The sequence below is a fragment of the Argopecten irradians genome, chromosome 2, assembly GCF_041381155.1.
Source record: "Argopecten irradians isolate NY chromosome 2, Ai_NY, whole genome shotgun sequence".
In the NCBI taxonomy this organism is placed as follows: domain Eukaryota; kingdom Metazoa; phylum Mollusca; class Bivalvia; order Pectinida; family Pectinidae; genus Argopecten; species Argopecten irradians.
Window position 1 is genome coordinate 25,127,058 of NC_091135.1, and position 261,436 is coordinate 25,388,493.

Here is a 261,436-nt window from a genome sequence, read left to right on the forward strand (position 1 = left end):
AACTTAGCTGATACAAAGTGCCTAACATATCTGTCACCAAATAACCGTACCATTATGTTTACTAGTGTCTATAGCATGTAGTATGAGCACTGGTATGCATACACATCGAGTCCTTTTTAACTTTGTTAGAAAAATGGCTAAATAGGCATACAAAAACACTAGTTTAAACCTTTAACTTTAAATGGATCAGGCATGTGCCAATAAAGGTTCAATTTATGTAGGGGCACGTTAATCTGTCGATATATATATGGTGACAATTAAGGTTTCTCAACTGAATGACGAATAGGACGTGAAAGGTAAGACCGTTTTAAAACGATAGCAGTTTTTGTTATTGTGCGTTGATTGCTTGTATATGTGCCGTACCTTGGCGAACCTTTTGACCTGTTATGGTTTTTTTTCTTTTTTAAGCTATGGAAACTCATCATATGTAATGAATTAAGCTGTAAAATCATTCGACTATCTTATAAACGCTAGTAACAGCACTGTAAAACTCTTGTTTTTATGCCTTATGTATGTTTAGATGAAAACATATCCGCGGAAATCATTTTACTATCACTATGAACATTTTATAAATGTGAAGACCACAGTATAGCTTCACTGCCTAACCGTATGTGCTCATTTCACTGCACTGTAGATGTAAATATAATGATTGATGGCATTACTGCCAAACATCATTTTAAGCTCTTGTACTTGTAGAATTAAATCATATACATTGACTGTGTTGTAATTATTAAAATGGTGGTTACTTTTAGAGGTGAATATCATACCAAAAACTCTTCTAGATTCATGAGTATGAAAAATACGGCACATATAACTCTAACAAACTTTTTTATTTGTAGATATATATATATATATATATATAGAGTACATATAAATTGAGATTTCATGATAGAGGAACAGAAATATTCTTCAATTACATATTATGTATGACATATTACATCTATATAAGCGTTTCATTATATAACCTTCCTGTCTGTAGACATTGACAGAGAACGCTTGCATCATCCTGAACAGGCTCAAACAGAGGTATGTTAAATGCAAAACAGAAATGTGCAATTCAATAAGCTCATTTTCCCGTTTTTAATGTAGTGCTGCAGAGAAATACGTATACGCTGCAAAGAAATACGTATACGTCCGATTGCCCGTTATAAAGACCGCTTAATAAAGATTGAAACAGAAAGGGCGTAGAAGACCACATATAAAATGACCCGAGTAGTTCAGTTCAGACATACTTTATTGCAACATGCTGCCAATGGATTGGGCATAGATCTCATTTAGTTTGGTTTATTAGGATGAAGGTCCTATCAACAGCCAGGTTCACTTAAGGACGGCCTCTCATGTATGCGTTGTGTTGCGTGTGTAAAGTGCGAGGTGCGTGTTTTGAAAGACTGCAGCATGTTCGTGCTGTGTCTTGTGTAGTGGAACCTTGTCCTATTTATATTACTCTATCGCGTAAGCATACCGCCGAAGACATCAAGTAACATACCCCATACTGGTCAGATTATACTGACAACAAGCGAACCAGTCGTCCAACTCCTCTAATGTCGAGTGCCTAGGAGGAGCAGCAACTAGCACTTAAAATTTTATAGACTATCGTGTGTCATGGCCGGAGAACAGAACCAAGAGCCTACCTCACAGGGGCGAGCGCTTAACCGAAGGCCTTGATTGGGGTGATGCCAAGGGAAACGTTAGGAAGAAGAAATAAAAGATAAGATCGTAAAATTAGTCGGGCTTTTACTATCATTCAATAGGGGCAGCAGGTACAACTCAGACGCCCTATTTGCTGGGTCTAAATAATAATATCAATAGCAATAGTCTGAGTATGAATTATGTTTTAGTAAATATGTCTACAGACCACGCTAACTACCAATGGACAGGGAAGGTAAATATGGCGTACGATCAGCCGACAATGATTCAGCTCCCATGCAGGCAGACGACACAAAATCCAAACAGAATCTCTGTCACGGAATCCGGCACAGTACAGCAATTCGGTCACTGATTGCAAGAAGTATAGCTGTTTCTGGAGCGTACATGGTTCTGGTGAGTTTAAGGTAAGTCAAATAATTACAAGGCGTTTTGTACACAAGAGTGGAGGTGTTTTTTTGTTGCATTTTGAGTTTGGAACTGTTCATGAACTGGTTTGGTTTGGTTTATTATATTTACATCCCATTAACAGCCAGTGTCATGTAAGGATGGCCTCCCATGTATGCGTTGTGTAGTGTGAATAAAGTGAGTGGTGCATGTTTTGGAAGACTGCGGTATATTAATGTCATGTCTGTTTGTATCGTGGAACTCTTGCCCTTTTTATAGTGTTATATCATTGAAGCATGCCGCCGAAGACAGCGAGCAACACACCCCATTTGGTCACATTATACTGACAACGGACGAACCAGTCGTCCCATTCCCTTGATGCTGAACAGGAAGTACAAGGACAACGGAGAGGTCTTAAATGAATAATGCTTTTAAGAAGCACTACCCAATTTTTGCATTACATCGGTCCCCGATTTACGTTATAGATTAGTAATATTTTGCAAATAAGTAACTGGACGTACACTTGAATCACACTGAAGAAAACCTTATTTGAAAATCTTATTTTCCAAGGGTTGGACAAAAGGACAGATCGGACCAGCCTTTCCAGATATCATGATGATTTCCGGAACAAATCTTACTAAAGGCTCTACCTTTATGACGTCACTCTTCGCTGGTCAGTTGGCTGGGTCAGTCCTAGGAGGTTTCATATACTCAGAGATGAACAAATATATTTTATTTACCGCTGCCTTAGTATTGTACAGTTTCACAATAGCAGCAATTCCTTGGTGCTCCCTTTACGGACTGATGGTGACAGCATTTGGATATCTTGGTGTTTGTGGTGGTGTCTTTACTGTAGGTAAGCTATACTGAAGCCTTTTTACAATCTAAAGCATTATCCATGGTGTGCGTTAGACGACTTCTACACTATAATGTAGGTATTTGACGATTCTAGAGGTCCCATGACACCTGTCTCCAACTTAACATCGACACACATTTTAATGTTCAACGATGTTCATAGCAATTAAACAAAAAAGAAGTTGACACACATAAGATATTGTTCCACTCTAACTATCGCATCATCTGTTATATCATACAAAACAATGTTTTCGGATAGACTCACCAGACCAGTGCTAGAACAGAACAGTGCACTTTTGTCTTCTGCCAATAAGAAAAGTTCGCTTACCAGTTCCGTAATTTGAACATGAGCAGACGACGTCTGACTGCAAATCACAAAATTGCCGATCGCCAAAATAAACATCATTGCATGAAAAGTTATGTTAAAAATGCTTCAACGCCGACAGAGCATTAACGGTATTCATCATTTGAACAATAATCAGGGTTTACTCGTGTATATATATGTCAAATTAACACAGAAAATAATATAAAATGATTTATTTTGTCTTTGGTGCATGCGCAGTCAGTTCTTCATTCCATATAGGATATAATGCCATGGAATTTTTTCGGGATGCAATTATTTATTTTTCATAGTTTTTAAAAGTAAATATCTTTTGTAACTGAAGAAAAATACCATTTGTCAGAAGTGGAGCATCTTTAAATGATAGCATAACTTCTTCTTAAAGAAAAATAGCACTTGCAATATGTTTCTGGCATGAATAACGAAACAAATGTGATTTTCGCAATTTTGGTTAACTTCTCGCCCCGTTAAAAAAGGCCGTGATTTTTGTTCGAGCATTGGTCAGGGGATTCTAGGATTGGAAAGGAACATATCGATAACAGTGTGATAATACTTAATAACATGAAGTGTCCGTTGTCTAGAAATGTTCATTATTTCCATGGCTGTTAACGAACCACGAATATAAAAACATCAAAAGGATTTTGTATGGTTTGGACCCTTTTTGGCCCCCTAGTCTATCAAATTTTCAAAACTTTTCTTCAGTGATTGAATTGTTGTATTTTAAATATTTAGTACATCCCTGATTCAACTATGATGAATGCAATGTTACACCAGCCAACAACGAATATTTCTACTAAAAAAAGGCATGAACTAAACCACTCACAAGTACTTTAGGTTATACAGTGTTTGCTCCCAATTTAAATGTTTCAGGAATAGGCTCTGAAAGTGTAACTATCTGGGGGCCGACAACAAGAGGGCGTTCCTATGTCATGGCAAACGGTGGTGGATATGCGCTATCGGGTATGCTGGCGCCATTGGTCACGGCACCATTTCTTCTCAAACAGCCTGTTAACGACATTACAATCACAAATAAGACTACAATGAACACAACACATCCGTTATCAACATGGACCATCGGCATGAACCAATCTCATCCAAATAATATGAATATATCTCTACTTAACTCAACATATGTTAGTCAGGAAGATTCTAGGTTGTATTTGGCATTTACCATATCTGCTGCATTAAGCTTGATTATAGCTCTGTTCTTCTTCATATTGTATTGCCAACAAGGCCCAGGAGGGAAACGAAAAACATCAAATAGTAAATTAGTTTTCATAGGAACACGCTCATTATTTCTTAAAAGGCTTCAATTAATCAATATCGGTATATTTAGCTTACTACACAATGCCATTGATTTCACTTTCGTTGGACACCTTGCTACATTTTGCATCCAATATCTGAACTGGACCAAGTCAATGGGAGCTTCGCTTACTTCAGCTGCATTTTTCACAAGACTTCTTGGAACAGCCTCCGGTTTATTTCTCGTAAAATACATGAGACCACATATAATTATTCTATCATCAACAATGTTGTCAACTGCTGGGTTTATCGGCTTAACTTTAAGTGCTGTTGTTCATTTTGATATCGGTGTATGGATATCAATTTGCACATCAGGGATTCCCTTTGGTCTGATGTGGCCAACTATGCTAAGTTGGATTAATGAAAACCTTATCCCGGTACAAAGTGAAATTTCAAGTTTTTTGAATGCGACTGCATTTACAGGTGCTTTGCTGACACCAATTCTTATTGGATACATAATGGAAGATGTTTCCCTCATGTGGTTTTGTTACTTGTTTTGCTTGAAGTCGGCTATAATAACTGGAAACGCGGTATTGATGTTTTTCTATACAACTTCCAATAATACCATATAGTATGAACAGGGTATATTGTTATTTGAAATAATAAAATTCATCTTGAAAGAGAAATCTGAGATAATATATTTTATTATTTTTCTGGATTTTTTGTCGTTTCTCATTGGTCGAAAACACGTCACGTGATCACCGAAAAAATACTATATTGCACGATTTTTCCGGAAGTGGTTTATAGAAAAAGTATATTGCACGGTTATTTTTAGATAACGTAATCGTCTACGTTATAAATCGCTTCGTGTTCCTGACGCTTTGAAACAAACGCTTTAATGACCTGAGTTTGAAGCGTAACCACAAAATGTGACAGACGACGTTGATTGTGTCGGCTTCTATCAAAGATGATGATGACTTCCAGCTGAACTACAGTTTAAACTTTTAAATTTCCAACATACCCACGGTAGGAGAGTAGGAAATAATCGAATAACTTTCATTAAGCATCTGGAGCCATTGAATAGTGAATACGTTTGATGTTTATTTTTAAATTCCACCATGGGTAGCTTAATCCTACGGTATGTATACGATTTTTACATTACGGAACGGAGTACTAGCATAAGAGAATGTATCTTAATGTCAATCTGAATCTATCAATATATGTTTGACGTCAAAGTAGATTATTTCAACGGAGAGAAACCTATACATTTAATTGACTGTGTCCTTAAGACATGGAGCTACAGGTATAATGGAGTACATGTACATGTATGCAATTTACAAACACGCATGCACCGGGTGTAAAGTGAAGTGCACCAATTGGTACTGATTGTATATGTCATCACGAAGCAGAATATACAATGCGATGCAAATATTGACCGAGGACGTACTCGATATTTTTTTCTGTGGTCGATATCAAAATGCTATATTTGTATAATATCAGATTTCTTTGTTTGTTTATTTGTTTGTTTTAATTAACACCCTACTATTTGGTTTGGTTTATTGTATTTACGTCTTACTAACAGCCTGGGTCACGTACGGATGACCTTCCATGTATGCGGTGTGTAGCGTTACTAGCGTGTATGAATTGCATGGTGCGTGTTTTAGGAAACTGTGGTATATGCGTTATGTATATTCTTATATAGTAAACCCTTGCGATTGTATAGTGCTATCTCACTGAAGCATGCTACCGAAGACACCAAACAAGCACACCCATCTGGTCACATTATACAAGCAAACCTGTCGTCCCACTCCCATTATACTGAGCCCTAAACAGGAGCAGAAACTACTGATTTAAACCACGGTGTGTATAGGCCAGGGGACAGGACCCAAGGCCTTCCTCACATAGGCCAACGGTCCATTGAAGGCCAAAGTAAGTCGGTGTCAAGGGAGACCTAAGAGAGAAGGACGCAGAGACACCACTTGTGATAATGCAATAGAAGAAGTGTGATAAATTACGGTTGTATTATCATGTTTTCTCTAATACCACCACGTGTAATACTGGCTGATCTAGGGCAATACACTCATGTCGCCTGAAACTGTATTGCATGGCTACCCATGCAATAAAGCCTCATGACGTCAAAGCGTCAACAAAATTACTACTTTCTCGATACAATTTTAACATTTTTTCAGAAACTATGCTATATTTACTTTAAAAGTTTCAAACAATGCTATTTGCGTTGAAAATATCAAACAATTAAATGCATGGAGAAATGATTTGCATTCGTTGATTTTTGCTCGAATTCATTTCAAAATGGCGGAAAGTCGTAGTAGTAAAATTGCAATTAAACGTCGAAGTATGAGAGAAAAATACTCGGGTTTTACAACATTTTGTGACGCTCGGGTACAATATCTCTATCCTTCATATCCACGTATGAAATAGTCTTATATTATCATACGTTTTAAAGACTAGGATTGGTGTAAATAGAGGGCGCTAGTCTCGTTGCCTGGCAGTATATAAAACCGCGACTTCAGCTATAGTTTTTTGGCACTGTTGTACGAGCTGGCGAGATAAAAAAAACTAATACAATGTAAAATACAGATGTGCCTGAACAAGGCTTTCCTAAAGGATAGAGTACGGAGATAGACGTGTCTGAATAACGGCTTCCTCCCTCAGTGTTAATACTCTTGAGTAAGTTGTTATCGCTCGCATAGATTGAATGATGGTGCATAAATAATTGTGAATTCTAATGATTACTCTGTGAGTTTTTTGTTGTTAATCATAAAGTTATTATTCTGATCTGTAGGATTGTATCTTTCTGTATATTTGATCACTCGGAGGCACTGAGTAATCATTGTGATATTATACATATTATTTGTAGATTATAATAATCAGGAATAATTGGAATATAGGAACACAAAAAGGCCAGCTGTGTATTTATATATCTTTGCACTAAGTGGCTTGATTATACCAGATTTGACTGATACCCAGCTGTCAATCATACCGCAATACGTCGTTTCCGGAATACAACATTCAGTCAGTTTAGTCATGTGACTTTCATCACCGCGTGACTTTATTTAGGGCACATTTAAAACAAAATGGCGGCATATTTATGGAAAATAAAAAGGGAGGAAAATAACAAATTATGACAAAACACTTAAAAATCAATTTTCATAACATATTATATCAAATATAAATTAAATATGCACGGAAATTGAATTTAGACACTTCACAAGGCAATGACATGTAAATTAGCAGTTGGAAATCAACGGTATCGGACGTCACACTCACAAATATTTCTTATCTTACCTGGGTACTTTTTTCCAAAAATCAGTAACAAATAAGAAACACAAAACATAACAGTTTATCTAAGTTCCATTATCGAACAAGTATTACCGACAATGACCTTTACTCAGACGTTGGTATTCTCTGTCTATAAGTGACGGAAGAATGTGCCCTAAATTTTTCGCGGTCACATGACCAAATCAACGATTTCTACCTCCTACCCAGAAGAGTTCCTTGTATCCCGAAATTTGCGTATTTATTTTGTATTGTGTATGCTGCGATGTTTGCTCCGACATTGAATGGAAATACGGGCATGTGCGAGCATGAAGTGTGGTAACATTGCCTGACGATATCAGTCAATAAAGACAACGTATATGACATAATTGTGACTTAAACGGAGCCGTTGTTTTAGATGTGGCACATTTTTTGCGAATACATAGCTAATCTAGAACACAAATGTAACATAGATGATATAAGCATACAATGTAAAATGATCATGTAAAGGCCTGAATGGTATGCTTTAGAGACGCCACATATTATCACAGTGTTTAGATAAAGTTAGGGTTAGCACAATTGTATCCAATGAAAGAAATATAAAGTAAGACCTTAAATATGTATTTTCTTTCACATGACCCATTTGTAACAACAATACTACTGGTAACACATCAACTTTTCAAAAATAGCAGAAAATTACAAACACAGACAGTTTTAGTTATATATCGGAGAAGATAATTTTTTCTCAAGGACGACACACGGCGAGTACAACGAAACCTATCTTTATGATCCCCGACAACCGGTGAGTGACTATTTCACCAACCAATGGTCTGATATATGCCACTGCATAATCGCACTTCATGACACAGCAAAGTGGTAAGACATTTGTTATTGAAATAATCAGTTAGTTTCCGTAAGTAATCTTTCAGAAACGGATTAACTACTTACTTTGTTTTCAAAAACAGTTCTTAACTGACAAAGACACAACTGATTAAATTTACTTTATTTGTCTAACTCACCTAGATTCACACTTTCCGCCCGTATGTCTATTTACATTAATATCATTATTTCGATAATCATCGGCTCGGTTACTGCTAGTTGAAGAGACATAAATGAATGTGGATAGAGAAAAACTTAGTATGTCATTCATATGCTTATCTAAGAATGTTCACTTAACAAAGGACACGCTTATCAGTGTAATTGACAAAAAAGTTTAGGTCTTCCTATCTATAATTTGTTCGACCGAATGTAATTAAGTAAGCATGATGAAGAAATCCTCGAAATATCTTTTAACATACGTACCAAATTTCTAACTTATATCTAAAATTAAATTCAAATACATGTATAATAAATAAATCATTGAGAGTTTGATGAATTACAATGAGCTTAATAAAAAAAACTATTTGTTTCAAATAAAATTCAATCGATACAGCATGAGACAACGAAATAGTTCTTATGAAAAAAAACACCTTATATTACTCCAGATACGGAATCATCATTTTGCATAAAATATTAAGAATTATGATGACCATCATATTTCTATTCACATGAGCGATTAATTCACAGGCGAAATACGGGAAAATACATACAAAGTTTCCAGAGCTTAACTGTGATATCTGATACGTCCAGTTTCCAGAGCTTACTATACGTCTTTTGTAACAAAACAAATCCAAATAAACCGAATATAGATATTAATACATATATAATAATTTGTCCCTTTAAGGATACAGCTACGTGACTCTATGTCAAATTCAGTAATGAGATGATTCTAAATCTGGAATAAGAAGTGAACGGCCCAGCCGACAAAATTCAAGAAAGGAGGACGGAATAGCCAAGATTAACTATTTGCAACATTTTTCTATGATTACCAAACGTACGCATTTCCAATTAAGTAAGTAAGTTTATCTTGAAACTTTGTACATAACGATTCATTTGCATCAAAATAACTATATACTATGGGTTACTGCATGTCACTCCGATAATGTGAATAACAACATTAAATGGATTGAGCATGTGCCAATAAACGTTCAATTTATGTAGGGACACGTTGATCTATTGGTACACATATGATGACGAATAAGGTTTCCCCACAGTAAGGCGTACATAAGGCTTGAAAAGGGGAGACTTTTCAACACATTCGCACTTTTGGGTGTTGTGGGTCGATTTTTTAAGTATATCTTAACAATCAAGTTTGTCTGTAGATATTTCAATTACATGTAGACTGACATTTGGTGATAGATGAACAGAAATAGTTTTCTATTACATAATTTGAAAACAAAAATAATACTAACCATCGTGTATTTTGAGCACCTGAGTTTTAATGATTTCAAACCTAATCACTGTATGGCATAATCTATGAGCGTTACGACATATTGATCTGACAGTGTTTACATTAGCAGGGAACGTCTGCATCATCCTGAAACGGCTCAAACAGAGGTAAGTTAATGTAAAATACAAATGTCTGCAAAACATAAATATTCAATAAGACGTTTGATTATTTTACCTTTTCATGGTAGTGCTGAGAACAAATACAGTTACAACTGATTACTTTAATGTGGGTCGCAAAAGATTTGGATGAACGCAAAAAGCGGAGAGGACCTCAGATATAAGCAATAAATACAACCAGGAAGCTTAGTTTAAACATAGTATATTGCCATATGTTAGTCATGGATGGGGAATAACTTATTATTTGGTTTGGTTTATTGGAGTTAATGCCGTATTCCCTGCTAATGTCCCTCCTATGTATTCAATGTGTTGCGGTGTGTGAATGTCTAAGTATTAGGAGGCTGCGATACATTCGGTCTTTGAGTTTATTTATTTATCTGTTATCCTCTTTATATTTTAGTGTAACGATTTAAATGGAACCTCCAATATGCATTTAATACATCGTCTAACATATAAGCAGTATATAATGTTGTCGAACTGAAAAACAAGTTGATGTCAACAATGGAACTCCCTACGTTTTAATACCTTATTACAATGGCGCAAATAATGCAGTGGAATACCTAACTAAAACAGCAGATTTATAATGATATTATTAAAAGATTGTAAAATGAAACCAATTTTATAGTGCTATTATATATATGACGTTTTTATACATTTTAGAGTAAACATGGTATCGTTGTACATCTCAGATAATTAGTATATAATTGTCATGAGAGAATTGATTAAAATGATGGATCATATGCTACGAGTCAGAGTCAAATAATGAACCTATTGTTAAGATATGACTTATCCATCACTTAAATACAGAAGCAATATTCTTTGTTCTGAAGTTTATCCTCACAATAACATTTGGTTTTGGTTTGGTTAGCTCATTTCTTCCTCGCCAAACCTCGTCGAAAAGGAGGTTATATTTTCATCTTGTTCCAAAAAACTAGGCGAGTGTACTTGATTTAAAGAGAATCATAGTAATCAGGCGAAATATTCGGTCCCGGCACTAATTTGAATCGTACGTGGCGGAGGTTATTGGCAATAGATCGCCAATTATTTGAATCGTTAGGGGAGATAGAACTTACTGAAATCAATAGCTAAGAAAGATCATACAAGATAGGATATGTCATATCTATATACATGTGAAATGGCTGCTATAAAAGCAAAATCAAATTACAATCACGTTGTCTATATATGAATTATATTTTGGTAAAAATGTCTACAGACCACGCTAACTACCAATGGACAAGGAAGGTAAATATGGCGTACGATCAGCCGACAATGATTCAGCTCCCATGCAGGATGACGACACCAAATCCAAACGGTCCCTCTGTTACGAAATCCGGAACAGTACAGCAGTTCGGTCACTAATTGCTAGAAGTATAGCTGTTTCTGGAGCGTACATGATTCTGGTAAGTGTTTTATGAGACAGGTTTGTAAGATAGATATTTACATCAAGAGATTTTCTAAATATGCAATGTATTCTGGCAGGAACCAAAAGAAAAAAAACCGTCAGCGTCAAATGTAAAACTTGGAATATACTAGAATTTAAGATATCGTCCATATTTTCTTATTCAACTGTATATATTTCAATCGTATATATCAATAGATACATTCATGTATGACCTTAATACACTGTAACTGTACGATAATCAAGGTTTTCTTTCAGCAAAGCCAACAAGAAGTGAAAGATAAGTCGTATCAGGATATACATTTGAATCACCGCCTCCTAAGAAAGTTATGAATGCGTACAAAATCTGGAAATAAGGTATCAATGAACACTATAAGTTGAAAATATTATTTTTAAGGGTTGGACAAAAGGACAGATCGGACCAGCCTTTCCAGATATCATGATGATTTCCGGAACAGACCTTACCAAAGGATCTACATTTATGACGTCACTCTACGCTGGTCAGTTGGTTGGTTCAGTCCTAGGGGGGTTCATTTACTCAGAGATGAACAAATATATTTTATTTACCGCTGCCTTGGTATTGTACAGTTTTACAATAGCAGCAATTCCCTGGTGCTCCCTTTACGGACTGATGGTGGCAGCATTTGCATTTCTTGGAGTTTGTGGTGGTGTCTTTGTTGTAGGTAAGCTATAATACTGTACGATTCACATATATCAAAACTCATGAATCCATAGAGACATTGGTCATTGTTACAATCTAAAGTAAGCCTGTGTCCATCATGCATGGTGTGAGAGTGTAAGAACTTTTCATATCACATATTCTATGCTTGGGCATCAAGGTTGATATCTAGAAACGACACGTCCCATATGTAGGTGTTTGAGTTTTCTCGAAGTTTCCTGACTCCTGTCTTCAACTTAGATTGATTAACAAATATTTTGATATATAAAGTTGTTGAATCAGTTGTCAAAAACGTGAAATTGTTTCATTATGATCATCGCATTCTCTGTTATATAATACAAAATATTAGTTACTGATCCTATTGGTAGAAAGCATATCGACAAAATTGTGATAATACTGTATGAAATTGGAATATCCGTGTTGTAGATATTCAGCATGATTATTTTTCGGTTAATAAACCACGATCATAGGAAACTTGTTTTAGTAGCTATTGAAAGTGGTGTGACAACAGCAAACAACGAATATCCACTCACGACCGAAATGTCCAAACCACGAACAAAAGCATTCAGGAATACTTTGGTTACACAGTGTTATTATGAATTATATTTTTCAGGAATAGGCTCTGAAAGTGTAACTATCTGGGGGCCGACAACAAGAGGACGTTCCTATATCATGGCAAACAGTGGTGCATATGCAATATCAAGTGTTCTGGCGCCATTGGTCACGGCACCATTTCTTCTCAAGCAGCCTGTTAACTACATAACAATCACAAATAAGACTACAAAGAATACAACACATCCTTTATCTACATGGCCCATCAGTACAAACCTGTCTCATCCAAATAATATGAATATATCTCTTCTTAACTCAACATCTGTTAGTCAGGAAGATTCTAGGTTGTATTTGGCATTTACCATATCTGCTGTATTAAGCTTGATTATAGCTCTGTTCTTCTTTATATTATATTGCCAACAAAGCCCAGGGGGGAAACAAACCGCAGCAAATAGTAAATTAGATTTCATAGGGACACGCTCATTATTTCTTAAAAGGCTTCAATTAATCAATATCGGTGTATTTAGCATACTACAAAATGCCATTGATTTCACTTTCGTTGGATACCTAGCCACATTTTGCATCCAATATATGAACTGGACCAAGTCACTGGGAGCTTCAATAACATCAGTTGCATTTTTCACAAGACTTCTTGGAACAGCCTCCGGTGTATTTCTCGTAAAATACATGAGACCACACATCATCATTTTATCATCAACAGTGATTTCCACTGCTGGGTTTATCTGCTTAACTTTAAGTGCTGTTGTTCATTTTGATATCGGTGTCTGGATATCAATTTGTTCCATAGGGATTCCCTTCGGTCTTCTATGGCCAATTATGCTAAGTTGGATTAATGAAAACCTTATCCCGGTACAAAGTGAAATTTCAGGGTTTTTGAATGCCACCGCTTTTACAGGTGCTTTGGTGGCACCTATTTTCATTGGATACATGATGGAAGAAATTTCTCTCCTATGGTTTTGTTACTTGTTTTGCATCAAATCAGTTGTAATAACTGGAAACGCGGTATGGATGTTTTTCTATACAACATCAGATGATACTACATAATATTAAAAGGCTATGTTGTCATTTGAAATATTAAAATATATCTTGATATGGAAAACACCCTACAGCACCCGATTATGATTGGTTTTATTGATATTATATCGGAATGTTCTTTGTTTGCTTGTTTTAATTAACGTCCTATTAAATGCCAGTGTCATCTAAGGACGGCCTCCCATGTATGCGATGTGCGTGTGTGAAGTGCGTTGTACGCTTTGGGAAACCGCGGTATATTCGCGTTGCGTCTTCTTGTAATAGAGGTACTCTCGCACTTTTTATAGTGCTATCCTAATGAACTTCCCAACTTCCTTTATGCTGAGCGCTAAGCAGAAACATCAACGTCTACTTTTATAAAATATTGTGTGATTCGTCCAGAGGACATAACTCAAGTCTTCCTCACAAGGGCGAACCCTCAACGGAAGGCCAAAAGTGAGACGGTGTCAAAATTTAGTCGCCTCTTACGATCATGCAAGTATATAATGTATACTATAATAATATATACAAGTATATCGTAGAGAATAATTCGCTGAGGAACAGACGGACGAGCACAACGAAACCTAGTCCGCTAAACCTGCCTATATTATTAGGCTTTTTTTTGCCTTATATATAGTCAGCTCGCAAAAAAATGAATAAATAAAAAAAGCCTAATAATATAGGCAGGTTTAGCGGACTAAACGAAACCTATCATTATGATCCTCAAGAATATGGTGAGTGACTTCTTCGCCAACTAATGGTTTGAGATATGCTGCTGCATAATCGCACTTAATGACACATCACACCGGTCAGATATTTGTAATTAAAATATTCAATTAGTTTCCGTATGTGATCTTTCAGAAACTGATTAACACATTTATTCGTAATTTATAAATTGTAACCGAAAGTAAAAGGTACCTTTTATACAACGAATTCATTATGTTTTTACATCCACAATAAACTGTATACTGCAACGTTTCACCCCTTAAAATCTGCAAAGCCTTTTCACAACGACCCACGGTTGTTGACTGACTCTCCATCTCTAGATAGTAAGTTTAAAAACCGAGATGTTTGATAAGCAAATATTAAACGCGAGTCGGTTGTTGTCCTCCATATATATACTCCATAATTTATTATATGCAATAATTACTAGATCAGATTCTCTCTTTCAAAAACGTCGGTTCTCAATATGCCATGCACTATGTTTATCAAACAATTCCTTTTGGAAGTTTATCTTAATTTTTTTTCTTTTTAATCAAGGGATTACAATGAATTTCGTGCCCAAGACAACCAAGACAGATTGTTCCCCCATACTTCAAAATGATATCCCTTGGTTGCTAGGGAAATGATAACTCACTCTATCTTACACAGAGGGTCTAAGACAGCTCACACGTGCTAGACAGTTATGTAACATCATCAATTTTGATGCATAACGATGGTCCTGTGATAACGGCACGATGAAAAAAAATCTGGAAAGCAACGGAAACTTCAAATTATTTTTTTCTACTAAGTTTGGAAAAAAAGAATTATCTTAAATTGATCTGTTAAGTGGGCAGGAATATTTCATCCCTCGTGAAATATTATGGCCGTCAAACCTCGGCAAGCCTCTGGTTGACATGCCAAAATCTTTCACTCGGGCTGAGATATCCCTGTCCACTTGACAGACCCATGTAAGGTATTTCACAGGGATATCCCGTGATTGTTAGGGGAAAAATAACTCTGTCTTTTACCTGGGTAAGTTGTCTTTTACCTGGGTAGGTCTTTTTGTACTTTTGACGTGTTGCAAGGTTAATGTCATGACGTTGAATCAAAATGCTTATTAATAACTGAAGTTTTTTTTATTTTCCCGTTAAATTATGGGAGAAAAAGAATCTTATATGGGCTTGTTAGGTGGACAGGGATATCTCATGAATCCTGTCTATATAACAGATTTATATATGATTCTATTATTCTTGTGATATTATATTGGCGGTATATGTTCAAGTTATACGTGCCGTGCTTTTCATACTGACGAATCAAGAATGTTTTAACAATCACAATATCTAAGAGACTTCATTTCACAAGTAACAATGTAACGTTTATCACGGGTGTTACATTACCCCAGTGTCACTCCTGACCAGGATATTGGATTATTTAAATGTGTAACAAACACCTTGATTATGAATTCTGATATATTTTTACACAACAATAATGATATCAGATTACATTAAGACGTATTACATAGAAGAAATATTCCGATTTGCATTCTATATTATTGCTGCTCCGTTCAGTATACCTTACAGAGTGTACATGTACGATACTATTTCATAAAATCACTAATAATGACTATGCTGCTGATTTCAAAGAGGTTGTTTCCCTTTAGTTGTACTGTTAATAAATTAATTTGGTGTAATATGTAGGTATGTAATTAGATAATATTCATTGTTAACTCACCATTGTAAAGAAGTTATGTCATTCGTGAAGATACGTTTAACACTTAAACTTAAACGTCAGTTCATTCGTGACTCACATCTGTGGGACGTCGTTTCCTCCAGAGTTCTAGACATATATACTCATAACGGAGATGTCGTATTTACCACCAAAACGATGTATAGACATCCAAAAGTATTTTAATATGTTGTTAATATGTTTTGATCTTTAAGCTCAGGGAACGTCATTTTATCTAATACATGGCAACTCGGGTTCAATTTTGGTAAATGTAAATATCTACACCTGGGAGAGAATCCAAGTAGGGAATACACAATGGGAAATGATAATACGCGAGTCCCAACTGAAGAAGTAAAGGAAGCAAAAACCTTGGAAACCTGGATAGACACCAAACTGAAATTCTCGACTCACATTCAGATGGCTGTTAAAAAAGCAAATAGAGAACTGGGATTTATTAGAAGAACATGCAAGTATATGGACAAAATTACTTTTTTACACCTATACATGCCTCACCGGCATGGTATGTTATCTTTGAAAAAGATACACAGGCCATAGAAAATGTCCAACGAAGAGCAACTAAACTAGTGAAGTCAATCAAAGACAAATCCTATACTGAAAGTCTTATCGAGTTAGGACTACCAACACTCCAATATAGAAGAACAAGGATGGATATGATCGAAATCTTCAGAATCATAAATGATATTGACCAATGTGACAAAAACAGTCTATTCAATAGTCAAACAAGAACTAGAGGTCACTCCAAAAAACTCACCAAGGAGTTCAGCAGGCTGGATATTAGGACTCTATCCTTCACCCAAAGTACAATTAATACGTGGAACGACCTAACTGAGGATGTGATTTCAGCCATTACTCTGAACGAGTTCAAATCTAGATTAACAATCTCTGGAAAAAGGAGAACATAAAATTCTACCCCGACTGCTACTACGGCGAACCGGAACCGGAAGATATTCAAGAGATGGGTCAGAATGGGTCAAATTCAAAACGACCTCGAGGACAGGTAACAGGTAACATTTTTACCTAACACAACAAACGTATCGTAATGCAGTGGGATACTTCCAAAGAAATTTGATTTTTTTTTATCGGCGTCAAACAACAACAAACTTATTCTAAATGATTAAAATACTCCGTGGTCTTGCTACAGCACTTGAAAGAAATTGTACAACCATTTTATATCATTCTGAAAATAAGAGATTTCCACTAAGGATGACAAGACATTTTAATATTCCTCTATATATTGCAAAACTGCAAGTCACTATAATAGGTTTTTTTTCCAGTACCTTCAGTGAATTTAATTCTTTCGCTCTAAACTTTGACTAATCGAATGTTTATTCTGTTGCACAATAATATTAATAAAGTGGAATCTGATGTGACAAATACCTTTATAAAGAAAGTTTCTCGAATTATGAATATTACTTTATACCAGCTCAAAAATTCCTCTAGCAATTTAAATTCTGACTTAGTTCGCGATTATTTGAGAGATTCTCCAACGTGTTCTTGTGGCCTTGGCGATGAAACATCTGAATGCCATCTTGTATATGTTTATATTGTGATGAAGAAATGGATTCGTATCTAGTTTAATGTATATCAGACTACATATGAAACTAAAAGGTTTTTTCTTCTTTTCTAAATCTAAACATGCTTCGTTTACAATATAAAGTAAGCTATTCGAGCTGTAATTTTCTTCAATCGTCTAAATCAGAGTCGATGAATCTCGCCATTTTGAACGGCATGGTCAATCGATATGTCAGTATTGTCAATAATATGAATTGCATATCAATATTTACGTCTGGGTCCTTCTCATATTGTGTAAACATGGATACAATAAATATTTATGTAATACAAACAGTAGATAGTAAATTCGTTACAGTAATAAGAGCTTAAAAAATATGTTGGTAGTGCTGCCAATCATCATTATATTTACATCTAACAAGAACAATTATGTTCTGTGTTATGACTTATGATTTATGAGCGATCATGCGTTTTTTCTGTCTATTTAAATAGCGTGCCAAACCTCTCTGCCAGTTATGGCACATAAAGCTTTAAAAGAACAAGGGCGAATGATTTGGTTGGTAGGTGGAATATATAGTATTTTTGTTTATCGCTTGCAAAACACAAATAAGCTAATTCCGTAAAATCGCATAGGAAATAAACATAGAATTTTATGTTTAGCAAAGTAAGCGACTAGCTATTTTAGTTTGTGTTGTTCGTTATCGCGACCCTATAATTACTTGACCTTGTTCATAAGAAGATAACGAAGACCGTGTCATTATGCATCAACATGGATGGTATATCTTGCTTTTACCACCGATCTATTTGCTAGTATATCTAAGAGTAATTGTATCCGTGGAAAAAGGATATAGGACAAAAGTCTTCTCTGTTATTTACCAAAAAGAAACCCACTGGTGAAGGTGAGTCAGCGGAATAGCAGTTCGATATATATATATTCGTGCATGTTTTAAAACCTTATTCTGAATCAATCAGAACTTAAGGATGTATTCTTCTGAAGTTTCAGTCCCGTTGAAGTCTCGTTTCGACAAAGATCAAAGAAGTTATGATATTTTCAAATACAATTTAACATCTGTAGAAAGTTACCAGTTGCAAATTTTATCAAAAAATCACGTTTCTATTTTTAGTAGTGTTTTATACGGAGATTTGAAGAAATGGTTAATTCGGCGGCCATCATCGAGCTTGTTTTTGCTGTAAATCTTTACTGGGTGCGTGGTTATTGAAATATTGAGCATTAATGTGTGAAATGCTACACTTTCGTTACTTTTTTTGTACATTTTATGGTAATTTGAGAACTTTTATTTTTTACTTTTAAATACTGAAAACAAATATTTAAATGGGACAAAAAGATAAGCACACGGACGCAACATTGTTCTGCCTCATTTAGAAAGAACAACACTTTTCCTTTTGATATGCAAAGTATTAATGTTTTCTGTAGAGGGTTAAATTTGGCAAAAATGGTTGAAAATGGTTCATTTTGTGGCTCAAAATTTAGAGGTAGGGGTAGCATACGTTGTTATTCTGAGAAAAAAACCAACATTAGTCTTAAAACAAATTCTCAAGTCTTAATCAAAACTGGTATATTTTTAAAGAAGTCTACCGGAAAACAAATTCTACAAACATCCCTACATATCAAACATCTCATTAGGAAATTATGGTTTAATATCTTGTGCAGATGGTCAAAACGGCAAAATTCCCATAAAATCCCATATTTTTTCAACTAGGTATCTTTGAGTGACAATAGCTCAAAAACGAGCACATGGGCACATGGTTTTTCTTCCATTTTCTTTTATAGTATGAAATCCTATTTCCAAAATCAATATAAAAAAAAGTTTAAAACAAGACAATTTTTGACTTCTCAGAGGAATACATTCTTAAAGCATTTGATTGATTAGTACACAGCTATGATGATATCCATTTTGATTCGAGTAAAATATCCAACAGAAACATGTAGATCTCCAACTTACAGAACAATTAACGGCAAGATAGAGAAATAATTAAATTTAACGACGAAAACAGTATTAGTAATAGGATTACATATAGATAACCATTGATTATTTTAAAATATTTAATAACAAAAGCAACATATTCAATTAAATGTTTCTAACGGAAATTGATAGAAATTTGTTGATATATAATCACCTCAAAACAAAACAAAAATATCAATATACAATGTATATACATCAATATTGGTCTCCGATATACGATAATCAAATAATCATATCAGTATTCATGATCGTTTTTTCAAAGAATGAACACTAACCTATTAATATATGAAATATAATTTAATTTTCGTCAAAAGTTTCTTTAAATCTAGTTTAAAGGGACAATTCAGTGAGGCTAATTCGTTACACAACCACGAAGCGAAATATGACATAAATATATTGCTCTACATTCCTTATGAATCATATGACAAGAAATAGTGACAAATTTTAAAACATTGTTAAGTATTTTGATTAATACCATTGAAATTCCAAATCGTTGATCAATACGATTAAGCAGGTACAACATGTACGCTGTACCCTTCCCCGAGTCAAAGTCGCGCACGTTAAACAAATGCAATGCATAACCACTGAGGAGTTGATGATATTATTTTAGACAAGAACATGTATCTAATAATATTAACACAACTGTAAGAGCGATTTGAGTAGTTCTTGACAAAAAATTCTTTACTACACAGGCAAGGATCAGGGGTCGGCATACAAGGCTATGTGTAATGGCGATTAAACATCTCACATACATTTGACTACAGTGGGCTTTTCTGACATCACAGTAAAACCAACTTATCTAATTCCCATTAGAACTGGTTAGCTTCCGAAATATGTGCAAGTTTTAATGTACTCTTAGACTGAATTGTCCCTTTAAGTATAATTTGATCAAGTGTGTTCAAATGAGTTTTTTAATCTTAATTAAAAATATTTATATTAAACTCTTTTACTAAATAATATTTATTTCAACTAACAGGAATACAAAATGGAGAAAGAAATAAAGTACGGCGTTCAATCGAAACATCACGATGACGTACCTATGCAAGAACTTGAGGTTGAGCTCACGGGTGATGAGAACAAGGGTCATAAATCAGAAGACACCTTCTGTTCTGAAATTATGAACAGCAACACAGTCCGGTCACAGTTTGTACGAAGCATATGCATGTCGTCTGCTGATATGATCACTGTGAGTATAGTAAACAATTAGTAGGTAATAGAAACATACTAAAACTATGATTCTGACACATTTGTTGCGACATTGAGAAGGACTAAATTAAAACATCGTTCAAACATATACTGAAATTGTTATCAAGATACCTGTTAGTTTTGGATATGTTATGCTCATTTATTTAGGGTTGGATGAAAGCACAGATTGGACCAGCTTTCCCAGACATCATGCTGATTTCCGGAACAGATCTTACCAGAGGGTCTATTTTCATGACGGCATTGTATTCGGGTCAATTGCTAGGTGCATTTCTGGCGAGCGTCATTTTCTCCCGAATTAACAAGTACCTGGTGGTTAGTATATCCATGGTACTGTCCGGACTAACTATCACAGCAATACCTTGGTGTTTTCTCTACGAATTGATGATAACTGCGTTTGGTTTCATCGGCATTTGTGTAGGAATTATATGTGTTGGTAAGTTCTGAATTATGATATTCGTAATCATAATTTCAATATTTCATTTTGGCGTTGATATTTTTTGGGGTATTCTGAAGCTTATTTGGCTAATTCTATTAACTCTCTAAAATACTAAGAGATGCTTCAAGACATTGGTTTATATCATATACGCAACCATTATAAAAATAAATCACACAATCACCTACCTTTCATTTAATGCATTAGCTGCTGGATAGACAGGTGTTCTCGCGGGAAAGATATTTATAGATGAGGATATATATACCATTACGGCCAAATCATTTTTTCGTCAAACGATTTTGGCCTATAAAAATAGAAGTCATTTTGTTATTAGAAGTGTGTCTACATTCTATCTGGTCATGGAATTGGAGGTTGCGCATGCTGCGATGTTGGATTAAAATACTATCACATCCCTTTGTCTATCATGGTAAACAGTCATCAGTCACATAGTCCTTACCTGTTCCAACCTATTATTTCGTGTTTAAAATAAAGTGTATAATAAATGCTTTCATTTATTCCAGGTATAAGCTCCGAGTTAGTAGCTATATGGGGTCCAACGGCACGGGGACGCTCCTATCTGATGATTAACAGCGTTGGATATAGCATCGCTGGAGTAATTGCACCCTTAGTTACGGCACCATTTCTACTTGATCAGCCTGAAAAACACGTTGCCAATACTACATCAAATGCAACGTCAGATTTACCAATATTGTTAATAAACCAGACAACCCAGCCAGAATTAGACTTCATGTATGTGAATCCACCCGTTGAAAATACATTGACACCACGAAGTGAATCACGTTTATATAAAGCATTTATTATTTCAGCTGTATTATATGTTTCGGTAGCAGTCATGTTTGTAATGTTGTTCTGTCAACAAGGAAAAGATGATAGGCGTAAGTCAAAAGGTGATAAGGTGAAGTTTATTGGAAATCATTCGTTATTAATGAAAAGACTGCAGTTGGTGAATATTGGTGTATTCAGCCTGGTTGAAAATGCTCTAGATTTTACATTAGCCGGATATATGGTAACCTTCTGCATCAAGCACCTAGAATGGACAGCTACATCAGGAGCAACCCTGACCTCTATTTTATTTATCGCAAGACTATTGGGGATTTTCTCTGGAATATTTCTCGTTAGATATGTAATGTCACACCAAATCATTCTTGTATCAACAATTCTTATTACTCTCAGTTTTATAGGCCTAACAGTAAGTGCGCATTTTTATTTCGATATCGGCATCTGGGTATTTGTGTGCACCATTGGTATCCCATTTGGGTTCTTATGGCCAAATTTCCTCACCTGGGTCAATGCGAACCTTATTCCAATTCGCGATATAATTGCAAGCTATTTGATTCTCACTTCCTACACTGGCGCTTTACTTGCGCCTCTCTTTCTTGGCTACATGATGGAAGAGGTTTCTCTTCTTTGGTTTTGCTATTTGTTTTCCTTAAAGTCTATTGTTTTGTTTGTAAATGCTAGTTTTATGTTCTATTTTACGGTTTCGCAGCATACAACAAAACAATAATAATGTACATGTTATCCTTCTCGACGATACTTTGAATTAGTAGTGTAACGGTATGTTAAACAGGACTTTTTCTTTATCCAACCTTATATTAGCTTAAAGTCTAGTGGCAATAATTAGGCTTTGAACTATTGCTGTATAACGGTTAAACATGGGTGGATTATTTTCTCTATCTTTTCGTTTCCACTGAAATCTGCGAATTCTAAATACCAGCGAAATGTGTATATATCCATTGACTTATTTCAACTTAGTCCAATGAATTTTGCTATGAGTTTCATTGTCTGGGTTTTAAATTTCTTGTATAACACACCAATTTTTCAATTTTCTTTCATGTCATATATCTTAAATTAAAACTTACTGAAATTTATATTACTTTTTATTTCTCCGATAAGAGTTTCGTTACTTGAACATTACATCGATAAGTTTCACCAGCAATCTGATTAAATCTATATTTTCTTATAAGTGTTCATGTTTTAGTTAATATTGTTATTTTAAGTAAAATTGACGCTCTTAGATTCTTAAAAAAATAATTAACGAGTGAGCCAAATATTATCCTACATTTTGCTTTAAGTCAATATGTCGCAGCACACATTTGTATCTATCAACTTTCACGCTTTCCACGGGGGAGATTTGAAAAATCCAAAATTTGCCTCAATGTAAAACTAGCGCAAGAGTCCATTTAACAGGACGTTAATTAATTTTTGCCGTTTCCTCTCGGTAATAGGATGTGAATAAGTCTTAAACTTTTGATAAAAATTAAATATATTGAATTCGTTAGGATACAATGATGACGAAACACAGGGCTTACCTATCCGATTCATTTAACATCCGTGGCTATGTAAATGTGTTTTGTGGTTGAGGACATTCATATTACTTACATGTATTAATTTAATAGACCTTTCTTAATATAGCTTATGAATATCAATCTTTGAACCAAAACGAGGCTAAGTGAGCATAGCGTTTAAAGTACAAACTGTTGGCCATGGTTGAGTATCAACTGGTTAGCGTCGATTCAGAAAAAAAATCTCTCAACTTTTTGCACTAACACTTTGCATTATGTATGCTACGACACGTACGTGTACGTGTGCAAGCGAGAGGCGTGGCTACATACCGTTTGAAGATCGGTCGGTTTTGAGGGTCGATTATACATGTAAAACCTACTGAATGTTTATCACGTGGGGTTTCGACTTTAAACGGCGAACTAATTATTATTTCATTTCTGAGGTATAGCTTTTGGAATAATCCAATGTGTATTTTTTTCTGGCTAAGAAAATATGGCTACATTAAATAATCGTAATGTCTTCTCTTCGTTTTGGTAGTGTGATGACAACTATCGTTTGCTGTATTATATCAGAAAGAAAACAAAACTAAAGCCGAAATTAACAATTCGCAGTGATTATTGGTTTGTTTGATTAATCAACGTCCTATAAACAGCTATGGTCATGTAAGGACGGCTTCCCATGTATGCAGTGTGTTGCGTGGATGTTTTTATAGTGCTATATCACTGAAGCATGCCACCAAAGACATCAAGCAACACAACCCACCCGGTCACATTATACTGACAACGGGCGAACCAGTCGTCCCACTCCCTGTATGCTGAGCGCTAAGCAGGAGCAGAAACTACCACTTTTATAGACTTTGGTCTGTCTCGGCCAGGGGACAGAACCCAGAGCTCTGCTCACAGGGGCGAACGCTCATCTCAAGGCCAAAAGTGAGGCGGTGTCAAGGGAGGCATTAGGAAACATAAAGTCAGCTAGGAAGAATAGAAAAGATAAGATCCTAAATTTCGTCGCCTTTTACGATCATGCAATAGGGGCAGCAGGTAAAATTCTAACGCCCTACCTGCACTGATTATTGGACCTTTCAAAAACTGTTATTGGTTTTATCAGTCGGTGATTTTCGTTATATGTACTGTATGTTATTAGATACAAAAGCACTATAGTAAAGACGTTACAATTGAAATATTTAGTTTATTTTCAGAAATGCCATAAAATAAAGGTATATGCTTAGGCATTTTATTTTTAAATTAATTAATCTAGGCAGACTAGTGATGCCTCGTTAACGAAACAAAACTTTGGTTTCCATTTTGTTGTCTAAGAGCAAGAACATTCAGTGTATTGAGCTAAATTGAAAGGTATACATCCACATATCTTTAAGTACTTTATTTACTCGCTATGTCCTTGCATGACCCTATACACTGATCAGGCGCCTAGTGACCAGTACCCCTACTTAAGCAGGTCGTCGAATGCATCATCACAGATGTTCGCTACAGAGATGTCGTGCAAAAATATTTCATATTTAAGAAGCTTACAGACATAGCAGAAAGGTAATCTGTAAACACGATACAATAGGTACAATAGGTAAGTTCATTCAACACAATCACTATGGCATGTGTACACAATCTGATTAATCAATGTTTTACTCATGGAAGAAAGCAATTTACATATTTTGAGGGGAACTCGCACGTCCTAAAATAGCACTTCCGTATGTCACTGGAAGGATTATTCGTTTTGTTGTTGTTTTTTTTACTTCCCCTGACGTAGTTAAGGCAGATACATCAGTAGTTGATAAATCTATATCAAGCATGGTTAAACTCATAATCGCTGAACGATAATTGTACATTTGCTCAAAACCAATGTGGTCTAGGATTTGATTAAAACAAAATTTGAATATTAATGTCAATATATCTTAAATCAAGTTTTTGTTTGATAAAATATCATTTAAAAGCATTTCTTACATTCTATGGCAAAAGAATCAACCGAAAATATCTGTTAAACACGAATTACAGGGAGCCATCATGGAGAAGGGAATGAAACACAATGTCCAGAGCTTTGATCACGAAGCCGTACCTACACAAGATAGGCATATTTGGAACGAGAACAATTCCAGCGAACAAAGCATGAAAGAGGAAACTGAAGAAGTGAACATTCGGAAAATTACAAACTTACAAATCATTCGGAGTGTGTGTACGTCATGTGTCTACCTCATCGTGGTAAGTGTTGAGACACTTTCGAAAAACAATTGTAATTTAATACTTGTAGTCTCATTTTTCATCATTATTTTCCCATTGCAGCATCCATTTTATGTTGTTAATCGGAATGCTCTTGTTATTAATTTCTTCTCTAATTTGGAGCTTTTAAACCGTTTCTTTTGTAGATGATATTGCGGTAGTCTGTTTATATCATATCTGTGGTCGTATACCAATCACAAAAACATATAACGTTTCTGCAAAACGAGTATTTCGTCTAGAACTATTTCCAAAGTCTGTTATGCAACAGTTACAGTAAACTATAGACTATTTGTTAATAGAGAAATGTACAGAAGAATTTTTTTTTTTACAAAGCATAGGCTTATATATAATACGGGATGGGTACACAACGTATAAATTCATGTATAAGCAATAAGTTCGTTGATCATACATGTATGTTCCATATTGAAATGTTGTTATAGGGCTGGACGAAAGGACAGATAGGACCTGCCTTCCTAGATATCATGATGATTTCCGGAGCTGAGATTGCCGATGGATCTTTCTTTTTATCATCACATTATGCCGGAACGTTGATTGGTTCGGTCCTATCTGGTTTCATTTTTGCTAACATGAACAGATATCTGTTACTTTGTTCTACCTTAGCACTTTATAGCCTGGCTGTGGCAGCCATTCCCTGGTGTTCCCTTTATGAACTGATGGTAGCTGCCTTTGCATTTCTTGGTGTCCTCGGTGGGATTCTTATAGTTGGTAAGCTTACGCATTTGTTACTTACTTACTATAAAACATTTGTTAAACGATATCATTAATGATAAATTTTCTTAAATATTGTTGCGGGTGATGGAGAATACTCCTCGCAAATTCAATTCGCTTGGCAAATAGTCAAGTTTCAAAGTATAGGGCGTATTTAAAAAAAAAGTTCAGAATGGCGTTTCCCTTACCTTGGTGAACAATAATTTTATTTTTCTTATTTCACCCGCCTTTACTCGTATAAGTTATTGACAAAACAAAAGAAACCGACTAGTGTAAGATGGTTTATTTTATGATTTATCTAACATATTATCTTTTCATTTCAGCTTCTAGTGCAGAGACAGTAAACATTTGGGGCCCAACATCTAGAGGCCGTTCATATCTCATGTTCAACACTCTTACATCCGCTGTGGCAAGTGTTATAGCCCCTTTGGTGACGGCCCCATTTCTGATGACGAAGACACCTTTTGACAAAGTTAATGATCACAATTCTTGGAATACAACGTTTTCTGGTCAATCAAAATATGTATACCCCAACAGCATTAACAACTCTCACAGCGATGATACACACCTGCCCTTTGTAAACGCTTCCTCAGCAGGCCAAGGTGATTCAACATTGTATATAGCATATACAATATCAGCGATACTTAGCATGTTGACAGCGTCCATGTTCCTCATCTTATTTTGTCAACCAAGACCAGACAATGTAGAGAATATCAACAAAGGGAAATTGGAATTCATTGGAAAACGCTCAATATTTATCAAACGTTTACAATTACTGAACATCGGAGTTTTTGCCGTGACACAAAGTGCTATCGATTTTACATTTTATGGATACCTTGCATTTTTCTGTATTAACTTTCTTGGGTGGTCAAAGACACTTGGAGCCACCGTCACGTCTGTTGCCTTTTTCGCTAGACTTGCTGGGACTTTCAGCGGGATGTTTCTCGTAAGATACATTTCATCTCACCACATGTTGCTGATTACCACGGTCGTATCCACTGTTGGATTCCTCTGTCTTACTATAAGTGCATACGTATATTTTGACATTGGCATTTGGATATCAGTCAGTGCTATTGGAGTTCCGTTCGGTCTTATGTGGCCTAATGTGATTAACTGGATTAATGTTAATCTGATTCCTTTTCGTAATCAAATGTCGGGATTTTTAATTGGTAGTGCCTATCTAGGGGCGCTACTTGCCCCTATGTTGTTAGGGTATCTGATGGAGGAAGGTTCCTTTCTTTGGTTTTGTTACATTTGTTGTGCAGAGTCTGTAGTTATTGTTATTAATGCCATTCTAATGGTATTTTACACATCGTCAACAAGTCACAATCAATAGTGTTACACTGGACTAATAAGACATATTTATAATACATCTCTGTAACAAAACCATTTGTGTCCCTATAAGTCAACGCATAAATATGTTAAAGGATAGTGGTGACAACGAGCTAGTGAAAAACTTTATCTAGAATTAACTATTCCAAACCAGTTAGACAATTGAAATCAACAGACAGCACTTTGTCAACACACAGTCTTCATCTCCAGTAGATGTGTGCCCATCTGCTGACTTCAGCTATTGACCTTTCGCCAGATAAACAAGCGATAATTATCACCATGGCACCAACCTGCTCATATAATTATAATCAATACAAGCTGACCAATATTTAAATTATATATATATCACTAGCTTCTCAGGTAAAATCTGTGTTTTCGTGCATATATCAAATATATAAAAATAATAACAATAATGAAAAGCTAATCGATTTTTATAACATATATATTCAATCAATTTTTTTTTTACAAAACTAATACGAGCAGCCACTTGAAATATCATAATATACACGTGCCTATTAATAGGTATCCATGCTTTTAAATAAAATACGATTCAATATACCAGTGAAGGTTTCTGTCATAACTTGTATGCCCATGTGCTTTGGCTGAGGTGACCACGATTACATTTTACGGTCTCGGAATAGCAGTTAAGACTGCTTTTTTAGAGGTGACCACGATTACATTTTACGGTCTCGGAATAGCAGTTAAGACTGCTTTTTTATGTTGTACACATGTTCATTACACATGTTCATAGAAATATAAGATCACGATCGAGTGCATCGTGGGTAGCGATACACTAAGGATGTCTCCTGGGAGGCGATGCATTGAATTTGCAAATTATTTTACTCTAGATGAAATAAATGTTTTGTTTTATTTATTGGGTTTGTAAATAGTGAATGTACTTGTAATATTCCCAACGTTAGACATTTTATTATGTTATAATTAATATCGATTCTGGTATGGTTTTTGCGATATGATGCGACGAAGAGGTTTTACCGCATCATCTCGGTTTTCCGTGTCGACACCATTGAAATAAAACTAGTATTGTAAGATACTGACCGTATATTCTGTTTATCTTGCAACTATACATGCAGATGGCATTTAAAACGAAAGCAAATTGCCGGTTATTAACACGATTTCGCTCAAAGTGCTTCTTTGTTGATCAAGAAAAAAAGAATTCACTTAACCAAATGATAGAGTGTGTACTCCTTTTTACTACCGTGGGAAATATTGTTATGAATATTACATTATCTACTTTTTAGTAGATAATCATAATATCTATGTTTATAAAACATGACATATATCCTGACGTAAATATATTACACTTAGTTTATAACGGAAATTCCCGACAACTTCGACATGGCGGATCGACCATGCCATTCAAAATGGCGAGATTCATCAACTTTGATTCAGACAATTGAAGACGATTGCAGATCAATTATTCGACCTTTTACTGTAAACGAAGCATGTTTAGATTCTCCATTATGTTATTAATTCATGTATTATTATTGTATGCACTCGAAAACATCAGAAAGCCCATACCACACATCCATGCTCTGATCGACAGTTTTCTTCGGCCTTTGCCAGAAGTTGTCATTGTTAGGATTTAATTTGCTTAGGTATTTCTCAAGAGTAGCCACAGGACAATTAGGATTCCCTGAAACATATGAAGAGGAAGGAAAATGAAATGCATTATTTACTTGACTCATACAAATGACAAAAGTCAATGCTAATGAAAAATGAACACGACGTAATTGTAAACGAATTTGGTATTGTTTGTATAAGCTACACCTTTAAATACGCTTTTTCAAATTTGAAATATTAAAACTATCAATAAAATCAACGTTACAGTACCTGGTTGATCATACATGCGTCCCTCCTTGTCATTGTCTCTTAAATCGTCAAATGGTTTTTTGTTTGCCGACTGGTGACGATGACGTGTCGTCTCCCTGTAGCATCAGTATTGATGTTGAAATCATTTTTTCTGAATATCTCTCAGGTCCTCACGGCCTCTATTACAGAAATAGTATAGATATTCAAATATTGTCCGGTTTTGTAATCCCTCCGAGGTATTTGTAGAAAAGATTTCACTTGCGTAAAGCTTCTCCATGTCTTTTGCATCAATTGGAGCTTTGTGTTTCGTATCCCCTAATCCCGCCTTTTTTAGGTTCACCAACACCGACTTGAACATTTCATTTGCTTTCTTAAATGCGTCGGCGTTTATAATATCCTCATCGCGCTTCTTTAAAAAGTACTTTTGCAATCCATACCTGATTGTAATCATGGATTTTTTAGTGTATCGGGATCCATCAACTTTTTTCAACTCCGCGTAAAACTTTCGAAGAATACCGTTCACATGTTCGCTTGTTTCACCCTCAAGTTCACTGATCGTTCCAAGTGATTTTTCTCGGAGGTAATCCTTCAAGATGTTTACCGCAGTTTTGATAACCTGTTGGGTATTTGCACTGTCTCTTTCGTTTACCAACTTTGTTAGTGTTTCCTCGTCAAAGTTGTCAAATCGTGTTCCGTTTACAGCCATTTTCCCAAACACCAGCCTTGTCGCTTTGCGATGGAACGTCAATGACGTCACATAAACGTCATCTGACGTCATGAAACGTCGTCAGATGACGTCCAATCAAAATCGCTATAGAGGAAAAGTCCGCCAAATTTGAATGCAGGTAAATAGCCTTTTCCCACGGTAAATAGTCCAAATGACTATTTACCGGGGAATAGCTTTTTATGACAGTGAAAATTTTAATAGCATTTCTATTGACTACTTTTTATATAGCGAAAAAGAAGTAAAGGTATAATAATGTATAGTAATAATTTTACCTGCTAAATATGATATTAGTACATTTTATAATATTGATTGCCATAGTAACAAAATGGAGTCCTCTGATTGACTGAAATTTATATAGCGTTAGAATTCAATTTAGTTGAAAATTGGTACATAGGAATTGCGAGGTATGGTAAATAGCATGGTATACTTTCAAAAACATTGGTTGTCATGGGGAAAAAATATTGGCCCCTGATTGGTTTAAATTTAGATATTGTCATATTTAAGTGAAAATCGTTATATGGTGGTTATAAAGTATGCTGAGTGAAACACTTCAAAAATGATTGGTTTCCATGGTAACAAAATGGGCGACTCTGATTGGTTGAAATTTAGATATTTTTAAATATAAGTGAAAATTGGTACATGTGGGTTATGAGATATGCTGAATAAGAAAGTAGTAGTATTGAAATACATGTACTTTGCCATGGTAATAAAATCAAGGTTCCTAATTGGGTCAATATTATAGCCTTACCGTTCTTTTAGATTTAGACATACTTCATTTAAAAACCAATGTAGTACTGATTCGCTCTTTATTTATTTTTTGTATTCACTTTCAAAAAGTTGTTTTATCTACATAAGAGGGACAGATAATCTTTTGAGTTTAAGTTGTAATGAAAATGCATGTTTGCTGTCTAAGAGCAAGAACATTCAGTGTATTGAGCTAAATTGAAAGGTATACATCCACATATCTTTAAGTACTTTATTTACTCACTATGTCCTTGCATGACCCTATACACTGATCAGGCGTCTAGTGACAATGACCTCTATTAAGCAGGTCGTCGAATGCATCATCACAGATAATAGATGTTCGCTACAGAGATGCTGTACCTAAAATATATGTTATCTTTAAGAAGTTTACAGTTGACATCAGAAGGGTTATCTGTCATTTACAAAACCTGACACAATTGGGTAAGTTTATTCAACACAAACGCTATGTCATATGTACCTAACTAATCAATGAGTTTCTCATGGAAGTAATACATATATATATATATATATTATACAAATATTTCATAGGTAACTGTGCTCTACTTCATAATATTACATAATTTGTTTACACAAATCTATATAGAAGGAAATATAGTATTTCCAACTATTTTCCCGACCGTTCAATAGAACGTTGTTATATTGCATAGTGCGAAGTTATGTTGCACGCATGGAAACGTTATATTGCACGGTTCGAGATGTTATATTGCACGGCTTTTGGAATATCTCGCCATTGTTATCTAGTTTTGGAGAAAACCTCCGCGGAATCGCGCGTAACAGTGAGTTACGTTATTATGACGTCACAAAGGTTCACGCTCAGTTTCGCACTAGCTTTATAGATCTCGGATCAAGCACACCATAGACGTTGCTCGCTGTGCTTGACAGTTTGTTTTATCAAGTTGTGTCATTAACGTAATTATCGGCGGGGGGTGTTCCAAATGTAGATCTCGACGTGCAAATAATCGTTTCCATGCAATTCATGCAATATAACTTCAACTAAAACTGTGCAATTATAATAAAGGTTTAAAAACGGAATTGGCCGGGATAATAGCGAATGTCTTTCTGAACTGGTTCTATCGAAGGATAAAGTTGAGAGTAGGGTATCGATATTTGGAATGGACCGCGAAGCGTTCATGAAACAAATCCTTATATTTGCACGTGGCCAAACGGCATGAGTGCAATATAATATTTGTTGATTACAATCACCGAGGGGTAAATATTATGAAACTAGAGCACCAGTAACCCATGAATACATGTATTTGTTTTTATTACATTAATCAATTAAAAAACCCATTTTTTTTCAATGATTTTAATGAATACAAAAATCAAAGATCAAAATCTAGTCAACACCGGACGGGAAAGCTTCAAATCATATTGATAGATTGCGTCTAGTCCACGTACTTCACGGCTAACTCCACTTTTCATGTCGCATTGGCATCTTTACAATTATTAAAACCTCTATGCATCCCCTTTTAATCAAATACATTCGTCTGTGTTCTTTCCTCTACTTGATAAAATTGAGCGTTAACTCTTTGTGACGTCATAATAACGTTAACTCATCTCGGATTTCTCGGAGGTTTTCTACAAAGCTAGCCATGCATAATGTATATTGATGTACCTGTCTTAGATAAGATGAACATCTCTACGGCATAATTTTACACATTAATGTCATAATAATCCACGTATGTTGTATATGATAACATCTCGTTTTCTTGATTATGTTATCCAAAAGCCCGACTGGGGTCTTTGAAACTGGTCAAATAACAGATTTCTGACTTTTTTTTTTAAAACCTGCCCATACGATTAAGTTATGCAGAATATTTTTGCATATATGTAATGCATCTACATCTGAAATCGATCTATTTGTTTTTTGACGAAATATATTCAGCTTACATATAATACAGTACACTCGACGACTTGATGATATTTCGCTCAAGTTCATTCATTAGTGTCTTTAATTGAAAAATAAATCATGCACGGGTCAGACGAAAACAATGAGACCGAAGATGTCTATGTGACAAGTCTAATCCAAGAAGCAGATATCAAATACAGAACAAAAACAGAACTTTCATTTCGAATAGCCAATGTCGTGCTGCGTTAATCTCTATACCTGTATACTGCAGTAACTAAACCGCGTGGTCAACCGAGACTAATGAGGGGGCTAACCAGATTACGTAAGAAAGGTGTTTAGTGACCTGTCACGCTTTGTTGATTAGCTCGCGTCAGGTGTCAAAAGTAAGATCACAGGTAAGTTAGCGATGGACCATCATGTAATTGTTGTATAATGTAATATTTGTTTACACTTAAAAATCCCTGGTTTACAGTAAAATATACCGTTCTAACATAACATATAACAAGTGTATCAATTACTAGATGTACAGTATATATTTCAGAAAGACTCATTATACATTTGTCTTGTTTATATGTTCTGGTTACACGTAAATGTATTTTTATAACAAAAACTACAAAATTATCTACAAATGGCATGTCGAGAAAGAACAATGCAAATATAATGCTCAATGTCAGAATTTTGATATTTTCTGATAGTAGATTTCGGATATCCATTTTTTACTCCCCTCCTAATTTATGTCTATGATATCTACGTGTATTGAACTATGAAATACATTTAAAACATTTTCTTTTCGTTATGTTGGTTCTTGAAATCAGAAACATACATACATATATATTTCTGTTGAAATCCATAGGCCTAGAGAGAATTTTTATTTATACAGAAACATATTCAAATGAATAATTATATAACCATCATTTTTCTAATTCGTCCCTTTTTAGATCACATTATGAAAATGGATATATTCCCGAGGTTTGATAATTTAGAAAGTTGTTAAAACAGAGATAAGATCTCTAGTTAAATGTACCAGAAACATAAATAACGTATACATGTTTCCGCTTATCTACATATGTATTTAGCCTGATTTCAGTTGTAATATTTCCTATTATATATATAATTAAATCGTCAACATAACTGTATACTGTACATATATTTGTAAAATTCTCGTAACCCCATTTCAGGAATACATATATGTCCCCATTTTTGCTATAACCCCACTACCAAAACACCTCACTGCCGTTGTCCTCGTGACGTCACATCCGGTTACTCCTCAAATCAGCGTGAGCGGCCGATTCCCTGATTAGCAGTCGATATACAGGTAAAAATCGAGCACTTCGGAGGGCTGTATCTCGGTACTGAAGCGGCCGATTTTGATGCGGTTTTCAACATTCTTGTCAGGAGATCAAACAGAATAACATATCTAAATATTATTTTCCGTTCCGTGTACACTTTAACTATTATTTTCATAGCTCAAAATTACCCTTAATAGTGTTTATGACATTTATAAGGCTAAAATTGAATTATATCGTTTGGTTCCGATAGGCATTTGGAACAGCCACTCGAAGTGGCGGAAATTCCCGCCAATTCATCAATGAACATACAAATAAAATGAGTTCCGTCTGATGAAGCATATATCCGGGGTTTTCCCGGTATAAAACTATAAATCGTTTTTCTATCTGTTGTTAAAAACACCATGGTGCAAAGCCGTTTGGTTTTAATCTTGTACTTCGTATGATTACACGCTTACACAATTCATAACGTGGCAGGATATTTAACGTAGTTTGTGACGCGGTGTCCGATTCAAACCGCCTGTGTCAAGGAGGCGTGACAAACAGAGAGTTTCTTCAATTTTGTGATCACTTGAGTTTTACTTAATCAGTTCACGTTTGAAATTACTTGAATACACGGATGTTTAGATAGTTCCATGTCATTATTTCCGGATTTTGGAGATTTTAAAATGTATCGGACATCGTTTCGAGGAACATGTACAAACACAGGTAGGCCCACTAAGTACTGTACTGTAAACGTTTACCGCTCTCAAAATGTTAGCTTATATTTATATTGTTGTTTCAAACACTTCGATAAATATTAGAGATATCTATTACAGATATTGTAAAGCTCCAATTGTAGGATTCCATTTCATTGATATTTATTTCGAAACACCCAAACGTACATTGTGTATGTAAGGCTTACTCTCGCCGATTCACATGTAAACATTGCGACGTCATCGGAATGTACAAAACTGTACATTGTACAACATTGTTTATTTATCATACGCACGGAAGCGTTGCCCAAAGAGGTACGGTAGTAACATAAACAATGCAGCTTTTCTACATTTGTATTTACACACGTACATGTATGTGTTCAAACCTATTTTGATACATGTACATGCTCATCGAACGTACGTTCGGTACTGAAAAACACCATAAGTTTCCGATTTGGACCATCATAAATTCATCCGCGCGGCTCCAAATTGCGCGTGACATACTCAATCTATCGAGAAATGAAGTTGAGTAGCCTTTGGTTGAAATCAACGGGGTTTATACTATCAATTTACCACTGACTGTAAATATAAATATATATATATTTGTGAAAACAAATTATGTAATAAATATATAAATCGGATGAACATCTCGCACGTGCTAAAATAGCACATCCGTATTCCACTAAACTGATGTTGATTCGTTTACAAAGTATGTTTTACTAAGGTTTGGTGTAGTTCGAGGGAGGTACAGTGATAAGTCTTTTTTTCTACGTTCGGCTTTCGTTAACGATTTCAACCTTTCTAATGAATATATAGAAAATAATTGATCGAGGTATTAGGCTCTGTTAAAAATAATGATATTGTGTATGCCAATATATCATTTTTAGATGTTCTTGAGCAAAACTAAGTTGATAAAAAGTGTGTATGCATTGAACATAACCTAGTTTAGGTATTACTGTTGACTCGTAGATTGTTGTGTTGCTTGTAAATTTTGGCACAATATGTAAAAAACAATATTGTACATATACACACTTTACTGTTCTATCACAAAGAATTGTATTCTGTAGTGATAATTCGAAAGTGCTGTAAACTTGTGTGAATAGTTGCTAAATCTGATCATTAATTTTCAGAAATGGATTTATACATAATTCTCGATGTTAAATGTATAGAACGCGGCCCCACAATCACTTCGCAACATTAATGCCGATACATCAACAGTTGGCAATTTGTTTTATCAAATATGGTTTAACTCTTTGAACGATTATTGTACATCAGTCCACGAAAAATTTGGTCTAAAATAAAATAAAATTTAAAATAGAAAATATAACAATAATAGTAATATTGATACATGTATACCTTAAATGAAGATTTTGTTTAGTGATATATCATTTGAAAACATTTCTTATATTCTATTAGATATGAGTTAATCAACCGGATGTATCTGTTAATCACAAAAGCACAAGTACCTTAATTACATGCAGCCACAATGGAGAAGGGGATGGAATACGATGTCCAGTGCTTTGATCACGAAGCTGTACCTACACAAGATAGGTATAGTTGGGACGAGGACAATTCCAGCGAACAAAACATGAAAGAAGCTCCTGGTGAGGTGAATAGTGGGAAAAGTGCTACAAACTTACAGATCATACGGAGTGTGTGCACGTCATCTGCCTACCTCATCGTGGTAAGTGTAAAAATATTTTAGAAAAAAATAGTTATATAATACCTGAAGCCGTAGTTTTTGTCATTTTTGTGCCATTGCAGCATCCGTTTTAATGTTTTAATCGGAACACTGTTTTAGTACTTTCTACCGTGATATGGGGCTTTCAAACTGTTTCTTTTGTAGAAACAAGCGCAGACAACCTATGGAAAACAGTAACTATGAAGCATATAAAAGCTTGTTTAAATTATATCCGTGACCCTATTAACCACACAAACTTAGAACTTGTCTTTAGGGGGTCAGTTTGTTAAACCGATACCAAAACTCGTGTGCTTATCGTGGTTATGGAAAGTTTGACTCTTATTTCCAAAAGTTGAAATGCAACAGTAACAGTAAAATAAAGGCAATATTTAACTGAGAATTGGATAGAAGGCAATTCATAACAAAGCATTGGAAATATATTGCATAAATGTGTAGTTAGTTCGTAATTGATTATACAATGTTACAGGAACTGAAAAACAATGCTGAATTAGACGTAATATAGAAATGAAATGTTGTTATAGGGCTGGACAAAAGGACAGATAGGACCTGCCTTCCCAGATATCATGATGATTTCCGGAGCTGAGATTGCCGAAGGATCTTTCTTTTTATCATCACATTATGCGGGCATGTTGGCTGGCTCATTCCTATCTGGCTTCATGTTTGCTGACGTGAACAGATACCTGTTACTTTGTTCTACCTTGGCACTTTATAGTCTGGCTGTGGCAGCCATTCCCTGGTGTTCCCTTTATGAACTGATGGTAGCTGCCTTTGCATTTCTTGGCGTCCTCGGTGGGATTCTTATAGTTTGTAAGCTTTCGCATATGATAACATCTTACTATGTAAATTTTGATAAACGGATACCATAATAAGTTTTCTTAAATGTTAATGTCAATATTGTTTTGGATGATGAAAATTACTCATTGAGAAATGTTAAAAAAATACTTTACAAATTAAATCAATATATTTCTTTACTTCTGAGACTGTTTTCTTGGCTAATGGTCAAGTTTCAAAGTATAAGGCATATTAAAGGGCTAAAAATGGCTAATCCCTTTCCATGTGACGACGATTTTCTTATTTGTCCCGCCTTTACTTGTATCAGTAATTGAGATACGAAACCGACTAGTAGAAGAAGGTTTTTTTTTCACGATATATCTAATAGATTATCTATCATTTCAGCTATCAATGTGGAGACAGTGAACATCTGGGGCCCAACACCTAGAGGTCGTTCATATCTCATGTTCAACAGTCTTACATCCGCTGTGGCCAGTGTTATAGCCCCTTTGGTGACGGCCCCATTTCTGATGACGAAGACACTCTTAGACAAAGTTAATGATCACAATTCTTGGAATACAACCTTTTCTGTTCAATCTAAATATGTATACCCAAACAACATTAACCACTCTCACAGCAATGATACACATCTACCCTTTGGAAACGCTTCCACAGCAGGCCAAGGTGATTCAACATTGTATGTAGCGTATACAATATCAGCCATACTTAGCATGCTGACAGCGTCCATGTTCCTCATCTTATTTTGTCAACCAAGACCAGACAACGTAGAGAATATCAACAAAGGGAAATTGGAATTCATTGGAAAACGCTCAATATTTATCAAACGTTTACAATTACTGAACATTTGGGTTTTTTGCTGTGACACAAAGTGCTATCGATTTTACATTTTATGGATACCTTGCATTTTTCTGTATTAACTTTCTTGGATGGTCAAAGACACTTGGAGCCACCGTCACGTCTGTTGCCTTTTTCGCTAGACTTGCCGGGACTTTTAGCGGAATGTTTCTCATAAGATATATTTCATCTCACCGCATGTTGTTGATTACCACGGTCGCATCCACTGTTGGTTTTCTCGGACTTACTATAAGTGCATACGTATATTTTGACATTGGCATTTGGATATCAGTCGGTGCTATTGGAGTTCCGTTCGGTCTTATGTGGCCTAATTTGATTAACTGGATTAATGTAAATTTGATTCCTTTTCGTGATCAAATGTCAGGAATTGTAAGTGGTAGTGCCTATCTAGGGGCTCTACTTGGTCCTATGTTGTTAGGTAATTTGATGGAAGACGTTTCTTTACTTTGGTTTTGTTACATGTGCAGTGCAGAGTCAGTGGTTATTGTTATTAATGCCATTCTAATGGTATTTTACACATCACAAACAAGTCACAATCAATAGTGTATAGATGAATGAGACATCTATGTAAACTGACAATATACTAATTAGATATATGACCTTCACGGTGGCCGAGTGGTTGATGAGTTCCGAAATATTATCACTATAGCTCCACCACTAGTTCGCGGGTTCGAAACCCACGAGGTGGGCCACTTGTTATACAGTGAACGTAAGTCGGTGACTATTCTCCGGGTAATTATATAATCATGTATTCAAAACACTGACGTAAGCCATTTTGGCTTCTGGGGAGCATCCGGAGGGTTCTCCGTGCTCCGGTTTTTCGATGATTCATTGCTGTTTTTACGTTCATCACAATCGTTTGTGGTCTTTGTTCAACGGCCATGTAGCAAACTATATTTTCAAATCACGCAATGCTTTTTCTTTAACAAATCTTAAATTTTCCATGAGGTTGATTTTTTTTGTGTTTTTTTTTTTTTTTTTTTTTTTTGGCTGTCAACATGTAAGTCATAAACATCAATATAGTTAGCGCAATGGTTTGTAACTTCCGGTGATTCTCTTCTTTTCGTTCAATTGTAACATCAATACTTGACTCTGAATCCATTATATCTGTGTCTCTATTCTTTCTGTCTTGTAGCTCTTGTGTTATTTAGTCCACTATTATCGTTATCTCACTATCCGGGTCATTCACTAGTTCACCTTTCACGGCCATTTTTAAATTTTAAATTGTCCATACGGTTTGGATACATGTTCATCGTATTTGAGTTGCCTGTCCTCAACTCCTGTAATTCTGTTCTTGATTTGATATAATCTCAGTTCATTGTTCATTATTGAATCAGTGTGAAGTTGACGGAGAGAACTTTCTATTTTTAGATGCGTTGTTTCTGTTCCTATGCAACATTTGCAAGACCAGTTGAATCATTCCAGATCACCAGTTTCTGATAGAGACATAACATTTCTGCTTTGTTCTGTGTAAGCGTAACAGTATTGCTAGTTTGTATACAGTTCAGTCGAGATATCATGTTGCTAACTTTTGCATCACATGTTGCAGTAGATTAGTATTACGTCATCCTCTTGTATCTTTTGGGATCGGGTATTTTTGCACTTGTACACGGTTGTGCTAGACTGGCAAACAGACGAAATTAGCCTTGAAATGTACGTTCTGAATACTTGCAGATGATTACTGACAAAAGATATTTCTAACCTAATGACAATAGGAATATAATTGGCAAAGTAACTATACCGAATCCAGGAAGTTTTTGTATATTAAGATTGCTTCAAATGACCTGTTCGCAAAAATACCTTTTCAGAAATGAATGGTGGTAGGCGATTGTGTGTCGTTGTATACCCGGTATGCATCCTTAAATGGCCCTAGCTGTGTTTTAGCAGGTTAAGTAACAAGCATATTACATATTTATTTCGGTATATAAATATATATATATATTAAATCAACTCTTCTTGGCGTTTTGAAGTAAAGTCAGAATTTGAGCTATTTCTTCCCTTGTCTGTCTTTTTACTCAAACTCAACAGTCAAATGTCTCTCACGGAACATATGATACAGGGGCAGAAAGCTATGATCTAGAATTAACTATAGCCAGTGAAATAAACAGAAAACACATCGTCAAACACAACCATTGATGAGCTTTAATTGTTCCACAAATGTGCCGTTAGATGAAATTCGTTAAGTCAGAAATAAAACGGAGGTTTGTCAGCAAAGTAATCGCTTTGACTTTCAACTTGAAGTATCATATATAGCGGCTAACTAGTGTGAAATTCCTGACGATATTGCTATAGACAGCCATCATTAAAACGCGGAATCCTACGAGTAACAGAATTCGGCTTCTTTCAGTGTTTTGCTCATGACAAGATAAAACGCCAGATACATTTTAACTCACCTGCTATACGCAACGGTGACAAATGAAACGCGCATGACAACCATAAATGCGCTAAATTTAACGCTGAGTGATGACAGATAAAGCAGACTCGATATGTGGTGACGGATAAATCAAACACTATGTGGTGACAGATATATCACACACTATGTGGTGACAGACAAATTACACACTATGTGGTGACAGATAAATACTGAAATGTTGAGACAGATAAACCACAAACTATGTGGATACAGATAAATCACAATATGTAATGACAGATAAATCACGATATGTGGTGACAGATAAATAACGATATATGATGACAGATAAATCACGATATGTGGTGACAGATAAATCACAATATGTAATGACAGATAAATCACAAACTTTGTGGTGACAGATAAATCACAATATGTAATGACAGATAAATCACGATATGTGGTGACAGATAAATAACGATATATGATGACAGATAAATCACGATATGTGGTGACAGATAAATCACAATATGTAATGACAGATGAATCACAAACTTTGTGGTGACAGATAAATCACAAACTATGTGGTAACAGATAAATCACACACTATGTGGTGACAGATAAATCACAAACTTTGTGGTGACAGATAAATCACAATATGTAGTGACAGATAAATCACGATATGTGGTGACAGATAAATCACACACTATGTGTTGACAGATAAATCACACACTATGTGGTGACAGATAAATCACAAACTTTGTGTTGACAGATAAATCACAAACTATGTGGTAACAGATAAATCACACACTATGTGGTGACAGATAATTCACAAAATGTGGTGACAGATAAATCACAAACTTTGTGGTGACAGATAAATCACAATATGAAGTAACAGATAAATCACGATATGTGGTGACAGATACATCACACACTATGTGGTGACAGATATATCACACACTATGTGGTGACAGATAAAGCACACACTATGTGGTGACAGATAAATCACAATATGTAGTGACAGATAAATCACGATATGTGGTGACAGATACATCACACACTATGTTGTGACAGATATATCACACTATGTGGTGACAGATAAAGCACACACTATGTGGTGACAGATTAATCACAAACTTTGTGGTGACAGATAAAACACGATATGTGGTGACAGATAAATCACAAACTTTGTGGTGACAGATATTTCACAATATGTGGTGACAGATAAATCACAAACTTTGTGGTGACAGATAAATCACAATATGTAGTGACATATAAATCACGATATGTGGTGACAGATACACCACACATATGTGGTGACAGATACACCACACACTATGTAGTGACAGATATATACCACACTATGTGGTGACAGATAAATCACAATATGTAGTGACAGATAAATCACGATATGTGGTGACAGATAAATCACGATATGTGGTGACAGATATATCACACACAATGTGGTGATCAATAAATCACTAAATGGGATGACAGATAAATCACACTATTTTTCCAAAAACGATATATGGCTCCTCATAGAAAACTCTATAGATCTTGCTGTTGATACAAATACTGAGAATATCTTTATAACTGGTGATTTTAAAGATACTCCACCGCTGACAAATAGCATTTTTCACTATCAAAAACAACAGCAGACGATTAAGTATATTTCTTCAGTTACAAAAGTTAGGATTTGTGCAGTCAAAAATGATAATTTCAGTTTATGCTGGAAATGGCTTTATTAGACCATATAGAAACCTCTCCGTGTCGCGTGCGACCGGAATAACCTGTAAACCGCCGATATCGAGGTCAAATTTTCTGACCACCCGATTATGCATATTTTCTAGCTCTAAACCGTGTGACGTCACAATAGTCCGTGGCTTATAGCTGTACTATAACTGATGTGCTATCACTTACATCGACGGTCACAGGAAAAGCCGATCAAAGATTTTTTTATGATTACTTTTGAGTGAAGTTAATCGTACAATAACTTTGGCTCGAATATAAATAACTAAAAGAGTGAAATTCGATGTTTCAAATACACTAATTTATGCTCTAATAGCAGGTATCTTCGTGTAATTATGAAAGAAAATCCACACAGAAATAAAAGTTTCAGATTTTTTGTCGAGGAGTTCAGCAACGAATAAGCTTAAATTAGATAATATTTTCCTGTAGGCTTGTGACTGTAAAATGAAATTTTACGTAACAATTTAAGAAATCCTTGATTCAAGCATCAAGGATATGTTGCTTGACATACGTACACATCGATGATTGATAATTACAAACATTGTGTTGTGTGTTGCTAACCGAATAAATCGAGATACATTTATTACAATACCGTAAAACGTTTCAACATGTGGTAGAAAGAATTTACTTTTGATATTATAAAAGATCAAATAATTGAGATATTAAGCAAAACAAACAATTTTTCAAACCGTGCGGTCGCTTTCAATTTAATTTTTAATTATACGAGTTGATACACCGATATTATAGATATATAATTAGCCATGCCTTTGGTTTGATGGTTATGTAATACCTTGACCAGGATGTTGTTTACCTGTACACAACGCCATTCATCGAACTCACCTGTAATTACCTGGCCGCGGGCAATTTGCTATTCGGTGGACTATATCGGATATTTGCTATTGTCTTACTGTCAATCAGGTTAGGACATCCGTTAATTGGATTGTGATTTGAATTATGGAAACCCCGTACATCTATGCTCTAGGTTTTTTTTATTGTCACCTCCATTTTTAAAATGAAGATGTAAAAGCAAATGGAAGTAAAATATACCTGATCATACCTAGGAATATATATTACAAACACATATATATGTCGTACACAGGTAAAACAAAAATTGGAAGGTGACTTATTCAGAAACAAAAATGGTTCTAAGAACTATTTCAACTAAAGGTTTAACCTTAAAAATTATTCCAGTCTAGTACTGTAATTACGGAATCGTGGCATATACCAATCTTCCGCAATTTCTAAGGTATTAGTAAAAATTCTAAGCATGTATTTTCACCGTTTCGAATCTAAATGTACAACATTATCACACTAAATATGCTTATTTAAATATCACTTAGTATATTTTTAAAAAGGTACAAGATATTATATCTTTTTATAATGCCTGTATACAAGTAATTTCAATTTTCATTTGAACACTTTATGTGGTTACTTTTTGGATTTTACGATAAATGTTCATATATCATACTATTAAATCACGGTATGATATACAAAACGGTCGACAATGAATATACTATTTTAAGGATTTAGTATAATTTTGAAATAATGAATTTAAATCTACACTTAAACTGATACCATTGATTTATTTCTGCTTTTTAGTAAACGTTATGGATAAAGTTTCAAAGGCAACAATATAGATAAACATATTATTTTCGGTATAAGTTCGGTACTGTTACTCCAATATCACATAACTGATAACCGTCCACATTTTATTTTTACTCAAAAACTGTGCCGTGTTTGCATCGTTATAGCAGAAGTTTGAAATAAAAACACGGATTCTAGATATATTCATGCTAAATTTTGGGATTTTACTCGTAAAAGATAGTGTTACATTATACTGTTTTTTATTACACTGAAATTTACATCCTATGCTATCTAAATCTAAGTCCAGACTGATCCGAACATCTTTTTGATATCGCTATCAAATTGGACTGATTATCTAAGCTAAAGTTAGATATATACTTGTCTGAATTTTTAAAGTGGTGTAAATGGAATGTTTTGAAACTGAAAATATCTACATCATAAAGCTAGAATAACCATTTACTCGAAAAACTCAAATTGTAGATCTAACGTATACGTACATGTATATGTGCTATATACATGTATAGTACTAGGCTTACCTTGTGTAGCCGCGGACTACTCTGACATCACAAGACCACGTGACCACCTAGCTCATTATCTCTGAACCGTAGTCGACGCTACCCGTAAATCACGACCAAAACCAACCGATAGCGATAAAAGATAGGCGATTGGTTGGGTGGGACTTAATTTTTCATTCATCCAAAGCAATATCCTGACGTATTATCAAAAAAAAATTTTGGCTGCACAAATCCTTTAACACCCTTACCACTATTGAAAAGTTTGAGCTTCTAATTTTAGTTTAAGTTAAAACTATGAAAAATAATTAATTGCATCCCGAAAAAATTCCATGCCACTATATCCTATATAGAATGAAGTACTGATTGCTCACGCACAAAAGGCAAAATAAATTATTTTATATTATTTTTTTGTGTTAATTATACATATACATACACGATTAAACGCCAATTATTGTTCAAATGATGAATATCATTTATGTCCTGTCGGCGGTGGAGCATCTTTAATGAAAACATGTTCAACATGCCAGGTACACACGGACTAGAGCATCTTTAATGAAAACATGTTCAACATGCCAGGTACACACGGACTAATACATATAAAAGATATTCTACATCGTTATTCCCTTACGCAATTAGTTAGAACTTCTTCTTTACTCGATTTGTGCATAGTTGATAATATGAATATAATTAAAAAGGTATCAGTTGGAGAATCATTTCTATCAGCTTTAGATAGATACTATTTATTTCTTTTATCCATACGGGTGTAATACTGGCTGGTCTAGGGCAATAAACTCATGTCGCGTGAGGCTGTATTGCATGGCTACCCATGCAATAAAGCCTCGTGACGTCACGGCGTCAACAAAATTTTTATTTCCTCGGTACAATTTTAACATTTTTTTTCACAAACTTAACTGGTTTTACTATAAAAAATGCAAACAACGGAATTTTTGTGGAAAATATCACTTAATTTTTTATTATGAAAAATTGGCTTTCACTCTTGGATGTTTTCGAATTTATTTCAAAATGGCGGGATCTCGTAGTTGTAAAATTGCATTTAAACGTCGAGGTATGAAAGAAAAAATACTCTTTCATAAGTGGATATGAAGGAAATGTATATTCTACCCTCGGAATCACAAAATGTTGCGAAACCCTCGACAAGCTTCGGATTTTACTACATTTTGTGACCCTCGGGTAGAAAGAGTCTTATAATATTGATATTCATAAAAACACCTACAAACACCTACAATTGTACATTTAAAAGAAAAATATGGCTATACAACTATCAGCTGTTCAATAACAAACTTGGTGGAATCGATTGGCAGGTTAATATAAATAATAGCTCTCCGCAAGATGCTATTAACTTTTTAACCGAATCAATTTTAACTTGTGCTGCATGTTCAGTTCCCAACAAAATAATTACTGTTCGTCCTCGAGGTTCCCTTGGATTCATAATAATATCAGAGCTCTGATATGAGCTAAGAAACGTATGCATAGGAAAGCTAAACATACTCAAAGTCAGATCCATTTTAATAAGTTCAAAAAATACGTAATTCATGTGTTGATGCGATAAGAAAAGCCAAGGCAGATTACAAAACTAAACTGTCAAATACACTTATTATATAAACTTACCAATAGTCCAGTAAAAATACGAAAAATAGAGGCTTAACCTCCAAAATATTTGCCACAGAATTTGTTTTCTGCTTTTCGGGTTGGAGGATCTTAGTATTTTTCCAAGAAAAAAGTCGCCAAAAATCATATGTTCAGAAAGTCGTTTTTTCAACACCCGAAAAATAAGAAAATATAAAGAAATCACACGTTTGACCACTTTTAAAGTACAATATCTGCTAATTTTGCAATTCTTGAAATATGAAATCGTGTATAAAGTAAGACAAACTTTAGGTTAGTACAAATAAGTTAAAATGATACAATACTTCCAGTCAATCCAAGAGATAAAGAAGGATGAAAACGGTTCAAAACCTTTTGAATTTAGCTAACATTACCGTTTTTGTTCTTTTTAGATGCAAATTTTTATAAAAATCTTACCCTGAACAATATCAGTTTATGTTTTATGTCTTAAAGAATTCTTGATAATAATGCATGATCGATAATACATTAGCTAGAAAAAAAACAACTAATAACTAGAAATTGCCATAGACAATTTGGCGGGCTTTTCACTATATTTAGTTTACAATACCGTCATTGCCAGGTAAGTTAAGAACTAGGTAATGCATGGGTTTTGAAGTTGTAACCAATAAATGACCTTGACTTTCAGCCCTGAATAAAAGTGTTTTAGTGAAGATCTGCATGAAGTTTGATCAGCCGAAGAGAACTCTCTGCAAAAAATATTATTGGATGAAATCTGTGAAAAGAACTGTTAGTGATTTATAAGCATTTTTAAATTTGGCGGGAATTTAGCAAAGATCAAAGGATTGTTTTTCAAAATGGCATACAGCATTAACCGGAAGTGCTACCGAAAAATAAAAGACACCAAATTCATCAGAATGACATTCTGCATCGATATGTAAAAAGAAATTTCGCAAAATCAAAAAAAATAATAATTCGCGAACGTTGACCCCATAGCGAACTTTTTTGTTTGACCTCTGACCTAATTGCTGTAATTGAATAAAAGTTAGTCTTTTATACGATCTACATAAAACATCAAAAATATTTGCTGTATCTTAAACGGTTTTTGAGTTATGGCTGTTTTAAACTTTTTAGGTATGACGTCATGGCGGCCATCTTGGATTTTTGACCTACTTAAAAATGTTGCGGTCACCCCTTCAACTCATGCCATACAATATAACAATAAGGCCATTGGCATACCTCTTACCATTTTGAAGATCTTTTGGACACAAAAAAGTGTAGAAGAATAATAATAACAAGAGGCCCAAAGGGCCTGTATCGCTCACCTGTTTTTTTTTGTTTTTGTTTTTGTAATTATCACAAAGACTCTTACAATGAGAAAAATTTATGGCATAAGCTCACCTTGGTCCTTCGGACCAGGTGAGCTAAAAAACAGAACAAAAACAATAGGTCTTTTCACCACATGGTGAAAAGCCCTGTGGTGAAAAGCCCTAATTATGACTCGAGATATCAAAATATGACCAAAAAAGCTGTAATAAACCAATTGTGCTGAAATTCCCACCGGGAATCGAACCCGGGTCTCCTGCCACATAGTGACAATTGTGATAACCACTTCACCATAGGAATTGCTTTCAACACTACATGGTCTTTCACAGTGTTTGTTCGTTTTTTTTAAATGAAAAGAAAAAATGATGCAAATTTCACATAAAATTACGCAATTTAATTTGCAAAATGACCCCAAAATGAAAATATCATATACAATTACACAATTTAATTCGCAACATGAACCAAGAATTTTATATTTGAATGATCCTTCATATAATTATGACTCGAGATATCAAAATATGACCAAAAAAGCTGTAACAAACCAATTGTGCTGAAATTCCCACCAGGAATCGAACCCGGGTCTCCTGCCACTTAGTGACAATTGTGATAGCCACTTCACCATAGGAATTACTATCGACACTACACGATTTATCACAGTGTTTGTTGGGGTTTTTTCAGTGAATACAAATATTTCCCCTCTGCTTTTTCAAGGGCTTGGGACCTTCTAGCAATGTTGCTAGGCAGCATTAAAATATTTATATCCCCCCTCGTGCCTTGTTGTTCAGCACTTGGTATATGTAAACGGAGATCAGGGATCCCTAAATCTTGGGATTTCTCTGGTGGTGTAGCTTCTAGCCTTCATCATCTCTGTCCATTCTTCAAATGATAATATTGCAGTCCTCACAACCCTGCCTTTCTCGACCTCTTCGTTTTGACGTTTGTAGTACGAGTTGCTGCTTCGCGATGGGCCAGGGCTGGATGGTGACGGACGAAGTGGTGATGGTAGACGCGACATCGTGGATTCCTGTGGTACAATCGAGACAAACTGCTGAGATGGAGTGGTGCTTTGAGGAACCACTTGGACAGGACTTGGTAGAGGAGGGGATGGCAGTATCTGTATAGGGACGAACTGCTGAGTCGGAATGGCATTTTGAGGAACCACCTGGACAGGACTTTGTTGAGGCGGGATGGCTGTATTGGTATCGGAACAAACTGCTGACCTGGACTAGGCATCTGTAACAGAAGAGGAACAGTCATCGAAGGGGCAGACCCAAAGTATATCTGGTATGGCCCTTGAGGAATCGTGGCAAAGGGAGCCGGAACAGAAGTAACAGAAACCGGCGCAGAGACAACGGTCGTGGTATTTTGATATTTAAAGTTGATTCAAGATCAATAAGTTGAATAACGTTATTTCCTGAAATAACTGAAGTAAATTTATTTCAAATTTCTTATTTCTGAAATAACAATTTCAACACTAATAAATCCAGTATAAATCAAAGTGCCGTTTCTTAATCAAATTAATCATTTCTATATTCATATATTAATTACTAAAATTATCAATGTCTCTTCAAAGAAAAAATTAAATAAAAAAGTAAATATATCCATATCTTAATGTTTACTTAATTTGAGAATATTTTCGAAAAAAATAACATTAGAAGTATTACCATTTCCTTTGTAGAAAACCAACATGGCTGCTTACATGTGTATCACTTTGATTTGCCGTTTTTTGACTTATAAATCATGGCCAGATACTTTTGCCAAATAAAAAGTACATAAATTGGTTACTTATAACACTTTTTGTGAAATGAAACATTTCTGCAAGTAATACACTGTGTATTTTTGTTTAAACACAGCTTGAACAAGTCGAACAACAAGTGCTATGCACTGTTACTAAATATTGGAGTATTACAGAAATAACACAAAACGTTCATTCTCAAAAACATATTATACCTGGGAAAGTACCAATTTTAATTTTAGTCACTATCCAGGAATGTCTGCCATCTGATGGTCGTCACTATCTTGATGGTTGTCATTATCCTGATGGTCGTCTGATTGGCTATGAATGCCAACTGAAAGGTATTCATTACAATGATTCCAACATCAATGACTTCTGTTAGATCATCTATGACTTTTTCGTGTATTGAATCATTTTGTAACTGAAGAATGTATCTGATAATTGGACTTAAACTTTGCATCAAACATGTTCATTTCCACAAGTTTCATGTTCCCTCCATTTTCACCAGTACCTTGTTTCTCTGACATTCCTTCATTATCGTAATTTCCATATTTCCTAACCCATTCCTCATCGTTGTAGCAGATCTGGCTTACCTCATTATGGTATCAAAGGCTTCGTGTTTGTTATTTTTTCTTCCCTCGAGTCTTCATGTCTTCTCCATTGTTACAGGCTACATGCAGATGCTTGTCTTCTCCGCCATCAGATAACCATACCGTCCTTGTGGAGGTAGCCATATCTTTGCCAAACAGTTAATTGAGAGCTATGAGAAGGTCTCCTCACAAGATGTAGGTCCAGATAATTTCCTGTAATTTTTGGATATCATTGCAAGACTTATAAAATGTTTTATAAATTCAAGTAATTATATCATAGAATAAACAGATATTTTTTATAAATACGACCAATTTGTGAATGGCACACTCGTCGGTCCAATCGGTCAGAATAGCTTTGAAGGAAGGCGCGGCCCAAGTCCCAAAATATCACGTCTGCCGTGGAAATTTACTGGGAACCTGTGAAATACCACTCATTTCCAAGACCGTCTGTTCTTTATAACATTTTCAAATACCGTTTTGTTCAGAATTACTTTTAATGTGTAAAATCTCAATTTGTCAACTATGAGTGTTTGTTTGCTAGAACTAATTAAACAGAAACTAGCGATGAAAATGTCGACTTTTGCCTGTTTGACCCAAAATTTCTCCCTCAAATGAATTTTCGCAGAGTCAACATCTATCTCAGTCGATAGATCACGCCAGGATTTACTTAACTTTAAAATATCGTTACAAAGAATCTGTCAGTTTCCTTATTAATTAACTTGCGGTTATAAGCGTGTTGGTAGGTAAACGTTGTCGTGTTAACATGATAACTCTGTTATCGCACCTTACGTCTCTCATTTCATACTAGGGGGGGCGACACCTGAAGGAGTGTCGCAGATTAAATGAAGAGACTTGCGAAAGGGAGATAACTCTTGGAGCTTTTTCATTATGTTAGGAAATCATATCCCAGTTTCAAGAAAAATTAAAGTAAAGGAATGTCACAGATGAAATGAAGGGAAACGAGCAATAATGTACAGGTCCGAGTCAAAAAAATACATTTTATGGAAAATTGAAGAAGACTATTTTATGGAGATTAGCCACTTGACAAAAAACGCGCTACAGACAATCTGTATCGGTCTAAATGTCCAGTGTTTCCAGGTGCGCCACGTGGAGGCCCTCCAATTGCACCCTATGTTTATGTGTGTTTGTTGCATGATTGTACAGGTTAAAAAGTGCCAGAATATAAAACGGTATAGTAGTATTTAAGTCAAAAGATACACTAATGAGTGTCGTGTAGGGTGATATAAAGGTACTTGACTGACAGAAGCCAGCAAACCTCAATTAAGATCTTTTCCATCAAAACACAAATATTATATCGGAGATAAGCAATTAATATCTACACAGCAGGGGAGGCACTCATGAAATGGCCTCGGCAGTCAGGGACAAGGATTGGGTACGAACATCAAATCTAATTTAGCATGTCATCATGTCATTTGGTCATTAACAGGACATATGGTATTGTTATGTCTGTTAGTAAGTAGGAAATAAAGGACAGTTCTTAACAGATAATTCCTTATATATTGAATGGCAAAAAATAAATAGAAAAATCGAATAATTTGAATCCATTATCTTGCAATGTTATTGTTACAGGCTTACAGAAAATGGGCTCCCCCCCCCCCTCGTAGTTACAAAGACAAAATATGTTAAAGCGTTTGTGTGGTAGCTGCATGTACTTATATTTAGGTATGTAAAAGTGAGAAGAGTATTGGTGCAATGTTGCAGCTGTTAGTAGGAGTTGGGGAAAACTGTCTCCATCATTTATAAAAATGAACAAAAACGTGTCACTGCTATTGAGTTCAGTCTGTTGATTTTTTTCAATCCAACAGTAGCAATATTTATTAAGAGACGACAATTTTAATGGAAATGAAAACAATATTCAATTGAAAAGATGAAAAATGAACATATTACGTTAAACTGACACATATTCAACCTGTTATTTTTGGTGTGTTACAAATGTAGTGTACTGTCTATTGTATGCGTGCAGAAACTGTTAGACATCAGTCTATCTCGTAAATGATATACATGTACATGAATTTTGTAGTAGAGTATGCCTGTATATATTGGCCATATTGCAAAATGACATCAGCAATTAAGCGCATATCAAGATTCAATAAACAATGTATGGTTATGTCAGCCCTCCACTGGTCCATAACCATTTTTATTTATGTACTCCTCATATTTTATATTCAAAGTGTTTATTACGTATCCAATCATAACTTCGCGATGGTTATGTCAGCCCTCCACTGGTCCATAACCATTTTTATTTATATACTCATATGTTATATTCCATGTGTTTATAACGTATCCAATCATAACTTCGCGATGGTTATGTCAGCCCTCCACTGGTCCATAACCATTTTTATTTATGTACTCCTCATATGTTATATTCCATGTGTTTATTACGTATCCAATCATAACTTCGCGATGGTTATGTCAGCCCTCCACTGGTCCATAACCATTTTCATTTATGTACTCCTCATATGTTATATTCCATGTGTTTATTACGTATCCAATCATAACTTCGCGATGGTTATGTCAGCCCTCCACTGGTCCATAACCATTTTTATTTATATAATCATCATATGTTATATTCCAAGTGTTTATTACGTATCCAATCATAACTTCGCGATGGTTATGTCAGCCCTCCACTGGTCCATAACCATTTTTATTTATGTACTCCTCATATGTTATATTCCAAGTGTTTATTACGTATCCAATCATAACTTCGCGATGGTTATGTCAGCCCTCCACTGGTCCATAACCATTTTTATTTATGTACTCATCATATGTTATATATTCCAAGTGTTTATTACGTATCCAATCATAACTTCGCGATGGTTATGTCAGCCCTCCACTGGTCCATAACCATTTTTATTTATGTACTCCTCATATGTTATATTCCAAGTGTTTATTACGTATCCAATCATAACTTCGCGATGGTTATGTCAGCCCTCCACTGGTCCATAACCATTTTTATTTATGTACTCCTCATATGTTATATTCCATGTGTTTATTACGTATCCAATCATAACTTCGCGATGGTTGTCAGTCCTCCACTGGTCCATAACCATTTTTATCTATATACTTCGCAGTAGGTCATTCAATTTGTTCCAAGAGCAACTCAATTCATCACCCCATGAAATCGACCAAAGCAAGATTCAATCCTTAAATGCAGTTGGTAGTTTTTCACGACTCCAGTTTACCATTCATGGAGGTTAACCATGAGTCCACATCCAAGTGTGCTTACCATGTTGCCCTTCCTGGTCGTCACTCGGGTCTCAGAAACTGAAACATATAGTCTCTAAAACGGCCACCGTACGTGGTTACCATTTGCGAGAGAAAGAAGTATATAATTAGTGTGATAGCAGTGTATATGATGTGCTTATTTCGAAACGTCAATGAATACGACAATGAGTCATACGACAGTGCGCCAATATGTCATGTGACAGTGAGACAAATTCAATATCTATAACAGTGTCTTTACAATTAATATGAGCAGATATTCTGGATATATGTTTGTCACGTTTTTATACTTACCTAAATGCAGTTTGTAGTTCGTGACGATTTCAGTTTACCATTCATGGAGGTGAACCATCCGTCGTCATCTAAGGATGCTTACCATGTTGCCTTTCCTGTCGTCACTCGGGTCTCGGAAAACTAAAACATATGGTACGGCCACCTCTCGTGGTTACCATTTTGAGAGAAAGCAGTATATAATTAGTGTGATAGCAGTATGTATGATGTGCTTATTTCGAGACATCAATCAATACTACAATGCGCCATGCGACAGTGCGACATTATGCCATGCAACAGTCCGACAATGCGCTATGCGATAAACACATTGTCACATGGCGCATTGTCGAGTTGTCGCATGCCAAATTGATAAAAATTCATCATTTAGAATAGTTTGTTTACAAAAACGTAAGTTAAAGTATACTTACCTATATGCAGTTGGTAGTTTTTCACGACTCTTTTTTACCATTCATGGAGGCGAACCATCCGTCGTCATTAAAGGATGTTTACCATGTTGCCCTTCCTGTCGTCACTCGGGGCTCGGAAAACTGAAACATAGTCTCCAACAACGGCCACGACTCGTTGTTACCATTTGCGAGAGAAAGAAGTATATAATTAGCGTGATAGCAGTATATATCACGTGCTTATTTCGAAACGTCAATGAATACGACAATGGTTCATGCAACAGTGCGCCAATATGCCATGCGATAGTGCGACAATATGTCATTTGACAAGTACGACAATGCGCTATGCAACAAACACACTGTCGCATGGCGCATGTCGAGATGTCGAATGACGTATAGTTGCACAAAATGATAAACATTCATTATTTAGAATAATTTCTTTACAATTATGTAAGTTAAAGTATACTTACCTATATGCAGTTGGTAGTTTTTCACGACTCTTTTTTACCATTCGTGAAGGAGAACCATCCGTCGTCATCCAAGGATGCTTACCATGTTACATTCCTGTCGTCACTCGGGTCTCGGAAAACTGAAACATGGTTTCCAAAAACGGCCACCTCACGTGGTTACCATTTGTGAAAGAAAGAAGTGTATAATTAATGTGAAAGGAGTATATATGATGTTCTTATTTCGAGACATCAATCAATACGACAATGCGCCATGCGACAGTGCAACATTATGCCATGCAACAGTCCGACAATGCGCTATGCGACAAAAACATTGTCACATGGCGCATTGTCGAGTTATCGCATGGCGTAAAGTCGATAAAATTGATAAACTTTCATTATTTAGAATAGTTTCTTAACAAATACGTAAATCAAAGTATACCTACCTAAATGCAGTTGGTAGTTTTTCACGACTCCAATTTACTATTCATGGAGGTTAACCATAAGTCGTCATCCAAGTATGCTTACCATGTTGCCCTTCCTGTCGTCACTCGGGTCTCAGAAAACTGAAACATATAGTCTCTAAAACGGCAACCGTACGTGGTAACTATTTGCGAGAGAAAGAAGTATATAATTAGTGTGATAGTAGTTTATATTGATATGGTCAATGAATACGACAATGGGTCATGCGACAGTGCGTCAATATGCCATGCGATAGTGCAACAAAATGTCATGCGACAATACGTCAATGCGCTATGCAACAAACACACTGTCGCATGGCGCATTGTCGAGTTGTCGCATGACGTATAGTCGCACAAATTGATACAAATTCATTATTTAGAACAGTGTCTTTACAATTAAACTGAGCATGTATTCTGGATATACGTTGTTAACGTTTTTTATACTTACCTAAATGCAGTTTGTAGTTTGTGACGATTCATGGAGGTGAACCATCCGTCGTCTCAAAGAATGCTTACCATGTTGCCATTCCTGTCGTCACTCGGGTCTCGGAAAACTGAAACATATGGTCTCCAAAAACGGCCACCTCACGTGGTTACCATTTGTGAAAGAAAGAAGTGTATAATTAATGTAATAGCAGTATATATGATGTGCTTATCTCGAGATATCAATCAATACGACAATGCGCCATGCGACAGTGCAACATTATGCCATACAACAGTCCGACAATGCGCTATGCGACAAAAACATTGTCACATGGCGCATTGTCGAGTTATCGCATGGCGTAAAGTCGATAAAATTGATAAACATCATTATTTAGAATAGTTTCTTAACAAATACGTAAATCAAAGTATACCTACCTAAATGCGGTTGGTAGTTTTTCATGACTCCAGTTTACCATTCATGGAGGTTAACCATGAGTCGACATCTAAGGATGCTTACCATGTTGCCCTCTCTGTCGTCACTCGGGTCTCAGAAAACTGAAACATATAGACTCTAAAAACGGCCACCGTACGTGGTTACCATTTGCGAGAGAAAGAAGTATATAATTAGTGTGATAGCAGTGTATATGACGTGCTTATTTCGAAACGTCAATGAATACGACAATGTGTCATGCGACAGTGCGACAATGGGTCATGCAATAGTGCGACAATATGCTATGCGAAAATACGACAATGCGTTATGCAACAAACTGTCGCATGGCGCATTGTCAAGTTGTCGCATGGCGTATAGGTGCACAAATTGATAAACATTCATTATTTAGAATAATTTCTTTACAATTACGTAAGTTAAAGTATACTTACCTAAATGCAGTTGGTAGTTTTTCATGACTCCAGTTTACCATTCATGGAGGTTAACCATGAGTCGACATCTAAGGATGCTTACCATGTTCCCCTTTCTGTCGTCACTCGGGTCTCGGAAAACTGAAACATATAGTCTTCAAAAATGGCCACCCCACGTGGTTACCATTTGTAGAGAAAGAAGTATATAATTATTGTAATAACAGTATATATGACTTGCTTATTTCGAAACATCAATGAATACGACAATGAGTCATGCGATAGTGCGAAAATATGTCATGCGACAGTGAGACAAATTCAATATTTATAACAGTGTCTTTACAATTAATATGAGCAGATATTCTGGATATATGTTTGTCACGTTTTTATACTTACCTAAATGCAGTTTGTAGTTCGTGACGATTTCAGTTTACCATTCATGGAGGTGAACCATCTGTCGTCATCCAAGGATGCTTACCATGTTGCCTTTCCTGTCGTCACTCGGGTCTCAAAAAACTAAAACATATGGTACGGTCACCTCTTGTGGTTACCATTCGCAAGAGAAAGCAGTATATAATTAGTGTGATAGCAGTATGAATGATGTGCTTATTTCGAGACATCAATCAATACGACAATGCGCCATGCGACATTGCAACAGTATGCCATGCAACAGTCCGACTATGCACTATGCGACAAAAACATTGTCACATGGCGCATTGTCGAGTTATCGCATGGCGAAAAGTCGATAAAATTGATAAAAATTCATTATTTAGAATACTTTCTTAACAAATACGTAAATCAAAGTATACCTACCTAAATGCGGTTGGTAGTTTTTCATGACTCCAGTTTACCATTCATGGAGGTTAACAATGAGTCGACATCTAAGGATGCTTACCATGTTGCCCTCTCTGTCGTCACTCGGGTCTCAGAAAACTGAAACATATAGTCTCTAAAAACGGCCACCGTACGTGATTACCATTTGCGAGAGAAAAAAGTATATTATTAGTGTGATAGCAGTGTATATGACGTGCTTATTTCGAAACGTCAATGAATACGACAATGAGTCATACGACAGTGCGCCAATATGTCATGCGACAGTGAGACAAATTCAATATTTATAACAGTGTCTTTACAATTAATATGAGCAGATATTCTGGATATATGTTTGTCACGTTTTTATACTTAACTAAATGCAGTTTGTAGTTCGTGACGATTTCATTTTACCATTCATGGAGGTGAACCATCCGTATTCATCCAAGGATGCATACCATGTTGCCTTTCATGTCGTCACTCGGGTCTCGGAAAACTAAAACATATGGTACGGCCACATCCCGTGGTTACCATTTTCGAGAGAAAGCAGTATATGATTAGTGTGATAGCAGTATGTATGATGTGCTTATTTCGAGACATCAATCAATACTACAATGCGCCATGCGACAGTGCGACATTATGCCATGCAACAGTCCGACAATGCGCTATGCGACAAACACATTGTCACATGGCGCATTGTCGAGTTGTCGCATGCCAAATTGATAAAAATTCATTATTTAGAATAGTTTCTTTACAAAAACGTTAAGTTAAAGTATACTTACCTATATGCACTTGGTAGTTTTTCACGCCTCTTTTTTACCATTCATGGAGGCGAACCATCCGTCGTCATTAAAGGATGTTTACCATGTTGCCCTTCCTGTCGTCACTCGGGGCTCGGAAAACTGAAACATAGTCTCCAACAACGGCCACGACTCGTTGTTACCATTTGCGAGAGAAAGAAGTATATAATTAGCGTGATAGCAGTATATATCACGTGCTTATTTCGAAACGTCAATGAATACGACAATGGTTCATGCAACAGTGCGCCAATATGCCATGCGATAGTGCGACAATATGTCATTTGACAAGTACGACAATGCGCTATGCAACAAACACACTGTCGCATGGCGCATGTCGAGTTCTCGAATGACGTATAGTTGCAAAAAATGATAAACATTCATTATTTAGAATAATTTCTTTACAATTATGTAAGTTAAAGTATACTTACCTATATGCAGTTGGTAGTTTTTCACGACTCTTTTTTTCCCATTCGTGAAGGAGAACCATCCGTCGTCATCCAAGGATGCTTACCATGTTGCCCTTCCTGTCGTCACTCGGGTCTCGGAAAACTGAAACATATAGTGTCCAACAAGGGCCATGTTTCGTGGTTACCATTTGCGTGAGAAGAAAATATATAATTATTGTAAAGGCAATATATATATGAAGTGCTTATTTTAACACGTCAATCAACATGGCCGACCTTCCCTTCTATTTGATAAGAAGAACTTTAGATATTTCTAATTTCTATGGAGATTGATTAAGGCTTTGTCGCACTGTCGCATGGCACATTATCACACTGTCGCATGGCACATTTGCGTACAAATTGATAAAATTACATTAACCTGGCATATATAACGAGTATTGTCACAGTGAGATTATACTTACCTAAATGCACTTGGTAGTTTTTCAAGACTCTCAGTATACCATTTATGGAGGTGAACCATCCGTCGTCATCCAAGGATGCTTACCATGTTGCCCTTCCTGTCGTCACTCGGGTCTCCAGTATACCATTCATGGAATTGAACAATCCGTCGTCATCCACGGATGCTTACCATGTTGCCCTTCCTGTCGTCACTCGGTTCTCGGAAAACTGAAAGATATAGTCTCCAACAAGGGCCACGTTTCGTAGTTACCATTTGCGAAAAAAGAAAATATATCATTACTGTAATGGCGATATATATATTTGAAGTGTTTATTTCGAAACGTCATTCAATATGGCTGACTTTCCCTTGCAGTTGATAAGTCGAAAATTAGATATTTCTGATTTCTTTGGTGATTGATTTAGGCTTTGTCGCACTGTCGCATTGGCGACAATGCGACATTGGAAAAATGAGCCATGCGATAAACACACTGTCGCATGGCACATTGTCGGAATGTCGCATGGCACATTTGTGTACAAATTGAAGAAAATGCATTAACCTGGCAGATATACCGGCTGTTGTCACAGTGAGAGTATACTTACCTAAATGCACTTGGTAGTTTTTCACGACTCAAGTATACCGTTCCTGCAGGTGAACCATCCGTCGCCATCCAATGTTGCTTACCAAGTTGCCCTTCCTGTCGTCACTCGGGTCTCCAGTATACCATTCATGGAATTGAACAATTCATCGTCATCCAAGGATTTTTACCATGTTGCCCTTGCTGTCGTCACTCGGGTCTCGGAAAACTGAAACATATAGTCTCCAACAAGGGCCACTTTTCGTGGTTACCATTTGCGAGAGAAGAAAATATATCAGTACTGTAATGGCAATATATATTTGAAGTGCTTATTTCGAAACGTCAATCAATATGGCCGACTTTCCCTTGCAGTTGATAAGTCGAAAATTAGATATTTCTGATTTCTAAGGTGATTGATTTACGCTTTGTCGCACTGTCGCATGGGCGATAATGCGACATTAGAAAAATGAATGTTGCGACAAACACACTGTCGCATGGCACATTATCGCACTGTTGCATGGCACATTTGCGTACAAATTGACGAAATACATTAACCTGGCAGTTATACCGGGTGTTGTCACAGTGAGAGTATTCTAAACTAAATGCACTTGGTAGTTATTCAAGACTCTCAGTATACCATTTATGGAGGTGAAGCATCCGTCGTCATCCAAGGATGCTTACCGTGTTGCCCTTCCTGTCGTCACTATGGTCTCGGAAAACCAAAACATATAGTCTCCAACAACGGCCACGTTTCGTGGTTACCATTTGCATGAGAAGAAAATTATGATTATTGTAATGGCAATATATATATGAAGTGCTTATTTTAATACGTCAATCAACATGGCCGACTTTCCCTTCTATTTGATAAGAAGAACTTTAGATATTTCTGGTTTCTATGGTGATTGATTTAGGCTTTGTCGCACTGTCGCATGACACATTTGCGCACAAATTGATGAAAATGCATTAACCTGGTAGATACATCGGGTATTGTCACAGTAAGAGTATACTTACCTAAATGCACTTGGCAGTTTTTCAAGACTCTCAGTATACCCATTCATGGAGGTGAACCATCCGTCATGTTGTCTTTCCTGTCGTCATCGGGTCTCGGAAAAATAGTCTCCAACAAATGTTTCGTGGTTACCATGCGAAAGAAAAAAATATATAATTAGTGTAATGGCTATATATATTTGAAGTGCTTATTTCGAAAAGTGGCTGCCTTGCAGTTGATTCCTGTCGTCATTGATTTAGGCTTTGTCGCACTGTCGCATTGTGGATCTTGGAAAAATGAGCCATGCGAAAACACACTGTCACATGGCACATTGTCGGAATATCGCGTGGCACATCTGTGTACCAATTGAAGAAAATGCATTAACCTGGCAGATATACCGGCTGTTGTCACAGTGAGAGTATACTTACCTAAATGCACTTGGTAGTTTTTCACGGACTCAAGTATACCGTTCCTGCAGGTGAACCATCCGTCGCCATCCAATGTTGCTTACCAAGTTGCCCTTCCCTGTCGTCACTCGGGTCTCCAGTATACCATTAATGGTATATTGAACAATTCATCGTCATCCAAGGATTTTTACCATGTTGCCCTTGCTGTCGTCACTCGGGTCTCGGAAAAACTGAAACATATAGTCTCCAACAAGGGCCACTTTTCGTGGTTACCATTTGCGAGAGAAGAAAATATATCAGTACCTGTAAATGGCAATATATATTTGAAGTGCTTATTTCGAACACGTCAATCAACATGGCTGACTTCCCCTTGCAGTTGATAAGTCGAAAATTAGATATTTCTGAAATCTAAGGTGATTGATTTTTGCTTTGTCGCACACTGTCGCATGGGCGTTGACAATGCGACATTGTAAAAATGAGCCATGCGACAAACACACTGTCGCATGGCACATTATCGCACTGTTGCATGGCACATTTGCGTACAAATTGACGAAATACATTAACCTGGCAGTTATACCGGGTGTTGTCACAGTGAGAGTATTCTAAACTAAATGCACTTGGTAGTTATTCAAGACTCTCAGTATACCATTTATGGAGGTGAAGCATCCGTCGTCATCCAAGGATGCTTACCGTGTTGCCCTTCCTGTCGTCACCTATGGTCTCGGAAAACCAAAAACATATAGTCTCCAACAACGGCCACGTTTCGTGGTTACCATTTGCATGAGAAGAAAATTATGATTATTGTAATGGCAATATATATATATGAAGTGCTTATTTTACGAAATACGTCAATCAACATGTGGCCGACTTTCCCTTCTATTTGATAAGAAGAACTTTTAGATATTTCTGGTTTCTATGGTGATTGATTTAGGCTTTGTCGCACTGTCGCATGTACACATTTGCGCACAAATTGATGAAAAATGCATTAACCTGGTAGATACATCGGGTATTGTTACAGTAAAGAGTATACTTACCTAAATGCATTTGGCAGTTTTTCAAGACTGCTCTCATTATACCATTCATGGAGGTGAACCCCATCCGTCCGTCATCCAAGGATGCTTACCATGTTGTTTTATTTTTTATTGCCCTTCCTGTCGTCACTCGGGTCTCGGATATACCATTCATGGCGGTGAACTATCCGTCGTCACTCAAGGATGCTTACCATGTTGCCCCTTCCTGTCGTCATTCGGATATACATTATACCATTCATGGAGGTGACCCATCCGTCGTTATCCAAGGATGCTTACCATGTTGCCCTTACCCGTCGTCATCGGTTGTCGGAAAACTGAAAGACGTAGTCTCTAACAACAGCCACGTTTCGTGGTTACCATTTGCGAGAGACGAAAATATAGAATTATTGTAACGGTAATATAAATATGAAGTGTTTATCTTAACACGTCAATCAACATGGCCGACTTTCCTTTCATTTGATAAGTCGAAACTTAGATATTTCTGAAATCTATGGCGATTGATTTTTTGCTTTGTCGCACTGTCGCATGGGTGACAATGCGACATTGTAACAATGAGCCATGCGACAAACACACTGTCGCATGGCACATTATCGCACTGTCGCATGGCACATTTGCGTACAAATTGATGAAAATATATTAACCTGGCAGATATACCGGGTATTGTCACAGTGAGAGTATACTTACCTAAATGCACTTGGTAGTTTTTCAAGACTCTCAGTATACCATTCATGGAGTTGAACCATCCGTCTTCATCCAAGGATGCTTACCATGTTGCCCTTCCTGTCGTCACTCGGTCTCCAGTATACCATTCATGGAAATTGAACAATCCATCGTCATCCAAGGATGTTTACCGTGTTGCCCTTTCCTGTCGTCACTAGGGTCTCGGAAAACTGAAACATATAGTCTCCAACAACGGCCACGTTTCGTGGTTACCATTTGCGAGAGAAGAAAATCTATCATTACTGTAATAGCAATATAGTGTAGGTATGAAGTGCTTATTTTAACACGTCAATCAACATGGCCGACTTTTCCCTTCTATTTGATAAGTAGAAAGTTAGATATTTCTGATTTTCTATGGTGATTGATTTAGGCTTTTGTCGCAATGTCGCATGTGTGACAATTGCGACATTGAACAATGAGCCATGCGACAAACATAATGTCGCATGGCACATTATCGCACTGTCGCATGGCACATTTTATACCGGTGTTGTCACAGTAAGAGTATACTTACCTAAATGCAACTTGGTAGTTTTTTTCACGACTCCAGTATACCATTCATGGAGGTGAACCCTCCGTCGTCATCTAATGATTACCATGTTGCCCTTCCTGTCGTCACTAGGGTCTCGGGTATACCATTGCCATTCATGGGAGGTGAACCCTCCGTCGTCATCCAAGATGCTTACCATGTTGCCCTTACTGTCGTCGTAGGGCCTCGGAAAACTGAAACATCGTGGTTACCCATTGCGAGAGAAGAAAATATCATTATTGTAATGGCAATATATATATCAATTGCTTATTTCGAAAACGTCAATCAATATGGTCGACTTTCCCTTTCAATTGATAAGTCGAAAACTAGATATTTCTGATTTCTATGGTGATTGATTTAGGCTTTGTCGCACTGTCGCATTGGCGACATGACGACAATACAACAATGAGCCATGTGGCAAACACACTGTCGCATGGTACATTATCGCAATGTCGCATGGCACATTTGCGCACAAATTGATGAAAATGCATTAACCTGGCTGGATATACCGGGTGTTGTCACAGTGAGAGTATACTTACCTAAATGCACTTGGTAGTTTTTCACGACTCAAGTATAGCCCATTCATGGAGGTGAACCATCCGTCTTCATACAAGGATGCTTACCATGTTGCTCTTTCCTGTCGTCAAATGGATCTAGGAAAAACTGAAACATATAGTTAATTACTATAATTAAAATTTATAATAAATATCAAAATGGATTGAGAGACACCCGGTTAGCTGTTTTCAGCTTGCTGTTCAAGTGTAAAATGATAATAATAAATTTCAATTACAGCGATACCGCTTATTATTTAGCAAAAACTTTTTAACGGTTAATAGTTCGGATCCCTTTGATCTCCTGCACAGCTCGGCGACGATCAGTTTGCAAAACGTTTTTGATTGGCTGACTGACCAATGAAGGGAGTATACAATACAACGTCAGGGACCACCTGTTAAGATATCAATGATATTTGTATAAATGATAAAATCCCCCGTTGCCAATAAATCAATTACTGTAATCGGATTCTTGTTATATTGTGACAGTTTAATAAACTCCAGGGAATTTAAAAAACTGGAATTGGAATATGAAAAATGGTATCCAGTTGACCAGTCACATGAGGGCGAATGTTTTGTAATTGTGAAAACCGACTTTAAAAATATGATGAATTGGCCTACGTGTGGCACCAGCACATTTGAATGCTTTGCGTACAAAAGTTAGCAGCTAACATATTATTGTTTGATTTATTGGACAGTACGATTATGATAGCTGAATTAAACGTTGTTATCAGTAATTGAGTTACGTAATGTTACACTGCATTAATATAAAGTTAAAAGGGAGTACAAAATAAAAATATCATGGAATGGAATACTTAAAGTTGAACCATGATTTCAGTAAGGAAGTTAGCTGATTGCCTTGATTGATTTGAGTTTACTCCAGGAAACGATGGAATATCAAATATTGCGCAAATAATCTTATGGACGCAATGTTGACCATGGTACCAAAGTTGATGAAAAGTACATATGACAGCCTTATAAAAGCACAAATGCATTACTTGATGCCATGGAGTTTACTCAAAATTGGTATGGCTTGTCCGTGTCATATATCACAACCGGCAGATTGACTGGAAAACGTAACTGGTACATAAATATGATATCTTTCAGCTCAATGTTTTCCCATTTGGTTACGAATATGCACCGATAAAACAATGAATCTGTATACTAAAATGAGCAATTAAATGGCCGACTTACTATCACCATAAAAGTAATCTGTTATGTAGATTTTCATATCTTGCTGGGTTGCTGATGTCATTTGATTTGTTCAGGAGAACGGGATTCTTGTACAAAAATGCCATTTTCAATGGTCTTCCATGGCTTTGTCATCCAAATTGGGAGGGCCCAATAGAGTATACAACAAGAGTGAAAACCTAAAAATTGGCATTTACATGTTGGTTAATGTATAGTTCGGTTCATTAAGTCGCTTTCAATGTGCCACGTTTCGTGGTTCCAGTAAAATGCGATAACTCAGGATAAAAATAACATTACTGTAACAATGATTTATAAAGTTTAACAGTACAATCAATGCTTTCCATTCAGAGTTGACTAAAAAAGCAAATTTTGAAAACCATTTTATGCGCTAAATGCAATGGAGACATGAGTTTTCCCCAACTACTGTGAACATATGCATTGCACCAATACTCTTCTCACTGAGACAACATAGAAATTATAAGTAAATGCAGCTACACACAATTTCCGCGATTTTGAAAAGGCATTGATTTGGTCAAGTTTATTAAAAGTAACTTCGGTGGGGCAAGTGGGGAGCCCTTTTTCCTATATCTGAGAATAAGGAATGATTTAGACAAAAGTCGTTGTCAGTGACAATATACTGAAAGAAAATATAATTGATGCATATCAAATTATTGAAATGTTCTTACTCTAAATTTTCCCTTCCATTTGTAAATGAACTATAAGGAATTTTGAGTTAAGAATCTCAAATCCTAAGTATTTGCCTTACTAAGCTAGAACATAACAGATACATTTTCCTGTTAATGTAACCAAAGCTGAGCATTTGAGCTCTTGTCTAAATTAGATCCAAGTTGATTACGTTACCCAATCCTTGGGGCAAGTACCTTGTTACTCGCCGAGGCCATTTCATGAGTGCCTCCCTGCTGTGAAGAATATTAATTGCCTTCGAAATGAGTCTAACGGAAATATTTGAGGGAACGTTTTTGTGTGGAAAAGAGGTTATCTTAATCGCTCGAGAAAGAAAAATGCTGGCTTCTGTAATGTCAAGTACCCTTTATGAATCACCATACACTTTCAAAATTAGTGTATCTTTTGACTTGTACTAATATTACCGTTTTATATTTCTGGCCTTTTTAAACAGTGTACAATCATGCAACAAACACAACATAAACATAGGGTGCAATTGGAGGGCCTCCACGTGGCGCACCTGGAAACACTGGACATTTTAGACCGTATACAGATTGTCTGTAGCGCGTTTTTTTTTCAAGTGGCTAATCTCCATAAAATAGTCTTCTTCAATTTTCCATAAAAATGTATTTTTTTGACTCGGAACCTGTACATTATGCTCGTTTCCTTCATTTCATCTGTGACATTAAGAAAATGAAAACTTTAATTTTTTTCTATGAAACTGGGATATGATTTCCTAACATAATGAAAAAGCTCCAAGAGTTAGCTCTCCCTTTCGCAAGTCTCTTCATTTAATCTGCGACACTCCTTCAGTGGTCGCCCCCCCACTAGTACATGAAATGAGAGACGTACGAGGTTGCGATAACAGAGTTATCATGTTAACACGACAACGTTTACCTACCAACACACGCTTATAACCGCAATGTTAATTAATAAGGAAACTGACAGATTCTTTGTAACGATATTTTTTAAAGTTAAGTAAATCCTGGCGTGATCTATCGACTGAGATAGATGTTTGACTCTTCGAAAATTCATTTGAGGGAGAAATTTTGGGTTCAAACAGGCAAAAGTCGACATTTTCATCGCTAGTTTCTGTTTAATTAGTTCTAGCAAACAAACACTCATAGTTTGACAAATTGAGATTTTACACATTAAAAGTAAATTCTGAACAAAACGGTATTTGAAAATGTTATAAAGTAACAGACGGTCTTGGAAATGAGTGGTATTTCACAGGTTTCCCAGTAAATTTCCACGGCAGACGTGATATTTTGGGACTTGGGCCGCGCCTTCCTCAAAGCTATTCTGACCGATTGGACCGACGAGTGTGCCATTCACAAATTGGTCGTATTTATAAAAAATATCTAGTTTATTCTATGATATAATTACTTGAATTTATAAAAATTTTATAAGTCTTGCAATGATACAAAAATCTACAGGAAATTATTGGACCTACATCTTGTGAGGAGACCTTCTCATAGCTCTCAATTAACTGTTTGGCAAAGATATGGCTACCTCCACAAGGACGGTATGGTTATCTGATGGCGGAGAAGACAAGCATCTGCATGTAGCCTGTAACAATGGAGAAGACATGAAGACTCGAGGGAAGAAAAAATAACAAACACGAAGCCTTTGATACCATAATGAGGTAAGCCACGATCTGCTACAACGATGAGGAATGGGTTAGGAAATATGGAAATTACGATAATGAAGGAATGTCAGAGAAACAATAGTGAATGAAAATGGAGGAACATGAAACTTGTGGAAATGAACATGTTTGATGAAGAAGTTTAAGTCCAATTATCAGACACATTCTTCAGTTACCAAATGATTCAATACACGAAAAAGTCATAGATGATGTAACAGAAGTCATTGATGTTGAAAAAATCATTGTAATGAATACCTTTCATTGGCATTCATAGCCAATCAGAACGACCATCAGGATAATGACAACCATCAAGATAGTGACGACCATCAGATGGCAGACATTCCTGGATAGTGACTAAAATTAAAATTGGTACTTTCCCAGGTATAATATGTTTTTGAGAATGAACGTTTTGTGTTATTTCTTGTAATACTCCAATATTTAGTAACAGTGCATAGCACTTGTTGTTCGACTTGTTCAAGCTGTGTTTAAAACAAAATACACAGTGTATTACTTGCAGAAATGTTTCATTTCACAAAAAGTGTTATAAGTAACCAATTTATGTACTTTTTATTTGGCAAAAGTATCTGGCCATGATTTTATAAGTCAAAAAACGGCAAATCAAAGTGATACACATGTAAGCAGCCATGTTGGTTTTCTACAAAAGGAAATGGTAATAGCTAGATATTGTTTTTTTTCAGAAAATATTCTCAAATTAAGTAAAACATTAAGGACAATTCATTCTACGAGAACATTAAAATTTGTATATATATCGGAAAAACCCCCAGTTCTAATGGAAATTAGATCAGTCTTCGGTATTTTTTACTGTGATATGTTAGAAAATCCCATAGTTGGTGAAATCGTGTGAAATGTTCAAACTCACTCGCTGTTCCTCCATTACACATTGTGCGTCGAATATCTTGCAGTATGCCGAACCCAGTCCCTTGCTCGTAGAGTAATGCCTACTTTTGTCTAGAACTGCTTGCAAAAATCGCTGATCTGACAAAGTGTGTTCACCTTATTAGGTGAATTGTTTTGCCTAAAAAAATCATAATATCACCTCCACAGTGGTTATGTAGTTCATTTGTTTAACGTGCTGTGACTTTTGGCTCGGGTATATGGGTACAGCCGTAACGTATATTGTACCTGCTTAATCGTATGATCAACGATTTGTAATTACATTACGGTATCAATGTAAAAATACTAAATAATGACGTGGAATTTGTCAATAATCTTATGTTATATGTTTCATAAGACATGTAGAACAATACATTTATGCTCATATTTTGCTTCTTGGTTTATGTAAAAGAATTAGCCTGAGTGAATTGTCCCTTTAAGATAATGGATATATTTACTTTTTTAATTTAATTTTTTCTTTGAAGAGACATTGATAATTTTAGTAATTATATAATGAATATGAGAAATGATTAATTTGATTAAGAAACGGCACTTTGATTTATACTGGATTTTATAAGTGTTGAAATTGTTATTTCAGAAATAAGAAATTTTGAAATAATATTTACTTCATTTATTTCAGGAAAATAACGTTATTCAACTTATTGGATCTTGAATCAACTTTAAATATCAAAATAAACCCGAACGACCTGTTGTCTCTGCGCCGGTTTCTGTTACTACCACGTTCTGTTCCGGCTCCCTTTGCCACGATTCCTCAAGTATGGCCATACCAGATATACTTTGGGTCTGCCCCTTCGATGACTGTTCCTCTTCTGTTACAGATGCCTAGTCCAGGTCAGCAGTTATGTTCCGATACCAATACAGCCATCCTCCCGCCTCAACAAAGTCCTGTCCAGGTGGTTCCTCAAAATGCCATTCCGACTCAGCAGTTCGTCCCTATACAGATACTGCCATCCCCTCCTCTACCAAGTCCTGTCCAAGTGGTTTCCTCAAAGCACCACTCCATCTCAGCAGTTTGTCTCGATTGTACCACAGGAATCCACGATGTCGCGTCTACCATCACCACTTCGTCCGTCACCATCCAGCCCTGGCCCATCGCGAAGCAGCAACTCGTACTACAAACGTCAAAACGAAGAGGTCGAGAAAGGCAGGGTTGTGAGGACTGCAATATTATCATTTGAAGAATGGACAGAGACGATGAAGGCTAGAAGCTACACCACCAGAGAAATCCCAAGATTTAGGGATCCCTGATCTCCGTTTACATATACCAAGTGCTGAACAACAAGGCACGAGGGGGGATATAAATATTTTAATGCTGCCTAGCAACATTGCTAGAAGGTCCCAAGCCCTTGAAAAAGCAGAGGGGAAATATTTGTATTCACTGAAAAAACCCAACAAACACTGTGATAAATCGTGTAGTGTCGATAGCAATTCCTATGGTGAAGTGGCTATCACAATTGTCACTAAGTGGCAGGAGACCCGGGTTCGATTCCTGGTGGGAATTTCAGCACAATTGGTTTGTTACAGCTTTTTTGGTCATATTTTGATATCTCGAGTCATAATTATATGAAGGATCATTCAAAGATAAAATTCTTGGTTCATGTTGCGAATTAAATTGTGTAATTGTATAGTGTATATGATATTTTCATTTTGGGGTCATTTTGCAAATTAAATTGCGTAATTTTATGTGAAATTTGCATCATTTTTTCTTTTCATTTAAAAAAACGAACAAACACTGTGAAAGACCATGTAGTGTTGAAAGCAATTCCTATGGTGAAGATTGTTATCACAATTGTCACTATGTGGCAGGAGACCCCGGATTCGAATTCCCGGTGGGAATTTCAGCACAATTGGTTTATTACAGCTTTTTTGGGTCATATTTTGATATCTCGAGTCATAATTTAGGGCTTTTCACCACAGGGCTTTTCACCATGTGGTGAAAAGACCTATTGTTTTTTGTTCTGTTTTTTAGCTCACCTGGTCCGAAGGACCAAGGTGAGCTTATTGGCCATAAATTTTTCTCATTTGTAAGAGTCTTTGTGATAATTACAAAAAAAAAAAAAAAAAAAAAAAAAAAAAAAAACAGGTGAGCGATACAGGCCCTTTGGGCCTCTTGTTATTATTATTCTTCTACACTTTTTTTGTGTCCAAAAGATCTTCAAAATGGTAAGAGGTATGCCAATGGCCTTATTGTTATATTGTATGGCATGAGTTGAAGGGGTGACCGCAACATTTTTAAGTAGGTCAAAAATCCAAGATGGCCGCCATGACGTCATACCTAAAAAGTTTAAAACAGCCATAACTCAAAAACCGTTTAAGATACAGCAAATATTTTTGATGTTTTATGTAGATCGTATAAAAGACTAACTTTTATTCAATTACAGCAATTAGGTCAGAGGTCAAACAAAAAAAGTTCGTAATGGGGTCAACTTTCGCGAATTATTATTTTTTTTTGATTTTGCGAAATTTCTTTTTACATATCGATGCAGAATGTCATTCTGATGAATTTGGTGTCTTTTATTTTTCGGTAGCACTTCCGGTTAATGCTGTATGCCATTTTGAAAAACAATCCTTTGATCTTTGCTAAATTCCCGCCAAATTTAAAAATGCTTATAAATCACTAACAGTTCTTTTCACAGATTTCATCCAATAATATTTTTTGCAGAGAGTTCTCTTCAGCTGATCAAACTTCATGCAGATCTTCACTAAAACACTTTTATTCAGGGCTGAAAGTCAAGGTCATTTATTGGTTACAACTTCAAAACCCATGCATTACCTAGTTCTTAACTTACCTGGCAATGACGGTATTGTAAACTAAATATAGTGAAAAGCCCGCCAAATTGTCTATGGCAATTTCTAGTATTTAATTGTTTTTTTTTTCTAGCTAATGTATTATCGATCATGCATTATTATCAAGAATTCTTTAAGACATAAAACATAAACTGATATTGTTCAGGGTAAGATTTTTATAAAAATTTGCATCTAAAAAGAACAAAAACGGTAATGTTAGCTAAATTCAAAAGGTTTTGAACCGTTTTCATCCTTCTTTATCTCTTGGATTGACTGGAAGTATTGTATCATTTTAACTTATTTGTACTAACCTAAAGTTTGTCTTACTTTATACACGATTTCATATTTCAAGAATTGCAAAATTAGCAGATATTGTACTTTAAAAGTGGTCAAACGAGTGATTTCTTTATATTTTCTTATTTTTCGGGTGTTGAAAAAACGACTTTCTGAACATATGATTTTTGGCGACTTTTTTCTTGGAAAAATACTAAGATCCTCCAACCCGAAAAGCAGAAAACAAATTCTGTGGCAAATATTTTGGAGGTTAAGCCTCTATTTTTCGTATTTTTACTGGACTATTGGTAAGTTTATATAATAAGTGTATTTGACAGTTTAGTTTTGTAATCTGCCTTGGCTTTTCTTATCGCATCAACACATGAATTACGTATTTTTTGAACTTATTAAAATGGATCTGACTTTGAGTATGTTTAGCTTTCCTATGCATACGTTTCTTAGCTCATATCAGAGCTCTGATATTATTATGAATCCAAGGGAACCTCGAGGACGAACAGTAATTATTTTGTTGGGAACTGAACATGCAGCACAAGTTAAAATTGATTCGGTTAAAAAGTTAATAGCATCTTGCGGAGAGCTATTATTTATATTAACCTGCCAATCGATTCCACCAAGTTTGTTATTGAACAGCTGATAGTTGTATAGCCATATTTTTCTTTTAAATGTACAATTGTAGGTGTTTGTAGGTGTTTTTATGAATATCAATATTATAAGACTCTTTCTACCCGAGGGTCACAAAATGTAGTAAAATCCGAAGCTTGTCGAGGGTTTCGCAACATTTTGTGATTCCGAGGGTAGAATATACATTTCCTTCATATCCACTTATGAAAGAGTATTTTTCTTTCATACCTCGACGTTTAAATGCAATTTTACAACTACGAGATCCCGCCATTTTGAAATAAATTCGAAAACATCCAAGAGTGAAAGCCAATTTTTCATAATAAAAAATTAAGTGATATTTTCCACAAAAATTCCGTTGTTTGCATTTTTTATAGTAAAACCAGTTAAGTTTGTGAAAAAAAATGTTAAAATTGTACCGAGGAAATAAAAATTTTGTTGACGCCGTGACGTCACGAGGCTTTATTGCATGGGTAGCCATGCAATACAGCCTCACGCGACATGAGTTTATTGCCCTAGACCAGCCAGTATTACACCCGTATGGATAAAAGAAATAAATAGTATCTATCTAAAGCTGATAGAAATGATTCTCCAACTGATACCTTTTTAATTATACTCATATTATCAACTATGCACAAATCGAGTAAAGAAGAAGTTCTAACTAATTGCGTAAGGGAATAACGATGTAGAATATCTTTTATATGTATTAGTCCGTGTGTACCTGGCATGTTGAACATGTTTTCATTAAAGATGCTCTAGTCCGTGTGTACCTGGCATGTTGAACATGTTTTCATTAAAGATGCTCCACCGCCGACAGGACATAAATGATATTCATCATTTGAACAATAATTGGCGTTTAATCGTGTATGTATATGTATAATTAACACAAAAAAATAATATAAAATAATTTATTTTGCCTTTTGTGCGTGAGCAATCAGTACTTCATTCTATATAGGATATAGTGGCATGGAATTTTTTCGGGATGCAATTAATTATTTTTCATAGTTTTAACTTAAACTAAAATTAGAAGCTCAAACTTTTCAATAGTGGTAAGGGTGTTAAAGGATTTGTGCAGCCAAAATTTTTTTTTGATAATACGTCAGGATATTGCTTTGGATGAATGAAAAATTAAGTCCCACCCAACCAATCGCCTATCTTTTATCGCTATCGGTTGGTTTTGGTCGTGATTTACGGGTAGCGTCGACTACGGTTCAGAGATAATGAGCTAGGTGGTCACGTGGTCTTGTGATGTCAGAGTAGTCCGCGGCTACACAAGGTAAGCCTAGTACTATACATGTATATAGCACATATACATGTACGTATACGTTAGATCTACAATTTGAGTTTTTCGAGTAAATGGTTATTCTAGCTTTATGATGTAGATATTTTCAGTTTCAAAACATTCCATTTACACCACTTTAAAAATTCAGACAAGTATATATCTAACTTTAGCTTAGATAATCAGTCCAATTTGATAGCGATATCAAAAAGATGTTCGGATCAGTCTGGACTTAGATTTAGATAGCATAGGATGTAAATTTCAGTGTAATAAAAAACAGTATAATGTAACACTATCTTTTACGAGTAAAATCCCAAAATTTAGCATGAATATATCTAGAATCCGTGTTTTTATTTCAAACTTCTGCTATAACGATGCAAACACGGCACAGTTTTTGAGTAAAAATAAAATGTGGACGGTTATCAGTTATGTGATATTGGAGTAACAGTACCGAACTTATACCGAAAATAATATGTATATCTATATTGTTGCCTTTGAAACTTTATCCATAACGTTTACTAAAAAGCAGAAATACATCAATGGTATCAGTTTAAGTGTAGATTTAAATTCATTATTTCAAAATTATACTAAATCCTTAAAATAGTATATTCATTGTCGACCGTTTTGTATATCATACCGTGATTTAATAGTATGATATATGAACATTTATCGTATAATCCAAAAAGTAACCACATAAAGTGTTCAAATGAAAATTGAAATTACTTGTATACAGGCATTATAAAAAGATATAATATCTTGTACCTTTTTAAAAATATACTAAGTGATATTTAAATAAGCATATTTAGTGTGATAATGTTGTACATTTAGATTCGAAACGGTGAAAATTCTTAGAATTTTTATTCTTAAGGAAGTTTGTATTAAAAACGGGTTTTTTGCATAAACTAATGAAATATTAAATACTGAAATATAAAATTATTTTTATATGAGATGAATTCTTATGATTCTGACATGAATTAAATTAGCAAAAGGAACTTGCACCTGATCAAGGACGTATATGAGAAGGATAAGTCACACTGAGTTTTGGGCAAAGACAGCGCAGGCGCTTTTGTGTTTGTGCACTGACCATGACGTTGGGCGACGACTGATTTCCTTTGATATCCGCCGCCGCAGCCTTTGATGTAGCATGGGGGTGCGAGGGTTACCGTCTTACTTTCTGAAGCGTGCTGCCATTTCATGAGCGGTCGTATTTTTTTAACGATAGTTTAAGACATTTCTTCTAAATCTTCCGTCTTTAAAGCAAGTTATAAACGTTGTGAAATTTAATTTACTTTACATTGGTGTTTCGTTTGACTCGATAAGACAAGTATTTGTTGAGAAAAACGGTTTTTATTCCCGGTTCATAAGCGTCTCGCGTGGTGTTTAGTAGTGTAAAGAGACAGACACGAATCCTTCTCACTTATAAATCCTTGACCTGATATAGGTAATTCATAGCTTGTTCACATTTCCGTTTAGAATTAAATGTTGTACAAGAAATCAGACACCATGATAGACTAATCAAATCATAATATGCAAGATCAATGTCGTTAAATGTGACAGCATCATAATCTCAGATTTTTGCCTTCTAAGTTATCACATTTTTTTTCCATAAACGTATGATGCAAATTAAATCTTAATCACTTTGAATGCTACAATCTACATAAATAATAAAGTTTGATACTGAATTGTACACAATTATACATACTTTTTATCACAGCAGCTCCTTGGTCAGTCACAATAGTTTTATCAAGGTATAAAACTTCAAGGTTTCTGAGACCTATCAAGTGGAAAATCAAATTTAAATGAAATCCAATCATTAGGTATACATTTTTTTTCCGTGCGGTCTCGACCAAAAATAAAATGTAGTCTGTTTATTGATGACTGATCTGATTATCTTATTTGACTCAGCGACAATATACATATATACAGGACAAGGAAATAATTGAATAATTAGAGTCTTCTGAATCAAATTAATCAATGATTCTTAAGAAATGCTTTATTTGTAGTAAAACAAGGATTTAAAACTTCATGATGAATATACATGTACAGGTATGGAAACTCACCTTCTAAAAACAACATGCCTTGATCTGTTACTTTTGTATTTGCCAGAAGTAATTTCCGCAGACTGAAATTTGTGAAAATGCAAATCCATAATAGAATATTTAAATTTCAATTTATAAAAACAGCATTACACTATAAGATTTTTGTTAATTTTGAGGAAGTATTTGAATTTAACATATTTTTTTCAAAATCAAATGTGGTATGTACCTTATCTATGTTTCAATTTTCAACAATCTCTTCACTGCCATTTATGATGAAAATACAAAATCGCCACTTAGAAAGCCAGCAGGGATCAAATAATATATATACAATGCTTGTTTGTTTGTGTTTTTTAAATCTTATTAACAGCCAGGGTCAGTAAGGACGTGCCGGGTTTGATGGTGGAGGAAAAACAGAGTAACCAACCAGAGAAGAACCAATGACCAGAAATGAGTACCTGTCAACTGCCCCACATGGGATTCAAACTCGCGACCCAGAGGTGGAGGGCTTGTAGCAATATGTTAGAATTAACATATTAACCAAATGTAGATATTCCTTACCTTGAAATCTTCCCTACATGGGACATACCATCATCACCAACATTGGTATAATTTGTCAGATCTAATGTCGTTAACTGAAAATCTTAAATGAAAAGAAAACATATATCAGTATGACAAAAAATTATCAATTTCAAAGGAAACAGTGTTAATTCTGATGTGATAATTACTGTATTGTTTTTTAATCAGAACCCTTGCTTAAGTTTGGAAGTTGAAATTAAAATTATAAAGTGATTTGTTTTTAAATGGATATTTTAGTTGCATGCACTCCCCAAGAAAATTTAAGAAATACAGGTATTTATTTATATGTCTGGCACAAATGAAGAGATTACCCTACGGACCACTTACTGGTTATGTAGGACATTCCCAAATCTGTAGTGGTTATCCGGCTAGGTAAGTTTAGTGCATGTAGTCTTAAATCTGCACAAAAAATGATTTTAATTAGAAAACAAACACATTTTTGTTGATTAGATACATAATTAAGGTATATATTTTGTATTAAGATTGTGTAGCATTTGGTAAAATATGAGGACAACATGACAACATTCTTAGTACATAATTTGAACTGTAAGCAAATGGCTATACATGTAACTTTTAAAATTGTACCCCTCATTTCAGACCATAGCAACCAAATAGCATTGATATTTTTGAAAATCCACCCAAACATTAATAATATTCAGCTAAAATGGAGAAAACCTATATTTTGACCAATCAGCAACCTCAATTTAATATGTTTCCATTGCAAACCTTATGGAAATATGTCATAAGTCAAATTGTAGGCGTCCATATGTTACATAAATTGGCTATGTTTTAACAAAATTGATCCAAACACTTTCAGTAATTGATCATTACACAAAACCTACCGGTATGTAATGTAACTGAATACCATGGCAACCCAATGCATGAAGACAACCGATCTTAAAACTAGTAATTAAATGGCCATCTTACAAAACTTGTGTATAGCGACCTGGTTACCATGGCAATTAACACAAATGTTCAGAAATTAAAGCAATCTTGTACATCTACACATCGTCCCTAAAATTATTGTGAAATCTCATCGAAATTGATACAGTAGTTTAGGAAAAGTAATATATATAGGTAGCCATCAGCTACGATTATAATCTTAAAATGACCATTGATACATGTAGACCTGAAAAGAAAATTTATTGTATCATATGTATACAGTAATGTTTGTGTTACCCTTTGATATAACACAGGGCTTGGTCTCCGTGGATATTGTCTGTATGGGAGATCCCCAGACACTGGAGTGTCTCACTCTTACAGACACACAACATGGAGTCTGTTACTATGGAGGTATGGGCTACATCCAACGTCTCTAGCTGTTTGAGATCTTGAACACCTGATAACCCACTTAACTGTAGAAAGAAAACAGTGGTGCGCATGTGGTAATTGGGAGACAACCTTCTATAACTCTTTAGATATATCCAATCTGGATAAAACTATGAAGTGTAAGCATATAGAATATCTGGTTTTAATGAGGTAGTCAACTGGATTTGTAAAGGCAAAGTACTATCTAATAAAAAAAAATATACAGCTTTGATATATTCATAACATTATTTGAAGCGATGAAAGAATATGTCTACACTTTTAGCAATCAAAACTTTAAATAGCTCAAATTTATATATATTGTCAAATGTGTAATTACCTGGGTATGTTCTAAGTACAAACTCTTCAGAGCAGGTAAATCTGAAAATATTACATACACCAAATTTTAAGGAATTGGTAGTTACCACATACAGTATAACACGTTTTCAACAAATTCGTGATTATAACGTTAGTGATTTTAAGGAGATAGATGCATGTCATGCTGAACCGGGAAAGTAATCATCATTATAGTGCAATATATTTGTCTTAGATTAAATGTTGATTGGAGTTTTGACAAAATCACCAAACAATTATAAACCTTAACAATTATTGAGATTGGTCGTAAATAAACCATACAGAATCATTCAGAAAACAAATTCAGAGTATGATATAGATAATTCAAGAGTCGACCTTTCGGGAAAATATCCCTCAAAAACAAATCACGATTAATTATTTTATATACAAATTGATTTGCATCAAATCCATCTATTTTGTTATCATAATAATATTTCATATTAAATAGATTTAATTTCAAATCACCTTTCAGGTAGGGCAGGATTTTTTCTGTGACGTGTGTTTTGTTGAGATTAAGGTGTTGAAGACATGACGGACAGGACGTAAGATATCCAATAATGCCGGAGTCTGTGACACCTGTCTCCTCTAGTGACAACGCTGTCATACATTTAAATTCTGTAACATCATCACACGACAAAATAACCAAAAGTTTACTACAAAATCATAACAAAGTTTTAAAGCATAAATTAGAAGCACCAAATATTTAGAAAATTTTACTTGCAGAAAACAAAAAAGAAACTGAGACAACCAAACCTTTTGGTAAAGGTCAGCAAAACATATTAGTTTAATTAGCTGTGCATTGTATTATGTTTATATGTACATGTATTCCTATACATGTACATATGTGTATATATATTTCTTACTGTCATAACAAAAAGCTGACTTGTGGTTCAAAAGGCCCTGATTTCTAGAACCAAAATTATATTAGGTAAAAAGTGGACTTCTGTCCTTTTATTTCAGTCACTGATTTTTGTTTTGAGAAATTTGGGCCTGAGCAATAATTTGGAGTTGATAGTTTCAAATAACAAACGTTAGGTACAGGATGTATCTTATGTATTTATACTATATAGCCCTTAATTTACTCACCAGAAACAGATGCAAAGCATTTATTTGATATCTGCCTACAACTGCTCAAGTCAAGCTGTTTCAATTTTTTCAAGACTGTTGGTGGGAAAAAAGACGTTGGATTATAATAATATCATTCATTGTCAATATCACATTTAACATGAAAACTTTTTGTGGCAATTCTATTTGAAAACAAAGTTGGATAATATAAATGAAGTCAAGCATGATGTTAAGTTATATATTTTTACTTGAAATTAAAAGCTAGTGCAACATTTTCCAATATTTAAAAGAGCTTTGAAGCAGACACAAATTTCAGTTTAATATCTTGTAGTAAAAGCTATCATGGTCCTTCAACTTTGAATGATGGAAGAAATTGGATCACAAGTTCTTGAGGAAAAATACCAAATATGCCAGTGACGTAGTGATATATATACCAGCAGACTCCTGAACTACTGAGCACTTACCTACGAGGCATTTCAGACCCGCGTCAGTGATCAGTGTACATGATCTCAGGCTGAGGTGTGCTAGGTGGGTATGAAATCTAAAGGTAAATTTTTAAAACATAAATTTAACAAATAACACTTGACAAAATGTAAAAAAAAAATTCAAATATTTAAAAAAAAAAAAAAAAAAAGTAGAGATAATTGCGATACCCTAAAATCACGATAAGCCTGAATCGAAAATAGGTTGGTCTTGAAAGTACGCCCTGATTTCTTTCAGTCCATTTGTATTGAAAATAAGCCACACTTGAAGGTAAGCCTTGGTACTTCGATTAATAACATTCATACTCCATTTGAAATCTGGATGGGAATGGAAGAGAAGTGAAGTGATGGGACAAACAAGAGTAATACTATACCAGTTTCACACATTTCAAGACAGGGTTAGGTCATAAAAATTGATAACATGCATAATAACACTATACTGATTACTGCTAACAAGAAACAACAACTCGGTTAAAAATGTTTGATAAAAGTCTATTATAATATAGTTGTTGAGAAAAATGGCCAAAATGTTGGAATAATTTCAAATTAATTACTATAATTACCTGACAGATGTAAGCAGTTCGTTTGAGGTGTATGGGTAACAATCTAGGATTAACTTTCGGAGATAACTGAAATGTAAATAATACACAAAATGGGTAACTTTTAGTAGCTTTTAATATTTTTTTAATTTCAAAGACGTTTTATTGTTACCATTTAATGAAAATCTTCAAAGGTTTTTTTCCCCAAAAAACGTTTTCTTATGAATCTTTATTGGAGTTAAAGGTTGCTGATAATATCTTCTTCTCAGACCACTTTCTATATGCTTTAGGAAAACGTAAGTTAAGGGACTTGAAAATGGTAACAGTTCATTACAGGGACAGCAACAATGATGAATGAAATTGAAAACAGCCATACTATAGGAAACTAGCTTTTACCATGGAATGAAAGCGTTGAGTATCTTTGATGTAAGGAGTTTGTTTTTGATGAGGTACTCTAATAGTCGCTGAGCCAGACTCTCTGATAGACCCCCTAGGGAGTGGAGTTGACTGCGAGGATCCTTCAGACGTCGGGAAACTTGACACAAGCAATGAGAGAAAAGTGACTGGGCTGAGAATAAAGCAGGAGATGCAAACTCCCCAGGGTTTGCTGGCGGCTGAGGTACTGCTACTGGTTGGGCATACCGTTCTCTGGCTTTCTGAGCTGTAAATTAATTATAACACAAAAATAGTGTATTAAACATGAATTTATAGATCTTTTAAGATATAATTTAGATTTCGGGATTCATGAATTAATTAAGTAATTCATCAATAAGATTTTAAAATTTTGTGAGATCTGGATTAATCAATTGATGTCTTCATGCTATTACTATCATCATTCAGCAAAATAAGAGTTAATTTATGTCATTGGTTAAGGAATAGATGTTTATTTTGTTGAGGTTATGAGGGTATAATGATAATGGAGCACGTGTAAATTATGTAACCCCGGCGAAGCAAGTAAATGAGTATTATTTTTTTCCCGCGGCAGTTGCATATTTTTTATTAAAATACCCATATTTTTTTCTCTCCTGTCATCGTCAACGAATTCAATTGTACAGCTGATTGGAATCGAGTCATTCATATGTCCCCGCCAAAAGTGGGGTGATGACCTCACGTTGCTACGCCATCGACTATTCACGTAACAATAGATTCGCTGCGCGTGTTGTGCTAACATTATACACTGATAATGATAATACTAGAAAGCATGGTTATTGAGTCCATGTCAGTGCAAAATGTAAATATATCAGTTTAAAATCAACTTCTTTTGACTAGAAAAAAATTCAACACAAAGGAGAAGGTACGTTAAGACTCGAATATGGCCTCAAAATTAATTCTCCAGTAAAGAACAACATATTTTGCCATATAACAGCTAGTTACATTTGCTAACACATTACATCTCCAAAATATCCCGCATGTGCCAATTATGTTCACTATGACGTCATCAACATGCAGTTTCCCGCCATTTTTCACAAAAGTCCTTGAAAAATCATACTTTTTGAGTGGTTTTCTCTAAAAATGAATGTGGCCGCCTTCGTGGAGCAGAAAGAGATTTTTACACGTTGTGTATCATGTATTTACGCATATCCATGCAAAATGTAAAGTTGCTCCAAGGTGGCGGCCAAATCCTTTTCAAGCCTTTTCTAACCTAAAGATGATGAATTTCTAGCAAAATTTGGCGAGAAGAGGAAAATCATCAATTTGATGACGTCATAGGTGGGACACATCGTGTACATGGTTATAAAAAATTATGTTTTGATGAATGGCAAGTATGAGAGTATTTATTATTGATATGAAATTGATGGGGATAAGACTTAATTTTTTTCGGCCTGAAAAATTAAGGCCAAATACTGGTCCTATCATATCTACTCCTTTATCATTTATCGGCATATATTTTGATAACAAACATTACATGTAATGATTATTTACAAACCTCTGATAATTTTGAAATGTAACCGATTCTTCAGACTGCCATTTTTATTTGCTGACCATACCTAATACAGTTCACTGGCAAACTATCTGTTACATAAACTGTCAAACAGACTGAAACTGTGATATCATGTTTCAATTTTGATCAATGATATACTGTACAGTTACTGTATTTTAAATCAGACGTTATCCTTACATGCCATTTCACGTGCCGATTTGTTCTGGTTTCCTTCATTATAGTTTGGGTGTCCCTCAGGAACCAGACGCTGCCCCACTCCTTGGAAAGCTTCTTCAGCATGCATGTTGCCACCACCTCCAAATCCCATCCCAAGATCATGACCTTTAATAAAAAATACACAAATAAATATACACACCATATTAAAGCTGAAGACATCCATCGTTTTCCTGTGGGTATCACCCCTCCCCACCTGCTCAAGATGTCATATAAAAGGTAACATGTAAGGAATGACTAAAGGGAATGTGTGTGAATGCCAATTTTGATTTATGGGGAAATATCTTCATTTACTTACAAATTATTTTCTCTCTTATCATCTGTACTTTTATTGACAGAAATTGTTTCAAATTAATTAATTTTAAAAGCAAGTACCCTTTACAAACCTATGATGCAATCAAAAATTTATGAACAATGACAGCTAGAAGAAGACATTGATAAATATAACATACCCATGTGCAGACCTCCCCCACCAGCTCCTCCTCCACCAAAGAAACCATGACCAAACTGGCCATGTCCCTGTACGACATCAGGTCCCTCATCATTATCAGCATCTTCATCCCCCTCAGCATCATCATCTAAAATTAGCAGGAAAAGACATCATATTTTAAAATTAGTAGAATTGTAAATAAAACAAAGGAGGCGGTCTCAAAACAGATATTGCCTTTAATTAATCCTCCCTATTCTAGTCTTCTATAAAAATGTACAGTTTCAAACTAGTATTGCCTAAATGATATAATTCTGCTTGTACCTATAATTGGCACATATGGCTGGCCATCATCCTGTCCTAGTACATGACCTTGACCCCAATGCTGAGATGGCCCTGCCCCTGGTACTATATCCGGCATGCCCATATTCATTGGGTTGATTCCCAAACCAGGTGGCATCGGTGGCATTCCAGCTGGTTGTGGCCCTCCAAAGCCACCTCCACCTCCTCCACCATCCAAACCAAACGTTGGTGGTAGTGGTGGGGGTGGGCCCTGACTTCCATGTGATCGAAATCCAGTGGAATCTCCTTTAGCTCCCGGTGTCCCATATGTTAGATTGCTGAATTTATTTGATCCAGTAGCACCGTCAGAGTTCTCAGTGTCCCTTTCTGAAGACTCTGGAAAATATTTATAATAGAACATATCATGTCTAATGCTAAAATTTCACTAGATTTGCAATTAAATACATGATTGCAGGTTTCTGGTCAAATGATTGAAAGGACAAATGTAATGTTTTATCAGCCTGTTGAATGTTCTTTTCAATAAAATCAAAACATTTTAATGTTATTTTCCTACCAAAAAAGATCTACTTATCTAGTTTCCATATTAACCAATTACCAAAAGCTCAATTGAAAATATCTAATTAACTGACCTGCTTCTTTATTTGTTGTGTCTTTCTTCTCTGTTTTTCTCAACACTAATGAGCCAGAAGGAGTCAATCCCAAATCCTGTAGGGAAGTGTCCATGTCTGTTTCTCCGAATTCTCGGTGGGGAAAGGGCTGAAAATTATGATTTTGAAATTAATATCTTGTAACCTCATATATCTTTCAGAAAATCACAAAGCTCATAACAAGCTATTTTGACAAGTGGTCAAGGTGTCAGACATCCTTCCATTAGATTACCTCCATCTCAGTCATGAGTTTGTAACTAACTAAAATGTGCTAACTAGATAACCTTAGGCTGATGATTTTTCTTTAGGAAACCTAGCACTCTGACATTTTAATATTGATATGCATTCTTTTAGGTTATGAAAATTTCAAGCTACCTAAAGAATCCATTCATCTCTGTTGCAGTTGAAACATAGGTAACTTTGTTTATAATGAAGGCTTATTAAAATATTGATGGTTGAATTGTCGAACATTTTACCACATTATGATTAACACTCCATATATGGGCTGCTAGTCTAAAATAGTTGCCAAACACTGGCTTAAAATAGTGTTTTTTTAATTCCCCAATAGTCTTAGATGGTAATAATTCATAGACTATATTTTAGAAATATATATGGACAAAAAAAAATAGATGGCATAGTGGGTCAAATCTTATTGACGTATCAATGTGTTGTGTCAAAAATCAACAAGTACATGTAAATGTGATCTTGAGCTACCTGGATTAAGCACATTCCACTAAGGGATTTCTTCTGGTGTGTTTGTACAAAGGACCAAACTTCCTTCAGCACAGCCGAGGTAGGAAAAGATTGACGCACAGACCCACCATCTGTCATTCTTATCTGGAAAAAAGTTGCACATATACATAAATAACATAGAATGGGTACATGACCATCAAAAGTACATAATTCAAAGGTTTATATTTTCTTTCTTTCTTAATACACTATTTTGTTTAACAATTTCTTTCTCTCTTTATTTAAGTTATTTATCAGTGAAAATATTTTCATGAGCAGTCTTTTCAATATTAGATATTAAAAGACATATACATGTTTATCAAAAGCAGAATTATTAATCAGCTTTTAGAAATCAATGAGCAAAATTTGATTGCACCAACACCATTCTAAATATCACTATGACCTTAAGTTTTGATAAAGGATTTTTATTAGTGATGGATAAATTTGTTGAAGTGTGGAAAAAACATGTTGGTATGATAGTAAATACACAACATCAAAGGGAGATAATACCCCTGCCAGACCTATATTTGAGGCCTTCCTTACCTGCAGTAGACATTTGCCCCCAGATGATGTAGAAGTAGAAAGGACAGGTGTTTTCTCCACAGGAGCACTACTGTTCACAGGACTGGGACTCTTCTCTGTGGCTGCAGCCTCGGAGCCTCCCGCTTGATGGAAAAGTTTCTGCTTCTCTCTGTCATCAGCTATCTCTTTTAAGACTCGTGCATGGTCCTACAAGAATAACAATAAATGATATAATATTACAAACAGTGTCAGAATTCATGCAGATATCGTAATTTTGAATCTTGCAAAGTAATGTCCCTTTTAACCCTAAAGAATGAATTACCTAAATTTTTTTAATATGCTATTTTATCATTTTTTTTTTAATTTTTGGCTTTTATTTTATATTGCTCTAAATTTTCAAATAAAATGAAAATTTATGTTATGTCAAAAAAGGTTTATACCAATAAAGCAAAAAAAATCCCATCATTTGTATTCATAAACAAAAATAGATAAGATCATAAATGATCTATCCAAATATACCAAAGGCATTGTGTACGACTGGTATCTGACAAATGTTTACCCTTTTCCGCCTCTGTTTATCTTTCAGAGCTGCTTGCCTAGCCTCATCCATCTGTTTCATTTCAAACCTCTGCTTAGCCTTCCTCTGCTCCTCACTCAAGTGCAGCCTGCTAAGTACAGATTGGGTTTCATCATGGACTGAACTTTGACCTTGATCCTCTGCCTGGTCAACTTGCTGTTCATCGAGGGTGGAAGGATCCAATGGCCTTGTATCAGAACTAACGAATGGATTGGTACCTTCTTCAAATTCCGATCCATCCTAAACCGAAAAATACCTACTCAAAACATAAAATCTGATAATTCAGTCTGTACTTGGCATTTTAGTGAACTGCAGATTTGATTATCAAAAGTCTTGAGCTGATGACCGTGAGATCTCTATACCTATAAACAGCCGGAAACATGCATTTGTAAATACTGTACATTTTTATGTATACTTGACAAAAAGTTAAACGAGTCTTTGACTCATTTTGTCATCAAGTATAAATAAAGACTTGTTTTATTATAATATCATTAACTATGTGCAAGAAATTATTTTATATTAAATAATAATTATGTAAATGTGTAACTAATATGGTGGAAAATATTACCTGTCGTAATTTAAGACTTGGCACAGCATCAGGCTCCTTCTGAAATCCTGGTTTACCAGCAACCAACCTTTAGTAAATTAGTTTAAACAGTGTTTATTCATATATCCATGATAAACAACATAGAATATTTGCGAATTGGAAAGCATGCTAAAAACTTATATAAATATCTTTTCCTAATTTAAAGTAAATTTGATTATTAGAAAGAGCACATGTAATGTATTTTGTTACCTCATGGTAAATTGTCTTACATTAATCAAGCAATTGATTAAAGATGTTCCACCGCTGACAAATGGTATTTTTTCACTATCAAAAACAGAAGCAGACAATTTAGTATTTTTTCTTCTGTTACAAAAGCTACTTACTTTACACCATTACCACCATTGAAAAGTTTGAGCTTCTAATTTTACTTCAAGTTAAAAATATGAAAAATAATTAATTGCATCCCGAAAAAATTCCGTGGCACTATATTCTATATGAAATGAAGTACTGATTGCGCATGCACCAAAGGCGAAATAAATTATTTCATATTATTTTTTGTGTTAATTAGGCATAAATATACACGATTAAACACAAATTATTGTTCGAATGATGAATATCATTTATGCTCTGTCGGCGGTGGAGCATCTTTAATTATTTTTCAGACTTTTTCACTTGTACATGCATATAATGCACAAATATACCATTCAACAGCATTCTCTACAGTAACCTTTCCAGACTGAATGGCATCTTGTGCATCCTGCCAGTCGAACCCCATCGACATCAGACACACTATCACATCATCAACACTCTGAAATCAGATAGAATTTAGAAAACTTAAGGTTCAAATTAAAATCACATAAACTAGGCACAAATAAATTATATATTTTAAATGAGAATATTAATAGGCACCCTTATAAAATGATCTTTGCATGTCAGTGATAGAAAAGAAGGATCTTGTTTCTACTTTTCCCTTATAATATAGTAATGTTCTTCTTCCTTTGAAATATTTGATACAGGCAAGGAAATTAAAATATAGCAAATCCTATCAATAACAGACTTCTAGTGTCAACATCTCAGATGGCTGTCTGAAAGCCATCTCTACCAAAATGGCTAAGAAAATGTAATTATATAACTATATGTACTATATGTATGTATGTGTAACAAAGAAAACGACATCGGACAGAACCTAACATGCAAATCCAGAAATGTCATCTACATCCTCTCGTGTAGGAAATGCACAATGCAATATGTTGGGGAAACCGGCGGTCCACTCAACGTCAGAATCAACAATCACCGTTGGTCTATCAAACAGAACAAACCTGACTATCTGGTTGCCAGACATTTCAACTTACCCAGACATAGTTGGAAAGACATGCAGGTGATTGCAAATGAGCACTGTTCCTACTGGACACAAACCAAGCCTCAATCGAGAGAGAGATTCTTGATTACCTATCTACAGACCCACTATCCCAAAGGCATTAATGAACGTTAAATATATATATATATATATACACATTGACATCAATTAATCACTCGCTTATCAGTTACTAATCCCTACTTTCAGCATTTTTCCATTCTTCTCTACACTTTTTTTATCCTTTGCATATGATGCCCCGTAAAAGGCAACTAAATTTAGGATTTTGCTCCTTTGCATACACAAGGAAGAAATGTGACTCAATTTGAATCCTATACAAACTAGCACTACATATAAATTTCGCCACACATTTGACGTCACACGTGGCACGCTCAAATTCCTGTCACCGCTCATATTGTATAGTGTTCTGCTTAACATGGCTACATGTTTGTAGATCTGTTCGTATTATATTATGTAATCGTGTTTGTTTTGTGTCTTAATTGATAAAGGGGAAGATCGCCTCGAAATTTTTTTTCCCCACATGGTTGAAATTACTTCTTTGTCCCATATATGTATGTACATGTAGATATTCTAGGAACCAAGAGAAGTTATAATAACCTGTATACAAATGAAATGTTGAAAAGATCACTTCAATCATTTTTTAGAAATAGTACTATAAAAAAGTTATTGCTAAAATCCAAGATGACTAATAAGTCACATGCTTGTAAATTAGGTCAATAAATGCAAATTGAAAAATTAATTGGTCCTGACCACGAGGGGAACCTAAAACATACATGTATGTAGTATATGTCATAAATCCTAATTTTCAAAAACATCCTTTTAGAATTAATGCTTTCAGGATAAATAACAAAAACTCTCAATACGTGTAATATATGTAATTGTTAAAATCCAAGATGGCCGAAGACCTCTGTCTGCCATCTTGTTTTTGGATTGGTACACAAAATTTATGACACATATATCCGAGCTGGGTTAGACACTAACAGTTTATACGTAGCATTGCAGCCTATGGCTGCCCAAAATTGTGTTGGGCTATCAGTTTGTCTTAACTCTGGAGTCCTGTTAGACGCTGGCTGCCTGTACTTTTCATTGATAAACCATATCCTTGAAAGGGGAAGATTAATCAGAAACTTTGTCAATAAGTTATAAAAGCATTTAAGACAAATTACTATAACATGTTAACAGGCTATAATCCGCAATATTGCAGGCATTTCTATGTTTAACCTAATGACCCTAACACAAGACAGGATGATGTGTAATGCTTAAATATATGCCTAACCTTTGCATACACAAGTTTGATCTGTTTTGGTTGTGCAATCCAAAATCCAGAGCCCTTAAATCAAATGCACACATTTATATATAGCTCATGGATTGAGAATGTTTTATAACATCACATAACACTTAAGTTTAGTTACTGTACAGAATTGTCAAACAGCTAAACAGGAAGAAATAAACTTAATATACGTTTTAGAAATCGGATGTGGCTCAAAATAAGCATTGAAGAAGCAGCAGCAGACGCATTTCAGATTGGAGCAATTATACGAATTTGTTGCGCAAGCAAGCGCTACGTGGAGAAATAAAATGGTACGCGAATGTATTAAAAGTGTGTGTGACTTGAAGTTAACAAGTTTTAAAGCTTCGGTTACACCAAAAAATGTGAAATAACCCCTTCACTTTGGGTTTTAAGCATTACCTGTGCAGCCATTTTATCCGTTCGGAACACCTTGGGTATGACCATTGATACCGAATTGGGGACAGTCTCAAAAACGAAATGTACATTCGGTCACGTGTCAATGTTTACGTCAACTGAGTCACAAAAACTCGTGACTCGAGACCAAGGCCACACGAACACAACGAATACAGGAGAGATGTCGTCAAGTCCAGGATACAAAAGTCTTAACAACGGCAGGTCTTCGGACTCCGCATGTTGCTGTACTAAATCTTGGAAGAAGTGTCCGTGTTATGGAAAAGCATGCATCGTAATTTCAGCGATCTTCGTCGTGCTTGTCGTTGTTGTGTTTTCTGGCGCAGCGGTATATTCTGTGTTTTACCCACTTCATGCATCCTGTAAGATAAATTGGTAAGCTGAAAGGTTATATTCATAGTAGAAACATGCACTTCGACAATAATGAAGTTGAAATATTACGTACATGCGGTGTGTATTGTATATTTTGTTTTAGAGTTACGAAACACGAGCAACATTCATGGCGGAAATGGGGTTAATATAGGGGGTCGTCTCATAAGCAAAACATATGTTAAAGGACCGATATACGTTCTTGCTTTAAAGTTTTTAGCCCACCATCTGATATTCAAATCGCATTTTCTCCGTCGACTCGTCCGTCCGTCCTTCGGTCCGTCCGTCCCGTCCGTCCGTTGACAAATCTTGTTATCGCTATTTCTCAGAAAGTGCTGAAGAGATTTGTCTCATTCATATGTAGGTTCCCCTAGAGCCAAAGTTGTGCATATTGCATTTTCGGAATGATCGGTCAACAAGCAGCCATCTTGGATTTTGATAGTTAAAATTTGTTATCGCTATTTTTTCAGAAAGTACTAAATGGATCTTTCTTAAATTTCATATGTAGGTTCCCCTTGGGCCCTAGTTGTGCATATTGCATTTTGGGACAAATCGGAAAACAAGATGGCCGCCAGGCAGCCATCTTGGATTTTGATAGTTAAAGTTAGTTATCACTATTTCTCAGAAAGTACTAAAGGGATCTGTCTCAAATTTTATCTAGGGACCTAAAGTTGTGCATATTGTGATTTGGATCTGATTGGTCGACAAAATTGCCACCAGGCAGCACTCAAATTTTATATGTAGTATGTTTGAAAAAGTAGAGAAAAGATCCATCTTTCCATTGTCAGACATAGATCATTCTTTGGTGGGCACCAAGATCCCTCTGGGATCTCTTATAAGTAATTGGTAGAAAGATGAATGTTATATAATCAAAAGAGCAATACGTACAGGCCTATATATAATATTGGCAGTAATATTTTGTTACCATTGGCAATATTATTTCCTTTTCTTTAAAAGAAATCTTAAAATATTCGTCTCTATTTCACACTATTATGTATTTACTGATACCATGCATAACTTTTTACAGGTCTGTCAATGCATCATGTGATGATGTCCAAACCAAAATCATTAAGCAGATCAATGACTGGAATGGTCCCTCTATGTGTAATGGATCTCAAAGATGTCTCTATCTGGTTTGTATATTTCACGATTAAAGATGCCCCATCGCCTACAGAAGATAAATGATATTCATCATTTGAACAATAATTGGTGTTTAATCGTGTCATGTCTAATTAACACAAAAATTAATATAAAATAATTTATTTCGCCTTTGGTGCATGCGCAATCAGTATATCATTCGGGAATTTCCTTATACGAAATACTGACACAGAATTTTTTCGGGATGCAATTAATTATTTTTTATATTTTTAACTTGAAGTAAAATTATATGCTCAAACTTTTCAACGGTGGTAATGGTGTAAAGAAAGTAACTTTTGTAACTAAAGAAAAATACTAAATTGTCTGGTCCTTTTTTTGATAGTGAAAAAATACCATTTGTCAGCGGTGGAGCATCTTTAAACAAAGTTTAATTGAACCTGGGATGAGCGTGCTAACATAAACTATCATTACTGGAAGAAAGTTTTGGAATTGGCTTTGTTATATAGAGTAGTGCCCCCTTAATCATTTTGATTTCCACCAGTCTTGATATGATTTTATAACTAATTGTGCTATCTATGACTGTCTAATTTTTAGTTGACGTATGGTTCTTTTATCATTTAAAATTTGTTACCATTTTTGCATTAGTTTAAACATAATATTCGGGGTTTTTTGCATTAGTTTAAACATAATATTCTGTTAGTAATAATTAAGTTTATTTTACATTTTGTTTTTGTTTCGGAAACAAAGTGGCCCGGGTTTACAGAAATGTTCATCAATAAGGAATTTCTTAATTTTGTGTCATGATGATGTAATTTCAAAAAGAAGCACTAATTATAATGATGTTGAAAAGGATCCCATTCAAATTATACAAAAGGACCCCATATCCATTTATGGAATACCTAGCACTAACCCTGTTACACTTTTATAAAATTGTAGTATGCAATGTATGTTTTTATTCCCAATAGTTTAAAGATGCTTCACCGCTGACGAATGGTAATTTTTCTCTATCAAAAACAGGAGCAGACAATTTGGTATTTTCCTTTAGTTACAAAAGTGACTTACTTTACACTAGGCCATTACCACGTGCACCATGCTTCAAGATAAAAATATTAGAAATATTTCATTGCATCCCGAAAAAATTCTGTAACGCTATGTCCTTGATGGAATGTAGTACCGATTGCTCATGCACCGAAAGCAAAATAAATTACAGATTTTCAAATTATTTTTTGTGTTGATTAGACATATATATATATACACGATTAAACATCAATTATTGTTCAAATGATGGGTATCATTTATGCTCTGTAGGTGGTGGAGCATCTTTAATAATGTCTACCACAAATAATAAAGGTTATCAACATGTTTGATGCTGATTTAATATTTCGTATTGTCAAGCTGATTTAATAATAATTCTGTTTAATTACATCACATTGTTTATTATAGCTGAAGGGAAACGAACCAGGAGTAGAGATCACTGCTACACACGAGACACCGAAGAAGCACTACATAGATGATCTAACATTTAACTTCAAAAGTGGCGCCGATGGTACATGCCAAATCAAGGTAGCTAGGGAGTTTAGTCTGTGACGTTAATTTTTTCGCTGCTGGTCATTTGGACTAGTAAACCCCAAAATTTTATTAATAGTCTGTCTATTTTATTACTAGTCTAAATTAAATATACAGCCGTTTTACGTCATCACTTCAGTCATGATCAGTTTACAATTTTGACCCAAATTACATGCAGTCTGGATGCATTCCTGAATGCAAATTCTCATATATTGATGAATCCAGACTGAAATAATCTCAAACTTAATGCACTCAAAATGTGTTGAAAAATGCAATTGACCACCGTTCTTGTAAATATAATATTTACCGATTTTAATCAGGTTGGGAGCCACTAGTCCAGTCGGATTAGTTCATTACAATTAGCACTAGTCCAGCTGTAGAATTACTGGTCGTGGGCATCTGACTAGTGCTTAAAGTCGCAAACTGGGATTTCAGGAAAAATTATACATTTCTGTTCCCATTCCATCTGGATCCACCTGAGCTGAACTTTTGTGTTTTAACTCCTGCCATTATTTTGTTGTAACATATAAGTTCAAAATTAGAAATTAATTAAGTTAAAAAGGACATTACAGACAATATTGTATTGAAATAATAACTTAGTCCTTGCATGTGGTATTCTGGTAATTTAATACAAGTTAAACTAATTTGGAACACAGTTAAATTAATGTCTTCAGAAAATGTAATAAACAGAATGAACTTTGATATCTTTCTAAATGTATGTATAATTGTATTTACAAGGGCAGGGACGATACACCAATGCATCGGTTAATCGCGGTACACTTCAACACGATACAAGTATAGGTTCACAGAAGCAAATTACGATACGGTATCGATCCGCTATATTGTTGTGAAAAACAAAGAGCAATTCTATATTGACACTTCCAAATCCATTAAACTTATCTTCTTTTTTTTAATTAGAATAACTGTAAACATACACCGAAAGATCGAAATTCTGAAAGTGAAAGTAGTTGTGAGTCTCATTTCCGGGAATACAAGCACTGTGTTAGGTTGTGTTTGATTGGTCGTTTTGTGGTGAATGTAAACATGGTTAGCCAATCAAATATGAGAATACATAATTGGTGTGAAATGTGTTTAAAAGCATGACTGACACGGATGAGTGGGACGATTTGATTTCACCGCAAGCACTGCGAGTGACATATAGTAACTACTACCAGGAGTGCTCTATGTCCTGACACTGTGGACAGACATATTTTCTTAAAGAAGAATTTCTAATCTGTGACAATATAGGACTCTCTCTGCTAAATTTAGTTGATGTTTAATAATTTTTTAAATCACACCCATTGAAGTGGTTCATTGCTTTGACAATACCATTTATATAAATGAAACATTGTGATATGTATCGGATCATAGGTGAGGTATTGTGATATGTTTCCGATCGTGCAATCACTGTATCGTCCCAGCCCTAGTATTTACCTGTGTTTGCCATTAATAATGTATATATGTACATGCAAATACTTCACATTACAGGGATACTCTACATCACAGCTCTGGTATGCCATTCTAGACTATGGTACCAACTACTGTAACCTACACAACTTGATTGAAGGTAATTAAGGTTTTCTCTCTTTTACTGCATACAGAATTGCCAACAGTGGTTTTATTTTATTTACCATTTTTTTCATATATTTATGAGAACGGCTTTATTAATTGACATGCACCTGAAATACTTATTGGCTATATCCATTCATAAAATGTTATGAAGATAATTTTTCCAAAGGATATTTGATTGTGTTTGTATACTATTTGACATTTAATTCTGGACAACAAAATGCATCAAACCATAATGCTTACAGTGAACTATTTATGATTTTGATTGAACAAAATATATGTATGTTAAAGTTAACACTTAATTTCATTTTATGTAATTTACTTTCATCAGGTTCTGGTGTAGACAAACTGTCTGGCTACAGTGAGAGCACTAGTGATTCAGTCTGCACACAGTACTCCCAAAGGAACTGTGACATCTACTGAGGGGTGATAACCCTGTATTGAGGGAGATAACCCTATATTGAAGGAAGATAACCCTGGCTTACTTTAGGGGTAATTTGACTTTCCACCGAAGTTTTGTTTTGATTTTTGAGCAATAATATGAATATACTTACAGTCAAATAACTGTGATACTTGTTGATTCCAAGAAGAAGTTGTAATGTATCATTTTTAATTTAGTGTTATGTTTGAAGTAACACAAACATTTTCAAATGTCTTGATGTAAATACAGGTATTACCAGCATAAGATGAACATGTTTTTTATTGGAAAGAAACAAAAGGAAATTATAACATGTATTTTTGAAATATTTTGAATAGTTCAATTTTCTTCCATGAAAGGACCTCCAAGGATTTCCTAACTCTCTCCGAATTATTTTGATTTTTTTGAAGACTTCTTGACCCAAATATTTCCTGGCCTCTGATAAGTTGATTCTGATCAACAAGTTACATTGTAATAGTGTGGTGTCCTTAATATCTTTACAACATTATATATATTCTTTATGTAAGTAGCCATTTTATCTGTCAGTAAGATCAAATCACCAGCATTCATTTGTTCCAAGAATTTTGAAGGTAATGATCTGAATTCATTGTGCTCATGAATGTATTTGGTATTTGCTGTAATCAGCTTCATGGAGGATTTATAGCGAGTATGTAGCTTAAAAGCGGGAGGCTTCTCGTTTTACAAACTGCAAGATCTGGATAGAAAACTTAGTTATGAATTAGTAAAATATTAACAAATGTATTTTGACTATTTACATTTTTGTGACAAGCTCATGTATTGATTCCATAGAAAGTATTGTTGGCGATAGTAGGAAAAAGTGCACTGATTACAGCAAATACAACAACGCACTTTGTCATTGTTGATCTCATATTTATCATTATTATTCCTTTGTTTTGAGCTTTTGAATACATTTTTTTTCAATTCATGAAAACTATTTGTTTGTTTTTGTGTTTGATCAAGCCACGCTTGAAGCTAGCTATGATGTTGTAAACGTTGATATGTATTTTCTTTGTAAAATATCATGAAGTGAAATAAAAATTGCAAAGTTGTTTGAATTTTTTTAAATACTGGTTTTATATTGTTGCAATTTTATAGCATTGAATGTGTGTACTGTAAATATAACAGAGGAAAGTGTGAATTACTTCTGAACTTAAAATTGAACACAATTGAACAATGTTTTGACATAAAACATAGAGCGCAAAATAAATTACAGCCTTCGATCAATTTCAGCTTTCAAGCCAATACTATAGGTCAAAATCATTCTGTTTTACATATAAAATAAAATGAATACTAAAGTAACAAAAAATAAGTTACAGCATTCAATTAGAAAACGTATACTCAATATGAAAACAAATCCATTCAAGTATGTTCACTTGATACAAAATGTTTACTGATAATCTCGTTATAAAGATCATTTTCTGGAATATGTTAGATTTAAAAATTATGTACTTATATAGTTTCATTTGTATTTTAAAGGCAATGCATTACGTAAACTAACAGTCACAGAATAATGCATTTATAAATAATCGATGTCTCTGATGTTTCAAAAAAAGTATTACACTAAAAACTTTCTGTATGTGTTGTCATTCATTTTGGCCTTTTGACATAACAACCAATCTAAGCAGATACATGTACTGTCCGTAACTAATAGACATACATACACATTATAATAATAGCAATAATACAACAATGCATACATATGTCAGAACAGTATCCTTTGTTATCATGGCTTCAATTTTTCTGGTCCCTTCATTTACGGCATATGCTACTAAATCGGGGCCATGTTTTCTTTGGTTAAGTTTATGACGGCCTCATGTGTATAGGCTTCTTGCGTGTGTGAAATGCATGCCTTGGGAGACTGCAGTATTTATTGCATAGTGGAACTCTTGTCCTTTTTATAATGCTATATCACTGCAGCATGCAGCCGATGACACCAAGCAACACACCCCATCTGGTCACATGATACTGACAACGGGCGAACCAGTCGTCCTTGTGACTACCGATATGCTGAGCGCTTAAGCAAGAGCAGAAACTACCACTTTTATAGACTTTGGTGTGTCTCGGCCAAGGGAAAGAACCCAGAGCCTTCCTTAAAGGGGCGACCGCCCAACATAAAGTTTGTTTGTTTGATTTACCTCCTATTAACAGCCAGGTTTAGGTAAAGACAGCCTCCCATGTTTGCGGTGTGCAGCGTGTATGTTGTGTGTGATTTGGGAGACAGCGGCATATTCGTGCAGTGTCTTCTTGCATAGTGGAACTCTTACCCTTTTTATATTACTGTATCACTGAAGCATGCAGCCGAAGACACCAAGCAACTCCACCCGGTCACATTATTCTGACAAAGGGCTAACCAGTCGTCCCACTCCCGGTATGCTGCGGCTTAGCATGAGCAGAAACTACCTCTTTTATATACTTTTGTATGTCTCGGCCAGGGGACAGAGCCTAGGGCTCACAAGGGCGAGCGCTCAACGTGAGACGGTGTCAAAAGGGAGATGTTAGGAAGAACGGAGTTTCTTAGAAAGAAAGAACAGATGATATCCTAAATAGTCGCTTTTTGCGATATCATGCAAAGGGCAGCAGGTACAATTCTAGCTGTAATATTGTAGCTCAAAGGACAGATAATGGGTATAGTAGGCCGGGTACGTATATTCGTTCTAGTACAGTTCTAACACTCCACCTGTAACATAAGGCCAAAAGCGATCCGGTACCAAGGGAAACGTTATGAAGAAGAAAGTTAGCTTGCTATTCCCCTCATCATATTAGCCATTAATGTTTCCAATACATATGTTAACGTTGCTACTTTATCAGTGGTCATGCATGCTGGTCTAATCATTAGTCATTGGGCGCTCCGATTAGATGTTTTAATGGCTGCTGGAACACTGACACAATCATGATAGTTATGATGGTAAAGAAGAGGGTAATTATGTGAGGTCATTTGTGTTTGGCAATAAAAATGAGGATGCCACATGAAAGCATGCATGCATGGGACAATGTTTGTAAGTTATATTTGAAAATGAAAGTAGTGTTCTTTATATAACTGTTTCTTAAAATCATAAACGATGTATTTTTTCTCTATATTTCCATAAATTTCGGGTACATGTATGTTTGAGTTGGCAGGAATCAATAAATATAGCATTATCTCTTACTACATGAAGAGGAAAGCAATAGGTTAGGTGAGGCACCCTCGTCAGCCATTTACAATGTTTGTCAATTCATGAATTTGAAAATTCAAAAATTAAGATGAATACAGTAAATTCCTTCATGAATGAGGTGTGTCGAATGGATCCCCTCCTGTGAGAGGGCACAGTTTTTTACTGTCTTGTTTTGGTTTTTGGAATAACATAATATTTTGAAACTGAAAAAAATAATATTACTCAGAAATCAATATTGACATGTATTGTATATTTCTTTAAATTCTATTTAAAAACTGCCACGATCATACCCATAATCTTCGAGATAAGTAAGACCTGATCAACGGATCAATTAATTCGATATTATATCTGTTTGGTCAAATAGCTAGTAGATATTGACTGAATGCACCCAGCCGTATAGGGAAGGATAAGCCGGGCGGACGCCTGCAGTTACTAAAGAATGTACAATATACATAGTTAATTACTAGAAGGCAGGGATCTTTAAAGAGTCGTGGTCCGTAATGAATTCTATATCGAAGTTTTAGTGTAGATTGCCTCCTTTCCACATTGTATGGTCATAAATCGCAATAAAAGTTTGAATGTTTGGTCTCAACTTCTGTTTTCTTGTCTTTCTCAGGTTGTTCTTGACTCCGTATTAATCAGTCCTTTTCAAGCATTTTGTAATGGGTTACTAGTTGCCGGTTGTCGATATATTGTTATGAAGTAGGCTCTGGGTTCTGAGGGTAGGACGACTGTTACGCCCGTTGTCAATATTATGTGACCAGGTGGGATATGTTGCTTGGTGTCTTCGGCTCCACTTCACATACGCAAGACATCACATACATGGGAGGCCGTCCTTGGATGACCCTGGGTGTTAAGAGGACTTTATTATAATAAATCAAACAAAACCAAATGTTGTGTTTTACCTTGTGGAGTATTCTGCTGAAAGTCTTTGATAGAACCATTGGGTTATGTGACGATAATTTGTATCCATACATTTCACATTATCTCAAGAATAAACGTCTGTATCCTAAGCAATATGTATCATACAATTAAATTCAAGGATGGTGTTCACGTGTAAATATTTACATTTCCGTTTTCTCTTTCTATATAACCATACCAACTGCGAAATCGTTTATACTTGCGTAAACGCAGTGGTTGCTGTGCAAGAATACACGCACCGGAACACTGACATCCGCAAGTAGTGTGGATGCGCAGTCGATTAGGCCTATTGTATCTGTTTGAAAAATCTTCAATATACTGCATGTATGACTGTAATCTAAATCTTAAATTATATATCAGCAAATAAAATATTTAACAAATATTGTATAAATGTGATAAAAAAGATAGAGTTAATGTGGAACTATATTTTGTGTACTCTCTGAATTTGACAACATTTCCCGCCAAATTGAAGCCAGCTGTTCCGGGATTCCATTAATTGACCGGCTGTTCCAACAATCGTAACACATTGAAAAATAGAGTTTTAGTTTATTTGACCACTTACTTTGTAATGAAATGGTCGGTCGAAATGTAAATATAAGGAATGGTTGTTAATTTAAAATATCTGTACAAAAAATGCAGTTTACACACCAGTGAACAATAAACATTAAAATTATTCCTTAAATTAATTTGATCATGAATTTTCTTTTGGCATTATAATCGAGTATGAAATTTAAATCGTTACAATGTATCTTATGTTATAAGAATTTTATTTGAATACCCTTGCCTCAAAGTTTACTACAAAATGCAGTTTTCTAAATGGTAAATAAGTTCGCGTTGTCTTATGAAATATTTTTCGGGGTGGGCACCCTTAATGCGTACTGTATACCGTATTGGTCTTTAATACCCGTAGTTACTTATTTAATACAACATCGAACAAAAGGTTCATATGGGGTAGATTTAAACAGCCAATCACAAATACTATCTCACTCTATACACACTGCCCACAACTGTCAAGAAGGTTAGGTGCTTTATGTAAAACGTATGCATAACATGGAAGAATATTTATTCTTATGAGAAATAAAATGTGAACATTACATGGAGGAATAGGAATGTATAGAAGCTTTACATAACAACCTATGATGACTGACTGAGAAAACATACTGTGTTGGAATGTATTTTGTGAGTCGTATATTTCCCGTGAATGGATATAACACTTAACTTAAACAATCAACTGTGATATCTCCGATAACATGACTATCTATGGTTCGGACCACTGTGTGTTGTTTAAAAGGTATGTATAATCTTCTCATCTCATTACTATTATCTCAACTTAATTGTTGCTCCATGACATAGCGTTTTTTCCTTCTTTTTGTTTTTACTCAGAATAGGAAACTTTATTAAGCATATGATATTGTTGTAATTAAAGAGACATTAAACAATACCAAATCTAATAATACCATGCATGGTTAAAAATATATATTAAAATACAGGACTAAACCACTATATTGTGCGAGTGTTTCTTCTCGAACTTTGAAAATATGTATATGCATCCATATGCTTTATTACTGATGATTTTATTCGACCCCGTCTTAAAATGATTCCTTTAACAGCTTACTTCGAGAATAGTGTATGTATCGAAACGATTAAAATATGTATAAGTTATTTTTTGTATTTTGGTATGGGGTTAGCATATGTCTCTCTTTTTAGAAATGTCATTTAAAATCATGTTAAACAGTCAGTATTTAGACATGGTTTACTGTTACGTAACTTCACCCCACTAATATAGCTTATTTTTTACATTTTATTTGATACAGAGAGTTATGGTATATTCTGATGGCTAGCTAGCTGTTTGGCTTTTTACGTCAGAATGCTTCAGCAGTTCCACTAATTATAAGGAGACACTACAAGAATACCAAAGCCTCCCAAAACATGCACACACCGCAACACATACGGTATACCGTCCTCAAATGATCCTGGTGGTTGGTAGACCTAAATAAATTAGACAAACCAACTAAACCACCTGTTTGGCTGACATTATCAAAGAGCTAGTACAGTATGGTGCAATATAGTTTCATATTGTGCTATAATGGTTTTTGCACGTGCAGGTACACCGTAAACCAATTAAGAGAAACTATCTGATTAGAGATAATTTTAAGCTTTGTCATTATAAATAGTGATTTATATGTCATGTCAGTATCTGTATATATATTTACATTACCTATCTTATGTTTGGAATATCCTAATCAATATACAATGCTGTTATATTAGACGTTACGATACATATCTTTCTTTGTTGAAATGTTAATATGTATATTGTATAAAGATGTAATACATATTTGCAATCACATGAAATATGTTTTTTCGGATAAAACTTCGTCCTCAAATATGGACAATAAAGAACCCCTATTGATGTTACCGTTGCAACGAATCATGTGGATTTCAATACAAATACTAAATAATGGCAATGTCATTGTCTCGCCATTCCCAATTAATGATTTGAAATAGAACAGCAGGTGCTGTTTGATTAAATACATTGAGTTTATATTTGAGACTTAACCTCTGTTTGTTCAGAAGTTTAAATCCTTAAACAAAATATTGCATGAAAAGGGCAGAATCAATCATGAACCAATCCTTAAACTACTGAAGGATTGTTAATTAAGCCTTAAATGAGTAGTTTGGATAAGCACGGTATCATCGACAATTGTTTAAATCCTAAGCATTGTTAAGGATTGCCTATACTTGGGTATTAGGGTAAAAGGCCTTTTGATCAAGACATGTACGCTTATGATGGGTATTTGCTGTGGTAATCGGTGGTGTATGGATGATCTCATGTTAAATTATATATGATTATGTCCCTGGAACTGGAAACATTGAATGGTTCAAGGTTGTCATCAGTTTGCCAAGAACTGTTTTGTTAGTGTGAGGTTAACGTTATTTGTATTTGTTCTATGTCTTTTGTGGCATCATTCAGGGGGACAACGCTATGAAAAAAGGACAATAGTTCCTCTATCACAAAGACACAGCACTAATATACCGGCGCCTTCCACAACACAAGCATTAATTAGCACACGCAACACATCGCATACAGGGACCTTTTCCTTAAATGACCTGACTGCTATTAGGACGTTTATAACAATCACTTAAACAACATAGTTCGGTCCTGTGCCATAATCTGAGAGTATACGTATGTAAATGTCTCTCTTCTTACTCCTGTCTCGGAAGTGGATGGTATCAAAGTTTGCTCTAATTGTACTAAAAGTGAATAGTCGGGCAAAGAAAACCAGTCTAAATGCGTTCATTGGCCTTCCAAAAGTTCTCATATATTAATACAACGGTCAGGTTCTGCTTAGTTTCCCAGTTCTGACCATTAAAGTAAAGAAAAGTTGAAACCATTGAAAGCGAGGCTGCGTGGAAATGTAACCACGGACACAGTCAGCCGGGAGGACGTTTTAGCATTCGTATACTTTAAATTAATTTCTACGTACGCAGACAGATTTTGACGAGATAGTTTATTTTTCTATTCCATAAGAAATTATACTGGATACATTCACACCATTTTTACCGACTTTAGCCATCCTTGCCCGACTGTTCACTTTAATATATGCCCTATAAACAATATGATTTTATGGTATGGTAAGATATATTGTATATATTTAGTCATAAGTTCTTGTTAAATGAATTAATTATTATACTGGTACTTGTTTTATATAGGCTGACTTTATACTGTGTTAATGGTTTAGAATGTTGCTGTGGTAGTGGTTATGATCGATATTATAGATGTGATTTCTAGTGATCATATGAATGCCCATTGTATCACTGAATTGTTTCTTAAAATATTATTTTCAGAAAATGAAAGTAATGTGATAAACTAAAGCATGCAAATGATGACTTGATTCAGTAAAAATATTAAAATTTCGATATTATAATGTCGATTAATTCAAATTTCATGTGACATATTTTAATCTCCAGAATTAGAGCGGTAAAATAATACATATATGTAGGTTAAGCAAACGGATTCCCATTTCCCGATTAATAAATCTCAATTAATATCTAACTTAAAATCCAAATCGAAGTTATTTATAATGTTGTTTAGATGTATACATCCTCAGTTGTTTTATCGATATCACAGGCTTTTCACCTAGTCGGACTGTATAGACTGTAACACTAAACGAGCCCTTCAAGGCAATGGCTTAAACGCAGATTTAAGACTTCAATAATCAATTTATCTTAGCAATTTGGGAGCTTCACATGTCATTTTATTACATCTTTGGGCTTAAGTGAAATAAAAATCTATACCATGTGGCCAATTAACTGGATACGATATCACTGGGAAACTTTGTCCTGTATATCACAACTGATAAAAATATACAGGACTTCAAGACATATCGTGCATTGTATATAACAATCATTCGATTTGATTCAATACCTTAAGCTGTCCGTCAAAATAAATTACCGTATATTTGATACAAGGATTACTGCATAAGATTTTGACCATGTAGTTGGTATGGGTGTCACTTGTTTTTGACAGACGATATCTATCAAACAAGTTTATATACAAGTAGTTTCGAACCAACCCTATATAAACCTGGATATATTTATCAATAAACTTATTTTAATGTTTAGATATGTCGTCTCGTCACTCTTAGAAGTGACGTATTTCACTCGAGTCGTTCGACAAGGACTCTAACTGTGTTTAAACGTACATGTGGAATGGGCAGCACCTAACATATATGTGTAATGATACAATGAATTGACGAACCATGTTATTGTACAATGAAAATTACCAACGTCTCTTAACAGCTCCGTCACATTACGTCATAGGTTTGTGTTATTACAACGCGATATCAAAATTTCTATTTAGTGGATTCAAATATTCTAGTTATGTATTTGAACCAATATAAAAGTATTTAAATTACATGTAGTACAATATTGAAAAAAAATTTACTGTTCGCAAAAATGAAATAACTTCGGGTATGTCTACGCAAGGCTATACCGACGATTTATTTTATGTTTTCCATTTTAAACCTGATTAGAATACATGTTATATATATAAATTATATATTTGATACCACGAATACTGATTTGAATAAGAAAAGAAAGCATGATTCATTTGTACACGCATTCCCATTTAAAGCAAAAAACCTCAATACTTATGCATTGTCACCATAAAATCTCAAATATTATCATATTCGTTATAATCTTAGACATAGTCTAGCTCTAGATTATATTTCGATATATTCACAAAGATATATTAATGTATGTATCCTATCTCGTTTTTATCATGTCCTGAGACCCAATGATAACCTTAGGAGTATATACAATGTATCTGAACACTGATAGCCAACCAAGCGATCTAATTCTGTCCCTTCAAGTCAGTTGTTTGCAGAATGATCACTATTTAAAGGTCCGGTCTGTCCGAGAGTTCTCATTTCCGGATAGCTTTATATGCACAACATTAAAATTAAAAATACTTTTGTATTCATACTTTGAAAGAATACGGTACGCTTTTGAACCATTATGCTTGTTTATAATAATTACAAACATATGTTTCCTTTTATAATTAAAATAATTCAATTACCATGTGGTATCATTGTTATAAAACAAATAAAAGCATTCGTTTCAACAATCAATTCATGTGCGATAAATATTGACCAATGAAACAATTTTACATTAAAAAGAGCAAATGATGTTTGCTAAAGGTAATGCGTTTGATTCTACGTTAATATTGCGATTGCCCAATTCTCCACGTTTAAGTTACATTCCATTTTTATACATGCATACAGTATAACACGAACCTACCTCAGTCCACAATACCCGAACGTGCTTATTACCGCGCAATATATGGCATACGTAGCGATATTCCTTACATATTATTGCTGTAAAACGGACATTAATGTAAACCAACTAACCAAAACAGTGTTATGACGAATCAATTTGATGTTATAGCATACATACCTGATGTATACCGTTGTTGAATTGTTTTACATATTACTTTCCAGATAGCGTATGAAAAGGGCATCGACTTCCCTACAGTGAGGGCGTTAGAATTGTACCTGCTACCGCTATTGCATGATCGTAAAAGGCGACTAAATTTAGATCTTATTTTTTCTCTTCTTCCTAACTGACTTTATCCTTCCTAATGCCTCCCTTGGCATCGACTCGCTTTTGGTCTTGAGTTGAGCGTTCGCCCCTGTGAGGAAGGCTCTGTGCTCTGTCTCCTGGCCTAGACACACCAAAGTCTATAAAAGTGGTAGTTTATTTTCCTGCTTAGTGCTCCGCATACAGGGAGTTGGACGACTGGTTCGCCCGTTGTCAGTATAATGTGACCAGGTGGGGTGTGTTGCTTTGTGTCTTCGGCGGCATAATTCAGTGATATAGCACTATAAAAAGGGCATCAGTACCACTATACAAGAAGACATTACATGAACATACCGCAGTCTCCCAAAACACGCACCTCGCACAACATACACACAACACACAGCATACGTGGGAGGCCGTCCACACATGACCATAGCTGTTGATAGGACGTTAATTAATCAAACAAAGAAAAGGGCATCGAAATTTGACTATGTAATTTTTCCTGACGTACAACAATATAGCAGGATATTACGGTATTTTGATCAGTGTCATATGTCTGTCCCTCCCAATTTGCTGACCACGGCGCATTTAAAATGATTACTCCGATTTTGTATTTATAGACTAAGTATTGAATAAATATATCCAAGTCTTCTTCGTACTAAAAGTTCTTTACGTTCTATAAAATCAAGTTGGTGAACAAATATGACAATTTGAATAAAATGCTATTCCACATGTAAAGCGTAATATACAAAATTTTACACGTGCCTTATACATGTAACTCGTCAAACATCATAACATATTAATAGGCTATATTTAATCGAATGGGTTTAACAAGGCATCACATGGATGTTTCATTCTATAACGAATTGATGTGATAGTTATATAAATAGTTACACATTTAATATGGAGTCTGATGTACTCACTCAGAGGGAATCTCAAAGACACAATAACATGTTTAAATTGTTTGTATACTTAAGTAAATGACAGACAAACACTGGGATATGTACAGAACCCACAATGACCATTCTTTCGCTCATAAGTGCAGTGTTCGTGCGGCCAGAGTTGACCACAAAGGCCGTCGTTGAAATGGATTTACTATACAAACAGAGGTGTGTATTTATATAGTCACTGGACATAATTAGTATAAGTTTTGTTGATTTATTCTTTCAATATTTTCTCGACATGTCGATTAAATCAGACGCAGTTTCAGTTCGAAAGAGGTTGTTCTATTCCCGGGGCTGGTTAGGGACAGTTAGCATAATTCGTAAAACATTGTTTAAAAATGATTAAGAATTACGCATATTTTATGGATTGTATCACATCGCAGTCGTGCAATTCCCGGTAAGTAAATATTACTTGGATATTTGCCCATCAATTTCTTAACTCATGTAAATGTTTTACACCTTTTATTTTAATTAAAAGTGATCATGGATTCTATATGCTTGGATTGGTTGACAATAAATATAGAAAACAGATTGAGTCTAATTTAGGAATGCCAAGTTTTGGTTTAGAAAATATGTATGCTATTACTTGATTGCTTCACGTATCATATTTTGATTATCCGTGTCCCGAAAATATTCGGCCATATAAGCACTTTGTCCATCTTTCCATTAATGAAAGAATACTGTTTTCTATTCACTTTCAGTACAGGTATAGTCTAATTGTCTTGTCGATGTTACGAATTTAGATCAAGCGATGGAGCAGACTATTGGACGGAAGATTTTTTTCTGTGGCGATATAAAAAAAAAATCTATAAATACATAGCAAAATCAAACAAGTTGTATTAAAGAGAACAAGAGTAGTCAAATACAATTAATATTCAACTTATGAGATTGGCTAAGATAGTCAGATTAGTGTTATTATCCACGGTTGATCGATTTTGTAATTAGAAAGCTCTGTGACGGAAATAAATACGTGTAGGTTATGATATTGCATTGCTTATGTATCATACTTACAATACAATACCACGATTAGCGTGCTATGGACTTTAAATGAATAAGAAGGAGTTATATTTTTTTATTATAAGAAATACGAGCCGAGAAATCTGATACATATCTTATGATTAGTGTGTTACGTGTATTACGTGAAAAGATATATTTGACCAGGGTTCGATGGAATTAAATACTTAACTCGGTCATATTGATTGCTCAATGGCATAGGCTAAAAGGTGATGTTTAAAATGATATCAAATGTTTGTCAGTTTAGCATAAATTGTACTCAATAACTTTTAAAAAGACCAATTGGGCGTTTATTGCCTTTGGTTTTAAACCCGTCTATCTTGTTTTAGATTCCCGTAAATTGTACGACTAATACAGATATAGGCTATACACCATACCCCGGGTAACTGTAAGACACTTCACACATGTTAACCAAGCCATGGGAACAGGTGTTATATAATACTGTCACTGCAGACCTGACAACGATATGGACATTGTAAAATGTTACGTTACAATACATGATCTAGGGAGATAGACTAATGCTGATTGCTTGATTATCTGTGTATGTCTCGAACCAGTGGTCTTTTGATGGAACAGCAATTGTGGGTGCGATGTTCTATGCGTGCAAGACGAATGTCGTAAACACGGGATATCTTAAAATGAAGAGTTATTTTCCGTAACCTGTTGACATATACAGATTTTAATTTGGAAACAGTTATTTATACAATTCTAAACCGTAAAGTCATTTTAGCTGAAGGATGACCGATATTATCTTTGTAGTTATGGAAGGCAACTTACCTACAATCTAACTTACCTACGCGTACAATACTATAGGATAGGACCATGGGAGCAAATTAGTCAATAATGTTTAAAGATCTACTGTTTTTGCTGCCGTGAAGTGGTGGATAATTCAAAAGTGTTATATTCGGAGTGTGTTCAAGAGAATCTCAAGTGTCGGCTAAAACTATTTGTTTGTCAAAGGATGTTTTGAAGACACGTTTCAGGGTTATAAAATAGCCTTATTAGGTCAGAGACAGTGATACTGATAGTCGTGCTATAGGGAAAGGACATAAGAAAGTGGCCGTAAAGGGAGATATGTTGAGAAGCTGTCAATTTATTAGATAACACAGTTGACATATGATACACAATTTTATTGAACGGGTTTGAAATGACAAGGTAAGATGTTTGCAATATCCACTATCTAAGTCATACGTTTTGGTATATTACATTGCAGTATTACAAATTATTTTGTTTTCATTCCTAGCAGATGTGAACAAAAATCAGCTGAAAATAGCCTTAAATTTACATATGCTGACAAGCGAAGTACAACCTACAATATATGTCGTAACATTGAAATTGATTATACCGTGCTGATATGGATTTAGCTATGTTATCTAATACGTTATTATGCAAGTCGTCATTGCCGAAAGGATAAACTTATCCATCCCTAAATATTCAGAATGAACTATTCCTACATCAGATTTAGGGTAATCTTGAGTTGTGTTAGGGGGTGGTTTAATTACATTGTAATTGATTTTAAATGGATAGCCTATTATGTGCATATTATCAGTGAATAACGGGTAAAACGAACAGTCTTTTAACGTTATTAATTTTCTAGAATACATTGACCGCAGCAGTGTATTAGAAGTGTCAATTACACAAAATGTACTTATCCATAATTATAGATTTTTAGTCATACAGCGATAGATAAATCTTATACATTTTACAAAGTATTCCATTCTTTTGACATTTTTTGTTTAAGAAATTTCAAAATTATATATGTGCAACTATCGTATAAGATATCTTACAATATACGTAATAAGGTTGCCTATATATTCGATCCGCTTTAAATACTAGTGCTATTTAAAGACAGTTTATGAACTGCAATAGCTTCTTAATCGGCTAAGAAATTACAATGTATACAAACTCCCCTTTGAATTCAATAAAGACATTGGGGACTTTCCAGTATGCTCTTTAGCCACATACTAACAAAATCCTAAAACAAAGATTGAATTTTAAGGGCGTCCCAGGTTTCTGCATTATCGTGCAATTGTAGCGAATAATTGACCCGAGTTTTGAATCCACGACCCTTGAGTTGAACCTGTATCTGTTAGGTAAGATATTATCGATGGCGCTTTAAACTAAAGTAATGACTATCAACTGAATGTACATGTATGATAATCATTAGACGTTTGGAATCTGTTTTAGTTATTTATTATTTCAGGCTAAAGCAGCTGTATAGATCATATACATTTGTCATAAGTCATTATAGAGCGAGCCCTCCATCCTAAAGTTACTAGTTCGTGACCAAAAGTTGTGTATTATTCCAAGGTACAAAACGCAAGTAGATTGTTTTCCTTTTTTCACCGCAACAAACGTAACCTGGCTATTGATAGATAGTAAGATATATCTCAAGTAAATCCTTACGAAACCCCATGATATAAACATAGACATTTATATGATAATAAGAAGTTTATAATGTGTGATTTTAACATCATTTGTTATATAAAGCACAGTCCAAGTTGTTTTCGTTGTTTGGTAAGCCATTATCTTATATACAATGTATATACGATATCTACTAAGTCAACTTCTAACGCTAAATATAATCACGTTTCGTTTACAGAACATGCTAAATGGACTGATTGATTTAAGGAGGTCTACAAAAGATATGAAGATGTCTATTTCTGACGTTATTTCATATCTTAAAACAAAATGTAAAAAGAAATATATACCTTTAACGAAAACTTCCTAATATGCATAATGCATGTATTTGAATATACAAGAATATTAAAGGAGCATGTTCCATCAACTTGATGTTTGATGGTTTCAAACCATGCATGTCATGTATAACTTCAGTATTACGACTGCATTCAAATATTTACAAGATGTCTGTATCACCAAAACTTAGTTTTATGTCACCTTTATTTAGCGTGATATATTATCATCACACATACCATATTCGATGAAAACATATTCAACGCTTTACAGATCCGACATGTTACTTAACCATGTATATATGTATATTTGACCTCCTATTACGACGACCTCATCCCTTTAACTACTGGACTAACTTTCCCTAACACTACTATTTCTTTCTGATATTGACTTACTAGTATGACGATACCACAAGAGCACTTGAGGTGATGTGCTTCCATGCAATTCAACACCCACGAACACTATATAGACTTCAAGTAGCACAAGTTCGGTATACTATGTACACTAGAATATAAGATTTCTGGTCAACAAACCCGAGATCTTTAGGGACTGCTAAATGGTTCTTTAACTTTCTATTATAATTATATGGAACTGGAGTTGATGTACTGATTTCAATTTGTGTGTAGACGTCGTGGAAAAATGTGATTGAATATAGACTTACAGAAAATGGATTTTAGTATCTAGATAATTGGTAATGTATACATTATCTATGATAACAATGTATCTTTGACTTTGTATATTAATGACCTTTTTAATTTATAGTAGTGGTGTTTGTATCAACATATCTAAAAATATATATAATACATAATGATACTAGTTGTTTTTATTATGAATGCTTGGTAACCATTTTTGTATATGTTTCAATGTATAGTAGTGGTGTTGGTATTATATCTATCTAAAAAAAATTATAATACATAATGATACTAGTTTTTTTTATTATGAATGCTTGGTAACCTTTTTTGTATATGTTTCACAATGTATCTAAAAATATAGGTTTAATTTACTTTATAATTGAATGGGATGAACGCTACTTAAATAGTATGTGGTTACTTGTAATGTATAAACGGAAGACATATAAAATGCATTTGAAGGAAGACTGTGCTACAGTCTAAGTACAATGTAGTATCTACGAATTCGTGGTCGGAATCTATTCTACATATCCTGCATTAGATTAATCAAAGGCTTTGGTGATTACGATTTATGATTCAAATAACATTGAAGGCAAGGGATAGTTATTTTAATCAACTGCGTAAAAATTGCTATTATTTGTTTTTAACTACATATATATGTAGGTTTGTGACTATGAGACTATTGATTTAAGATACCACACTAAATGTGAACAGATATGGTCAGAACCAGCGGTAAAATGTCACTAAGATGTGCTGTTTTATATTTCGAGATTCCACATATATCGACCATATATATCTACCATTCTTATGTAAATTTATCTTCATTCATATGATGCTGTTCTGCCACCAGTTCTTAGTCATGAAGCACTATTGTTCTGTTGCATTGTCTTCACCCTAAACCAGATTATTGTGTTGGAAGGTTGATATTCCTGGCTTTAATCATCAAAGGCTTCTGAACATATTCTGTGATATATATTGTTAGACGACGCTATTGATGCTATTGATGTATTTGGAAAAAGTCGATCCGTATAAATTACGAGCAATTCATGGTGGCGATAGTACATACGTTTTACGGCAAACTAAAATGGTTAACGTATTCAGTTTCCACATTGTTTGAAAGACTTGGTTAGAGTTTATACAGATGCCGGCTGATGAAGAATTGTCTTGGTGAGCCAGTATATTGACTCAATTGTAACTATTTATTTCCTATATCTACATACCTGGTGTGGGTTGGTTTTGTTGTTTGAAAAAAAACCTTCAGACTACAGCATCTAACTCAAATCTTTCTTCTTTCTCAACACGGCCTTGAGTTCAACTACGGCTACGGTGACTTGATAACATATGTTACAACTGGACGTGTATGTCGTACTGGATAAAACAGAAAATTTCTCTAATACTATTTGCAATATATAAAGTCTACAGATTTAAACATTTTCCCCGTAGTTCTTTAACTTGGACTATCGATATCGTTTTTATCATAGAAATATCATTAATGTCATTATTCTCTTCATAAGCTTACTATAGAGCTGTTTTTATACGCATTTATGATTTTTGTCCATAACATCACATGTCCATTGAGTAAATCTTGAATGCAATTTGCTTGTATTTGCAGAATCTGATGACACTTGTATGGTATTACCATGGGCTTTGGACATGGTACTGGTGCTATAAGGACTTACCTATTGTGATCAGTGAGCCTAAGACTAAGGACTAAAGATGGCGGCTATCGTGGATCAGGTGATTGGAATCATCACCAAACCCAGCTACAAACGGAAAGAGGTCGAAATCGAAGCCATCTTACCATGGCTTCGGAAACGCAGTCTTCTGCTTCAGAATCTCGACAGAGGTTTGTATTTTTCAAATATTTTGCCAATCAACTGATGAATGTATTAATGATTTACTATGTGGGATTGGACTCGACATTTTGCCTTTTTCACGTAATACAAATGATAAGGTCTTTGGTATAACAAAACGCACTTTCTTTCATATTATTAGGTTTTATGGAATAACTTGCACTAACTACATTTTAAAACTTAATTATTGATATAGGGCTTTGTCTAAAACACAATTTACCAAAATCAATGAAGTGACTAGTAGGCACTCCAGAGTACAGGTTTTAATAAGTGACATGTTGATAGTAATTAACAGATATATCAGTATATGATTTCGAATTTGCTGAATCCATTCTGATTCAGATAGTGTAAATACGACTTTTTTTACTATGTTCTTTTTTCATATATCAGTGACAAAGAGTGGTTAAATAACAGAGAGTACATCATGCAATAAGGACGTTCAGATTAATTAAGTCAAAACACTTTACATATATATCGGCGTGTTTGCATAGATATCGGAGACACCGTTCTATTTAAATGGGTAAAATGTAACTCATTACCTATAAGATATTGAATACACAGTAGAGTACCCAAGTCCATTAATCACCGTCACAGACAGACGAGATGTCAGCAGATAGCTACATTGTGTTTTTATACTGTACAACGACTGATAAAGACCTGCTAAGGCCGATAACCATAGTACTCATAGACTGTATAATAGAGAGGCTCGAGTGATTAGTAAAGTTAGATATTCATCGATATGTAACAATACCGTACAAACTATAATTAACAACCCGTGTTTTCATGTGACAAGAGAAGAGAAAATAAAGCAGCGTCCAAACTTGGTACATAATTTGAGTTAATTGCAATTCAGAAATTATCTAAGCAAGAACCTTCCTATTCAAGACGAAACTAATCACTAGCATCAACATATTTTGCAATTTTGACGCAATCAATGGATAAGAATATTATAACATTACTCTTATCTTTGATAACAATAAAAATATACTGCAAATTAGAAAATTATAGATATCATGATATCATTATGGATAATTTCACTAATCACCGGAATATAATACATTACATATTTTATCAATACCAAAGTAACTAAGGAAACATAATATGATAATGTTATTTTTTAAATTATCTTACTTTAGTACTCAAAATCGTTATAAGAACAAATACGGTACCGGAATACATTAGCCACGCCTATGATTTCATTGTCTGGTCAACACAATACGCACGCTTTGTAAATATATGGTTTACATGTCATAGTTATGAGATCCCACAATGTTTGTGAAGTAGGTGTCGCAGAATGCAATCACCCTGACTTGATACAGTTCAATTGGATTTATAGAATTTCATTAAATTAAAATTTTCAACGAGGTGTCTAAAACTGACACGACATTCAACCTTTATAGAATTGTTATTGCAGGTACACGTTTTCCCACAGCTCGTGGCCAAATGCAACGGTCGCGGTTCTTATTTAACAATAGGCTCCATTGTTCGGTAAAGAAATATATTCTTTGTAAATATGTCTTCAAATGTTATTGCTGAAAAAGAAGACAATAATTAGTATTTCAGCAACATATCTTAAACGTACCACCAGTGTAAGACCCAGTAATCAATCTTAGAAATGAATATATTCTCCCAGGATAATGACAAAAGCCACACGTTCACAATTAACAATCTGTAAGCAATCATGGATGTATCCGATTGAATATATACTGGCTCCAGTATTACTTATTTTTGAAAATGTAAATAGGCGAAGGACAAAGGTTGGGAGAGCTTTATGTATATATTACTTATTAGTTGCGTCATCATACTAAATTGTATCAGTAATACACAATATACAGGTAGCTATAATGTCAAATAAATTACCCGCAGAGTTGAACGGAAAACCAATTCCATTCAATTTAAATGCTATTTAATAGCACAATTCATAATTAAACATGTACTCAGTTACATACGAGTTACTGTTATCAAAACATCTTGCTATAAAATACATAATAAGCCATAAAACAAGTGAGAAATGCTATTACAAAGCTTAATTCCAGCGGTTATCATAGATACATATTAAAACTGGGCTTAAAAGAAGTGGCACCAATCATCTTATCCACAGCATGAAATGGAAATTCAGATGATAATTATATAGTTCATTGATTTTATTTTGTTTTATCCAAACACAATCGAGCTAGTGCTGTCCAAAAAAAAAATCATTGAAATATTTCAACGACTTTGGTTTTATGTTTTTGTAATTAATTTTTTTCTAACTATTTTCGGTTATTACCGATGTTACCAAATGAAAATCTAAGAAACTGTTGTGAAACTAAAACATCTCATAACAATTGTCAGGAGAAATAAAAACAAAATGATATTCAGAAAGTAAATATACACATAATTTAAACATGTGTGATAACATATTTAAAAAAAAATTACTGATAAAAACAACGTTTGGTGACTATACATTGAAAAGTACTCTTACTGTGTTAAAGTCCGGATGACCAATTTTATCATGTACACCAGCTTCATGTGTAAAAACAAATAAACAATTTTCAAGGCCTTTCAAATTTCCCAAAAGGTAATATTTTTCTGGATTTTCATTATTAGATACGTATGTTTATTTCAAACCATCAAACCGATCGAAGTTGATATATCCGAACTAAATATGCAATACATGATAGGCAAAGGGAGATCAATCATAGTGTCAATCCGTACTACAGTTAGCACGTACGGAGAGTTTTGCATATCTCGTATCATGATTATCTCCCTTTGTATGTTATTTAAATGTAGTAGAAGGAATCTGTTGATTGACATGGAGTTTAGTATGATTAGTGGGTTTTTAGTGGCTGTCAAATACATGTATGATTATTATGAAGTAATTAGTGATATCGTATACGCCCACAAATCATTTAAAACATCAGGCAAAACAATATGCGAACAAATATTCAGGAGTAATAATGCAGCAGCTTCGAAACATGTTCCGTTACCAAATACTTCAAATGTATGCTATCATATTTACTTGTATCTATAGCAGATACTACTAGCATGATTTGACTATACGCATTGAGTCCTTTTTTACCTTGACATGCAAATATATGGATAGCAATTCGTACATTATAACTCTTCTCAATAAGTCTAACAGTTCTTGATAGATTTTTAATGAAAATATACAAACTAGCGATTCCGAAGGTCAGTATACCATGGAACATTTCATTCAATTGTTTAATTGATTCACTCTACAATTGATTGAATTGATTCGCAACTGGATGATTAATGTTTAATATTTCTCAGTAAATATATGGCAATTGATAAATTTATATAAAACTACAGCTACTCATTTTAATGAAAAGCAATAAAATGCATTATTGTAGACATCAAACAAGCACTTCTACATTGAACTAGTTTTATATGAGAAGTATCGATGTTTTGCTAATTGCGATTGATGGCGATCACGGGTTCCTATTGTTCTATAAAGTGGAAAACATTTATGATGGTAGCTTCTATTTGCTCAAACCAACAGCTATGCTTACCTTTACAATTAATAGGCGATTCCGCTTATGTTCTACAAAACAGTTTCGTTGTGTTTTTGTATCAAATGTAAATGCCAAACCGTTAACGCAATGTTAAAGCACCATTACAGACTAGTTCTAGCCGTAAATGATAGCACCGCTATTTGAATTTATGGGAGATAACTCCTGTCATATCAACAGCGGGTTTTAAAGTCTCTATTGAGGTAAACAATCAAAATATATCACGTTGGGAATTACGTGGACGGGATTTAAATACCGGTGAAAGTCAATAGACCTAAATGTCGCGAGGCATCTATTGTTGGGAGTGTAGGCAGAGATATTTTAGTCAATAAACCATTTGCCTAATCGTTAGTTTAAATATTGTTATATGCTTTTGTAGGTGTATTACAAGACATTATGAAGAACTGTACCTATCAGGCATGCGAGAGGGACGAAATCATTATACGGCAGGGGGAGAAAGGTGACAGGTAAGTAGGAGAGCTTTAATGGTGATCTTAAGTAGGACATATCTTATATACAGATTTTCTTTCTTATGCACGCAAAACCTTGTATTTCAATATTTGGAAAATAGACTTAGAGTGTGACTATAGATATTTAATATATATATATATATGGAAACATATTTTTATTCCTATTTGCATATATCATATGGGTCAATTAAGAAACAACGACTTTGATGAAAGCGTCATTTTTTGATGTGTATACTTATATTATCACATTATTTGTATTGGCATTTAACTATGATATTGCAAAAATATGACAAAATCAAATAAAACTGAAATGTTTCATATAATTTGAAATTTCGAAAACCGCTGAAGATTCATAAATAAAAGTCCACGATGTTATAAATCGTATGCAGATACGTGGGCGAAATCTTATTATCAATGACATATGAAGTTGATTCAACGTCGAATGTATTGCGTAAGAAGTGCAAGGACAATAGCTTAGATTGCATACCAAATTTGCAAGTGTGTGAATGTGCATACGTAAATCTCCTTACATGATAAGTTAATACGCCAGATTCGACGAACAAGTTTCTATATAACATTAAAATCAAACTCGCGTCAGTGTTAATTCGAACCTTGTTAAAATATGCCGCGGCGAAGTTGATGCAGACAATTGTTTGGATTTAAATACAAATTTATACAACTGAACACTTTCATATCAGCAAGACACTTCACATGATAACAAGATAACACAATTCAATGTAAATTTTAAATGGGTTGGAAATCTTATAAAGATTGTTTAATTACTATTGAGAAGTGTTATTACAGCTGAATGATTCTCACATTACAGGAAGAAAAATAGTATGTACAGGTCAGGTAATGTGGGTTCTTGGGGTGGAAATAGTTAATTTGTAATTGTACAAGGAAACCATCCCACATTTGTTTGAACATGAACATTTGATAAATTTACACAAATGAGGACAACGACGTGCTTATCCAAAAGGAATAAACGATCAGAAAATATATCTGTGCAAATCTACTGAAAAATTATTAATGTCTAGGTTGTGGTATAAAAGACCTAGCCATCATTGACACCAGCACAGATAGTTTCATGGCAACCATTTGTATCTACTAGGAATATAAGACTAAGGTTCGGGAATGATAAGTCATTTTATTTCTCGCGTATGTCATCGTCCTCGATACTTCAGGGGTTACTATCATTTTCGTTATATCCACCATTTGATTATGTTCTAGTAAAACTGAAGGCAGGTGAGAACACAACTGACCAATTGCATGCATATATAGTTTTCCTTTGCAGATAACATCGTTATTGCATATAATTAGACTTCATGTTTGCTACGACATAGTTCAGGGGTGGATATTAAGACAGTGATGGCAATTTCTAGAGTAGCGATGGTAGTACATTAGTGTTAGAGATACTGTAATGAATCTATGTGATTACTATATCATACTTAAAGTCATACGCGCTTAACATCCGTACACAATTATGTCTATATAAATATAACTAATTATTACTTATTAAAAATATGTACAAGTGTATCTGAACCTTTAGAATAACAATAATATGCAAAATTCCTGTGTGGTCATCATTGTAAACCCAAAGCTAAGATCATTGAATGACAACATATCGTATGGACGATTGGAATTTTATCCTATTTATATTGACAAATACCAGCGATATAATCTAAATAGCTAGACATTTAAAATGTTTTTGTTCGGCTGAATCCAGTCTTTGATATATTCTGTTCGAAAAATTAACCAGTTTTTATTCATCATTCTCTTTCCCACATTTTCTTCAGATTTAGCGTCTACCGATGTAAACAAATAAGATTTTATCCTCTGAAAGAGGAACCTATCCCATAATGAGTTTGACGTTTTTTACCTTGATCGAATTTATTTAAATTACAACCTTTAAGACGTTAAATGCAGATATGCTAAATAACGTCTACACATATATAATTGATTATAAAACACCCTGGGTTTATTTGTTATTTGATTACAGTTTTTGTTAACATATCGAGTTTAAATCGTTTTACCGAACATACATCTACATCAACGTTTTCGTTATTATCAGGCTCAAACAAATAAGGGTTGATAGTTTACCCGTAACCCAAAGTTCGATGACGTCAGCATTTTATGTACACATAATTTAAAATTTGAAAATCAGTACATACTCACACTATGCAAACAATATGTGAAGTCTTATAGTTAACGTAGTCTTAAGTCATTATGTTTTAATAAGGAGTGAACTTCGACCTTTAGAAATTATAAACACTTGTACTAATAAGCAAAATGTGAATGTTATCTACTAGATTCTGTAAAACCATTTCTGTAATTGCTACTTCAAATAATCCTGCAAATGTTGATCCAATATATTTAGGCACTGCGTGTAAGTCACACTGTATGACGTCTAAGTCCTTTTAAAGAAGAGTGATTATAATCGAACATACTTCGTGTATTATTACGTTTGAGTAAACACTGACACAAAACGTATCATACAGGAGTAAAGACCGGTATAATTCATTTATTTCAAAACTAAGTCGAATTAATTATGCTATTAAATTTAGTGTTTAGTTGTATAATAAATCTTTTTTTTACATATAAGTCGTATTTATGTTAAAATACATAATCAATGCAAATAGAATAGTCAAGCATGAATACAATAATACTTGCAATGATTTGAAACCATGATCACTATTACATGTCAGTAAGTCGAAAGATTCGAGGTAATTGATCACAGACCTTATCATGTCAAGCAAAAGTTAATATTCCATCTCTCAGTTAATATAAATTGTTAAACGCGGCTCATTCGCATTGCTCTGACCTTCTTTAGATTACAACGCATTTTTCCAAACAATTGACACTCATACAAATGACTTATCTGGTAACGAACTTAGATCAATTGTAACATTCAATAGAAATTTCCCAACGTCATTAATATCGTTTATTTCATTTCTATCAGAAATTAACATATAACTTTGTTTTAAATCTTGACAATATGGTATATTTGATAACCGTAGTATTTCTCTATCAATCTCTACAACACATACGGCATACAGAGATTCTTAATGAAGTAAAAGGGGGTACCAAGAAAACCACAAATCATTGGTATTTGTCAGTGACGTTTTAAAGACCCGATCGTTCTCGTGGCCATGCATTGAAAGTATAAATATGTTCGTCTGTAGGTGAATATATGAAGAGTTGTATTGTAGGGAAATCCTTTGAAAGATTTGTATAGGCTACCTACTTTATGTCTAAGTGACATTCATTTTGTTCCGAACTACCTTGTACACGCCACGAAAAACGAATTCTGAAGAACGAGGGTTAGTAATAATGATATAAAGGTAAGAACTTATTTACTGAATATATCCAACAAACATTGTTCAATATTATATAACATATTTTTTGTCGCTCACATGCTAAGGTAATAGACATATATCATTGATATAATTCCTATTATACTTGCTGACACATGCGATATTTTAAATGCTTAATAAAGCATATAAGATAAACACATGTCAATGAAAGACAGCGTAATCTGTAAACATGTGAGATTCAGAAAGACAGCGTAATCTGTAAACATGTGAGATTCAGAAAGACAACGAAATCTGTAAACATGTGAGATTCAGAAAGACAGCGTAATCTGTAAACATGTGAGATTCAGAAAGACAGCGTAATCTGTAAACATGTGAGATTCAGAAAGACAGCGTAATCTGTAAACATGTGAGATTCAGAAAGACAGCGTAATCTGTAAACATGTGAGATTCAGAAAGACAGCGTAATCTGTAAACATGTGAGATTCAGAAAGACAGCGTAATCTGTAAACATGTGAGATTCAGAAAGACAGCGTAATCTGTAAACACGTGAGATTCACGAACTTCTTAGGATAGTTTTTGCACATCAAATCGTTATCTATTTAAAATAGTACAGTGTGCCAGATATGCAGATTGTAACTTCGATACAATAAGTAATAATTTAAAACTAGCAATATTTCTTAATTTAGCAGAATCTGTCTAGTCTAGAAGCAATATTTATTAACATCGAAATCTACATTTTTCACAAATTACATGAATTATTAGTTATATACATGTTCATACATTATAAAATAAGGAATTTTGATTGAAAGGTAATAATTATTTCAGTACATAGGTGCATAGAGATTAAACTTTTCCCAAGGTTAAATGCAGGTTTGACCTGGTTTTGTCAGGATTAAAAAAAAAAACTAAGAAACCTTACTTAACAAACATGAACGCGATTCAAAGAATTCATAGATACAAAGGAATAAACGCAAGGAATACAAGGATTCTACCAAAATGAAAATTGCTTCCGAGGAAAACGTCAGGTAAAACTAATTATCCTGATCTTTGTAGGATATTTTTTTATTATTTATGATATTTTCCATGTGAGTAAATGATTATAAACAGGTTTTTGCAAACATAAACATTATAGGAAATATAATTTATGTTGGTACATTGTTGCGTGGTCAATAATGGTTGACAATATAGTCATAGTAAAACAATGAATGAAGGGATACAGGTATCCATCATCTGGTCAAGGTTTTGCAATGTGTCGTCACATAATATTTTATTAGATGTCGTACATGGTCCCGAAATATCATTTATTCCTAAATAGAAAAGATGAATCGTAAAAACATTATTGCCAACCCCTTTGAACTACAATGGTACATATCAGCTGAATTTTATGTCATTCCACTTTGTATAGTAAAACAGGTGAATCAGAGATAGATGGTTAAAGCAATATTAAGAGTACAGAACACACACGTATATGTAAGGTGTTTTCTACTTTATTGCCTAGTTGCGAAGTTGATGACGAATGGTATGTATCTATGATCGTGTACGTGTGAAGCGAAAATAATGCTTTCAACGTTCTTACGCTTTATTAGTTGTATGTCGCTATGTACATGGCCACACGCTAACAATTTGAATAGATGGCCATCGGACATTAAAATCCAATATCAAAATTCTTTCAGTTTGGCGAATGAATGTTGTCTTCCATTATGAAAATGAATAACATAACGAACATTTTCTTAGCAGCTGCTAACATGTTTTTGCTTCAATCAACTGCTCTACTGAGTCTTACATAGATATACTGTCATGAATCTGAAATGTTTTCAGGGTTGTGTTCAATAATGATGGCAACAATTTTTGGATGCTTAAGTTATTTGCTTCACTAACAACACTCTGGATATCGCACGTCCAACTAAACATTGATTAGACTTCTATGAAATAGTCGATGATGCATCATTCAATGATCATCAGTATCTTTGTATATCATGTAATTCATATATTTAGGATGTGTGTTATTTTGTTAAAGATGCTCCACCGCCGACTGTATGTTATCTCATTTAACGAGCTTTATGTTTAACTGTTTTATTTCATTATGGATGATGTTGATATGCAAACTAATAATTACTTTATAAGCTGGAGTGAAGATAAACATTTTTGTTCATATGTGTGCTTAATCAACATGTATTAACATATCAATAATGTATGTTTTATACCTTGATTTGATTGAAACCTAAATGTACTATCTTCACCACCATGTAGGCACATATTCGAAAATATATTGTGTATTTTTGTCATATCTAACTCTCCATACAACCCGATTCAAATCGTCAGGATGTAAGACATATAAAATCACCGATTACCTAGTAAAGACATTTTTATTGCACTAAAGAATCAGTATTACATTTTTTATTTTTTTATTTTGATATAAAAATGTAAAACTAATCGAATTTGATCAATTTTCAGTTGACCTTTAAATATATTTTGTGTATATATATGATAATACGTATGTCTGTCTGTCAGACTGATAAATTAATCTTAAGGCGAAAATGATTCGCATGAATAACTTTCCAATAGAAGCACAACAACGAAACTCATTAGGTTCTGTGTACGTCTTCAGTAAGAAAAACGTGTGATCCGTGACTTTACAAAAACCACACAACAGAGGCAATTCGTATTTTTGTTTGCTAGTCGACAACGTTACGACATTATACAGGTGTCTCATATTCACATTCACTTCATAAACTGTCGCTTCTGATGTCGAAACACTCATGGTATTTTTTTTTACGTTATTTGGTTATTTGGAAAAGCGTGTGTCATTCATTTATTGAATTTATTTAAACATTCATAAATTATTGGAATGATATTGTACTAAACATTACGACTTCGTTTTTGAGCTCTTTCAGTTTTTTTTTTCGTTTTGCAATTATTATCTTATAGCCATATATAAGTGTTAGGCCTAAGCACTCAATAGTTTTCTGATCTGATATCTTCAAACGAAAAGAGAAAACAAAAAGGCTTCATGTTGTAATTTATCGTGGGGCATTCTTCAAAATATACTTATCTGCAAAGAGGTAAATATAACAAACAAATATAACAAATGTTGAATATGAATGGTCCAATAGAATTGCCGTTCTTTGAGAAGAGGTTTCTATTTACATGGTCTTATCAAGGATTAGATATTATGTATTTGTTAACAGAATATAGTGATCAAAAAATGTGGTTTTCTTTCTTTGAGGCAACAGCGAAAAGTTTTGAAGTAAATATCATCAAAGATTTTAGGTTATTTAAATTACACTGAAATATATAACTCCTTAAGAACCAATATTGTAAACTGTTAGAGGTAGAGTCTTTTTGGTAGATAATCAACTTTGAAAATAGCAAAAGTTAAGGCTCATTTATTTCAGTTAAAATAGTTTTTTTTCCACCTGAAATTGCGAAATATTCGGGATATCTGAAACTAGACCATGGTACACTTATGTTTGAGAAATTGATTATGAGAACATATTGAACAGAAAAGAAAACTACGGTTGCTCGTTATATATTTGTAACTGTAATGGGAAAAAGACGTCTTTTTCAAGAGACGGTTTATATATGGTTAACTGCGTTAACATTACGACTGAGACTCGTATGGAAAAGTGGTATAAAACCTTCCTTTAAATACCTTATATCTATATACAGACTCACTGTTGTCGTTACAGTTGTCTCTGATTACTTCTTAACTCGTTCTTCTATACTGACACAGTTGATTGCCCTCGATAGAAAACAACCGTTACGATTTCGTCTAGGTTTGTACAGTAATGATCTGACAGATAAGGGTGGCGTTATTGTCACTGATTCCGTTGTAGGGGGCTCAGGTACCAGTTAATTATAGAGACCGGTGTACACTCCGGCGCAAGTAAACGTTAACACCATCCTGTTGGTATTATGGGTGATAGGAGTTTTATCTGTTGATATATATAAATCATACATTGGTATAATTACAAACTCATCACAGGTGAGAAATATCAGGTATGTATTTTGACGATAAATATTTTATGATTATAACCTAGAACGTCATTATAAGCTTAAATAACATTACCGGTTGAAGAAACGTAGGCACAAGATAAGAGCTTTAAAAATATATGCTAAATACTTGACAATATGTTTTTCACAGGCGGCAACACGAATTTCATTTGATATCCCGGAGTATCTTTACAATTTTAAATCCCGTATTTCCACGTACTTTAGATAAATTGTCCATTGGATGCCACGAAATGTTGTATATTATTGGAAATCTCATGTGCACGAGGCTTGAGTGTTTTAGTGACTTTGAAAGTGATTTTGAAATGATATAAAAGCTTTGTTGTTGCTGCTCTTGCGGATCCCATTGATAAATGTAAAAAAAACCCGATAGGGATATCGGTATGTAATGCTTAGAACGGCAGGGTTTAACCGTCTGATTGTTGAACCGGAGTTTAACCTTCGTGCTGCAAATATTTACCTATAGATTAAGAATGTGCTTAGCACTCCATGTGACTGGTTCTATAAGAATACAGACGCATTTGGAAGACATTAAACAAAATATATCATTCTTGATGTATCTCAGACACTCTCACAATTCAATTTAGAATTTTACCTGGTCTGACAAAACGTTTGCGACACTAAAAAATCTACTTTGAGGTTTGGAGCTATAAATGCATGTGTGAAACATATATGTGAACTTTATTGTCTGAATTCGTCATACAGGGAGTCTACGGCCGATGTGGATCCCAGGTATGTATGGGTCGAGTTGAATTGTTTTAAATGTGTTTTCAGCATTGCACCTATCTTTACACAAAATGTAATAGTATGTCATTGGTGATACATGTATTTTCTTTTGTTTGTTAGTTTTTGAGGGAATGTGATTACATTTGATATTCAGTTTGAGACTAAACTGTGTTGTTGGAGCTAGACATGTTTTTTCTCACACGCCGATACGCTTTTGATGTCTTCACGTCATGCAATGAACACCAGCAGAAGCTTTTTTGTTTTGTCTTTTTTATGTTTTGATTGTTTTCATTTATAGGTATTGTTTGTAATGGTTTGTTTGACATGTGACTAAATCACGTATTTCACGTTTTCTATTATGATGCAATTAACTACTTTTGAACTATACAATATGATTGTATATTATGAATTCAGTATTCTAGATTCTAAATGTTTTTATTTGATGCATTTAAAATATGGTGTAATAGATAATAATTTACCAAATATGTTTTTTATCTAATGAATACGATATATATCATTAATATATATATATATTCGTATTATTTTTTACAAATATGATGACAAAACTTTATTTTTAACAATATTGAAACCTACATCTTATCTGAAACTCAGGATTTGTGTATGTCTTTATCACAGATTTGATACCTTACGTTTGATCCTTTGAACTTAATCAATGGTTAACACAAACAGTAGGTATGGGTTTTTGTATAGGGGTCAGGTCAAACACAGAGGAATGCTATAATGCTATGAGACCGTTATCGGAATGATGATAAACTCCCGGCTGTAACATGGTGACAGGAAAGGTCACTTCCGATCATTCTAAAGCCAACATGATTCCTATGTTAATAAAGTATAGCATGTGGTAATCAATAGCACGCTACTTCACATCTTATCGTACACATACAACCCCTTATACAACAGACCCCTCCCGCGAACCAAGACATGGGGACGTGCACTCTACGTTATCTGGGTTTTCTCTCCTATGGACATTGCGTAACGGTTATCGTAACCCCCATGAGAATGTTAAAAATATAGGGGGTCAGATATGATGTTGTTTGCAGTTGCTAACAAACCAACACAGCTGAATTAAATGTATATTCTGTATTTTACACAATTTCCAGCTGAAGGGTAATTATGAAGGCGTTATCATTTTGATTCTATTACCGTTGGTTTTCCTCAAGACTATTTTGCAAATGACCTAGACATTTGACCTCAGTAAATATATTGTTTTATAAATAAAGGTTTACTTTTTTCTAGTGATAGTTTTCATTATTCGATACATCTGAGGCAATTGAACAAAATTCAACACATACATTTGATCAATTCATGATGAATGAACTTAATGTCAAACTATCAGACAATATCGGAATCTATGAACAAAATCATCTTTAAAATTAAAAAACGTAGATTAGAAATTCGTAAAACGACACTAATATATGTGGTGGATTTTTGCAATGAGTTTTTAATGAATAACTTTTAGAACAATAAGAATATATGAACATATAGAGCTATAATGTTCTACTGTCTTCCCTTTGGAAGTGAAAGTAGAAAGAAGGGAGTGGATTATTTATATGATTTAACCTGAATGTTAGATAAATTTGTGTTGACGACAGATAGTCTTAAGCCACAGTGACATGTTATTCGGTTTAATGTAGCTATCGGGCAATCAAATATACACTTTATATCATGTTATTCGGTTAAATGTAGCTATCGGGCAATCAAATATACACTTTATATCATCCACTTTCAATATAACGCCCAATTTTATGTCTGGTTACAGAACAGATTACCTACCAATAAAGTGATCCCTGCTTTATTGTTGAAATCAGTAATTTCCCTATATCATAACCTTTGATAATTCCTCATTACACTTAATCAAAGATATTATTGATGTCACGAGGTAAATCGGTCGTCAATTCTGACAATTCTTATGAATAGTCATTATTATATAGGTAAATGAAAACTGGTATTATTTTGGCCATTATGGCAAATTGATTTAGTCCCACAGACAATTACACGATTACATGCAATTAAAGGAAGCTTCTCATACTGGAAATAAACACGCATTATATTATTTCACCCCACGTGAAATTGTATGTACAAAGCTTAATCTCAGTACATGTAACGAGGTTGATTTAATTACTTATACATATAAATGTAAATCCAAATTATAATTTGGTGGTTTGAAGGACTAACCGATGTTTTTGGAGAAATTAAGTACTTATGTTTTGAAAGGACATTCTACAAGGTGATTCTAATTTGTTTATTGCATTTATTAAATGTGTACCGATTGTTATGTGTGTTTTAACACCCATGTATGCTAAGGTTACAAAATAAGAAAATGACATGGTTAAAATACTCGATTCACTCAATCAAATATAATTAAAATCTACATTCTTTAATCTTTGACAGTGTTAAACTCTAGGTAATCATTAGGTATAGACAGAACATAATACATACTATATGAAGGATTTTTGAATACGATTCCATGATTGCAAACATCATCATATAGATGTAGCTTCTAAAAGGAAATTTATTTTATGATGAAGTTTACACTACTAAAATATTTAATTCTACAAGCAAAATATTCAAATGCTTTGGATTTCCTTCATTATGTTTCCTGATAACTGTTTTTTAAACAGTTTCACTTGATGAAATGGTCTGAATTTACAGTAAAGTCACAATGACACCTGCAGCTGGTTCTATCTAGGATGCCGTGGCCATGTATTTATATAATCAAACACTTTAAATTGTAGTGTTTAAACTATGTTTGACGTTAAATGGCTAAATTGACGTTCTATTATAGTAGTTGCACACAAAGTGCTTCTGAACCGAACAAACATGTATGTTTTGCCGATGTCAACATAAGTATATAGCTTATGTTTTATTCCTTCTAATCATAATGCAATGTATTGTGGACAGGGTTTATATACATATGCTAATTCATATAAAAAGAGTCAAGAATTCAAATTAACAAAATGATGCATGTAAATCGTTTTATATCATAATCGAAGAATACTTGTCAATTTACATAATTACTCTCGATTACCTTGAAGCTTCTATGTGATACTGAGCGGAAGTGCTTCCGTCTACATCGACCCGAGGATGACGGGAGAAGACGAAGGGTTGGCAGTCAGAGAGAAGACTCCTCCCCCGAAAGTTGTTGAGAAACCTAAATCAGAAAGCGGGGAAGAGGAAGGTGAAGAAAATGAAGAGGGCAAAGACGAGGATGAGGAGGAAAGAAAACTGCAAGAACAACAGGAACAAGAAAAAAAGCTTACAAAACTCGACAGAAACAAGTTTGGAAAGTTCATTATGACATATGGTAAGCATTTTCCTTACTTACGTTGCTACAAGTATGTTTCTTTCTTATTTCGTGATGTCATTACAGTTCACGCTGGTAAGGTATCAGTAGGTAACTGTAAATTACACGACAAACATACAATATATTTTGACAAAAACTTGCTGGTTGTCTATGATTAAGTCCTGTCTTACCTTTGCTTAAGTTCTAAAAGTAAAATCATGTCATAAACGAACAAGACCAAATGCAATGTAATCGAATATGCTTGTAAGCGAAAGATGTTAAATAAATGTTCGATACGGAACTTTCTCTGGTTACATAAGATATAGGGGTTCGATAATGTTATATAAAAAGTTATTAATAATTCATTAATTAATTCACTGAAAGGTGTTACTGGCCACATATATGCATATAGTGTACTTCTAAAATTCTATTCAATTTTACTAATAGAAAAGGGTAAATAAATGTATATTTTACGTTTAAAAATGAAACATATCCGGGTTGGTAGTAAATAAGAAACTCCCAAAACATTTCTCGCTTCCGTACAATGATCTCAAAATAAGTATCGAGAATAAATCTGTTATCTATATAGGATATTTCCACAGGCTAATGCCACTTTGGTGAAAGGACCATTACATTAAATATTAATTTTGCCATAAGGCTTTAGTATCTGTTAATGTGTGTCTTGAAAGTGCCAAGTAATAAAGATTTGCTCAGGTTTAAATCCATATAATTGATTTCATTGATACCTCGATAGCCTATTATGTATATCTAGAGGGGATTATACAAATATCATGTCTTCGCATATACACTCAAAATATCCTGATCATGTCAGAATTTCTATCAGACACTCTTCATTGAACAATATTTTTTTTTTGGGGTGATTGAGATTAAGAGATGGGCTTAATGTGTGTAAAGAGGTCGAGGAGTTGAGTACAAGTAATTGTCTCACTTCGTCGTTTGTGTTTGCAATATGATAAAAGGGAAAGTTTGAGTTGACATATATACTTTGTACCAAAGTAAATTGTCAGTTTTTTTCACTTGTAAATATAATTATCTTATTGGCCTGATATATTGAACACTTGCTCTTCTATAGGGTAATAATAACGTTCTTTAACAAAGAAAATAATGATTCCAACTTAGGTACGTGTTTGTGTAGCAATATTAAACTAATAATACTAATGACAATGAGTAGTCAATTGGTCATTGTTGTGTCCACAGAACCCGGAAAGGCCTTCGGCGAAGTCGCACTCGTCAAACGAGATGCTCTGAGGAATGCGTCCATTATTGCAGACGAGAACTGTGATCTGATGGTGATTGGTCAGGATCTCTATGAACGATCCTTGAAGGTAAACTGGCTACGTTTGTAATAATAGTGTTATTCATCAATAATGGACCTTTGGTGGAGTCAATACAATGTTATACTAAACCCGGTAGAATAAACATAGTAGGTGGTGACAGTGTCCAGAAGTCATAATTTGATTGGTGCAACACTGTATTAAACGAATGACCTTTGATTTTGCAGTGTACCATTATAGCGCTCAAATACGATAGATATCATATACTTAAATTATATGAGACCCGAGTGCACCACTACAAGACACTCAATCTTGAGATTTGGTGACGTTGAAATGCGGTTTTGACTCTAGATTTCCACTATAGATACTGTATATAATTGAATAAGACAAGGAGAAAAGTGAAAAGCAAATCCTATAAGATAATGTGTTGTTTTCATGTACAACATTGTACCATGCTTGCTTTATAGTTTATGATATTACATTGTAATAGTGGTGTCATTGTTGTCACCGAAATCCCATTATGAAAGTGTAATATCAAAGAGATACATTATCAGTATGTCACGTCGTTTGGTAAAGCTATGATATCTTTCGGTTTGAGCCCTCGCTTGTTTTTTTCCCTTCTTAGTTCTTAAGTTCTCGTACTTTTTTAGAGTACTTTAATTTGTTGAATGATTGATTTAGATTGAATTCTAAGTGATTTCGTGATTTTGGAACATAGCGTTTAACTTAATTAATTTTATTTACTGGTAAATTAGATTTCCGATTATACATCTTTTCCACTATCACAAAGCATGATATATTGTATTTTATTAGGCTGACCAAGAAAAAGAGTTTGCCCAAATTACAGCATTTATCGACTCTCATCCCTTCTTTTCGAGCATGTCCAGTAAATTCAAAAAGTTACTGGAAATGAGCTTACGGAAGGAAACCTATTCATTCGATACAGTCATCATGAAGCAGGGCGAACCACTTATTGGCCTCCATTTTCTCATCAAGTAAGTTATGTTTAAATGGAGCAAGACTTACTTTGGAGGTGACTTATACTTTAACGCTTTGTGTTAATTTTCATATATAAATAATCATACAACTGGATAATCGGAACATATTTTTAAGTAATTTAGTTTTCTGCTGGAATACATTTCGCGAATTTTAAATCATGTGACGTTCAGAAAACTACTAGGATTCGAATTTGTTTTTATCCTCACTATGCAATGCCAGCAATAACATAATCTAAAAGAACAACATTATGAAAATACACGTGACTGTTGGGAAAATACACATGGATGTTCTTAGAGTAAACGTTTTGTATTTATTCCATTTTAGGGGACAAGCGAAAATCATTGCCGAACCACATAAACATCCGAAACAGTACCCTCATCTGTGGCCGTTTGAAGCTGGTATCGATATTATTTCTGTGGAATTCGCTCATTTGAGGTAAATGTTACCCTCTGTTTATTCAATATTTAAATGATATTGATTATATGTATTCATATTTCGTGCGGATTATACATAATCAAGTTTTTGTCTTATATATAAACACGGATTTCACTGCTAAAACGCATTAATCATCATCTGTACTAAGAGGACATTGTTTCTTTTATTTCAATATTTTTTAATTGAATTTCATCCTGCAAAAGGCTATTGTACCAATTTCTTCCTTTTGATAAATTATTGTTTAATTCTTTTTAAAGGGAAGCAAGGAGAGCAGCAATTCTTCGCAAGTACGACGATCCATCCGTATGGGAAACAAAAACTGAAGACACGATCATCAGACGTGAGCAAGGTTATGCAGCAGTGGAAAAATGGATGAAAGAGAAACACATAGAACTCTGTAGCGTACAGGCGGGAGAAGTACTAGGCGATATAGAGACGCTTATGAACTTCACCACATACATGCAAACGGTGAAGTGTACAGCGAACACTGAGGTGTACATTCTCGATACGAAGAACTTTGAAAGGCTTGTTGGAAAGAGGAACCTAGCGACCATAGAGGTGATGCGTGCGAAAGTGATAGAAAAACTTCAGACGCGTGTGGACTCAAAGCACGGACATTTGGTTCCTCTTATGAAATTCTTGCATTTCAAAATGAATGAGCAAACCTTACCTCCACCGAAGGAACTGCCGAAACTAAAGACCACGAAAGTGTTGCCCGATAAGGAAGTGCAAAATCTATTCTTACTTCAGGCATTCAAATCAGGAAAGGCTCCATTAGTAGAGCCTATAGTTCCAGGGACTTTGTACTACAAGGATTTGATGAAAGAGAAAGCAAAGTCTAGGGAGCTACAGAGGAAAGCAGAAGGTAAGGCAACACCTTCTGCGACATCGACTCTTCGAGCGAACAAACGTAATAAACCGAAACGACAACCTCGAAGTTTAATGGCGATTCGGGAATCACTACGACAAATGATGGAAGCTGACGTCATCCAAGTGGACAATAAAACAGCTCGTAAAAAACTGGGGTCAAAATACGGGTCAACTGTGTCCCTTGCTCCGTCTAATCAGTCGCAGCAAATGTTCCCACCGATTGTACCAACGACGGACTCTAAACCGAAAATTGACAATTCAAGGAGTTTTATGACAATGTTGGGATCTAAAGAAAAAGAAAACCCTGTGAGAGAAGTAGACATAACTCCACGTGACACTAGTTCAGTGCAAGGAAATAGTAGTTCGCAAGATCAAAAGAAAATTTCACCTAGGAAACAGAAACCAGTGCTTATAACAGAAACAGTCAATCCGAAAGATTTACCGATGATAACTGAGGAACGAACGCAAGAAGAGATCGTGATTCAGAAGAAATCATCAGGATTGTATGGTAAAAATGGGGATACAATAGACGGTAAAGTAGCTTTACCTGCCATAAAAGTAACATCTTCTGATCGGAGTCAGACTCGAGTAAAACAACATCATCAACAACAACATCAACAACATCAACAACAACAAAGTGCTAATTCTGGTGCAATAGTTTTCCCAAACAATGTGACTGGTGAGAGAGTTGTTTTACCTCCTATTGAAGGAGCGGAGGAGGCGAACCAGCCGGCCCCGAAGGGAAAATGGGGTAGTGCGATGAAGTTTGTGAATGAAGAAATTCAGCAACGATTAGCTAATCAAATGGAGGATGGGACCTATCAGCAGGAAATCGACATCGATTTTCACAACAAAGCAATGGTCATGCTTGAAAACAAGATCGAATCATTCAACGTTCAACATGGAGGGCCGTCAAAGGGTTTACCAAAGCTAGCACGATATAACATAGAGGTAAGTATTGTTTATTAGACGTCTATACAAATTTGTATTTAGGAAAATTACTTACATAATGTCTAAAAAAGTATAAAGTTACAATTGTACTTGGATATATTGTTTACAACTGCAGAATTCCACGAGAAAAATTATTATTATATCTGATTTATTGGAGTTGGCCTTTATTAGTTTGACGTGTATAAACCAATGTATTGTAACCGTTCAGGTTTTTAATATTTTACGTAAATAACAAATATCACCTTAAGATTTACTAAGCTTATTTGAATAGAAAGAAGTGGTATATTCAAAGACATTCGCTCTGACTACTATTCATAACCATCATGTATGCTTATTAATTGATTCAATCTGTATAATGATGTAATGCTATCTTGGTATATAATGGTTTACCTTTGCTAATATATATAATACTTATAATTAATCATGTTTAACTGCTTCAAGTGTGGATGATTTAATGTTTTATTCAACCATCCTTTCGAATAATATTTGATCCACTATCTTTTTGATTATTGCTTTCAATGAATAGATGAATACATTTTCAGTTGTTTTCTAATATATAACAAATAACTGTTCATATTCAATGTTTTATTAGTATTGGTTTAATGCAATGTAATTTAACATATGGGAATACATTATTTCTATAGCATCGGCGATATCGACAAAGACAGGTATTAACCATTACATGCTCTGCTTCTTCTCTAGTAGTTCTATTTACTCCTTTAGTTTTGTCATGTACACTTGAACCTCATTATCTCGCATTCGGTAGGATCGTGACGGAAAAATGTCGAAATATCTCAAAATAGTTTTTTTTTTAAATTTGTTTCGATCAATTTAAAAAATCTCTTCGAGTTAAAGAAGTTCAGTATAATGCGGTTCAAACAGGATTTGTTTTCTTCGTTTTATTTACTTTTATTTCCGGCTGCATTTAGCGTGCTAATAGAAATAGTGCATAATATAGTGTAAGTTATGGCATCTTGTTACAATCAAACATCTATATTCTATATTGAATAATGACTTTTGTATCAGGATCATTTGTCACACACAGAAGTTTGATTGGAATTGTCTATTGTAAAGTGTACTAGTATATGCTAGTGTAGTAGTAGTATGCTTCCCTCAACTTTTCCTTACTACAATTATATTTAGTGCAGACTATAATATACACAACACGTATACTAATGTTATATTTACATATTGTACACTAATCATTCATAAATGCACTATTTAGCATTGGATGTATTCAGAATAAAATAATAAATGAACTTGAATTATATGAATGAACTATGTTAATACTTGCAATTTAATAATGCTATAATTCAATAAGTAGAGATGGCGTGTAGGAAGAACGAGTTATCTCCCTTTACCAGAAATATAATGATGTTGTAGGGTTGACTTTTATATTGAAAAAAAAAGTTAATTTTACGAAGTTTCTATCTACAACCACATTGGCCATAATATCGCCACTTATCAATATATTGTAATGGACGTATAGAATATATTGAGGAAAAATTAATGATGAGGTTATCTGATTACAGGAAGACGAGGTGACTCCAAAGCCGGGCGGGAAAGTTTGGATCCGTAAGCGAATGTGCAGGTTTGCCGATAATAAAGTGCAGGTCAAAGATCACCAGCATGTGCGGCACTATATTGTGAACGACCTTCCACAGTTTGAACAGGTTGGCAAAGCCAAAGATATCATGCGGCTACTTATGCCCGCTCCTAAACATTAGAGCTAAGCTAGAGTATTCATGGCATCGAAATACATAGTTCATTCTGTAATTGTACGAATGAGGATGATCTTATCGACAACACCTTTTTTATGTACAACCAAATACCAGCGGATTTTTAACTAAACGTTATAACAAAACTAAATCATTTCTAATAAATAATAAACACATTAATTTGGATTTTTCAACACATAATTTTATGTATCATAATCAAAACTAGTTATTAAGTCAAGTGAAAAACAGTATTATGGATGGACAGATAAATACTCGGAAGCATATTGAAATAAGAAATGAAGTAAAATTATGTTTATGACACCAAAAGTTTCTATTAATAATATTTCCTTGTCATTTGAAGCTAGTATAGTGATGTTTCCTCTCCATTGTAATGGAAATGCTAGTGCTTTAATACAGAGTATAACATAAGGTCATGGCGATAAGGAAATAATTTACCATGTCTACACGAGACACATACTTGAATTGTACATGTATAAATGTATTGTAAAAGGTGTAGACCAACCGTATACCCGTGTTAAAGCGGGGCATGTGTTTATTCCAGATTATTTACGATAGGTTTTCGTGCAATAGAAGAAGGGGAATTAGGCAGGGGAATTGTTATAAGAAATACTTATCAAAATGTAGCATTTCCGATTATAGGTATTACTGGTTCATTTAGTAATGTTTTAATATATCGATGTTTAATGATTATGCAATATTTCAGGTGACTCACAAATCCGAGGATGAGTATGATAGTTATAGCTTATTCTCGCAGGTAAAAACGTGACTTTGCTTAGTTTTGATACCTGCACCCTATCCCTCTGGCTCCGATACTGTCGCAACACAGTTCACATGGAAACCGTTGTAGTGGTGTGAGGTGAATCATTGAGAGCACTCTCATGTTCATATGCCACATAAAAACTCAATGTTCTATTTACAGTGCATGGAAACCTTTAACTAAAACTTCTTTTCCTCTGTTTATTATCCGCGTAACAGTTTCAATATGAATCTCATTTCCATTTCATACTAATTCTTAACCACCAAATACCATTACGATTAAGCAGTGAAGCAATTTTCATAAATTGACAGTTATCCCCTTTTAATTATGTTACAAATATTATATAGAAAATTTCAATATTATATGAAACATAATATTGAAAACTTCAATATAATATGAAAAATTATATGGAAAATTTCAATATAATATGAAATGTTATATGGAAAACTTCAATATAATATAAATGTTATATGGACAAATTCATCCAATTGATGGCCGGTATTAGAGGCACCTGTTTGTCATGAAGGATGTTATAACCCATGTGACTAGCTGTTGAGCCAGATATATAGTACCTGTAACAGTAGAATACAGTAGATTTTTATGTAATGTAGTATAATATATTTGACAAGACAATAGAGCACTTGAATAAAGGAAAACATTTGAATGCGAAAATGTTTACCCTGCTCCGTATTGGTAGATTTGACTAAAATACTAAGACACATCATTAATGTAGATTTCTGTAATAAAAGGTCCGTTAGTTCAGCTTTTCTACACTTATAAAAACCCAATCCGTTCTGTACAATTTATATACAGGCATATTGACCAGCATTAAGTAATATTATTTCCTAACATTTTGCTGAAAGAAAAAGTCGTTATAATTATATTTGGTGCCAAAACCATCATTTGAAAAGCATTGAAACAAGTAAGTGAAATGATATTTATATCCTCCCGTTATACATGTAGCTATTTACAATTTAGGGATGTGAGATAGTATTTTTACTCTTGTTTCATAATCCACTAATATTGAAATTATTACCAAGTGGTCATTGTAATTATAAATAATGACATTAACTTGTAAAAGGTTAAAGATTTAGATAATAAATTTACATAATATGTGACAGACGGTGAGAAGAAATTGAGGTTATTGCATCTATGCGACAGTATTTTCTTTCTTGAGAAGTCATAAGTTATTCAGTTTTTATTTTTGAATGATTGAAATCGCAATTCTTACCATTATATAATAAAAACGTAAACGTCCCCAATTGCAGTGCCTGTAGTTTCAATGTAGATTGCAGTTATTCCCTAGAGACTGCTTACCCACCAATCCCCCCCCCCCCCCAAAAAAAAAACAACCTTAGCCTCGACCCTCCCAAAAGTATAAAGAATAAAACACCAATCAAACTGTTAATACACCCTAACATTCAATTTGTTCTACAATAACATCTGTCTTCATTGGAATAATTTGTATTCTTGGCAAAGTTGATATCATAATACATTGTACATGAAAAGTATGTAACATATATTGTATAATCGTTATTGTCAACAAATTATATCCATGCTATGCTAATAGGAATGTTTTTATTTAACTTCTCTTACAACAGTTATTATAGCAAATATATATAATATTGATTAACTCTGGTTGAAAGACTGAAAACTGTTAATGGATTGAGATGTTATTGGAATTTTAATTTTAGAAGTTGCTACTACTATTTGTGTTACAGTGACACAGACCTCTGATCTGGATACAATAACAGCCGAGTAACGAAGTGCATAATATTAAGTGTCCCCTTAGGCAGCAAACCATTTCCCCCAAATCAACGGATGTGTTATGACAAAGAGAATGTTTTCATCATCGCATTTACCATATATTTCTTCTTAAAAATTTTAAGAAACTCATTTGTGTCCAGAAGTTATTTTAACAATCACCAAGTTGAGTCATACAATGATAAAAATGTAGATTCAAAATTTCAAAGGGAAATAACTACGACTAATTTTACTATTCACATATTACTAAACATATATTGCTTACGCTTGATACGAAACTGAACATAGCCTTGAACATTATCAGATACGCATAACTGGACTCTCAAATCTTTGCTATATTTACATCTCTATGGCTTATAATTGTGTATTTGGTCATGTATATCGTGAATGCTGGCAGGGAGAATTTGTACTATTTCGTTAACATGAACGTACATTAAATGTAAAAAAACTGTAAGCTGTACAGTAAATTAACAAAATTCGTATTTATTATATGTGCATCATGATGTTGATATCTCTTTCGTATACATTGTAATTAATTATTACGCGATTGAGCGAAGATTACACTTGCTAATGAACTGTGATATATGTACCATTTATCTGTGATATTAAAATGAATAATATTTGTCATATTTTGTATATATAATGACATTGTTTTACCCATAAGGAGATCATTTTATACATTTGTTAAGATAATCTAAACTAATGAAGAGTGTCAATATAACTAGTCTTTTTAATAAAATGTTTATCAAAATAAATAAAAAAATATATTAATTTATTACTGTATCAGTTGGTTGTGATTTGTTCATGTATTACAATCAAAATTAGAATGAAAATAGAATATTTCCTTTATTTAGATGCGTTTTACATCTTACAAAACGTCCGATTTCTTATTTAGTCAATTACCAATGTCGTCATAAAGAGAGTGACGGAATACAAGATATATTCATTTCGAAATAAATCGTTCAAACCCCAGATGCCAATGGGAGAATGATTGGTTAGTTGTTTGGATACGCTTAACGACCTATAAATAGCTAGGATGTATGTGATATGTTGCTTATGTGGGTGTTTGCATGTTTTTGGAGGTTGTGGTATATTGTTGTTGTGTCTATTTGCAATAAACATCTCCCATTTTGTCCGACACGGAGTGCGGACACCGACACCGACAATGACTCCGGACTTTTGACTTTTTATTTTTTTTTATTTATTTTTTTTTTTGGGGGGGGGGGGGTATCTCTAAAGTAATTATATCAAAAAATACACAACTATATTTAACGTCTGTGTTAGGTAAATGAAAAATAAGTATCAAACGGTTGTCGCGGCACAAGTATCTAATAGAAAATGATATTAAGTGACATCGTGGATGACGCTAGATGTAAATAGCGTGATATGTATAGTTTAATTTATGTACATATACGATCGGTTTACTTTGACACGACGCGTGCACATTATTTTTTAAGTTTAAAAAATGTTTAGAGTGGTTAAACTGCATCTGTACTACATTGTAATTCTGGAAATAGAAATCGCTGAAGCGAAACATAATAATTACGTTTTTCAAAGCAGACTCAGTGAGTCTATCTTTCATATATTCAGTATATGATAAATATTGGTAATACCGTTCTTAAACTCATGTAATCGGCCACTAATCACTAACACTTATCTTCGATACTCTGGGAGTTTCTATAACTGACGATGAATTACATGTTTCGACTCCAGTTATACTAATAATATAGTCCAACGAAGGTTAAATTTTAAGTAACCCTTGGAGTATAGAGGATGTCCAAATATATAAGGTTCAAAAAATAAATGTAATTGATTTTATTAGGATTCAGATTCATAATTCGAACATATGATAGACAATCAATAATTGGTGTAAATAATGATGATTTTGAATCACAGGCTAACCGTTATAACTATTAACATACCGTAAACTTGCTATAAACCATAAGGTTGCATGTCCAAGGGTGCGACATTACAAAGTGTCTACAAAGGTCTGTTCCCTGCAACATTTTCTGTCTAATTCGAGCGGTATAAGGACGGAAGATGGGATTATTAAAAAATATAAATATTAACTGGTCAGGAATTGATTTTAATGTGAAAAGTAGATATAGAACAAACACAATTCGCAGTTTACACTGTTATAGTTATACCACAACTTCGTTACTTAAAACATAAATGTTAATCCTTTTAAAAGATAGAAGACAAACTTGTTGCAAAATTAAAAAACGCCTTGTGTTATCAACGAAAAAAAGCAAATAAAGGGACAGAAAAGTATCGAAAACTGTAACGAAGAAAGCAAACCGCTCGTACCTGCTACTATGGTATGATATAGAAAAAAGATATAGGTTGTGACTGAAAATCAAAATATGACATAAGCAATCCATCCGATGAGATGAGAAATAGAAACAGATGAGTTTCATCAAGATTTATAGAAAAAAATAGAAGAAAATAGATAATAGTATGTGTAAAGGATAGGATCAATTTGTTAATAACTACCTCTTCTGTATAATTCTTATAACTGATACTATATAATGCTTTAAAATCGCGGATTAATATTTTGTGGTTTTATATACGCCACGTAATCACGGAGATAAATTTGCTCGGTTCTGTGGACCCAGTTGTTCAAAGTGTGATTAGGCTTACCACAGTTTAACGACAATTTTCAAATCAAGATCAAATGAATTCTTGTAATACTAATTTATAGTTTATTTACAGAATTTTGAACTATTTCATTATTTTTCCTACCTGCCGATTTTAGAGTATATATAATCACAGATTTTGCAGTAAATGAGATTTGAAAATTTCACTAATCATGTAATTAAGCTAATTACCTTTTGAACAACTGAACCCTGATTGCTATATTTTGATATTATTGTTCCTATATATGGCAATGCATTTCTGAATATTTTGCTGATGCAATGAATTATCAAATTTCGTTCTAATGCGAATATCGCAAAAGTAATTACCTGCAAAATTACCCATTATGCAGTATATATTCATAATAAAATATTTTAAAATGAAAAAAGGAGGAAAAAAATTCATTTTCAATATTGACCAAACTGTCGTCCAAATTTAAACTCGAAATTCAAAGGTAGAGGAATAGTGTTATATATTAGAGAACCCCAATCATTTGGTCATGACGGCCCACAAATTGAATTTCAATCTAGGTAAGGCCATGAATTTAATGAGAATCAGGTTTGATTACTTAATATAAACATGCCGTAAAACCGGGATGAAACCAGCAAACCTTTTCAATTGCATATGAAAGAAATATTTAGGCCTTGAAAAATGGCGAGAATCGCGTTTTCAATGTGTGTTCAAAAAGCAAGATCCACATATCTTGAGTTACATAACCATCCCAGCAAATGTCTATATATTTACAATTATATTATATCTCCATCAAATAATACAATTATTATATAATCAAAGAATGTAACAGATCATATATAGAGGTACAAACGTATGATTTGTCTGCAAGTATATATTGTTATTTTTGAAACAGCCATTTCACAGCAGGAACAGAAAACAAAATTTTCCTAAAGTCTCGTCATTTAAATGAATAAATGCGTGCATTAGTATTCATCAAATATTATATTAGTCCAAGGGAAGTAACTCCCGGTGGCTTGGGAACTCCGCATTCATGTGTTCATATCATTCAGAAGCCTCGGTGCTATCCAGTGGGCACCTGCTTCTATATATATATAACTGATTGCTATCTGTACCTTTATCAAGCATTTATCGCTTCAGTTGTACTATGGAATCTGAACGCAGTAAACAAAATAGATAATAATAACTACAGTTAAACATAGCTATGATATAATGCTCACTCACAATAAATAATCTTAAACGCCATAATGAGATATCTTATTTCAATATATCTTATAAGTTGCTCAGTGGTTGTCGTATTAAGTAGAAAACACCATATACCAGTGACATGTACGAAGATATCGCCATGTGTCTGTAAAGATGAAACTGGTAAATATGTCGACCTCCGGCCACTGGCTAAGAAAGATGGAACACCAAAGTAAGTACATTTTTTACTGTTTTTCTGTTATTATCATAAAACTAGTAATTCTGCATTCGATGCAATTTAGACTCATAATTATGAAATTTTAGTCGTGAGGCGTATATTAAACGTGTGAATAAGCCTATAGCCATTCAGCTAAACGTATTGCACAAAGGGATGTAACCAAATATAAATAACGAACAGGAAATTTGCTACAATCACACAAACGTTTTAACCTCACAGAAAAATCATCAATTGATGCTAATTAAGGTCTCTTATCCACGAATGATAACAGAGAATAGTAAAAATCAAATATAATCATACATACTGAAAAAATGTATTGTTCAGTAAATCTAAATAATTTACTTCTTTATAACATTAAACAACCATGATCAACACCAGTAATACTCATACCTTAAATTAAAATTAAATCTGTATTTATACTAAATGTAAAAGAAAATGAATGGAGGATGAATGTTAGAGGAATAATTGATATTTTTACAGATTCTTGGATCATCCGACCGCCGGGACAGATAGCAACCTCTACTCCTTCAATCCTTGCTATGGCTTTAACGAAGGCAAGAAAAACAGCTCATGTCAAAATGTATCGGTACGTCATATAATGTGCGATTTAGTATTCACCTTACAAGTATAAGAAACACTGTAATAATGAAATGATATTTTTCGGTGCAAAATTAAAACCTATGCATTGTAAGACATTAGGTGGTAAGTGACATACGAAGAGCTCATCTTGATTCGCCGATACAAATATATAAATATACGGCAAATATATCTAGCTCTTTAAATACCTCATTTGACACCTCATATATATGGCTAGCTACTATTAGAGTGGCTCCTGGTTCTGTCCCTAACAGCATGGGTATACAAAACTACAAAACTACTAGTTGCTGCTCTTTGCAGAATTCAATAGACAGACTTTCGGTCGCGCTTAAGATAAATTGTGATAATGGTATTTTGACAAAATTTTCAATGATGGATAGGGGAAGATAGTTAAGCAAAAGCAAGAGCTATCTTGATGATACGATGAGTCAACAGGAAGAAAGTTCAGTCCGCAAAACCACAAAACGTTTACGGCATACATAGAAGATGTTCCTAAATGACGATATATGATAATAAGGTGTATAACAGTTATTTCTTTATAGAAACCCAACTACAACCAACTTTATTTTCATAATTATCAACATACTGAACAAATTCAAACAATTGTTTCTATTCTCCAGGTGTGTCAAGCAAACAAAGACCGGACACGGTTCATTGGTATAGGTGTTCAGGACACGGCCCGTTTTAGTCACGGAGACAATGGAAACCTTTCGCTAGTGTTTGGAGCAGCACTAAATAGATACAAGATGTAGGTATTGTTTCCTCTACTTATATACACTGTCATAGCAATACTTTTAAAAAATAGAAAGTACATCATACACTTGTATATTTCATATATCAGTGTAATGTACATGTATAATGCAAGTCTTTTCCATAACACGCATTTGTTACAGGAATACAATATTGATTAATGAATTGATTGCTGTGTCATTGTTATGTGTGCTAAAATTTAATACTCTTTTGTCAGTATAATGTAACACTCGCAAGTATACGGTATCACAATTAATACAAACTAACACGGTAATGCGCAAATACATCATTCTAAGCAATGAACATGATTGTTGTCTATCGTTCATAATGGAAATGTGTACGCGTTATTTAGATGAAATTTAGTATTAATTCAATGATAATTTCATTTCAGAACGACATCAGTTATCTTATACTGTGCTGAAGACGTAGAAGATGGCTATTTCAGGGTAATAGGAGACATAGGCAATCATAACTATGTAAGTTGTAAAAAACAGAAAGAAAATATAAAGAAATAAAAGTTGACTCGATATCATTAAGGACCAATCGGTAAATAAAACCTGAAATCTATTAAATGCATGTGGTTAGTCCTGGATTAACATTGAATTTAACCGCAAAACAGCCATTGTTTACCTGGTAAAATTAACTAGAGCTTTACACGGTTCAAATGTTTGCGCAAACATGTAGAAAAAGTGCACATATATTACCGCCAAAAGGAATAATTGACTAAAACATTAATGATAATGTTTGCCAAATACAATCAGAGCTTAAATATCACCCATAGGCCAAACCGAGGGCAAGTGTATTGGGTATTGTACCATGTATATAAACAAACATAAAACTTGTTGAAACTGATGGAATCATTTTGCTTTTGAAATAACGAAATTAGTAAAAAGTTACAAAAGCTAATTTAAGTGAAATAGAATTCAAGGAATGACACATTCTCACAGAGCTGAAAATAATTCTTTGAATCGATGAACTAGAATATTAATTTATTTATTTTGTATTTTGCATTTGACAGTGGCTCCAACTACGAAGCAAACACTGTTGTCCTAAAGACGAACATGAGATTGAGGATTTAGATGAGCTGTTGGGAGATCCAGGAAAAACGCCAATCGACATCATCATCGTTATCCTTTTCTGCATATTGTAAGGTTTAACAATATCAGAATCAATGTGTACCTGGTATTGCTTCAATTGTGTTTTATTTTTAAAGACAACACAATACAGTATCTGATTTATTGTTACAGAGTGGTGGCTATCCTCATACTGGCAGCCCTGGCCGGAACCGTGATGTACTACCGGACCAGACACCCTATGTTTGGTAGAAATGTATACTATCAACCCGTGATAGATGACGACGAAGACAATGTTGTCCATTTCGAGCAGCAAAATACAGAAGAAAAAGGAGATTTATTTAAAAATGATGTATACGGAGAAATGACGTCATAGTTGATAGTCTATCTGATGTAGGTAATGATTGTTTTCTGTTCTATAGTGAAATGGTTATTTGTTCAAAGATTAGATTACATATGTACATCAATGTAGAAATATATTATGTTTTTACTTCTTTATATGATTTATTGCATACTTTGATAATTAAATTATTTGTTTAGGCAATTAAGTATGGTTCTCGGATGTTCATTCAGGTTTCTATATGTGAAATTTGTGTTGTAAATAATGTTCTAATTGTTATTTGTTTTACACAATATTGTTTTATATTTTTTAATCAAAACATACCACAACGATATAATTTTAATTTGGAATCTGATTTGCCATTAATAGAAAATAGATCTTTAACTGTTAAGCATTGATATGTGTATTTTTTAACTTCATCGAGGTATGAAAGAAAAGTTTGTTTGCAAGCTGTGTGAATCCGCTCAGAGGATTCAAACAAAAATTTGTAAACAAAATTTATTTCAGATCCCAATGAAGTGAAAAAAATAGATACATCAATGCTTATAATTAATTTTTAAGACTACTTGACTAAACTTACGATTCCATTGATTTTCCAATGGATTATTTTTTTCTAAATCAATACGCAACACCGACGTCCCTATAGTGACGTCATAATAACGTCGGGTTTTCGCGCCATTCTCGGATTTTTTTCTTCATAGTATATGAAGAATACTATGAAGAAAGAATATGCCAATCAGAATATCGGATTTAGTATGGAAAAAAATATAAAGAGATGACATTCGTTTTGATGCCATTAATAACAACAATAAATTACAAACAATAAGACCATATAAAATGCTTTGCCTCAGTAGTTATAATTTATGGATTTTGTTTTTTTTACATGTTTTACCTAAATGTTAAAGGAGTTTTAAAAATAATAAAATATAATTTTATTTAATCACTGCTCTGTTTAGCTTTTTGTTTCAAGGACCAGGTAGATTCGAATATATAACTTGATATTATTTAATTTTGGTGGGTTATTCAATTAATATCTATTGATAGACACCAGGTGGGTTTGTAAAGAATGCACATCTTGACTTAGGCATCAATATATATGTCTTATACATGTTGTAGAAGGAGGAAATACTTGTTAATGTCCAGCTCGGTCTGATCGTTCCAGTGCCTAAGAAAACACACATTTGTCATTTACGGAAATGCTAACTTTTGTTTGTAGGTGAAAGACTGTAAATACTTCGCCGATCTACGGTTATAATTATGTCGCATTGGCGTCTAGCTCACGACTGAGATTTGCAAGAAACTTTTAAAGTCTTAACTACCCACTCAACCATTACGTAACCAAAATAATATTTAGCTTGTATATCCTTAAACAAGATATGAAATATCATCCTAGTTAATATGACCTCGTATATGATAACACCTGTATATTGTTATCTATCTACATCAACTTGCAAACATTACGTTGCTCTGATATTTATCTGCTTATTGTTGGTATACAATATGTGTATATAATACATATATAGTGGTATTATGTGTAAGTCATATTACAAGTATAAGTGAAGAACTTTTATCATGTCTAATAAACTACTTGCTTCGATACCAATACTATTGGTATTGCTGGGAATTACCGAACTAGCCTCGGCACAGATTCCCCAAAAGTGTAAGAGGATCTCTCCTTGTATATGTGAGGATGAATTTGGACGATTCGTAGACCTTAGACCTCTCGCACATAGCGATGGAACACCAAGGTATGGAATATTTTATGTTAGAGTATATCCTCAAATTACTCTAGTCTAATTGTAAGGTGTTTGTCTATCACAGCGCATACGGGGAATGGTTAATGGTCATAGTACCATGAACGATTCCAAGCATGGTACCGAGTAAATGTTATATTAGATATCCATAAAAAACAAACCTTGTTTGATTGATTAATTAACGTCCTATTAACAGCCAGTTTCATGTAAGGATGGCATCCCATGCATGCATTGTGTAAGAGTGTGAAGTGCGAGGTGTGTGTTATGGAAGACTGTTATAATTTTGTGTTGTGTCTTCTTTTATAGTGGAACTCTTGCCCATTTTATAGTGCTATATCACAAACCAAATAATCACTTTAACAGGAAAACAGAAAACAAATGATATTTATTAAGCAAAATACAATCATTTCGATATTATAGAAAACTATTTTATATTGGACATTGGACTTGTTCCGTCATTGGGATTATTTTGACGTTGATCGAGAGTGCAACTTTCTTTATATAAGGTATCTAAATGTTCCAATCGAGGGTGGCGATGGGACTACATACTCATTCAACCCCTGCTATGGATTCAGTGAAGGACCTGCCAACAGTGCCTGTAAAGATGTGGCCGTAAGATGATACTATCAGATTTATAAATGAATTTAGTTACTTATTTGGAAAAAAAATTCCGAAAACTAGTCGTTTTATTGTTATTCATCATAATCGGTGAAACCATTATTACATATGTACAATTACAAACACTTTTTCGATGAAATGGATGTATAAGAGATTTCAACAGGTAAGTACATAATTCGATGTCCAAAAAGGGATTATTTAGATATATTAATTGGTAATAATCAGTAGATTTATAATGTAACAGCGTAACTTTGTTTTATTACTGATAGGTATGTAGAAGTCAAAAAGGAACATCTGAATTCCGGGATTTAGGCGATCACAAGTCAGCGGTATTCGGCCACTTTGACAACGGAAACCTGTCTATTGTATACACTTCAAAAGCCAAAAACTAGTAAGATACCCATCCAAGTAATATATACAGAGTTTCATTAAATATTATTCTAAACGATTCAAGAGATTTGTTCCCAATATTGGTTTTCTACGTCCATTCATGATTAGGTATGATCGGTCGAAAAATAATTCACTTGCGATAAAAGCAATATACATTTACAGCATTCTGTTCTACGGAAGATAACTGATATTATGTGAGAACTGAGCCTATTGCATTATAATTTTTTCTTATTTTAAAATGCATAAAATCAACAATTCTTTGCAAATTGCTACAGTATTCACAGACATCGTTTTGTGGCGATTAGATAATGCATTTTGCATTTTTTTTATTTATTTAATATTGAGATACAATATGTCAAACATGATTGGCTTTGAATACCATCATTATAATAGCATCCTTGACTCCCGTTGTTTTTTTTAATAGTAGAACAATACTTACCCTGTATTGTTCGGATGGGCCCACTGAAAGGACATTTTATGTACAAGGATATATGGGAGATAATACAACAGTAAGTATAGACTCTGAATCGTTATTTTTCCATATATGATATTTAATGGTTTGGCTGAATATCTCTTGGTTTTATCGATTCCTGTCATTTATACATACTAACTCACGTCTTTTATATTAATAGTGGTTACAGTTATGGACAAAATACGCATGCCCACGAAATGAAAGCGAGATTGAGGATTTCGATTATGACAATTCTATGTTTCAAACGACGGATGAAATACCGCTAAAAGAATTAGATTTCACTACCCCTCCGGCTCCACATGTGGTAACGATGACGTCCCGTCCAGAACCAACCCCGGAGACTGTTAGTCTAATAGTACTTCTTCTTCTTGCAATTCTGTAAGCATGCTCATTATTAGTCTTATCGTCTCTTTTTGCCTTAACAAATTTCATAAAAAAGACTAACTTGCTGTGTGAAAGAATCGAAAATTTCTGAAGTGCGTTCAATCTGTATGCCCTTGTACTTTTCTACGAAGTAAATCATCGATCATTTGATTTGATTTTATAACAAAGTACAAAATGTAACATTACAGTTTTTTGAAGTGTCATTTTATGTATGTGACGTCTTTTTCCACATAAGAACGGAATGGTTTTCTAACAACCATCTTCTGTCTTTGTATAACTCATGTAATTTTCCTTCCCTAAACAGCGTGTGTGTGACCCTGATACTAGCTGTCCTGGTGGGCTCGGTGGTTATCCGGGGCGCGAAAAAGAGACTTTCCAGGGATACCATCATGTACCAGCCAGTGCCAACAGAATCACAGGCGTACTATGATAAAGGTTTTGGAATTATTTTGTAAAAATAAATCAACTCTCTGAACCTGTTGTGTATCATGATTTGCCTCTAGCTTTATATTTCAGTAGCACCAGCAATATATATTGTAAACATCGGCGAAATAAAAATGACTTAAAAAACGTGAACTGCATTTGAGTGTTTTTCGGGTCAATATTTAATTACTAGCTTGCTATTAATTATAATTAGAAAGTTTCTTATAAGTTATGTTTTTCATATTATTTTATCTGAACATTAATCTTCCAATTCTTCCATCGGATGCCATTGTCTATCAGGGACAAAAATCCTAGTTTTGGGATTAGGAAAGAAATCCGCAAAAAATATTTATGTTTTTCACTATGTCTAGAAATAGTACAAATATTATTCCAGTTTACAATATTTGACTGTATATATAGAGGTTACACAGTGAGTGGTTGCTGGATATGGAGTATATTCCATAATTAACAACCTCAGTCATCTGACCTGTTTCTACCACAAATAATTTGTTATCTGCTTTTAGCTGATATTCATACTGTCAGGATGAGGTAACGCGTATTTACTTAAAAATGTAAATAACATGAAGTGATGTTTTCATTAACAAAAAGGCACTAATTAATATTTTATAGTCAAAACATGATAAATTGATCCAAAATCATTTAATCATGATTATATTTAGCATACAATATTACTCATTCAATGTCAATTGAATTTATTTTTTCATAGTTTCTTTTGCAATATAATACTCATATAAAACCATGTGCACGGCACGTTGCCGTATACTTCCCGTCAAACCAAATATATGAAAAAACATCAATGTCATAAATTACAGGTTTCTTTTCTTTTCGCCTAAACATATGGACTGTATATATGTTGCAAAAGACGAAAACAAACAAAAAGGCCGAATCGTGATATGTGTAATGTACGAATGACGATGGAAAGTAACAATTAACGAAAATCAACTTAGTGTATAAATATAAGTCAAGAAAGGAAAATAATAAAACAAAAGCATTAATGTTGGTTGTATTCAAACATATAATGTAAAACATTTTATTGTATATAAATGTAAGGTAGCATAGTTTCATGTAAGCGTATATTGTACACACATTCAAGGGTAGTTCGTTTGAAGAAGTTTATTATTTCATTAACTGACATCAAAGAAAAAAGATTAATTAGGTAAATGATATAATCAAAGATGTCAAATATACCAGAAAAAAAGCAAACAACATTATTTCTAGGTTATTTAAGTCTTTGACAACAAATGACGTTATTTGTTTTGTTTCTTTCACACATGCTCAACACTTTTTCAAAACTCACAAACTTTCATATCGACAAGAAGTTTTGCAGTGAAGAATAAGTGCATTATGAAAAGGCCTGCAGGAATAGTTTAGTCCATAAGGCACCGCATGAACCCTCTTACGTTTCAATACAAAAACACGGATTCTCATATGTAAAATCTCTGTATATTCTGATCATTTCTCTTATACTTACGAGTCTAATACTGATTTATCCCATTCATGTCGCCTGAGACTGTATTACATGGTAGTTTATGCAATAAAAACTCGTGACGCCACTACGTCTACTAAGTTGATATCATTTTCGGTACAATTTTAACGTTATTTTCTGAAATAAAACAGGTTTTACTATGTTAACTATAAAAGAAAAAAACAACAACGATTTGCGTTAAAAAGTATCACACAATTTTCGAAGAATTGACAAGCAGTCGCGTTATTTTAATTGTAATAAAAACGTCGATGTATCTCAGGGAAAAATATTTTTTTAGGTGGAAATGAATGAGAGTGATATTATGCCCTCCGGATCACAAAATGTTGTGACCCACCGGTAGAATATCCCTATCCTTCATATCAAATGTAACATGTCTTATGATAGTCACCTAAAATATATTAAAAAAATATCAATATGTATATATCATGGACCATTCGTATTTGAATCAAAACATTAAAACACCCAGATATTTTGTAAGTGCAAGAAAACAATCCGAATTAATATAAGATTTTATATAAATATTTAAAATACATTAAGAACAAAATAATAGCCAAGGCTCTATGTTGGCAATAACATGATTAAGAACCTGTCCACGCAGAATTATCTGTGGTGTTTGTTATGTGAATGAAAAGGGCTGGCACTCAGATAAATGTAATAACATAAATTAACGCCCGAGTATTTGTTCAGGTAATTATTAATATCATGGAATGTAGTGTTCATAGCAAACATATGAGTCCTTTCATACTGCTTCTCCTTTGGTTGACCATTACACATTCGAATACTGTGAACGACTCTTTTCCTGGCCAGAACAACATCCCTGGAATCAAAGCAACAATGTTTTGATAAAAGAATGCAAATATGAGTTGAAGCAATAGCTTTTCCATCAAATGTGCAAAAAAAGAAACATCCATCCGAAATTTGTTTCTCAGTAGAGCATTTAAATGACAAAGCAATTATAAGTCGGATATACATTGTACCTTAATTTGCAATTTTACACAGGTAACATCAAGTTAGATCTTAAATAAATTATTTAAATTATAATATTTTAAATAATACCATGTGCCACATACCTTTACGTAGGAACATCCTCCCATTACCAGACTTATGTGGGGGATGGCCTCCAAACCTTCTGCTTTGTTTTGTACTTTGTTGTAGACAGTACCAACCAGGAAATAACAACACACCACTACCAATAACCTATAACGAAATGATTGGTGTTTGATTATGCTTAAATCTTTAGGGTCAAGTACGTACGGCCTCCCATGATATGATGGAAGTGAGTGTATGCGTATTTTGGGAGACTGCAGTATGTTTAGATCGTGTCGAGATGTACGAGTTGACCTTTTGCCGCCTTTTTTATAGTGTTAACGTAATGGAACATGTGCAACATACAGTACATCCCAACCAATCACATTATAACGACGGGAAAACCAGTCGTTCCATTCTTTTATGATGAACGCTAAGCAGCGACACCAAGTACTACTTTACTGAACAGGATGTGCCATATCACATTACTCTCCAGTAAATCAGCTCAACTCAATGGTAAAAGAAAAACTATCCTGAACGCTAAGTAGTGGCATAAGTCTGTGGTGTGTCTAGGGGCATATCTTTCGTCACAGATGCGAAAACTGAACTCGGGCTATAGGTGCTGTGGTAAGGGAGACATGAAGAAAGTCCTTTAAAGAAAAAACATGATAATATGCAAAATATCGTCACTTTTGATCATGCAATGGGTGCAACAGGCACAATAACAAGGAACTACCAAAGAGACCTTAGGAAACACCACATACTCTACATGGGTACCGTTGTCACCTACGTGAGCCTCGAATCGTGATCGTGGAGATTAGATCCAAGAAAAAAATTAATAGTGACAACTGTAGTTTGCATCGTATCACATTATTACATTAATGTTATTATATTTTATAGGATTATTTCATTAACATGAATCTACAATCCATTACATAACTAGTATTCCTATTGAAGTACGCAGACGTCACCATAATTCAATTCCTGTGTAGCAATATTCATCTTGTTACAAATAAGGTAAGTGTTGTTTTAAATACAATTTAAGAACGAAAAGATGCATTTGAACATAATTGTTCTTAAATATAGCAGATTATTTTGTTGCGTTGCTAACAAATTATGCAACTTACACTATAAACACAACCCATCCGGCCGATAAACCACCACTGTCACCACCACTGCTGGGATTTGGTACGACAGGATAGTAAGCGCATGCGTGGATACTCCGTAACTCCATATTCTACAAAAAATTGTTAAATAATTACTTGATGAACAAAATGGTAATAATAGTGGATTTGTTTCCCATTAATTGCAATGTAGTCGATTCTTGAATTTACTAATATTATTTTGCATGAGATAGGCAGCGTTATTTTTCAGGATCGAAAATAGTTAACTCTGGATTATCATTTTAAAATGAAGCATTCGCTAATTGAAAAACATATCAAAAATATAATTAAATAATAAAGGTTCATGACTTGAGGAATGTTGAAAGCTCTAGGTATGTAAATAAGCACGATAGTTTCGCCGTCGCGTCGTTTCTTCTCAATATATAATAATATGTACCATTTCTGTATTTCGGTATAAAATGCTAGGTTACTTGTAAAGAAAATTATGTAACAATTAGAGTTTGCTGTACTTACATAAATCTGTGAACCAGTGACATTTTCACCAATAACAAACAGGTCATCTGTTTTATTGGCTGTGCAGTAAAGCGTGATGATTGTTGTGCTGACAAAATGATAATATTCAACATTTTCAAACGAATCTAGTATAGCAATATGAATCAAACAAACATATGTTTAGATTACCAAACATAAAAGCATGACCTACTTAGATGCCTAAGGTAGAAATCCAATATGGTGTCATTTTCTTTTATTGCTATTATTTGGAATTTCGGAAATCTATTTTTTCTAAATAAAGGCAAAATAATAAATATTGATGATGTGAGCTAACGTACTCGATATCAGTTTGAGTGGATTTATTTCATTTATCTTCTCAACATTGCATGTTGATCTTGGTCTGATTTACCAGCCACGTTGTTGTTCAAAATGCAATAACTCATGTACGTGTTTTCTTCTTAATCGACGAAAATCTTAATCCTATCACAACCTTCCAACGGTAATATGGAGCTTCATACATTATTTACTTGCATGATAATGCTATTTCTAACCGATTGTCCCACTCTTTATGTTCCCTTATGTTCCTAAGGATTCAATGGGTAGATTACATAGACCAATCCAAGTGAAACCTTTTTACTTGCCAGCATGAGATTTGTCGATCTGTCCATATTGGGATAACAAACAGATTTATATTTTCTCTCCCTAAAACCCAAGTTTGTATATAAGTATGTATACTCTCAAATAGGTGAATTTATAAGCATGCCTATACGAAAGATAAGATTATTGCTATATGGAAATAAAGAATAGAAGACTATTAAAGCCCATCGTATGTCCCAATCAGCGACGGACGTCGCCAAACGAGTGAACAAATCTCTGAAATCATAAATACATATTGATTATAATCACTTACCTGTTTACACCCAAATATCCTAGAACGAGATCCTCGTCATTTCTGTAGATGAAAAACGATGAATCCTGTGTTCCAACGTCATAGTATGTTGAGTTAGGTATCTGGCTTTCCTCCCTACATACCTAGATTAAGTATAGGTGTAACGGGATTGGTTTTAGTTTCTTAATTTTCTGTCAGTTCGTTTCCTATTTGTTTACCTCTCGTTGTTAGGCATATGTCTCGCGATGTTTAAGATTATTGTAATGCAAATTATAGCCAAAGTTAGCACTTGCCGCCTGTTCTGTCTGGTGACTTGTGACACTTTGCACGTTTTCCTCGTTTACGAGTGAGAGTGTAGCGGAATTGGACTGGGTCGATCATCGGTGACCAGGTAGATCAGTCGGTAGAGCACTCGGCTAGTGTTCTGATGGTCCCGGGTTCGAATCCCGGTCTGGCCGCTACATTTTCTCCTCTCCTGTTACAAAATTGGCGCCCAACTAAATAACCCATGGTGGTGGTGTTTGGAAGGGTCTCGTGTGTCTTCGAGGGCGAAGACTTCGAGAAAGGAGGGATGAGTGTAGCGGGATTGGACTGGGTCGATCATCGGTGACCAGGTAGCGATAGAGCACTCGGCTAGTGTTCTGAGGGTCCCAGGTTCGAATCCCGGTCTGGCCGCTACATTTTCTCCTCTCCTGTTACAAGAGTACTTTGGGTCCGAGATTATTTAGTCAGGGCGTTCGATTCGGTCTTCTGATTGGACGGTTATTTGGATTTGTGTACTTGGAGCTTATTTATTACGCCGCGTTTGCAGGTATGTTCGCCGCTATTACGATTGACTTGGTCAGCCGACGGTCACATTTCTTTCCCTCTCTTATTTAGGTATAACTCGGGTGGGTGGTCGTTGGTAAAACTTTGTATGCATGGGGGTTTATAGGAATGTAGCGGTATGAGGGTTGGGGGGACGGTCTCAAAGAGTATTTGTATATGTCATGTGTAGAGTGCCATGTCAACATGTATGTGTAGTTGAACCGCTGCGGTAATTGTTTACTTTTGTTTGTTTATGTCTCTGTAATAAACGTCAATGTCAGTATTTCAACGCCTTTGTTCATTCTTCTAATAGCCAATACCGTACTAAATAACATCAGAACTCAATTCGAACCTGGGTTGATCAGTACACACTTGTGCGCGGAGCGGGTGCACGCGTGAGTTCACCCCTCCCGTTACATATGTAATGTTATTTTGAGAACAAAACGCCACTCTTTTAAAAGACATAATCAGAACCACTTCACTAAGCTGTAGATGCAAACACATTTACATCTAAAAATGATAAGTTCATTACCAGTAATTGGTAAAACAATTTATAAATAGAATTTTACATGTGACAAAGTTAAATTAAATAATCATAGGACAGAGAATTCAGCGCGATTGTTTTTAAAAGAATATAGGAGATGATATTCAAACATGTCGTTTTCAAGATTTCTACTGGCAATTCTAAACATTTGGTTGGTTTGCTGTGTATAATTTGATTTTGTTTTTTATATATACCTTCAGACAAAAATGTTACATACCGCCACGTCGACACAGGAACCTTCTGTGAAATTGTTGCATGGATTCCAGAAGAAGCGATTAGCAATAGTATTTGTATCTTTGATTGAAGCAAACCTGTAAATAAAACGAAGGTGTTTCCTCATTCTTCACCATAAACAATGTTACCGTCTACTAGTATACACATATATCACCTAGACCTCTCATTTTGAATGCTGATTACATGATCGACCTACATTCTTAAGGAACGTGTTGTTGATAAATCAGAATTTGTCTAACAATGTCGTGATGTTGTTTGGATGTATACAATGTCCATAACTTTACACATTTGGATTTCGAAGACCGCTTCAGCTATTGAAACACTAGCTCATCACGTGATTAAAATTCTTTTATTTTTATTTTTGGGGATTTCCATTTACGGATGGAAATCCCTTTTGTTATTGTTCTGTTTTTTTCTTATTATTTTTCTGTTTTTTTCTTATTAACACAAATCTTGTTAGCAGGATATCTAACGACCAAACAAGCTACGACACTCAACTTTGGATACGCTATGTACGTGCATGGGTTCTAAAAACGTACGTTCGATTTTTCACAAAAATGTTCAAGGTCAAGGTCACAGACGTAAAAAAACAACTTATTTCGAACAAATTTTAAACGTTCATAACTTCATAACTTCATAACCGTACGCTGTTCAACGTCTGCGTTTTGTTATTTAGGTAGATCGCGATATTGAACGTTTTTTTCTTACTACATGTTATCAGAGATTATGTCTAGGTCAAGAGTTCGCTAGAGGGTCAAATGAGGTCAAACAAAGGTCAAAAATGAACTTTACCATAGAAATGTTTTGAAGGGCGTATATGACAGAACATGCTCTCAAGCACATGAATGACCAATTTCAAGGTCATATGATTTAAAATGGCGGAGATATTGGACATCAAAAATCGAAATTTTTATTTTTATTTGTCCTTGCGGAAGACTTTTCAGCGCCTTTAAACCTGTGTGTACAGTCTTGGTTTTTCATATATATGTTGTATGAACTTTTGTCTTCAAAAGTTATGGATTTTAAAGGGGTTATATAGAAAAATGGCGGAAATAAAGCTCTCCAAAAATAGCAATTTGTTCCTTTTTCTTATTTTGTTATTTTGGCGGAAATATAGCCCTCCGCATATAGCATTTCGTTCACGTTTTTAACGGAAATTTTATCGAAATTTCCATGAGAAAGGTTTTGAATCGGATGTGAAAGAGCATGATCTCAGACACATATATTGAACACTTTCAAGGTCATATGATTCAAAATGGCGGAGGTATAGGACAATTGATATAGGCATACATGGGAGGCGGTCCTTACGTGACCCTAGCTGTTAATAGGACGTGCATTTAAACAAACAAACAAGCAAAAAAGGTAATGCACAACCTTTTATGTGTGTGGCAGAGCTGTCACATGTGACACCGAATGTTCAAACGCAACTGGTGCTATTTTGGGAAAATACCCGGCCGTTTTGAGATCACAGAACCAAATAAATTCCCCCAGAGGACCGTGTTAACGTTTGTTACTATTCAGGTTAATTGAAGTTATCAAAATTCTTTACAAATTTTACATCTACATGTATTGCCCGACCCACACATTATACCCAATCAGCAGGCTTCGACACATTCACCTCTCTATGAAATCTTATTCTTAAATCTATTTTTCGGTTGAACCAGCTACTTTCGTAAGAAACGCTTTCTGATTAATTCATTCCACTTGAAGCGAAGGGAAACAGTATTAAAGCAATCGTCTGTTCGCTAACATTTCTTCTATCGTTACATAGGTGGAAATCCCGTGTTCAAATCTAGTTTTATTGAGATTTGAGATGTTCTTCAAACTACGAAACTGTATGCCAAGTAGACTAATTAAAAATATTAAAAGACGTTAATGTCAAGAGTCGACAAGACGTCATTCATTGTCGTTTAACAATATCGCTTCGAACATTTCTTTACCTTTTTTTATCTATCCAACGTTGTGAATAAGATGAAAATTATCTTCTAAATCACGATTATACTTACCATGCTGTTCCATCCTTTTTTGCTATAGGCGAAAGGTCGATTATACCTCCATCATCCTGTACACATGAACAGGAATTTTGCTTCACACATTCTTTTCCGTCAACGACGAATAATATCATAGATACAAGTATACATATCGTTATACAATGTCCAGCCCACATTGTTCTCTGCGATGGTAGTTTTTAGTATAATTTCAAATGATACTTAATTTCGAGAGAATCTCTGTTAGGACATAATACCTTACAGACCGGAAGTAATGACCTCTAACCCTGGACGAGGTGTCGTTCATGTGACAGTCAATGTATAACGGGGTAGATTAGATAACAACATTCATATTAGTATATATTAAATTCTCTGAATTGGAATTTGTTTCATATGGGTCACGTTGTGTGTGGCGATAAAGATTGGTTTATTGATAGTAATTGTTCGCTTAGTAGTATTATATATTGCTTCGTTTTCACAAAATCGCTCAGAAACACGTAAGAGTTTTGAATCGATTAAAATAAAGCCTTAGCTTCCATCATTAGTTATAAACTTCATTCATGTATTTAGATTATACGGATTACTTTGGTAGGGGTAAATGTTTATATGGCTTAACACCCCATTGATAGCTATGGTCACCCGGTCGCATGATACTGCCTTTTGTTACACTGTAGCAAACGCAAGTGCAATGTGGCATATTTTTAATGAACTCTTTTTGCCAATGATACACTGGTCATTTATACTGACAACGGGCGAGCCAGTCGTTCCACTCTTATAATGATGATCTCAGAAGCAGAAATTACCCCTTTTATAGACTAAATAAATAGGCATCATGATATGATTTTATTGGCTAAACGTCCTAACGTCCTGAAAACCAGAGTCATTTAAGGATGTCCTCCCATGTGTGAAACGGGCTGCGATGTGAGAATGTCGGTAAGTCGATAAAAATTTGTAATAAGCAGGCAAAGGTTAAGGTTAAAATAACAAACACATTCGGTCAGAAGTATCAGATGCGACATGCACGAGGTGTGCATGTTTACTAGTAATTTGTACAATAAGATAGCATTTTTCCTCAACAGGAATCAAGTCAAGTAGTCATGGATCGCTCAAAAAGCTATACGCATAACACAGCAAGTTTGACATTCGTATTGCGAGTGATCAGCATGTGAAACTATCTCAGTACAGTAGTAATATCGACAACAGCAGTTAATTCATTTAAGAAAGTACAGGACAAACAGGGGAAAATCAAGAATCAGATATATTTTAGATTAGGACCTCCAGGAAAAATAATTGGTATCCTAACGATTAGAAAGCAGCGAAAAACCACATTTTTGAAAATGCATATAAAATTCCACTTTTCTACTCCTTGGGTAGCATGATGGATCTGATCCATCATTCGAGATTGACAAGGGAGGTTTTATTTGCATCGAAGAAATGCTATTGATAATCCACTCCGTTCGTGATAGGGAAACGATGAGACAAGTAATCATTAATTATCTGTTACACTTTTTTCCAAACTTAAGCTGCTTTGAATTATTCAATTACACATGATGTGTTACTATTTGGCGACTTATCAAATAATTAAAATGCATTGTTTCGTTCATGTGTGGAGCATTTTATTTTAAAGTCTAAAAATAGTTATATTAATTATACTCACATAGATCATTAACTCTATGTATTAGTTGTTAAATTATTTATGTACTTCATTATTAATAACATTTCTGAGCATCCACTCAAATTCAAAATTTTGTGTTCTTAACACAAAAAGTATACATGATCATATTTCTATTTCTATACTACGTATTAGTTTAGTCCTCAATGAAAAATATGGATTTACAAGTAATTTACTCATTTCCAGATAATTTTTTTATTAGTTCTACTATTTATTTAATTATTGTGTAAATTAAGGAACAAAACAAAATCAAGTCTATAGTAATGGTTAATATGCAGAATATATATAAACTAGTCTAAGATTAAACGCAAGTAGAACGGCAATAGGTTCCATTATCAAGTTGTAGTCTACTGAAGCACACTTGTATTCTGTGTCTACTGAAATGGCCTAATAGCATGTTATGCGTTATAAATGAAAACCAAACCAATTAACTAATATATGCCGCAACTGGGTGAAAATTTTGGCATTTTAATTTTTCTTCACTAATCTATTGTAAACCATAAGGTTTGATGAATTAAACCGTGAACATCATTCAAATGGCTTCAGATCCTTATAAACAGATATTATGTAGTGTACAATTGTTGTTTTTTATGCCTTATATATGTTTAGATGGAAACTTTCCTGATCACTTTACAATTACTAATATCACTGTAACAATGTGAAATTAACTTCTAGACCGCAATTTGGCTTCATGGTCTGACCGTAGATACTCATTCCGCTTCACTATAGATGTACATATAATGATTTTTGGGAGTACTGCTAAAAATCATGTTATACACTTATTTATATTTGTATAATTATAACCAATGCATTGAAAGTGCTGTAATTTTCATAATGTTAGTAACTTTTGATGATGATTAAAATATTAAATTATCTTCATTCGTGAGTATGGAAAATACGGCATATATAACTGTTGCTTCTATTTCAGAGATGATATATATTTGTATATGTTCCACGAGTCTAACTTAATAATCAAACAATGCAGCGTTGTTGTATTGCAAATGTGCGTTTACCAACCCAGTTTTGACCAATGTTATCCATCTAAACATTATTAGTATTGCCCTTAGTTGATTGAAAGCAATTTTGACAATATCCAACGAAAAAGCATGTAAGTACAAGGCAACATTTTATTTCATAACAAAAAAACTACAAATACATGTATTTAATGTATTAGCTTTTTCCGCTCAGACAATGTTCCCTTTCGAAAAATAAACATGGTTCCATCCTGAAAGTGAAAGTAACATAATATAAATATAATCTATACTAAATATCAGGATTGATCATATCCTAAAGACTCCTTTTTCAAATGTGACAAACAAATGATTAAGTTAAAATAATTTTAAGAATATCAACAATCTAAATGATGGTTAGTTGATTATTTTGAGATAAGTCTATGCTCGTCAACATTGTTTTGTATATAAATATAGAATCAGAAACGTACGATGACCCATATACGCCTTGTCAATGTACACAGAAACAACACGTTTTTGTCAGATATTTTCTACAAAAACATTTTCAATAACAATTGGTTATTTGTTAAAGATGCTCCACTGCAGACAAAACATAAATGATATTCATCATTTGAACAATAATTGGTGTTTAATCGTCTATATATATGCCTAATTAACACAAAATATAATATAAAATAGTTTATTTTGCCTTTGGTGCATGCGCAATCAGTTCTTTATTTTTTTTCTCCACTCAGTTGAGAATATTAAATTTTTTGAGCATTTTCTTTTATTCTTTTTACTCTCATAAAAATACCGATTCATGCAATATACATACATACACACCATCACATACACATATATATACATACTTACATACCTACACGCACACCATCACACACACATACACACACACATATTGTACACATTTATTATCTACATCTAAATACTCTATTAACATGTACATGTATGTAACATTTGAACATAATCACTCATTCATCAAACAACATCTATAGTATAAATATAATTGATTTGCTCACTTAATATTCTCGTTTCATCATAGTGGGTGAACCATTATTAATCAGTTCTTCATTCCATATAGGATATAGTGCCACGGAATTTTTTCGGGATGCAATTATTTATTTTTCATATTTTAAACTTTAGTAAAATTATAAGCTTTAACTTTTCAATGGTGGTAATGGTGTTAAGTAAGTAACTTTTGTAACTGAAGAAAAATACTAAATCGTCTGCTCCTGTGTTGATACTGAAAAATACCATTTGTCAGCGGTAGAGCATCTTTAAGCGTTGTACAATTCTTAATTACCAATCTTCGCTTTGAACGCAACAGTGTTTACAAAATAAACTATAAAGCAAAGTAGAAACTGAAAAAAAAAGAATTGTACAACGGTTAGCAAAACCAACTGTTTTTTGGTTGCAGACAACGTTTTTGTAGGCCAAAAACATGTTGCGTAGTTGTATATTAACAAGGCGTATATGGGTCATCGTAGAGAAGTCACAGACGATGTGTCAGCCTGCAAAATATTGTCAGGAGTAAATTGTTAATTTTCAGTTTTAGCATGAAATACTTTAATGCAAATCGTAATACGGACAATACATAAACTCTACCAAGGAAATAACTTGAGAATATACTGCAACATTTTCCTCTCACCATAATCAACCCTGGGATACTACTGATAGCTTCTTTGTGGATTATCAAGTTAGTGCCGCGCTCTTTTTTCACCGCAAGTTGAAAAACCACACCAATTACAAAGTAGAGTAGGACAAAGCTGAAGAAGCTGCAACAAATATGCGACTAACATCATTAACATACACCTAAATCATCACAAAAGCTACACAAGCGAATACAACACAAATTACGTTTTCGTTAATACCAATATCTTTAAACCTATAAGAATTGGAATTCCTAACTTAAAGCTGACAATGCATTGTAAGGGAATTATCACCAAAACCTAATATTTATAGATAAATTAAACAATACGTGAAAAAGAGGTTCCCCAACAAGTGACTGTTTTTTTATCATGTTTATCAAACTCGAGTTAGTTCATGTTCAACTTTCGAAAAGACACGAGCTTCAGCGAGTGTCTTTTAAGAATTCGAAAATTTACTAACGAGAGTTTAGATAAACATGATAAACAACTGTCACTTGTTGAGAGCCAATCGGAATCGATAGATCTTGGAGTTGACCAATCAGAGGCGCCGTAGGTGTTTACAGACTGGAGTGTGTAAACATAAACGATAACCAACTGCTATGGAATTTATCACATTGGTTTTCCATTGTAAAACATGCATAGTTATAGAATAAATCATAATCATAATGGCATATAAATCTTACATTTAGTGGTTAAAATCAGAGTATCCAACAATAGTATAAGCATATAACTTAGTAGAAGTATACATACGCGATACAAATAATGGTTCCGACGGATAACGATAATCCTTCAGACGATGTCTCCTTAGGATAGCAGGCTAACTTCGACGTGAGGTCAAAATACTACAAAACACGTTATTTTTCTTTACCTTAATGATGGTGCGTTAATAACAGTTTACTTCCATCAGATAAAACATTAATAAACATTCATAGAAGTGTTAATTTACCTTGTATTTTTCTAATAATTTTAAGAGTGCTAATAAATTAACACTGCTAATAAATGACAGGCTTTTAAGTTTCAAGTCTAAAAGATGACGCTTATGAAGTTTATCTTTCCTCAAAACTATTGAATTAAAATTCCAGTTTTAAAACACCAAAACATTCTCAAATGGCAATTATTTATGTTCACATATGTGTGTGTCGTAACGATGTTACAATTCCTCACTTACATACATGCCACTCCCAACGGGATTCTCACCAGAGGCGGTAAACAATGCATTCTGTTGTGGATCGCATGTCAAGGATACAAATGATTGTCTGCAATACAAATAGACACAGGACACATCGTTACTGAAATAATACCGGATTTTATTATGACTTCACGAATGTCATAAGAGCGATCACGGAAGAAGGCTGTTCAGTCTTTGACAAAAATGAATTCTTTACTCAAAATAGATGCACAATCTCTTTTTTCATCATAAAAGTGTTACCAAATCCAAATATTAGCATTGAACTGCATTCCTTTGGCATTATGAAAATGAATGAAATATGAATGTAACTTTGACAGGGGCAAATTTAAGTAGCAGAAATAAATATGATAATGTTTCTATATTATACTTTTTACTTTTTATTATATTTTATACTTTTATTATGTATTTCCTGTAACAAATGTATTTAAGTGTATGGGTGCAGCTCTGGTTTAAATGTGAAGGATATTTGTTTGTTAGTTTGATTAAACTTACAATTTATTAACAACCAGGAACATGTTAGGACGGCCTACCGTATGCGGTGTGTAGCGAGTATGAAGTGGCGATGCGTATTTTGGGAGACTGCGGTATATTCTTGGTGTGTCTTCTTAAAATAGTGGAACTCTTGCCTTTTATAGTGCTATATCACGAAATCATGCTACCAATGACACCAATCAACACACTCCATCCGGTCACATGATGCTGACAGGAAATAAGCAGGAACAGGAACAACTACATTTATTGAAAGTAGTGTATATCGACCAGGGGACAGAACCCAAACCCTACCTCTCCAGGGTGAGCGCTCCACTGAAGGCCAAAACAGAGGCGGTGTCAAGGGAGACGTAAGGAGGACGAAAGGTAGTAAGGAAGAAGAAAAAAGTTAAGATCCTAAATTTAGTTGCCTTTTACGATAATGCAATAGAGGCAGCAGTTACAATTATAACGGCCTAACTACAGGGCGAGACACCTTGTATATTATATATACACATGTAGCCAAGCAAATGCAAGTGAACTTGTATTGATATCTGACAGACAACAAAATACCTGATTGGTCCTGATTAGCCTATCGGATATTGTAAATACTATTCCTAGGGTAAGTAGTAATTGTGACATAGGACATTAAGGCACCTGCTCTGGACAATGTACAAAGCAGTTTATGATACACAGCTAAGTCTTTATGTTAGACTATAAAAGGCTTAAGTACATGTATTGGTTTGTTGGAAAGTAATTGACTGTTAGCATATCATATTCTTGAAACATAAATGTAAGAAAAGTTAATACTTATGACTTTATATGGAATTATAATTATTATGTTTACTGATTACATTTTTTATAATTCAATAATTGGTCTTCAAGGTTATTGAGTTGTTTTGGCAATGTAAAACCAACAACCAGGATTTTCAACAATAACTTTTCTACTTCTTATTCTTGATTGATAGAGAAAGTATGCATGAAGAAAAATATTGATGGGGTCTTCTACAACCCAAGCCAAATTTCGTAGGGTAGGTATTTTTACATGTATGTACCATTCATGCAAATACTAGAATTTGTATAAGTAGAACTATAAGATTCTACAAATTATTTGAATGAATAGGAGCTATAGGTATAGGTAAAGGGAATCTAACCAACGTCAGTTGTGTCTGGCCCTTTTCCCCTCCCAATTTCATCGGCCCTGCAGGTAGGGCATTATAATTATACCTGCTGCCCCTATTGCATGGTCGTAAGAGGCGACACAATTTAGTATATTATCTTCTCTTTCTTCCAAACTAGCTTTCATCTTCCTAACGTCTCCCTTGGCACCGACTCACCTTTTTCTGTTGAGCGTTCGCCCATGTGAAGAAGGCTCTGGGTTCTGTCCCCTGGCCGAAACACACCACAATTTATGAAAATGGTAGTTTCTATCTTGCTTAACGCTCAGCCTAAGGAATTCATAGGTGATGCAACTGGTCAGCGAGATGGAACGATATCGTTCGATGTGTTCCTCATAAATGTTGAAAAATATCTCTGTCCTCGATGTTATATACAAGGACTCTAATGGTTGGAAGAGGTTGCTGTGACTACTACAGAAAATGTTTCCAGAAAGCTGGATTTCAGTTTGATGACAGTCAATCAATATATAGCAACAAATCAAGTTGATTGTGATGATGATGATGATGATGTTGATGATGATGATATTGCACTGGTTGGCTAATTCCAACACCTTAATCGGAGTGACATCAGAACAAGGGATAGTGAGGTAAATATTGCCTTGAACACTTCTTCAGACATTTTAAAGAACAGGAGGATATTTGTTGTCATTATGAATGTGCAAGTGATCATGATGATCATCAACGAGGCATGTCGCATGACAAGAAAGATCAGGCTATTGGTGCAAAATGTAGTAACAGTGTTATTGTAAATTTCTCTATAAAAATCAAAGAAGATCCTTGTACCTGAATATTAAGTTACCTGTTTAATAAGACAGTTTTAGTCTGTCTTTTGGAGTGTTCCATTACACAGGTTTGACTATGTCTAATTAACACAAAAATAATATGAAAATAATTTCTTTTGCTTTTGGTGCATGTGTAATCAGTTCATCATTCCATAGAGGACATAGTTCTACGTTAATTTTTCGGGCGTAATTAATAATTTTTAATAGTTTTACCTTGAAATACAATTAGAAGCTCAAGCTTGTCAATGAAAGTAATGGTGTAATGTAAGTAGCTTTTGTAACTGAAGAAAAATACTATTTGTCAACGTTGTAGCATCTTTAAGCTTTTGTTTGTTTATTTGATTAATTAACGTCCTATTAACAGCTATGGTCATGTAAGGACGGCCTCCAATGTATGCAGTGTGTTGCGTGTATGTTGTGCGAGATGAGTGTTTTAAGAGACTACGGTATATCCATGTTATGTCTTCTTGTATAGTGGAACTGTTGCCCTTTTTATTGTGCTATATCACTGAAGCATGCCGCCGAAGACACCAAGCAACAAACCCCACCCGGTCACATTATACTGACAAAGGGCAAACCAGTCGTCCAACTCCCTGTATACTGAGCGCTAAGCAGGAGCAGAAACTACCACTTTTATCGATTTTGGTGTGTCTCGGCCAGGGGACAGAACCCAGAGCCTGAAAAAAGTGTATGGTTATAATTGAGCTTTATTTAATGTAAACCTCTGACACTCTTGTGATACGTTAAATGGGTTTTTTTTAGTTTTGCTAAAGTAGTTTAAATATGAACATGTTTTACTCAGCTTACCGTTGAGCTCCCCCTGTGCCTTTGTAAATGTATGTGATCTGTAGCTTGCCATCGCTGTTGTAGGAAAAGTCCGCAGTGTCCTGGGTTCCTATAGGGAAATACTCGGCAGTCTTGTCGTTCTGATGTATGTTGCACAACTGTTGTGTCAGAAAACGTATCAACTCTTATCATCTGAGAAAGAGGGTTGTTGTTATTGTATTTCTTGTATACTAATTCTGTCAATATCCTAATACATATGTTGTTAATTAAACTTAACGTGCTATTAATATACAATAGTTATTTCAAATATAACCAGAAATATACTTAAATCAAAAGGACGGCCACCTTTGTATGCAATGTAGTGTGTGTGTGAGTGTATGCTTTGCTAGGCTGCGGTATATTCATGTTGTGTCTTTGGCATTTTATAATGATGCCTCACTGAAACATTGATTTAGGAACATTCATTAAGAACATTCAAGACTTAACATTATCTTTTGTCGGGAAAGAAAAAAAACAGCATACCGCTACGTCCATACAATCGCTCTCGGTGAATGCCGTACATGGGTTCCATGAAAACTGATCGTTTCCTGTGTCAGGGGCTATGTCGGGAAATCTGAAAAGATTATAAGGAAATATGAGAAATATTGTGATTTTCTACTTTTCTCAGTAACTAAACATGGTTACATTGAGGATGATTTGTATTGGATACAACGATATTGTGCTTGTTGAGTTCGCCAGGGTGGTGTCCAAAGACCATTAAAGTCATTGTTCGTTTAGTTACTTTCTAATGTGTACACTCTGTATAACTAAATACTAATCATTCTTTGTTTTGTTTGTTTAGTTAATAAACAACCAGGGTCATGTAAGGACGGCCCCCATAGATGAAGTGTGTAGTGTGTATGAAGTGTGTGGTGTGTATTTTGGGAGACTGCTGTATATTCATGTTATGTCTTCTTGGATACTCACTGGAACTTTTGTCTTTTTTATAGTTATATCACTAAAGCATGCTGCCGAAGACACCAAGCAGCATAACCAATCCGGTCACATTATACTGACAACGGGCGAACCAGTCGTCCCATTCCCTTGATGCTGAGCACTAGGCAGGAAAACTAATCATTCATCCGTGTTATACTGTCTACAACCCATGTCCATAATTGATTATGTAATTTATGTAATAGCAACCTAACAGTAATGGTGCGTATCTTTTTCACGTAAGGGTGGCAAGAAATTCCTCAATACTCACGTTGGGTTTTTAGGATCATTGCTGTCAAGTGTTGATAAATCTACTCCTGCGCCATCGGGGAATTGACATGCACATGCTGATGTCTTCGCACACGCGGGGTTTGTAGCTGTCACGTGATGAATTATACCTATTAATATAACAATATTCAACATTACTCGAGTCATTCGCATTTTGTATATTTGCATGGTTGAGAAATGATTTGAGATAAACTTAATGTATTATACGTCTAGATAACGGTATTTCTGTTCACGTGAGTACAATTTACAGGGTATATATAGATAGACGTACAGCTAAATAGTAGAGATAAAGACTTCGGACTAAAAGTCACAAGGGTGTCCTGACATAGAATGTATCTTTATATGTAACATTTAATAAACCCCATTAAAAGTAATAGAGCGGAGTAAGGGAATTCGATATATTGATTCCGTCCTAGATATATTATACATATAGCTTAGCTGTTTGCAAACAGACTACAGAAAGATTGAGTCGACATATATGTTTGTTATTTAAATGGTCGACTGCATTAAAAGCCATTTTACAACTAATTCAGGTTATATAAAGACTGTCTTCCTTGTTTACATTGTGTTGCATCATTTAAGAATGGCATTTCCTATACAGGATGTCATTTAAGATTGGCCTCCCCTGTATGCAATGTGTTGTGTCATTTAAGGACGGCCTTTCCTGAATACAGGGAGTCATCTAAGACTAGTCTCCCCTGTGTCTACAGTGTGTTGTGTCATTTAAGAATGGCATTTCCTATATACAGGATATCATTTAAGATTGGCCTCCCCTGTGTATACGTTGTGTTGTGTCATTTAAGACTGACCGCCCCTGTGTCTACAGTGTGTTGTGTCATTTAAGGACGGTCTTTCCTGAATGCTTTGTTTGTTTGATTGATTAATTAACGTCCTATTAACAGCTATGGTCATGTAAGAACGGCCTCCCATGTATGCGGTGCGTTGCGTGTATGTTGCACGAGTTGCGTATTTTGGGAGACTGCGGTATATTCATGTTGTGTCTTCTTGTATAGTGGAATTGTTGCCCTTTTTATAGTGCTATATCACTGACGCATGCCGCCAAAGTCACCAAGCAACACACCCCACCCGGTCACATTATACTGACAACGGGCAAACCAGTCGTCCCACTCACTGTATGCTGAGCGCTAAGCAGGAGCAGAGACTACCACTTTTATAGACTTTGGTGTGTCTCGGCCAGGGGACAGAACCCAGAGCCTTCCTCACAGGGGCGAACGCTCAACTCAAGGCCAAAAGTGAGGCGGTGCCAAGGGAGACATTAGGAAAGATAAAGTCAGTTAGGAAGAAGAGAAAAGATAAGATCCTAAATTAAGTCGCCTTTAACGATCATACAATAGGGAAGCAGGTAAAATTCTAACGCCCTACCTGCAGGGCAGTTCCTTAATGCAGTGTGTTGTATCTTCTTTTAAGATGGTACTACGCGGCGTTAGATCGTAATAAGGCGACTAACTTGATCTTTTCTTTTCTTCCTTACTGACTTTTTCCTTCCCTTGACATTGTCTCACTTTGAGCCTGGAGTTGAGCGTTCGCCCCTGTGAGGAAGGCTTTGGGTTATGTCCCCTGCCAGTGACTCGTCAAAATCTTTAAAATTTGTAGCTTCTGCTTCTGCTTAGTCCTAAGCAACAAAGGAGTGGGATGACTAATTCGCTCGTTGTCAGTATACCATGACAGGGTGGGACGTGCTGCTTGGTGTCTTTGGCCGCATGCTTCAGTGATATAGCACTATTAAAAGACAAGAGTTCCACTATATAAGATGACACAGCATGAACATACCACAGTCTTCCAAATCATGCACCACGCAATTCATACACGCAACACACAATCATGGGAGGCCGTCCTTACATGACACTCTCTGTTACTTTTGCTTACTTGTGAATCATGAGATTTTTTCGACGACCTAATGCATACAAAGTATCGAGAAATATATACCAGTGGTAAATAATTAAGACTCAAGTAGGAAAACCAGTGGAACTGTTGCCTTTTTAAGGTGCTATATCACTGAAGCATGCCGCCGAAGACACCAAGTACCACATCCCATCCGGTAACATTATACTGCGGCCCAGTCGTACCACAGGAAAGAAGCCGAAAATACTACTTTTACATCATGTGGTGTGTCTCAGCCAGGGGACAGAGCCAAGAGCCTACCTCACAGAGGCGAGCGCTTAACCGAAATCCTAACATGAGGTGTTGTCAAGGAAGACGTTAGGAAAATTATCCTATTTTTAGTCGTCTTTCACGATCATGCAATAGGCACAGCAGGTATAATGTTCTCGCCCTGCTTGCAGGACAAACGATGACTGGTTTGCCCGTTGACAGCATGATGAGACCTTGTGTGTTATATAGCGTGTTGACCCTGTAGGTAGGGCGTTAGAATTGTACCTGTTGCCCCTATTGCATGGTCGTAAAAGGCGACTAAATTTAGGATCTAATATTTTATCTTCTTCCTACCTGACTTTATGTGTCCTAATGCCTACCTTGGTACCGCCTCACTTTTGGCCTTGAGTTGAGCGTTCGCCCCTATAAGGAAGGCTTTGGATTCTGTCCCCTGGCCGAGACACACCAAAGTCTATAATAGTGGTAGTTTCTGCTCCTGCTTAGCGCTCATTAAACAGGGAGTGGGACGACTGGTTCGCCCGTTGTCCAAGTTCGCCAAGTTTTCCTTGAGGAGGGGTCAAATTCACTATAGTTTATATAGGAAAAACACATTTACGAACATTATTCGTTTATTAGTCAAACTGGGTTAGAGTGATTAACCTGAGATAGCATTATATATATCAATATTGGTCCTGGTCAACGCCCAGGAGCCAGAGGGGCGGAGTCAAAATGGCTAATATTTTCAAAAAGCATTTCTTCTAAATTCACAGATTTGATGTTTAAGCCAAACTAGATCTCTGTACATCGGTAGAGGAAGTTTTCATGTTTCTCCTTAGGATACCAAGGGAAGTATTAGCGCCATTAGTAATATTACTAACTTGTGCGCTCCACTTTAGGTCGGAGGATATGGTCACCCCGAGGTACCTCACATGATTTAGCCATGTAGAGTGTACTGATAGAGAACTGGCTTGCTGGTCTTCTGTATTTAAAGAACTTCACATTTGCCAGGATGGAAAGCCATTTCCATGTCGCCTCCCACCTATCAGGAAGTGTCATGGCCTTTTTGCAGAGATTGGGATCTGAAGATGATGCATTTTTAAGGTACATGATAGTATCATCTACAAGGAGACGTTCACCATCGACTATATCATTAATATAAAACAGGAACAGGCTGGGTCCAAGGACTGAGCCTTGAGGGACACCAGGCCGGACAAGAACTGTGCCTGATGATTCTCCCTCGAACACTACAGTTTGTGATCTACCAAAAAGAACGTTTTTAATCCAGGTATTTGTATTTCCCCGAGTTCCATAATGATGTACCTTTTAAGACAAGAGGAGGTGGCTAACCTTATCAATAGCCTTACTGGAGTCCATAATTAAAACGTCTGTTTGTTTCCTAGAATCCAGATTTTTTATACATCATTAATAATGTCTAAAAGCTTTGACTCACAAGATCTTTGCCGGAAGCCATGCTGAAGGGGATATAGGATATTGTGTTTATCAGCATGTTTTTTTTTAGATCGGAGACAATAATGTATTCTTAAACTTTGCAAGATCATGATAAAGGGGAGCATTGTTTTCAGGCCTGTATTTACTAGGACCTTTCTAGAAATCGGGGCAATGTTATTCTATTTCCAATCAGATGGGATTTCACCATTTAGTATAGAGCGGAGGTGACAAAGGATATGGCTATTTATGAAGCAAGTTCCCTCAGGACGTTTGGTCTTATCAAATCAGGACCAGCTGCCCTCTGAGACATTAAGATTATGGAGTAGTTTGATTATTCCTGTTTTTGTGATTGGGAAATCAGACATGATAGGATACTGTTTATCAATCATAGTTGTCGGCCAGAATCACAAGTTCTACATCTTCTGAACTAGAAAAGACAGACTGAAACTGGTGGCTAAGTATAGTCTCAAGACGTCTATCTTGTTTTAAGGAAAATATTTCACTGTGATCTGTACGTTTATGCTTAATAAATTTCCAGAATTTCTTAACAGCGATAACTCATGATGGTTAGGTTTAGAGATGATAATATCTTCAATGTAGCTCCTGTAGAATTTCCGTAGAAGTGTCTGCATAGTAAGTTTGAATTTTTCAATTATTCTGGAGATTTTGACTTTTTGCTGTTTGGATACTCGGTCCCTTCTCCTAATAATTTGTTTTAACTTCAGATGCAACCCATGGTTTATTATTTGTGGATCTTGTGTTTTTATGAGAGATTTGATATAAGGTTATGTAATTCTGTTTTAAAGGTATGCCAGATACCTTCTGCAGTTAAGACTTCATTGGTAAGGATGTTGCTGGCAAGAGATGTTACTTCCAATCTAAGGTTATCAGGTTTTTAACAAAATTAAAATAGGGGGTCACCAAAAGTTTCACTATGTGCCGTAAACGTACTTAAAACATGGCTGTGATGTCATCTATTGTTATAGCTTGAGGTATAGTCGGAGCAAAGTCTACTATTATCACCTACTACTGTGGAATAATAACCTTTTGATGTGGAATAGTTTGTGAACTATTCCCACAGATGAAGGTGAATGTAGCGACAGGTGAACGTAGCTTAGTATTTAGTCAGAAATACACCCTCATTCATTAAATCCTCGGAGATATAGATTAAACATTAACCCGGGTACTTTTCAAAGTTGTGATACTGTATATTTGTAAAGTTATTTTCACAATACCAATATAAATGCATAGATGTATACAATTTTCATCTCTTCATTTGAAAATAACTTACATCAGTTCTTTCACAGCACTGTATCCATAACCCCCCCAAAAAATTCACTTTAACAAATCCAGGAGAAATGAGATTAAATCCCAAGAGACAAATGCTGAATTGTCTGCCAAATGAAATTACATATGCTTGACATGCTTTTTTCATATTTTGTGTTTCATATTTCACAAATGGCATCAATCAAACAAATTTAAATCCCACAACAAGAAGATAATATTTCCCAAGGAATACTTTCAAAAAGCACACTCTTTTGCTACATGATTTCACTATTTTGTGTATATATCCAAAATATTGGGGAATATATTTTTTTTCTTCTACTAATTTTTGCTAAATTAGCTCCCTCTAAGACCTGTGCTGCATGGGAAAAGATTTTTGTCCAGATCAGTTCAAATTTACATCCAAAATTCATCACTCGTGCATACACAGAGCTACATATGGTCATCAATGTCGAACAGTGAAAAATAAACTGAGGAAATGTTTCAGTTTGAGTACCATATATATTACCTGTGTATTGATCTTTAAAAAAAATCATGATTCTTGTTCTCCGAGTGAGGTATATAAATGAATTACGAATAGGTCTCAAGGCTTAAATATATAGTAAGGGTTAACCTGGAGCTGTGGAATAGTTAAACAATACCCAGTGGAATAGTGAATAGTATCCGTGACATCCATTGCCTTGTTTTAAGTATGAGGTACACCTCAAACTGTGGAATAGTCAAGATAATGAAGTTCTTGGCCCTAACGGGCCTCGAACAATTCATTATCTTGGATTTTTCCACAGTTTTCGGTGTTTCTACTATACTGATACAAGTGTAATTCGATGATGATAAGCGTTGCAATCGTTTGTATATGATATATCGCCTAATATACTTTTAATTAGTAATTATCCAATGGTGTTGAATTAAGACAAGTGTCTAGTGTCAACTTTTGAAGAGAATAGTGAATTCAAATCTTCTGTTATTATTTCAACAAATCATGAAATATCTGTGTACGCGAAATCAATGTGATTTATAGCATTTGTGTGTTCTGTGTGCATTTAAACACTGCACCCTGTTGTAACTGTTGTAATAATCCTTAGATTGTACATGTACGACCAGGTATTAGAAAATTGATCAGCAATTTGTACATTACTTTAATTCATTATATTTGAGATAAGCCACCTGATACCACTGACATGAAGGCTGTCCTTTTATAGTATATTGATTTATGTTCGTATAAGGTTATACTCGTTCGTTATTAAGAACAACAAGGTTACCTGTACACAATGAACCCTGGTAATCATAAATGCAATGGTTAGTTTACAACGATTCACAATGGCTGCACACAATATATTTTTTCAAATACTGATTTACTTCTAAACTTATGATATACATTCGCAGTTTTTGACAAAAGAATATGAATATTGAAAAGGTGCGTCATAATCAATTTATGATTTATAAGTATGGGGCAAATAACATTTTTCTGATAAACACACCTTTCAGTCTCTGCTCATGATTCCTTCAAATATGTGATATTTTTTCTTCAGATGATGATTATATCAACATTAGTATTACTTGAGTATAATATATATTAGCAGCAGTTATCTGGAAAGGACTATGCATGGTTTGAGCCCTTTTGACCCCCTAATTCGTCAATATACTGTATGGCTACCATTGCAACTGGAACGGTGATAATCGAAAACTACAATCATAGATGAATCAAGAATATAGTAAACATTTTCAAAGACAAAAGATTAATGTCGCAAGACTTAATTAACAAATTGATGGATTTGGGGGTTAATAAGGGTCCAAACAGAAGTCCTTTCCTATTTGTTAATGGGGAGCTTCAGAATTTATGGTGATTTTGTAGAAATTCCTTAACATGGTTATGAGTTAATTTTCGCTTTGTTCTCGACAAATTATAAATAATCATGGTTTGGTTGAAACTAAAGGGAATATAGAATGGTAAAGAGGCCGTTTTGTCTGTAAAGAACTGTGTTAAAGGATTGAACTGTTATTTGAATAACGATCAGTGTCACCATCACATGGTCTTTCCCTGAGTATTACGCAATATCTTAAACAAAAATTATATATCGCGTGTTTACAATATCCGGAAATTAGACCGAGTATGGTTTGTATAGTACATATTACCTGTGGGCGGAAGTAGATCTAGATCGTGTGAGTCATAGCTAAACATGTAAACAAAACGAAATATAACCTGGTGTGCACAAGAAATCACCGGCATTTGGATACATCAGTTCCAACATGGATTTGTCGACTCTTATTTTTGACCTGACCGATGATATGTTGATACAGCCTACTCTGGATAGTCGAAATAGTGTTGTCATCGATCTTGGAACTAGATTCACCAAGGCTGGATTTGCAGGAGAACTAGCCCCATGTGCAGTTTTCCCCACTGCTGAAGCGCAATGGCATTCACAGCAGGTAACAGATATAGATTATTCTCGCTGTTTTGACTGATGGGGAAATCATGCATAGGTGCATATACATGTACTGATACATGTATAGCTTCTCCATGTGGTCAACTCACGTGTCTTATTCCACATAATTGCAATTTGTACATGTACACGAAGTGGAAGTCACTATTAAATGAACAACATATGATGCCCAGTGAGTAAAGTAATGCCGATCTTGTGTAAAACCCCAGGAAAAAACAAGTAAAATCAAATGGTATATGTGGATACGGGACATTAGAGATATACATGTATATGCATACACACGTGTGTGTACCAGTATCGTTTGAACATCATATTTACAGACACGTTTCGAGCAAGTCGAGCTCAAAGTACAGTAGGTTTATACTTAAAAAGATTATAATCTGTATGTTTAGCTAGTGTACGCATGTGATTACCTTTATTTCTAGCTAGTGTATGGTACACTTGTAAAATCTTCTTTCTCATATTCTATCCATATATACACACACAGATACCTGTATGCACTTTTATTTATATGGCCGTATGTCCAGAGATAAAAATAAGCCTCTAGTGTATCTAAGTCTTTTTCGAGAGGTTTTCAAACGTAATACCCGAAATCGGAAATTCAAACACCAGTACACATGTACTGAACATGAATTGATAATCCACCTTTACGTTTGAACGTTTCAGCAGCAATTTACACAACTGGATACCATTCAACGCGAGGTGACCTACATTTACTTGATATTGAATGAGATGTCTGCTGTGGCTTCGAATTCCTTTATGTAAACACTAATACGCACGTAGACCCGTTTCTGTATAAATAAATGTGGTAGACCACATTTGATTGAACTCGTGAGAGATATACACACGTGTATGAGTCTACAATACATCAACGATTGAAACTTAACAATCAGCAAATAATATAGTATTCCCAGTTATCAAAGAACAAAATTACATATAAAAGAGTTTGTATTTTACCTCTTTATAAAAATACATATATACAATATTTATCACCCTCTAAAAGTTTTGTATTTACATAATATAACTTTTAAAGTAAAAGTGCACCTGAAAATGCCGCTGGTACTCTGATCCCATGTGAAGGAGATACTGTATGCGCCAAAAGCCAACACTTTCATATCTCTTATTGCAGACCTATATATAATGAATCATTGCCATTTCTTTTGTTCTTTATGTTGATATATTATAAAGGTTATCTGTTAACAGTGGTTTCTGTACTTAGATGTACCTATATTGATTGTCTGATTAATTGGTTTCATTCTAAACGCAATGGACAGTGATTTTTATTACATCATATTAACAAAGTAAGCGATATGTTTTACTAATCAGAGAAAGCATATTCATTTCTGAAATATAATCATACTGTTAGAATTATAAACTATATTTGTATAATGTTCAATACATTTTTATGTAATTGAAAGCTGGTAGAATCATTATATACGCATTATATATATTGCATTACGCATTATATATATTTTCGATAAGGAAAAAACAAACGAACAATTGTTGAAAACGCAACAAAATTTAAATAGGAAGTACAACATCACTGGCATAAATCCAACATGCATGGACAGCATATTTTATTTCTTTACCACATGTTCAATGACCACGTGAATCATTGCTTAAATTGATTGCGAAAGAGCTGTACATGTCCTGCTTCCTAGGGAACGGAGAGGATGGTCGACTCAAATTAGACATAGCTAAAAATAGAATATGGTATCACACCTGAAAACGTAATGCTTTGTCTAGTTCATTGTACTTGTTTTTGGTACTCAAATTGTATTTTGACGCACCTTCATTATGATTATCACATGATTGATTGGTAGATTCTGGAATTTAACATGCAAACAGTATATTAACATTGATGTCATATCGCAAATACTTACTGATTAAGAAAAACATTTCGTCGCCTTTCAGCAGTCCATTATATATAAGTATATAAAGTGTAGATATTATCACATTTACATGGAATCACTTCTTAAGGAAATTTTGTCCTACTTATTGTACTGAAATTGTAAAATGTATAAGTGTTTGTCTTAGCTGGACCTACAGACAAAATGATATATTACAATGAATCGATACAAAAAAAAAGATTAAATAATATTATAACTCATAGCTTGAAAGAAGTCTGTCATTGGAATATAAGACTAAGAGCTTGGCGTAGAAAATTTACATCAGGTCGATAAGCAACGGTACTATGATTTTTAGTCGGTAAGTGTTTAGATGTGTGGTTTTGAAAACCAAATTATTTAAGTTTGAGGTATATCTAGTTATCAATAAACAAACTTGTAAAATATCAGAAAATCCACATGTACTTATATCAATTGCGTTATAAATAATTCATTATTTAAGACATGAATTTTATTTAACGTAGACATTGGGCGCTAATAGATGGTGTTGCCGCTTTCTACAAAAGCGAAAAAAATAGATTTCCATCACTAGCGTTATTTCCCATTACTTCATATTTGTCGCCCTCGCTTTATTTTCGAATTTATGAAATTGTTCACCTGGAAATGATGAAAGTTGTTTACTTGGACAATAGTTAATAAAATGTGTTGATTTGTTTTCGCAAAAACATCAGTGACTCTAATAGAAGTGTTGCCATAAAAATGGTAGATAATTTTCTTTTAACAAATATCAACTGACTTGTGTATGGTTAAAGCCCTGTTTGGTCACCAAATACATTACTATTTATAACGAAGTGTTAAGAAATCAACACATCCCTGATGCAATTGTAATTGTCATTTCGTAGCTTTATAGATTCGTCATAGTAACCATAAACAATATGCATAACTCAAGTAAAATGGTAAAAATGTCATATTTTTATCTATTCCATTATAATATTTAGCTAAGAAACAATTGAGCACAATCTTGAACTTTACAATTTACTAAGAATATACAGGCACATATGACACATCTGTTGGAGGGGTATAACATTTGATGAAAACCTTAGTCAAAAATGTCCAAACCTGACAAAATTTCCACATTTTTATACTTTATACATGTCTGGGGTGGTTGCTGGTTGTCATACAACTGCAAAGATGGACAATCATCATAAATATTGCATCAGGGATGAACTCTTAATTTAAAATTCAACAAACGAGAGAATCACTTAATAATTGTTTTGAAATATTGACGGATTCGAAGAGCCAAAACGGGGTCTACCATATATAGTTGGGTTTTTTTACAGAAAAAAACCAAAAGACCATTAATTTAAAAAATTCAAACTAGGGAGAAAACAACATCGATGACGACGGTATTATTATAATGTAAATATTTTTTACAAATATATATACTTCTATATATATGCACGGTATTTTCCTCTCTGCATTCAGTCGAAATCGAAATAGATCAAAGATTGAAGAGCCATGTCATGTTTTTATTTCTAGTGAAAATGTATTTTATCTTGGTAATATTATTGAGATATTTGTGATATTTATTAATCAAATTGAGAGAATAAATTAAAAGTGGGTGATTTCATGCTGTCATGTTTATATGATGATATTGTTTACCTTAAATCTGTATAAAATGAAGTGGATTGATCGATTCTGAATTCATCATTGATAATTCAGGCGTTTCCTACATGTGCCTCACTGGCGCCCACGACATATCTACTTATAATTACATCACATTAACAATTGTCATGAAAAAGGTAGTGCCATGGCTTTGATGTATCGACCATGAAAACGTGTCACTATTAAGGACGTTGTGGGGGTAGTCATTTAGTTCCATGGTTGATAAATAACAATAGTCCCATACGATATTTCAACAATCATATTGTGTCTTAATTTGAAATTCAGCAAATGAAAGAATTACTAAATAATATTTTTGAAATGTTGACGAATTTGAAGGGCCAAAATGGGACCAACCATTTATATTTTTTGGAAGAAAAAAGCAAAAGACGATTGGTTAAAACAATGTTCAAATTCTTGAAATACATAGGAAAAACAACATCGATGACGATGTCTATTGACTGTATTATTACATAATGTATATTCATCCATAGATATGCACCATATTTTCTTCTCTGCATTTTATCGAAATCGTATTAAAAATATCAAAGATTGAAACTATGTTTAGTTCTAGTGAAAATGGCATTTGTCTTGCTATTACTGTGGATGATAGTTGTGATAATTATTATTCAAACTGCGAGAATAAATTAAAATTGGGTGATTTCACGATATCATGTTGATATGATGATGTAGTTTACCTTAAATCTGTATACATTTTTTAAAATGGGGTGGAATCGATCCATTCCGAATTCGTCATCGATAGTTCAGGCGTTTCCTACTTGTACTACACGCCCACGACATACATTCTACTAAGTGTATAACATAAACATTTACCATGATATTGACCGTGAAAACGTGTCACTATTTAGGACGTTGTGCGAATTGTAGGTTATTCCCATGGTTGATAAATAACAATAGTCCCATACGATATTTCAACAATTATATTGTGTCTTAATTAATGTCCTAAACATATATACGTAAATGATAAGGGTGGCGGTAAGATATGACGTTTTTTCGTTTACACAAAATTATAATTGACAATTATGAAAAAAAAATCATAAAAATCGTAGTTTTTAGCACGATCTCCATCGTAGCTTATAGCATACCCCCTAGTTTTGAAAATCACCTTGTGAACAGGATATCTCAAGTTATACACCATTAACAGCAATGAAATTTGGCACAGACATGTAGTTATAGATAAGGACGGAACTGATAAAACTTGGCGACAAACAGACATAAACTGTATTTTTGAGGAATTAAAATATATTTCATTCCTTCTTTGTCTATAGTAATATTTAAATGAGAAACACAATGCATTATGGGAAATGATATGGCCGACGGTACAACTTCATACAAAAGAAATATAGTTTAAGAAAAGATTAAGGCAATTAAGAAATATTCATTATTTTTCTATTCTTAAATATGTTACTCAAAGTGTCATGACATCATAATTACCTGTGTTGGATAATCTATATTCCCTGGACAGTGTCACAAGTCAGGTGCCCTAGTTTCATCTAGATGTTGTTTATAGGCCTATATGTGTGTGTAAATGTGTTACATATACACTTTACTGTTAAAGGGAAAAACAATGGTTGAGAGTTAATTAATGTATTTTGTTATCAAGGCCCTGGGAAAGACTCGACTGTAGCTGCCAATGTCAATTTGTTGACCCGTAGTACACATTCCATTGTGCCGAGACCCAGCCAATACAACTTGTGCATTGTTATCTTAATTGTGAAATTTATAATGTGTTGAAGAAAATAAAATAAAAGATAAGTAATAAATTTCAACGTTTTGAAGCAAATTCAGTTTACCTCTTATAACCAGGACAGCCAAACATCTTTGATTTTTTTGTCACCTATAATGAAATAAGCCCTACTCCAGCAGGTATCTTTTAAAAGTCTAGTCAACTTAACACTTTGATTATACATAGTTGTACATGTGTGATACCGATAAGCAATCATACAGGAAAAAGTTTCCCCAATTATTGTTTATCATATAACAATATTCTGATAAATTTGAAGAAAAAGCATTGTTAAATTTTGAATTTTATTAAATTTTCTAATATAAGTTAAGTTGATGCTATTTGAATTGGTCCCAACAATATTCTTACTAAGAAGATGCTGCTTCTGCATACGCTCACACTAAAATCCTGCTCAGAAAAAAAACCTGTTCTGCACAAATCATTTTTTTTATAAAACTGTTGATCTATATATAACTTAACATTTGATGAATGACATCTGTCTTGAAAGAATTTTATGATTGTTTTAATACCAACATTGATAACAATTAAATACCAGTGGTCATTTGAATTGTCCTAATTAATTATTAGTTTAAACAGTGCATATGAGTGATAATCAAGAATATTAGTCAAAACCAATCATTGAACATTAATTAACTGGACCATAGTGCTATGAGGCCATTGGCCTCTTGTTGTGTTTAACAAATTTGACTTTGTATGGTTTGGACACCATTTGGTCACCATATGCATTTTGTTTAGATGAGTGTTAAGAAACTTATTTAAATGCATCCCTGATTTAATTGTAATGAAGTGTTCTTATTGCGTAGCTTTATAGATTCGTTATAGTAACCATAATAATATCTTTACGAGAAGTATACCATTTGCTTAAGGATGCGCTCTTTTGATTCTAGAAAAAAACTTAAGTCAAAAATTTCAAAACCTGACAAAATGTCGACATTTGCATAATTTATGCATGTTTATTGTGGTTATCATACAACTTCAAAGATGGACAACCATCATACATATTGTATCAGGGATGTTCTCTTAATTTAAATTCAACAAATGATAGAATCACTAAATAATAGTTGTGAAATGTTGACGGATTGGAAGGCCCAAAACGGGACCAACCATATATTAAGGTTTTCTTGACAGAAAAAAACAAAAGCTGATTAATTAAAAAATTCAAATTCCTGAAATATGTAGGAAAAACAACATCAATGACGATGTCCCTTGACTGTACTATAAATATGCACGACATCTTCTTTGCATTTTATCGAAATCGAAATAGATCAAAGATTGAAAAGTAATGTTATGTGTTTATTACTAGAGAAAATGTCATTTGTCTTGTTATTCCTGATGTAATAGTTGTGATTATTATTATTCAAACTGATAGAATAAATTAAAAGTGGATGATTTCATGCTGTGATGTTTATATAATGATATTATTTATCTTAAACATATATGCAAAGAAATTGGTTTGATTCATTCAGATTTTTTCATCGATAATTCAGGCGTTTCCTACATGTGCCTAACGCCCACCACATACCTACTTACAATTACATCACATTACCAATTACCATGAAAAAGTAGTAACACGATTTTGACCGTGAAAACGTGTCACTATTTAGGACGCTGTGAGGATTGTAGGTTATTCCCATGGTTTATAAATATCAACAGTCTCATATGATATATCATACCGTGTCTTGATTCATGCCATTAACATACGTAAATGATAAGGACGGCTTTACGATAGGACGTAATTTCGTTTTCACAAAATCATAATTGATAATTATGAAAATTCTGTCATGAAAATCATAGATAATTTTCTTTGTGTGTTTAACAAATATCAATTCAACTTGTGTAGCTTTATAGATTCGTCGTAATAACTATGAAATTATCTTTACCAGAAGTATAATATTTGCTAAAGAAACGATGCGCTCTTTATTTTTGGATAAAAACCTTAGTAAAAAATTGCCAAACCTAACAAAATGTCCACATTTCTATAATCTATGCGTGTTTGTGGTGGTTATCATACAACTGCAAAGATGGGCAACCATCAAACATATTGTATCAGAGATGTAATCTTAATTTGAAATTAAACAAATGATATAATTACTAAACAATATTTTTGAAATGTTTACGGATTTGAAGGGCAAAAACGGGACCAACCATATAATGTTTTCTGGACAGAAAAAAAAACCCAAAAGTTGATTCATTAAAAATGTTCAAATTCTTGAAATATATAGGAAAAAGAAGATTAATGACGATGTCCCTTGACTGTATCATTGCATAATGTATATATAGTATTTATTACATGTACATTATTATAGATATGCACGAGATTTGAAATCTAAATAGATCAATGATTACAAAGTGATGTTATATGTTTATTACTAGTGAAAATGTCATTTGTCTTGCAATTACTAATTATGATAGTTGTGTTAAGAGTTATTCCAACTGAGAGAATAAATTAAAAGTGGATGATTTCATGCTGTCATGAACATATGATAATATTGTTAATCTTAAACATATTTGCAATGAAATTAATTTGATCCATTTAGATTTTCAGACGTTTCCTACATGTGCCCTACGCCCACGAAATATCTACAGATAATTACATCACTTTTGACAATTACCATGAAAAAGTAGTATCATGATTTTGATGCATTGACCGTGAAAACGTGTCACTATTAAGTCACTATTAAGGACGCTGTGAGGATTGTCGGTTATTCCCATGGTTGATAAATAATAATAGTCCCATACGATATTTCGACATATTCTGTCACACGTGTACACAATGTATTGTATTGACGGACAGCCCACATACTTGGTAAAGTCATGGTAGTGCTTTAATCACAAACTGGTTGTTGTGTTTGCCATTACAACGGCTGAGTTTATACTGTATAATTATGAAAGGCTGTAATGATTGAATACCACCTAGTGTTTTTATCAATGGTATTTTGCCTTAATTGATGTCATAATATACAATATATAATATCCTGTAAAAAAGGAGTTCTGTCGTCGCTTTTCAAATAAATATAAAAATCATGGTACTATCCTGATGAAATCAATCCATGTCTTGCGTGTTCGTTTTTTATTATGTTTTAATTAGAACTATTAATACTTAATATTAATTTTTAGACCAAGATGTCAAATCAACGTTACGAATTTCAGTATTTTCTTTCGAAAATCTAGATTTATGTTTGAATGCAGATGATTCAGACATCAACCACCAATGAAGAAAATATTGTTATTGAATCTATAGTTTTATACCATGGATGAGTACCAGACATGTCATCAGTATTACATGTAGCATAATGTGTGTTCTATAAACTAAAACACACTGTTTACTGCTATCAACTTGCTGACATTTTCGCTCAATTACTAAATCTAAAATCCTCTTGACATTTGACAAAGTAAAAGGTCATGAATAATGATAATAATAAGTAGATTTGTAACATAAATCGTGTATCACTGGTTCATTTAGCGCTGACGCCAGGCATGTACTTTCTGACTTTATTGTCTCGTATACGCCAAACAAACGCTTCTCAAATGTTTACGTCCATTTGTTAGGGAGTAACATCAAGGGGAAATATCTGATTTATTTTCACTAATAAAGATGCATGTATGTTTTGAAATTATTTTATTCGTCATACAAACTTGTTAGATGCTATTCAATTAAAGATGAAATAAATGAAATCATTTGATTTGTTTCTGCAGACGTTTATAGGATTGCATACTAACGTAACGTTTTACGTTTTTCAGGTACAAGAGGGATATGAGTCTTCTTACCCAGATGCGACAGAAACTGTATTGAATTATGTCTTTAAGAACAAATTAGGGGTGGAAACAAAGGACCACTCGGTACTCATAGGTCGGTCTCTACCACATGTACAGCAGAACCAAGAAAAACTGGTTGAACTCTTGTTTGAGAAATTCCAAATCCATAGAGCATTACTGCCACTGAACAATGTATTGTCTTTGTTTGCATCGGGGAAGTTGACCGGACTGGTGATGGAGTTGGGCGCTGGCACGAGCTACTGTGTACCTATATATGAAGGTTTCCCTCTGAAAGGTTTTATCATGTCATCAGACGTTACAGGTAATAAACTGACAGAGTTCTTCATGAATCTTCTATCAAAACACTCTTGCGCGGCGGTCACACAGGATCCAGTGCTAGCCGAGACGATAAAGGAAGCTGTGTGCTGTGTGGCACCAAATCTGTTTACAGCTCTATCGGACCCACCTGAGTCGGTATACACACTTCCTGATGGGACCGAACTGAGAATAGGAAGGGAGAAACACCAGTGTCCGGAGGCAATGTTTAGTCCTAATCTTATACCGTGCATAACTAAAAGCATCCCAGCTGTAATAAGTGATTGTATCAAAAAGCTGCATACAATACGAGGTGAAAAGTATACGACAAGTTTAGTCCAAAACATAATGCTTTCAGGTGGAGGTTCAAAGTTCACTAATATTTGTGAAAGGGTCAAAGTCGAACTTGACAAATGTGTAGATGCGCCTTATGCATCCAATTCTAAAGTGTGTAATCCTGTGGCGGAAATACACTCTTCATGGGTAGGAGGGTCGCTTTTGTGTTGCCATAGTAATTACAATGAGGTGTCAATATCGGCTGAAGAATACCATGAACATGGAGTGAATGTTATTGGTCTTAAAAGTTTATTTTAGATCGTGACGTTGTGTTAGATTCGTATTCCAGGCAGTTTTTGCTTCAAACTACAAACATTAAAGCACTTTCATTAGTTCATTAATTCAATCTGTATGAATTAAAAACTATCATTATCAAGAACAGATTTGCATTTCTTCAATTTGGTTTTCGATTATCACCAGAAAAGGAGCTGGATCTATTCTTTCATTTTCATTTTATTTCTGACAACACTGCATACACACATACTCGAAAAAATAAGATATGTAATGATGTGTATCAGTACGGCATGTAGTTCAATGTGATATTTCCTTTACTGCAAATATTGACGCCATGAGTATCTGTACAGGGAAAAGAACCACATCTTCACAATCGCTTAGTTACACGATCTTCACCACCTCTTCTCTATCACTAAGTTACATGCAGATAAGTGAGAAAAACTATTTTCAAAAGTCGCATGAGTGTCGCATTGAACAATGCCACTGTACAGGACGCTAGAACCACAGAACAGCGCGATTTTATCATGTACAATTCTACTATAGGTTTAAAAGGTATATTGTTATTAACCTTATAATGTACTATATATCTATCATTTTTGATTTGTATGTTGGTACTTCTTGTATTAGGACATGACTATGATAGGCTATGAATAATGGAATGTCCAATCCTATTACCGTTAACCATATTTTCTCAGTAATGTACGTTATTGGAAATTAAAATCCTTCAATATGGTAATAAAATACACATCGTTATTTGCTCATGAAAATGCGTTCCGTTTGTCTGAATATTGTACCAATCTTGAAATTGTTTGTTTTTCTGCATCATTTGTAATGATTTCAATAGTGAATAATTGTATAATTCTTTGTATATTAGTTTTGTCTGAGCACATATTTGTTTGTGAATGGTTAATTACAATTAACGGGCAAAACCTGCTTCTATGTACCTGTACAGTTGGATAGATCGTAGCTTTTATTTCTTTGTTATTAAGGTTTTATACAGGAATAACTTTATCTATAATACATGTACTTATTGTTAATTAACCCCAAGGTTTCGTTTTGAAATTATAAAACGTTTTTAAAAGGTTAATGGTATTTTCATTATAATCATTTATATGCTGCATACTACACTCCTCGGTCTTAACCACAATAAAGCCTATATGGAACATCTTAAAACGCTATTCATTCGATTGCTAATACCTAGAACTTCAGCAGTTCAGAGTACAAGGAAACACAACAGGAATACACCGCAGCCTCTCAAACAGAGGTATTCACACGAATACCTGCGGTTATCCTTCAATGACCTTAAATGTTAAATGACCAATCAACCATTCATATCTTTATATGATAATGATGCATATTAACATATATATACCCTATCTCTATGAGATTGCTTTTATAAACCACAATTTGTTTAAATTAAACAGCAGTTTATTTAGGAGTATCATTTTGTCTTTTGTACTGAAAGTTTTTTTATATCTACTACTGATGGCGATGTTGCTTCTACTAATAATGCTGATAAATAAGATTTAAAAAAATAATATATGAGCTTAAAGGTGCTCCGACGCCGACATAGCATAAACGATACTCATCATATGAGCAATAATTGGTGTTTAATCATGCATATGTCTAATTCACACAAAAATTAAAATAATTTGTTTTGCTTTTGATGCATACACAATCATTACTTCACTCCATAAAGGGCATAGTGCCATGGATTTTTTCGGGACGCAATTTATTATCTTTAACATTTTCTTCTTGGTGTAAAGCTAAAAACTCAAACTTTTTAATGGTGGTAATAGTAACTTTTGTAACTGAAAACAAATACTTATTTGTCTGCTCCTGTTTTGGATAGAGAAACAATAATATTTGTTAGCGGTGTAGCATATTTGAGAAAGACATCTAAATCCATAAAAGCATAATACGATATTTTACCTTGTCTTCTCAAACTATTACTTTTCACCCTTTGAATTATTGACGAACTAGAGGAGAATGAAACAGATTTAGGATACAGTTCATAGCTAAAATCGTATAGGTTGTTATTACGGTGAATATCCCCTGAACAAATATTTTTGTATTGTAAAGTTTATGAATTCTGTATATTTTGGTATAGTAATAGCTTCGCTTTGTGTTTTTCTTGTTATTTTTGTCTTATGTTAATGCTTTTTCAATAAAATGATTTAAATGTAATTTTCAATTGTGTTCTAAATTTATTTCGCCGTTTATCAGATTGTAGCGATATTTCTTGAACCCCATTTCATTCTAAAAACAACATCGCAGATGCATTTAAATGATATCGCATGTAGTGACAAATGTACAAGGCAATTGAAACCAAAGAGAGTAATTGAAATTCTAAAAATAATTTGAAATACTAATAAATAGTAGATTGTATTGCAAATCAGAAAGGTGGTTGTCGCTAATTACTTGAACATATCACCACTTCCTTGAACTACATTTAGTCTAGTTATACCTACAGGTCGTATCATCTTACATAACACAATTTCGATAACTTTAAATCACATCGCTATCTATTCTAGTATATTTCGTTGCAAGGGACATTATACAGTTTATCGAATCGCACAATTTTCTCTAGAATAATATGCCACTATTAGATGTCTCTGTACTCTTCCGACACTCGACCGCACGTAAAAACAAACTTGAAGCCATCCTGAAATATATAACATAAGAAAAGCCAACCGTAAATTAGAGTTACATTCGCTAAAATAATGTTTGCTTGAAATTTTATCGGTTTCAGTCGAGCTCCAAAACAATCATGAAATATTGAAATTTTCCCCACATTTTCCTGTTATTAGTTTGTAAATACATAAGCCAATAATAACCCTTACAAGTTTAAATCATTACCAATAAAAAGAAACATGAAAACATGTTGTCAAGTTAATGAAGTTCAAATCGCAATTACTCGTTCGCCAATTTTACCTGTTTTGAAGTCGAAGCAACCATATGAGTAAAAAGAGCAAATCAGACATAGTGTATAGTAATATGTTTGCTAATTACATGTGTACCTTAATAAGTCCCGGTAACTTCGTCCAGGCAGCGACGTTCGGGATCCTCTCAATTCCAGTATTTTTCTTATATAATGAATTATACCCAACTCCTCCGACCACGTATATCAATACCAGTGCCAGAGCCCTAGAACATAGTTTTGATATATTATTGGATATGTTGAACATCTTAATATGAATTATGTTTTGTCAATATATTAGATACCATGGTTGTGTTAGTAACCTTCTTTCGTGCTTAGCTACATTTATTTGAAAAAAACACCTAATAGTTGGGTTTTGATATACATCGCCAACGTGATTTGTTGGAAATAACGAAAGAATCTGTTACTTCAAGTATCATTTTAACAAAACAAAACAAAAAGTCGTATTTTTTCATTGCCAGGTTTATTGTCTAGATACTATTCAATTTTATTTTCTCGGACGAAAAAGAAAATAATAGTTTACAAGCTAAATGATATGATATTGCACTTACGACCAGCAAACAATCGTTCCAATTGAAAATGAGATACCAGCATCATCATCGCTACGTTTATGCTCAACGTAACAGGTGTGCTTGCTATGGAGCTCGAAATGCTGTTTATAAAATATAGGTAAATGATATTAGTTCCGATCGCATCTTTAAACCAACGAAAACCCTCTTGAATGAACCGTCTTTTAAGAAATATGTGATAATTTTTATAATCTATAACATTCGCCCAACACATAATCGTCTTTACGAAGTATTAATTACTGTCATTATATATAGCTGCTCAGAGCTAAACATGAGAGAACTAGTCGTTAGTGTTTGAAACAGAAACTGAAAACAATTCTAATAATCAGTTAATGACCGTAAGATAAGGGAACTCTGCATAGCGAAATATTTCTATTCTGAGACAGAGGGATAGTGACAAATAAAAAGTTACTAACAAACTGACCACTTCCGGGATCGATCTCAAACAATGGCAAGAGGTTTCCATCTTCTGACTCATCGCAGAGCAATGCTATATGGGCACTTCTGAAAACATAAATGTGAAATAAATATCATACCCATATATTGCATAACAAAGTTCCATTATAATCTTTGGGCTAGCACTGAACAAAAAAAAAGTTATGTCAATTTAACGTAAATGCACATGCATTGTATATAAAAACTAGGCAGAGAGCAACACTATGTTTAAGAAACTTCACTACAAATTTATTTTTACCCGTTTATTACCAGTTTCGAAACAAGAAGTCGCAAAAAAGTTATCATTACCACCAGGAAGTGTCAAAAACATTTAAGTGACGATAAAAATTAATCATAAAACTCAGTAACGGAGGAGGAAGAGATGCATAATGGAATGTGGTGATTGAATTAAGACATATTTTTAGGAAAAACGGTCTGTTGATTTTACCGTTGTGGAGGTGTTGTACCCGGCTCTACATGTCTGTAAGATAACTCCACCTGGCCAGCGTCATTGGTGGTAAATGTAGCTGAATCAGAACTGCCCAAGTTAAAGTAGACGGCAATAGGTGGCGCCAGGTGAATATGGCAGACCTGTCAATAAGACAACGAAAACGATGTGTACATGTAAGAGATCTTGTTCTTGATCTTACTTTACCTCCTCTTTTTGATCTTGGGTAGATTTTATTATTACACTGCCAATTTGGCGACACGGATAACAACGTAAGATTAATAAAATCTTACATCGATCTGTCAAGAGGACAGGAATGTCTCAAACCGAGTGAAAGATTTTGGCTGGTCAACCCGAGGCTTGCCGAGGGTTGACGGCCAAAAATCTATCACGAGGATTGATATGTCCTTGTCCACGTGACAGACCCACGTATTTTGAGAAAACATAAAAAAAAAAAACTTGTTGCTTTCCAGCATTTTCATCGCGTCATTATCAAAGGAACGTCGTTATGCGTTAAAAAAGATGACGTCATCGACAATACACGCCGCATGTATTGATGACGTCACGTTATTGTCTGGCGCATGTGAGCTTTCTTACGCCCTCCCCCCTCCTGTGTAAGATAGAGTTATCTTTTCCCTAGCAACAACGGGATATCTTTATGTAGTATGGGATAAATCCCTGTCCATCTGACTGGCCCATGTAACATTCTTTTTCTCCCATACTTTAACGAGAAACGGTGAAAATTCAATCGACATGAACGTCGCTGTGCGTAAAAATGGTCGCCGCATGTATTGATGAATAACGTCACTGTCTAGCGCGTGTGAGCTGTCTTTTCACTACCCCGGTAAAAGACAGAGTTATCATTTCCCTAGCAACCACGGGATAACCCTGTCAAGTATGGAAGAAAAGTTTATCTATCATTCAACAACCTCAAACGCATGATCTCTTATAGGAGTTGGGGTTTATAGAACCAGAATAAATTAAAAGCTAGACAGGTGAATATGAATTACATGAAGTAAATCTCACTGCATCATACACTTCAGTTTACTACAATAAATTAGTTTTTGTGTTATATTTCAAAGGTGCTGAATTACGCAACTACATTTAATTGATATCTATACAAAACAGGTATTGTAAGAAGTAATGTGCATTTTCCATTCGATAGTAAATGGAACCATTTGTTATCTTCTTGTTTTAATGTATGCACATGAATAAAGATTAAAAAAAACTTTTACATGTAACAGGCCCTTTAATGATAATAATAAATATTCAATATTTACAAAAAAATGACTTTCAGTTTCAAAAGATACGCCGGACGTCACCCGTTGTCAGTATATTGTGACCGGGTTGGTTTTGCATGGTGTCTCCGGCAGCATGCTTCAGTGATATAGCACTATAGAAAGGACAGGAGCTCCACTATACAACAAATCACAACACGAATATACCTCAGCATCCCAAACAACTCACCACACACTTCATACACGCAACACACCTCATACACGGGAGGCCGTCCTTAAATGACCCTGGCTGTTCATATGAAATTGATTTAATCAAACAAACAAAAAGATAGTTAGATTATTAACTATTCATAGATATATTTTGTATGTAGAAAACTTACGGCAACCCCTTGACATGTCGAACTAGAGGGTTGTTGGAAATCCGCACACGGATTCCACGAAAACATGTCATCGCTGCCCGGAAATACAGGGACGTCATAAAACCTGGAAACATCAATTCATTTCATCGAATAAGTTGAGTGTTGTGTCAGTGGCCATTCCATTATAATAAAAGAAATGATTTGATGTCTTCGACGGCATGCTTCAGTGTGATAGCACTATACAAGAGTTCCACTATCACCAAGTGACACGTCTTGAGCAGTCCCAACACCCCAACAAAATGCACACAAGGAGGTTGTCCTTAGATGACCATGGTTATTAATAGGACGTGAATCTAACAAACAAACCAATTTTACTTTGGTGTCACGATAGCACTCTTATGAAATTTGTATTGGTATGTTGACATCAGATATTTAAAGATGGCGAATAGGATTGGAAGAGTTGGTTGGTTGTGGTGGATTAGTTGGATTTAATGACCTATTAACAGTTAATCAATGTCATTTATGGACGGTCTTCCATGTATGTATGCTATTGCTTGTGTGACGTGTGTGGATATTAAGAGAAAGATTGGTATGGTTTATAAATAACATAGTCTCCATTTTACGACCATTTACTTACCATTAAATAGCGAAATACTTTTCAATTGCATAATAAACATCGCTGAATTACTTATTCATTATAGCGACGAGAACAATTTCCTTGGAATAAACCCTATAAAACATGACTGGTTTGTACACAAAATTTATTTGAATTTAAATTGTGACAATTTTAAAAAGGAAACAGTTTCCATGACATGTTTATTGCGTCCTAGTAATTCTTATGAAACCTACCTTGGTATGTCGATATCATTACTTGATAACGGTGACAGGTCTATTTTCGTACCATCAGGAAACTGACACGAGCAGGAATCAATTTGCTGACATTCATCTGCTGAAATTGTCCCGTATTCACAAATATATAGAAATAATACAGTAATATAAAGCGTTACCGTTAATGTATTTGCCATAATTCACACTATAGCAAAATATTCGTGTTATGAATGTTTCATATCTGTCATTGTGAAGCAGCTTGATAACATCAGCTAAAACTGATAAAATTTAATTGTGTATAATGATAAAGGCACTGTGCACGGGTCCAGTTATCACATAAGCAATAAACAAAATCAATGTTAAATGTCATACACTCACCTATATTTTACTATGTGTGTTTTGTAATATGAAATACGTTTTATATTGATTTATGTTGCAATGGGGTATTGATGATGGAACAGTCAAATTGAACACATAATGAATCTATGTTTTTGTCGTTGATGTATTGTTGGTAGCTGTTCGTTGATGAATAATGATGATGAAGGCATCGTCTTCTTTCCATGGCTTTTATTTGATTTAATATGTATAATTAGTGTGCTGGATAAAGGACTGTATAGCCCTAAATACATCCTGACGGGAATTACAAAAATATTTCACCGTCTACTAAAATACATTTTCATTAAATTATTTCCATGTTTTCAAGTGTTGGAGTCTGCAAAGCTGTCCTGTGTCGTATGTCGTGTGCCTTGTGTGTCCGGAGTGTCTGTAGTGTGTGTAACGTCTGTTGTGTGTTTAAATAATGTCCAGAGTTTTATATATATAATGTCTTATATATTCGATACAAGGAAGCAGGAATGGCCTAAAGATCACGATTCCCAAAATGATGTCGGGCAATGATTGAATAACAACTTCCTAGATATGAACTAACTTCCTATATGGACTTAATTCTTAGACGATGTTCCTGAATCAACTGCCTGAAGATATATTCACATTGGTCAATCATATTATCAAATTTTATATTATATATACTTACTTTAACTTAAATCTTTAAGTTAATTTTCATTCCAAGGCATCGTTATACTTCACACATGCTTAATTTTGATTTTCTCTTCAAAATCTAGACAATGGTAAAAGTTATTCATTATGTTTACTTTCTATCTAAATACTTTTCCAGTGGAACCGTCTTTATTTTCAGTCAGATACTTGTTTCTCTTTCGTCCGTCCATTCGTTATCTTGGAATAACAGATTCCATCAGAACTCGCCAATTTCCAATCAATTTTATTGACAAAACGTCGATAGGATTAACCAGCAAGCATTACCTATATACGTCTTCCCCCAATCGGAACTCCTCATCTCTTGATAAAACTCCAGTGTTATTAAAAACTTAAATAGGTAGGGAATATTGAAGTGTTGTCGTCAGTGTTTCAGTCTAAAGAAATAAACGAAATAATGTAAGCTGTAAACGACTCCATCATTGTATTGGTCAGGGTTCTCTTGTCACCTTATCTTGGCATTCTCTTAAGGATTATCTACCCATATACAATACAGCTGGAGGTGGTGTATGTGTGTGTGTGTTTTACGTATCTACCCATATACAATATAGCTGGAGGTGGTGTATGTGTGTGTGTGTTATACGTATCTACCCATATACAATATAGCTGGAGGTGGTGTATGTGTGTGTGTTATACGTATCTACCCATATACAATATAGCTGGAGGTGGTGTATGTGTGTGTGTGTTATACGTATCTACCCATATACAATATAGCTGGAGGTGGTGTATGTGTGTGTGTGTTATACGTATCTACCCATATACAATATAGCTGGAGGTGGTGTATGTGTGTGTGTGTTATACGTATCTACCCATATACAATATAGCTGGAGGTGGTGTATGTGTGTGTGTGTTATACGTATCTACCCATATACAATATAGCTGGAGGTGGTGTATGTGTGTGTGTGTGTTATACGTATCTACCCATATACAATATAGCTGGAGGTGGTGTATGTGTGTGTGTGTTATACGTATCTACCCATATACAATATAGCTGGAGGTGGTGTATGTGTGTGTGTGTTATACGTATCTACCCATATACAATATAGCTGGAGGTGGTGTATGTGTGTGTGTGTTATACGTATCTACCCATATACAATATAGCTGGAGGTGGTGTATGTGTGTGTGTGTGTGTTATACGTATCTACCCATATACAATATAGCTGGAGGTGGTGTATGTGTGTGTGTGTTATACGTATCTACCCATATACAATATAGCTGGAGGTGGTGTATGTGTGTGTGTGTTATACGTATCTACCCATATACAATATAGCTGGAGGTGGTGTATGTGTGTGTGTGTTATACGTATCTACCCATATACAATATAGCTGGAGGTGGTGTATGTGTGTGTGTGTTAAACGTATCTACCCGTTTACAATTTAGTTCAAATCCGACAGATAAATTTCGATGGTATATATTTTTTCGGTAACAAATAAAATTGATACTAAAACACAATACACAGTATCAAAAATCCTTAAAGATGTTACACCGCTGACGAATGGCATTTTTTCTATAAAAAACAGTCGCACGCGAATAAGTATTTTTCTTCAGTTACAAAAGTTTTTTACCTTACACCATTACCGCCATTGAAACATTTGAACTTCCTACTTTACTTCAAGATAAATATGTTGAAATAATCAATTGCGTCCCGATGCCATATATAGAATGAAATACAGATTGCGTATCCACAGAAATCAAAACAAGTTATTTTATATTATTTTGTGTTATTAAGACACATGTTTACACGAGTAAACACCAATTAAATTCATAAGTGTCGTTTATGCACTGTCGGCAGTGGAGTATCATTGTATTTGTGCTGCGTAGCTCCGAGGGTGGTGCCGCTCAAAGCACGTGTATTTCATGAAATTGTATGTTAAGATATGCTTTATTTCTCATTATATATTGTTAAGTCATGGTTACGTGAAGATCAGTATTTAGTATATCGACTCGGCGTCCCCCCCCCCAATTTTTTTTTAACCGAATCAAACGTTCTCGATGTTTATTATATGTATGATACATGGAGTTTGTTTTAAAATGTCTATATCTTCTTTTAGTATGCAAGTTAATTACATGTACAACATAACACGAACTCCACCCTGTATAACCAACAAGAAGTCTACCCTTTAAAACCCACATTTTCGCAATGCGGGTTCATAAGCGCAAAATTGTCCCTGCTGTGAACGTCACAATATGAATATAAACTCTGTGTTTATAGAAATGAAAATATCGGGTCGATCTGATAGTAACTGATTCTAGTACCCTGTACCCTGTACCCTGTACCCTGTACCCTGTACCCTGTACCCTGTACCCTGTACCCCCTACCCACTACATGAGTTGCTATTACGGACTATCGGCTTGCGCATGCGCGGGTTATGACGCCTTAGATGTTCGAGTGAATTACAATAGATTATGAAGAAATCTTATTACTTGATATAAAAGCAATTTTTCAATTACTTTCATACCAATGGCAGTCGGTAAATTTATTCCGAGTCATACTTGCATACCTTGTACCCTGTACCCTGTACCCTGTACCCTGTACCTTCTACCCTGTACCCTGTACCCTGTACCCTGTACCCTCTACCCTGTACCCTCTACCCTGTACCCCCTACCCACTACATGAGTTGCTATTACGGACTATCGGCTTGCGCATGCGCGGGTTATGACGCCTTAGATGTTCGAGTGAATTACAATAGATTATGAAGGAATCTTATTACTTGATATAAAAGCAATTTTTCAATTACTTTCATACCAATGGCAGTCGGTAAATTTATTCCGAGTCATACTTGCATACCTTGTACCCTGTACCCTGTACCCTGTACCCTGTACCCTGTACCCCCTACCCACTTCATGAGTTGCTATTACGGACTATCGGCTTGCGCATGCGCGGGTTATGACACCTTAGATGTTCGAGTGAATTACAATAGATTATAAAGGAATCGTTTCAAGGAACATCTTATTAATCAAAATCAAGATATTTCTCAATTACTTTCCTGACAATGGCAGTCAGTCATTAGATGTATTGTCATGTTGTATAGCACGAGTTGGAAGGGGTGACCGCATTTTGATGTTGATCGAAAATTAAATACGGCTGCCGTAACGTCATACCGCAAAAGTTTGAAATAGCTATAAATAAAAAAATGATTGAGATACAGGAAAAAATGTTCATGATGAATGTAAATAGTATTAAAGACTTACTTTTTTTCTAACATATCGTTATTAGATCAAATAAAAAAGTTCGCTATCGGGTCAAAGTTCACCTTTTTTCATTTTTGAAAAATGTAGCCTGTATGCGGGGCAACTTCACCCAATATACGTTTATACACGCATGCGAGCGTCATTGATGTTTCAATACCAATACTGCTGTATTTAGCACTTTGCTTGTTAAATTCATCGAAGACAGCAAATAATAAAAACATGCTTTATTTGACTTAATATCATTAATTACAATTGTACATAGGTACATGTAATATGTAATATTGCTCTCACATCTTCAAACTCAAGAACATGTAATCATTAACGGATGACGAAACGTCCGCAATGCACTTTCCCAATTTAGCATTTACATTAACTTTGTCAAAATTACACCATGCACGCATTTTTACACAGATTCAAAATCACCATATTCTATATCCATACAGTTACAAGCTTAAAGATATAATGTAATGATCTACAGAATGTTAAATCAAATACATTGCACAACTTTTATTGTATGTCGTTCAGCAGGTAAATATATTTTCGCGACTGTATATGTTACAATTTACATTTGTTAAGAAAGATTTAGCTCTTGCAATATGTATTTTGAACAACAAGAGGCCCATGGACCTTAACAGGAATGTGGCAAGATGTTTTAAAGTTTTCCCTGGGGGTCAATCATGGACGATATGTGTATAGCGTGAAACTGCCATTGCATACTGATAGTTTAAATAAAGTATGTGCTAATTCGAGATGCAATTATAATAAACTATGCTCAAAAGTGTTCATGTATTTTACATATCCTTTAAAAAATAACAACCTTATTCTATGAAAGGCAATAGGAGTGTAGGTCTAGAAAATATTCCGAAATAAACCAAAGTAGCTTTGTAAATTGGTTATAAAACAAAAATATTTTCAAAGCTTTTTAAAGGCCAACACTTCTTGGAATAACTTGAATTGTTTGGTAATTTAACTAACTTCAAAATCAAATGTTTTGAAATTAACCAAATTAGATGTGTACATTGATAATGAAACAACAAGTTATACAAAGCTTCTTTAAGGCCAACATTTCTTGGAATAAATACAATTATTAAATAATCTAAACAAACCACAAAACCAAATGTTTTGATAAAGTATGTGAAACAAACATTAAATCTTGATACAAGTATGCATAACCACATGACATAATCTCTCACTTTTATTATTATTCCATATGCAATTCTTATTGCAAAGTTATCAAAATATCATATGTATTTAGTAAATATAAAGGTATGTTGTAGAATATGTCCTATAAACATTTTCTTATACATGTTTTATGTACATCCAACTAAAACGTGTGAGGCCCATTATATAAGTATACCTCTTATAATAATATTATAGCAAGGAATGACTACAGGGATCTGAGAAACAATTACAGATTATAGTTATATTTGAACCACTGGAGTGTCCATATGTAATTGTGGAAGATTTAAATTCGTTAAAGCATGCTCTAGATGTTGCATAGTAATCTATGATAAACATTTACAGCATGGTTTTGAAGATTGTTTTATCTAGACCAGAAATACTTCAAACAAGAAGTGCAGACCTATGACATAATGTTTTTTTCAATGTGGTAATTTTAGTGAATGTGGTATCAATCATGGATTTTAATAACTGCACTGCTTGAGCTGCCTTCTTTCACATTAAACCAATTTTAATCATTAGTGATTAGAACACCTTTAGATGTGCTTTTAAGATGGCACCATGGCGGTTATTTTAATTTCAGATTGTACTGTAAATATAGCAACACTGGGTCTATGTTATATCAGGATCATTCCAGGCAAGCTCCAGGCAAGAGGTTCAAAATACGTTTTCAAAATGGTGGCCATCCTGGCTTTAGGATAAATCGAAAACAATAACACTACTTGGTCATGACCAGGTCAGGATTTCAGGCAAAGTTTAGCTTAATGAGAAAAAAAAAGTATAAAAAAATTAAAAAAGATATGATAACTCACAACTAAGCATTCAAAAATTAAAATCTAAGTATTGATCAGACTATACAATTATAACAAAAACCGACACACAACCCATGTTTACATTATACTTGTCGCACAGTATCTTCAGAACAGAACCATCGTCAGTAACCAATGTAATTAGCCTATACTATGTACGTTGCCGTCTGGTTCCGGGTGTAAACGGAGCACGATATATCACTACGATAAGTTTGGTTAGTAATGGAAGTATTCGTTCGAAAAATTATATCCTGGAAAAAGAGGTCCATGTGTATTAACGGTAATCTTATTATTGACACAAAACACAGAGAGACTATAGTTGAACTGTGACCTCAACTGAAGGTAAAGGTCATTGATTTGAACACATTTGGTAGCCCGTCCTCTATCATGCTACATAGGAAATGAAATATCTCTATGGCTCTTACATATTGACAAGAAGTCGTGTTTTTTAAAAAACCTTTTCGACCCTTGTGCTTCGAATGAAGGTCAAGGTCATTTATTTGAACATATTTTTTAATGGAAAAATTATCCACGGTGGACTGCACACGTCGATTGATGACGCATTGCCTAAAAACGCGACTTTGTTCCCAAATAAATATGCAAAACTTCTGACAAAAAAGACACTAAAAGTTAAATTTGAGGAAGCTAGACCTTTTCAGTACTTTCTGACAAAGTGGCAAAATTCAAGATGGCTGCTAATCAGTCTTATTGTTTACTTTTAATATTCAAAATATAATTACAATGTCTTGGGACAAATATAAACCCTAAATTTGAAATTTCAGAAAGATGGCTTTATAATGTTTTAAGAAAAAGCAGTAACAAACTCCTACTATCAAAATTCAAGATGGCCAACTACCGGCCTTCTTGTCCGATTCTTCCAAAATTGCAATATGCAATATTGCCTATTAGAGCGGACTGAAGGGTGGACAGGAGACCACGGACTGAAGGGTGGACGGGAGACCCTGGACTGAAGGGTTGACTGGAGACCACGGACTGAAGGGTGGACGGGAGACCATGGACTGAAGGGTGGACAGGAGACCCTGGACTGAAGGATAGACGGGATACCACGGACTGAAAGGTGGAAGGGGGACCACGGACTCAAGGGTGGACGGGAGACCCTGGACTGAAGGATAGACGGGAGACCACGGACATAATGGTGGACGGGAGACCACAGACATAATGGTGGACGGAAGACCACGGACTGAAGGGTGGACAGGGGACCACGGACTGAAGGGTGGACAGGGGACCACGGACTGAAGGGTGGACAGGAGACCACGGACTGAAGGGTGGACAGGAGACCCTGGACTGAAGGGTGGACGGGAGACCCTGGACTGAAGGGTAGACTGGAGACCACGGACTCAAAGGTGGACGGGAGACCCTGGACTGAAGGATGGACAGGAGACCCTGGACTGAAGGATAGACGGGATACCACGGACTGAAGGGTGGACAGGAGACCACGGACTGAAGGGTGGACGGAAGACCCTGGACTGAAGGGTAGACTGGAGACCACGGACTCAAAGGTGGACGGGAGACCCTGGACTGAAGGATGGACAGGAGACCCTGGACTGAAGGATAGACGGGATACCACAGACTGAATGGTGGACAGGAGACCACGGACTCAAGGGTGGACGGGAGACCCTGGACTGAAGGATAGACGGGAGACCACGGACATAATGGTGGACGGGAGACCACAGACATAATGGTGGACGGAAGACCACGGACTTAATGGTGGACGGGAGACCGAGGACTGAAGGATGGACGGGAGATCACAGACTGAAGGGTGGACGGGAGACCACGGACTGAAGGATGGACGGGAGACCACGGACTGAAGGATGGACGGGAGACCACGGACTGAAGGATGGACGGGAGACCACAGACTGAAGGATGGACGGGATACCACGGACTCAATGGTGGACGGGAGACCACGGACTCAAGGGTGGACGGGAGACCACGGACTTAATGGTGGACGGGAGACCGAGGACTGAAGGATGGACGGAGACCACGGACTGAAGGATGGACGGGAGACCACGAACTCAAGGGTGGACGGGAGACCATGGACTGAAGGGTGGACGGGAGATCACGGACATAATGGTGGACGGAAGACCACGGACTCATGTGTAGACGGGAGACCACGGACTGAAGGATGGACGGAAGAACACGGACTTAATGGTGGACGGGAGACCACGGACTGAAGGATGGACGGGAGACCACGGAATCATGTGTGGACGGGAGACCACTGACTCAAGGGTGGACGGAAGACCACGGACTGAAAGGTGGACGGGAGACCACGGACTGAAGGATGGACGGGAGACCACGGAATCATGTGTGGACGGGAGACCACGGAATCATGTGTGGACGGGAGACCACTGACTCAAGGGTGGACGGAAGACCACGGACTGAAAGGTGGACGGGAGACCACGGACTGAAGGTGGACTACCTGATGACATATTTTATACTTACGATTCCATTGATTTTCCAATGGGTTTTTTCTAAATCAATACGCAACGTCGACGTCTCTATTGTGACGTCATGATAACGTCGAGTTTTCACGCCATTCTCGAATTTTCTTCAAAATAGTACGAAGAAAAAGAACCTACCAATCAAATAGTAGAATTTAGTAGTATAAAAACAATTAAAAAGTAATTATAAAAACATGCATACAAATTGAGGGTAGGTATATTTGTTGGGCTTTTTTTCCAATCACAATATTTGTTGCTTTTCGAAACATTTATATTTAATTTCTCTTCGTTTTCATAGCTAAACTGGCTTTCTGATTGGTCAATACGTTTTTGAATCCGAGAATGGCGCGAAACCCCGACGTTATCGTGACGTCACAAAGACATTGCGTATTGATTCGGAAAAATGAATCCCTTAAAAAATCACTGATTCACACAGTTTGCAAACAAATTGTTTTTCAAACCCAATACATGTAATATCTAAATAAACATTAATGCTTAAATATTAACAATTAAAACCACTTGAACAACACTCAAATGTCACAACCAACCTTTCGACAAGGTTTGAACAAAATTTCCTTCAGCAGAGAAGTCTAACAAATCTAACAGGAGACAAAAACAGCAAAGTTCATTGTGCCTTGAAAGCTGGTCCCTGCTTTAATGGACTCACTTAATCCGTCGTACTCGTACCAGGATCCCGCAAATTTGATCTTGGCAATGAAATGGGACCTCCTACAGATAGTTACAGCAAAAAGTGCATAACTGGAACAAAAAAGATGAAAACTACTTTTTAATGCGAGTTTATGTACATGTATACCAACAAGTAAAACCTACACTAAATAGAGTCATCTGAGATAATTAATACAGAAAATTAATTTTAAACCATACCCTTTTTGTTGATGCGTTTCGTTTTACATCTTACAATGAATGAAGGCTATGCTTTGGTGGCGGATTATCGCCTAAGTGACATAAATTTATAGTCAGGCGAATATCGGACAAAGTCAAATTGATTAGTTTGTGACAATATAGCGATTTGGAACGTTTAAATTTTAGGTAAATTTGAATAAATAGTACATTGTAGCGGAATGGAATATTGTTTTCTACTGTTCAGATAGAAATATAATATAATTGAATATTCTCCTCCAGATTTTCAGTATTGTCAAACCATTTAGTACAATATATACTATTTTTCATCATAACTTCATTAAATGTGTATTCAATTGATACGATTAATGGTCCTTACCTCTTCTCTTGCACAGTCAGTCTTTGATCGATGTCGTTGATGGTCAAATTTCGCACACGGGATAGGAATGACACGTCAATAACCAATATTTCTGGGGCCCTGTCTTTGAATCGCCTTTGCGTGAAAGATCTTGTGCCTTTGCAGATTTTGTTCCTCCTTCAATCAATACAATCAATAAGAATTGATTTAAAGGAGGAGTGTCAATTTGGGCCCTCTGGTTGGCATGACCGATAAGCATTATTTTTTGTTTACAGATACCCGGGGTTTAGGACATCATGATATGAAATATGATTAAGGTCAGGTCGGAGTCCGTTGTGAGTTATGGGGGGTTAAACAGGATGGATAATTTTCGGTTTTGTCCAGTTTTGTTGGAACCAAATGATATTTTTGAATGATTTTACATGCATTTATATGTTAAAAATAAAACTTTTTTTGAAAATAAAACTTAAGTGTCAAAATATAGGTCACAGTGATCTAATTTTGTAAAATGTCAATTTTGTAAGAATACTGTTCATCTGGTGCCATAATTTACCAGAAAAAAATGTTATATATATATATTATAATAGATTATATTGAGCAATATATATATATAATTTGCATATTATAAACTTAGGCATAGAGTATTGTGGATGGGATGAGATTGGGTAGGGGGTACAGGGTACAGGGTACAGGGTACAAGGTATGCAAGTATGACTCGGAATAAATTTACCGACTGCCATTGGTATGAAAGTAATTGAAAAATTGCTTTTATATCAAGTAATAAGATTCCATCATAATCTATTGTAATTCACTCGAACATCTTAGGCGTCTTAACCTGCGCAGGCGCAAGCCGATAGTCCGTAATAGCAACTCATGTAGTGGGTAGGGGGTACAGGGTAGAGGGTAGAGGGTACAGGGTACAGGGTACAGGGTACAGGGTACAGGGTACAGGGTACAAGGTATGCAAGTATGACTCGGAATAAATTTACCGACTGCCATTGGTATGAAAGTAATTGAAAAATTGCTTTTATATCAAGTAATAAGATTCCTTCATAATCTATTGTAATTCACTCGAACATCTAAGGCGTCATAACCCGCGCATGCGCAAGCCGATAGTCCGTAATAGCAACTCATGTAGTGGGTAGGGGGTACAGGGTAGAGGGTAGAGGGTACAGGGTACAGGGTACAGGGTACAGGGTAGAGGGTACAGGGTACAGGGTACAGGGTACAGGGTACAGGGTACAGGGTACAGGGTACAGGGTACAGGGTACAAGGTATGCAAGTATGACTCGGAATATATTTACCGACTGCCATTGGTATGAAAGTAATTGAAAAAATTGCTTTTATATCAAGTAATAAGATTCCTTCATAATCTATTGTAATTCACTCGAACATCTAAGGCGTCATAACCCGCGCATGCGCAAGCCGATAGTCCGTAATAGCAACTCATGTAGTGGGTAGGGGGTACAGGGTAGAGGGTACAGGGTACAGGGTACAGGGTACAGGGTACAGGGTACAAGGTATGCAAGTATGACTCGGAATAAATTTACCGACTGCCATTGGTATGAAAGTAATTGAAAAATTGCTTTTATATCAAGTAATAAGATTCCTTCATAATCTATTGTAATTCACTCGAACATCTAAGGCGTCATAACCCGCGCATGCGCAAGCCGATAGTCCGTAATAGCAACTCATGTAGTGGGTAGGGGGTACAGGGTAGAGGGTACAGGGTACAGGGTACAGGGTACAGGGTAGAGGGTACAGGGTACAGGGTACAGGGTACAGGGTACAGGGTACAGGGTACAGGGTACAGGGTACAGGGTACAGGGTACTATAAACTCTGTGTTTATAGAAATGAAAATATCGGGTCGATCTAATAGGTATGATCTCTGCTTAACCCCACATTAACTGCTAGTAATGCGAATAGCTTGAAAATTGGAGGAAATCTAATATTACATTTGTCACATCACAAACGAGCAGTATAGCAGCACCTAATTTGAACCATATGTTGATTTCACATGGATAGTGTTCAAGTGCCCAAGTCTGTGTAATTTCATGCATGTCAAATAATGATTGCATGCTGAAATATGTTTAATTTGCAGTCTTAAAAATCAAAGTCAGTGTAAATGTCACATGAAAAATACACATAGCTGTTCAATCATTTCCATTTTTCCAACAGTAGTGATATAGAAAAACAAAATCAATCCTCTGTCATCGTTTGTGTCTACACAATCGTTTAATTCATGCCATAAAGCAAGAGTAGCAATTACAAATATAAAAAATGAATGTTTATGTGGTGAAATACAAACACAGTCAGCCAACAATGATGTGAGTCAATTTACGGTGTGGGTGTACGCAGATTCCGTTGGTACAGATGTATTGCCCTTGATAGTTGCCAACAGCAACACAGACACACGTGTTACAGCCATCGACAGCCTGCCATTGGCTGTTCAATGTGTACCAAACGTTGTCACCTGCTTCACGGTACCTACAGTGACCATACAAGTCCTGGTGCGGTTCAGCTTTTGTAGAAGAATAAAATTTCAAGATTAGTATATAAAAAGTTACGCATTCGAATTTCTTAAGTAGTTTATTTAAATAGTTCATTCATACTTATTTCATTTTATCTGTTTATACAATTCTAGCCCTGAAATGGGTACTTTCTTTCAATTTCAAATTAGAATTTTAATAACGATTTGAAGAAAGCATTTAGAAAATGCTTTTTTTCTTTCTTTTCAAAAATTGAAGCAACAAAGTGACCGTTATGACGTAATACATTGTCACAAGCAGTTGAAATAACTACATTGTACATGTATCTTAACATTTGTACTTACCAAATGCCCCATTAGAGCAAGGTTTACCCGTACACACTAACCCTTGTTCCGTACACAAACACGTGTTGCATCCGTCCCGGGCTGTGAAGACATCCCCAATGTAAGTGCCTACAGCATTTCCGTCTGTCCCGTAAGTGCACGCAGGACTACCCGCCTGGTAGGTGGGTCCTTAAAGATTTCGGTAACCATGTAATACTGCATTACTACTTAAATATATGGTATTATTCATCCCATGCTATGAATTCCATTTCTATCGGTTGACTTTTAGTTTGATAAGGCTAGTTCGTTTTATATATAGATATTGCATTTTAATCAGATTGATAAATAACGTTATCAATTATTTCAACCTTCGTCAACGTCAGATAGCAAGCGGAAAGCCACAATTTCGGAAGGGCATAATATGCAACACAGCTAATGTTAATTAACTAACATTTCAATTTATTGTGAGGTGTAATAAAGTAACTCATGATACTGTACCTAATCATGACACGGTTTATCAGTGTAATATCAGAAATGGTCTTACTTACCTTTTGCCAAGCATTGGTCTGTAGTGTTGGTGTTTACACATCTGACCCCGTATGGTCCGGTATAACACACGTGACATCCATCTTGTCCAACAACTGCCCGGCCACTGCTGTCGTCTGGACATGTACAGGTATTCCGTAGTGGTTGTACCCCTAGTTCATAAAAACCAAATTTAAAAACATGAATCTTGAATGGATGCAATAAAACACAAGCGCACAAGTTTCACAACGCTAATAATGCCATATGTGCAGTATATATTAATCACCAACTGTAATTCTACCCGCATATATTAGACTATTTGTAATTGGATATAAAAGGCGAAAGGAATGTTACTGTACAGGTTACATTCTTGGTATGCCTTTTTCATTTAGCAAGAACATTATCAGACGAAATTTGACAAAAGCACTTGCGTTCAAAGTCAATATCAAGTAATCGAATAAATACAAGTGAATGTCAACAGAGACGAAATATCAATCTATAAGAAGAGACACATACCTGCACTCAACACCAATGTGGCTAGCATTAGCCGAAGTATAGCTTCCATGTTGTGTATATTCTTATCAGTAAAGTCAGAACTGACACTTTTGTTTGTTTGAGTTTTATGGCCCATCGACAACTAAGGTCATTTAGGGCCAAACTACACGACAGGCAATAATATCAGGATAAAAACAAAACTGTATCTTAAAAAACCAGGATAAAGCAAGTAAAAACTAAAACACAAATCGTAAATGTTGATTTGATAAAAAGAGTTGCATAGGATAAAACAGTTTTGGCTAAAGCACATTTGAAAACTCATGCACAATGTTGATGAAACGATGAGTTGCGTTGATATGATGATAAGATGAGAAAAATTTCAAATTTTGTTAAAAATGCCGATCTCTATAGTTGAAGATACGATTACGAACTGACACACAACTGACTACGAGTAAAAGGTAAACAGAAATAAAAAATATATAAAATTATTGTGCTTTTAAGTCTTGGTATGGAATCCAAACAGACATGTCAGGAAGCACTCAAATGGATAATCTTAATCGTTAGAAAACAATGCAAATCATGACGGTGTCAGTTCAATGTCAAGGACAAAATCTGAGGATACTGTAAAACAATTTATTTTCGCGTCAGTTAAAAGTAAATCGCTGAGGAAATATTTCCAATCAGGTAGCAGGATTTGTTTGTGTATACCATTCAAACAAACCAATGTTGATACTTTTTTCTTTATTATTTTTTCTACGTTAGTGCTTGAATCAGTCCGTCTGTCTTGTCTTAACCTGGTTACCGTGGTAACCGAAACAAACCAAACGAGTTTCAGCAAAGTCTGACAATATCTTAAAGATCTGCTGTGGTGAAAAGTCATTTTTTTAGATTTTAAAAATAGGAATTCATACCAAAATTAAAAATGGAATTAAAATAGTGGTGCTCTTGATTTTGAGCTACATGTATCATGAATCAAAGATACTTATTTGACGTAAATTGTGACTTTACGGGAATTTCACTGTTTTGAGCATACACATGACAAACTGAAGCAATATTTTGCAGCTGAAAAGTACGAATATTCGCAAATTGACAAAACCAATATTTATACACAGTCGACCAATTATTTTTGTTCACAACAGCTGTATATGTTACCACTATCGCCTAAATTTTGAAAATAAAAATACCTCATTTTTTTACAATTTTTGACAGATTCAATGCTTCACAGCAAAAGTTCTGATGACTAACTTTTCTAAAATTTGGCAGTTCAAAAGAAAACAAGGACATAGTCATTCAGATCCCCCGCCAATGGAGATATCAAAGCTGAAGTAAGTTTGATTGTGGAGACTTATGTGTATGAAAAAAAAACAGGAAAAAGGAAGTTGAGCTAAAGAAAGATGGAGTATAATTCAAGTAGAGCGGGGCTGCAATTGTTGAATCAGGTATACAGCCTTGACATTTATATTAGACTATATACACAAAGATGGGTAGAGTTTTGCAAAGTAACATTTACCATTTACCATGATATTTTCAGCAATGTTTCCATGGTAACGGAAAAAGCGCAAAAAATGAAAACCTAAAAATAGCAAAAGGTACTACTAGACCATAAGACTAATGTGCCTATGGAGTTCCGTGCATATATCTCAACCGGTTTTCCAGTTATGCTGCGGAAATGAACCTGGTACAAAAATATTATATTTTCAGCAATGTTTCCATGGTTACGGAAAAAATGCAAAAAATGAAAACCTAAAAATAGCAAAAGGCACTACTAGACCATAAGAACAATGTGTCTATGAGGTTTCATGGAAATATCTCTGCTGGTTTTAGAGTTGTGCTCTGGAAAAGATTCTTACACAGAAATCTGCCATTTTCAGCAATGTTTCCATGGTTACAGAAAAAAGTACAAAAAGTGAAAACCTTAAAATAGCAAAAGGCACTACTAGACCATAAGACCAATGTGTCTATGAAGTTTCGTGGAAATATCTCTTCTGGTTTTAGAGTTATGCTCCGGAAACGAACCTGGTACAAAAATATGATATTTTCATCAATGTTTCCATGGTTACGGAAAAAATGCAAAAAATGAAAACCTAAAAATAGCAAAAGGCACTACTAGACCATAAGACCAATGTATGTATGAAGTTTCGTGGAAATATCTCTCCTGGTTTTAGAGTTATGCTCCGGAAACCATTCGTACGGACGGAAGGACGGACGGACGGACGGACGGACGGACGAAACCCATTTGTATATCCCCCGCCAACTTCGTTGGGCGGGCGATAATAACAGTTTTAATTCCATCATAAAAATAGGGTGTCATCAGTACGTTTGCAATTTTGTCTCATTACAAAATTTGTTATTTTCAGAATTTCTGGCTAAAGTTTCAAATAGCTTTATCTTCACCTTTAAAATGTAAAAATTAAAAACCAATAGGTAATAATTCCACTTATCATTTTCATCTCAGTGAACCTTAAAAGGACTTACAGCAAAATGTTTTCACGCTGGTGATTGAGTAAAAATATTGAAGTAAAAAGTGTGAAATTTCACATCTATAAATTTTAAGAAATGCGGTCACCAAATTGTTTTTTTTCTTAAAATTTGAGTAAAAAATATCTACTAGCTAAGGAAGTCCAATTTAATTCTTGGTACAAATTGAGATAATTAATTTTTGAAAATCACAAAAAATATTTAAAATTGGTTAATGTTGATATGTGACTGAATCTCACCAGAGAAGATCCTTTAGTTCATGTCATACATGTATATTGATTAAAACAGACCACATTCCATTTTGATTATATTTTAATTCCATACATAAATTCAACAAATCAATCATTTAATCAGACATTCCCTAGTCTCTGTATAGCAATACAAAACGCTGTTTTGTTTGTAAAACAAAAATCAGGATAATATACTATGATACAATAAAGTTTGACTAGGATCAAAGTACATTTCCTCTAAATATTTAGTCCCAGAACAAAAGTATACTATATTATAATATATAGCATAAGATTAAAACTTATCACTTGTGAAAATAAAAATATCCTTTGCATTCAAATTACCAAGTACATGTATAACCAAAAATAAGAAATACAGAATGTACATGCAATATGTATACCCTGTATATGACAAAAATGTGTGTTTGAGTTTTCTTTTCCATTTCAAACTAAATTTATTATTACATACAACATTTTTGAAAAAAATTTTGTAAGGGAATCTAGTTAAAATGTTGAACCTGATTATCATGTGAAACAGCTCTTGATACATCTCCCATATACATTGAATCATGAAGAAACAATCATTTCCATGATTAGAGATCAGCTGCATACAAAAGCACTTCAAACATAGCACTTTTTTACAGTAAGAATCAACAACTTTCTTACAACCTCATATAATGTTAACATAGTTGATGTATTGAACAGATCAACTTTGTAATTTTGTTTCATTTTTTGGCTGTATTTGTACACTTTGCTTAATTTTTAATATTTATCACATCAAAGGTTCCATTCAGATTTATAATGTAACCCCTTTGATACCAAAATTGGTTAGATATCTTCTTAATGATAGAATAGGATAAGATATATATGAGAAAATACTTTCTCACCTAATGATTTGATTTTTTTTTCTTATTTAAATTGCTTCATTTTATTTGGAAAAAAAAGAACATCAAATTACAATTATAGTTTTAATTTTTAATATCATTTTTTCCATTTTTTTTAAAAATCAAAATAAGATCCTGATTAAATAATTTTTTGTGGAGCTACAAAGAAATTTTCTAATATATTAAGGCATTAAGAAAATTTTTGAAGCCCTTCGTAATTTTTGTTTTCTGTGTTTTTATTCACAGATGACAAGATGGTACATGTATGTAACTTTTCCTGTATATAGCATCTATTCCCTGTATATAGCATCTATTCACAGCGATCTGGATGAGCCCATTGATCCAACACTCGACCAATCTTCTGTTTAACAGGATCTGTTACTTCACTCATCTCCTTGACAACGGACTGAAAGTAATTAAGTTCAAGTAAAGTACAAGAAATAAATTTGTGCCTAATCGAAATTCAGAAAAAATAGAGTTCAGAAACAATAAATTGTGTCAATTGTGGCAATGAGAATAATGCAAATGCATCTTGATGATTGTTATATCTTACTTGTAAATGATAATTGAATACCTGTATTATATAACTGTTCATAATCGGTCAGTTGAGTGTATTTAATTTATTTTAATGGTTCACTGAGGAATATATTCCTATTGTAATTTGTATTGCCCATATCAAAGGAAATAACTCTTGTTAATCAGAATACACCTGTTCAGGGATGGGAAGTCATTGGGTTAAGTTTGGGTTCTTTTGGTTTTATGGACTATTAACAGTTAGAGTAAATTAAAGGCATGGTAGGTTTAGAAGGTGGAGGAAAGTCTGAGGTCCAGCACAAAAAGCACTAACCTAAGGTCAGACTCAGAACCTTGCATCTAATCTACATGTATGTGGATTTCAAACTCTTACCCAAAAAATGGAGGGCTATTGGTAATAGGACAAAACATCTTAATAATAACCACTCACTCTGTCACAATGGCCTGTAACTTTTTATAAGAATCTACTTGATAATGGCTCTGATCCATCAATGTATACTTACATCAGGTAATGTAATGATTTGGCTATTCTCCACCATTTGTTCTGGAGTTCTGGCCCCGACTATAACCACAGGGCAGTTCTCCTGCTGTAAAACCCACGCTAAGGAAGCCTGCGCCATGCTTACACCTGCCTGCTTACAAATCGCCTGCAATTTGGGTAAAGCCTGCAAAACAAAATATAACAGAAATGACAGAATGTGACAGACAACTATTAGTTTCACAATCTGAATATTTAAATATTCATCTTTGTTTATCAAAGAGTTACTGGTATCTACCCTTGTGGGTAGGTATTGATGGTGACGTCATATGTTTACAAGTGTATACGGCAGGAAACAACATGAGATTCACTCGCAATGTAATGATGTCACAATCGATACCAATGTCAAAAGGGAAATAACTCTTGTAATGTCCAAAGAAGGAATACTCTTTTACAATGGAGGAAACAAGTATGCTAATTTTATAAGAAAACAAAATGCTTAGACAAAAGAATATTAATTGGAAGCTCCATAATTAAATTAAGAAAATCATATTTCAAATTTAAATTAAAAAACATTGTATTTCATTTGTGTCAAGAAAAAATGCGAACAAAAACAAACACAAAATTAAAATTACCTCAAAAACTTCCTTTTCAGCTCCAGGTTGTCCATGTCTGGCCACCTTACAGCTAAATACAAAAGAGAAATATAAAATTTGTTTTTTTTTTAATTCAAAACTAACATACAATCAATCCTAGGCTAATTTAAAACTGCATGAATACCCAGGTACATCATCCACAAGAGCACATTTTATTATCAAATTATAGACTATAGTGTGTCTCGGCCAGGGGGCAAAACCAAAAGCCTTCAAATTCCTCACCAGGGCAAACATTCAATTAAGGTCAAAAGGGAGGCAGTGTCAAGGGAGACGATAGGAAGAAGAAAGTCAGTTAGAAAGAAGAGAAAATTCTAAATTTAGTTGCCTTTTATGATCATGCAAACAGGACAGCAGGTACAATTCTAAGACCCTACCTGAAGGGCCAAGGCTACAATAAGGAGAGTTATATGTACCTTTCTAGTGAGAAGAGCTTGCCTCTCTTTCTACCCTCTGGAACATCTGCTGGTGACATAAACCTGCCACTCAGCAGCCCCTGTTGTAATGGAGAATAGGCCAGGATTCCAATGTCTCTCTTCTTACATTCTGGTATCACATCAAACTCAGCCGACCTCCACAACAAGTTGTACCCCATCTGTATAAAACATGTGACATAGTAATCTATTACATGGAGATATATATAACTGTAAATTTTCCCCTGTTAGCGAATAAATGTTTTTTCTTATTTCTCTAAATCATCAGCTTCAAAACACTTTGAACAGAATGGGACATAAATATACAATGTAAGATGTGTCAGAAGTGACAAACCAATCCCCCTCTCTTGGTGATGCATGGTGGAGGCATAAATCATAATACCACAGATCCAGATATTCTTGCAAAAGTTTCAACAATGACATAACATGCCTTTTCAAATATAATCTGAAAGGATCACTAAACTCTTTTGTTTCTGCCCTATAGCAGTCACAATTTTCAAATTAACATTTAACAAATATTACCTGATTTGAAACCATTTTTGCTCCAGCATCTGCAAAAGCTTTAATATTTTTGGGTCCAAAGTTTGAAACACCATAGTGACGAATTCTTCCAAGTGCTATCTGTCGGTCTAGCTCCTTCAAGCACAAGTCAAAGTCGCAAAGGAAACTAGGGAAATGTACCTGTGGTATGTAAGGTGGAAAATCAGTGTCAATCTGCATAACCATATGTATCATTACTAATTGTTCACTTTTTTATACATTATATTAAGTTTGGAAAAATAATGTGTGCAAACATTTTTTATCGTACTGTTGACACTTACAATACAGTGGGATTTTGTAAGGGTGTATATTCCAAAAACAATTGCCTATTGTATAGATATCTGATAAGTATCTTCACATTGTCCACCATTAAATATCCTAATGGCTTTATTAATAAAAACTTATATTTAACCAACTTTTTCTTTCATACCTATAAATTCCACTCAATCGACCAGTTAACAAAGATAATAGGCATTGTATCAAAGCAAAGTAGTCTGCATCTCATTAAAAAAGCTATGTAGACATAATAAATGGTTATAATACTAAAATCTGATATGAATGAGAATGTGTTCGTTTCTACAATCACCTGTAGAAGGTCCACATAGTTCATCTCCAGTTTGCGTAAACTTTTGGTAATAGCTTCATCGATCTGTTCTGGACTGTAAGCAGGTGTGTGTGGTCCCTCTCTGAAACCAAACTTGGTAGCAACAACAGCTTGGTCTCTTTTCCCCTTCAGGGCTTTACCCAAAACCTCTTCTGATCCAGCATAGCCCTGTATACATATGATAAGCAACCAACACAATCAGAAATACTAATGATTGATATAATAAAAATTGATTTAAATAAATATTTTGTTAATATGGTAATACCGGATACTATATATGTAATAATATCAGAAGTAAATAAAAAAAAAATGGCTAAAATAATTATATATAACTTTAATTGGAAAGGTAAACATCTGTGATCATTAGATGCAAATTGATCATCTTGACATCAATAAACTTTTTGAAAGCAAAACTTTGATAAAATACAATGTACTACATTGTATAGCACTAGTCAATATCTTACCGTAGTTATTCATGATGAAAACGAAATATAGTTTTATCAAACTAGCAACTATAAGAAACCAATATTACCTCTGCTGTATCGAAGAAATTTACTCCAATCTCCAGGCATTTGTCCACAATAGCACAGGATTGCTGTATAAGAAAATTGTACCAAGTTATTGTAAGTTATGAGATATCAACTCTAATTTCCCCATAGTAAAGGCATTCATACTGCTCTCTCTAAATATCATTATACATATTATTATATGCATTGCATTGTTTTCAAAAACCTCTTCTTCAATCAACATTGCTCCTTTTGGAAAGATGCATCTATCATATTCTTAAATACTATTAAATTCAAAGGTCTAGCAACATTCTAACTATGTTCATGCTTTACAAAAAAAAAAAGTCTGATCTTCAGCTACAAGCCGGCCCCTGACCCATATATCAAAGTGAGATGTATCACGACAACATGCATTAATTTGATTGATGGTGTTGACTCTATATTATGACCCCATTTAATGACAATGACAGAAAAAGATGCTTATACATGTATCATAACATACTCATAGCTATAATATAAAATGTAAATTACCCCCGTTTAATTTGAATCAGCATTGAAGATTTTATGAAAGAAGCCGAAGTTTTTTTTTGACAAGGTCTGAGGCTGTTCCCTGCATGCACATGCACAAGTATTTATCTTGACCTTTTAACAGGATAATAACAAAATAATAAGACCATGGCCATGGTGCTCTAGGTCAATGTTACTTAACAATCAAGTGATATGACCATGACCTAGTTATCTTCTGATCAAGATATCAATACGTCATATCTCAAATGTTTATCTTTCTGACCACTATGCCAATAATGTTGAGACCAAAATAAACATAATCTCACAGATTGTTTAGAATTTTAGACAAACTTGATATAGTGGCAAGACAGTCATATTCCTGGACGACCCATTTTGATTTGTACTTGTATAAAATTAAATTAATGTTATATTGTACTAAGTAAAACATATAATAAAGATGCTCCAACAGAAACAGATCTACAGCATAAACAATCATTACCATACAGATCATAAAAATCAAAGTTTAATCGTATATATAATATCTGATTCCTGGTAAGACAAAAATACATATGAAATAATTCATTTGCTTTTATTGTCTGCATAATCATTACCTTGACATTCCATGTAGGGCATATATAGTGCAATGGATTTTTTTCAGGGTGCAATAAACTATTTTGAATACTTTTTAAAATTTATCATTCACTGGCAGAGGAATTTAGATTTCATCATTAATATACTTTTTCTATGCAGGAGAACAAATTTTAAGATTAACACAATTATTTATCAACTTTGTTGTATCCAAATAAAATACAAATTGTATGCAATGTAAATGTACATGCATGTATATACCGTAATTGCATACATCTAAACAACTATATATACACCTGTTATATATACATGTGAGTAACTAATTACTATGCAAGCCTTACATGTACTTTTCATAATTATATTCAAACAGCTGACAGTAGACAGTGGTTATTACACCAAATATATTATTCATTTAATTCAATAAAATGCCATGCATATTATAATATAATATATAATATAATATAGTAGTTTCCCAATACAGGAACACATGATGTTCCTCTACACTGGACTCAAATTAATGATAAAAGTTAAATACATTACAGTTCATTTTCCAGTTATGACATGGTTGCCCTATAGTTATAAATAATATCATGTTTACTAAAGAATTGATCAAGTCTGTTTTTAAAAGTGTTTATGTTTGAAGCTGTTACAATTTCTTCTGTTAGACTATTCCACCATTTAACTGTTCGGATCGAAAAGCTGTTTCCTCTTTTGTTGGTCTTAAACTGTTGTGGGAAGATCATTTTGGTGTGACCTCGACTACCCCGTCTGTATCCTACATCTTTCCAAAGTTTTAAGAATTTACAAGACTCCTTGTCATAAATATTGTTTGTTATTTTAAAAAGTTCAATCATGTCTCCTCTAATCCTTCTATATGTTAAAGTAGTTAGTTTCAGCTTCTGCAGTCTTTCTTGATATGGTAGTTCTTTCATGCCTGGTAGACTCTTGTGGGTCTTCTCTGTACAGATTCAATTTTATCGATATCTTTTATTCTAGTTGGTGACCACACAGAGCTTGCATAATCAAGATGTGTTCTTACTAGGCTTTTATATAATGGAAGGAAAGTTTTGTGGTTCATGAAGTGAAATGTTCTCCTTAAACGTCCAAAAATCTGGTTTGTTTTGTTTACTTTTTTGCTTATGTGATTTTCAAAAGTTAATTCCAGGTCAATGATTACTTCAACATCGTTTTCTTTTTCTGTGAGTTGTAAATCCTTTCCAAGTAAATGATAGGTTGCTTCTGTTCCATTTCTTTGTTTTGTGTTTCGACCAACTGACATTATATTTACATTTCTCTGGGTGCATCTTCAATAACCATTTGGCGCTCCAACTTCCCTTAGTATTCAGATCATCTTGTAATATTGATTTGTCTTCAATGTTTTTAATTATTCTAAAATTTTTTGTATCATCAGCAAAAAAATACATATCAGATTTTACAATGTCTGGTAGATCGTTTACGAATATTACAAATAATAATGGTCCCAAGACTGACCCTTGTGGGATACCCGATGTAACCTCTTTCCATTCAGATTTTGTGGAGTTTATTGTTACTTGTTGTTTTCTCCCTTCTAAAAAACTTGATATCCAGTTGATGATTTGGTCCGAAATGTTATATGATCTTATTTTACTCAAGTATGACTAACTGGCCTGTAGTTTCCTGCTACCTTTTTATCTCCTTTTTTATGTATGGCACATACTCGGGCAAGCTTCCAGTCTTCAGGGATAATGCCCTCACGCAAAGTTTGGTTGAAGATTTGTGCAAATGGAATTGATATACTCAGGGCAGTCTTCTTTAGGAATTCTGGGTGCATTTCATCGAGGCCTGGTGACTTGTTGAGATTCAGGTTTTTAAGTACCTTAATTGGTTATCATTTCACTGGTTATCGCAAGTGTTTTCATGCTTTCGTTGATTATTTTAGGTGCTAATTTTGGTATATGTCTCCATTTTCTTCTTGAACGAATACACTTTGGAAGAATTCTGCTAGTATGCCTGCTTTTTCCTTATCCGATGTAACCTTTCTAGATTTGTTATCTTCAGGATTTTCATATAAGTCTATTATTTCCTGCTTTGATTTTAATTTCGAGTTTATATATTTCCATATTAGTTTAGGGTTATGTTTAGATCTTGCTGCCAATGAATGTTCGAATTCCTTGCGTAGCTTCCTTGTCTCCGACTTAACTTGATTTCTTATTTTGTTATATTGTTTCTTTACTTCAGGGTCAGATGTTTCTACTACTTTTCTTGAGAGTTGATGTTTAAGTTTTATTTTTTTGATAGTACTTTCATTTACTGGAAACTGGTGTTTTTTGTTCTTGCTAGTTTTAAAAGTTCTTGTTGGTACATGTTTTTCAATGATATTCTGAATGATATTCTTGAAATTTTGCCGATTTTCGTTGATTTCGTTTTGCTCCTCCATTGCCTCGTTCCAGTTTGTGTCTCTATAATTTGTTTGTTAATTTCCTCGTAGTTTGCCTTCGAGTACTGCTTTTTGCTTATATTTCTACAAGTAATCGTTGTATTACATTCAATGCTGGTAAGAATTAAGCTATGATCACTCTTCCCCAGAGGACTCTGGTATTCTATTGATGATATTGTGCTTTCCTTGTTAGTTATAAGAAGGTCTAATACATGAGGTTTATCATTCCCTCTCCATCTTGTAGGTCTAGTGATTTTTTAATTGCCATAAGAAGTTGCATTGGAATTTATATAAATATAATTATATTTTGATTGAATTGTATTTCATTTAAATTTCATTTAAAGATGCTGCATCACTAACAAAGCATAAACGTTATATATATTCATCATTTGAACAATATGTCTATAATTAACACAAAAAATAATATAAAATTATTTATTTTGCTTTTGGTGCATGCACAATCAGTACTTCTTGCACATTATTGCCACAGAATTTTTTCGGGATGCAATTTTTAACATCTTTATCTTAAAGTAAAATTAGAAGCTCAAACTTTTCAATGGTGGTCATGGTATAAAGTAATTAAGCAACTATAATTGTAACTGAAGAAAAATACTAATTTGTCTGCTTCTGTTTTTGATAGAGAAAAGTATTTGTCAGCGATGGAGCATCTGTAGATTCCATGTATACAATTTCCTTATCATATATTCACAAATAATATACATACTTTGTATTTGTTGAGTTAATAACTGTTTAATGTACATGATATTTATACATGTAAGTTAGTCACCAGGTTCCTGACTCCACAAGCTTAAGCCATTAAATGTTGTTATTTTGTAGATATTATATAGTGAGTTATACAGTCACCAGTGATCAACTTTGTCGCACTCCTAGCTACAATGTAGGTCAGCTGTTAAACGACTGACAGATAGTATTGGACTAGGACTGTTTTCAGTAATTTGCAGATTTTGGGGGAGGGGCAAAACGATTACCTCGATAGGCTGAGCATCCCAGTTGATGGAGTGTTTGTTGCTGTTGAATTGCCAGCAGCCAAGACAAACCCTGGAGACTTCGAGATCAGTACCAAACAGTTTTACGCGTGGTACAGCCATGCTTAATTTTGATAAGAAAGGATCTATTTAGGTCAGAACACCGGCAAGAACTCCTCTTCGATGATAACAACACACGTGCCGTAAACAGAACTGAACTGTCGTAAGCTTTACTATTAATTCCATCAAGGCAAAAATTAAACGATAATAGATATAGAGTAGACTTTATTATCTAAAAAGTTTATAATATACATAGACAGTTGGTGAAATTGATCTTTACGCATTTTCAATGAAAATTATAACGTCGCAAAATATACAACATCCGGGCATTTTCAAGATGGATGCGCCCTATCGTTAAAAAATCTCTACTGACTAGCTACAGTATATCTATATTTAATCATCACAGACAACGGTGGCTTTCATTAATTTTATTTCCTACTAATTAACTGACATGCTTTGTTTTCTGAAACAATCCTATATCGACAAAATTCCCAATATCCCCTTCGAACATTATTTGTAAGTAACATATAATAACGTTAAGCTGATCATGATTGCACCACTCAGCCACTAACTAGACTTGCCATCTGGTGATGCAATGTGCTCAGATGGGACTAATAAAAGCAAAAGTAAGGATTAAAAGTTGACATAATAGGCTTACCAGGATTCAAGACGGTAATTATACATTATTTCATTCTTTATATAATAAAAAAAATGTGTATTTATATACATGCAGAGTTCAATCTACGAATATTATTCGTGGGTCCTTTTCAATAGTTTTTGTGAAAACCATCGGTCCCACAGTGTTATAGATACCCATTCCCAGAAATTTCATGGGTCCTTTTAAAATTCTGTGAGTACAGCTAGGACTCGGGATGCGCACGTAGATTTATCACTGTACATGAAACAGGTTGGGGACGCATTTATGTAACAGTCCTGTATTTGAGGGATAATTTAATTTTGTTACGCAAATTTAGGATTTTGTGACATGAAATGGATAAAGTTATTTTAAAAAATTTGTATAAAAAAGGGCGTCATGATTTTCAGATAGCCATATACCCTTGAAGGACCAATAATCGTCAAGGTAATCAAATCATCTCGGTTATCAACAAATTAAACCAGCAAGAAATAAAATGTACCAGTTTTATCAACAAAAATATTTCATATTTTGTCTTACTTGTACAAAAAGTAGTCTATTAATTCGTTTTTTATCTATCACGATACGACTGGTCACCGGCCGGGTGATAGCCGACACAATAAGGACCTATTTTTGTCAGGGGGGCAGTTTGGCTTATTACGAAAATTGAAATCATTTCAAGCAAATGTTTAGCATTCATAGGCACTTGTGAAACCGTGTTTAAGATGAAAATTTCTTGATGTTACATCAATTTTAAGTCTTAAACCTATTGGTCATGGAAAGTGGCGAACACCTCTGTTTACATAGAATTAAAACGTTATGTTTTCAACTGTACCGCACCAAAATTTTCGGGTAAGTTGAATTGCCAAAATAATTAATTTGAAATAACCCAAAATCTGGGTTACAAATCACATGATCAGACATGTGACTTCCGGTACTTTGTTGACATATTGCTGATCAGTGCACATGGACTTGTACAGCCAAACGCTGATGGTAGTGTTTTAAAGTTTCATTTAAAATGGACTTAAGAAAATACCTTAGTTTTGGGGGAACATTGCTACATCATTTTTATAAAATCACTTGGTTATAGTATAGCACACACTCCCTTTTAAGCAAGACAAATCTTACTTGATGATGATCAAATCTGCTTTGGCAGACAACACTCTTTATGAAATCTCGCAATAGTTTATGAGATATAAGCAAAATTGTAAACATGACGAAAACAGGTTCCTGACGAATTTAGGGCACATGGCCATAACTGATTGAAGACTATGTTTTTGTGTATGAACTACAGAATTCTATTATCTCACTTTGTCATAAAGTGACAATTTAGCTGCTCTCCATAGACTACAGTGTACAGCCATCAGGGAAATTTAGTGTAAATGTCATGAGTTTTACCTGTGTTCTATTTTTAGCCCCATAGTAAGCAGTAGAGGTGATTTTGTTTGTGACTTTTACAAACATGTAGCTAATGAAATTTGTTTCCATTTGAGTAATAATGTGGAAAGTTGTATTAGTGATATTGCCATGTAAAAATTATGACGCCCTTTTTTTAAAAAATGTTTAAAACAACTCTATCCTATTTCATTTGACAGAAACCTGCTCTGTTTTCTCTTGGAAAGGACTAGGTATGGTAAGGGTCTTTCTTGGCCCCCAAATCCGCTATTTTTCAAAGTCTGTTAATTATTTTTTTATGTTAATGTTGCATTTCAAATATTAACTACATACCTGACATATTTGATAGTGCTATTAGGTGATATAGCAGTTCTAGATGCCATGGCAACCATTTTTATTATACATAAATTATGCAAAATGTGAAAATTTCATCAAAATTGGCCTTTTTTATGCAGTTTTTCATCTACGTAACATAGAGCGCATTCTAGAACAAACTTTATATTTCTCAAAATGATGTATTCTTTGTGTCTGCTATAATTCCCTTAAAATGTAAAGTTTGTTCTAGGTTGTGCTCTATGGCTTTTAAAAGAAAAACTTTAAAAAAAATATGCCAATATTGACGAAATTTTCAAATTTGCATAATTTATGTGAAGTTTCCATGGTTATATACATGTATAGCAAAAACATACTTTCTGTCAACAAAAATAACATTAAGTTTTTATCAGGGGCGTATTCAATATGTCAAACGCAGCAACTTAGTTTCTACGGTAAATACTTCATTTGAAATTTGGTAGATTTAGGGGCCAAAAAGAGCCATTACCATAAATAGTCCTTTTCTTACCAATTTGCAAAAATTTCTTTCCCAAAATATAATCAAAAGGCTCCATCCAAATTAAGTGGGAAAAAAACCCACTGATAAACTAGGTTAATTAATTAAAGGTAATGAGTTTTCGATCAATTATGTATTTGCATTGGATATTTTTCTAGAAATGGCATCACTTACCCCTCCCAATACCCCTAAAAAGATGCAGAAAAGACCGTCCAAACAGTACTCAACCTGTCTCCTATACAACACTGGACAGGCCCTGGCAAAGCTCACAGACCTCTCACTAGCAGCCTGCAACCCTACACGAGAGGAAAATCCAGCATCAAAGGAACAGGAATATAATCCACAAGGTATTATATACAAAGTTGTAAACAATAACATAAATCATTTTAATATATTATAATGAAATACATTACCAGTAAGTACATCAGTTGTTAATATGTATCGAAAAAACATGACACTCAACAACAAGGTACTGTACATATAGACATAAATAAGAAAAGTATGACAAGTACATAACCCTAACCTGAGATCTAGTTATGCTACGTAATATATTTATAGTCTAACAAGATACACACATATAAACTATACAGAAATCATGATGCTCACTTTTAACACGTATACAGATGGAATGTACATAGTTAGAAACTGGTATATAAGGTTATACATGCATGTAAATAACAATATATTATATCGCTAGCATTGCTACCAGGAAAATAAAGAAATAATTATTAGATGGAAATGGTTACAGTATGTTGTATATATGCTGATTTCATTATTTTCAGAGACTGTTATTCAGCAGAGAGCTGATTACACATCTGTATCAGAGAAGATGTCATGCAACTATTGTTCAACTGACTTCACTTTTAGGGAAGAACAGGTAAAGTATGAGTATTGATGGACTTGGAAATCAGAATTTGCAAATTGATTATTGAAAGGAAATCTTCAACGAAACAACATGATTTTCCACTAACTGCCCCAGAAAGTATAAAGTATAGGTAAAATCATTAAGAATGAGTTTTTTTGTTGAATTCTAATAAGGTTTCATTTTATTATTGAAACCAAATGTTTTGTTAATTTAAATCTACCAGCTTCAAATTCTTTCGATTCTCTGTACATGTTCAGTTTTGATTTTTTGATTATCTCTCTTCTATATGAATGTATTAAGTTGAAAAGTTCACATGATTGGCCTTGCTCAAATTATTATAACACATGTATTTAATTTTGCTTTTAAATGCCTGATTATATTGGTAAAATAAGCTATAAATCAAAATATGCAGAAAAAACATTAATTTTCTGACAGTGTGATAAATCTATAACTTTTCCCGACATGTAGATCACTAAACTTTTTTGACGTCTGATTTGATCTAACACTATTAATTGATTATACTGTGATGTTTGTCGTTACTTGTTGATTTCAGATATTACATTACAAATCCGACTGGCATCGATACAACCTCAGACTACGACTGAGAGACAAAGATTCCATAACGGAGACACAATTCATAGAAATATCAGGTGCAGTATTGTTCCAGAGAGAAGTTTTTGATACTGTTATGTGAAGTTATGTTACCATAAAAAGGAGCATTGATCTGTTATTAAAGGTCTTATTTAGGTACAAATCTGTTAAATAATGGCTTTCAAAATCTTCAAGTTCTTGCAATAGCTAAAATATTTTTTGAGCTGCTAGATACTATAAATTTTGAATTTTTTGTGTGTGTTTTTTTTCACAGCTGTGTAAGATACTTTAATACATATACAGTAGTGTGTACTTTCAGGAATGAAAAAAAAACATTTTCAGAAACTTTTTGATTTCAATTCCAGCTTGTGTATCCAGTATTTCTGGTTCTGAGTCCGAGAGTGATGACTCTGATATTGAAGAAGGCTCCGGAGAAAAGCGGAAAATTCGCTCAAAGCCTAGTGGTAGAGCAGCATACCTAAGACATAGAACAGCATCATGTAGCAGTAGTAATGACAGTGAACCTGAGCTTCCTAGTATAGTTGATGATGCTGCAAGGAGATTTCCTAAATTATTCTTCCGTAACAAAGATGGGGAGCTGATATCTATTTATAGGTGTATTATCTACCACAAGAAGGTACAAATAAAAACAACATGTTCAGATAAAATGGGACCTAATATGTATTTGTTACTTTCAGAAAAAAAGCAGGGTCCTTTATATTTTCGATGCTTAAAAGAATATAGACACGGCATAAACTCAGAATTTGATTTACCTCACCTTGTTTATTGAAAATTATGCGATTTTTAGGTCACCTGAGACGAAGTCTCAAGTGTCCTATTCTAATCGCCTTTTGTCCGTCGTCATCCGTTGTGTGTTCGTAAACAATTTACATTTTTGACTTCTTTTCATACACCGCTGAAACAATTTCAATGAAACTTACCTCCCTGGGGAGGGGGTAAAGTTTACTATAGTTTATGTAGGAAAAAAAACATTTATGAACGTTATATGCTTATTTTTCATAGGAAATTAGTCAAACTGGGTTAGAATTATTAGCCTGAGATAGCATTTTATCTTCATAACCATATTGGTCCTGGCCGACCCCCAGGGGCCTTAGGGGCGGGGCCAAAAGGGGTCAAATAGGCTAAAACTTCAAAAATCTTCTTCTGAATTCAAAAATTTGATGGAACCAGATACTTTTCATAGATTGGAAGGTCTTAAGGCCCTTTACAAAACGTATGAATATCATGGCCCTGAGATCTCAGATTTTCCCCTAGGGAGGGGGGGTCAAATTTACTATAGTTTATGTAACAAAAACATATTTATGAACGTTATTTGCTTAGTTTTAATAGGAAATGAGTGAAACTGGGTTAGAATTATTAGCCTGAGATAGCATTTTATCTTCATATCCATATTGGTCCTGGCTGACCCCCAGGGACCAGAGGGGGTGGTGCCAAAATGGGTCAAAATGGCTAAAATTTCAAAAATCTTCATCTGAATTCACAGGTTTGATGGAACCAAATAATCTTCATAGATTAAAAAGTGAAATCTATAAAATCATTGACTGACTTCTGGTTTGGTTTTCTTATTTAACGTTGGCAAAGCAAATTCGAATTTTGAGCATAAGGTTCGGTAATAATACAATAACTATCAAATGTAAAAACAAAAAATAAAAATTCTAATACGAAGGTTCAGCTTTAAAGTTTGTTCTACTTCGTAAATACATTTTACAGATTTGAACCAACTTTGCACTGCTCTTTCTGTATCAGCACTCAGGTGACTGTCAATGCCTCTTAGGCCTCTTGTCTTTATTGTGTAACTAAAAACATTGCTTTATGCTATAATTATATGATTTAAAAAAAATCCATTCTGCTATCTCTAGAAGTTGACAACCTTTAATCCGTGCAAGCATAATTCTGTACTTTGAATTAATTACTTTAGTAAATACAAGAACAAAATTTGTCTTACTGATATGTTGATTAAAATACATTTGCATAAAGAATTAATTGTAGTCAAGTTTTCTGTTAATAATTTATTTGACAGAATCAGCCGTCAACACTGAACAACTTGGCTACCATGGCAACAAATGCCCCTCACCATATGACCTGGGCTGTATTCATGGCTGCAGGCGGCCATTTTGCTGCAGCAATATTTGATAAGTAAGTAAAGTTGATAATTTCTACCTGTATATGATAAATGCATTTGAAAGTACTGTGTCAGAGTGCAGTGAAGATAATGATTTGGTTTTCTTTAATATTTGGTTGAAAGCATATAGGGATAGTTTTGACCTTTCTGTCATACAGTGTAGCAAAAATGATTCATATTTACTATGAGTTGTTGAACTTTTTTGCTATTATCACTATTATATTTTCTTCATTGCAGATTCTGAAGCTAATTCACAAGTCCAAATTTTATCAATGCCTTCATGTTTTGTTTGCTCCCAATTGTACAAAATGCTATAAAAATTGGTTCATTTTCAATTTCTTTTCGACATTAATTAAGTATTAATTAATTGATATTATGAAGTAATTTTTATTGGTTATAGGAATGAGATACTTGTTCACAAGACCTTTCATCGTTATGTTGTGAGGGCCAAACGAGGCACTGCTCAGAGCAGTAGAGACAGCCAGGGTAATGCCCCTAAATCAGCAGGAGCAAGTCTGAGGCGATACAATGAGGCAGCTCTAAAAGAGGTGAAAATGGCCGATTAATGTTGTCTGGTATATATATCAGAATGAGGCTATCACTTAGGGCATGTTTGTGTTTTACATTGAATGGTCATTTAAGGTTTTGACAGACTTTTGTGGTTCCCTAAAGGTGATAAACTACTAACCTAGAAGTGACACTAATTGGTATGCATTGTGTGAATTTCAAATTTTATGCATATTTTCCCTTTGGAAGAAAATTGTTTGAAAATTCACAATCTATGCCTCAGAGATACACCCAGGGAGGGTTAGTTGTAAAATGCAAATTTACTTAAACACTCATATTATTATCAAAAATAATACCTTGAGCAATCCAAAGTATGCTTTGAATGATGGTAGTTTTTTTGATGCAAAAGATGATTTTAAAAAAGAAACTAGAATCAAGTGGTGACTAATTCTAATGCGTCATGTATATCTTGATTGTTTGAAATATTTTAGATATGACTTACTGTATGTTCTTTTATCCACCAGGAGGTGCAAGAACTTTTTACATCCTGGTCTGAACTTCTAGCCAAATGTGACCTGATTTTCCTCAGAGCCCCAAGTTTTAACAAAAGAATATTCTTCTCTGGGAAGACTCCACCATTACAGAAGAAGGATGAGCGTATCCGGATGATTCCATTTCCCACACGGAGACCAACACACAATGAAGTCAGAAGGGTCCATGAGATCTTATGTTCAATCGAATGCTATGGTAATAAATATATAATTTGAAGGTATGTGTCCTCACTGTATTGTAGTGGGAGTAAAATGCATATATAGTCATCAATTTTATATTTTAATTTTCCATGATATACCTGGTATAAAAGAGCTTCTAAATTTCTCTCTTTCTTCTTTATTTATAAATACATTGTATTAGGATTTGTAAAATTGAATGTAAACCATTTGCAAAGTTATAGCTGATATTTGTTTAGACCATGGATTGACTCCAAGTTTTGCTTTTTTAGCTCACCTGGCCCGAAGGGCCAGTGAGCAGTGAGCTATTGCCATGGCGCGGCGTCCGTCGTCCGTCGTCCGTCGTCCGTCGTCCGTCCGTCAACATTTCCTTTAAATCGCTACTTGTCCTAGAGTTCTGCATGGATTTTAACCAAATTTGGTCAGAAACTTTCTTAGGGGAAGGGGATCAGATTTTGCATAAATGGTGACCCTGACCCCCCTGGGGCAGGAGGGGTGGGGCCCAATAGGGGTAATAGAGGTAAATCCTACAAATCGCTACTTGTCCTAGAGTTCAGCATGGATTGCAACCAAATTTGGCCAGAAACTTCCTTAGGGGAAGGGGATCAGATTTTGCATAAATGGTGACCCTGACCCCCGTGGGGCAGGAGGGGCGGGGCCCAATAGGGATAATAGAGGTAAATCCTATAAATTGCTACTTGTCCTAGAGTTCTGGATAGATTGTAACCAAATTTGGCCAGAAGCATCCTTGGGGGAAGGGGAACAGAACTTGTATAAATTTTGACTCTGACCCCCCGGGGGCAGGAGGGGCGAGGCCCAATAGGGGAAATAGAAGTAAATCCTATAAATCGCTACTTATCCTAGCGTTCTGGATGGATTGTAACCAAATTTGGCCAGAAACATCCTTGGGGGAAGGGGAACAGAACTTGTATAAATTTTGGCTCTGACCCCCCGGGAGTAGGAGGGGCGGGCCCAATAGGGGAAATAGAGGTAAATCTTATAAATCGCTACTTGTCCTAGAGTTCTGCATGGATTGTAACCAAATTTGGCCACAAACATCCTTTGGGGAAGGGAAACAAAACTTGTATAAATTTTGGCTCTGAGCCCCCTTGGGGGCAGGAGGGGCGGGGCCCAATAGGGGAAATAGAGGTAAATCCTAAAAATTGCTACTTGTCCTAGAGTTCTGCATGGATTGTAACCAAATTTGGCCACAAACATCCTTGAGGTTAACGGAATTCGTATAAATTTTGGCTTTGACCCCCTGGAGCAGAAAGAGTGGGGCCCAATAGGGGAATTAGAGGTTAATATTCAAATTCCTTTAGAAAAGAAACAATGAACTTATATTCAGAACATTACATAGCATTACAAACCAGGTGAGCGATAGAGGCCCTCTGGGCCTCTTGTTTTCACAACAAATGAAGTATACATTGTACCCTGTAGAATATTATTATTTCTCTAATGGGAGGAACAAATAATGGAACACTGCAGGGTTGAATATATACATGAATTTGAATTTTGCACTATGATGAATCGGTGCCCACATAATATGTGCACAAAACAGTCAGTAGAAATGAGATTTTAAGATTTGAGTTAGCAAATTCTTGTCTATGATATCACAAGGAAAACAATCTTACTATTAAGAAATGTAAGATGTTTTATGTTTTCAGTATTTTGTGTTTCTTTACAACAACATTGGTATTTTGTAACAGGAGCCGAGTCGGAGATCCAAGATTTCATTCCATTGTCTCCTGCAGTGACCTTTAGTGCTGACACTGGTCACCTTGAAGTTGTACCTGATGACCTCCAAACATCTCCAAGACACAGAAAAATCAAGGACAAGTCAAAGCTTAAGACTTCGCCATTGGCTACCACTGACAGTAAAACGTCTGAAAGACCCAATTCTACGGAGGACAAATCTAAACTGATGATCAAGTGTCAACAGCTGGAGTTATTAGGTAAGGGATTGTGAAAGAAAAGGGCAGCAATTCTTCTTAGTAAGGAAAAAGACTCTAATTATTTAAAGTGTATTTCATATTTTAAATTGATTAAAAGTTTAAAACACAAAAGGGAGAACGATTTCCCATATTGAATGGTTGGTTTACTAAACCTTGGGCAAGGATGTAGTGCATAGTTTGATATTTCCTTTACCTTGCTTTGAAAGTTTATTTCTTTGAAACCTGAGAAATGGTGTGGTCTGTTCTGATGCATGGCTACAAGCAAGACACCTTTTCTTTATCACTTTTGCATGAATGTAGTTGCATACAGTGAATATTTTTCTTGTTGAGGTACATTGTTATTTTGTCTTGCTAGAGAGAGAAGAAATCTGGAAGATAAATATGAAAAACACCATGTGGGCCATGATGAATAAATAGAAGTAAATCTTAGAAAGATCTGGATAATCATCTCGGTTTTATTTTGATAGATACAATTCGACAGGATTCCCAAAACTTTTCCTCTGGTGCGTCCACTGCCAGTGACACAGACATTGTAGAAACTATGGAAAGTCTGTCAACTGAAGATCTGAAAGAGTTCAGAGCCACCCGTAAACCTCGACCTCAGAAACAGCGGGCACGTAAACGCCGCCCATCTTTAAAACGTCAAATTGCTCCAGAATCTGATGCTTTTGGTAAAGCTTGGTTGCATCCATTTTAAGATCTTCTACTTTTCTGATGAGTAAAAGTGAATTCGTCATTCATTCATTTGATATCATATTTAATGCATTAGTTGATATTCTATCTTTGCATATTACAGAATTAACTCCCTTGCGGGAAGATATTGATTGTTATGTCAGTATTTTGTGAGCGCAATTTACGTTGTTTTCTCTGAAAAGTATGACGTTACGCTCGCAAACACATGACATAACCAATTAATACCTACTCGCAAGGGCAGATAACTCTGTAATATGCAAATACAGAATAAGATAATGGGGAGTAAAAATATTATCATGTGTTCAATTGATAACATGTTAAAGGGGAGATAATCATGCATTCAGTTAATATAAGCACAAAGGGATTTAATCATGTACATTCATTTCATATAAAACAGGTATAGTATGTTAATCAAGCATTCAGTAAACTTGATTGAAAAATCATCCTAATGAGATTCTCTGATGGTGGTCTGAGATATGTGATTGGATGTTCTGCTGTTTTTATAGTATTTATAAATTAGAATTGCCAATGGTTTTAATATGGTAGACTCAGCAAGTTAGTACAGACCTTTAAAATGTCATTTATAGCTGCTCAACTGGCAATTCAGTAATATTTAAAGCAGTAAAACAAACAAAAAGTGTGAAAGTAAACTTGAAAAAGGATTTAATAGAAATCATTTTTGTTTTTGCATGATCTTGAATGCAGAAGAGGAAAAGTATCACTTGAAGAACTCACTCTACACAGCCTGTAAAGTTGGAGACTTTGAAACACTTCAGAATCTGCTGGCTGTATTTACTTCGGACATGGCTCCTGTGGAGTCTAAACCCCAAACAGATTATTCAAAGGAAAATCATGAAATTCCTGTAAAAGAAAAAAGTGAAAATGAAAGAACTTCTTCACCAAATGATTTGAAAACCAATAGTGTTCCTATATCTGACATTGAAAATAAAGAAGACAATGATAATTTAAAGGATACTGTTAATGAAACTATGTGTGATAGCAGTGTGTATATCTTGAATAAAAACCAGAAGGAGAAAGAAGGGATGAATTTAGATATCTCAAATAAGACTGGTAAACAGCTTGATGGATTTGGTTCAAATTCTAATGTAGAAGAAATGTTGTCACCAATGGTTTCCATAGCAATTTTAAATGAGCCAATAGGGGACCAGCTTACAACTCTACTCCATGTTGCTGCTAAAGAAGGACATAAGAAGGTTATTAAAGCTTTGTTGGAATCGGGAGCAAATCCTGCTGTCAAGTGAGTGTTGAAAGTAAAATTGTTTGATTGAAGAAATACATTTATTGTATATAATTTAAAACTGATATCTTGACTATGATACATATTTATATACATGAACTGTGAACTAGTTTACAGTTTAATAAAATGTAGTGTAAGGTAGTCAATTAATAGCTTTATTTATTTTTAGCCCACCATCTATTAGATGGTGGGCTATTCAAATCGCCTTTCGTCCGTGGTCCGTGGTCCGTCCGTCCATCCGTCCGTCCGTCCGTCCGTCCGTTAACAATTCTTGTTACCGCTATTTCTCAGGAAGTACTGAAGGGATCTTTCTCAAATTTCATATGTAGGTTCCCCTAGGACCCTAGTTGTGCATATTGCATTTTGGGACCGATCGGTCAACAAGATGGCTGATAGGCGGCCATCTTGGATTTTGATAGTTAAAGTTTGGGACCGCTATTTCTCAAAAAGTGCTGAAGGGATCTTTCTCAAATTTCATATACAGGTTCCCCTAGGACCCTAGTTGTGCATATTGCATTTTGGGACCGATCGGTGAACAAGATGGCTGACAGGCGGCCATCTTGGATTTTGATAGTTAAAAGTTTGTTACCGCTATTTCTCAAAAAGTACTGAAGGGATCTTTCTCAAATTTCATATACAGGTTCCCCTAGGACCCTAGTTGTGCATATTGCATTTTGGGACCGATTGGTGAACAAGATGGCTGACAGGCGGCCATCTTGGATTTTGATAGTTAAAGTTTGTTACCGCTATTTCCCAAAAAGTGCTGAAGGGATCTTTCTCAAATTTCGTATGTATGATCCCCTAGGACCCTAGTTGTGCATATTGCATTTTGGGACCGATCGGTGAACAAGCTTGATAGTTAAAGTTTGTTATCGCTATTTCTCAAAGAGTGCTGAAGGGATCTTTCTCAAATTTCATATACAGGTTCCCCTAGGACCCTAGTTGTGCACATTGCATTTTGGGACCAATCGGTGAACAAGATGAATGACATGAGGCCATCTTGGATTTTGATAGTTAAAGTTTGGTACCGCTATTTCTCAAAAAGTACTGAAGGGATCTTTCTCAGATTTCATATACAGGTTCCCCTAGCATCCTAGTTGTGTATATTGTATTTTGGGACCGATCAGTAAACAAGATGGCCGACCGACGGCCATCATGGATTTTGATAGTTAAAGTTTGTTATCGCTATTTCTCAGAAAGCACTGAAGGGATCTTTCTCAAATTCCATGCATAGGTTCCCCTTGTACCCTAGTTGTGTGTGCATAGTACCTTTTAGGACTGATGCATAATACCTTTCGGGACTGATCGGTAAACAAGATGGCCAACTGGCCGCCATCTTAGATTTCATTGTTGAAGTTTGTTACCACTATTTCTTAGAAAGTACAATAGCGATCTGTCTCAAATTTTATATGTAGTGTGTTTGAAAAAGTTTGAAAAGCAGGGAAAAGATCCCTCTTTCCATTGTCAGACATAGATCATTTTTGGGTGGGCGCCAAGATCCCTCTGGGATCTCTTCTTACAACCGAATTCTAATGTATTCCAAATCCAAGTGTGTTCACATTTCTCTTTTAGAATCACACACCGTTTTAGACAATTATTTTATATTCATAGACTCATATTTGATAAGAGTTGAAACTGCATGGCATTGTATTATAGTGGTACTTTGAAACTATACGTGTTTTATTTTTATTTATCAGAGATAAATTTGGTAAAACTCCCTACATAAGTACAACCAACAAAGAGACCAGGAATGAGTTCAGGAGATTTATGGCAAAGTTTCCTCATAAATATGACTATGAAGCTGCTCAGGTGAGTTCAGAAATGTATACTAAACATGACAAGGGGTAATATGGCTTAGTAATTTATTTTGCCTTTGGTACATGTGCAATCAGTACTTCATTCCATGTAGAACAAAGATCCACAAGTGATAACAAAGTTGAAGATAATCTGTTCGTCACACCTCCTTGACGCACGTGGTTTGAATCGGACGCCGCGTCACAGCTATGTTAAATATCCTGCCACGTTATGAATTGTGTAGCGTGAGTAATCACACTATGTAAATGCCTAAAATTCATATTGATTTGTGCTGTGGAGATTTTACATCAGATAAATAAGATGACTTAAAGTTTCGAATCTGTTATATGGTAAATAAGAAGCTATGAAAATAATAGTTCAGACTGTAAATATAAGGATTAAAGTATCTGTCTGGTGGTTCTATGGAAGGATAAAGTTAAGTAGGGTATCATAATTTGGAATTGACTGCGAAGCGGTCCATGAAACAAATACTGATCCCATACTCAACTTTATCCTTCGATAGAACCACCAGAAAGACACTTTAATCCTTAACTAACAAAAGATTGTGTTTCTTGGCTATTACTGAAGCTTGCATTGCTTTGTAACTAATACTGAAACCAAGGTTGTTATCAAAAATAAATTCTGTGTCCTAGAAGATTTTAAAAATTATTCATTATTAAATTAACTGAATAGAATTTTTTCTGTGATCTCTGATAGGTTCCGAGTCCTCTTACAGAGGAAATGGAAATAGAAAGAAGACAGAAGGAAGCAGAAAGAAAGAAAATACAGAAAAAGGCCAAGCAGGAAAAGATGAAGGTGAATTAAAATACTGACAATGTGTTATGTAATAATTTCTACAATTATTCATGAATTGATCAAAAGATTTTTAGATAAGACATGATGATTTTTTTTTTTTTTTTTTACTTCATTTCATTTCAGAATATTTTTATTGTAATAATACAATGATGTACAAAAAAGTATATCAGAAATAATCTTTGAAGTTTCATATTAAAGTGTGGTGCATATTACATGTGCAAATAGGAGATAAGTATACACTGTAAATGTTTTCCTTCATATCAAATATTGTTATATCAACAGCTATTTTAAATTATTAATTGTTGATTTCAATAGGAAAAACGTGCAGAAGAGGAAGTAAAGAAAAAAGAAGAGAGAGAAAAATCTAGATTCCTCTCTCTATCAGACAGAGAAAAGGTAGACATTCCTTAAACATGTACTTTGCCAAATGTATGGATTATATGGTTGCAATGAGGAATGTGTTTTTTAATTTTCAGAATGAATGAAAATTATTTTAACTTATGATTAAAGTCTTGACACTATCAGCCTTAGAAGTAATTAAAAAAATTACGATAATTTTTGTGTAATGTTTTATTAGAGAGAAATCCATTTGAATTGTCATTGATTAAAACAGTATAGAATTCTATGTTGTTTTTTTTTTTCAGAGAGCTCTTGCTGCTGCTGAAAAACGGTTACTGAAACAGACAGAAGTTGAAGGAGGGACAGCTCCAGTGTTGAGGTAAATCATTATTAAACAAATTAAGATAGTGCAAGTCATATGTAATTTAAAATGTAGGAATAAAGTTATGTAAGACTAGTTAGAAAAAGAAAACTCTTTTAAACACACCAAAATAAAAAAGAAATCCCCAAAATTTTGAATAAAGAAAGATTTTCTTTAACCATCACATGTATGATCTTCAAAACGAGTACCATATAAGGTACATGTAAGTAAAAGTACCAGAGTTCACAATAGTTTTTGAATATGTAGTACATTGGTTTGTTTTTCACCCTTCTTTGATATGCTCAGATATTAGACAAATTTCAATTTTGTTTGATTACAGTCGGTGTTTCCAGTGTGGAAGAGACATGACAGGAAAGGTTCCGTTTGAGTACAGTGACTATAAATTTTGTACAACAAAATGTCTGAAGGAACATCGTTTATCTCACCCAAAGAAATGACCTGCTGTTTGGTGTTGTGACAATTTTACATTATACATATACATATACATAACACAGACCATTGGTGTATACAATTATCCGCTCTCCATCAATTGGTTGTAGGGGCAGAGAGTTTCACCTAGCCGACCGGAGTTTGATCCCGGGCACATATGTGAAAAGGTCAGGGGTCACCTGCCTGATTACGTGGGTTTTCTCCCACACAAAGATCCCTCGCACACTTACATCCAGGCTATCGGGAGTGATTTTGCATAAGTTGTACAACTTGTTTCTCAATCAATGTAAAATAAATAAAGTCATATATATATATATTAGGGACAGAGAGATAAATGTGATTATTTTACCCCTCTAGCAGGAGTACCCAACTACACTCGCAACTGCTCCCACATTGCATGTGAGTTTGCAACTCAGAAATTGAGGAATTGTGGTAAACATCTTTTAAAACCATTCAGCCATCACACCTACCCTGACTAAATTGGGTCATGAGTTCATGACTCAAAGGATAAAAGCACATGTAGGTCAATAAACAAAATCAGCAATGTTGAAACGTGTTATTAACCTTTTTTAGCATGCATGTATTAGGGTTACTTCCCTTGGATAAGTACAGGTTTCAGCCTAGTTAGATCTATTTGTAAATGTATGTCAGCAATAACTACAATAAATGTGATTGTTTAATGAATGACTCCATTAGTTTTACTGTATGGATTATTAATATGAACCATTCAATGATTCCTTTGGCAGATTACATGTACCCAAGGACGTATACTTATAAATCCTTGCATGTACCACAGGATTTGAAGGTACATGTATTACCTTATTAAAGGCCATTTGACTTGAAATATGAAACAGCAAAACATGTGTTGAAATTTAATACACTAGATATCCAATGTCATTAAGATTAACGTATTCATTAGTTGTAAATGCATGTACATACTTTTAATATTATTTATTATTAAAGAGACAATTCGCTCAATGTATACTGTATATTATAATTTTCGTCCATATCTGGTTAATCATATGCCTTAGCTTGGCCTGAAGTGTTCAATTTTTCAGCAAAATGATTTGCTCTTGATTATATTTTTCAATCTAACAGTGCTATTTTATACAAACTTCAGCATTATTACATAGAAATTGGAGATGCTCCACAAAATGTTATGTGGATGGTGTAAAGATACTATAATTCTACAAATCAATTTGCCAAATTAATCATTGATTCGTTAAAAAAGCATTAACTGGCTGTGAAATATTTTTTATTATCACAAGATTACCATAGATGCAATCAAAATAACTTTTTGTGCCATAAAACCTTGTAAAAGGAAGAAAAGGTAACAGATTTCATAACATCAGATACCTACTAGATACAGGAATGACTTTTCAAGTTGAGTTTTACATATGAGCATTACAAAGCAGAATTCTTTGTGTAGCTATATGGATACAAATGGTACCAACTGTGATGCCACAAATTAAACCTAGTTTATATTTATAATACAAAAATAGAAATAGATACTACGATTTTATGTGATTAAGTTAAAAATTCATTAAGATATTAGAAAGCTAGCTTAACTTGATGAGATGATAACATGACTTATTTCAAAACATAATAATGTTTTTGCATTCCATGATCAAAAGCCATTCCAATAATTTGATAAATTCCCTTGGAAATATATTTGTCAGTTGATTTGCAGAACGTCAATGTTACTCTGACAGGACCTCAAGATTATCCATGTAAATATTTCTGTGTTAACAACAAAATTGAAATAAATATTGATGTTGATATAAATAGTTTTGTCATACATTGAAACAAACAATCCATTTAATTTCATCGGATATAAATGCTCTCTGTCTTGTTTTCAACAAAGAAAACATTTTGATGACAAATGACAAATCTCGAGTCCACTGTCCAAGTGGTACCCTTCTGAAAAGGAACCACTTGTACTGGTACCATTCAGCTGGTATGGAGCATTCCATTTGAGATACAGCAGTTTTGTATCGATACAAGTGGTACAAATCTGCAAATGGAATGCACCAAGATTAAGAAACTTAATTTTTCAATTGTCTAGTAATATTTTGATGGATTTGGTACATAAATTCTTTCCATTGTTAGCATTACATGTAAGTTGTGAAATGAAAATGTATGGGTTACTTGAAATTTAAGTTATTTTTAGAAGATTAGTACATGTATTATTAATAATTTCTAATTTTAAACAAACATGGCTAGTCTTCCATATTTAGTCTCCAACACAACTTTACTGGGTGCATATGAAATGAGCCTATAGCTTTACATGGATAAAAACGGACAGATTTAAGTTCACAATTACTGTTAATGTCAGAATGACAGACAGAAACGATTGATTTAAGTTCACAGTTACGGTTAATGTCAGAATGACAGACAGAAACGATTGATTTAAGTTCACAGTTACGGTTAATGTCAGAATGACAGACAGAAACGATTGATTTAAGTTCACAGTTACGGTTAATGTCAGAATGACAGACAGAAACGATTGATTTAAGTTCACAGTTACAGTTAATGTCAGAATGACAGACAGAAACGATTGATTTAAGTTCACAATTATGGTTAATGTCAGAATGACAGACAGAAACGATTGATTTAAGTTCACAATTACTTGATGTCAGAATGATTATCAAATATGCATAACATTACGTTAATTAAATTCCATATTACAGAATGTTCTAAACAATGTGATTAAACTAAGTATTACTGTTGAAAGTTTTAGTATAACCAAGTGAATTAATTTTGAAAATATATTTGAAATGTATATTCAATGCAAGTAGAGCTTAATTGTTGTGAAAATTGAATTAGTAATATTGTTATATTTTTCGAAATATCTGCATGTTCAATTTTTCCATCTATAGAGTCTTTGCCAAGGACAGTGAATCCTATTTGAAAACTCTTACTGTAAATTAAACAAAACTGTAGATGTGAAAATATTTTACAAAGTACCAGCTTTTATTATGTGATGGGAACGAGTGGTTAAGATTTCTGACCTAGTCAAATAGTTACATGTATATGTATTTAATAAATACTTGTGTTGTGCTTCTCTTAATCTTGTTCATGTCATGTCTGAAAATTAAATGTATCAGAACTATAACTGATTGAAAATGTGTTTGTTATTTTGTGTCAAAGTTTATCTAACAAGAGACCCATAAGCCTTAATTGTCACCTGACTATTGGTAAGAAGTATACAGTAGTGGAGAAAATCTTTTGATAAAATACAAAAGACCAAATAGACTGACAAGAGGTCCATGTCTTAACGGTCACCGGAGTTCGTTTAGGGCCTTAACGGTCACCAGAGTTCCATGTCTTAACGGTCACCGGAGTTCGTTTAGGGCCTTAACGGTCACCAGAGTTCGTTTAGAATGAAACAAAGACATATAAACACCAATATACTGGCCCTTGAAGTTGGTCAATGATTTATAAATTTGACTTTGTAATCTATGAAAAGTATGAACACAAGAGATTTTTTTTAACTTTAAGTCATTTTGAATCTGTTTGGCCCTGCCCCTCTGGTCCCCCAGGGGGTCAACGAGGACTGATATGAATGTTAAAATACTATATATCAGGCTAATAATTCTAATCAAGTTTGACTCATTTCCTATGAAAATTGAATAAAAAATGCTCATAAGGGTGTTTTTGGTATATAAACTATTAGTAAACTTGACCCCCTCCCCAGAGTCATATAATTCACAATTTTTGTAAAGGACCTTTTCATCTATGAAAAGTATTTAATTCTACCTTTTCCAGAATTTCAGAATAAGATATTTGAAATTTTAGCCTAATTGACCCCTTTTGATCCTGCCCCTTGGGGTCAGTCATTGAAAATTTGTTAATAGGATTCAATGGCCATCTCATACTGATAATTCTGACAATTTTTGACTTATTTCCTATTACAAATGACCAAATAATGCTCGAAAATGTGCTTTCTCAATATAAACTTTAGTAAACTTAACCCCCTCCCTAGAGGGAAACGAGACCCATTGGGTCATATAATTCATAATTTTTGTAAAGGACTTTAACCTTTCTATTTATGAAAGGTATTTGATTCCACCACATCTATTAAAGGCCCAATATCCGTACCTTTCTTGTTGTAAATCATGCAAAGACAGGACTAAATCGAATTCAAGATAAGCGATTATGATTCGGAATATTTTGATAAAAATCAAATAAATATTACACGTCGCTAGGTGGGTCCCACTAAGTCAAACAAGCCGGAGTAAGCTGACATTGTAATGTCCTTGCCGAGAACGTCATGTGACTACAGTAACTACGTAACGTCTGTCCGAACTCTTCCGAAAACGGGTCATGAACTTTCTGACTTCCATTCAGCAATAATCGTAACTTCTATGGCGACCAGTTTAAAATGAAGGCATGTTTATATGTATCGACTTTCAACAACTGCTGTACCAAAGTTATTAAAAATACATTATAAATATTCTTTAATATATCTTAATTTCAACTACGTTTACAAATACATACAATATCGGAGTCAAATTCAACTTGAATTTTTGTTGATAGTTATGTATAGTGTGGCTTTAATGGTGAAGAAGATTTTTGAAATTTTAGTTAATTTTACCTCTTTTGGCCCCTCCCACAGCCCCCTGGGGGTTGGGGACCATATAATTCACAATTTTGATTGGCCTTATGCCTTAGGTTTGCGCAAAATTTCATTCAGCAGTTTTGGAGAAGTCGAAAATGCAAATTGTTTACGGACATACGACGGACAAAAGGCGATTAGAATTAGACCTATAATTGCTCACCTGGCTTTCTTCAACAAAAAAGTCCTATTTTATATGTGCTAAGAACTCTTTTAGTTGAACTTGGTAGAACTTATTAGTTTTTGATGTATTTGACGGTTGTGACCACGAAAACATCCAACTATTACTTAACAAATTTCAAATTGCTTCAACCATCAGACTACAGGCCCAATAGCTGAGTGCTTAAGGGCTTTCACTTATTGAAAAGTTGTTTGAAGGTACCAGGGCCATTCATTTGAACAAACTTCAAACTTGGTAGTTCGTTGATCACTGCATGTTACAAGTTCAGTATCAAGTCTCCATGCCTACTTTGTATTGATAATAAGATTGTATTTGGCTGTACTTCTGTTGTCTTACGCCATGCATTAACTTTCATTTTAACAACTTCTTTTCAATAACCAATATACCTAACAGTTGTCCCACTCCCTTTATGCATAGCGCTAAGCAGGAGCAGAAACTGCCATTTTTTTTAGACTTTGATGTGTGTCGTCCAGGAGACAGAACCAATAGCCTACCTCACTGGGGCGCGTGTAGAACGAATATACGTACCCGGCCTACTAATACTTTCGGCCGGGTATGAATTGGTCCCTATGTGTCGTAGTGGAGCACTGCCTCCGAAAATCACACGGGCATAAGTTTTCTATACTTTTTGTAGGTTTCCAATTATTTTAAGCGTATACATGCATCTACATATTATTTTTGTCAAAAACAAACACAACTACCATTCTTAATATCTACCGTACCGCTCACAAGACGCAAATTCACAAAGTGGACTTGTCGTATAAATTCCCTTCAGAAAGACCTTCATAATATATGTAAACAAGATTGTTGTTTGTTGTTTGATTAATTAAGTGTATGGGAACGTTGCCCTTTTATAGTCTATACACTGAGCATATAAATTCCCTTCAGAAACTACACTTATAGAGACCTTCCTCACAGGGCGAATCAATCAAGCCAATAGTGAGCGGAGATGTAAACAAGAGGCCCATGGGCCTTAACGGACATCTGACTATTAGTACAATACAACATAGTCGTTTAAAGATTTTAGCCTATTTGACCTCTGTGACCTTGATTGAAGGTCAAGGTAATTCATTTGAACAAACTTGGTTGCCCTTCATCCCAGCATGCTACATGCTCAATATCAGTACCCTGGGCCTTCTGGTCCTTGAGAAGAAGTCATTTAAAGATTTTAGTCTATTTGCCACCCGTGACCTTAAATGAAGATCAAGGTCATTCATTTGAATAAACTTGATAGCCCTTCATCCAAGCATGCTGCATGCTCAATATCAGTACCCTTGGCCTTCTGGTTCTTGAGAAGAAGTCATTTAAAGATTTAAGCCTATTTGACCCCTGTGACCTTGAATGAAGGTCAAGGTCATTCATTTGAACAAACTTGGTAGCCCTTCATTCATGCTCCAATATCAGTACCTGGCCTTCTGGTCTTGAAGAAGCTTTAAAGATTTAAGCCTAGACCCCCATGACCTTGAATGAAGATCAAGGCCATTCATTTGAACGAATTTGATAGCCCTTCATCCAAGCATGTCAAAGGCCCAATATCAGGTCTCTAGGCCTCTTAGTTATTGTCAAGAAGTTGTTTAAAGGATTTTAGCCTTTTTGAACCCCCTGACCTTATAATGAAGTCAAGGTCATTCATTGGAACAAACTTGGTAGCCCTTCATCCCAGCATGCCACAGGTCTAATTGCAGGTCTCTAGGCCTCTTAGTTATTCACAAGAAGTTGTTTAAAGGATTTTAGCCTATTTGACCCCTGTGACCTTGAATGAAGGTCAAGGTCATTTATTTGAACAAACTTGGTAGCCCTTCATCCCAGCATCCTACAGGCCAAATATCAGTACCCTGGTCATTCTGGTTATTGAGAAGAAGTCGTTTAAAGATTTTAGCCTTTTTGAGCCCTGTGACCTTGAATGAAGGTTAAGGTCATTCATTTGAACAAACTTGGTAGCCCTTCATCCCAGCATGCTACATGCCCAATATCAGTACCCTGGGCCTTCTGGTTCTTGAGAAGAAGTCATTTAAAGATTTTAGCCTATTTGAGCCCCGTGACCTTGAATAAAGATCAAGGTCATTCATTTTAACAAACTTGGTAGCCCTTCATCTCAGCATGTCACAAGCCCAATATCAGTGCCCTGGACCTTATGGTTCTTGAGAAGAAGTCAGTTAAAGATTTTAGCCTATTTGAGCCTCGTGACCTTGAATGAAGGTCAAGGTCATTTATTTGAACAAACTTGGTAGCCCTTAATCCCAGCATGCCACAGGCCTAATATCAGGTCTCTAGGCCTCTTAGTTATTCACAAGAAGTTGTTTAAAGGATTTTAGCCTATTTGACCCCTGTGACCTTGAATGAAAGTCAAGGTCATTTATTTGAACAAACTTGGTAGCCCTTCATCCCAGCATCCTACAGGCCAAATATCAGTACCCTGGGCCTTCTGGTTCTTGAGAAGAAGTCGTTTAAAGATTTTAGCCTTTTGACCCCTGTGACCTTGAATGAAAGGCAAGGTCATTCATTTGAACAAACTTGGTAGCCCTCCATCACAGCAACCTATTGGCCAAATATGAGTACCCTTGGCCTTCCGGTTATTGAGAAGAAGTCGTTTGAATGAAAAGTTTACGCACGGCGGACGGCGCACTGCGCACTGCGGACGGCGCACTGCGGACGGCGCACGACGACGGACGGTGCATGATGACAATAGGTCATCCTGACCCTTCGGGTCAGATGATCTAAAAAATAATGCCTCGATGAGAATTTGATATTTTATGTGGTTCAGTTTTATTGCCTTGTAGTTAAGCGATATCAAACAAGTACGATAAAATGCAAACAAACGTTTTATAATGGTTTGCACAATCATTACTTTGCTCCATTAGCAGTAATAGGCACGCACCAATTGCAGCTCTAAAGACGACACCATTTTCTGTCTAAAAGTCTTTTGAGCTACAATTGTGCAGCTAGGGCGAGCGTTGAACAGAATACCAAAAGCGAAGCGGTGTCAAGTGCACGAGACACATGAAGCAAATCGCTAGGAATCGACAGTAGAATCACTACGGATCATACAGTCAATTCCGTCATGACCAGCTACAAGTCATACAGTAGCCCCGAATAAAAGACATGATTGTGGACATTCTAAATAATATTTTTTTTCAGAAACATTGTTAGGTTGTCACTCCATACATAATTTGTTCATCATTCAATCATTCGTCCAATTTGTAATTAGAATTGCAGAAATTAAGCCGGTTCGAATGCTGGTGTTGTTGATTTATGATTGATTATGAAAGATAATAGAGTGGTTATCAATATATATATAATTGTACCGATTGCATAAGAAAATAAATAATCGCCGAATCTATTTTGTTATATATTAACACGATATATAAAGTCCCTAGAATGATTAAAACACACATTGAATATCAGTACCCGTTAATCTATTTTTTTAATCTCTCGCTTCGGCGGTCACAACGTCCGGTATTCAAACAGTGAAGTTCGCCTACTGTGAGAAATAAAATTTTAATATGGATGCATACAGATGTACAATTATTTACAAGGTAGTTTTTGTGTCTCGGTACGTACAATTAATCCCAATTGGCGATACACTTAGCTGACTAATTCTCGTGTTGGAATAGAGATAATGTAGTTGTTTTTATTTGATTCAAAACAGATAAATATTTCAAAAGTTTTGGGAAACTAAAGGTTGGTAAAGAGATAAGCGCGGGAGTCGACACGTGCCAGGACTCAAGCTCGCGATCTCCGCGTGGGAGCAGACGCATGCTTCCTGTCAGTAGAGGCTTGGTTTGACAGCGGTGCCACACGATGAAACACGATCGAGATTACTATGAGCCGATCAAGTTTAGAATTGGTGTGACAGAATTAGTGTCCATTTCTTATCTGTAGTATATCTTCTGGTGCCATGTTAAAATGTCAACGACTTAAAAGTTGTATTTGACAACAAACATGACAGAAAACATAATTTTACAAAATAAGAACACTTTTGTAGAACAAATGAAATTAATGTTAAGTTAAAAACTTAATTTGAGAACGTTATCTGAATTGTTACAATGTTTGTTGATAATCTAAACATCATCTTACAGTAAATCAACAATTGTTTCTAGTAATCTGCACTAAAATACTCTCTAAATATGGACACGAGCAGAAACTTGTGACTTTAAATTTTGACGTTTACATGAACGCTAGGACACATCTTTTCTTTTTCAAAGTTACCGCAGGTAGGGCGTTAGAATTGTACCTGCTGCCCCTATTGCATGATCGTAAAAGGCGACTAAATTTAGGATCTTATCCTTTCTCTTCTTACTAACTGACTTTATCTTTCCTAATGCCTCCCTCGGCACCGCCTCACTTTTGGTCTTGAGTTGAGCGTTCGCCCCTGTCAGGAAGGATCTGGGTTGTGTCCCCTGCCAGAGACACGCCAAAGTCTATAAAATGGTAGTTTCTGCTCCTGCTTAGCGTTCAGCATACAGGGAGTGGGACGACTGGTTCGCCCGTTGTCAGTATAATGTGACCGGGTGGGGTTTGTTGCTTGGTGTCTTCGGCGGCATGCTTCAGTGATATAGCACTATAAAAAGGGCAACAGTTCCATTATACAAGAAGACACAACACGAACATACCGCAGTCTCCCAGTACACTCACCTCGCACAACATACACGCAACACACCACATACATGGGAGGCCGTCCTTATAGACCATAGCTGTTAATAGGACGTAAATAAATAAATCAAACAAACAAACAAACAAACATCATTAAATTAACGTCCTATTAACAGCTAGAGTCATGTTCGGACGGCCTCCAATGAATGCGGTGTGTAGCGTGTATGTAATGGGAGGTGCGTTTTTGTGATACTGCGGTATGTTTGTGTTGTGTCTTTTCCAACGACTTCTTGTATGTCCTATTTATAGTGTTATATCACTGAAGCATGCTGCCGACACAAAACAATACATCACACTGGTCACAGAATACTGACAACGGACGAACCCAGCGTTATTTTGTGATGATTGTAATAAGTCGGGTTATGAAAACCACACAATGATTTGAGACTACACAAAATTATCTGAACAATTATGCATTTCAAACATGAACTGTTCATAATACATTATTTTTTAAAGATGCTCCCCCGCTGACAATTGGTATTGTTTCACTATCAAAAACAGGAGCAGACGATTTAGTATTTTTCTTCAGTTACAAAAGTTACTTCATTTACACCATTACCACCATTGGGAAAATATAAAAAAGAATTAATTGCATCCCGAAAATAATCCGTGGCACTATATCCTATATTGAATGGGGTACTGATTGCGCATGACCCAAAAGGCAAAATAAATTTTATTAAAAAAAATCTTATATTATATTTTGTGTTAATTAGACAGATATATACAAGATTAAACACCAATTATTGCTCTAATGATGAATGTCATTTATGCTCTGTCGGCAGTGGAGTATCTTTAACATTTGTTTTGAACCTCACAGGGGCGAACGCTCAACAGAAAGCAAAAAGTGAGGCGATGACAAGAAAGACGTCAAGAAGAAGAGAAAATATAAAATCTTAAATTTAGTCGCCTTTTACGATCATGCAATAGGGACAGTAGATACAATTACATGTATAATGCCCTAAATTTGGGCCAGGTGTGTTTGGTAAGCTTTTTGTTTGTTTGTTTGATTAATTAACGTCCTATTAACAGCTATGGTCATGTAAGGACGGCCTCCCATGTATGCGGTGTGTTGCGTGTATGTTGTGCGAGGTGCGTGTTGTGACCGGGTGGGGTGTGTTGCTTGGTGTCTTCGGCGGCATGCTTCAGTGATATAGCACTATAAAAAGGGCAACAGTTCCACTATACAAGAAGACACAACACGAACATACCGCAGTCTCCCAGTACACTCACCTCGCACAACATACACGCAACACACCACATACATGTGAGGCCGTCCTTACATGACCATAGCTGTTAATAAGACGTTAATAAATCAAACAAACAAACAAAAAGTTTTGGGAGACTGCGGTATATTCATGTTGTGTCTTCTTGTATAGTGGAACTGTTGCCCTTTTTATAGTTCTATATCAATGAAGCATGCCGCCGAAGACACCAAGCAACAAACCCCACCCGGTCACATTATACTGACAACGGGCGAACCAGTCGTCCCACTCCCTGTATGCTGAGCGCTATGCAGGAGCAGAAACTACCACTTTTATAGACTTTGGTGTGTCTCGGCCAGGGGGACAGAACCCAGAGCCTTCCTCACAGGGGCGAACGCTCATTTCAAGGCCAAAAGTGAGGCGGTGCCAAGGGAGGCATTAGGAAAGATAAAGTCAGTTAGGAAAAATAGAAAAAATAAGATCCTAAATTTAGTCGCCTCTTACGATCATGCAATAGGGGCAGCAGGTACAATTCTAACGCCCTACCTGCAGAGCAAGTTTGGTAAGCGTGGTGGTGCTTGTAACGTTTGACATGTCGCGTCTCTTTGTAATAGGAGATTGATTTAAATCAAACTGACTAGAGCTTATCCTAAACTGAGCTTGGCAGTAAGAAGTACAACCTGTATTCTTGCTATAGCTACAGAACTTTTTTTGTTTGTTTGTTTGTTTAATTAACGTCCTATTAACAGCTATGGTCATGTAAGGACGGCCTTCCATGTATGTGGTGTGTTGCGTGTATGTTGTGCGAGGTGCGTGTTTTGGGAGACTGCGGTATATTCATGTAGTATCTTCTTGTATAGTGGAACTGTTGCCCTTTTAATAGTGCTATATCACTGAAGTATGCCTCCGAAGACACCAAGCAACACACCCCACCCGGTCACATTATACTGACAACGGGCGAACCAGTCGTCCCACTCCCTGTATGCTGAGCGTTAAGCAGGAGCAGAAACTACCACTTTTATAGACTTTGGTGTGTCTCGGCCAGAGGACAGAACCCAGAGCCTTCCTCACAGGGGCGAACATTTGTACAAGTGGATCCGTACATTTATCATTTATCTTAATCAAGTGAACTTCCAAAAAAAATTCTGAAGGACTCTTTTCTCTAAAGTATCTATTCAATGTTGCATCTGTCAAACAGAAGAGACGTTATAAAACAACACCATTTGTAAGTAATAAGATGATATTACCCAGTGGTACAGAACCCATACCTAGTGACCAAAGGTATGAATAAAGGGACTAAGTAAAAGCGGAAAGGCGATTTATTCTCCACTGTCAAAGTGTGCACCTAACGCCTTGTTGTCCTTACATGTATGTATTGTGCGGACTTCACTTGTAGGTTAACATTATTTTGTTAGTATACATATAAGTTATAAAGCCCGGAAACTAATGTTCCATAAATACCAACAAAAAATGACCTTGACCTTTCAGAATTTGACCAAAGATAAGAAAGTGGTCTATTTATCTTAAGGTTCTCTGGAAATATCATTGCTGGTAACATTATTTTTTATCTTGTGAAACGCAATTTACAGGAAAGATAATCACCAATGCTGATTTCATGTACATTTCAACACCAATTCATCCAAGCCACTACTTAAACACCATACTTTAATGACATAAGTAATACAAAATCTCCTTGCGTAACACCAGTTCCTTTAAAAATATGACCGTTTGATAAACTACTCTGTTCATGTTCAAGATGTAATGCAACGAGGTCAATTTCACTAGGAATAATTATTTGTGTTGTTTTATTAGCTAACGACTTGATTTCGTGTAAAATTGAAGTCAAAGCCGTTGTTGATAGTATATATCGTTTTCTTAATTATATCACGTGGAATTAATTATCAACGCGGGAATATCGTTCGCACAGAAACGTATACGTTTTGACGCGAACAATAGGCATAATATGCAAAAAATGAAGAAATAACCTAACAAAACTAGTTTTGTCATGCACTGAAAAAAGTCACGTTCGTATTACATTGTGTAGTCTATATCTTCTTGTTTTGTGGTGCATTTATAATTAGAATTTTGATACGTTTTTTTTAAATTTCTGTATCTAATTATGTTATATAAAGGTGTCACCGTATCACATCTGATATACAAAATGTTTTAATCTTCATCCCGACCCACCTGTCCTTTGTACAGGTAAGATATCTTATTAATACGATTACACCCGGTATAATTCCCACAGGTATGTACAGGTAACGGGTGATTACACGGGTACCTGTTGTAAACTCTCACAACAGGTGTGACCACACAAAAGTGGGTAAACTAACGGCTGTTGTAACTCATCGTACGATAGGTTTTTAATTTATGTTACGAAGACCTTACTTGTTTTTATGCAGGTTCATTGCAAGAAAAGAAACGACCCAATAACGGAATTCTTAAGAATATGTACATGAAGTAGATTGAATTATACAGATTAACGTAAATAGATTAAGTCGTTAATGGTGAGATTACACTCATTGTTTTATGTTTTGTCCTTAACATAAAAAGCCATTCAAGTTCATCCATAAATACTAATATTTATAAAGAAAAGCAAAGAACGTAGCACGCACCGGGGCCTGATAGAAATAACAGACCACAGTTGAATACTATGATTATATAGCTACCATTATTTCGACATAATAAGTTTCACTGTGATTGGTCCCGTGAGTCATAAAAACTTACAATTTGCTGCAGAACGAGATTAAAGTGTGACTGTTATTACCCATTATACAGATATTTATGTGATGTAGGATCGAGAAACTGTATATCATTGGAAGACCGGGAGTACAACAAAGTTGTAAACTTAAGGAAAATAAAAGAATTGAGAATTGAACTCGGGACATCCGAAAACTATCCGGACGCTTCCTAGAAGTACATTGTAGCTAAACATGTACTTTATTTGCCACCTGGCGTTCGACTCTTTCCAGAATCTTTACATTAGATCAATTAAAACTAATATAATACGAAGAAAATTATATCGAACAAAGATATATAATTGATGTGCATATCTATAAACTGGATAGTATCACTTCTCCGACGACACCGATTTCATACATTTTCAAAATGAAATTACGGAAATGTGTATGTATACAACTCCTACTTTTAAAATCTTCTTCAATCGCACATATATACCAGGACGCTGGCTAAGCTTATATTATGCAAATAATATTGATGCACCATCAACGTCTTATCTGAATACGCCTATATCTTGTAGCTAATTCAATACATATTACTGTGCATTATAATGCATACATGTCTTTTACAAACGTACAGTATATGAAAAGTGATATCGCTAAGCTATTTCGTATTGAAAGACGTGTTACATCTTAGAGGAAATTGAAGTAAAGCTGGGATATCCAACGTATATCTGACTATTGCACTGGATTTCCACTAGACCATCACGGCCCTTATAGTTGGGGTGCGTTTAAAGCATTATTGTTATGGTGTCTACAGTACACAGTGAAATTAATATTTTTGTTTGTATAATATTATCATCTTTGTTAAAATAAGGTTTGCTGATGATTTGCTGAATACTAATGATGAACTTCATGAAAAGGATAAACTGTAAAAATAAGATTGTCAAATAAAGCTGGGAAAACAACGAAAGGAATGATACAGTTGCAATGCACCTTATAAGATTAAACAATACCACGAATGCTTATAATTGTATTTGATGATAGGTAGTGACACTAACCCGTCAGCTGGTATGGGAAACTTTGTTTCGAGATAAGAAGTTCGCCGGTGACAATTTCCTCGACATATACAATCCCCCTTTGATGGCCCCAAAAGGTAAAATTTGACAACAGGTATTGTCTTAGACAGGTGACAATGTTCCCATCCACCCCGACATATATAAATACCGATACGGTTCTCCACATTAAATCATAATTCAGGAACTCGGATGGTGCTGGTGTCGGAGTGAAACAAGCCTTCTTTATGTTGGTAGTTCAATTTGTGTTAGTGTCAAGGTTTTAAAAATAGCTAATTTCGCTTCTGTATTTAAAGATAAAGCTGCCTTTTATAATGCATATCTCGAAGGTTTGACTGGACGACACGATATATGCCAAGACTTCAAGAGAGTAAGGTAAGATGAAAATCAGCATATCTATAAAACAGAAACCATATTTTAGTATCTTTCTAAGTTGTTTGCTAAAATGCCGCTTTCCAGTTATTCAAAAAAGTTTTTTTTAAATTTTGTTTGGAATTTAAAAAATAACTGCATAAATTCTTCAGTGGTAAGGAAAAACAATACATATGTAACTCATATACTAACATTTGGATCCTTTAAGTAGAAAATCTCCAACTGCATTCATTTATAGCGAGTGTTAAATTTCTGCTTTACAAGTACAAAAAATGCATTATGATATTAGTGACAAATTGTGTCTAAGTAATGCTACGTTGACTGCTTTATGTATATGCTGAATGCGTACATTTTGCGAAAACACAAAATCTTTATTGCAGTGTATAAAGCTATCCGTCATATTTGAAGCTCAACAATGTTTTTTTGCTAAGCTATACAATACCTTTGCATGGTCAGTGAAAAGAGGGTTGCAGTTATTTATTTATTGACGTCTGGCAACATATGTTCAATTTAATTTATGAAAAGTAATTCAAATGGCATATGTTTTTAAAGAAATTGTTACATGTATGTATGCACATGGCATTTAAAGAAAAAAGAACGTACATGCAAAATAGCACCTGCCATGGTTACAGGTATAGCATAGAAAACATGTATGTGTGTATAAGATAGCGTCCCCTAAAAGATTAGATAATCTACTACCAGATTATAGTAGTATGTTTGAGATTACTTTGTCTTTTCTAAGATAAAGTACACATTGATAGAACTACGTACCAACTATTGTTACCTTCCTAAAAACACTTCCACAAAATCAATTTGCATGGACCCTTTTATTGTACAGGATCTTAATTTGACCTGAGTATAAAGTGATGCATTATCTCATGAGATATGCTTCAAACAATTTTAAGGCGAAGCTGAAAACATCCAAATGTAACGTATCAGAAAATTATCACAGGTGTTACTGCTACAGATCACTTAAGCAATTTACGTGAACACTAAAACAATAAATTTAGATGAAGCTAACTATCACACCCACAATTCGCCCGAGCATATTAAGGGCCTATATATAGCGATAAAGCTTAGGAATGGAGCCGATATAAAGGGATAAGTGCCCAAATGGATGGGGGGAGGGAACACTCAGGTAAACCAACAGGTGTATGGGGTTCTAATCGATACAGGGGCTGCTGTTAACAGACAAGTTATTTGTTTAAAACTAACGATGTGATAAAGCCTATCTAGAAATGATACGTTACCTCTGAAATATGACTAAAATTATTGATTAATTGTTAAAATAAACATGTGGAACTCTTGACATCCCCATTATCGTGAAGTGCTTCTGTTGGACTTCCGCTCCTTGGGTGATGGCGAGGATTATGTGTAATCGGTATTGCATACAACGACCTCACATACTGTAAATGCGCATTTTTAGTGGCAATCTTGTTTTAACGGGATATAAAAATCGCTTAATCATAAGTAGGCCAATTCGCACGACTCTTATACGTTGTAGTACACGCACACGCCAATCCGTCAGTGAGCTTTAGGCTTACATGTACAAGACCTGAAAAGAAAAATAACACAGGAATCTCATTTATACGTACGGCGGCGTATTAGGGCCACTACAAAGTTTTATTTATCTTGTCCGTACAAGTTAGTATCTTGTACGTACAAGATACTATCTTGTACGTACAAGATACTATCTTGTACGTACAAGATACTATCTTGTACGTACAAGATACTAAGTTGTACGTACAAGATACTATCTTGTACGTACAAGATACTAACTTGTACGTACAAGATAATAACTTGTACGTACAAGATAAATAAAATTTTGTAGTGGCCCTAATACGCCGCCGTACATTTAAGAAGTTTTAATTAAGACAATGTCTAGTCGAATTTTGTGAATTTCAGTATATGTAATGGGGTTGTTATTGTCTGGATTAGAAATATGCAATGTTATTTTAACCGATCACAAAACTATTACTTCATGACCTATACGATAACATAATTAAGTATGACGTAAAAATCTATTAAAACTGCCTAAAGGGTAATATAAAAAAACCGAGGGCGTATTTTACGACTTCTACTTACATGTATGACATATTATTTTGATATGCCAGTTATTAAAAAAAATGATAATAAACCTTGTAAATTGCAAGAATAGTGGCATAAGGACACCACCCTAGGAAACTCGAATTTTGGCAGATTTCATAAACGCAATATTAACCCGTTGATGACGTCATTACATTAATATTAACTCAGGGTTTTTTAAACAGGAAAACACCCAATTGATATGTAAATATGTAAATATTGTCCTCCGCCTGACAAGGCACTAGCTCATGCGATTAAATATTAATTAGATGATGTCTTTTATAGAAGGCAATTTTATGTATACAAACGTAAATTAATATCGCAAATAGATGTTTTCATCAGAAAACTCTAATAGTAAAACTACTGTTTATTTGCAGGTATCATAATTTGATTTTGTGAACTCATTGTATTCTAGAAAGCCCAGCTGGAGTAGTCAGATAAATACCTTGTGGTATCGAACTAAGCACCAGGAGATGGAAAGCTGGTGATAACATATGTCGTCTGGTAACGAGAGCCCAATGTAGCAAGGCGTCTGGTCCAGTTTTGTTCGTTCGGCTCGCGTTACTATGATGACAATTGCTGCAGATCTAGAAAGAGGCTTCTAGTTGTGAATACTTGTGTATTCACGATCCTCTATTTTAGGGTGGTTTAAGGATACTCAGTTTGTCCATTGTTAGTATACTGTAACACGGTGAGATTTGCTTGTTTGGTGTTTTTGGCGACATGCTTTATAGAGAGATCACTAATAAAGGTCAATAGTTCTACTATTACCAAGAGACGCAATACGAAGATACGGCAGTCTTCCAAAACATACAGACATTCACAAACTCGACCATCGTATTAGATATTAGTTCGGAGTTAAACCTAATCAACCAGTCATCACTTGTTTTATATTATTGGTAAATAAGTCCCAAAATCTCGTATGCCATTCAATGGTTGTGTTTTGATTTTATTGTTCTATCACAAGTGTCTTAAGATGTATGAGATATCACCTGCTGTCCAATCACGAGAGCCCTACGTAGCAAGGCGCCAATGTCAAGTTTTGTTCGTTCGGCTCGCGTTATCATGGCGGCAATAACATCGTACCATCTATATTGTAGTTGACACTTGTTCTCCTGAACTTATGTTTTATGTTACGGTTCATTGACCGCATGCGCATGTTTATTGTGTGCTATTAGTATTCCTGATTCGGTTGGATTCGGTTGCTCATTGAATACTTGTGCTATAATATCTTTCCATGATTCAGTTTTTTTCGAAACGATTCAACGCCAGGAGTTATATAATTTATTTATTTTTGATAAACATCGAATATTCCATCTTTTCATAATACAGAGTTGTTGATTGCGGGTAGGTATTATATCATTAGCACAAATTAAGGGCTAAATTTAATTGATTTTCATCGAAATCTGGTCACATTTTTCAATTATGGATTCTTAATACCTTAAAACCCATTGTATTAGTACTACACTATACACCACATACATGGCAGGCCGTCCTTACTTGACCTTATCAAGGCCCAGTGTCATGAACATTCCTTAAATATAAGGAATTCCTTAACTTAAAATTCTCCATAAGAAAGCATTACAGAATTTAGGAATGGAGAGTCATTTCCTTGCAGTATACATATTGCATGTTGTAATAGTACATTTCATTTTTTTCTAATTAAAGAAAATCTGAATACTTTAATCCCTAAACACAGCCTGATTACGATTGGAATGTTTGAGCAAATTATTTTACTTGACAATGTTTGCTTAATATCATTTCATATTGCCACAGTAATGTTTATCATATTGTTTATAGTCTGACAAATTACCTTTCTGTCTAACGGGTTCTTCCTCTTCTGTAACACTTAAGTTATCTGTCGATGTACCAGCAGTTTATCCTAAGTGTAAATCTTTTCTATTATGCACAACCGAGTTTATCGTATTAGTTTTGTTATTTTAAGTTGTTTAAAGGATACCCAGTTTGTCCATTGTTAGTATACTGTAACATGGTGAGATTTGCTTGTTTGGTGTTTTTGGCGACATGCTTTATAGAGAGATCACTAAAAAAGTCAATATATATAGTTCTACTATTACCATGAGACGCAATACGAAGATACGGCAGCCTTCCAAAACATACAGACATTCACATACTCGACCATCGTATTAGATATTAGTTAGGAGTTAAAAAGTTCAACCAGTCATCACTTGTTTTATATTATTGGTAAATAAGTCCCAAAATCTCGTATGCTATTCAATGGTTGTGTTTTGATTTTATTGTTCTATCACAAGTGTCCAAAGATGTACGAGATACCACCTGCTGTCCAATCACGAGAGCCCTACGTAGCAAGGCGCCAATGTCAAGTTTTGTTCGTTCGGCTCGCGTTATCATGACGGCAATAACATCGTACCAACTATATTGTAGTTGACACTTGTTCTTCCTGAAATTATGTTTTATGTTACGGTTCATCGACCGCATGCTAATGTTTATTGTGTGCTATTAGTATTCCTGATTCGGTTGGATTCGGTAGCTCATTGAATACTTGTGCTATAATATCTTTCCATGATTCAGTTTTTTTCGAAAGGATTCAACGCCAGGAGTTATATAATTTATTTATTTTTGATAAACATCGAATATTCCATCTTTACATAATACAGAGTTGTTGATTGCGGGTAGGTATTATATCATTAGCACAAATTAAGGGCTAAATTTAATTGATTTTCATCCAAATCTGGTCACTTTTTTCAATTATGGATTATTAATACCTTACAACCCATTGCATTAGGACTACACTATACACTACATACATGGTAGGCCGTCCTTACATGACCCTTTCTGGGCCCAGTGTCATGAAAATTCCTTAAATTTAAGGAATCCCATAACTTAAAATTCTCCATAAGAAAGCATTACAGAATTTAGGAAGGCTACTTATCTTAAAAATATTTCCTTAACTTTGTAATTCATTTCTATAGGAAATCTTAAGTTAAGGAATTTCTATAGGAAATCTTAAGTTAAGGAATGTTCATGAAACTGGGCCCTGTAAATAAGACGTTAATTGATCAAATAATCAGTAGTAGTTTTTCATTTACTTCGTAGTTTTACCCCTTCTCATCCATATAGGATTACGTTTGATCCATAGTTCCACTGATGATTTTTAGCAGAGCGAATTAAAATTCTTAACTCATATATTGTTGCCTGTTTTTGCAATCCTTTCAATCACATTATTCGTTCACATTTCCATTTTGTTATTGCGTAAATTATAATGAAAACGAGAGATATTCGAAATACAGCTAAAGTGTTTAATATGCACTACATGCGTAATACCGATGTTGCATGCTCCTCATTTGATTTCAGTTACAGCCTCCTTTATAGATTTGCATTTCTTTTTATGGATTTATTTCCGAACGAAAACACTGAAAGGACAAGTGGTATAATATATCATATGGACATTGGTTATTGTAAAATACTTCATACAGGTACACATTTAATTCATTTGATATAACCGTTAACTTAACAAATGTTGTAAAAGTACATGTATAAAAATCTGCATTGTATGCAGTGCATACGCTAGAATAACAGACTTACCTTTGATGTCGATCATATTATATACAGGTTAAAAGAATAAATGATAATTGTCTTAAAATATAATCTGTATTTTGGCTCGGGACAGAAAGACAAAAGTGGCTCTCCGTCACATCATTTCGGCGAGTGACAGATCATCTGTCATACGATATTGCGATACAACCTATTGCTCTCGTATGGAGACGTGTACATGTATACCATTTTCACGAGATACAACTTTTTTTGCATATTTTGACATTGGAGCCATTTCCGCAAATTTAAATATTACGCAAATAATTCTTTAAAACGTATTTACAAGATACGACATGCCTTTGACAGCGAATTGATTCAACTATTACAGTATGAGATAATGCGGGAAGTAAAACTTTAGAAATCCTAATCCAATCTGCATAGGGACTTGATATAATGATAGAACAACAATATTAGATGTTAGTGGATAACAAGCGTAAGAACCAATTCTATAAAGCACTGTAAAACAATCCAAACATACAAAAAACGTTGTAATATATTGTATTACCAAAATTACATACTTTGATGCTTTATTAGATGACGAAAGGGTGTGCCTTCCATCTCTAATTATGTAAATACATGAATGTGCTGTATTTAATCTTTCGAATTCGAACAAATAGATTTGCATTTAAATCAATTAATACTATTTTATAAACTCCCTGTGGAGAGTCAACTCCTTGCAGTAAACGTATTGAATTTTGTAATAGTACATTTCATTTTTTTCTAATTCACGAAAGTCTGAATGCTTTAATCCCTAAACACAGCTTGATTACGATAGGAATGTTTGAGTAAATTATTTTACTTGTTTGCTTATATTATAATTGATATCGTTTCATATTGCCACAGTAATGTTTATCATATTGTTTATGGTCTGACAAATTACCTTTCTGTCTAACGGGTTCTTCCTCTTCTGTAACACTTAAGTTATCTGTCGGTGTACCAGTAGTATGTCCTAAGTGTAAACCTTTTCTATTGTGCCCTCCCGAGTTTGTCGTAGTGGTTGTATTACTGCATTGTTCTAAGTCGTTATCCGTTTGTGAGACTTTCTCCTTGTTATCAGGCTGGGTAGCTGTGCTGTTGTCTACTTAAAAGAAACCAAGCTGACACAAGAGAAAGAATGAGAACCTATAAACATTTATAAATTCATCTATATAAGTTCTGTTTCTTCAGGTAAATATTTATTGCTATTTTTGCCAACATAGTTCGTTTAGAAATTAATAACAGAAGTCTTAAAGTGACATGCTTTCATGAGCAAATAAGTCATCATATTGTTATCACTATTCAAAGCTTTTCATTAACGCAAACAAAATCATCAAAATCAAAATCATAAATACATATTGGAAATGTAATTTTTCATTCAGTTTTATCTCTATCTATGAGAAATCAATAGAAGCTTTGACATCTGCATAATACCACATGAAAACAAAAATATAAATATGTAGCGGAGAAACATTAAAAATAATATATCTACAAAGCAAAATATGATTATGATATTTTGTAAATGCACAAAAATGTTTATATACCAATGAATAATTACCTTGGCCCGATGTTGTAACCCTGTTAAAACATACGACTAGAATTAAGACGATGGCTATGCCATTTATATACCTATCCATAGTGGCAAGCTGCTCGACCTTTCTCAGAAGAAATGATGTTATCCTGTTGTATGTAACACGCCCTCTAAGCTGGCCACAGAAGAATTTACAAGTGGCTTTACTGCTATTTGGTTTTCGATAAGGCTTTTCTTTTTTTGTTTATTTCATTGTTAAGCCTTGTAATAAAAAAGAATGTTTCCCATGCTATTTCTTAGGTTTCTGCTGTGACCAAAAAGGCAAATGTTTATTTGAATATCGGTGCATTCAGATATTTCCCCTGGTATACCATGGTCAGTCAGACTAGGTCATCTCTAAAGATATACATAAAAACCAAACAAACAAGTGAAAAGCTGACCCAAAGGTGAACACTCCACTTATAACGTGCCGCGTGCAATGAATGAGGCTCCCTACGATACACTCGTCCTATTTTTCAAATTCAGTATCAAAATTAAATAAAGGTGATATAAATAGCAAACAATTTGCTTATGTTGAGTCTTCTGTTGTTATGAAATATGCGCGTAATATTGAAACAAAATGAAATCTATATTCTGAGAAATTAGTTGTGGTTATTTTTCAGTTAGTCATTTTACACCAGTTAAAGCGTTAAAGTTATATATGCCATACATGGGTGAACATATTGACATGGTATTTTTAAGTAATCTATTGAAAACTATCAGAATAGATGAATGAAGCTGTGAAACACATTAGAATGGATCGACAAACATGCACGATGCCCTATAAATATTAGTTACAACACAACATTTTTGCACTGTAAAAATTTAATTCTTGCTTTTTATGCCTTATGTATGTAAAGATGACAACATAACCGCGGTAATCACTTTACAATTACTAATAACACTAAGAATATGAAATAGGTTGTAAATCATAACTTGGCTTCATGGTCCAACCGTATGCACTTATTTCGCTTCCATGTAAATGTAATCCGATGAGCTTTAATTTGTGCTTTCAAAATTGAAACCTTTACATACATGTACTAAGTAATTGATTTCTCAAAATGTTGGTAATTTGTGGTGGTAAATAAAATATTTAAATCTTCTTAATTCGTATGCATAGAAATTACGGCACGAAGTATTTTATGACACCGTCAATAATCTCGTGGGCGACACTAATCTGAACGATATGTAAGCTGCTGGGTACATTCATTTGTAGCATGTTTCTTACAGTTTGATACAGTAACATATGCGGCAGATGTGAAGCGATTTACAAGCTGTGTGCTACCTAACAGTACATTGCAATATAAGTCAATTGTATTTCGTATTTAAAAAAGGAAATGCACATATTGCAATACCAATTTAATTAAATTCCTTGTTTGTACATGTATTTGATTGGCTACAGGAGGGGATGGCAGACAGACACTTCCTTAGGACAACTATATCAATAAACAAAGGTAGTAGAACAATTGAATGTTGTTGTTTTGTTACATATGTCTGTAATGTGAACAGGGATATATCAATCGCTTTAAGAAATATCTCGTAAAACAATCCCCAATGCTAAAAAGAACAATGATTGAATTTCTTGCTACAGGTGGGGATGGCAGACAGTCACTTCCTTAGGACAACTGTATCAATAAACAAATATATTATACAATTGAAAGTTGTTTTTTTGTTACATATGTCTGTAATTTGAACAGGGATATATCAAACGTTTTAAGAATTCTCATGTAAAATAATCCCCCATGCTAAAAAGAACAATGATTGAATTTCAGGTTTATAAACATTTATCTCACGATCACAGCAGGAAACGTCGTTCAGTGCGACAGATGTAGAATGCATTTATTGATTGTTTTTGTTCCCAAGTTGTTTTTCTCCTATATATTTTTATTCAAATCCAAAACAAAAAGTATACAATCTGATTAAAATACAGATACTTATTATCACTACGTTTGATACGTAATTCTATTAGGGGTCATGTCCAGGTGACCTTTGAAAATGAACAATCAAATTGCTGCCTGCAGAATTTTTCAATGGACAAAATAGTTTGATAAGCTATCAGAATTATGTTCGTGTACGAAGTCATTTCGCCTAAGGCGAACAATAATGCTAATTGTACATGTATACTGGGACGAAATGACGTTGAAGCACGCTGTAGAAACTGCATTTGATCTGAAGTGGTGATATAAATGTCATCTGGACGTGACCCCTTATGGGATGTTGTCAGATCCTCTATTTAACGGAGTGGTTATAAGTATCTGTATTTTAATCAGATTGAATAAGTATACAGTTATTTACATATATAATTACTACAGTACTGTACTTATAGGTTCATACAGTTTACAGTGTAAGAGTAAAGTCCAACTTCTTCTATGTTTTATAATAACTTAAAGATAGATACATCTTACCAATAACAAAAGCTGGGATCGTCTCCTTTGCTTACAATAGTAGATGAAAAATCTCAATAGAAACAAAAGAAAATTTATTTTATACACCCATCTACCCATCAACATTTAACCCCAAAAATTGATTGTGAAGTGAAAGATACCACATAGTCATGTTTTATTGTGTAAAATTTAAAAAGAAGAGGGATCTTGGCGCCAACCAAAGAATGATCTACATCTGACAATGGAAAGAGGATCTTTTCTCTGCTTTTCAAACTTTTACTACCCGGTACATATTACGACATATGAAATTTGAGAAAGTTCTTTCAGTACTTTCTGAGATATGCATTATATAACACTAACAAACTTCAACAATCAAAATCCAAGATGGCTACCTGTCGGCCATCTTGTTGACCGATCGGTCCCAAATTGCAATATGCACATATACAACCCTAGGGGAGCCTGCATATAAAATTTGGGACAGATCACTTCATCACTTTCTGAGAAATAGCGGTAACCAACTTCAGTCCAAATCCATGGCTGCCATGCGGCCATCTTGTTGACCGATCAGTCCCAAAATGCAATATGCACAACTAAGGCCATCTGATGATGGTGGGCTAAAAAGACTTAACACAACAACAATCCAAAATGTTTAAGATAATTTAGCTTTCATCAATTTAACATTAGTATAAAGAATATTATGCAATACCTTCAACTGGAAATTTTGAAGCTTAGTATCATCAGTAATAAGTCTAAAAGATATATAATAAGTTTTCCATGTTTCAAAACGTCGTTCCATTTTCCTTGAATACCTTGGTTTTGTTTTATATTTGTCTAATAATAATTTGTTGAAATACTTTGTTATTTGTCATTATTTTAAATGTAGTCTATCACTTTATTTGAATAAATCTCTGTTGGTACATTATTTCGCCTGCTCTCTGATGATTTGTTTCCAGTCCGCCGTAATATTATAATTTTCAAAATCATATTTTTCAGTACATCTTTGAAAAGACATACTTCTATGATCTTCTAACAGATCATTAACAAAAAAAATCTTTTTGCACACCAATGCCAATAAAAACTGACTTTTGTAATACTATCATTATACCAGATAGGTTGAGAAATATACATATCAGGAGTTTTTGACAATTAGATTCTGACATAGTAGACCATATAAGATTTTTTTTCCCAAAAAGTATTAAAAAAACTCTAATTTGAAATTCTCTCAAGTCCCTCCTTTGTCTTCCTGAAAATTTTATCTCCAACAAACAATTCAAACATATCTAATATTAATGTTTTTCAAGGTGAGCAATGTAAAGGATTGATGAGCTTACTTATCCAGGACCATTTCAATGCACGATAAAATGACTCAACATGAGGGACTCGTATTTCCGCTTCGCTATAATCACCATACACATTAACATTTCGTAAAGCTTTGTCAATTTTGCATTTCCATATGAAATGGAAGGAAGTTGACTGAATCTCTTTAAATATATTTTCTGGTGGATTTTGAAGTACACACAAAGTCTGTATCAAAATTGGCAATGCTAAAGATTTTGCTATTGTGACCCTGCCGAGGAAGGATTTCTACGAGACCACTTACCGAGAAGATTTCTTATCGATTTTAACTTCAACTTAAAATCTTCATATATATTTTCTTTTTGAAAATGTGCAATTCCGAGTAAGTTAGATTTTCCTTGATGATTCCAAAGTAGATTTCTATGTGGAAGAATTTCATGGCCACAACCCCTTCTAGATCCAATCCATATATCTAGTGTTTTTCCATACTCATTTTAAGACCAGACACTATTGCAATTTCCAAAGTAACTCAAACTGCTTCCAATGCTTGTGGATCATCAGAAACTGTAAAGTATGTATCATCCACGAATTGATTTACTAGATATTCAGAATTTCATAATAGGAGATTTCAGAAAAGATGGCGTGACGTCACAGAAAGTTTACATCCGGGTCCTCAAAGGTACAAACACAGTATGGCGACTAATAAAAACAATAACAGATACGTACATCCCTGCTATACAATCGATACGTTGACAAAAGTATACACTTTCATACTTGCAAATTCTGATTTTAGAATGTTTTTTTATTGTTTCAGAGGTTGACAGACATTTATATTTTTATATTTACAATTGTTTATTGCTAAATATATCTGTAGATTTAGTGTTGAAGCCAGCTTGCGAAGCGGTGCCGGGCCGTCACAAGTACCCGTTTTTTGTTCACACGTAGAAATCCAAGTAGTGAAAAAAGTTATGAATAGATAACTGATTTCAATGTATTTTGTTTCTGTTATACATGAAAAAGCTGTTCACAATACTATTTAATATAAATATAACGAATGTGAACCACCTGGCCAGACCACGGCCGCTCATGCATGGCTTCGCTGGTAGATCACCTCGGGCCACAGCCCATAGTTGGGAAATTAATAATATTAATACGTAATTACCAACACATATCTCAATAAGTACTTGTAAAATATATATATTTCGTTATTTTCCATGTATATCTTGTTTTAAAGGAATGGTATAAGCCACTGTGTTACACGTAAATGCAGATCTATATGTACATGTACGTGCACGTACATGTACAGTATGGCTGCCGATATCTCGAAAAAATAAAATGGTGAAATCGTTCAATTTCATGCTGTAGAGAGTTTTTTTTTTAATTTTTTTGGTCACTTTTATTCCATGGGCTGCTATGTGAAGTCCCACATTGAAGTGATGTTACTTTTAAATAATTTGAATACATGTTAGATAGACTACAATATAGCTAGATCGTAGTACTGTAAATGCCGACCAGGACACATTGCGCACGGCTTCGAGAATCCTAAATTACTCGAAGTTTTGTTTTAAAATATTATAAAAAGTAACTATAAACTGACTCATTTGTATGTCATTAACTAAATTCCAAAATTTCTGACGAAAAAGTTATCCAGAATACGTAATTTTGTGACTCTGAAAAATGACGAAATTCGGGATCTCGGCAGTACTGTACGTAATGGCTGCCGTGCGCTTGGGGTAAATTTTAGTTTGGTCATAATCACACATCGTAAGGTGTTTACCAAGTAAGACTTAGACAACAGTAATCGCTTATTAAAATGTCAGTATGATATTTCGGGAAACTTGGAATTAAATTTATAATTTCAAGCTGATATTTTTAATATTCTGTCAATGTTTATACGTAGGTCTAAAGGACCGTTCACACAGTAGATCAAGGATGATCAACCTTGTTGCATAAAGCAAATATCATTGTGTGAACTAGCTTATTCCTCTGTAGCATAATCCTTCTGTCAGGAAGATAAACCACATTTTAGAATAGAGCATGCTCTATCCTGTAAACCAAAACCTACAACTTCGGCCAGACTGACCAATCAGTGACCAGCTCACAGCTGGCAGGGATAGGGATAGGGCACAGCATCATAAAAACTGATACACATATTAGCAAATTTACAAAGATAATAGATACAAAGAATACAAAAGGCATCTTCTGAACAATGAACCTATGGAAGGCCTAATTTTTATCATTACTTATCAAATCAGAATTATATATAAGATGGCAGATCAATAGTACTAGAGAGAATAATATAAGTTTTATTAATTACTGCAGGAATATTACAAGAGTAAATGTTCAATATTTTATATCAACACCTTTTAATAATGTGAACTTGCAGAAATTACGGTAAGACTCATTCGTTTAGTACATCAATATCATCTTTCTACTTCCATGTTGTCCATCTTGACTGCAATGGTCAGAGTGTTGTGTTAACATTAAGTTACGGGAACTCCAGCAGGGGGTATATACAGCTTGAGGTTTACAGTGTGCACATAGAAGGTTTATATATCACAAGTTTTATAATACTAATTGTATGTGTCGTGCTTTACTGTGTGAACGGGCCTTAATGGCGACCTTGTTTTTTTCTCGTGGCGGTCGAAAATGGAGTATAAACAGAGTAAAATATATGAATGCCAGATGTTTATATTTATATAATATTGTTAAATATTATTATTTACACTTTTAAAAATCAAAATAACGCAATAGTTCTCGGATTGCCGTACTATTTATTACAATAAAATGTAAACAAACATCTCAAGCGGCTGTGTTCCCACATGTTTACAATGTATGTGTACAGATATACGGAGTTGTACCTTTGAGCGCCCGGATGTACCTTTGTGTGACGTCATCGCCATCTTTTCTGAAATCTCCTATTAATTTCCATTTTTAATCGCCGCACTCAATAATTCGACGCACAATATGAAAATATAAGGACTAATAGGACCACCTTGTCTGATAGCTCGTTATATTTAAAAAAAAACCAGAACAATGACCATTATTCGCAACACAACAGGTATTGCCGTTATAAAAGGTTTCAATCCATAATGAAGGATGGAAAAAAGTTATAAAAAACGAAGTATTTTAAAAATAAAAATTCTTTTCTTTAGAACCGAACGCTTTCTAAGCACCTTTAAACTATGGTATCTAGGTAGACTTCTCCAATGTTTACCTTTCAATTTGTACTACCCAGTAAATACTAACATTTTATTAAGGATTAACATCTTACTTTGCTTAGTTTATGAGATGATAAGCCCAATGGAGCACGAGGTAAATTGCGTAAACGCGAATTTACCGACTGCTCCTTTGGGTTTATCATCTCATAAACTAAGCAAAGTAAGAGGTTAATCCTTATATTACAATATTTTGTTTAAACAATAAAATTAACAAACACGTCATATACAATCCACAGTGTATGAACGGAAGTGTAAAGTATAGTCATTTGTTGTTTTTTGTAAGGTCACTTGTGAGTATCGAAGCGGGATGAATGAAAACAGGAATCGTATTCAGGTCGGTAAAAAACCCCAAATATCGGCATTATTCGTAACTTCAAATATGTTTGACACTATAGATTCTGTGGTTATGTAACAGAATTAGCCTCACTGAATTGTCCCTTTAAAGTAATGACTGGTACATGGAAATCCAAGTTATACCTGAAGTATCAACGTTGTGCATTCTATTGCATTTTTGTTGCATTTCCTCCATCTAAATTGTAAATGACTATATATAATCTATGCAAAAATGTTGACTAAACGTTTAAATTCATAGTGTACATGTATTTGATAACCCTGATAGAATGATTTGTTTAATTTGTTAGATTCAGAGCCTTTTATCACTAAATATATTCCCTCTTTATAGCAAGCGACTATACAATGCCCTCGCAAGCAACTATACATCGCCAGTTTCAAAACAATGCAAGTGACTATACAATTTTACCTGATCATTCTACAACTTCAAAATACGATTTAGTAAAAGATATTGTGGCCATTAATATATTGTTGGGTTCATTTGTTAACCTGTGATGGTGCTTGGAATAATGAAAACCAGGCAGAATACATTAAAATAGTGCAAAATATTAGGCAGGTGTCTCAATTCTTCGATGATGAACAGCAGATCGACTCACGAAAAGTGTCTGAAATGTTAATGCTGATTAACCCTCAACATTTCATTAGTGACTGGTAGTTCAAATTGCCATCCATGACGCCGTTTATAACTGAAGATTACAACAAAAACGTATAGAATAAATAAAATTGGCAAAATTTATCCACTATCTATTGTTTCATTTGTCTTAGCAAGTGATCGAGTACCGCTATAGAGACTCGCAACAGCGAAATTAAAAGAAATACTATACACCTCCGTTCATACACTGTGCAATCGTTTACCTGACTACTGTCAAATTTATACTGTCGTCATGTTGATCCACGCACAACAGCCATTCAAAAAAGCGCGCAGTTAACTGACCGCTCAATCCCACCCTTTTTTCCATGACGTCGCAAAAATAGCTCTCATATTTCAGTTATTTTATTCATGTCAAATAGCAATAATACATTTAAAAAAATAAATGCATTTTATTTTGTCTCCGATTGTCTCGTACATGTGTTATTGTAAAGATTGGCATGTGATTTTGTGAAATGTCAAAGGAAGTCCGCCAATGTTTACAAGTATTCATACGCACCGAATCGGGTCACGTTCTGCCCCAACATAGTTTATTGATACAGAACCAGTGGCTATTATAAATATAACAAAGTAACTTGCAGTAACGTTAAAGTTAAACAATTTTGCAAAAAGAATGAATGTATGGCGATATCACCATTAAACTTTCAGAGAAAGAAACGATGTCACTGCTCCAGAGACGAAAACGTTCAGAAATTACAGAAGTACACGCCCCGTGTCAGTGTGCTCTCACTTTATGATCTATCATTCGAATTCTTCTCCAAGGAAAAGAAAGGCGCACTTTTTTGAGTACTCCAATTTGACTTGTTTTTGTTAAGCGACTGAAAGTGACTCCCGTTTCTTCAATAATTCATAACGTAACTTCGGACGCTCTGGAGGGAGATCAGGAACGACTGCGAAACTGGAACCTTTTCCAAGAACATGTTTAGCCTTTTTGAGAACCATTCCCCTATCCATAAGACACATTTAATCACACATATTTTACATATTTATGAATTCTAAATTATAGACGAAAATAAAACTGAAGGACATACTTCATAGACGCTTTGTGTACGTCCGTTAAGTACATAATTTAATTTGAATAAATCAATGAGGTATTAGTTAAGCATTACTTTCCGTGTTTGTACTTCTTTTCACAATAAAATAGACTGAATTTTGTCTTATTGCTATCTTAGCCAATAGTTTTTAATCATTCCAGTCTATAAAGTGGTAGTTTCTGCTCCTGCTTAGCGCTCAGCATAAAGGGGGTGGGACGACTGGTTCACCCGTTGTCAAAATAATGTAACCGGGGTGTGTTGCTTGTCGTCTTCGGCGGCATGTTTCAGTGATATAAATGGGAAGCCATCCTTACATGACCATAGCTGTTAAAAGGACGTAAATCTAATCAAACAAACAAACAAAAATAGTCGTCCTATAATGCTGAGCGTTAAGCAGATGCAGATACTACCGTTTGTATAGACTTTGGTGTGCTTCGGCCACGAGACAGAACCCAGAGCCTACCTCACAGGGGTGAATGCTCAACAGAAGGTCAAAAGTAGGCGGTGACAAAGGAGTTAGGAAGAAGAGAAAAGTTAAGATCCTAAATTTAGTCGAATTTTACGATCATGCAATAGGGACAGCAGGTAAAATTCTAACGCCCAACCAGCCTGGCAAAATGGTATGTCATCTGACGTCGTGTTCTATCACCTAATGTGTGTCGTCACTATTTACAGATAATGCCAGTTGTACTGGATTTCTTTGACAATATTCAGGATCTCATTGTTGCGAGAAAGTAATATTCTTAAAGTACACAAATATTTAGCAGCACAAATGAAACATATGTTAAAGCATTAAATATTGAAAAAAAAACATTAAAAAATCAACGACATTGTGAAGTATTTTAATTAAAACCATTGGTAATTCTTAATCGTATAGCTATACCATTCAGCAGGTACAATATGTACGCTGTACTCATAACCTAGCAAATGTCACGTACGTAGCAAATGCAATACATAATCCACCGAAGAGGTGATGCAATTGTTTTTTAAGACAGAAGTACGGACATAGTTCGGTGAACACATTACTGTCAAACGATTTGAGTAGCTCTTTACATCACTAGCAAGGAATAGAATCCGGCATACAAGAATCCGACTACAATGTGTAATGGCGGACAGCAAGCGAGTTTGAACATTTCATACATCTTTCACCACAGTGGATTTTTCTTTCCTGTATCATGCTTAAACCAACTAATCTTACCTTCATTACAACTGGATTGTTTCCGATATATGTTTAAATTTTAATGTACTCTTAGACTTAATTGTGCCTTTAACAGTCAAGGTAATTTAAGGATGGACTCCCATTATGTGGTGTGTTGCGTGTGTGAGATGCGAAGTTAGTGTTTTAGAAGACTGTGACATACTCATGTTGTGTCTTCTCGTATACTGGATGATTTAAAAAAAAACCATGATATTTATTCAGAGAGTATTTCTTAGGAATACTGGTTTCGGTTTTGAGCCATAATTTTTCTGTTAACCATTGTCAACTCTTTTAAGAGGTGTTATTTTTAGTAACATGAGAGCTCCATTCGCTGTCTTTAAATTGGTGAGACATATCTACGGATT

General features: G+C 34.7%; 15 protein-coding genes, 1 long non-coding RNA gene and 1 pseudogene across 32 annotated transcripts; 9 read left to right on the top strand and 8 right to left on the bottom strand.

The window, feature by feature from the left end:
* Nucleotides 1-277: 277 nt before the first annotated feature.
* On the top strand, nt 278-5,570 carry LOC138316934 (sodium-dependent glucose transporter 1A-like). Of its 2 annotated transcripts, none has more exons than XM_069258574.1 (4): nt 278-296; nt 1,854-2,040; nt 2,602-2,887; nt 4,097-5,570. In XM_069258574.1, exons 2-4 carry the CDS (start codon nt 1,870-1,872, stop codon nt 5,098-5,100), a joined length of 1,461 nt encoding a protein of 486 aa, XP_069114675.1. In that variant the 5' UTR covers nt 278-296; nt 1,854-1,869; the 3' UTR covers nt 5,101-5,570. The 2 variants fall into 2 exon arrangements, with proteins under 2 accessions (XP_069114675.1, XP_069114676.1); XM_069258575.1 differs by having other exon boundaries at nt 2,602-2,717; nt 4,097-4,239.
* Nucleotides 5,571-9,444: 3,874 nt separating this feature from the next.
* On the top strand, nt 9,445-17,258 carry LOC138314910 (sodium-dependent glucose transporter 1A-like). The gene is made up of 5 exons (XM_069255538.1): nt 9,445-9,635; nt 10,141-10,180; nt 11,403-11,589; nt 11,986-12,271; nt 12,881-17,258. Exons 3-5 carry the CDS (start codon nt 11,419-11,421, stop codon nt 13,882-13,884), a joined length of 1,461 nt encoding a protein of 486 aa, XP_069111639.1. The 5' UTR covers nt 9,445-9,635; nt 10,141-10,180; nt 11,403-11,418; the 3' UTR covers nt 13,885-17,258.
* A 12-nt stretch (nt 17,259-17,270) lies between these two features.
* Nucleotides 17,271-23,655, top strand: LOC138314911 (sodium-dependent glucose transporter 1B-like). 3 transcript variants are annotated; one of them, XM_069255539.1, is made up of 4 exons: nt 17,271-17,303; nt 20,770-20,979; nt 21,147-21,432; nt 21,954-23,655. In XM_069255539.1, exons 2-4 carry the CDS (start codon nt 20,779-20,781, stop codon nt 22,958-22,960), a joined length of 1,494 nt encoding a protein of 497 aa, XP_069111640.1. In that variant the 5' UTR covers nt 17,271-17,303; nt 20,770-20,778; the 3' UTR covers nt 22,961-23,655. The 3 variants fall into 3 exon arrangements, with proteins under 3 accessions (XP_069111640.1, XP_069111642.1, XP_069111641.1); XM_069255541.1 differs by having other exon boundaries at nt 21,147-21,311; nt 21,954-22,530; XM_069255540.1 differs by lacking the exon at nt 17,271-17,303 and having other exon boundaries at nt 20,604-20,979.
* Nucleotides 23,656-24,123: 468 nt separating this feature from the next.
* On the top strand, nt 24,124-28,831 carry LOC138314913 (sodium-dependent glucose transporter 1A-like). Of its 2 annotated transcripts, XR_011207435.1 has the most exons (5): nt 24,124-25,317; nt 25,746-25,949; nt 26,408-26,693; nt 27,020-28,635; nt 28,693-28,831. XR_011207435.1 is itself a non-coding variant. In XM_069255542.1 (3 exons), exons 1-3 carry the CDS (start codon nt 25,755-25,757, stop codon nt 28,030-28,032), a joined length of 1,494 nt encoding a protein of 497 aa, XP_069111643.1. In that variant the 5' UTR covers nt 25,638-25,754; the 3' UTR covers nt 28,033-28,683. The 2 variants fall into 2 exon arrangements, 1 of the variants encoding a protein (XP_069111643.1); XM_069255542.1 differs by lacking the exons at nt 24,124-25,317; nt 28,693-28,831 and having other exon boundaries at nt 25,638-25,949; nt 27,020-28,683.
* A 1,169-nt stretch (nt 28,832-30,000) lies between these two features.
* LOC138316540 (uncharacterized protein KIAA1958-like) lies at nt 30,001-30,564 on the bottom strand. Its single transcript, XM_069258223.1, has one exon. The coding sequence runs from the start codon at nt 30,562-30,564 to the stop codon at nt 30,001-30,003; it is 564 nt and encodes a 187-aa protein (XP_069114324.1).
* Nucleotides 30,565-37,409: 6,845 nt separating this feature from the next.
* LOC138316936 (sodium-dependent glucose transporter 1-like) lies at nt 37,410-40,510 on the top strand (annotated as a pseudogene).
* Nucleotides 40,511-74,085: 33,575 nt separating this feature from the next.
* LOC138316541 (uncharacterized) lies at nt 74,086-88,464 on the bottom strand. The gene is made up of 22 exons (XM_069258224.1): nt 88,060-88,464; nt 85,696-85,802; nt 85,016-85,082; nt 84,430-84,687; nt 83,892-84,077; nt 83,334-83,456; nt 82,602-82,728; nt 81,994-82,347; nt 81,695-81,820; nt 81,207-81,350; nt 79,484-79,748; nt 79,112-79,177; nt 78,531-78,607; nt 78,088-78,162; nt 77,467-77,616; nt 76,988-77,028; nt 76,525-76,697; nt 75,670-75,743; nt 75,325-75,406; nt 74,788-74,849; nt 74,430-74,501; nt 74,086-74,159 (listed from the first exon to the last, which is right to left on the bottom strand). The coding sequence occupies exons 1-22, from the start codon at nt 88,102-88,104 to the stop codon at nt 74,086-74,088; spliced, it is 2,748 nt and encodes a 915-aa protein (XP_069114325.1). The 5' UTR covers nt 88,105-88,464.
* Nucleotides 88,465-98,162: 9,698 nt separating this feature from the next.
* Nucleotides 98,163-135,319, top strand: LOC138314914 (uncharacterized). 12 transcript variants are annotated; one of them, XM_069255545.1, is made up of 14 exons: nt 98,163-98,476; nt 110,157-110,390; nt 114,289-114,376; nt 119,192-119,212; nt 122,410-122,436; nt 125,487-125,755; nt 126,953-127,080; nt 127,843-128,024; nt 128,353-128,463; nt 128,721-130,284; nt 130,929-130,952; nt 131,817-131,957; nt 132,727-132,777; nt 134,502-135,319. In XM_069255545.1, the coding sequence occupies exons 2-14, from the start codon at nt 110,261-110,263 to the stop codon at nt 134,502-134,504; spliced, it is 2,739 nt and encodes a 912-aa protein (XP_069111646.1). In that variant the 5' UTR covers nt 98,163-98,476; nt 110,157-110,260; the 3' UTR covers nt 134,505-135,319. The 12 variants fall into 12 exon arrangements, with proteins under 12 accessions (XP_069111646.1, XP_069111651.1, XP_069111644.1 ...); XM_069255550.1 differs by lacking the exon at nt 132,727-132,777; XM_069255543.1 differs by lacking the exon at nt 134,502-135,319 and having other exon boundaries at nt 132,727-134,112.
* A 1,935-nt stretch (nt 135,320-137,254) lies between these two features.
* LOC138316542 (uncharacterized) lies at nt 137,255-145,525 on the top strand. The gene is made up of 12 exons (XM_069258225.1): nt 137,255-138,565; nt 139,052-139,157; nt 139,789-139,916; nt 140,310-140,394; nt 140,937-141,064; nt 141,166-141,360; nt 142,894-143,079; nt 143,592-143,697; nt 143,973-144,094; nt 144,518-144,602; nt 144,726-144,943; nt 145,254-145,525. Exons 1-12 carry the CDS (start codon nt 138,396-138,398, stop codon nt 145,402-145,404), a joined length of 1,680 nt encoding a protein of 559 aa, XP_069114326.1. The 5' UTR covers nt 137,255-138,395; the 3' UTR covers nt 145,405-145,525.
* Nucleotides 145,526-146,388: 863 nt separating this feature from the next.
* On the bottom strand, nt 146,389-154,281 carry LOC138314917 (uncharacterized). Its single transcript, XM_069255556.1, has 7 exons — nt 154,002-154,281; nt 151,979-152,072; nt 150,432-150,553; nt 149,543-149,630; nt 149,033-149,142; nt 147,950-148,076; nt 146,389-147,696 (listed from the first exon to the last, which is right to left on the bottom strand). The coding sequence occupies exons 1-7, from the start codon at nt 154,160-154,162 to the stop codon at nt 147,646-147,648; spliced, it is 753 nt and encodes a 250-aa protein (XP_069111657.1). The 5' UTR covers nt 154,163-154,281; the 3' UTR covers nt 146,389-147,645.
* Nucleotides 154,282-156,764: 2,483 nt separating this feature from the next.
* On the bottom strand, nt 156,765-171,224 carry LOC138314918 (uncharacterized). Its single transcript, XM_069255557.1, has 8 exons — nt 170,981-171,224; nt 163,919-164,045; nt 163,198-163,288; nt 162,697-162,833; nt 159,441-159,528; nt 159,023-159,114; nt 158,272-158,398; nt 156,765-156,880 (listed from the first exon to the last, which is right to left on the bottom strand). The coding sequence occupies exons 1-8, from the start codon at nt 171,108-171,110 to the stop codon at nt 156,818-156,820; spliced, it is 855 nt and encodes a 284-aa protein (XP_069111658.1). The 5' UTR covers nt 171,111-171,224; the 3' UTR covers nt 156,765-156,817.
* An 8,866-nt stretch (nt 171,225-180,090) lies between these two features.
* On the top strand, nt 180,091-181,160 carry LOC138316543 (actin-18-like). Its single transcript, XM_069258226.1, has 2 exons — nt 180,091-180,096; nt 180,237-181,160. The coding sequence occupies exons 1-2, from the start codon at nt 180,091-180,093 to the stop codon at nt 181,158-181,160; spliced, it is 930 nt and encodes a 309-aa protein (XP_069114327.1).
* Nucleotides 181,161-182,897: 1,737 nt separating this feature from the next.
* Nucleotides 182,898-188,361, bottom strand: LOC138314919 (uncharacterized). Its single transcript, XM_069255558.1, has 7 exons — nt 187,976-188,361; nt 187,148-187,250; nt 185,530-185,672; nt 185,063-185,150; nt 184,629-184,729; nt 184,157-184,283; nt 182,898-183,801 (listed from the first exon to the last, which is right to left on the bottom strand). Exons 1-7 carry the CDS (start codon nt 188,149-188,151, stop codon nt 183,742-183,744), a joined length of 798 nt encoding a protein of 265 aa, XP_069111659.1. The 5' UTR covers nt 188,152-188,361; the 3' UTR covers nt 182,898-183,741.
* An 11,378-nt stretch (nt 188,362-199,739) lies between these two features.
* Nucleotides 199,740-203,850, bottom strand: LOC138314920 (uncharacterized). Its single transcript, XM_069255559.1, has 4 exons — nt 201,720-203,850; nt 201,227-201,376; nt 200,700-200,867; nt 199,740-200,387 (listed from the first exon to the last, which is right to left on the bottom strand). The coding sequence occupies exons 1-4, from the start codon at nt 201,832-201,834 to the stop codon at nt 200,179-200,181; spliced, it is 642 nt and encodes a 213-aa protein (XP_069111660.1). The 5' UTR covers nt 201,835-203,850; the 3' UTR covers nt 199,740-200,178.
* A 624-nt stretch (nt 203,851-204,474) lies between these two features.
* On the bottom strand, nt 204,475-213,739 carry LOC138314921 (1-deoxyxylulose-5-phosphate synthase YajO-like). Its single transcript, XM_069255560.1, has 8 exons — nt 213,537-213,739; nt 209,063-209,125; nt 208,513-208,698; nt 207,909-208,067; nt 207,369-207,547; nt 206,935-206,986; nt 206,325-206,486; nt 204,475-205,693 (listed from the first exon to the last, which is right to left on the bottom strand). Exons 1-8 carry the CDS (start codon nt 213,654-213,656, stop codon nt 205,598-205,600), a joined length of 1,017 nt encoding a protein of 338 aa, XP_069111661.1. The 5' UTR covers nt 213,657-213,739; the 3' UTR covers nt 204,475-205,597.
* Nucleotides 213,740-213,929: 190 nt separating this feature from the next.
* On the top strand, nt 213,930-229,906 carry LOC138314922 (tRNA endonuclease ANKZF1-like). 2 transcript variants are annotated; one of them, XM_069255561.1, is made up of 16 exons: nt 213,930-214,265; nt 216,610-216,798; nt 217,234-217,328; nt 217,870-217,966; nt 218,273-218,544; nt 219,949-220,064; nt 220,451-220,598; nt 221,082-221,304; nt 222,995-223,240; nt 223,708-223,911; nt 224,639-225,191; nt 226,889-227,000; nt 227,703-227,801; nt 228,117-228,197; nt 228,446-228,519; nt 228,842-229,906. In XM_069255561.1, exons 2-16 carry the CDS (start codon nt 216,612-216,614, stop codon nt 228,957-228,959), a joined length of 2,625 nt encoding a protein of 874 aa, XP_069111662.1. In that variant the 5' UTR covers nt 213,930-214,265; nt 216,610-216,611; the 3' UTR covers nt 228,960-229,906. The 2 variants fall into 2 exon arrangements, with proteins under 2 accessions (XP_069111662.1, XP_069111663.1); XM_069255562.1 differs by lacking the exon at nt 213,930-214,265 and adding an exon at nt 214,946-215,605.
* An 18,893-nt stretch (nt 229,907-248,799) lies between these two features.
* On the bottom strand, nt 248,800-251,479 carry LOC138316937 (uncharacterized). The gene is made up of 3 exons (XR_011207686.1): nt 250,927-251,479; nt 250,273-250,470; nt 248,800-249,211 (listed from the first exon to the last, which is right to left on the bottom strand). It is a non-coding gene; the product is annotated as an uncharacterized lncRNA (long non-coding RNA).
* Between the last annotated feature and the right edge of the window lie 9,957 nt (nt 251,480-261,436).

Bases quoted from the DNA above. Each gene is read 5' to 3' on its own strand.
- LOC138316934 (XM_069258574.1), top strand. From the start codon at position 1,870: ATGGACAGGGAAGGTAAATATGGCGTACGATCAGCCGACAATGATTCA. The intron at 2,041-2,601 runs GTGAGTTTAAGG...TTATTTTCCAAG, and splicing joins CTGGAGCGTACATGGTTCTG to GGTTGGACAAAAGGACAGAT. The intron at 2,888-4,096 runs GTAAGCTATACT...TAAATGTTTCAG, and splicing joins TGGTGGTGTCTTTACTGTAG to GAATAGGCTCTGAAAGTGTA.
- LOC138314910 (XM_069255538.1), top strand. From the start codon at position 11,419: ATGGACAAGGAAGGTAAATATGGCGTACGATCAGCCGACAATGATTCA. The intron at 11,590-11,985 runs GTAAGTGTTTTA...ATTATTTTTAAG, and splicing joins CTGGAGCGTACATGATTCTG to GGTTGGACAAAAGGACAGAT. The intron at 12,272-12,880 runs GTAAGCTATAAT...TATATTTTTCAG, and splicing joins TGGTGGTGTCTTTGTTGTAG to GAATAGGCTCTGAAAGTGTA.
- LOC138314911 (XM_069255539.1), top strand. From the start codon at position 20,779: ATGGAGAAAGAAATAAAGTACGGCGTTCAATCGAAACATCACGATGAC. The intron at 20,980-21,146 runs GTGAGTATAGTA...TCATTTATTTAG, and splicing joins CGTCTGCTGATATGATCACT to GGTTGGATGAAAGCACAGAT. The intron at 21,433-21,953 runs GTAAGTTCTGAA...CATTTATTCCAG, and splicing joins TGTAGGAATTATATGTGTTG to GTATAAGCTCCGAGTTAGTA.
- LOC138314913 (XM_069255542.1), top strand. From the start codon at position 25,755: ATGGAGAAGGGAATGAAACACAATGTCCAGAGCTTTGATCACGAAGCC. The intron at 25,950-26,407 runs GTAAGTGTTGAG...ATGTTGTTATAG, and splicing joins CATGTGTCTACCTCATCGTG to GGCTGGACGAAAGGACAGAT. The intron at 26,694-27,019 runs GTAAGCTTACGC...TTTTCATTTCAG, and splicing joins CGGTGGGATTCTTATAGTTG to CTTCTAGTGCAGAGACAGTA.
- LOC138316540 (XM_069258223.1), bottom strand. From the start codon at position 30,564: ATGGCTGTAAACGGAACACGATTTGACAACTTTGACGAGGAAACACTA.
- LOC138316541 (XM_069258224.1), bottom strand. From the start codon at position 88,104: ATGGTCATACCCAAGGTGTTCCGAACGGATAAAATGGCTGCACAG. The intron at 84,078-84,429 runs GTAAACATTTGT...TTATTCTTGTAG, and splicing joins ATAAACAGAGGCGGAAAAGG to GACCATGCACGAGTCTTAAA. The intron at 74,160-74,429 runs GTATGTATAATT...TACCTATATCAG, and splicing joins AGGAGCTGCTGTGATAAAAA to GTCAAGGATTTATAAGTGAG.
- LOC138314914 (XM_069255543.1), top strand. From the start codon at position 110,261: ATGGCGGCTATCGTGGATCAGGTGATTGGAATCATCACCAAACCCAGC. The intron at 128,025-128,352 runs GTAAGTTATGTT...ATTCCATTTTAG, and splicing joins GGCCTCCATTTTCTCATCAA to GGGACAAGCGAAAATCATTG. The intron at 130,285-130,928 runs GTAAGTATTGTT...TTATTTCTATAG, and splicing joins TAGCACGATATAACATAGAG to CATCGGCGATATCGACAAAG.
- LOC138316542 (XM_069258225.1), top strand. From the start codon at position 138,396: ATGAGATATCTTATTTCAATATATCTTATAAGTTGCTCAGTGGTTGTC. The intron at 143,698-143,972 runs GTAAGATGATAC...TATTACTGATAG, and splicing joins GTGCCTGTAAAGATGTGGCC to GTATGTAGAAGTCAAAAAGG. The intron at 144,095-144,517 runs GTAAGATACCCA...TTTTTTTAATAG, and splicing joins ACTTCAAAAGCCAAAAACTA to TAGAACAATACTTACCCTGT.
- LOC138314917 (XM_069255556.1), bottom strand. From the start codon at position 154,162: ATGTGGGCTGGACATTGTATAACGATATGTATACTTGTATCTATGATA. The intron at 149,631-150,431 runs GTAAGTGATTAT...TCATTTTGTCAG, and splicing joins GGATATTTGGGTGTAAACAG to CACAACAATCATCACGCTTT. The intron at 148,077-149,032 runs GTAAGTTGCATA...ATTTCGTTATAG, and splicing joins GGATGGGTTGTGTTTATAGT to GTTATTGGTAGTGGTGTGTT.
- LOC138314918 (XM_069255557.1), bottom strand. From the start codon at position 171,110: ATGACAACACTATTTCGACTATCCAGAGTAGGCTGTATCAACATATCA. The intron at 163,289-163,918 runs GTGAGTATTGAG...TAATCTTTTCAG, and splicing joins AATGATCCTAAAAACCCAAC to ATTTCCCGACATAGCCCCTG. The intron at 159,529-162,696 runs GTAAGCTGAGTA...TTTGTATTGCAG, and splicing joins GGCACAGGGGGAGCTCAACG to ACAATCATTTGTATCCTTGA.
- LOC138314919 (XM_069255558.1), bottom strand. From the start codon at position 188,151: ATGGCAAATACATTAACGGTAACGCTTTATATTACTGTATTATTTCTA. The intron at 187,251-187,975 runs GTAGGTTTCATA...TGATGTTTCCAG, and splicing joins AATGATATCGACATACCAAG to GTTTTATGACGTCCCTGTAT. The intron at 185,151-185,529 runs GTAAAATCAACA...TTATGTTTTCAG, and splicing joins GGTACAACACCTCCACAACG to AAGTGCCCATATAGCATTGC.
- LOC138314920 (XM_069255559.1), bottom strand. From the start codon at position 201,834: ATGGGCCATAAAACTCAAACAAACAAAAGTGTCAGTTCTGACTTTACT. The intron at 201,377-201,719 runs GTATGTGTCTCT...TTTATGAACTAG, and splicing joins CACATTGGTGTTGAGTGCAG to GGGTACAACCACTACGGAAT. The intron at 200,388-200,699 runs GTAAGTACAAAT...CTTCTACAAAAG, and splicing joins TTGCTCTAATGGGGCATTTG to CTGAACCGCACCAGGACTTG.
- LOC138314921 (XM_069255560.1), bottom strand. From the start codon at position 213,656: ATGGCTGTACCACGCGTAAAACTGTTTGGTACTGATCTCGAAGTCTCC. The intron at 206,987-207,368 runs GTACATATAACT...TTTTGTATTTAG, and splicing joins AAGCTCTTCTCACTAGAAAG to CTGTAAGGTGGCCAGACATG. The intron at 205,694-206,324 runs GTAAGTATACAT...AATTACTTTCAG, and splicing joins AAATCATTACATTACCTGAT to TCCGTTGTCAAGGAGATGAG.
- LOC138314922 (XM_069255561.1), top strand. From the start codon at position 216,612: ATGGCATCACTTACCCCTCCCAATACCCCTAAAAAGATGCAGAAAAGA. The intron at 216,799-217,233 runs GTATTATATACA...CATTATTTTCAG, and splicing joins ACAGGAATATAATCCACAAG to AGACTGTTATTCAGCAGAGA. The intron at 227,001-227,702 runs GTGAGTTCAGAA...GATCTCTGATAG, and splicing joins ATGACTATGAAGCTGCTCAG to GTTCCGAGTCCTCTTACAGA.